The 234019-nt window shown below is 43.9% G+C and overlaps 2 protein-coding genes and 1 long non-coding RNA gene across 4 annotated transcripts; 1 reads left to right on the top strand and 2 right to left on the bottom strand.

Annotated features, from left to right (window-relative positions):
- The first annotated feature begins 35484 nt into the window (after positions 1 to 35484).
- On the top strand, positions 35485 to 172176 carry LOC120988767 (serotransferrin-A-like). Of its 2 annotated transcripts, none has more exons than XM_040416459.1 (17): positions 35485 to 35605; positions 51336 to 51493; positions 69632 to 69731; positions 71652 to 71828; positions 72170 to 72332; positions 73566 to 73630; positions 74410 to 74567; positions 103466 to 103652; positions 115832 to 115980; positions 133662 to 133752; positions 135247 to 135282; positions 159529 to 159711; positions 161961 to 162111; positions 162901 to 162983; positions 167126 to 167310; positions 171258 to 171447; positions 171724 to 172176. In XM_040416459.1, the coding sequence occupies exons 1-17, from the start codon at positions 35542 to 35544 to the stop codon at positions 171780 to 171782; spliced, it is 2199 nt and encodes a 732-aa protein (XP_040272393.1). In that variant the 5' UTR covers positions 35485 to 35541; the 3' UTR covers positions 171783 to 172176. The 2 variants fall into 2 exon arrangements, with proteins under 2 accessions (XP_040272393.1, XP_040272392.1); XM_040416458.1 differs by having other exon boundaries at positions 135223 to 135282.
- On the bottom strand, positions 49926 to 70018 carry LOC120988770. Its single transcript, XR_005776177.1, has 3 exons — positions 69971 to 70018; positions 51358 to 51474; positions 49926 to 50054 (listed from the first exon to the last, which is right to left on the bottom strand). It is a non-coding gene; the product is annotated as an uncharacterized LOC120988770 (long non-coding RNA).
- A 22675-nt stretch (positions 172177 to 194851) lies between the features above and the next one.
- PRR14L (proline rich 14 like) lies at positions 194852 to 217163 on the bottom strand. Its single transcript, XM_040419673.1, has 10 exons — positions 217122 to 217163; positions 216956 to 217040; positions 211169 to 212300; positions 208268 to 211135; positions 207836 to 207913; positions 207636 to 207749; positions 207239 to 207545; positions 204939 to 205048; positions 197152 to 197223; positions 194852 to 196303 (listed from the first exon to the last, which is right to left on the bottom strand). Exons 1-10 carry the CDS (start codon positions 217161 to 217163, stop codon positions 196012 to 196014), a joined length of 5100 nt encoding a protein of 1699 aa, XP_040275607.1. The 3' UTR covers positions 194852 to 196011.
- Positions 217164 to 234019: the final 16856 nt, after the last annotated feature.

Raw genomic sequence — 234019 nt, 5'->3', positions numbered from 1 at the left:
TTCGGAATTCACAACAGCCTCACTGCTCTTGCCCGCATCCTCTACCAATTGTGGGGATTCGCTCTGGTAGATAGGACAAGCAGACGCAGTATAGAGGCAAAGACCAGTTTGTAACTCAAAAACTTCAGTGTTTTATTCACACTTATGGCAACAAAACAGTACGACAGTCCATTTGCAGTTTTGGTGTTCGTTCACACCTAGACAGTTCATACAGCAAAAGAGTCACCTGTTATCCTAGGTGTTCACACCCGATCGGCATTGCTCAGGACAGAGCAGACCTCCCAAACTCAGGCCTCCAGCCTAACACACGGCTCAGATCCCAATCCAGAGATTGCCAGAGTTCCTCTGTCAGAGAGAGAGGTAATTACCACCAGCTGACACTGCTGGCTGGGTTTTTTATATAGGCCAGTCAAGACCCGGCCTGGAACGTGGGGAGTAGTCACCCACCCAGCACTTTGACTACTCCCAGTAAGAGCCATCCAGGATCAGCTATTGCAGCTTACTAAATAGCAAGGTGTCAAACAGCAACTGCTGGCTGACACATGAAAACTGCCTCTTACTCCACCGAGGCTAGAACCTCGGTGACACATTCCTTCCGTCAACAATGGTCCCTTGCGCCTTCCTACAATAATAATAACCATATTTTGTAAGTAATGTAATAACTCTTCATCTCAAAGGAGCCTAAATACTAACCTGTAGAAAACCATGTTTAATGGACATAAATAATTAAACCTTTAATTCGCTTAGACCACCAGAGATATTCATTATTAACAGCGAAACCACTGTTGATTACAAGGAGTATGACAGGAATACTATCACTGACTCCTAAAGCACCATGTGTAAAAATGTGCAATTTAGAAGAAATTAAAATTGAAACTACAGGACCAGTCAAAAGTTTGGACATTTGGAAAAGTTTGGAAGTTTTTCATGCATGTTTTTTTTTTCCACATTTTTCTACATTGTAGAGTGATATTAAAGACATGAAAACAATAAAAAAAACACATGGAATGAGTAATAAACAAAAAAAATTCCGCCCAGTAGTATTCCCTCAAGTGGCCAAGTAAATAACTTTGTCAACCTCCTTTTTTCAGCAAATAGCCCTTACATAGCCTGGAGGTGTGTTGGGTGTGATTGTCTGGAAATAAATGGTGGTCCCACTAAGCATCAGACGGGATGGTATCTCTCTGCAGAACGCAGTGGTAAACATGCTGGTTAAATGCTGTATTAGACATTCCGATCTTGCCGTTGATTAAAGTAAGCGTTCCTTGCCAGCAATCGCCTGTTCGCCAGTGGAGGAGACCGCTGCTATTACATGCAGCAATCTCCTCCTCAGTAAAGGGAGGAGCGATCTTTATACCATTGGCACCATCATCTGCCGCCTGCAAACAATCATTTTTAAACCTGTCAAAAGATTTAAAGTGCCTGATGAACAAACTCATTCATCGGGTAATCCGCGGCAGTATTACACTGCGAGATGATAGCTAAAGAGCATTACTATGAACAGTCGTTAGCAATCATCTGGCAGAAAATCTGACCGTCTAATACAGGCAGTTCGTTTTCAATCTTGAATAAATCACCAACAGTATCACCTGCAAAGCAACCCCACACTATCACACCTGCTCTATGCTTCAACGTGCGAACCACACATGTATACCGTATTTTTCTCTTTATAAGATGCACCTGATGATAAGATGCACCCCAGGTTTAAGAAGAGGAAAATAAGAAAAAAAAAATTTTTCATCAGACCTCATACCAGATCCTCAGATCAGACACTTATAAATATCAGGACATCAGATCAGACCCCATAAATATCAGGACATCACATCTGACCCCCTTATCAGGACATTACATCAGCCCTTCATGTCAGAACCCCATCAGACCTTATATCAATCCACATAGTGAGACCCCCATCTAGACCTTATATCAGCCCATAGTGAGACCCCCATCAGACCTCAGATCAGCCCACATAGTGAGACCCCCATCTAGACCTTATATCAGCCCATAGTGAGACGCCCATCTAGACCTTATATCAGCCCATAGTGAGACCCCCTTCAGACCTCAGATCAGCCCATATAGTGAGACCCCCATCTATACCTTATATCAGCCCATAGTGAGACCCCCATCAGACTTCAGATCAGCCCACATAGGGAGACCCCCATCTAGACCTTATATCAGCCCATAGTGAGACTCCATCAGACCTCAGATCAGATTAAAATAAAAAACGTCTCTTATCTGTCCTGCGCCGCGGCTCCTCTCCACCTCCGGCGGAAGTCGAGCTCCCTTGTCTTCCCGGCCTGCGCTGCTCTGTCACCTGACTGTGTGCAACGTCAGGTCATAGTGCGCGCACTATGTCCTGACACTGTAAACGGTCAGGACAGTGATGCGCTGGCCCCATGAATGAAGACCGGGAGGGTGAGTATTGCAAGTGCTTGCGGCGATTCGCTCCCCACTCCCAATGGATACTAGTGAGCGCTCACTCATGGAAGCGCTCACTAGTATTAGCTTTATAAGATGCACGACCATTTCCCCCCCCACTTTGGGGAAAAAGTGCGTCTTATAAAGCGAAAAATACAGTAAATCGTCTGCTCATCTTTTTATGCACCTCATAAAGATATAGGGGTTAGAACCAAAAATGTCAAATTTTGACTCATCAAACCAAAATACAGATTTCTAGTGGCCTAATGCTCATTCCTTGTGTTTCTTGGTCCAAGCAATTCTCTTGTTGTTGTTTCTCAGTGGCTTCTTTGCAGCATTTCAACTATGAAGGCCTGATTCTCGCAGTCTCCTTTGATCAGTTGATGTTGAGATGTGTCTGGTCTTTGATCACTGCAAAGTATTTATGTGGGCTCTGTTACACAGTTGGTGTGAAACCATTGTATCAAATGAACAGATTTGACTTGTGACTATTCTGAAGGTTGCTATACTGGCAGTCCCCTGGTTTTCACTCTTTAACTCCTGTACAGGGGTCTGGACTTTGCTGCAGGAGAACAAGGCTGATACCTCCTGGAGTAGTCCCTTTTTAGTTGACAGCTGACCCACGGATGTAAAAAAAAAACACCAGTGCAGAGCATTGTGCAATCCAGTGAAACAATCCCTGTATAGGGATCTGGACTTTGCTGCAGGGGAACCATCAGGCTGATACCTCCTGGTTGGTTGACATAGGACCAATGGGCTCAAGAGAGACTTATGCAGAGCACTGAGGGATCAGCCAAACCCAGTGCAGACAGAATGTGCAATTTAAAATACAGTTCAAGCAGAAGCCAACTTGCCATTGCTGGGTGCCTATGCAAAGTTATGACTGGGAGCTCTAATCAGGACAACCAGGCAGGAATCACTATTCCCAGTAGCGGTTCCCTCTTTGTCCACAACCATGTCTGCACCCTTAGGATGCAGATACTGTTGAAAGTTATGGCCAAGGCCAATTCAAACTTTTCTGCTGCCTGGGGTGAAAATTGAAATGGTGCCACCCCATGCCAGGTTCTCAATCCAACCCCTACCCCTATTATCTTACTGTTACTCAAATACTGTGACTGGCTCTGAATCTGTATCTCCGTCCTCCCACCATAGAAACCTCAGGAAGTCTCTATCTTCATTCTTCACATGAAACTGGTGGAACATCTTTTCAACGTCACACATGACTGCTAAGGGATACTTTCTGAATCTCCAGAGTACTCCAGGCAGAGTGTTTGTAAGATCTGGTCCTTTTAGTAGATGATCGTTCAATGCAACACCATCGTACTTTGCTGAGCAATCAAATACCACTCTAATCTTATCTGGTTTCTTTGAGTGGTAGACACCTTGATGTGGGATGTACCACACGCCTCCTTCTTTAAGATGATTATTAACTTTCTGTCACGACCGCTATCCCAGCAGCAGTCATGTCGCACCAGACGGAGGGGAAGGGGGACCCTTATCTACGGATGGGAAATAGAAAGGCCACCCCTGACTCACCCTAAGCTGGCACCTGTCTGCCCTGATACCCTAGACGAGGTGTGAACCCATGCGGCGAGCAGGATGCCTAAACCCTCAGTCACCCTAACAAGACTAGACTGGGGAAAGGCCGATGGGAGCACTAGTCACCATCACTCGTGTCTAGGAGAACAACAGGGGAAGACAGCAATAAACAAACAATCTATAGCAGAGATAGACTTATCCAATCACGAGCAGAGAAGGCGATCCCAAACACGACAGTCCACGCCAGACAAGAGCTCCACAGCAACACCGTCAAACGATTTCCTTCAAAGGTCAGAATAGCACTGGAAGTAAGGACTATATCTGGCAATGACTGCAAGTGAAACTGAAACTAATATAGTAGCTGGGAGTGGCAGACAGGACTCACCTGAGAAGGATGCCTACAAACTCCCAGTCAGGACAAAAAGGTTCACAAGGCAAAACCCGGATGACATACCCTGAACCACGGAGCAAACTCACAAGCTATCGCGAGTAGCAAGTCGCTGCGACCTTCTCCTCCCAGACCTGTCTGGATCAGTCACAGTCGTGACACTTTCTCTGCATGTCCATCTTCAAGGATGCCTTCCATGAATTTCAAATAATCATTCTTCAGTTTGGGATCTCTTACCATCCTTTTTTTCAAACATTTCAATCTTGGTAGGGCAAGATTTCTGTTATTTGGCAGACGAGGTCGTTCTCTAAAAGGTAAGGGCATTTCAAGATGACCTTGTTGATTCTGCTGAATACTTTCTTCTACTGTAGAGTGTGTACGAACTTTATGTCTTCTTGGGATACACTCTTTTCTTTAGAACTTATGTCTGCAAAGTCAGATTCAAGGATCTTGATTACTTTTGCTGGACTTACAGTTGGTAACTCTTGGAAAGATATTCGATGACACAATCCTGTCACCTGTCTTGAGTTTGCGATCTGCTGTTTTCCTCCAACAACACCCCATCCTAGATCAGTTGGAAGAGCGTAGGGTTCACCCTTTCCTCCTGTGATTACCTTTCGTGGTACCAAGGCTTCGGGACAATCGTAGCCTATCAACAGTCCAACACCAAACTCCTTCAGCGGGGACATTTCATGAGATATGACAGATAGGTGTTCCCATTTATTGGCTGTTTCACAGGTAGGTATGCAATCTTGATCTAGAGATATATCGTCTTTTGTATAAGCTGGAGGTAGATCTAATGTGAAGTTTGAATGAAGTCCTCTAACTCTCAGTTCTTTGACTGTTCACTACTGTGTCTCCCTCCGTCATTGTGGTGAGTTTAATCTTCACTAGTTCTGTAGCCACTTATAATTTCTTGCAGATTTCTTAATCAATGAAGGTGACGTCACTCTGGGCATCCAGTAGCGCATAGGCGTATACCTTCTTGTTCCTCCTTTTAGGACTTGAAATGCACACTGGTACAACCATTGATGTGCCGTTGCTTTCTCTTTCCCTCACTCTGCAAGAGAATACAGATACTTTCTTATCTTCCTCAGTATCTTAAAGCATTGAGGATTTATCTTTCTTTGGACGTTCTTCATGTAGTGGTGTAGGATGGTGTCCTTTGCAAACGCTGCATGTGGACTTTATCTTACACTCCTTAGTAACATGGCCTTTTCTTAGACATCCGAAACACAGTTGGTTATCCAATACAAATTTTTTCTTTTCTTCTGGGGACTTCTCCTTTAATTGTTTGCACTTGTGTATGGACTGGTTCTCTCCACAGAACATATACTTGAAGGTAGTCTGAATATTTGTCGGTTCTGTCTCTCTACTAATCCCAGTAGTGACTTTGAACTTGCTCTCGTAGGTATCTGGACCTTTAGCTGCTGTGTTTGTTGCAAAGCTAGTTGCTCTGGCACGTCTTATCTCTGTTGCAGGCCTTTCTTCTAAGGATTTCAAGACGTAAAATGATGTTACTGGATTACATGCTATCTGTGCTTCCTCATTAATGAACTCAGAGAACTCTTTAAAACATGGGAAGTTCTTACCTAGATCTAACTGTTTAGTCACATAGCGATGCCATCTAGAAGCCACTTCTTCAGGTAGCTTAGTTAGCATCCTGTGGTTTTCTAGATAGTAGTTCAGTACTTCCAGTCCTTGAACATGTGGGATGGCATTGCTGCATGCTTGCAGGAAGTCCCCATACTTTTGGAGTCTGAAGTGTTCCTTCGGACCTATTTTAGGCCAGTTATTCAGTTTCTCTCTAAAGGCTCTTTGTACTAAGAAAGAATGACCATATCTTGCATTACATTTTTCCCAAGCTTACTTGTAGGCTTCTTCGTCTCTTCTATAGAAGTTACCTTCAAGAACTTCCTTGGCTTCTCCGCCAACATATCTCTGAAGGTAGAATAATTTGTCGACTGGACTGAAGCAATGATGCTCAATGATCTTTTTAAAGCTTGCCTTCCACTCTATGAACTTCAGTACATCTCCTGAAAATACAGTAGGTTCCGGAACATGAAGTCTAGCAAGGACTGTTCTCTGTGGTCTTGCTGGGAATGGTTGTAACATTCTCCTGACCGTTGCAGTGACATCTAGGAATAGAATCATCCAGTTCTATTTTCTCTTTTAGTTCTGAATTAGAGGAGTCCTCTTCTTCATTTTTTCCGTTATAGATAGAAGGTAAGTTCACACACCTTTTTCCTAACACTCGACTAGATCTCTCTTTGTCTTTCTGAGCAGGTATGGAAGGATAATGACTTATTTCCTCACTAAATGCTGGAGATTTCCTTCCATTCTCCTGGGCGTATGGAGGAAAATAAGAGTCCGTTTCTTCACTTAGTACAGATTTGAACCTAAGATTACTCTTATTCATATCCTCTTCATGTACTCTGAGTCTGGCTTCTATGATCTTAACTTTTTTCTGCCTTTCCAGACTTTTCATCTGTTGGTGCTGTGCCTCGATTTCAGCTTCCTTTTCAGCCACCAGTTGGCGCTGCGCCTCGATGGCAGCTTCCATCTCAATTTCTGCTCTCTTGACAGCAAGTTGTTCAGCTAATTCCTTTCTTTTGGCTGAAGTACTTGAGGAATCTGATATGGTGGCGGCGCATCTGCTAGCGAAGGAAGTCCCACTTGTAATTGTGGTAAGAACCTAGCATAGTCTCTCATAAAGAGCTTGTTCATTCTTCTTCTTGCTTTAACTTCATCATAGTTTTCTGCAGATGATAGTTCTCTCATAAGCTTTACTAAATCTTTAGTTACCGCAGTACATGTGTCCATGTTCCTCACAATGTCCTGGGAAGGTGTCGTAAGCCACCGCAGGTTGACATATGTTGCAATAAGCTCTGATTCAGATTCTTCTACCGTCTCTACCATATCACTCAAGTTACCTTTCATACTTTCTTGTTTTAACTTTCCACGAATGCCTTTAATGTATAATTTCCACTTCTCATACAATCTGGCGAACTTTTTTCCTTTAATGCTGCTTCTTGCTCCAAATTTTCCAGCATCTTTGGGGTCAGTTTTCTGGCACGTGATGAACGTCTTAGTTCATCTGTTTGGGCTATATTTGTTTGAGGCAAGACTAATGTTGCATCAGACTCTTCTAACTCAGACAGGTTCTCTTGCTCTTCCCCCTCTATCTTTGCATCCTCTAACAGTGGCATAGTAATATCAGGTTCAGACATTTTACTTTAAATGCTATAACAATCAATACATATATTACAGAACCTTTCACTTTAAATGCAATACTGACAAATGCAGAAATAAATGGCTTTCACTTTAAAAGCAATAGCAATAGATGCAGACAATGAATGACTTTCACTTTAAATACTTTAGAGTCCGTGTAATACAAACTGTCCTTTGTTTTACTTTATTCCAAAGCCTGTATGCAATGATAAGTAATAAAGGAAAGTTCTGACCTTATTCTGAAGAGCAGGATACTGTGATCTGTAGGTTGCTGGAACAAATGTCAGTCTTAAAGGAGACTTGTTCTTTCTTGATGTGATGCGATGCTCTGTGATGACTTTTGATGCACCGTGCTGACTTGTGATGATCTGTGCTGACTTGCGATAATCTGTGCTTAGATATGCTGTCTTGCGATGCGCTGGCTTGGATACGCTACTTGCGATGTTCTGTGCTGATTTGCGATGTGCTGGCTTGGATACGCTGTTACAGGCTTTGGGCCTAGTGGCAGGAACTAGCTGGCTGCAGTACGCGGCCTCTTCGTGGATAGCGATGTGGGCACTCTAGCTCTGGACTTTGGCCTCCCACCATGCGTCTCTTTCTCTCTCTAGGGATCGCAGGAGGGTTGGCGCTCTTTCTCTAACTATTTTGCCTTTGTCATTCTGCCACTTTAAGAGTCGACTGGAGTTTGACTAATGCACACGTTCTATGGCCTCTATGGTAGCTCCGCTGAGGTGTCTTTGCTTGCTCACTCAGGGTTCAGTCACTGCAGAGCGATATATAATGGCACTCCACTGCTCTAATGCGCTCTTTTCTGTGCAAGTTGAGGAGCGCTATCGCTTTGCCCTCTGAGGGTAAGAGTTCCATTGTGGCAGGTGCAGCACTATGAAGTGCCTTTTGCACTGTGGCATTAGAAGAATTTTGATATCTCTGACTTTTAGTTTAACCAGACTGTCTATTACTCTATAATTCCTCTAGCGCCGTTCTATGGAAACAGTAGGTTTAAAGAGCACACCAAATGCTTGAAATAACTTCTTTATTAACTTCAACTTTTCTTCATATAACACTGCCGCCTCCGCAGCAGATAGTCCATGTACAAAACACGTGTTGAAAAGATATCACAAAATGGCAGTATGCATAAGATGGTGGTTTAACTGTTCAATCTTGTCATTTAACATAAAGTGGTGGATATATTTCTCTCTTGAGTATCTTTACTCTCACTTTAAGTTATTTAAGCACTTTATGATCTCTCTTAGAGGTATATCTGACGTTAATCAATAGTTCACTTGCTCTACTTGGTTTGCAGTTTGCTTAATACAATTGCTTATAATCTGGTATGAGCAGTTCGCATTTGTATGCAATTTGTTTGGATTGTATGGCTCAGTAGTTTGTTTGTATGCAATTGCAAATGGTCGCAATTTGGTGGCACTATAAGTAAACACACATATAACTGGTTCAGTATACAGTTCTAATCACTATATTAACAGTAGGAACATTATATAACAGTTTTAAATACCTATTTTGGCCTCTCTGCTTCCATAAAACACAGCTCTTGGAGTGAATGTCTGTTCAGCTTCTCTCCTCTGGTGTAATGATTCTAGCAGCTCCTGCTAGGGGAATTTCCCACACAGGCTGTGTGTGAGGCTGGCTGTGATTGGTCAAAAAATTGCTGTGTGTGAGGCTGGCTGTGATTGGTCAAGACTCCTGCCCAGCAACAACAGTTTAAACTCTATGCTTTCTGTTGTTTCTGCTGTGTCATTGAGCTTACCTCACATTCATATAATGAATCTTAAAGGCATATTATCTTTTCTTGCCAGATTAGGTGCCACTCACAGTAGTTATGCCAGATTAGGTGCCCCTCACAGTAGTTATGCCAGATTAGGTGACCCTCACAGTAGTTATGCCAGATTAGGTTATGGCTTTGCCATAGACAGCAGCAGTGGACAGAAAGAGAGAAGGGAGATGACACCTGCGCGCCTTTTCCTCATACGGCTGTCGGACCGCCGCCGATCTGATATTGATGACCTATCCTGAGGATAAGTCATCAAAAGTAAAAGCCCTGACAACCTCTTTAACAGTCCCTCCACCTTATACCCTTTCTTCTTTGGTCCAGTTTGCTGCAAAAATCTCTTCTGAAGAACAGGAGCATTAATGTTTTCAGCCAGCTCACAAGATCTTTCCTCTTGGACAAAACCTTTCCAATCTAATACAAAGAAGGTGTTGCCTATGACTTTCTTATCTAATTTGGGGTGCTGTTAATTTGCTGTTTCTAATGAATTTATCCTCTGCATCAGAGGAAAATCTGTCTCTTCCTTTCCCGTCATGACAGTTAGTCTCATCATAACATTTGATGGTTTTCAAGACTGCACTTGAAAATAAATTCAGGGTAAATGCACACATTCAGTATTTATTTGCGGAGAATCCGGACTGAAATCTACAGATGTTCCCAGGGAAATCCGTGCAGACAATCCGCATCAATTGGTGTGGATTTACATGCAAATTTGCATGCAGATTTGATGCAGACTTGGTGCGGATTTTACTCTCCCTATTGAAGTGAATAGAAAAAATTTGGTCGGAAATTTTTTTATAAATTGACATGCTGCAGATTTTAAAATCCGCACCGCAGGTCAAAAACTGCACGGAAGAAATCTGCATCGTGTACATGAGAATTTTTGATTCTCGTAGAATACAAAGTGCATGACCTACGGTGCGGAGTTTCCGCATGCAAATCCGCGCGGAAAATCTGCACACAATTCTGATTGTGTGCATTTAGCCTCAAAGTTATGGACATTTTTCAGATTGATTGACATTTGTGTCTTGAAGTAAAGGTGGACTATCATTTCTTTTTACCTAGTTGAGTGGTTCTTGCCATAGTCGAAAAACATTCCCGGCAGACTACTTCATGAAGCTGATTGAAAGAATGCCAAGAGTGTGCAAAGCTGTCATCAAAGCAAAAGGGGCTGCTTTGAAGAATCTACAGTAAGATATAAAACATATTCTGGTTTAACACTTATATCGTTTACTACTTCTTTATAAGAAAATGATGCAAAGGAGCTCTTAACAAGCTCTGCCTCTGCTCTGATGCCACCAGATGTAAGGCAGCTATATTATAAGTCAATGTTCATCCCTTTAAATAGGTCTTGAGACATAAAATTATTATCAGACAACCTCAGTGCACTTCAATTGAGCGTGCCGAGGTACAGTATGTAGTCACACTCCCAAATTAATCAAAAATTACTCTTTGGACAGGGCATTCTAATTTTCAAAAAAATAACTTTTTACTGGATATGCCATAAAATAGGTCAATAAGATTAAACGTAACACCAAAAACAGTGAGCAAATCAAAAAGACTCAATATCAACACACCCTACTATTGTCTCGTCATACCATAAGATCCAGTCTAGCCGCCTGAGGATAGATCACAAAATTAGTAAGATACAGTCTTACCGCCTCCAGACGTGTAGATTGCAGATAGGTATCAGGTGTGTGATAAAGGAGTATCCTAAAATGCAGTGGCCAAGGATATTGAAGACAGGTGCTCTGCTTGCGAATGTAAAGAGCAGCTATACAATAGTGACCCTAGTTATGATTCCCTCACAGATGGTTCAGAGGGGGGGGGCTAATACATTAGCTGCCTAACGGACACAGAGCACCCGCCCCGATGGGGGCGACCCCATACGGAACCTGTTCCTAGTTAGGGGCCTATTCCCTATACTTGCCCTCACTATATCCCTACATGCCACGTTTCGTCCTTGCTACGGGACTCATCAGGGGAATTTATTTAGTGAAGTTCAACTGAAAAACACAAAAGAAAGCAAACAAACATAGTGACTACAAATACTCCATTAGTCACAAGATTCAGTCAAATAAACACTATGCAAATAGTGCACATTAAACCACCTCCTACTTACTAGTAGAGTATCACATCAACTCCTATACAGGGGTGGACAAAGTCCGACAGTGGTCCCGCTGTGTCTAGATGTAGGGAAGCGTCCCATACATCTTGCCGCCTCACCGTTGGTGTTACCGAATGGGGAGAGCGCAAACCTGCGTCTCATCCCTTTTATCAAATTCGCCTTGCTTTTTCGCCTCTCCCCTACTTCCTGCCAGTGCATCACAGCCTGTCTGTGGAACGCTCGGCGTGCGTTCCACATACCGGAAGTAAGGGATCACGTGATACCGGGGCCGCTCGTCACATGGTTCAGCCTGGGCTCGGCGCCCCCGTTGCTAGGTAAGCCAAAGGGCGCCGAGTCCTGCCTGCCTGCTGCCCCAGATGATGGACAGCAATTCCACATAAACATGGAGTCAAAAGAAGGACTCCTAAACAGATTTACTTAGACTAGTTAATAGCACAGACACAATCAGATCATAGTACCGCTAGACCAACCCCCCCCCCCCCCTTTTTTTTTGGGTCACAGTAGGGGTAGTCTAGACTAAGAATATATTACAGTGGTGTTTTAGGGTCATAAATAAATCGAATAAGTGTGGAACTCAACCACACCATACATTTCCAGTATGTGTAGTACACTTACACACTCAGGGTTCGCAAACAGTAGTGGTGGATAGGGAATCACCTTGCAGGGGCCATACGGGACAATCTTGTTATCACATGGACAGTGACACATAGCTGCCACTTTAAATAAAGCAGCTAAAGTTCTGCTGCTAATTTAGTCTGTTGGGATGTACAGTTTTAAGATAATGAATCCACTTGGCCGCACATTGGAGGATTTTCTGATCCCAATTTCCTCCTCTCATTAGTTTTTTAATCAGCTAAATACCCATAAATAAAAGACACTCCGGCCTTACCTCATGGTCATTCCTCACATGACGTGAGACCGTAGGGTCCCTTGAGTTTGCTATGTCACCCAGATGTTCTCCTACTCTCCACCTAAATTCTCGTATGGTTTTTCCGATATATTCTTTGCCACATGAGCCTCCATGGTGGGAGGTTCAGAGTTTACAAAATTATTTGGAGCACAATATCGTTCCAAGAGGCCTTAGGATAAACTTAACCCCGGCAGCGAGGTGTAGAAATGTGTCACAACCAGACAGCTGAGAAGCTCTGACAGGAGCCTTCCAGATCCTCCTCCTTGAGTTTCTTTGTTTTGGTTTCAGTTCCTCATCTCGTTAGTCTATCTCAGCTGTCATGCAGTTGGACTGATTGCTTCCCTTTAAGTTCCTCCCCATAATGCAGTAGTGTGCGGCTTATACAACTTCCTGGAGTGTGCGTGCATGCTGTTCCTTATTTCCCAGTCCTCTGCAAGATAAGTGCTGTTCCTTTATTTGTGATTTTCTGTCTGCTGGATTTCAGGAGACCCTGACTCCCTCCGTGTCTAGTGTAGGGAGCCGGTGGTCGTGTCCCCTCACTATTGTAGGGTCTTCAGGTATTAGATAGCCGAGGTACGTGGATATGCGCTAATCCACCTTTGGGGTGTTCGCATAGGCTGAGCAGTCAGGGAGAGTGGCAGGTCTCATGCAGGGGTCTCCCTTTTGTTCCTTAGTTGTGGATTTAGTGAGTCATTGAATATATTGCATTGTCTTGTTTCCAAAACCGTCTCAAGCATGGATCCGGTTTCACTTTTGGCTGAACGCTTCCAGGGTCTTTCATTGGAGGTAGCTGATCGCCGTAAGACTTTTTCTCAGTTTCAAGTGACCGGTTCAGCTTGCGTTCATGGAGTTTGTTCTGAGCCTAAGATCTCGCTCCCGGATACGTTCTCCGGGGGTAGTGAGTATTTTGTGCGTTTTAGAGAGGCTTGCAAACTCCATTTTCACCTTCTTCCCCATTCCTCTGGTGATGAGGAACGGAGGGTGGGGATCATTATATCGCTGCTCAGGGGTAACGCTCAGTCCTGGGCCTTTTCGCTGCCGGAGGGGGCACAGTCCCTCCGTTCAGTGGATGAATTCTTTTTAGCCCTGGGTCAGATATATGATGATCCGGATCGTATTTATCACGGTCGGCGTGACTATCACATACGTGACGCAGAGGGAGGGAACAAGGAAGGCCCTGCCCAAGTGAGAGGGAAGGTGGTGACCCCTGACTCACCTAGCGGCTGGCACCTGGCTGCCCTGACCATTTGGAAAAATCAGTCCCCTTCCTAGTCATGTCGGTAAGGGGTTTAACGATCACTGAATAATTTTTAATGAACTTTCTATAGAAATTTGCGAAACAAAAACACAGAAATATAGTGTATGTGCCGTTACCTGGCATTCAAACACTCTTTTGCACCTGGTGACCTCCATCACAGGCTCTGATATGGGCGTGGCTTGCAGTCTTGGCTTTGTTCACATTGCACTAGTTGTCCTGCTAGGCGTTTGTGTGGAAGCCTGGCTGCGAGCTGGATTACATCGCCTTCAGACCGTGTTCACACCATAGGTAGCGTAGTGGTAGGACCCTTTGCCATGCTGAGTGACCGTGACGTGGTGCAATGATGGGCTCCGATATTTTCCTGACAGGAATATATTGGCGAAAGTCTCAGCTTTTAATATCTGCATTCATGACTAGCCAGTATAGTCAGTGACATATCCGTTTGGTGCATTTTTTCTGTGATTTATAGAAATTTGCGAAACCCAAAAACCGTTGTAGGGCTTTAAGGTTCTCAGGAAGATCCCAATCTAAAATTGCCTGGACCTTCCCAGGATCCATACGGAAACCTGAAGCAGATAATAGATATCCCAGGAACTGTATTTCCTGAACGGCGAAGACACATTTTTCAATTTTCGCATATAATTTATTCGTCCGTAGGACCTGCAGTACTTGCCTGACATGCACCTCATGTGTTTTCAGATCAGCCGAATAAATTAAGATATCATCTAGGTATATGACTACAAACCTGCCGATGAGATGACTAAAAATATCATTAACGAAATGTTGGAAGACAGCGGGGGCATTGGTCAGACCGAAAGGCATAACTAGATTTTCATAATGCCCCTCAGGGGTGTTAAAAGCTGTCTTCCACTCATCCCCTTCCCTGATACGAATCAGATTGTAGGCCCCCCTAAGATCAAGTTTGGAGAACCACCTAGCACCCGCAATCTGATTAAAAAGGTCAGGAATGAGAGGAAGAGGGTATGGGTCTCGGATGGTTATCTGGTTTAGCTCACGGAAATCTAGGCAAGGACGCAGGCCCCCATCTTTCTTTTTAACAAAGAAAAACCCTGCAGCCACGGGTGAAGAAGAGGGTCTGATGTGTCCCTTAGCCAGACTCTCGGAGATATAATCTTTCATGGCTTATCTCTCGGGACCCGAAAGATTATACAACCTGGACTTGGGTAATTTTGCACCGGGAATCAGGTTAACCGGGCAATCATAAGGATGATGAGGTGGTAGCTTCTGACAACCCTTTTCAGAAAAAACGTCCTCAAAGTCTGAAATAAATGTAGGTAGGGAAGCTATGGAGGCGATTAAGCAATTGTTATTTAAGCAATTCTCTCTGCAATGCTCACTCCACTCCAATATCTCCCTGGCCTGCCAATCCACCACTGGATTGTGCGCTACCAACCAGGGGAGACCCAATACCACAGGAGAGGGAAGGCCCTCCAGAACGTAACATGAAAGACACTCATTATGGTGGTCCCCTACCCGAAGGTGTAAATTATGAACAATGTGGGTGAGGTTTCTCTGAGACAGAGGAGCCGAATCTATAGCGAATACGGGAATAGGTCTCTGCAGCGTGCAGAGAGACAAACCCATAGTGCGGGCAAAATGGGCATCTATCAAATTTACCCCTGCTCCACTGTCTAGAAAAAAAGAAATAGACTCCGTCTTAACACCAAAAACAATAACCGCTGGTAACACAAATTGAGATGTTCGTATGGAGGAAACGTATACCCCCCGGCTGACATCCTCCGCACAGCCTGGGGTTAGTAGTTTTCCGACGGTCTTTTGTTTTTGAGAAAAGAGGGACAGACATTAATGAAATGACCCTTCCCCCCACAGAAAAAACAAGCCCCCCCCCTGCGGCGAACCTCAGGAGGACGGACCTGACGAGAAGTTCCGCCTAGCTGCATAGGCTCATCTAAGTCAGTACAGACTAATTGTTGTTTGGGAGAGGTAACCAATTGCTCAGGAATTTTCGATCTCTCCCTAAGACTCCTATCTATTCTGATAGAGAGGGACATAACAGCATCAAGGGAAAGGGGGGTCTCATACAGCGCCAGTGCATCCTTAACCCTTTCAGATAACCCAGAGCAGAACTGACTCCTGAGAGCCGGGTCGTTCCACTGAGTATCCGTAGCCCACCTACGGAACTCTGAGCAATATTCCTCTGCTGACCGATCTCCCTGTAGGAGTCTCCGTAACTTCGACTCAGCCAGGGCGACTCGGTCAGGGTCATCATATATGAGACCCAAAGCCCCAAAAAATCCCTCCACTGACCGGAGAGCCTGGGAACCAGGGGGTAACGAGAACGCCCAGGATTGTGGGTCCCCCTGAAGCAGGGAAATGACAATCCCTACCCGCTGTTCTTCATTACCTGAGGAGTAAGGGCGCAACTTAAAGTATAATTTGCAGGCCTCACGGAACGTCGCAAATTTGTCCCTTCCCCCAGAAAATCTGTCAGGAAGAACAACCTTGGGTTCTGTAACTACCTGGTTACCCATAGCAACCGCTGGGGGTGCGGTCAGCTGCATTTGCTGCTGTTGTTGGAGGACAGACGACTTCAATCCTGCCACCTCCAAAGACAGGCCTTGAAGCTGTTTTGCCAAGGCAGCAATAGGATCCATATTGGATTCTAAGTAGAGGGAAAAAAAACAACAAAAAAAAAAAAATTAAAGGCCAGTTATAATATCACGGTCGGCGTGACTATCACATATGTGATGCAGAGGGAGGGAACAAGGAAGGCCCTGCCCAAGTGAGAGGGAAGGTGGTGACCCCTGACTCACCTAGCGGCTGGCACCTGGCTGCCCTGACGTCCCTAGACGGGTTCCTCACCCGTACGCCGATCACGTGCCTAAAGCCCTGGCTTTCCCTAAGCTGAGCCCTAGATAGTGAACAGGGCGGTGGGAACACTAGTCTGCACCACTAGCTCTAAAGGAAAACACCAAGGGAAGGACAGACAATACAAACTCAACATATAATCCCAGGTGGGCGACAACAGGAGACAACAAGAAGCCCAACAGGGATCCGGAGGGTAGCACTCTGGAACGACAACCAGGATTCACAACTCCAGTGGGTCAGTATAGATGTCCAGGCAGGAAGCTCTATAACTGGCAACTAGAGAAGTGTGAGGGGAGAATATAAGGAGGTTGGGAGTGGCACACAAGAAACAGCTGAGGAGGGGAAGCTACGGATCCCTGATTGAGACAAAAAGGATAGCAAGGCAAACACAGAAAACAATCACTAAGAAACAACGTGATCTTTAGATATAGAGCGCGCAGCCACCCGCTGCGACCTCCTGACCCCGGGTATAACGGAGTCAGACGTGGCTCTTGATACCCTCGTGACAGTATTGCTCTGGCTACGTCTGTTATGCCATGGTAAACAATCCGCAGAGATATACTGCTCAGAATTTCGGAGATGGGCAGCTGATACTGGTTGGAATGATGCTGCACTCCGAAGTCAATTTTGCCATGGTCTTTCAGAGGGATTGAAAGATGCATTTGCCTTTCATGAGAGACCTACCTCCTTGGATTCTGCTATGTCTCAGGCCGTTCGTATTGACAGGCGTCTTAGAGAGAGAGGAGAGATCTCTCCTTCCTGTCATACTCAGTCCCGGGACAGTGTAGCGGTCTCATTCTGTGCGCAGGGGTCTCAGTCGCTGTCAGCCCCTTCTGAGCAGGAGCCCATGCAGCTGGGGTTGATTGCCTCTGACAATAGAAGATTCAGCCCGCATGGGAGGGTTTGTTTTTGTTGTGGAGGTATAAATCATTTGGCAAATGTTTGTCCCTCTAGGAGATTCAGGCAGTCTTCTGGGAGTAATAAAGAAACAAAAAGGAAAAAATCTTTTAAAAATGTTCCGTCTGTTACTATTGGCAGGGTTGAGGCGGAAATTGAAGGTTTTCCGTTTGCTTGTAGTTCCCGTTTTGTCCTGGCTGCTAGGGTGGCGCTAGAGAGCAAGAGAATTTTTTGTGAGATTTTTGTGGATAGTGGAGCAGCTGTCAATCTCATTGATAATCAATTTGCAATAACTCATGGTTTCCAGGTATGCACTTTGGGAAAGGATATTCCTGTTTTTGCTATTGATTCCGCTCCACTTTCTCAGAAATCATTAAAGGGCATAGTTCACAATATCCGTTTAATTGTGAGTGATGCTCATGTTGAGGATGTGTCATGTTTCGTCCTTAGCGGTTTGCCTACTCCTCTAGTGTTGGGGCTACCCTGGCTCACTAAACATAACCCCACCATTGATTGGCAAGCGAGGCAAATAAATGGTTGGAGTGACTTTTGCAGAGAGAATTGCCTCATGACATCTGTTTCTGAGGTTTCTACTAAGATTGTACCACCTTTCCTCTCTGAATTTTCGGATGTCTTCTCTGAGAGTGGAGTTCAGGATTTGCCTCCGCACAGGGAGTACGATTGCCCTATTAATCTCATCCCAGGCGCCAAGCTGCCTAAATCTCGTTTATACAATCTTTCCCAACCTGAGAGGGTCGCTATGCGTGCTTATATCTCTGAGAGTCTGAGAAAAGGACACATACGACCCTCGAAGTCACCTGTTGCCGCTGGTTTTTTCTTTGTAAAAAAAAAAGATGGTTCTTTAAGACCTTGTCTGGATTTCAGGGAGCTGAACAGTATCACTATTCGTGACCCTTATCCGCTTCCTCTGATCCCGGACCTGTTTAACCAGGTTGTTGGGGCTAAAGTCTTTTCCAAATTAGACCTAAGAGGGGCATACAACCTGGTCAGGGTCAGAGAAGGAGACGAATGGAAGACGGCTTTCAATACCCCTGAGGGCCATTTTGAGAATTTGGTTATGCCTTTTGGTTTGATGAATGCCCCAGCCGTTTTTCAGCATTTCGTGAACAGCATTTTTTATCATTTAATGGGAAAATTTGTATTAGTGTATTTGGATGACATTTTGATTTTTTCTCCTGATTTCAAGACTCATAAGGAACACTTACGTCAGGTCTTGCTCATCCTGCGGGAGAATAAATTATACGCGAAACTGGAAAAATGTGTGTTTGCGGTTCCAGAAATTCAATTTCTGGGGTTTCTTCTCTCCGCTTCTGGTTTTCGCATGGACCCCGAGAAGGTCCGCGCTGTGCTTGAGTGGGAGCTTCCTGAGAATCAGAAGGCGCTGATGCGTTTTTTGGGCTTTGCCAATTATTACTGGAAATTTATTTTGAATTATTCCTCTGTTGTTAAACCACTCACTGATATGACCAGAAAGGGGGTAGATTTTTCTTCCTGGTCGGTAGAGGCGCGTAAGGCCTTTTCTAATATCAAGGAGAGTTTTGCTTCCGCTCCCATCCTGGTACAACCTGATATTTCGTTACCCTTCATAGTTGAGGTTGATGCTTCTGAGGTAGGGGTGGGTGCGGTCTTGTCTCAGGGTTCCTCTCCTGCCAAATGGCAACCGTGTGCCTTTTTCTCGAAGAAACTCTCCTCCGCAGAGAGAAATTATGATGTGGGAGATAGGGAATTGTTGGCCATCAAGTTTGCTTTTGAGGAATGGCGCCATTGGCTAGAGGGAGCCAGACACCCTATTACCGTGTTTACTGACCATAAAAATCTGGCCTACTTGGAGTCAGCCAAGCGTCTGAACCCGAGACAGGCCAGATGGTCTTTGTTCTTTTCAAGGTTTAATTTTGTTGTCACGTTCCGCCCTGGGGTTAAGAATTTGAAGGCAGATGCCCTGTCACGTTGTTTTCCGGGAGGTGGGAATTTTGAAGACCCGGGTCCCATTTTGGCTGAAGGTGTGGTGGTCTCTGCTCTTTTTCCTGAATTGGAGGCAGAGGTGCAGGCAGTCCAGTCAGAGGCTCCTGATCTTTGTCCTCCTGAGAGGTTGTTTGTGCCTCTCGCTTTGAGACACAAGATTTTTAAGGAACACCACGATACGGTCCTTGCTGGGCACCCGGGGGCAAGAGCCACACTGGATCTCATCGCTCGGAGATTCTGGTGGCCTGCGCTTCGTAAGTCGGTTGAGGGTTTTGTGGCAGCTTGCGAGACTTGCGCTCGTGCCAAAGTCCCTCATTCACGGCCATCAGGTCCTCTCCTTCACTTACCCATTCCTTCCCGTCCTTGGACACATCTGTCCATGGACTTCATAACGGACTTGCCTCGTTCCTCGGGGAAGACTGTGATTCTGGTGGTGGTGGACCGTTTTAGCAAAATGGTGCATTTCATCCCTTTTCCTGGTTTTCCCAATGCTAAGACGCTGGCGCAGGCATTTATTGACCACATTGTCAAATTGCATGGTATTCCTTCAGACATAGTCTCTGATAGGGGCACGCAGTTTGTTTCCAGATTCTGGAAGGCTTTCTGTTCTCGCTTGGGGGTTCGGTTGTCATTCTCTTCTGCTTTTCACCCGCAGTCGAATGGCCAGACAGAGCGCGTCAATCAGAATCTGGAGACATATCTGCGCTGTTTTGTGGCGGAGAATCAGGAGGATTGGTGTTCTTTTTTGTCCCTTGCTGAGTTTGCTTTAAATAACCGTCGTCAGGAGTCCTCTCATAAGTCACCATTTTTTGGTGCATATGGGTTTCATCCGCAGTTTGGGACTTTCTCGGGAGAGGGGTCTTCTGGTTTACCTGATGAGGACAGATTCTCCTCGTCTTTGTCATCTATTTGGCAAAAGATTCAGGATAATCTAAAGAGCATGAGTGAGAGATATAAGCGTGTGGCAGATAAGAGACGTGTGCCTGGTCCGGACCTGAATGTTGGTGATCTGGTGTGGTTGTCTACCAAAAATATCAAATTGAAGGTTCCCTCCTGGAAGTTGGGTCCTAGGTTTATTGGGCCTTACAAGATCCTGTCTGTCATCAATCCTGTTGCCTACCATCTTGATCTTCCTCAGACTTGGAAGATCCATAATGTTTTTCATAAGTCCTTATTGAAACCTTATGTTCAACCTATTGTACCCTCGCCTTTGCCTCCTCCTCAGATTATGGTTGATGGAAATCTTGAATTTCAGGTCTCTAGGATTGTGGATTCTCGTCTTGTCCGCGGTTCCCTCCAGTACCTCGTTCATTGGGAGGGTTATGGTCCTGAGGAGAGGATGTGGGTCCCAGTGACGGACATTAAGGCCACTCGTCTCATCAGGGCTTTCCATAGGTCCCATCCTGAGAAGGTGGGCTCTGAGTGTCCGGAGTCCACTCGTAGAGGGAGGGGTACTGTCACAACCAGACAGCTGAGAAGCTCTGACAGGAGCCTTCCAGATCCTCCTCCTTGAGTTTCTTTGTTTTGGTTTCAGTTCCTCATCTCGTTAGTCTATCTCAGCTGTCATGCAGTTGGACTGATTGCTTCCCTTTAAGTTCCTCCCCATAATGCAGTAGTGTGCGGCTTATACAACTTCCTGGAGTGTGTGTGCATGCTGTTCCTTATTTCCCAGTCCTCTGCAAGATAAGTGCTGTTCCTTTATTTGTGATTTTCTGTCTGCTGGATTTCAGGAGACCCTGACTCCCTCCGTGTCTAGTGTAGGGAGCCGGTGGTCGTGTCCCCTCACTATTGTAGGGTCTTCAGGTATTAGATAGCCGAGGTACGTGGATATGCGCCCATCCACCTTTGGGGTGTTCGCATAGGCTGAGCAGTCAGGGAGAGTGGCAGGTCTCATGCAGGGGTCTCCCTTTTGTTCCTTAGTTGTGGATCCAGTGAGTCATTGTATATATTGCATTGTCTTGTTTCCTGTACACCATCCGTGACAAAATGCTTCCATATATGTGAATAGAAAATGTCCTGATAAATTCCAGAAAGTATGGGGTCTATGGTGCGAGTCACATTTAACAACTTCAGAGGGATCAGCAGTTTCTATTGGGTCTTAAAAGTGTTGGAACATTTAAAGTCTCACGCGATACTTTTGTATAACTCAGTTTATTGTATTTTCACTATATATGCAAAGGAAACAGTGTGCCCTTCCTGTACCGAATTACTTGAGTATATATGATATTCTTATACTGCATGGTTTGATATGTCGTGTAACACTGTATCATATTTACATGATTGTACCACAAAAATGCCTTGTTACTCTTTTTCAATAAAACGAGTTAAGAAAAAAAATATATATGCTTCCTTGATGACTAAGTGGGAGCAGGAGGCGACGAGCAGTTCCCTTTGTTTTATGAAAATTCTCCTAGAGCAGGAACGTTTAACCTTAGAGAATCTTGACATCAAATAAAAAGAACAAATTGATATCACTCAATCCTTTTCTCAAGAAGCAGAATTTAAAGCAAAAGAAAAGCAACTCCAATATGGGCTTGAACGGTTCCAATATCATTTAAAAGAAAGGAAACATAAATAATTTATACGGGATTTGGCTGACTTTAGGGAGAACAAAGCCTACACATTAATTAGTGGTAGAGGGCGGATAGAAGATAGAGACAGTGAACTTTCTACCACTGAAACAGAACACTCTGATTCTCTTAAAGAACCAAACACAGGACCCTCTTAGGGTCTATTCACATGTCCGTATGTGTTTTGCGGATACACGGATCCGCAAAACATGGACACCGGCAATGTGCGTTCCGCTTAATAGAAAATGCCTAATCTTGTCCGCAATTGCGGACATGAATAGGACATGTTCTATTTTTTTCGGGAACGGAATTGCGGACCTGGAAGTAAGGATCCGCAATTCCGGATCTGGGCAGCACATCATGCGGCCCCATAGAAATAAATGGGTCCGCAATTCCATTTCGCAAAATGCGGAACAGAATTGCGAACGTGTGAATGGACCCTAAACGCAAAAAATATCAAGGAAGGGGGACGGGTCGAGGCAGGAGAAATTATAGAGGCAACCAGAATTTTTTTAGATCCAAGCCCATCCTACCCCCTACTCAATCGCATTCAACCAACTTAGGCCCGAAAGTCATTAATCTTTCGTCTCACCTCCTAATTCCCTCAGAACACAAAAATATTGGAAAAAGGACTTACTTTTGTCCCAAAGGCGAAATTTAGCCTGTTTAAAACTATAGTGGATATTAACCTCTTTGCAAGAAAGCTAAGATGGTTTAAACACTATTGTAATATTGAAAAAAAGCAGAGCCTTGAAATAGGGGTCCCTAGAGAAATAATAGGAGATGTCCGACTATTACAGAGTCTAGCCGCCCCTAACATGTTAGAATTAGGCCTCATGCACACAACCGTTTTTCGGGTCCGCATCCGAGCCGCAGTTTTTGCGGCTCGGGTGTGGACCTATTCACTTCAATGGGGCTGCAAAAGATGCAGACAGCACTCCATGTGCTGTCCGCATACGTTGCACCGTTTCGTGGCCCCGCAAAAAAAATATAGCATGTTCTATTCTTGTCCGTTTTGCGGACAAGAATAGGCATGTCTACAATGGGCCGCCCGTTCCGTTCCGCAAATTGCGGAAGGAACACGGGCGGCTTCCGTTTTTGCGGATCCGCGGTTTGCTGACCGCAAAAAAAGGAACGATCGTGTGCATGTAGCCTTAGGGGAAGGGCCGTTTACTTCACTTAAGAAAAGAGTACAAAAACGCCCCCGATAGGAGATACAAACTGCATCGATGTATTTCTAAATTTGGTTAGCTCTGAACTTGAGACATCACATCTACATTATGCCCCCTCAAACTGCACCTCGGACGAACTCAAGGCCCTTAATGATCTTGCTGACAACAATAACATAGTGATTAAGCCCTCGGATAAAGGGGGAAATACGGTTATTCTTGATACACCCCAGTACATAGAAATCTGTGAAACATTACTGGCCACTCCAGGGTGTTATGAAACACTAACAAAATATCCCACAATGGAATACAAACAGGAATTAAAAAATATTCTAGACCTAGCTAAAGTGAATAAGCTTATCAACCAAGATGAGTATGATTTTCTTTTTCCACAGTACCCCCGAATAGCCACCTTTTATTGCCTTCCAAAGGTACATAAAGGGCATAAACCACTGAAGGGATGCCCAATTGTTTCGGGAATAGATAGCCTAGGCCAGAACTTAGGCATCTACAGTGATAAGTTTTTGTCTCCCTTTGTACTTTCACTTCCATCGTATGTCAGAGACACGAGTTTCACCTAGAAGAGGATTGTATATTGGAGAGTATAGATGTCGCGGCCCTATACTCCTCAATTCCACATGAGCATGGTCTACAAGCTGTGGCATATTTTCTTTCTTCGCGTGGACAACAGTTTAAGGCACATAACAACTTTGTCCTCCAGCTGCTGGTATTTTCATTGAAAAGGAATTATTTCCTTTTCAATGGCAGAGTCTACCACCAGCTCAGGGGCACAGCGATGGGGAGCCCATGTGCCCCATCGTATGCTAATGTGTTCCTGGCCTGGTGGGAAAATACATCGGTCTTTGGTGATGACACTACAATGGAAACACATCAGATTCAGATGTGGGCACGTTTTATCAATAACGTGTTTTCTGTCTGGAAAGGTGAACTTGAGTCATTCAGTGCTTGGGCACATAATTTAAACAGGAATGAGATAGGCCTTAGATTCACTTCTGAAAGCAGTACCACACAATTTCCCTTCTTGGACATCTGTATCTCTAAAAAACTGGATGGTACACTAAACACATCAATATTCCGTAAAAAAACAACATCTACGAACTCCCTGCTACAGTGGGAGAGTAGCCATCCTTTCCCACTGCGTAAGGGCATTCCACGAGGTCAATACTTAAGGATGCGACGGAACTGCTCTCAGCACTCCGACTGTGGAAAAGTCGGCTGATCTGAGAGCTAGATTCCTGGAGCGGGGTTACCCCCTCAGCACATTAAAGCCGGCGTTCCATGCGGCCAGGGTCCGGGACCGAACATTTTTACTCAACTCCACATGTTCAACTAGGGTAGGGGCCCAAGATAAAAAACGGGAGATTCGCCTCATCAGCACATATGATGACGCCTCTACCAATGTGAGGGGGGTTATCCGCAAGTATTGGCATGTTCTGAGAATGGATCCAGATATCAGAGAGATGTTTCAAGAATACCCTAGCATCACTTACAGAAGGGGACCAAGTGTGCGGGACCAATTGGTCAAAAGCCATTTCTTAGCAGCCCCAACATGGCTGGACAGTAGGGTGCGTGGTAATTACAGATATTCGGGATGTGTGGCCTGCAAATACATGAAATGTAGTAAAACATTTGTTAGTAATAACACGGGGAGGAAATATGAAATCAGGGATTTTATCAACTGCAGATCCAAAGGGGTCATTTGCACAATAACCTGCTCATGTGGCAAAGAATATATCGGAAAAACCATACGAGAATTTAGGCGGAGATTAGGAGAACATCTGGGTGACGTAGCAAACTAAAGGGACACTACTGTCTCACGTCATGTGAGGAATGACCATGAGGTAAGGCTGGAGTGTCCTTCATTCATGGGTATTGAGCTGATTAAAAAACCAATGAGAGGAGGAAATTGGGATCAGAAAATCCTCCAATGTGCGGCCAAGTGGATTTATTATCTTAAAACTGTACATCCCAACGGATTAAATGAGCAGCAGAACTTTAGCTGCTTCATTTAAAGTGGCAGCTATGTGTCACTGTCCGTGTGATAACAAGATTGTCCCGTATGGCCGCGGCAAGGTGATCCCCTATCCACCACTACTGTTTGCGAACCCTGAGTGTGTAAGAGTATTACACATACTGGAAATGTATGGTGTGGTTGTGTTACACACTTAATAGATTTAATTATGACCCTAAAAACACCACTGTAATATATTCTTAGTCTAGGCCACCCCTACTGTGACAAAAAAAAAAGGGGGGGGGGTTGGTCTAGCGGTACTATGATCTGATTGTGTCTGTGCTATTAACTAGTCTAAGTAAATCTGTTTAGGAGTCCTTCTTTTGACTCCATGTTTATGAGGAATTGCGGTCCATCATCTAGGGCAGCAGGCAGGCAGGACTCACTTACCTAGCAACGGGGGACGCTGAGCCCAGGCTGAGCATTGTGACGAGCGGCCCGGTATCACGTGATCCCTTACTTTCGGTCTGTGGAACGCACGCCAAGCATTCCACAGACAGGCTGTGATGCACTGACAGGAAGTAGGGGAGGGGCGAAAAAGCAAGGCGAATTTCATAAAAGGGATGAGACGCAGGTTTGCGCTCTCCCCATTCGGTAACACAAACGGTGAGGCAGCAAGATGTATGGGACACTTCCCTACATCTAGACACAGCGGGACCACTGTCAGACTGTGTCCACCCCTGTATGGGAGTTGATGTGATACTCTACTAGTAAGTAGGAGGTGGTTTAATGTGCACTATTTGCATCGTGTTTATTTGACTGAATCTTGTGAATAATGGAGTATTTGTAGTCACTATGTTTGTTTGCTTTCTTTTGTGTTTTTCAGTTGAACTTCACTAAATAAATTCCCCTGATGAGTCACGTAGCAAGGATGAAATGTGGCATGTAGGGATATAGTGAGGGCAAGTATAGGGAATAGGCCACTAACTAGGGACAGGTTCCGTATGGGGTCGCCCCTATCGGGGCGGGTGCTCTGTGTCCGTTAGGCAGCTAATGTATTAGCCCCCCTCCTCTGAACCATCTGTGAGGGAATCATAACTAGGGTCACTATTGTATAGCTGCTCTTTACATTCGGAAGCAGAGCACCTGTCTTCAATATCCTTGGCCACTGCATTTTAGGATACTCCTTTATCACACACCTGATACCTACAGTTGCAAGAAAAAGTATGTGAACCCTTTGGACTGATATGGATTTCTGCACAAATTGGTCATAAAATGTGATCTGATCTTCATCTAAGTCACAACAATAGACAATCACAGTCTGCTTAAACTAATAACACACAAAGAATTAAATGTTACCATGTTTTTATTGAATACACCATGTAAACATTCACATTGCAGGTGAAAAAAGTATGTGAACCCCTAGACTAATGACATCTCCAAGAGCTAATTGGAGTGAGGTGTCAGCCAACTGGAGTCCAATCAATGAGATGAGATTGGAGGTGTTGGTTACAGCTGCCCTGCCCTATAAAAAACACACACCAGTTCTGGGTTTGCTTTACACAAGAAGCATTGCCTGATGTGAATGATGCCTCGCACAAAAGAGCTCTCAGAAGACCTACGATTAAGAATTGTTGACTTGCAAAAAGCTGGAAAGGATTATAAAAGTATCTCCAAAAGCCTTGCTGTTCGTCAGTCCACAGTAAGACAAATTGTCTATAAATGTAGAAAGTTCAGCACTGCTGCTACTCTCCGTAGGAGTGGCCGTCCTGTAAAGATGACTGCAAGAGCACAGCGCAGACTGCTCAATGAGGTGAAGAAGAATCCTAGAGTGTCAGCTAAAGACTTAGAAAAGTCTCTGGCATATGCTAACATCCCTGTTAGCGAATCTACGATACTTAAAACACTAAACAAGAATGGATTTCATGGGAGGATACCACAGAGGAAGCCACTGCTGTCCAAAAAAAACATTGCTGCACGTTTACAGTTTACACAAGAGCACCTGAATGTTCCACAGCAGTACTGGCAAAATATTCTGTGGACAGATGAAACCAAAGTTGAGTTGTTTGGAAGAAACACACAACACTATGTGTGGAGAAAAAGAGGCACAGCACACCAACATCAAAACCTCATCCCAACTGTGAAGTATGGTGGTGGGGGCATCATGGTTTGGGGCTGCTTTGCTGCGTCAGGGCCTGGACGGATTGCTATCATCGAAGAAAAAGGGAATTCCCAAGTTTATCAAGACATTTACAGGAGAACTTAAGGCCATCTGTCCACCAGCTGAAGCTCAACAGAAGATGGGTGTTGCAACAGGACAACGACCCAAAGCATAAAAGTAAATCAACAACAGAATGGCCTAAACAGAAGAAAATACACCTTCTGGAGTGGCCCAGTCAGAGTCCTGACCTCAACCCGATTGAGATGCTGTGGCATGACCTCAAGAAAGCGATTCACACCAGATATCCCAAGAATATTGCTGAACTGAAACAGTTCTGTTAAGAGGAATGGTCAAGAATTACTCCTGACCGTTGTGCACGTCTGATCTGCAACTACAGGAAACGTTTGGTTGAAGTTATTGCTGCTAAAGGAGGTTTAACCAGTTATTAAATCCAAGGGTTCACATACATTTTCCACCTGCACTGTGAATGTTTACATGGTGTGTTCAATAAAAACATGGTAACATTTAATTCTTTGTGTGTTATTAGTTTAAGCAGACTGTGATTGTCTATTATTGTGACTTAGATGAAGCTCAGATCACATTTTATGACCAATTTGTGCAGAAATCCATATAATTCCAAAGGGTTCACATACTTTTTCTTGCAACTGTATCTACACGTCTGGAGGTGGTAAGACTGTATCTTACTAATTTTGTGATCTGTCCTCAGGCGGCTAGACTGGATCTTATGGTATGACGAGACAATAGTAGGGTGTGTTGATATTGGTTCAGTCTTTTTGATTTGCTCACAGTTTTTGGTGTTATGTTTAATCTTATTGACCTATTTTATGGCATATTGTCACGGATGGTGTACAGGGAAACAAGACAATACAATATAATCTATGAGTCACTGGATCCACAACTAAGGAACAAAAGGGAGACCCCTGCATGAGACCTGCCACTCTCCCTGACTGCTCAGCCTATGCGAACACCCCAAAGGTGGATGGGCGCATATCCACGTACCTCGACTATCTTACAGCTGAAGACCCTACAATAGTGAGGGGACAAGACCACCGGCCCCCTACACAGACACGGAGGGAACCAGGGTCACCTGGATCCAGCAAACAGAAAATCACAAATACATAAACAGTACTTATCTTGCAGACGACTGGGAACTAGGAAAGGCATGCACACACACCAGTGTGAGGGGACACGACCACCGGCTCCCTACACTAGACACGGAGGGAGTCAGGGTCTCCTGAAATCCAGCAGATAGAAAATCACAAATAAAGGAACAGCACTTATCTTGCAGAGGACTGGGAAATAAGGAACAGCATGCACACACACTCCAGGAAGTTGTATAAGCCGCAACCTAATGCATCATGGGGAGGAACTTAAAGGGAAGCAATCAGTCCAACTGCATGACAGCTGAGATAGGCTAACGAGATGAGGAACTGAAATCAAAACAAAGAAACTCAAGGAGGAGGTTCTGGACAGCTCCTGTCAGAGCTTCTCAGCTGTCTGGTTGTGACACATATCCAGTAAAAGTTATATTTTAGAATATTAGAATACCCTGTCCACAGAGTAATTTTTGAGGTCTTGAGACATGACTAGGATATTAAATAAGCCAGCATCTCATCTGCAGACAGCTGTTTCAGGGTGATTGCCCCTCATCAGTGCAGAGCAGAGAGTACTGGCTTAAGTGGATGAGAGACCTAAATCAGGATTTGGGGGGTACTATGTCTCCTTGTGGAGAGAGTGCCACCATGAAACAGCTGTCTGCAGATGAGGTGCTGGCTTATTTAATATCCGAATCATGTTTCAAGGCCTATTTAAAGGCTTTAACAAACATTGACTTAAGATACCTGCCTTACATCTGGTGGCATTAGAGGCAGATATTGTTAAGAACTCATTTGCATCCCTTTCTTCCCAAAATTCCAGAGGAGCATGTTTGGCCTACAAGTCTCATGCCGATTAGGGCGCTCTCTCCTCAAGGAGACAGTACCCCCCAATTTATAAGAAAATTGAAATGTAACAGTAATGCACTTGGAAGCCTTGGGGGTCAGATAACAAAATAAGCTGCCCGACTTCCGGTTCCGGCGCCGACATGCCCCCGAACGCTCAAAATCTTACAAATCCCCACGACACTGCGAGGCTTACCGGCCAGAGACTCCTCCAGTAACGGAGGCATCGTATGGATCGTTACCTGAAGGTGATGGGGAGCAAATCCAGAGGGAAAGCGCAGTCGAAAGGTGTCAAGCCGGAGGCTGATATGCCAAAGATGGCAGAGCCGGCTGCATTCTTACCTGAGGAGGAAGAAGCTCCTCCACTCACTAACAGCCAGGACGATGGGGCAGAAGGAATAGAGGATCAGACACCTCCAGTGGATTACAAAAGGCTGGCCCTGGAGATTGCCAACCGTACAGGAATCCCTGTCCACTACGGTGACGGCATAATTTGCAGCTTTACAGAGCGAAGTGGCGCGAAATGCAGAGCGGCTAGAGACAGTTGAAAATTAAGTGCGGGCATTACAAATGGAGGTTCAATCCCTTCAACATCACTTTCAAGAAGTGACCGGTGACAATAAAAGATTATGAGAAAAAATTGACAACCTAGAAAACCGGTCTAGGAGGAATAATCTCAGTATAATAGGTCTCCCAGAATCCATCACTGGAAAAGAGCTACATCAAGTTTGTGAGCAAGACCTGCCTGAAGCATTAGGCCTCCAGATGAACTGCAAAGCTGAAAGAGCGCACAGAGTGGGCCCGGCGAAATTTTCGTCAGACACCCGGGGGATAGCAGACAACAGACCCCAGAGACCAAGACAGGTCATAGTAAGATATCTGGATTACTTTGAAAAAGCAGAAATTTTGCGCTCATATAAGAGGGTCACCGCATCCTGATATTCAGCGATTTTTCAGCTGAGGTCACGAGACGCCGCAGAGCCTTCTCACAGATTTGCTCGACATTATACCAGCAGAAAAAGAAGTTTGCACTAATGTACCCAGCAATTCTGAAAGTATTCCGTGCAGATGGTCAGGTGGACATATATAACAGTCCGGAGGAAGTCAAGGACTTACAAGAAGAATCTATGAGTCGCAATAAGATGAATCAAGTGGATAACTCCATGCGCAGGAGGCTACCAACACCGTGGCATTCTCCCCCGGCTGAAAGAGGAAATACATCACATCCAAAAGATCAATGGCAAAGACCGCAAGCAGGACGTGAGAACTGATGTGGGGTTCACCCTACAGTATCTTTCAGTAATGCAGTAGATCTAGATCAGCAAGTTGATGTGTTAACTCTCTTTAGTTAATTCCACATAGTCTTTGTATTGAAAGAGATTAGTCAGGAGATGAAAATTAGGGAGACATCTGTTATTAGCTATCTGATATAGGATGCTAGAAATGTTAATGTTAATATTTGTGACCAGAGTTTTACTTAATGCTTTATGGAGGAAGTTGATGCCGGACTGCCGGCAATGCGATTTGTCACCACAAGGTGGCGCTTACTCTGTAATGTTCGTAAATGTTTCACAGAAGCGTGGGGCACAAGATAGAGATGTGTACTATGTTATGTATATGTTTTCATATTCTGCATGCTTACCCTGCTATGTTGGGAAGAAGTGAAGTCAGGAATTTTGAGGGATCAAAGGAGGTAGGATACTTTGTGATGTTCATGTGGGGTATGTACAATGTTTTACAAGTTAGGGGTAGGGAAGGGGGGAGGGGGGGTTTGTTAAGCTTCAAGAAGGACCAAATAGGAGCCAGACTCTCCCTGAGAAATCTGAACGGTTACCTTTTATACTGCCAGAGAATGGTTAAGGTTGTCTCATGGAACGTGAAGGGACTGCGGTCCCCGCAAAAGCGTCTAATGGTGTTAAGACACCTAAATAGGTTGGGAGCTGACATCGCTCTCTTACAGGAAACTCACCTGGGAGAGGAAGATTTTCATAGGATGCGAAAGCTCTGGGTTGGAGAAGTTTATGGATCCAAAGCTTGTAAACGGAAGGCTGGGGTACTGGTTTTGATCCGAAAAAATCTTGGCTATCTGGTGTCCTCACATTCTTGTGACAATGAAGGTAGAATTATTCAGCTCACCATACAATCCATGGGAAAAAATATGAGCATTTATAACATATATGGTCCCAATGAATCTAGCGAAAAATTCTATAGAACAGTCTCAGAGAGATTGTTAGGAGACCAGATAGCTGACAAGATAATAGGGGGAGATCTAAATGTAGTAGCGGATTGGGGGGAAGACAGAAGGTCAGACAGAGGTACTGCTCCTATTAAACAGCGTAATGCGCATGTTCTACAAGAATTTATGTCAGCTTTAGGTTTGGTGGACACTTGGAGGACATTAAATCCGGAGGGACGTGACTATACACATTACTCATTGGTGCACAAGTCTTGGTCACACATAGATTACTTATTGGTTTCAAGGACTTTATTCGGGAGGTGTAGTTCTTCTACTAAAGAGGATCTGCTGATATCAGATCATGCTCCAATTACTATGTGGGTGCAAGATCACACACCTAGAGGTCCAGATTCTATATGGCGCTTCCCTTTGGATTTATATGAAAATGCAGATTTCCACAAAATACTGATGGGGTGGTGGGATGAATATATCAGTACTAATGACCAACCTGACAATGCCCAATTGACCTGGGATGCAGGGAAAGCGGTGCTGCGAGGAAGGCTGATTTCTCATGTAGCGGGCCTCAAAAAGAAAATAACAACTGAAATCGAATCACACGGCTCAAAACTGAGGAAAGCTTACGGGGCATTTAAAACTAACCCATAAATGGGACGGAAGCGGAGTGGAAGGCTGAGAAACAAGAATACGAATTTTGGTTACAGAAGAGGGAGCTACTATTTAGATCAAAAGCGGACGCACAATTATATAAATTCGGGAATAAGGCAGGGAGGTTACTGGCGAATTTAGCGAAGGGTTTTCATCAATCATCCCCGATTCTGGCTTTAAAAGGCAAAAATGGGTTATTAAAACATGATCCTAAAGATATAAATAAGATACTCAGAGATTTTTATAGCAACCTTTATACGTATGAGAAAGAAAATGCAGAGGCTGGGGATAAATGGTTGAACTCCACCTCTCTCCCGAATATATCCCCAGAGGATTTGATTGATCTCAACGCTCCTATAAGAGTGCAGGAAGTACAGGCAACTATATCAGGTTTAAAGTTAAGAAAGACCCCAGGTCCAGACGGTTACACGGGGGAGTTTTACAAAATCCTAGGGGGAAGAACATCAGAACTTCTAACAAAGGTTTATAACTCCTATTCATCAGGACTTTTGCTTCCTGATGTTGCCAACACGGCCCATATAAAGCTAATTCCGAAGCAGGGTAAAGATCCCCTGCAGGCCGCTTCGTACCGGCCGATATCTTTAATAAACACAGATATCAAAATTCTCTCCAAAATTTTGGCAGATAGGTTAGCGACTGTTCTACCCAAGATTATTTCGGACTCCCAGGTGGGCTTTATCAAAGGCCGCTCGGCAGTCACGAACATCCGGAAAGTTTTAACTCTATTAGATGAAGTAAAGATGAGACCAGAGTTGCACACATCCCCAGCCTTATTGACAATAGACGCAGAGAAAGCGTTGGACAATGTGAGCTGGGGGTGGATGGGCAGAGTCTTGGATAAGGTGGGGCTAACGGGAAATTTTAGAACTTATCTACAGGTTTTGTATGCTAATCCCTCAGCCAGAATACATACCCCAGGTTTTCTCTCTTCAGCATTCTCAATAGGCAAGGGAACGAGACAGGGGTGTCCTCTCTCACCGTTACTTTTCAATATTGCTTTAGAACCGTTGTCCCGTAACTTAAGTGATACCAGAGAGATAGAAGGAATCAAAGTAGGCTCTAGAGAAGTAAAGCACGCTCTATATGCAGACGATCTATTGGTGTTCTTAGCAGAACCCCATGGAGATTTACCTTACCTGATGGATAAGTTATCGAATTTTGGAAGCACGTCGGGATTTAGGGTTAACGTAGATAAGTGTGAACTCCTACTTCTCTCACAGACACGTCGAGCTAAAGATCTTGATTATTGAACTCTCCCGGTGAAACTAGCAAAGAATGCCATCCGATATCTAGGCATTCATATAGGGAAAACCCCGGAATCAATATACTCAATGAATTACCCTCCTTTAATCCAGAAAATTCAGGGAGACATTGATAGGTGGTTGCACCTTCCCCTTTCCCTATTGGGCAGGTGCCATTTATTAAAAATGATCAGCTTCGCACGGTTATTATACCCTGTGCAAACGATCCCGCTGCTAATTAGACACGCAGATATCCAATCTTTGGAATCAGCGTTCCGTTACTTTTTATGGAAAGGAAAGCGTTCGAGAATTTCACTACGGAAATTGCAACTTCATAAAGAAAAGGGAGGAGTGAATTTCCCAGATATCAGGAGATATAATCTTGCAAGCAATCTTAGACATGCCATGGATTGGTTGACGGGAAGAAGTAGTTACTCAAACTACAAATTAGAATCGTATTTAGCTTCCCCTTGGTCCTTGTCTGCACTGCTCCATACTAAATATGACAATTTGCCTCAGATTCTGAGAAAAAGTCTAATCATAAAAGACACGGTAGCTATGTGGAAAGCAGTGCGGAAGGAGTATGGGCTGCCATTTACATTATCCAAGCATATGTCTATTTGGGGACATCCCGAATTTTTGGAAGGAAGACTTAACAAACAATTCCACGACTGGAGAGCCAAGGGAATACGCTCTGTAATTGATATGTGGCACAGTGCGGAACACCGTTATCTCAGTTTTGAGGAACTGTGCACCAAATACGATTTGAGTTCTAGTCATTACTTGGCATACCTTCGGTGTATAGTTTTTTAAGAGGTAAGATAACTGACCTTAGAAGAGAATTCCCCACAAATAGATTTGACCTCCTAAGGGGCACGACTACTTCTTCGTTATCCTTATCAGAACTACAAGGTAGATTACAAGAGGCTAGACAGGAGAATTTTCCTCTTCAACCATTCAGGGCATGGGATAAGGAGCTTGATAAGCAAGGAGTCAATGAGAGTATCTTGAAGGGATGGCTATGCCTGAGAAATACGACCCCCAATGAAATTTGGAGAGAAACTCAATTCAAAATAGCACACAGGGCTATATATGGGTTTTATAATACAAGGTCAGCTGTTCAGGCAAATAAAATAACGCATTGCCCGAAATGTACATTGGAAAATTCCAACTTGCTCCACGGATTGTGGAATTGCCCAAAGATAGTGGAGTTCTGGATAACCTTTATAAAGTGGCTAAAAGACGTGATGCACATCACGATTTCATTAACTCCATAGTTAATACTGTTCCATTTTTACCCCGAGGGTACGAAGTTAACACAAATTACCCATGTGTGTATCATGGCGGCAAAAAGATGTATACTCAGGAATTGGCTACTCCAGACAATCCCCTCAATTGAGGAAATTATCAGCCAAATAAAATGGTGCCTAAACAGGGATATCTTTGCGGCAGAGCAATGTACAGAAAAAACACTAAAAAAGCTAATGAGCAGGTGGAGAGGTTTTATCAGCAATGTATTAGAACCGGTAGAGATCAAAACACTTATGGATCCTTTGAAGCAAACGTCCTGGTACCTACTAGAGCAGATGAAGGGCACATTAGGTAATCTGGAACAGTAGGGCCCTGAATAACATTAATAATAAACTGATGTTCAGGGTGGTCTAGGGGATAAAGGGAGCACTGGCGTGAGGTAATGTTTGGTCTTCTTTAAGCTAGGGGGGAGGGAAGGGAGGGGGGAGGGTATGTTTATGTTTCTGTTCAAATAACATGAAAAATTGAAAATTTTGGTTTGTCTCTATGATGTGATGAGCTCTGATACATTATTGTAACATCTGTCTATGTATTTATGATATTGTGAACATTGGATGTATGTATCTTGTACTTGCATCAGATGAAAGACGAACTAAATAAATAAAATTTGGTTTAAAAAAATAAGCTGCCCAGTGCTGATGGTGCTAGGACTAGTCCTGGGAAAAGGATCTCTTACAAATAACACCAAATAAATATAGTAAATAAAAGTATTTCCCCTTTAACATTATGTTATGTTGGGCCAGTAGTGTGTTGCATATGTTATTAATGTGTTCCATGTGTAGCCTTGTCTCTGTTTCCCTCCTTCCTTCCTTTTTTCGCAGCATCTTTCATTCCCCTCCCTTATCCTGTGATGGACTTCCAGTACCTCTCATCAGCACAGCAGCAAGTGAGCTGATATCTCCACCAACATGCATCTTTTATCTTTTATGAATGTGTTTTTCTTCTATGCCATGCTTCATTACATGGCTTCAGGTGGGTAAAAGATTAGCACACTACTTAGCAAATGCATACAAGTAGCATCAACCTATAGAATTGCAATGCAGCCTGTAAACAGGCACAACTCAGGCCATAAAGTGACTTCACTACACGGAAATGCTTTATTAGTCAGTTTTCTGTGTTTATTATGGCTTTAGGAAAGCGGTTAGGCGAGGGGTGCAGACATTAGACCACAATGTATTCATCTTAGCAAAAGCATGTAAGAAAACAGCATAAATAATAACGTGTTATGCAGCTATAGTTATGCATAGGGCTGCTGATAGACAATAATACAAATAATTCCGCCTTATGCGTAGATTTTGGTTTTAAGAACCAGGTTGTGATATTTTGGTTTGCTGTCTTACTCTTTGGAGATATATTTTACTTCTCTAGCTTGGACATAGTAGATCAGCCAAAATTTTAGTTTTTTTTTTATTGTACTTGACATCTTTCGTCTTGTCTATCACTTCTAATAATCTGTGGAAAATGTGTTCTGCCATGTTGGATTTTTTTCAGACTTTACACTGTTGAAATCTGGTATTATCACTTAGTGTTGCTACTGTGGAGGCTCATGGCTGCCGTTGCTTCACTCAGGGGTCCTGGGTTTCTGTGTCCCGGTGGCTTGGACTTGCTTCCCACTCCATTCTTCCCACGGGGTTGCTCTGGCCCTATACGCAGTCTGCAGCCAAAGGCCTGTCTATCATACAAAGGCCAATCCAGGAGGTAGCGACTGGTGTTACCCCGGAAGTAAAGTCCATATGCCTGTACAGGGGTTAAAGGGTGAATACCAGGGGACTGCCAGGATAACGGCTTTAGGAGTAGCCCAAAGTCAAATCTACCAGTTGACACAGTGGTTGCACACCCACTGTCTTATTAAGTTTCTAGTATTTAGGGATGCTTTTATATATTTCTGCAGAAAAGTAACCTGAAGATCCTGGACCCAGTGTTGCACTGGCATACACTGGGCCCACCAGATAAATTGACTAACCATATACAAAAAAATACGACTATATACTGAGCACATACAGTCGTGGCCAAAAGTTTTGAGAATGACACAAATATTAGTTTTCACAAAGTTTGCTGCTAAACTGCTTTTAGATCTTTGTTTCAGTTGTTTCTGTGATGTAGTGAAATATAATTACATGCACTTCATACGTTTCAAAGGCTTTTATCGACAATTACATGACATTTATGCAAAGAGTCAGTATTTGCAGTGTTGGCCCTTCTTTTTCAGGACCTCTGCAATTCGACTGGGCATGCTCTCAATCAACTTCTGGGCCAATTCCTGACTGATAGCAACCCATTCTTTCATAATCACTTCTTGGAGTTTGTCAGAATTAGTGGGTTTTTGTTTGTCCACCCGCCTCTTGAGTATTGAGCACAAGTTCTCAATGGGATTAAGATCTGGGGAATTTCCAGGCCATGGACCCAAAATGTCAACGTTTTGGTCCCCGAGCCACTTAGTTATCACTTTTGCCTTATGGCACGGTGCTCCATCGTGCTGGAAAATGCATTGTTCTTCACCGAACTGTTGTTGGATTGTTGGAAGAAGTTGCTGTTGGAGGGTGTTTTGGTACCATTCTTTATTCATAATACAAAGGAGAAATGTCTCTGGTTATCTTACGGTAATTCCTCTGCGCTGCAAGCCGCAAATAGTGACGTGGGTTTTTGTCACTTAGCCAAGGTTCAAACAAAAAAGAGACTGCGCTGCAGAAAGAATTATTATTTATTTATTTTTTACCTCTTCTTCTTTTCCTCTCTCCTCGGATTAAAAGGGAAGAAAGCTAGGTTTTCACCAGGTTCACAGGATGTAACAAAATCCTCCTCAGATTTACAAGTGCCTGCAGAGTGCAAATAGAAACTCCATATAGTGAAGTACTGCCACTGTGTTTTACAACCGCAAGGAAGAAATATACTCACAAGATTCCATTCACAGTGTGCGTATTTGTCACCACTTGTGTCCCCACATCTCCATAGGCTTCAGCAAACACCTTCTCTGGTATTCCTTAATCTTCTCATAGATCCCTGTTTCCTCATAGACCAAAGAAACGCGGAGGATAGTGAAGCACTTAGGGGTGCGATTTAAAAAAAATCATTTATTATACTCACAAAATTAAAAATATAACAAGCATTCAGATCAGCCTGCACAGACGTTTGGGCGTCTGTGCAGGCTGACCTGAATGCTTGTTATGTTTTTAATTTTGTGAGTATAATAAATGATTTTTTTAAATCGCACCCCTAAGTGCTTCACTATCCTCCGTGTTTCTTTGGTCTATGAGGAAACAGGGATCTATGAGAAGATTAAGAAATACCAGAGAAGGTGTTTGCTGAAGCCTATGGAGATGTGGGGACACAAGTGGTGATAAATACACACACTGTGAATGGAATCTTGTGAGTATATTTCTTCCTTGTGGTTGTAAAACACAGTGGCAGTACTTCACCATATGGAGTTTCTATTTGCACTCTGCAGGCACTTGTAGATCTGAGGAGGATTTAGTTACATCCTGTGAACCTGGTGAAAACCTAGCTTTCTTCCCTTTTAATCCGAGGAGAGAGGAAAAGAAGAAGAGAAAAAAAAAAAAAAAATTCTTTCTGCAGCGCAGTCTCTTTTTTGTTTGATTCTTTATTCATGGCTGTGTTTTTGGGCAAAATTGTGAGTGAGCCCACTCCCTTGGATGAGAAGCAACCCAACACATGAATGGTCTCAGGATGCTTTACTGTTGGCATGACACAGGACTGATGGTAGCGCTCACCTTTTCTTCTCCGGACAAGCCTTTTTCCAGTTGCCCCAAACAATCGGAAAGAGGCTTCATCGGAGAATATGACTTTGCCCCAGTCCTCAGCAGTCCATTCACCATACTTTCTGCAGAAGATCAATCTGTCCCTGATGTTTTTTTTGGAGAGAAGTGGCTTCTTTGCTGCCCTTCTTGACACCAGACCATCTTCCAAAAGTCTTCGCCTCACTGTGCGTGCAGATGCGCTCACACCTGCCTGCCGCCATTCCTGAGCAAGCTCTGCACTGGTGGCACTCCTCTTTAGGAGACGATCCTGGCGCTTGCTGGACTTTCTTGGACACCCTGAAGCCTTCTTAACAAGAATTGAACCTCTTTCCTTGAAGTTCTTGATGATCCTATAAATTGTTGATTGAGGTGCAATCTTAGTAGCCACAATATCCTTGCCTGTGAAGCCATTTTTATGCAACGCAATGATGGCTGCACGCGTTTCTTTGCAGGTCACCATGGTTAACAATAAAAAAAAACAATGATTTCAAGCATCACCCTCCTTTTACCATGTCAAGTCTGCCATTTTAACCCAATCAGCCTGACATAATGATCTCCAGCCTTGTGCTCGTCAACATTCTCACCTGAGTTAACAAGACGATTACTGAAATGATCTCAGCAGGTCCTTTAATGACAGCAATGAAATGCAGTGGAAAGTTTTTTTGGGGATTAAGTTAATTTTCATGGCAAAGAAGGACTATTCAATTCATCTGATCACTCTTCATAACATTCTGGAGTATATGCAAATTGCTATTATAAAAACTTAAGCAGCAACTTTTCCAATTTCCAATATTTATGTAATTGTCAAAACTTTTGGCCACGACTGTACACTGACGAGCAAAAGGGTAACACTATTTTTCAATCTTACCATCCACTACAGCTTGGAACATGAGACTATTATCATTTTAATAGACAATTATCTTGGCTATCTCATACATAAATTAGACTTGCAACTATTTAGCATATGTTATGCAGATTCTTGTCAAGTAACTGCATTGTTACTGTTTTGCTCCTAAAATTTTACATTTTAATTTTTATTATTTTGTTAGTATTTTGTAAATCCACCTTTGGCTTTCAACACTGCCTGAATCCTTCTGGGCATGTCTTGTTCCCAGGTTTCTTCCACACGTTCCCAATGTTGGTGCATACTGGTTGACTCACTTGGGAGACGAATACAGCTTTTTCTTCAACTCTACCCACAAGTGTTCGATTGGGTTGAGGTCTGGGGACTGTGGGGGCCAATCCAGCACCTCTACTTCATTGTCATTGAACTATTTCATTGCTAATCTCAACGTATGCTTCGGGTCGTTGTCCTGATGGAACACTATATCGTCCTTTTCATACCCATAGTACTTCAGTGTACGAAATAACTCATCTTGTAGGATACTCACATATAGCTCAGCATTGAGACAACCATCAATCCTTGTCAATGCCTTTGGCTGTGAAAAATCCCTATATCAGGCTTCCTCCACCGAACTTGACAGTTCCTTTAATTTCTTGATCTGTTAGCCCCGTTCTCCCTTCTTTCTTCCAGACCCATTTGCACCCATCAGAGCCCAGTGTATTGACTTTCGTCTCATTGCACCAAATCAATCATTTCCAATCTTCTACTGTCAACTTTTCGTACTTTTTTGCAAACTTGAACTGATGCTTCTTATGACGATATTGATGTCGAGACTTCTTCACCTTTTTTCGGGCCACCCTTCCAGACTTGTGTAATGCGCATTGCACGGTGCCTGCATGGACTGCCATGTTTGTCACGGCAGAACTGATAGACCTTGTGATGAGCCGACCTGTTGACTCCGATATTTTGCCTGGGCATCCACCTCTTGGCTTTGGAATGGATGGACGCTATTAGGGAATGTGAGAACAGGTTGTAATTTGTAGTATACAAGAAGAAAAAGATTGTTCCAACACCAGGTGCAAAACAGTAACAATGCAGTTACATGACAAGAATCTGCATAACTAATGATATGCTAAATAGTTGCAAGTCCAATGTATGTATGACATAGCCAAGATAATTGTCTATAAAATGATAGTAGTCTCATGTTCATAGCTGTAGTGGATGGTGTGATATGTAGCCTGAAAGTCAAAAGTTTAAAACTTTGTTACCCTTTTGCTTGTCAGTGTAAATACTACTGCTAGACTGTATGTATAAATACAGCTGTACTGTATACATAAGGCTCTGTTCACATCTGTGTCTTGGCCTCTGTTTATATTGGAAAGCCACAATGTTTTGCTTAAAGGGATTATCCTACAAATTAAAATTTATGTGGGTGGGCAGCAGCTCATGAAGCACTCGTAATTCCCAGTATGCACTGCAGTTATCTCTTGTTAATTTCTTCCTCCCTTGCATAGAAAATAGTCCCTCACATACAGCCCAAGAGATACATATGGTTTGTAATATCTCCACAGTTCCTTCTCTTCTGCCTAGATAGAGATATTGCTATATGTTTCTATGAATTTAGAAGTAGGGATAAATGACTGAATGGTATCTAGATCGCTTCACCTACTTCTCTATGAGATCACTATGCCCACACTGAGAGGAGGTGGGAAGCTACTTAGCATGTTAGTCCATCTATGAATGCAGAAAAACATGGACCATAAGGATAAACATCAGGGTGTGCAACCAGAGAGGAAAATGTAATATACAGTAAAAAAATTTTTTAAAAAAATGATTGCATGTATACTGAAATAACACATAGTTTGAAATGCCCCTTTCATTACATAGTGTGGGGATTGGCTCTGGTAGTTAGGACTAGCGGATGCAGTATAGAGGCAAAGTAAACAGTTCTTGAATCAAACAGCGGTGTTTATTCACACGTTGGTGTATAACAAAATGCAGATAAGGTGTATCACAAAACGCAGGTGGCTTGGTGTTTGTTCACACACAAGGAAAGTCCATAAATAGAGTTGAGCGAACACCTGGATGTTCGGGTTCGAGAAGTTCGGCCGAACTTCCCGGAAATGTTCGGGTTCGGGATCCGAACCCGAACCGAACTTCGTCCCGAACCCGAACCCCATTGAAGTCAATGGGGACCCGAACTTTTGGGCACTAAAAAGGCTGTAAAACAGCCCAGGAAAGAGCTAGAGGGCTGCAAAAGGCAGCAACATGTAGGTAAATCCCCTGCAAACAAATGTGGATAGGGAAATGAATTAAAAAAAAAAAAAAAATGACCCAATATCAATTGGACAGAGGTCCCATAGCAGAGAATCTGGCTTCACATCAGCAGAGAATCAGTCTCTTCATGCCATAGCAAAGAATCTGGCTTCATGTCAGCAGAGAATCAGTCTCTTCATGCCATAGCAGAGAATCTGGCTTCATGTCACCCACCACTGGAAAAGGCCACTGTCACATATTTAGGCCCCGTCACCCAGACAGAGGAGAGCGGTCCCGTAACAGAGAATCTGGCCTTATGTCAGCGCAGAATCTGTCTTCATGTCATTGCAGAGAATCAGGCTTCACGTCACCCACCACTGGAACAGGCCACTGTCACACATTTAGGCCCAGGCACCCAGGCAGAGGAGAGAGGTCCCGTAACAGAGAATCTGGCCTTATGTCAGCACAGAATCTGTCTTCATGTCATAGCAGAGAATCAGGCTTCACGTCACCCACCACTGGAACAGGCCACTGTCACACATTTAGGCCCAGGCACCCAGGCAGAGGAGAGAGGTCCCGTAACAGAGAATCTGGCCTTATGTCAGCGCAGAATCTGTCTTCATGTCATAGCAGAGAATCAGGCTTCACGTCACCCACCACTGGAACAGGCCACTGTCACACATTTAGGCCCAGGCACCCAGGCAGAGGAGAGAGGTCCCGTAACAGAGAATCTGGCCTTATGTCAGCTCAGAATCTGTCTTCATGTCATAGCAGAGAATCAGGCTTCACGTCACCCACCACTGGAACAGGCCACTGTCACACATTTAGGCCCAGGCACCCAGGCAGAGGAGGGAGGTCCCGTAACAGAGAATCTGGCCTTATGTCAGCACAGAATCTGTCTTCATGTCATAGCAGAGAATCAGGCTTCATGTCACCCACCACTGGAACAGGCCACTGTCACACATTTAGGCCCAGGCAGAGGAGAGAGGTCCCGTAACAGAGAATCTGGCCTTATGTCAGCACAGAATCTGTCTTCATGTAATAGCAGAGAATCAGGCTTCACGTCACCCACCACTGGAACAGGCCACTGTCACACATTTAGGCCCAGGCACCCAGGCAGAGGAGAGAGGTCCCGTAACAGAGAATCTGGCCTTATGTCAGCGCAGAATCTGTCTTCATGTCATAGCAGAGAATCAGGCTTCACGTCACCCACCACTGGAACAGGCCACTGTCACACATTTAGGCCCAGGCACCCAGGCAGAGGAGAGAGGTCCCGTAACAGAGAATCTGGCCTTATGTCAGCGCAGAATCTGTCTTCATGTCATAGCAGAGAATCAGGCTTCACGTCACCCACCACTGGAACAGGCCACTGTCACACATTTAGGCCCAGGCACCCAGGCAGAGGAGAGAGGTCCCGTAACAGAGAATCTGGCCTTATGTCAGCACAGAATCTGTCTTCATGTCATAGCAGAGAATCAGGCTTCACATCACCCACCACTGGAACAGGCCACTGTCACACATTTAGGCCCAGGCACCCAGGCAGAGGAGAGAGGTCCCGTAACAGAGAATCTGGCCTTATGTCAGCACAGAATCTGTCTTCATGTCATAGCAGAGAATCAGGCTTCATGTCACCCACCACTGGAACAGGCCACTGTCACACATTTAGGCCCAGGCACCCAGGCAGAGGAGAGAGGTCCCGTAACAGAGAATCTGGCCTTATGTCAGCGCAGAATCTGTCTTCATGTCATAGCAGAGAATCAGGCTTCACGTCACCCACCACTGGAACAGGCCACTGTCACACATTTAGGCCCAGGCACCCAGGCAGAGGAGAGAGGTCCCGTAACAGAGAATCTGGCCTTATGTCAGCGCAGAATCTGTCTTCATGTCATAGCAGAGAATCAGGCTTCACGTCACCCACCACTGGAACAGGCCACTGTCACACATTTAGGCCCAGGCACCCAGGCAGAGGAGAGAGGTCCCGTAACAGAGAATCTGGCCTTATATCAGCGCAGAATCTGTCTTCATGTCATAGCAGAGAATCAGGCTTCACGTCACCCACCACTGGAACAGGCCACTATCACACATTTAGGCCCCGGCACCCAGACAGAGGAGAGGTTCATTCAACTTTGGGTTGCCCCGCAATATAATGGTAAAATGAAATTAAAAATAGTATTGAATGAGGAAGTGCCCTGGAGTAGAATAATATATTGTTAAGGGGAGGTAGTTAATATCTAATCTGCACAAGGGATGGACAGGTCCTGTGGGATCCATGCCTGGTTCATTTTTCTGAACGTCAGCTTGTCCACATTGGCTGTAGACAGGCTGCTGCGTTTGTCTGTAATGACGCCCCCTGCCGTGCTGAATACACGTTCAGACAAAACGCTGGCCGCCGGGCAGGCCAGCACCTCCAAGGCATAAAAGGCTAGCTCTGGCCACGTGGACAATTTGGAGACCCAGAAGTTGAATGGGGCCGAACCATCAGTCAGTACGTGGAGGGGTGTGCACAGGTACTGTTCCACCATGTTAGTGAAATGTTGCCTCCTGCTAACACGTTCCGTATCAGGTGGTGGTGCAGTTAGCTGTGGCGTGGTGACAAAACTTTTCCACATCTCTGCCATGCTAACCCTGCCCTCAGAGGAGCTGGCCGTGACACAGCTGCGTTGGCGACCTCTTGCTCCTCCTCTGCCTTCGCCTTGGGCTTCCACTGGTTCCCCTGTGACATTTGGGAATGCTCTCAGTAGCGCGTCTACCAACGTGCGCTTGTACTCGCGCATCTTCCTATCACGCTCCAGTGTAGGAAGTAAGGTGGGCACATTGTCTTTGTACCGGGGATCCAGCAGGGTGGCAACCCAGTAGTCCTCACACGTTAAAATGTGGGCAACTCTGCTGTCGTTGCGCAGGCACTGCAGCATGTAGTCGCTCATGTGGGCCAGGCTGCCCAGAGGTAAGGACAAGCTGTCCTCTGTGGGAGGCGTATCGTCATCGTCCTGTGTTTCCCCCCAGCCACGCACCAGTGATGGGCCCGAGCTGCTTTGGGTGCCACCCCGCTGTAAACATGCTTCATCCTCATCCTCCTCCACCTCCTCCTCATCCTCGTCTTCCAGTAGTGGGCCCTGTCTGGCCACATTTGTACCTGGCCTCTGGTGTTGCAAAAAACCTTCCTCTGAGTCACTTCGAAGAGACTGGCCTGAAAGTGCTAAAAATTAGCCCTCTTCCTCCTGGGCCACCTCCTCTTCCATCATCGCCCTAAGTGTTTTCTCAAGGAGACATAGAAGTGGTATTGTAACGCTGATAACGGCGTCATCGCCACTGGCCATGTTGGTGGAGTACTCGAAACAACGCAACAGGGCACACAGGTCTCGCATGGAGGCCCAGTCATTGGTGGTGAAGTGTGTCTGATCCGCAGTGCGACTGACCCGTGCGTGCTGCAGCTGAAACTCCACTATGGCCTGCTGCTGCTCGCACAGTCTGTCCAGCATATGCAAGGTGGAGTTCCACCTGGTGGGTACGTCGCATATGAGGCGGTGAGCGGGAAGGCCGAAGTTACGCTGTAGCGCAGACAGGCGAGCAGCGGCAGGGTGTGAACACCGGAAGGGCGAACAGACGGCCCGCACTTTATGCAGCAGCTCTGACATGTCGGGGTAGTTGCGAATGAACTTCTGCACCACCAAATTCAGCACATGCGCCAGGCAAGGGATGTGCGTCAAACCAGAGTCCCAGAGCTGCAACGAGATTTCGCCCATTATCGCACACCACCAGGCCGGGCTTGAGGCTCACCGGCAGCAACCACTCGTCGGTCTGTTGTTCTATACCCCGCCACAACTCCTGTGTGGTGTGGGGCCTGTCCCCCAAACATATGAGTTTCAGAATGGCCTGCTGACGTTTACCCTGGGCTGTGCTGAAGTTGGTGGTGAAGGTGTGTGGCTGACTGGATGAGCAGGTGGAAGAAGAGGAGGAGGAAGCTGAGTAGGAGGAGGAGGAGACAGGAGGCAAAGAATGATGCCCTGCGATCCTTGGCGGCGGAAGGACGTGCGCCAAACAGCTCTCCGCCTGGGGCCCAGCCGCCACTACATTTACCCAGTGTGCAGTTAGGGAGATATAGCGTCCCTGGCCGTGCTTACTGGTCCACGTATCTGTGGTTAGGTGGACCTTGCCACAGATGGCGTTGCGCAGTGCACACTTGATTTTATCGGACACTTGTTTGTGCAGGGAAGGCACGGCTCTCTTGGAGAAGTAGTGGCGGCTGGGAACAACATACTGTGGGACAGCAAGTGACATGAGCTGTTTGAAGCTGTGTGTGTCCACCAGCCTAAATGACAGCATTTCATAGGCCAGTAGTTTAGAAATGCTGGCATTCAGGGCCAGGGATCGAGGGTGGCTAGGTGGGAATTTACGCTTTCTCTCAAATGTTTGTGAGATGGAGAGCTGAACGCTGCCGTATGACATGGTTGAGATGCTTGGTGACGCAGGTGGTGGTGTTGGTGGTACATCCCATGTTTGCTGGGCGGCAGGTGCCAACGTTCCTCCAGAGGCAGAGGCCGAGGCGGCGGCAGCAGCAGCAAAAGAGGCCGAGGCGGCGGCAGCAGCAGAAGAGGCCGAGGCGGCAGCAGCAGAAGAGGTAGCAGGGGGAGCCTGAGTGACTTCCTTGTTTTTAAGGTGTTTACTCCACTGCAGTTCATGCTTTGCATGCAGGTGCCTGGTCATGCAGGTTGTGCTAAGGTTCAGAACGTTAATGCCTCGCTTCAGGCTCTGATGGCACAGCGTGCAAACCACTCGGGTCTTGTCGTCAGCACATTGTTTGAAGAAGTGCCATGCCAGGGAACTCCTTGAAGCTGCCTTTGGGGTGCTCGGTCCCAGATGGCGGCGGTCAGTAGCAGGCGGAGTCTCTTGGCGGCGGGTGTTCTGATTTTGCCCACTGCTCCCTCTTTTGCTACGCTGTTGGCTCGGTCTCACCACTGCCTCTTCCTCCGAACTCTGAAAGTCAGTGGCACGACCTTCATTCCATGTGGGGTCTAGGACCTCATCGTCCCCTGCATCGTCTTCCACCCAGTCTTGATCCCTGACCTCCTGTTCAGTCTGCACACTGCAGAAAGACGCAGCAGTTGGCACCTGTGTTTCGTCATCATCAGAGACGTGCTGAGGTGGTATTCCCATGTCCTCATCATCAGGAAACATAAGTGGTTGTGCGTTAGTGCATTCTATCTCTTCCACCCCTGGGGAAGAGCTAGGTGGATGCCCTTGGGAAACCCTGGCAGCAGAGTCTTCAAACAGCATAAGAGACTGCTGCATAACTTGAGGCTCAGTCAGTTTCCCTGATATGCATGGGGGTGATGTGACAGACTGATGGGCTCGGTTTTCATGCGCCATCTGTGCGCTTTCTGCAGAAGACTGGGTGGGAGATAATGTGAACGTGCTGGATGCACTGTCGGCCACCCAATTGACTAATGCCTGTACCTGCTCAGGCCTTACCATCCTTAGAACGGCATTGGGCCCCACCAAATATGGCTGTAAATTCTGGCGGCTACTGGGACCTGAGGTAGTTGGTACACTAGGACGTGTGGCTGTGGCAGAACGGCCACGTCCTCTCCCAGCACCAGAGGGTCCACTAACACCACCACGACCATGTCCACGTCCGCGTCCGCGTCCCTTATTAGATGTTTTCCTCATTGTTCCCGTTCACCACAATTTTGAGAATGGCAAATTTGGGAATAGTTTTTCAACCCAGAACAAAAAATGTGCTTTTACGGTCACTACAAATAACTTGACCAGCTAAAACAGTACAGATTTGGTTGAACAGAAATGTGAGGCCTGTTTTTTTTTTGCGCTGTGTGACAGGTATAGGTTTAATCACAGAATTATACTTCTATCTGCACGGTAGCGTGTGTCTTAGGTTTTTCTGAATGACACTATCAGCACCTTCAATGTAAGATATCCTTTTTGGGATAGCTTTCAAGTAGGCCTCATATACCAGAAACTAGTTATTTTGAGAATGGCAAATTTGGGAATAGTTTTTCAACCCAGAACAAAAAGTCTGCTTTTACGGTCACTACAAATAACTTGACCAGCTAAAACAGTACAGATTTGGTTGAATAGAAATGTGAGGCCTGTTTTTTTTTTGCGCTGTGTGACAGGTATAGGTTTAATCACAGAATTAGACTTCTATCTGCACGGTAGCGTGTGTCTTAGGTTTTTCTGAATGACACTATCAGCACCTTCAATGTAAGATATCCTTTTTGGGATAGCTTTCAAGTAGGCCTCATATACCAGAAACTAGTTATTTTGAGAATGGCAAATTTGGGAATAGTTTTTCAACCCAGAACAAAAAGTCTGCTTTTACGGTCACTACAAATAACTTGACCAGCTAAAACAGTACAGATTTGGTTGAATAGAAATGTGAGGCCTGTTTTTTTTTTTGCGCTGTGTGACAGGTATAGGTTTAATCACAGAATTAGACTTCTATCTGCACGGTAGCGTGTGTCTTAGGTTTTTCTGAATGACACTATCAGCACCTTCAATGTAAGATATCCTTTTTGGGATAGATTTCAAGTAGGCCTCATATACCAGAAACTAGTTATTTTGAGAATGGCAAATTTGGGAATAGTTTTTCAACCCAGAACAAAAAGTCTGCTTTTACGGTCACTACAAATAACTTGACCAGCTAAAACAGTACAGATTTGGTTGAATAGAAATGTGAGGCCTGTTTTTTTTTTGCGCTGTGTGACAGGTATAGGTTTAATCACAGAATCAGACTTCTATCTGCACGGTAGCGTGTGTCTTAGGTTTTTCTGAATGACACTATCAGCACCTTTAATGTAAGATATCCTTTTTGGGATAGATTTCAAGTAGGCCTCATATAGCAGAAACTAGTTATTTTGAGAATGGCAAATTTGGGAATAGTTTTTCAACCCAGAACAAAAAATGTGCTTTTACGGTCACTACAAATAACTTGACCAGCTAAAACAGTACAGATTTGGTTGAATAGAAATGTGAGGCCTGTTTTTTTTTGCGCTGTGTGTCAGGTATAGGTTTAATCACAGAATCAGACTTCTATCTGCACGGTAGCGTGTGTCTTAGGTTTTTCTGAATGACACTATCAGCACCTTCAATGTCAGATATCCTTTTTGGGATAGATTTCAAGTTGGCCTCATATAGCAGAAACTAGTTATTTTGAGAATGGCAAATTTGGGAATAGTTTTTCAACCCAGAACAAAAAATGTGCTTTTACGGTCACTACAAATAACTTGACCAGCTAAAACAGTACAGATTTGGTTGAATAGAAATGTCAGGTCTATTTTTTAGGCGCTGGGTGACAGGCTCAACTTGCCCCTGATGTAGTATATGGCCAAAAAATAACCACACTGTTGATGGTTAAATGCACTTGGGTGACACAGGCTCAGCCTGCACCAGATGTAGTATATGGCCAAAAAATAACCAGACTGTTGATGGTTAAATGCACTTCGGTGACACAGGCTCAGCCTGCAGCTGATGTAGTATATGGCCAAAAAATAACCAGACTGTTGATGGTTAAATGCACTTCGGTGACACAGGCTCAGCCTGCAGCTGATGTAGGATATAGCACAAAATAACCACACTATTGATGGTTAAATACACTTGGTGATAGCTTGTGCTGGCGCACCACAAGTCACAAAATTGCCGCCGATCACCCCAGAAAAAAAGTGATCTAAAAACGCTCTGGGCAGCCTCAAAAAAGTGAGCAAGTCAATATTAGCACTTCAATGATCCACAGCTGCAGATCGATCACAGAATGAAGTCTTTTGGAGTTAATCTGCCTAATCTCGCCTTAACGTCGCAGCTGCAACCTCTCCCTATGCTTGAATCAGCAGAGTGACGTGCAGCGCAACGTGACCCAAGCTTATATAGAGGCTGGGTCACATGCTGCACTGGCCAATCACAGCCATGCCAATAGTAGGCAAGGCTGTGATGGCCTCTTGGGGCAAGTAGTATGACGCTTGTTGATTGGCTGCTTTGCAGCCTTTCAAAAAGCGCCAAGAAAGCGCCGAACACCGAACCCGAACCCAGACTTTTACGAAAATGTTCGGGTTCGGGTCCGTGTCACGGACACCCCAAAATTCAGTACGAACCCGAACTATACAGTTCGGGTTCGCTCATCCCTATCCATAAACAATAAAAGTCACCTTTTCTCCTGGGTGTTAATTCACACCCTGTTAGCAGTTCAGCCTCATCAAGTCCATAGGCGGCCTGTTCACCTTCAGAGGGGCCTGAAGGTGCATGGGGAACATGGGGCGTAGTCACCCACCCAGCACTTTGACTACTCCCAGTAAGAGCCATCCCGGATCAGCTATAAGAGCCATGCTAAATCTTTAGGTGTCAATTAGCAATAGCTGCTGCTGACACATAAAATACCGGCTCTTACTTAATCGAGGCCAGGAACCTCGGTGACACATACCTTCCATCCACGATGATTCCAGGTACCTTCTTACAATAGTAATAATTTTTGTGAGCTAACTCCTTCAAAATGTGTCATAGAGAATAGCAGTGGTGTTCCATTTGTCAAAGCTGAAAGGATTTGTGTCACAGTTTGAGACTTCAAAGGAAATATAAACATAACAAAAATAATCTACCCAATAATGTTACAAATATTACTGCTAACAGTCCACTTAAACAGTACTGCTAACAATATACATAAATAATAATACTATTTTGTATGTAGTACACACAAATATACATACACACACATTTCACACACATTTCACACACATACTTTCACACAAATACATTTACCCTTTCTACACATAGCTGAATCTAGACATCATATAGGCAGCACAGAAGTTATGAGCTTTATTTCTAAAGAAGCAGTGAAAAGGTTGAGGAAAGGCCAGAATTTTTTTCTTTACTTCTCTATGTTAAGTTACAACATCTGTACGGGTTCTTTCAATAAGGGCTCATGCACATGGCCATTGCCCGACTGGGCTAATATTGAGGCCCGCAAACAGCGGATCTGGAATATGCAGGCAGCGGCCATGTGCTCACCGCATCATGGATGCCGACCTGTTCGCTCGAATGGTGACACGGAAACACGGAAGCACTACGAAGTGCTTCTGTGGGGTTCCTCTCTGTGCCACCGCACAGCAAAAAAAAATAGAACATGTTCTATTTTTTGTGGTGCGGACAGAACATGGACCCGTTCAAATTGAATGGGTCTGGATTCATCTGCAGAATCCTCACGGATGTTGCCCGTGCACGGATGTTTCTTCTTCTCCCTGGCTGTGAGCTGTCCAATCACAGTAGACCACGTCACAGGCAGGGAGAAGATAAGCAGTTTTTTCTCAATGACTGTGATGCGCTCGGCTATTTCCGTCTGCCCCATAGAAATGAATGGGAGCAGGGGCCGCTCGTGTGCGGTGCGCTCCCATTCACTTCTATGGGAGCAGCGGGGAGCAGTGCTTGATAGTGGACGGACCCCCGGAAACCCGGGGTCCTCCAGCCACAGTTCTCCGTGCTCCATTCTCCTTCTAGGTGCACCTAATAGACAGTGGGGGCATATCCTATTGTATGTGATGGAAATATCCCTTTAATACATTCCCCGAAAGTTAAGGATTCTGTCATATGGATCTTCAGTATTCTAAAGTATAGATGAATAAATATGACACATTGGTGCCTTCCTCTGAACGTGCAATATTATATTCAAGATGTGATATGGTGCATTTCACTTTCTCTATTATGTGATTGGATATCTGCAATTTTGGCAGTACATTGTGTTATGTACTATCAACTTCATCTATGAACACAAGGCTTGGATTTCAGATATGTAGACTGTTCTACTCATTTTTCTACTTTCTTCTCCCAAACTCTTTTCATTTTCAAGGGAAGAAGTTTCGTTGGTGTACCTTATCTGATGCAGAGCAGAGGAAATGTTCTTATCTGGCCCGGACCCTTCAAAATGTTCTGTCTTCAAGCGACACATTCTCTCGAGTATCATGTGTCAGAGCTCACAATACGCAGGACTGCATGACTAAAATCAGAGTAAGGCTACTTCTTAGTGGTCCCGTGAGAATATTGTGCTTCTATTAGTACATGTCTGTGAAGGTTCTCATTTATGCAGGTCATGGTATATCTGTAAATAATAAATCAAGGCAACTGGACTTACTGTAGATTTCTTGAAAACGTTTCACTCGTTCTTCCAACGAGCTTTCTCAATTCTGAGTGACTGTACAAGAATTCTCTGGGATTAAATATGTCACTGAATCAACATCTGGTAATTATACCCAGCATGGGGTCAGAGGTCATTATACCCAGCATGGGGTCAAAGGTGTTGATTCCATTGTCCTAATTGGAGTCAGTAGGTGATAATGACCTCCCAGTAGGTGATAATGACCTACTGACTCCAATTAGGATAATGGAATCAACACCTTTGACCCCATGCTGGGTATAATGACCTCTGACCCCATGCTGGGTATAATTACCAGATGTTGATTCAGTTACATATTTAATCCCAAAGAATTCTTGTACAGTCACTCAGAATTGAGAAAGCTCGTTGGAAGAATGAGTGAAACGTTTTTAAGAAATCTACAGTAAGTCCAGTTGCCTTGATTTATTATTTACAGATATTCTATTAGTACAGTATATATCTTAATTCCTCCCCCTGCAAAGATATGGAGGACCATGGCTGTAGACCCATGTTTCCTAGTACACAGATTTGCATAGCCATATGCAGTGCTGTTTGACAATGCTTTTAGAATCAGGTGTACATGTCCATAAAGCCTCATTGCCTGAGATCTTATGGTGGCCATACACATTAGATATAACTATAAGTTTATTTCTCAGACATGGCCATACACATTTTAGTCTATATTGACTATTACAGTTTTTCAGAATGGCCATACAATGAAACTGGGCTATCGATGAAAGATCTGGGAACGTTTTTTCAAAGAAAGATCTTTTGTTAACAAATAATCTTTTTTTTTTATTGGATGAAAATATTAAACACAGCCAACTTCTTTCAAACAATCTGTGACATTGAAAAAACAATTGGAGGGCACTCAAATATCTGGAGATCACAAAGAGCTTCAATCTATTATGGTAAAAAACGATTCTTTAATTGTAAAAAAAAAAAAAAATGTACGCAAGACATATAAGACCTATAAAATCACATGTGAAAAGTAGGTACCATGGCAAAATGCATATTTACATAATATCTTTCAAAACATAATTGTATACTCGCTCTTATTTGAGGTCCAATAAAGAGCAGTGATCAACACATATAGTGTAGTCTGGATTGAGATAATGTTGTTACTCCATGCAATCAAACCATTACCATATTGTGTGGATCAATGGTCTGCATCAGTTGCTGAATACATCAAAATAAAATAGCAGATAAAATCAAGGGAATAAGATAAAAAAAATACAGCAGTGTTCTCTTTATAAAGCCGTGCTTCAATAAGCGATGTTCAAAGTAGAGATTAATATGCAGGACAAAGAGACACAAGTATCGGATGACGATCAGGTGGGAGTATAGTCCTTAACGCGGTGAGTTACCATATGTTCCTCATATATTTGCATAGATTAACTTAGAGGACTAGTGCAATGGGCCAGGATATGGGTGGTTAAAGTTCTGTATTTGTCGTGACGCCAATTGCAGCGTGCGCAGGGTACTACCCCAGGGCCCTTCCAAGATGTTATAACGCCCGTCCCAGATTAGGAATGCCAGAGTTGTGTAATGGCCCATAATGTCTCTATAAGGTGGTGATAATTGTGTCAACGATTTCTCCTACCTGGGTACGGCTGGACTCCTGGCTCCTGGCTCACTTGCAATAAATTTGAGTGTAGTGATAGTAGGAGTAATAGAGGAATCTTGCAGCAGAAATGATGTCCATACCTTTAGATGAAGTTCAAACGTTTCTTTACTGAAGATAACTTGTATCCAAGCAGTATACAGCTTTGGTCTCTGGTCCCGGCTGGTTTTAGCAATGATTGGCAGGAAACGAATGCTTCTGCTTTAAACTTGGATCTTGCAGGATAAGTCGTCTGCTTGGTAGCTCTGTAATTGTGACAGGAATTCATCTTCTGCACTTTTCTATAACTTCTGCTTTGTGGGGACAGACTAGCTGAGGAGGAATGGCTTCTCCTAGGTCTCTGGACTTATCTCTCAGATGGTTTCTCAGGGGATGCTTTCTTCCTGGAACTCTGGAGGTTGTCTGTAGTTTTCTGCTTCTTCATCGATCTGAGGCTGAAGGTGCTCAGGCTTGGAATATGATCAAGCCTCAGCCGAGACAAGATCCTTGCTGTCTTCCCTATGTAGGGGAACTCCTCACACACACACCCTACCCCTAGCAGGGGGTGGGCTACACTAACTCTAACTTCCTTCTTCACCCATGCTGCAGGATGTGGGAACAGTCCACAAATCCACAGAGGGGGAGCTAAGCTGGAATAATCCATTCCAGCCTAGATACACTAAACTGAGACTTGTACCGTGCTAATGCGTTGCTGCCACCTGCTGGTGAACCTGGAAAATTACAGGAACAATAGTATTTAACATGGTTTTAGATGCACATTTTTGAAGACATAATATAAATCACATCAGATGACAATATACAGGCTGGAATGGATTATTAGTAGCGGGGTAGAGGCGTGTCGTAACACAACTCTGGGGTATTACACTAGTAGTTGCCGATTTAGATAACATTAGGGTTTTTTGCCTTCAGTTATACAGTTGTGTTCAAAATAATAGCAGTCAGATATCACTAACCTGATCAATCACTGTTTTTGGTAGAAATTATATTTCTACATGGTAAATAATTTACTAGCAGGTGTAGTAGAGTAATAGAAATCGAACAGACCCAACAGTCATGACATGCATGCTGCTGATTCTGTGTAATTGAATCACTAATTGAAAGGGGAATGTTCAAAATAATAGCAGTGTGGAGTTCAATGAGTGAGGTCATTCATTCGTTGAAAAACAGGTGGCAATTATTGCCCTTATTTAAGGAAGGAAGGCAGCAAATGTTGTACATGCTGGTTACAGTGTATTTCTCTATGGAATTGAGGAAAATAGGTTGTTCCAGACATTGTTCAGAAGAACAGAATACCTTGATTAATAAGTTGATTGGAGAGGGGAAAACATATAAAGAAGTGCAGAAAATTATAGGCTGCTCAGCTAAAATGATTGCAAATACTTTAAAATGGCAACCAAAACCTGAAAGACGTGGAAGAAAGCAAAAAACGACCATTGACATGGATAAAAGAATAGCCCAAATTGCAAGGGCTCAGCCAACAATCAGCCCCAGGAAGATCAAAGAAGGTCTAAAGTTACCTGTGAGTACTGTTACAATTAGAAGACGCCAAAGCTATCTGCAAGAAGCCCCCGCAAAGTCCCACTGTTAAAAAAAAGACATGTGCTGAAGAGGTTACAATTTGCCAAAGACCACATTGACTGGCCTAAAGAGACATTTTGTGGACTGATGAAAGTAAGATTCTTCTTTTTGGGTCTAGTGGCCAGAGACAGTTTGTCAGATGACCCCCAAACACTGAATTCAAGCCACAGTACACTGTGAAGACAGTGAAGCATGGTGGCACAAGAATCATGATATGGGGATGTTTCTCATACTACGGTGTTGGGCCTATTTATCGCATACCAGGGGTCATGGATCAGTTTGAATACATCAGAATACTTGAAGAGGTCATGCTGCTTTATGCTGAAGAGGAAATGCCCTTGAAATGGGTGTTCCAACAAGACAACGACCCCAAACACACCAGTAAACGTGCAACATCTTGGTTCCAGACCAACAAGATTGACGTTATGGAGTGGTCAGCCCAATCCCCTGATCTTATTCCAATAGAAAACTTGTGGGGTGACATCAAAAATGCAGTTTCTGAGGCAAAACCAAGAAATAGAGAAGAACTGTGGAATACCTGTTTACAGGTGCCAGAAGTTGGTTGACTACATGCAACACAGATGTACAACAGTTCTCAGAAACATTAGTAAAGTGATTCAAAGGAAAGCAAAATCTTCAAACATTTTTCAGTTTATATAGTGAATGTTTGAGTTTGTAAAGAAGAATACAAACACTGCTATTTTTTTGAACAGTCTAATATTCACTTTTCTTCAATTTTTTTTAGAGGAACAACACAAATTTGATATATTTTTCTTCATGTTTTGATTTGGAATAGAATTTGTAGTGTTTCCAATGCATTTGTGTGTATGGAAATAAAAGCTATTAGAAGAATATTTTTCAGCCATATTCCGAAAGGCCAGATCGGGAGAATTCATCGGAATTGCATTGATGCTGCGACATTTAGAGAACAGAGCATTTTGATCCAAGATAGATTCATAGAAAAAGGCTACACAAAGGAGGAACTATTGAGGTGTAGTCGAGAAGTTGAAGAAAGAGGGGAAAAGAAGGGGATGGAGAATGAACATAAGAAGAGGAAGGATTTTAGGTTTGCGTTTCTTACTCAGTATACAGCACAGGCAGGTTTAATTAAAAACGCCATTAGAAAAAATTGGACAGAACTTAAAAATGATCCAGTTATAGATAAAGAGATCCCTAGCCACCCTGATTTTATTTTTAGAAAGGCACCGAACTTAAAAAACCGTCTGGTACACAGTGCGATCTCAAGTAAGGATGAGGGAAAGAAAGAAAACCTTTTCTCCTGGTGCGGTTTCTGCCCCCCCTGTAGGAACAGGAGTAGGGACAAAAAACAAATGAGAACGACGATGATACATTCAGCTAAAAGAAATAAGGATTTTAAAATTAAAGGACAAATGACATGTGACTGCTTGGGGGGGTGGTTTACATGCTGGAGTGCCCCTGTGGCCCCCAGTATGTGGGACATACAATGAGAAAATTGAAGGTCTGGATACAAGAACATATTAAAAATATTAGAAAGGGTTTAGAGACCCATGGGGTGTCTATGCGTTTTAAAAAGGTCCATCAAAAAGATCAGAGAGGACTTGTGTTTTTTGGGTTAGAGCTGGTGAAAAGTGATTGGCTGGGAGGAGACACCATACAGAAGATAGATCGGCGGGAGGTCAAATGGATCTATGAGCTCAACTGTCACAGATGTTGTAGGGGAGAACACCAAAAGACAACAAGACAGAAGGGAAAAGACACTAGGCCTCACCGCTAGGGAAGGAAAAGGGTCACCACCTATGAAACCCTGCTCCTGGCCCTAACTCCTATCCGTATGGGCACCTCTCGATGGTAGATATGCCCATACACAGGAACCTAGAAAACTCTGGTGGCCCTCAGATGCCCTAGACTTATGACAGGGCAGATACAACCCGCTCCTTCCCTGGTGAAGGAACCAGCGTCACACTGAGGCCTAGTAAACAACAGAGGGGGGGGGGGGAGGAATACAAAACACAACAAGCGGAACACTTAACTTCTAAGGATGATGGATGATGGATGATCAGGACTTCAACTAGAACCACACTCCAGCTCTTCAAACACCAATTGAAGCTATCCAGAGAAAGGAGTGATGGGTGGAGTCAAACTAAATAGGGGAAGGTAAAGGTCACATGATCCACACCTGAACAGGAGGTGTGGACATACAAGCAACACACAGACAAAGTGAAACCAAAAGATGCTGTCAGATCACTAATGAGCAGATAATCTTTCAGATCTTCTCATACCTGTCACCGGTGTGACAGTACTCCCCCTTCTACGGGTGACCTCTGGGCACCCAGGACCAACCTTATCAGGATGAGCTCTGTGGAATGCTCTCACCAGACGACTAGCATTAACATCGGTCGCTGGAACCCACATCCTCTCCTCTGGTCCGTACCCTCTCCAATGAACGAGATACTGGAGGGATCTCCGGAGAACTCGGGAGTCCACAATCCTGCTGATCTGAAATTCCAAATTGCCGTCCACCATGACAGGAGCGGGAGGCAAGGAGGACGACTCAACAGGTTCAACACATTTCTTTAACAATGATTTATGAAATACGTTATGGATTTTTAATGCCTGAGGAAGTTCAAGACGAAAGACTACAGGGTTAACAATGGCAGTGATCTTATATGGACCAATAAATCTTGGTCCCAACTTCCAAGAAGGTACCTTAAGTTTAATGTTTCTTGTCGACAGCCACACAGAATCACCCACTCTCAGGTCCGGACCACTCATACGTCTCCTGTCAGCCGCACTCTTATACCTGTTGCCCATCTTTTCCAGGTTATTTAGGATTTTCCGCCAAATAGAAGACAAAGAAGAGGAAAATCGTTCCTCCTCAGGAATGCCGGAATTATGAGCACCAGAAAATGTACCAAACTGTGGATGGAACCCATATGCCCCATAAAACGGCGACTTATCAGTGGATTCCTGTCTACGGTTATTTATAGCAAACTCAGCTAACGACAAAAATGAAGACCACTCTTCCTGATTCTCTGAAACAAAACATCTCAAGTAAGTCTCCAGATTCTGATTAGTGCGCTCCGTCTGTCCATTCGACTCAGGATGAAAAGCCGAAGAGAAGGACAATTGTACACCCAGATGAGTACAGAACGCTTTCCAGAATCTGGAAGCAAACTGAGTCCCTCTATCGGACACCACATCAGAGGGAATGCCATGTAGTTTCACGATGTTGTCGACAAACACCTGCGCAAGAGTTTTAGCATTGGGTAGACTAGGTAATGCAATAAAGTGTGCCATTTTACTAAAATGATCGACAACCACCAAAATCACGGTCTTTCCTGAAGAATTCGGTAAATCCGTGATAAAATCCATGGACAAATGGGTCCAAGGTCTGGGCGGGATGGGCAATGGAAGCAGAGATCCGGAAGGCCGAGTATGTGTCACCTTAGCACGTGCACAGGTACCACAGGCTGACACATAGTCCTCAATACACTTACGCAACCCCGGCCACCAGAATCTGCGAGAGATAAGATCGATAGTCGATCTGCTCCCAGGGTGCCCAGCAAGCACCGTACAGTGATGTTCCTCGAACACCTTGTGACGTAATTCGGGGGGAACAAACAATTTCCCCTGAGGACAAGAGTCCAGGGCATCCTCCTGTGCCTCCAACACCCTGGCCTCGAGATCAGGATAAAGAGCGGAAATAACTACCCCTTCAGATAAAATGGGACTAGGGTCATTAGACTCACCCCCCCCCCCCCCCCTTCAGGAAAGCTACGTGACAAAGCATCCGCCTTGACGTTCTTAACCCCAGGGCGGTAAGTGACGATGAAGTTAAATCTGGTGAACAACAATGATCATCTGGCCTGCCTTGGGTTCAGTCGCTTAGCCGACTCCAAGTAGGCCAGATTCTTGTGATCCGTAATTACTGTAATAGGATGAATTGCTCCTTCTAACCAATGCCGCCATTCCTCGAACGCCAACTTAATGTCCAACAATTCCCTATTCACCACATCATAATTCCTTTCAGCAGTCGAAAGTTTTTTAGAGAAAAATGCACATGCGCGCCATTTACTGGGTGAAGGACCCTGCGACAATATTGCTCCTACCCCAACCTCTGACGCGTCAACCTCAACAATAAATGGCTGAGACACGTCAGGTTGCACCAGAATAGGGGCCGAAGCAAAACATTCTTTCACAGCAGAAAAGGCCTGTAATGCCACATCAGACCAGATAGAAATATCAACACCTTTCCTAGTCATGTCTGTTAAAGGTTTAACCACCGATGAATAGTTCAAGATAAATTTACGGTAGTAGTTGGTAAACCCCAAAAACCGCATAAGCGCTTTCAGATTTTCGGGTCGATCCCAGTCCAACATGGCACGGACCTTCTCGGGATCCATACGAAAACCTGAGGATGAGAGCAGGTAACCCAGAAATTGCACTTCCTGTACAGCAAATACACACTTTTCCATCTTAGCATACAACTTATTCTCTCTTAGGATCTGTAACACCTGTTTCACATGATCCTGATGAGTCTCCATATTAGGCGAATAAATTTGTATGTCATCAAGGTATATCACGACAAACCTCCCCACCAGATGATGAAAGATGTCATTGACAAAGTGTTGAAAAACCGCAGGAGCATTGGTTAACCCAAAGGGCATGACCAGGTTTTCAAAATGACCCTCAGGGGTATTAAAAGCGGTCTTCCACTCATCCCCCTCCTTGATCCTTACCAGATTATATGCCCCCCTCAGATCCAATTTAGAGAACACCTTGGCACCAACAATCTGACTAAACAAATCCGGAATCAAAGGAAGGGGGTAAGGATCACGGACGGTAATACGATTGAGCGCACGGAAGTCCAGACATGGTCTCAGGGTACCATCCTTTTTCTTTACAAATGAAAAATCCAGCAGCCACTGGGGACTTGGATGCTCTAATATGTCCCTTTGCGAAACTCTCGGTGATATACTCTCGCACAGCCTTTCTTTCGGGTTCCGAAAGATTATACAGCTCCGGGAATAAGATTGACAGGACAGTCATACTCCCGGTGCTGAGGCAACTCCTGATTACCATTCTCAGAAAACACATCAGAGGGGGGGGGGGGGGGATACAAAACACAACAAGCGGAACACTTAACTTCTAAGGATGATGGATGATGGATGATCAGGACTTCAACTAGAACCACACTCCAGCTCTTCAAACACCAATTGAAGCTATCCAAAGGAGTGATGGGTGGAGTCAAACTAAATAGGGGAAGGTAAAGGTCACATGATCCACACCTGAGGTGTGGACATACAAGCAACACACAGACAAAGTGAAACCAAAAGATGCTGTCAGATCACTAATGAGCAGATAATCTTTCAGATCTTCTCAAACCTGTCACCGGTGTGACAGTACCCCCCCCCCCCTTCTACGGGTGACCTCCGGGCACCCAGGACCAACCTTATCAGGATGAGCTCTGTGGAATGCTCTCACCAGACGACTAGCATTAACATCGGTCGCTGGAACCCACATCTTCTCCTCTGGTCCGTACCCTCTCCAATGAACGAGATACTGGAGGGATCTCCGGAGAACTCAGGAGTCCACAATCCTGCTGATCTGAAATTCCAAATTGCCGTCCACCATGACAGGAGCGGGAGGCAAGGAGGACAACTCAACAGGTTCAACACATTTCTTTAACAATGATTTATGAAATACGTTATGGATTTTTAATGCCTGAGGAAGTTCACGACGGAAGGCTACAGGGTTAACAATGGCAGTGATCTTATATGGACCAATACATTTTGGTCCCAACTTCCAAGAAGGTAACTTAAGTTTAATGTTTCTTGTAGACAGCCACACAGAATCACCCACTCTCAGGTCCGGACCACTCATACGTCTCCTGTCAGCCGCACTCTTATACCTGTTGCCCATCTTTTCCAGGTTATTTTGGATTTTCCGCAATGATGGATGATGGATGATCAGGACTTCAACTAGAACCACACTCGAGCTCTTCCAACACCAAATGAAGCTATCCAGAGCAAGGAGTGATGGGTGGAGTCAAACTAAATAGGGAAAGGTAAAGGTCACATGATCCACACCTGAAAAGGAGGTGTGGACATACAAGCAACACACAGACAAAGTGAAACCAAAAGATGCTGTCAGATCACTAATGAGCAGATAATCTTTCAGATCTTCTCAAACCTGTCACCGGTGTGACATCAACACCATCCAACCGCAGGGACTTAATGTAGAATTGGATTTGAAACCGTGCCTAGTGAAATAACAGCTGAGTATAAAGGAGGTGTATTACTGTTGTTGACCAATCAGGAGAGGGAGGTGTGTACTGTGGGAGTGAGTATGAGCTACTACTGACCAATTGGAAAAAAAGGGTGTGTATTAGGGGAGTGATTACAAGCGGGAGGAAGAGGTGTAGGAGATTGATGAATGAATGTGTCGTATCGAACAAATGAGTTGGAGAAAAACTTTTTAGTGTTGAATCTATTTTTATTAAATAGAAAAAGAAAAAGAACATAACAATCATACATAGCAACCAAGACATTGTATGAAGCATATATCTCCACTTCCATTTCCAAGATCATGTGAAACAAAAAAATAAAGTGCACAAATGGGTTCAGAGACCAACATATTTCCCTGGGTCACAACAATGAGGACCAGAGAAGTCAATTGCCACAAAAAAAAGTACTTAGGAGGGGTTCAGCAATACGAGGTACATAAAGTGTGACATGAAGAACCTTGACTGCTGAAAGGAAAGGCGTTAGAAACTTAGGACAAATTCCTGAGTTACTCAATAAAGGCAGGTTAAACAAAGGGCTACTAATATGTAACTCTTAGGTGAAACAGACTGAATCGTTAAACTAGCACAGACAGGGGGGACAGACAAAAACAAAACACGACGAAACAAAAGACAGGGGGGGGAAGGGGGGGCGGAAGGTGGAGGGGGGGAGTAGGGGAAAGGTCATGACAGCATATCAAGTAGACCAGGTACAATCACCTGTGTCCAACCAGGTTTGAAAACGAGAAGAGCTCCTAAATTGTTGCCAGGGTTCCCAGTTCAGTGCAAATGTTTGGACTTGGTTAAAGGCCTCGGCTTCCATTTCTTCCATCCTGAATAATGCATCTAAGGCACGTATCCACGTAATTCTCTGCAAGCTGTCCGAAGATCTCCACTGACGTGGTATGATCTGTCTCATAGAAAGGACAAATGTTCTAAGTACTCCCTTTTTGACATGTTTTATCCTGCCCGGAAATATAGAGGAGAAACACTTTTTAAAGTATAAGAAGCTATCACTGGATGAAACTATCCATTCAAGTTTTGGATGGGGATTGTCACTTCGCTGGATATGATTATGTTTTAATTTTATGTGTTGATAGGGGAGGGAGGGTGCTTGTGGGTAAAATATGGCATACTCCCCTGACGAAGTGTGGAGCGAAACCCGGGTCGGGCAGGATTGTTGAGATTGCTCTTATTGTTTGTTACCGTCTTGCGTTTGTGAGTATATTAAACCTTTTATATGCTGATTTCTCAAGCGGTGCTTTACTATTGGGGCGATTAAATGTTTTTTTAGCGGTGGTGAAAAGAAGATAAAAGATAAGAAGTAAAGCCTTGGAGGTTGTGTGATGTGCCTATATATCAAGCTGCGCTTTTTTGTACAATTATGTGAATACAATTGCTGCTGACATACAGTACTTCCCTATTGGCGTATTTTCTGGTATCCCACAGGAACCTTGGATTGGTGATAGTGGGACCTGATAAATTGCCTATGTCCCTAGAACTGGATGGGTCAAGCTTGAAGAGGTTTTATTCTTCTGGATAGGGAACGTGCGGTCCCAAAAAACGCATGTACTGAACTGTGACTTGTGCCCACTTCACTTTCGGGAATCGCTGTGGCAAACCATAGACAATGGACTGGAGCTAAATAGTTTTTTTTAATCAGTATAAATTGTAAACCAAAGGTTCTTTTTATTATTGTTGATCTGTTGTATAAAAGTATTTAAGCTTTCTTCCATATTTGTCAAGATAAAAATAATGTCATCAATGTATCTATGCCAGAGTACCAAACCCGTCCCAGCTGTGGGTTGATGACTTCTGCCTCCCATTGGGCCATAAATAAACTAGCATAGCTGGGGCGAATCTGGTACCCATGGCAGTGCCCCTTTCCTGAACATAAAAGTCTGATTCATACAGAAAGTAGTTATGTGTTAGAATAAAACTGACCCCTTCTATTATCAATATCGATCTGATCACGCTGAAACTGACTGTTGGCTTGCAATTGTAACCTCAGAGCTTCCATACCTTGGTTGTGATCTATAATAGAATAAAGGGAATTCATGTCCATGGTCCCCAATATCCAATTGTCTCTGAAATTCACTTGCTCTGTGTACGTGCTAAATTTGTCCAGAGTGTTAGTGGGTGAAAATTGTAATCCTTTATTCAAAAGGGTGGTCTGTGCTTCAGATAGACAAATTTGGCTCAAATGTACTATTGTGTTTTCTTCTATGGTTGTGCTCTGTGTTGTCTGTGTGGGGTTCTTATGACGTATTTTTCCCCTTCGTATCTTTTTCGGTTTTGTGTGTGTGTTAGGGAGTATGTGTTGTGACTCCTCCCTTGGTTAAAATGGTCGTGATTGTTATTTGCAGGTGGTCTCCTCTCCGAATTTTCCGGGTGATTTTGGTATCTGTGTCTGAGATTGTATTGGTGTGATTGTGGTGTTCTCGCATGTCTCCTCTCTGAAGACTCTTATTCTGTGGTGGGGTGGGGTTTGGTCTAAAAAATGTGAATTTGAAAGTGACTCGAATCGATTAGATGTTGTAATATTGTATTGTTTATGTGTTTGATTTCTATTTAAATCTGTCCCTTTCTCTGTGTAACTTCTAGTTGGAGTTGTTGTAGCAGTATTAGCTATACCTTTCTGTGGTGAACTCTTGCGTGGGGGACTTTTCCATATATTTTCTTTTCATTTCTTTGATTTTTTATTCCCGAGAAATAATTTGTGATCGATTTCATAATAGAAGGGGTCAGTTATATTCTAACACACAACTACTTTCTGTATGAATCAGACTTTTATGTTCAGGAAAGGGGCACTGCCATGGGTACCAGATTCACCCCCAGCTATGCAAAAAATTTTATGGCCCAATGGGAGGCGGAAGTCATCAACCCACAGCTGGGGATGAGTCTGGTACTCTGGCGTAGATACATTGATGACATTATTTTTATCTGGACAAATACGGAAGAAAGCTTAAATATTTTTATACAACAGATCAACAATAATGAAAAGAACCTTAGGTTTTCTATTAATACTAGCCGATCTTATATTGAATTTCTGGATTTAAATATTACTATTGCAAGCCAGAAACTGGTATATAATATGTACCATAAACCTGTTATGAAGAACAGTTTCATCCTATATTCCAGTTGTCATCGCCCCAGATGGCTTTTTAATATATCAACGAGCCAGTTTAGGAGATTAAAGAGGAACTGCATATCTAATGAACAATTTGAAGAGGAAGCCGCAACACTTAAACATCAGTTTACAATGAAACAAAATCCAGATAAGATCGTAGACATATTGTTAAATAAAGTGAGAGATATGAATAGAGATACCTTTTTCACAACCGATAAAAATGTAAATAAACAACAAGATAATGAGCTTTGTATTTTACTCCCATTTTATTCACAATACAAAAGAATAGAAAAAATTATAAGTAAACACTGGCACCATCTGTTAAAGGACAAAACCGTGGGGTCCATATTGACATCTAAGCCCTTGATAACATACACTAAGGCCCCTAACTTGGGTTTACTTGTAGCACCAACCACAAGGAAGAATAAAATAGTAGGGTCCAACTCCAACTGGTTGTTTTCAAAGGGATTCCATAGATGTGGTATCTGCAGAATAACAAATTTTTCAAAGAAAATGTTGCAGGTACATTCCAACCACAATTCATTTTGTCATACGATTAAGGACAGTTTGTCCTGCAACACGACTAGACTACATCTTAGAATGCCCATGTCGCAAGCAGTACATAGGGCGTACGAAGAAATCATTGAAAAAACGTATAGCTGAACATATTAATAACATTAAAAATGAATTTGAAAATCATTCAGTTTCACAACACTATAAACAATATCACAATAAAGACCCCACGACACTTGTATTTGCGGCCCTTGAGAAGATTAGGAAGCCATGGCGAGGAGTCCATCAAATTGCGAATATGTCTAGAGCAGAATCTAGGAAGATCTTTGAATTTGATACGCTGATCCCTACAGGTTTGAACGCTGAGATGAAATTGTTTGGTTTTCTTTAAGCCTGGGGTTGGTGCCGATGGGGGATGGGAAAATCGAGGTCCGGCTGTTCTACCAGCACCTCGATCTCCCTTCCCTATCCGGCCCCATCCCGCATTCATCCATCTCACCTCATTTGAAATATTGTCCACTCAAGAAGAATCTGGGACAATACCCCCCAAAAAAAAATATTTTATCAAATTTACATAGTTCATCATCAAAAAATAAATTTTTATCAATAAAAGATATTCATAAAAAGCAATATAAAAAAAATCCTTATAAAAAAGCTGGATCTGCGGTAGGTGCAACCCACAATGAGTGACCCTAACTTTCCCACTTATTATATTTATTTTCTTTCAATATTCTTTTAATATTTCTAATATATACTTTCTGATATTTTTTATCTCTCATATTCACTACAGTATTAGTGTACTACTAAAAAAACATTGCAAAGGTATGGGAAGTGAGTCAGAAGTACCATTAACCACTCTTGATGCACAGTAATTATAAACGCATCATAGATGCACAAAAAATGCAATTGCATTTTTACCTAGGATCTATTGTGGATCTCCCCTGTTTTTATTCATTTTTTATTTTTATCTTTTTATTTTTTATAATATATTTATTTATTTATTTCTACATGTTGTAATTCTGTATGTCCACCATATTTACAATGTTGATTGAAATACTTATATTTAGACACAAGGACTTGCTTGAACCTCGACTAAAGGAGGGATTGTTCACGATCATAACATGGATATAAAGAATCCAACTCCATTCCATATGTTACTTTGTTTTTTCTTCTCCTCCCATAATGGACTCTTGCCTTTATAAGGAGTTTACACTGCGTGCAGAATTATTAGGCAAATGAGTATTTTGACCACATCATCCTCTTTATGCATGTTGTCTTACTCCAAGCTGTATAGGCTCGAAAGCCTACTACCAATTAAGCATATTAGGTGATGTGCATCTCTGTAATGAGAAGGGGTGTGGTCTAATGACATCAACACCCTATATTAGGTGTGCATAATTATTAGGCAACTTCCTTTCCTTTGGCAAAATGGGTCAAAAGAAGGACTTGACAGGCTCAGAAAAGTCAAAAATAGTGAGATATCTTGCAGAGGGATGCAGCACTCTTAAAATTGCAAAGCTTCTGAAGCGTGATCATCGAACAATCAAGCGTTTCATTCAAAATAGTCAACAGGGTCACAAGAAGCGTGTGGAAAAACCAAGGCGCAAAATAACTGCCCATGAACTGAGAAAAGTCAAGCGTGCAGCTGCCAAGATGCCACTTGCCACCAGTTTGGCCATATTTCAGAGCTGCAACATCACTGGAGTGCCCAAAAGCACAAGGTGTGCAATACTCAGAGACATGGCCAAGGTAAGAAAGGCTGAAAGACGACCACCACTGAACAAGACACACAAGCTGAAACGTCAAGACTGGGCCAAGAAATATCTCAAGACTGATTTTTCTAAGGTTTTATGGACTGATGAAATGAGAGTGAGTCTTGATGGGCCAGATGGATGGGCCCGTGGCTTGATTGGTAAAGGGCAGAGAGCTCCAGTCCGACTCAGACGCCAGCAAGGTGGAGGTGGAGTACTGGTTTGGGCTGGTATCATCAAAGATGAGCTTGTGGGGCCTTTTCGGGTTGAGGATGGAGTCAAGCTCAACTCCCAGTCCTACTGCCAGTTTCTGGAAGACACCTTCTTCAAGCAGTGGTACAGGAAGAAGTCTGCATCCTTCACGAAAAACATGATTTTCATGCAGGACGATGCTCCATCACACGCGTCCAAGTACTCCACAGCGTGGCTGGCAAGAAAGGGTATAAAAGAAGAAAATCTAATGACATGGCCTCCTTGTTCACCTGATCTGAACCCCATTGAGAACCTGTGGTCCATCATCAAATGTGAGATTTACAAGGAGGGAAAACAGTACACCTCTCTGAACAGTGTCTGGGAGGCTGTGGTTGCTGCTGTACGCAATGTTGATGGTGAACAGATCAAAACACTGACAGAATCCATGGATGGCAGGCTTTTGAGTGTCCTTGCAAAGAAAGGTGACTATATTGGTCACTGATTTGTTTTTGTTTTGTTTTTGAATGTCAGAAATGTATATTTGTGAATGTTGAGATGTTATATTGGTTTCACTGGTAAAAATAAATAATTGAAATGGGCATATATTTGTTTTTTGTTAAGTTGCCTAATAATTATGCACAGTAATAGTCACCTGCACACACATATATCCCCCTAAAATAGCTAAAACTAAAAACAAACTAAAAACTACTTCCAAAAATATTCAGCTTTGATATTAATGAGTTTTTTGGGTTCATTGAGAACATGGTTGTTGTTCAATAATAAAATTAATCCTCAAAAATACAACTTGCCTAATAATTCTGCACTCCCTGTAGTAACAGTATACTGTCCACCACTGATGAAGGAGCAGCTAGCTCCGAAACGCGTTTGGTGTAAGGACAGAGACAGTATATAGAAAATATCGCACCTAGTATCTCTACAATTTGGATTGAATACAATTCCTATATTGGCGAATAGGAGCACTCCATTACTCTGAGTGACCATCAGCATTTAAATGCAGAACAGACCGGGCGGACTTGAAACCACGTGGGACGCCACGTGTAAAGCCGGTATAGCGCTACCATCAGAGGCTGTTGCGATACACCTACATATGCCGCACACAAACCTCGGTGCTGTGTGAGACGCTAACACAGCGCAACTACCAGGGATCGCTGCGATACATCTAGACATCTGGCATATGAACTGCAGGCCGACGGATGAGTAATGTAGCCACCATTGCATATGTTTATTAATACCAGTGAAGAAGTAATGGTAATATAACCATACATTACTATACAAAGAGACATTGAACTTATAACTGAAGACAATAACCCAAGTGTTATCTAAATCGGCAACTACTAGTCCTCTAAGTTAATCTATGCAAATATATGAGGAACATATAGTAACTCACCGCGTTAAGGACTATACTCCCACCTGATCGTCATCCGATACTTGTGTCTCTTTGTCCTGAATATTTCTCTACTTTGAACATCGCTTATTGAAGCACGGCTTTATAAAGAGAACACTGCTGTATTTTTTTTATCTTATTCCCTTGATTTTATCTGCTATTTTATTTTGATGTATTCAGCAACTTAGGGCTCTTTCACATCTGCGTTCTTGTCTTCCGGCATAGAGTTCCGTCGTCGGGGCTCTATGCCGGAAGAATCCTGATCAGGATTATCCTAATGCATTCTGAATGGAGAGTAATCCGTTCAGGATGCATCAGGATGTCTTCAGTTCCGGTACGGAACGTTTTTTGGCCGGAGAAAATACCGCAGCATGCTGCGCTTTTTGCTCCGGCCAAAAATCCGGAACACTTGCCGCAAGGCCGGATCCGGAATTAATGCCCATTGGAAGGCATTGATCCGGATCCGGCCTTAAGCTAAACGTCGTTTCGGCGCATTGCCGGAGCCGACATTTAGCTTTTTCTGAATGGTTACCATGGCTGCCGGGACGCTAAAGTCCTGGCAGCCATGGTAAAGTGCAGTGGGGAGCGGGGAGCAGTATACTTACCGTCCGTGCGGCTCCCCGGGCGCTCCAGAGTGACGTCAGGGCGCCCCAAGCGCATGGATCACGTGATCGCATGGATCACGTCATCCATGCGCATGGGGCGCCTTGACGTCATTCTGGAGCGCCCCGGGAGCCGCACGGACTGTAAGTATACCGCTCCCCCGCTCCCCGCTCCTACTATGGCAGCCAGGACTTTAATAGCGTCCTGGGTGCCATAGTAACACTGAAAGCATTTGGAAGACGGTCCGTCTTCAAATGCTTTCAGTACACTTGCGTTTTTCCGGATCCGGCGGGCACCTCCGGCAACGGAAGTGCATGCCGGATCCCAACAACGCAAGTGTGAAAGAGGCCTAATGCAGACCATTGATCCACACAATATGGTAATGGTTTGATTGCATGGAGTAACAACATTATCTCAATCCAGACTACACTATATGTGTTGATCACTGCTCTTTATTGGACCTCAAATAAGAGCGAGTATACAATTATGTTTTGAAAGATATTATGTAAATATGCATTTTGCCATGGTACCTACCTTTTTCACATGTGATTTTATAGGTCTTATATGTCTTGCGTACATATTTTTTTTTTTTTTTTACAATTAAAGAATTGTTTTTAACCATAATAGATTGAAGCTCTTTGTGATCTCCAGATATTGGAGTGCCCTCCAATCGTTTTTTCTATATTGAGTTATTGCATTTGGGCGTAGGGTGTTGCCCTAGGAGAGAACACCATCTCTATGTTAAGTACATATTGGTGAGCCACTGGTACTAAATCCTATTAATCTGTGACATTGGTCTGACCTGGCACAAACTGCCCAGCAATGTGTTTAGTACTTTTGCACATATTTATGACACATTAGAACAACTATATGAGTGTTTTATAAGCGTATAAAATCTTGTTTCCCTCATACTCTCATGCCTTTGTTCCTAGGGAAATAAAGCAGACGCCGTGTCCCTAGATTCTGGTGATGTTTACACAGCAGTCAGACTGTATGATCTGGATGTGGTAGCAAAGGAAGAAAATACTGAAGGTATCCAAAGTTATTCAAGTTTTAGCAAATATAAGAAATTAGTGCTTATTGAAGCATCGTGTTATTCCTGATTAGGTGTCATAAGTCCATCGGGATCAGTATCAATAACAGCCCATAGCAACCAATCACCCTGAGGCTGTCATATTTCCAGGGCAGTTCAAGGGATTGTCTGGGGGAGCACATTTATTTATATTTTTTAGAAAGGATCAGGATGGTTGAAACAAATAAGCATTACTCACCTCACTACTTCAGACCTCACTGCTCTCCATTTTAGCCAATCAACCCTTAAAAAAAAAAAAATTTAAAGAAATTAATGATGATCTCTGGTTGATAACGGCATCAAGGACAATTTTTCTGTTAGACAGTTTTAATAAATTCCATAAGTAATTCAGCAGCACCATCTCAACAAGCCAACATGCATCTTGACCTTACACATATCTGAAGATATGATGTGGCCCACAGAGAATTGTTACATTTAAAGTGTACCTGAGTTTTCAACAAAAGTTTGCCTAATGGCTGTGCTTCTTCATAACTGTGAAGGAATAGGTATTCTTGGGGCATCCCTAAAGTCTTTTTCAGTCATAATATTCCCTGTTTCAGCTGCACAGCTAGATGCATTTCAATCAGAATGAAGGGGGCGTATCACTTTTGTGAAATTTGCCAGCACTGTACTGGTGTGACATCCTTACTTTCCACTATGTTTGTTTTCAGCTCCAGAGTTCACAGAACAGATAAGGAGGGAGAAATCACACTTACAGACACACAGGAGGCTCTTATAATCTTCAAAAGTGGTGTAGAATCCAGTGGCATGCCTAGGGTGTTTGGAACCCAGGGCGGGTCCTTTCTCTGGCTTTCCCCCAATACTTTAAAAAATATGCCCTCATTGAACAAGCTTCACAGTAGTTTTGTCCAGATATGTGCCCCCTCATGGTAGTTATGCCCATATTGTGCCCCCTCACGGTAGTTATGCCCACACTGTGCCCCCTTAAAGTATTTATCCTTTCATTATGCCCCCTTGACAGTAGATATGCCCTTATTGTGACCCCTCACAGTAGTTATGCCCTCCTCTGTGCCCCTTTCACAGTAGTAATACCCTATCTGTCCCCCTTCCCAGTTGTAATGCCCTCTCTGTGCTGCTTCAGAGTAGTAATGCCCATTGTGCCCCCTTCACAGTAATAATGCCCACTCTGTGCCCCATAACAGTTATGCCCACCCCCTTCACAGGAAGCAGGCTGAAGGGTGGAGCAGGAAGAAGTCTTCCTGCTTCATCATTCAGTGCGGGAGATAAGGAGCGCAGGGAGCTGAGTGACAGGACTGCAGCTCCCGGCGCTCCAGCTATGAGCGCTTCCATCTGTGTTGATGGAAGCGATCATTGCTTCTGAAAACCCCCTGAGAGTGGGCACTTGAGGCAGAACGCCGCGCCCCCCCCCCCCCCCCCCCCCCCCCCCCCTCCTTAGCATGCCACTGGTAGAATCAAATTTTTTTTCAGGCTCATAATATTAGCTCACTCCTATGAGCCATCTTCTGTGTCTCTGACACTAGGGACCGATCTTGCCTGACAACAGGTAGTGGACTGCAAATTAGGTGTAAGTGAGACCCCTAGTGGTCATGATTTTGCAGCTTTTTTGGGTGGATGAAGGCATATTTTTTAAATGGAATGAATTAGAAATTTGCTAGTTACACCATTCTCTATTAAATGAAATTGTGTGAAAGTACAGTGACTCTTCCCAGGCTTATCAAATTAAACTTTGGGCACAACTTGTAAGCAAAATATCAGGATAATTGCAGATATCAATGTTGCAGAACTGCTATATTGGGAATACCTTAATATTGAAAGAAGGGGCAGAGGAAGAAAATTGGATTTAAGAACTCTGGGAAATGGTGCAAGTAGCAATCCTATAGTTACTTTGGTCTATGTAGGAACCTGCGTGTTTGCTGTAGCTGTTGCTCATCGTGGTACTCTGAACATCCGTAATCTAAGAGGAACCCGCTCTTGTCACAGTGGAGCCAAATGGACAACTGGATGGAATATACCATTTGGATTCCTCCTCTCCAGGAACCTAATGTATTGGGATGAAGAACAACCTTTGGCTAAAGGTAAATGTGCAATTAACTGTATGTATGTCTTTTCACATGGCCAAATCATCTGCCCTTTGTCGTAGGGCTCATGCACACAAACATATTTTCTTTCTGTGTCTGTTTCGTTTACTCCGTATGTCCGTTCCGCAAAAAAATAGAACATGTCCTATTATTACGGACAAGGATAGGACTTTTCTATTAGGGGCCAGCTATTCCCCTGTGGAATGCACACAGAGCCCATCGGCAAAATGCATACTGTCGTGTACATGAGCCATTACTATTATATCCATACTCTACCACTGAGTACATACCTTTACGTTATATTAAATGGCTAATCCATGCATTTTTCCTAATATTAGTTGTCAGTACATACTTCAATGCAAGTTGTATTCCTGGAATTGGAGTCTCTTCTCCAAACCTGTGTGAATTGTGCCAAGGAGCAAAGTCTTACGTACGAGAAAAAAATCACTTCTGTGAGACCAGCAGCAGCGAGCCTTTTTCAAACTCTGATGGAGCTTTTAGGTATGCACGATGTGTATTTACTAAACCTTTAAGGGATATTCTCATCTTAGACATTTATGTCATATCCTGTGTATAGGCTATAAATGTCTGATAGATTTAAGTCTCACCTCCAGTTCCTCAACCCTGTTCTGTTGGGTGTTGCATCCAGACTACAAGAGGTGGCTGAGTTTATGAGCTCACTGTGCTGTGCTAAGAACGACAGTGTGAACAGAGCCTTGATGTAAAGTTTATTTGATTCAAGTCACCTCAGTGTAATGCTTAACACCTTTTTGATGTGAAAGGGAATCTGTCACCAGTGACCTCTATCCAGCTGTTTGCATAGAGCCACATAGCTGTGGTTCACCTGATAAAAATGCAGTTTTCTTTTGGTTCATCCGAGGCTCAGTTCCCAAGTTATGATACTTTTTCTTAATATGCAGATTAGGCCTTTGGTGCAATGGGGGTGTCACCATTGCTCTTGTTGCACCCAAGCTTCACTCATTTCTGTGGCTAACCCCTCCCTTGCTGCTTTGATTGACAGGGCCAGACAGTGGCAAAGCAGCAAGTAAGGGGAATGGATAGGACCTTGGGTGTAACAAGAGCAATGGTGACGCCCTCATTGCACCAAAAGCCTAATTTGCATTTTAAGAAAAAGTACCATAACTCGGGAACGCAGCCTCGGATCAACAAAAGAAAAACAGTGTTTTAATCAGGTGAACCCCAACTATGTGTGTATGCCAACAGTTAGGTAAGATTCCCTTTATCATCACCTACTGTAGTTGGTGATGATAAATCAATCCATCTATAACAATGGTCAGTCTATATGTTTTATGTAATTGATGGAAGTTTACGGGCTATCTGAGTTCTTTTATTTGTCTATTTGCCCGCTCCAATCCAGTGCTGACACTCATATTCTAAGGCTGCAGCCAGTGACATATTGTTTGGCTGCAGTGGTGACATTCCGTATACGTCTGCAGCCAATCACTGACCTCAAAAGTCTAAGGAGCAAAACGGCTGAGGAGAGTAATTGGCTACAGTGATATACGGAACGTCACCACTGCAGCCAAACAATATGTCACTGCCTGTAGCCTGGGAAGATGACAGAGTAGCCACACTGGTTTGGAGCGGGTGCATGAGGGAAGGAACCTTTTTTTATTTATTATTATTTTACCAGGATCCCCGTCACTCATCAGACAATGTTTTTCATTGTAAAATGTTACAGAATGTTTCTCAATAATTTACTCTTCGCCATAGATGTCTTAAGAGTGGTGCAGGAGATGTTGCATTCATGGATCACCTGACCATAGCAGGAGCAACTGGTAAGTTCTAGGCCACAATAGCCATCAAGTCCTTTCCCTGTGTTTTCAGCACCTGTTCTTTCAGCTTACGCAGTTAATGGGCACCATCCTGTTACTCCCTGTTCTGTATCATGGGTGGCATCTCTGCTGCACATGTATGGGTGAGAGAGTATAATGAGAAGACATCTATGAAAATACATGTAAGGGGTCATTTAAGTGAACACACAACATTATATTGCGGTGTGTTCCACATGCATGTTTTAATATATGCCAGCAAACCACATGGAGAACAGATTTCCCTACCACTGCATGGAATAGAGTAGGTAGGGTATGGCCACATGGTCAGGTTTCTGCATGCAGATGCCAAAAACAGTAGTGGATCATAAAAGGAGAGAAAGTATACAGAAAAGATACGACTTCTCCTCTTTTTCTGAATTCACTCCTGGTTTTGGCTTCCAAAACGGCATCAGAAAATCTGACCGTGTGGCTGTACCCGTAGGATTAGGGAATAAAAAAATCGATATTTTTTTTAAAATTAAACTCTAGTTTATCAAGTCTCTAAGCCGGGAAACTGAACAGCCTTATTTTTGTGTGAAGTATTAAAGAGTACAATTGAAAGATTGTGAAGAGAGGATGGAACAAGTTGTCACTCATCGGTGTATGCTGACAGAAATTATGCAGTAGTAAGATGCGATAATACTAAAATGAGCGATGTGGTCCCCATACATAAGAAAGACTTCTTTCCATGATCTACCACATATAGTAATCTCGGCATGTAACGGTTTACATTTTTCCTTCAGACTCAGAAGTGGATCAGTTTGAACTCTTATGTCCAGATGGATCCACAGCTAGTCTAAAATCTTATAGGTCGTGCAATTTGGGTCTGGGCCCTGGCAAAGCAATAATCACAAGAGGTCACATGAAAAGAATAACTAAGAGATTTCTCATGCTGATCCAGGTAAACGTTCACCATATGTAGCAATGTGCTTAAAGGGGATCTGTCAGCAAATTTGTACCTATGAAATTGACTGACCTGTTCCATGTGCACTTGGAAGCTGAAGACATCTGTGTTGGTCCCATGTTTATATGTGCCCACATTGCTGAGAAAAATTAAGTTTTAATATATCCAAATGAGCTTCTAGGAGAAATGGCGGCATTACCGTTGCTCTCTCTGCAACTTCAACTCCCTCTCCACTTTGACTTTACGAGAAGTCAGGGCCAGTTGTGATGATGTTTTCATAGGCCCTGTATCACGTCTGGTATGGCAGGTACCAGATGTGCGGCGCAGAGGGTAGGGAAACCGGGTGCCCTAACACAAGGGAGAGGGAGGAGTGGTGACCCCTAACTCACCTAGCACTGGCACCTGGCTACCCTGACGTCCTTAGACGGGTTGCTCACCCGTATGCCGATCACGTGCCTTGTCCCTGACTTACCCTGGAAGAAGCCCTAGGTAGTGAGTATGGCGGTGGGAGCACTAGTCCTCACCACTGACACCTAGGGTAACAACAGGGAGTGGACAAACAACACAAACACCACATATAACCCAGAAGGGAGACAACAAACAGTATACAACAAACTGAAGAGGACCGGAGAGCCAACCGCACTGGTTCCAACTGCTCCAGCAACTCCACAGCAACACCACCTGAGGTCAGAATAGATAACCTGAAAGGAAGATCTATATCTGGCAACAAGGGAAGTAGGAAGAGAGACCAAAAAGTGGCTAGGAGTGGCAGAAGCAGAACAGCTGAAAGGAAAACTACCAATACCTAGATAGGACAAAAAGGATAGTAAACCAAAACAGGAAAACCTGGACCGGAATCCATTCCCACAACTAGGTCATGGAACGATCCCTTGAAATCGGGTGAGTAGCCACCCGCTGTGACCTTCTGACCCCAGGCACCACAGGGTCAGCGATAGGTCGTGACACCCTCGTGACAGTACCCCCCTTTCTACGAGGGGCCACGGACACTCAGGACCAGGTCTCTCCATATGAAAGATGTGAAAAGAACGGATTAATCTGCTGGCGTTTACTTCCGACGCTGACACCCACATTCTTTCCTCCGAACCATAACCCTTCCAATGCACCAGATATTGAAGGGAGCAACGGACAAAACGAGAATCAACAATTTTTTCTACCTGAAACTCCAAATTGCCATCGACAATAACTGAAGGGGGCGGTAACGGTGATGGTTCTGGAGATGCGACATACTTTTTGAGCAATGATTTATGAAATACGTTATGAATTTTCAATGTTTGAGGTAGCGAAAAGCGAAAAACCATAGGGTTAATGACGGTGACTATTTTTATAAGGACCAATAAACCTAGGACCCAGTTTCCAAGAGGGAACTTTTAACTTAATATTTCTAGTCGACAGCCACACATAATCATTCACCCCTAGGTCTGAACCTGGCGAACGTTTCTTATCAGCCATACGTTTATATCTGCCTCCCATATTTTTCTAATTGCTTTGAACCTTCTGCCATACAGAGGAGAGTGACGACGTAAACCATTCTTCTTCAGGAATCCCAGATGGCTCCCCCTCACTGAAAGTACAAAATTGAGGATGAAAACAATATGCACCAAAAAATGGTGACTTACCAGTTGATTCTTGACGGTGATTGTTTATAGCAAACTCTGCTAAAGGTAAGTAAGATGACCATAAATTGGGTTCCCCGATCCGAAACAACATCGGACAGGACCCCGTGAAGCTTCACAATTTCACTGATAAAAACCTGAGCCAGGGTTTCAGCATTAGGCAACGCGGGTAAAGCAAAGAAATGCACCATTTTACTGAACCTGTCTACAACCACCAGGATAACAGTTTTACCCGCAGATACAGGTAGGTCACTGATTAAGTCCATCAACAGGTGTGTCCACGGCCTGTTGGGAATGACCCGTGGTAACAGGCACCCTGCTGGACGAGTATGAGAGACTTTAGCGTGTGCACAGGTTGTACAGGTGGACACAAAACCAACTACATCCTGATGCAACCTTGGCCACCAAAAACAACGAGACAATAGCTCCGAGGTTGCCCTACTACCTAGGTGCCCAGCGAGTGCAGAGTTATGATGTTCTCTTAATATTTCAAGGCGCAAGTTCAAAGGCACAAACAACTTTCCTGGGGGGCAGGAGACCGAGGCATCCCCCTGAGCCTCCAACACCCTCCCCTCCAGGTCTGAGTGTAACGCAAAGGCAACCACCCCCTTTTGTAAAATCGGCACCGGATCAACAACCTCACACCCTCCAGGAAAACTTTGGGATAACGCATCAGCTTTGGTATTTTTTGCCCCCGGACGATAGGTGATAACAAAATTAAACCTGGTAAAAAACAAAGACCAACTAGCTTGTCTAGGGGTAAGACATTTAGCAGACTCAAGGTACAACAGGTTTTTATGATCTGTAATCACCATGACGGGATGAGCTGCCCCCTCCAAAAAGTGACGCCATTCCTCAAATGCTAATTTAATAGCTAAAAGTTCCCTGTTGCCTATATCATAATTTTGCTCAGCTGTCGACAATTTCTTAGAAAAGAAAGCACAAGGACGCCATTTACTTGGAGACGGACCCTGAGACAGTACAGCACCCACCTCCACCTCTGATACATCAACCTCCACAATAAAATGTTGAGAAACATCCGGCTGGACCAGTATGGGTGCCGTGGTGAACCTCTCCTTCAGAGAGGAAAAAGTCAGTTTAGCAGCGTCAGACCATTTAGAAAAATCAGTCCCCTTTTTAGTCATGTCAGTAAGGGGTTTAACAATCACCGAATAGTTCTGAATACATTTTCTATAGAAATTGGCAAAACCCCAAAAAAGCTGCCACGCTTTCAGGTTCTCCGGAAGATCCCATTCTAGAATTGCACGGACCTTCTCTGGATCCATACGGAACGCCGATAGCAGATACCTGAGGAATTGTACCTCCTGTATGGCGAATACACATTTCTCCAATTTAGCATATAACTTATTTGTCCGTAAAATCTGCAACACCTGCCTGACATGTACCTTGTGTGTCTCCAGATCGGGAGAATAAATCAAAATATCGTCAAGATATATTACAACAAATCTGCCGATAAGATGACAAAAAATATCATTGACAAAGTGTTGAAAGACAGCAGTATTAGTCAGAGTATTAGTCAGGCCACAAGGCATGACCAGGTTTTCATAATGCCCCTCAGGAGTGTTAAACGCAGTCTTCCACTCATCCCACTCTTTAACGCAAATCAGATTGTAGGTTCCCCTCAAATCCATCTTGGAAAACCACTTCGCACCCCCAATCTTATTAAATAGATCGGGAATGAGAGGGAGGGGATAGGGGTCTCGGATAGTTATCTAGAAAATCTAGGCAAGGACGCAGGCCCCCATCCTTCTTCTTCACAAAGAAGAACCCTGAAGCCACGGGTGAAGAAGAGGGTCTGATATGTCCTTTAGCCAGACTCTCGGAAATATAATCCTTCATGGTCAGAAAGATTATATAACCTGGTCTTAGGTAACTTTGCTCCAGGGAGCAGGTTAACCGGGCAATCATACGGACGATGGGGTGGTAACTCTTGACAACCCTTCTCAGAGAAAACATCTTCAAAATCGTTCACGAATGTTGGTAAGGTTGTAATGGAGGTGGCTGAGCAACTGCTACTTAAGCAATTGTCCCTACAATGCTCACTTCACTCCAATATCTCTCTGGCCTGCCAATCAACAACAGGATAGTGCGCTACCAACCAGGGAAGATCTAATACCATAGGAGTAGGAAGTCCTTCCAGTACATAGCAAGAAATAACCTCATTATGGAGGGTCCCCACCTGAAGACGAATGTTATGTACAATGTGTGTCAGGTTCCTCTGAGTAAGAGGAGCAGAGTCGATAGCAAATATGGGGATAGATCTAAGTAATGGACTAAAAGAAAGACCCAAAGTCCGAGCAAACTAAGCATCCACCAAATTGACCCACTGTCAAAGAAAAGAGAAATCTTCTCAGTTTTATTACCTGAAACTACCACTACCGTAGCTGGCAAAACAAACTGAGATGTACGGAGGAAATGTATACACCCAGGTTGTCATCCTCCGCACAACCTGGGGTCAGTAGTTTTCTGACGGTTGTTTCTTTTTCTTAGGTACAGATGGACAAACACCAATGAAATGACCTCTCTGACCACAGAAAAAACAAACCCCAGATTTACGATGAGCCCCAGGAGGACCAACCTGACGAGTGGCTCCCTCTAGTTGCATAGGTTCGTCTGAGTCAGGACCAGCTGACTCCTGCTTGAGAAAAGTTGGTGGGGGACAAGAACTCCTCAGCCTATCCCTAAGGCATCTACCAATTCTTATAGATAGCGACATAGTGGCCTCCAGGGATATAGGAGTCTCGTACAGCGCAAGCGCATCTTTTACCTTTTCTGACAACCCTTGGCAAAACGGAGTCCTGAGAGCCGGGTTATTCCACTTAGTATCCGTGGCTCACCTTCGAAATTAAGAACAATAAACCTCTGCTTACCGATCTTCCTGCTGAAGCCGCCGTAATCTGGACTCAGCTAGAGAGACTCGGTCAGGGTCATCATATATGAGACCATGGGCCTCAAAAGCCCCTCTACCGACCGGAGGGCCTGGGTACCAGCTGGCAGCGAAAAAGCCCAGGATTGCGAGTCCCCTTGAAAAAGGGAGATAACAATTCCCACCCGCTGTTCCTCATTACCTGAGGAATTTGGGCCCAGCCTGAAATACAATTTACAGGCTTCACGGAACACCACAAATTTGTCTCTTCCTGCAGAAAATCTGTCAGGGAGAGCAACCTTAGGTTCCGGATTAAGCTGGTTACCCTAGATAGGACAAAAAGGATAGTAAACCAAAACAGAAAAACCTGTATCGGAATCCATTCCCACAACTAGGTCATGGAGCGATCCCTTGAAATCGGGTGAGTAGCCACTCGCTGCAACCTTCTGAGCCCAGGCACCACAGGGTCAGCGATAGGTTGTGACACCCTGTCAATCAAAGTGAAGACAGAGCAGCAGTTGCAGAGAGAGCAGAGCCTGTAGGAGTAATGGCAACGCCCCCATTGCTCCAAGAGGCTTATTTGCATATATTAAAACATCATTTTTCTCAGCCATGCAGATACATATGAACATGGGACCAACACTGATGCCTTGAGCTGCCAGGCACACACATGCAACAGGTCAGCCAGTTTCATAGGTACAAATCTTCTAACAAATGTATATAATATATAAAATATATTGAATATATATTCACAAGTACATACATTTTCATAAATGTGGCAAACTCATGCTAAAGCAGACTAATTATAAAATGTGGGTTCAATTTTACAGAAATTTGTCTTCTTTTTTTTTTACTGTTCGTCCTCCCATTCTTTAAAGGGGTTGTCTCACTTCAGTAAGTTGCATTTATCATGTAGAGAAAGTTAATACAAACCACTTACTAATGTATAGTTATTATCCATTTTGCTTCCTTTGCTGGCTGGATTCATTTTTCCATCTTTTATATACTGCTCGTTTCCATGGTTACAGACAGTTATCGTGCTTGAACACTATAGGAAAAGGCGTCAAGCTCTCTGGTAGCCGGGACCATGGGAGGGCGCAAAGGCTGATGCTTTTTCCTATATTGTGCAAGCACGACCACCACTGATAGATTGCAGGGTGGTCTGTAACCATAGAAAACAAGCAGTGTATAATGTGATGGAAAAATTAATCCAGCCAGCAAAGAAAGCAATACAGGGTGGGCCATTTATATGGATACACCTTAATAAAATGGGAATGGTTGGTGATATTAACTTCCTGTTTGTGGCACATTAGTATATGTGAGGGGGGAAACTTTTCAAGATGGGTGGTGACCATGGCGGCCATTTTGAAGTCGGACATTTTTAATCCAACTTTTTTTTTTTCAATAGGAAGAGGGTCATGTGACACATCAAACTTATTGGGAATTTCACAAGAAAAACAATGGTGTGCTTGGTTTTAACGTAACTTTATTCTTTCATGAGTTATTTACAAGTTTCTGACCACTTATAAAATGTGTTCAATGTGCTGCCCATTGTTTTGGATTGTCAATGCAACCCTCTTCTCCCACTCTTCACACACTGATAGCAACACCGCAGGAGAAATGCTAGCACAGGCTTCCAGTATCCGTAGTTTCAGGTGCTGCACATCTCGTATCTTCACAGCATAGACAATTGCCTTCAGATGACCCCAAAGATAAAAGTCTAAGGGGGTCAGATTGGGAGACCTTGGGGGCCATTCAACTGGCCCATGACGACCAATCCACTTTCCAGGAAACTGTTCATCTAGGAATGCTCGGACCTGACACCCATAATGTGGTGGTGCACCATCTTGCTGGAAAAACTCAGGGAACGTGCCAACTTCAGTGCATAAAGAGGGAAACACATCATCATGTAGCAATTTCGCATATCCAGTGGCCTTGAGGTTTCCATTGATGAAGAATGGCCCCACTATCTTTGTACCCCATATACCACACCATACCATCAATTTTTTTGTTCCAACAGTCTTGGAGGGAGCTATCCAATGTGGGTTAGTGTCAGACCAATAGCGGTGGTTTTGTTTGTTAACTTTACCATTTACATAAAAGTTTGCCTCATCACTGAACAAAATCTTCTGCGTAAACTGAGGGTCCTGTTCCAATTTTTGTTTTGCCCATTCTGCAAATTCAGTGCGCCGATCTGGGTCATCCTCGTTGAGATGCTGGAGTTTGTAAGGGTGGCATTTGTGAGTAGCTAATATCCGCCGAAGGGATGTTCGACTAATGCCACTCTCCAGTGACATGCGGCGAGTGCTACGCTGTGGGCTCTTGCTGAATGAAGCTAGGACAGCCACTGATGTTTCTTTATTAGAGACAGATTTCATGCGTCCACATTTTGGCAAATCCAACACTGAACCAGTTTCACGAAACTTAGCCAGCAGTTTGCTAACTGTAGCATGGGAGATGGGTGGTCTCGTAGGGTGTCTTGCATTGAAATCTGCTGCAATGACCCGGTTACTGCGTTCACCAGACATCAACACAATTTCTATCCGCTCCTCACGTGTTAACCTCAGCGACATGTCAATGGCTGTAAACAAAGAGAAACTTGTAAATAACTCATGAAAGAATAAAGTTACGTTAAAGCCATTTACCTGACTCTACAGAACAGGTGACCATACATATACTACTAACTGTCGTTCAAATTTTTTTTTCGTTTCGGGTCTGATGCAACAAATCTAATTTCATCCCCTGGTATAGTAAGTGTTATGTACTGCATATTTTATTCATCATTGTTGCATCAGGTCGAGAATTGTTCCCTGTTTTATCAAAATTGACTGTATCTATGTGAATATGAAAATATGAATAGCAAACTAGAATTAAAAAATATCACACGCAAATATTCAACCTTGGGTTCTTGTCAGGAACTTGCCCAGCCACGTTCCTGTGCACGGCTGTTCCAGGAGAGTTGCCATGCTGACCAGCCAAGACCCGGCTGGTCGACCAATCAGTGAGTCTAGATGCTGGGCCAATCAGGTTCCTGGCTTGGTGTCCAATCTCAGAGCTAGCTCCACCTAAATTTAAGTCAGGCACTTACTGCTTGTCACTGCCTTTGATTTTGTTTTTCTGGCTCTTGTTAAATCTGTGTGTTCAAAACAGTGTTGCATTAGTTGCACCTTTCTGTGTACTGATCTCAGCTTGTTTCTGGATTTACTGCTTGTCTTCTGATTAGTTTTCTACATATTCTCCTGGCTTGACTTCTTGGCTTGTTTCTGGATTATCCCATTGTCTACTAACTAGGCTTTTACTGACTCTCCTGGCTTAGACTCTGGCTTGTTTTACTTTTCCCTACTCTTGGCATCTAATTGGTCTGCTACCTGTGAGTTTGCACCTGTTCTTTGCCTCCTTACTCTGCAGAAATAACCTGAGTCCCTAGCTGCCAAGTCCAAGCAGCCTCACAGCATTCATTAGTGGATGTCACTTATGGAAAACATAGGGAAGAAACAGATGTATTAACAAGCTTCTTGTCACGGCGCCGTCTAGGAGGCGGGCACACCCCCCGCGCATCTATGCGCATTCATGCGAATAATTTTAGGGCTGAGCACCGAGCTGATCACTCGGCGCTCGGCTGTGTAGTCTGTGTGGAGTCATGTGACGCTGGCAACGTCACATGACCCCTCTGGCTCCCCATTTGAGCATGGCAATCTGCTGGCCACAGATTGCCTGTTATTTAGGTTCCACCTGCGATTTTGTCTTTCCTGGCGTACTTACCTTCTGCTGAATTCCTGACGATCCTCTGCCTGCTCCTTGTGTACTTTGCTGCTCTCCTGGTATTCCGACCCCGGCATTCTCCTGACGATCCTCTGCTGACTCCTTTGGTAATTCATGACTCTCCTGGTATTTATGACCCCGGCTTCCTCCTGACGATCCTCTGCTGACTCCTTTGGTACTTCACTACTCTCCTGGTATTTATGACCCCGGCTTCTCCTGACTATTCTCTGCTTGCTCAATTTGTACTTCATAGCTTTCCCTGCACTTATTCCAAGCTAGGGATTGCCGTCCAGTTGTCCCCTGTCATTAGGACTTGCGAGGCAAGTAGGCAGGGGTGAGGATGGAGCGCAGTGGTCACTTCCCTCCCCCCTGTTTGTGTGTACACGACCGTTACAGAATAACAGGCCTACTGAAACCACTGTACCATGAATCCTCTAGTGACCCTGACTGAGCATGTGTCAAACCTGACGCAGATGGTGCAGGAGCTAGGGGAGAAGATTCATTCCCTAGAAATAGGACAAGACGCCGCTGCTCCTCAGGCCTCTGGTCCGAACTTGAGCCCTCATATGGAGCCACCGATCAAGCTTCCAGAGCCCTTCTCTGGAGATCGGAGGAAGTTTCACATCTTTAAGGAGAGCTGTAAACTGTATTTTACTTTACGCCCCTTGTCTTCCGGGTCGGAAAGCTAACGGGTGGGCATTGTTATTTCCCGCTTACAGGGGGATCCCCAGGAGTGGGCCTTTTCTTTACCCCCTGATGCTAGTTGTTTAACCACGGTAGAGGGTTTTTTTTAGGCTCTGGGTACCCTGTATGATGAACCAGACAGGGCCCTGGTATCCGAAACCGCGCTGAAAGCATTAGTTCAAGGCAACCTCTCTGCGGAGGAGTATTGCACCCAATTTAGAAGGTGGTGTGTTCCCTCAGGGTGGAACGAGCCAGCTCTTAAGTGTCAATTCAGGTCAGGCCTATCTGATAATCTAAAAGACCTACTAGTGAGTTATCAGCTCCCTGAGACTCTTGAGGAGACTATGACCCTAGCAGTCTGACTCGACCAACTTGTGAGAGAAAGACGACAGATCTCTTCTCAGGTACTGGTCCTGTCTGAGGTTTGTACCAGGAGTGGTGTTGAGGTCTCCTGTGAAGAACCTATACAAATTGGCATGACCAGAGGGGATCAGCGCCGCAGACGTGGGATCTGTTTCTACTGCGGAGATCCTGACCATTGGATCAATCAGTGTCCAAAGAGGATCCTTTCTGATAAGGCTTCCAAGACAAGACCACCAAGGGACCTGGTACTCCCTGTTATTACTAAGAGTAAGCTTTTAGTTCCTATAACCATTTCTCTGGGTTCTAATAAGTGGTCGGGTCAGGCCTTTATAGATTCGGGCTCAGCGGCCAGCTTTATTGACCAGGGTTATGCTACTAGACAGGGTATTCCAATTTTTGTTTTACCTACGCCCATCCATATCATGGCCATTGACTCCACTCCCCTGGTGGGGTGTACTGTGAGGTCATGTACCTCAGAGATTTCCTTAGCTGTGGGAGTGTGCCACTTAGAGAAATGTTCCCTGTTAGTCCTGGAGAACTTACCAGTCGAGGTGGTATTGGGGATGCCGTGGCTCTGAGGTATTACCCGCAGTTATAAAGGAGTATGCTGATGTGTTCTCGTCGTCGTCCCCGGAGGCTCTTCCTCCCCATAGACCTTATCATTGCGCCATAGTCCTGGAGAAGGGGGCAAGGTTTCCTAAGGGGCATATTTACAATCTTTCCAAACCTGAACGTGAGGCCATGGAAGATTACATAAAGGAGAGTCTCATTAAGGGGCACATTAGACCCTCGGTTTCTCCTATGGGTGCGGGCTTTTCTTTGTTAAGAAGAAGGATGGTGGTCTTAGACCCTGTATAGATTACCGGAAATTAAATAAGATCACTATACGGAATACTTACTCCCTCCCATTGATTCCGGATTTATTTAACCAGGTATTAGGGGCGGCCTGGTTTTCTAAGATTGATTTAAGAGGAGCATACAATTTAATCCGAATCAAGGAGGGGAAGTGGAAGACAGCATTCAATACCCCGTCTGGTTACTTTGAATATCTCGTTATGCCTTTTGGAATCAGCAATGCCCCGGCTGTGTTCCAAAATTTCATGAACGATATTCTTAGGGAGTTCTTGGGAAAATTTGTCATTGTATATCTCGACGACATTTTGATAATTTCCCCTGATTTTAAGAGTCATGTCTTTCATGTTAGACAGGTGTTGGAGGTGTTGAGAGAGAACCAATTATCTGCTAAACAGGAAAAATGTGTCTTTGGGGTGCAGGAAATTATATTTCTCGGACATGTTCCCACGCCATAAAGATGGATCCTAGCAAGGTTTTAGCGATTAAGGGATGGGTAAGATCATCATCCTTAAAGGCCTTACAACGTTTCCTTGGATTCGCTAACTACTACCTTAGGTTCATAAAGAATTTCTCGGTAATCGCTAGACCACTGACCGACCTTCACAAAAAAAGGGGCGGATCTGGAAAATTGGTCTACTGAGGCCTTAGAATCATTTGAAACCCTAAAGGAGGCTTTCAGTAGCGCTCCCGTTCTAACCCAGCCAGATCAGGAAAAACCTTTTATCGTGGTAGTGGATACTTCTGAGGACGGGGCAGGAGCAGTCCTCTCGCAAGGTCCTGCTACCCTCACTAACCTGAGACCTTGTGCCTTTTTTTCCAGAAAGTTTTCCCCCTCTGAGAGAAATTATGACATAGGAAATCGGGAGTTACTGGCCATTAAGTGGGCATTTGAAGAATGGAGACATTTTCTTGCAAAACATTGTGTTACTGTTGTTACCGATCATAAGAACCTAATGTTTCTCGAGTCGGCTAAAAGGTTAAATCCCAGTCAGGCCAGATGGGCATTGTTTTTTAGTCGCTTTAATTTTTCCATAACTTTCAGACCAGGAAGTAGAAACGTGAAGGTCGACGCACTCTCTCTGAGTTTCTGTGCGTACCAGCCTATAGAGACTCCACCTGAAACCATTTTACCAGCTAAGGTCTTCGTAGCAGCCTTGTCTCAGGACATCACGACTCTCATCAGGGCTGAACAACACCTAGCTCCGTTATCCACTCCTACAGATAAGTTGTTTGTTCCCGTACAGTTTCGTCTCCAACTGCTGGGTGAGTGTCATGACTACTTTAACTAGAGACGTCAAGTCTTATGTGTTGGCCTGCGAGGTTTGTGCGAGGTCTAAGACCCCTACGACTCGCCCGGCTGTGGACCTACGACCCTTACCCATTCCCAGTAGACCCTGGTCTCATATCTCGATCGATTTTATCACTGATCTGCCACCTGCGGAGGGTAAGACTGTGGTTTGGGTAGTGGTCGATAGATTCAGCAAGATGGCTCACTTTATTCCCCTGCCTAAACTCCCGAGTGCGAAGACCCTAGAATCTTTGTTTGTGGAACAAATTGTACGTTTACATGGCATGCCAGAAAATATTGGATCTGACAGGGGTGTGCAGTTTGTGTCCAAGTTTTGGAGGGCCTTCTGTCTGAGATGCCGGATTTCTCTGTCCTTCTCATCTGCTTATCACCCTGAAAGTAATGGACAGACTGAGTGCCTCAATCAGTCGGTGGAACAATTTCTCAGGGCATATGTTGCAGATGATCAACAGTTGTGGGTGAAATACCTTCCGTTAGCCGAGCTTGCTCTGAATAACCGTGTTTATTCCTCTGCTGGGGTCTCTCTTTTTTTTGGAACTATGGTTTTCATCCTCATTTTCTTTCTGGGTCATCCGTCTCCTCGTGTAATCCCGAGGCGGATGAGATCTCCTCAAAACTGTGCACAGTATGGGCTCGGGTTCAATCGAACCTGGAAAAGGCTCAAAATACTCAAAGAGTCAAGGCTAGAGTTGAGCGAACCCGAACTGTAAAGTTCGGGTTCATACCGAACTTTAGGGTTTTCGGCACCTGGACCCGAACCCGAACATTTACGGAAAAGTTCGGGTTCGGTGTTCGGCGATTTTAATGGCGCTTTTTGAAAGGCTGCAAAGCAGCCAATCAACAAGCGTCATACTACTTGCCCAAAAAGGCCATCACAGCCATGCCTACTATTGGCATGGCTGTGATTGGCCAACTGCAGCATGTGACCCAGCCTCTATTTAAGCTGGAGTCACGTAGCGCCGCCCGTCACTCTGCTCGGATTAGTGTAAGGAGAGGCTGCAGCTGCTGTGAGGGAGAGATCAGGGAGAAATCTTATGAAGATTCAGAACTGCTTCTTTACTCAGCGATAGGGACGTAACTAGAATTTTATGGGCCCCAGTGCAAACCTTGAATCGGGCCCCTCCCCCCCGCCAATTTTTACAAAGAGGCTGCAATTTTTTTTTACACTAAGCCCAATGCAAGGCTTCACTGGCGTCGGCGTGATGTCCACTGGATCCAAAACAAGGTCCCTGCGGTGATAGAGAAAAAAAGAATAATCACATAAGGAAGGGATGGTGACTGCACCTGTGAAATCACCAGCAGGGGGCGCTGTGCTGGTCCTGTAAGACTGAGCCATGCCAATGTATAGCAGGGTAATCTAGGACATTTCCCCTAAATGCTACCACACAGTACTAATGCCCACATTGTGGCCCCTTCACAAAAGTTATGTCCTTCTTGTGGCCCCTCACAGCAGTTATGCCCACCTTTGTTCCTGTCACAGTAGTTATGCCCACTTTTGTGTCCCCTAACAGTAGTTATGCCCAGATATGTGCCCCCCTCACAGTAGTTATATCCAGATATGTGCCCCCCTCACAGTAGTTATATCCAGATATGTGCCCCCTCACAGTAGTTATACCAGATATGTGTCCCTTCATAGTAGCGATGCCCAGATATGTGCCCCTCACAGTAGTTCTACCAGATATGTGTCCCTTCATAGTAGCGATGCCCAGATATGTGCCCCCTCACAGTAGTTGTAGCCAGATATGTGCCCCTCACTGAAGATATTCACAGATATGTGCCCCCTCACAGTAGTTGTAGCCAGATATGTGCCCCCTCACAGTAGTTGTAGCCAGATATGTGCCCCCTCACAGTAGTTGTAGCCAGATATGTGCCCCCCTCACAGTAGTTGTAGCCAGATATGTGCCCCCTCACAGTAGTTATACCAGATATGTGTCCCTTCATAGTAGCGATGCCCAGATATGTGCCCCCTCACAGTAGTTGTAGCCAGATATGTGCCCCCTCACTGAAGATATTCCCAGATATGTGCCTCCTCACAGTAGTTGTAGCCAGATATGTGCCCCCCTCACAGTAGTTCTAGCCAGATATGTGCCCCCCTCACAGTAGTTCTAGCCAGATATGTGCCCCCCTCACAGTATTTGTAGCCAGATATGTGCCCCCCTCACAGTAGTTGTAGCCAGATATGTGCCCCCTCACAGTAGTTATAATAGATATGTGTCCCTTCATAGTAGCGATGCCCAGATATGTGCCCCCTCACAGTAGTTGTAGCCAGATATGTGCCTCCTCACAGTAGTTGTAGCCAGATATGTGCCCCCCTCACAGTAGTTGTAGCCAGATATGTGTCCCTTCATAGTAGTGATGCCCAGATATGTGCCCCCTCACAGTAGTTGTAGCCAGATATGTGCCCCCTCACTGAAGATATTCCCAGATATGTGCCCCCTCACAGTAGTTGTAGCCAGATATGTGCCTCCTCACAGTAGTTGTAGCCAGATATGTGCCCCTCTCACAGTAGTTGTAGCCAGATATGTGTCCCTTCATAGTAGTGATGCCCAGATATGTGCCCCCTCACAGTAGTTGTAGCCAGATATGTGCCCCCTCACTGAAGATATTCCCAGATATGTGCCCCCTCACAGTAGTTGTAGCCAGATATGTGCCCCCTCACAGTAGTTGTAGCCAGATATGTGCCCCCTCACTGAAGATATTCCCAGATATGTGCCTCCTCACAGTAGTTGTAGCCAGATATGTGCCCCTCACAGTAGTTATACCAGATATGTGTCCCTTCATAGTAGCGATGCCCAGATATGTGCCCCCTCACAGTAGTTGTAGCCAGATATGTGCCCCCTCACTGAAGATATTCCCAGATATGTGCCCCCCTCACAGTAGTTGTAGCCAGATATGTGCCCCCCTCACAGTAGTTGTAGCCAGATATGTGCCCCTCACAGTAGTTATACCAGATTAGAGATGCCCACCATCATCATCAGTGCCAGGAAGGGAGTCACACACTGCACAGGGGGCATCATCATCAGTACTAGGGAGGGAACCACACACTGCACAGGGGGCATCATCATCAGTGCCTTCCTTCCTTCCCGCCTCCCCCAGTCTGCAGCTTTAGGGGGGAAAAAAACCAAAAACACATGCTTACCTGAGTCCTTGATGACTGCTCCCACACTCATTCCCGGTCTTTCAGCGCTCCTCCCACAGCCAGCAGCGCGATGTGCGGCCAGCAGGGGGAGCGCTGGAACCCTGCTTCACTCTGGATACAGCCCGGCTGACAGTGACAAGAACTGCCGGGTGTCTGTGTGAGTGTGCGCGGCTGCGTGCCCCCCTTTGCCTCTGCGCAAACCTCCCCCCCGCTCATATTATACAGTCAGTACATGTTTGAAGAGCACTCAGACGGGGCCCGGCCGGCATTGTCACTGTACTTCATGCCGGGCCCCGTCAGAGCACTCCATGAGCCAGGGCTTTACTCCGTCTCTCCTGGGGGGCCCTGTGGGCCCCCCTGACTTAGGGGCCCGGTCGCAAGTGCGACCGCTGCGACCCCTATAGCTACGCCACTGCTCAGCGATCTACAGCAAATGTGTTTTGTGGGTGCAGTGCACAATTTTTTTAAGCCTGCCCTGAGCCAACTACTACTGAAAACAAACTTTTTTTTCTTCAGTTAGTCAATATCAATACATAATCGGCAGCCATTTTATGCAACGATAGTGCACCAGCACAGGCTATCTGCATATCTGCAAGTCCAGAAATACAGCTTTTTGCTTACTGGCGTGAAAAAAATACATCTGTTTCATATAGTGCACATCTGGGATTACACGTGCATAAGTGATTGTCACATTTAGGCCAGAAATACGGCTTTGGCATACTGGGCTGAAAAAACCCTCTGATATACTGCACATCTGGGATTACACGTGCATAAGTGATTGTCACATTTAGGCCAGAAATACTGCTTTGGCATACTGGTGTGAAAAAACCCTCTGATATACTGCACATCTGGGATTACACGTGCATAAGTGATTGTCACATTTAGGCCAGAAATACGGCTTTGTGCTTACTGGGGTGAAAAAAGCCTCTGATATACTGCACATCTGGGATTACACGTGCATAAGTGATTGTCACATTTAGGCCAGAAATACGGCTTTGTGCTTACTGGGGTGAAAAAACCCTCTGATATACTGCACATCTGGGATTACACGTGCATAAGTGATTGTCACATTTAGGCCAGAAATACGGCTTTGTGCTTACTGGGGTGAAAAAAGCCTCTGATATACTGCACATCTGGGATTACACGTGCATAAGTGATTGTCACATTTAGGCCAGAAATACGGCTTTGTGCTTACTGGGGTGAAAAAACCCTCTGATATACTGCACATCTGGGATTACACGTGCATAAGTGATTGTCACATTTAGGCCAGAAATACTGCTTTGGCATACTGGTGTGAAAAAACCCTCTGATATACTGCACATCTGGGATTACACGTGCATAAGTGATTGTCACATTTAGGCCAGAAATACGGCTTTGGCATATTGGGGTGAAAAAACCCTTTGATATACTGCACATCTGGGATTACACGTGCATAAATCATTGTCACATTTAGGCCAGAAATACGGCTTTGGCATATTTGGCTGAAAAAACCCTCTGATATACTGCACATCTGGGATTACACGTGCATAAGTGATTGTCACATTTAGGCCAGAAATACGGCTTTGGCATACTGGGCTGAAAAAACCCTCTGATATACTACACATCTGGGATTACACGTGCATAAGTGATTGTCACATTTAGGCCAGAAATACGGCTTTGGCATACTGGGCTGAAAAAAACCTCTGATATACTGCACATCTGGGATTACACGTGCATAAGTGATTGTCACATTTAGGCCAGAAATACGGCTTTGGCATACTGGGCTGAAAAAACCCTCTGATATACTGCCATCTGGGATTACACGTGCATAAGTGATTGTCATATTTAGGCCAGAAATACGGCTTTGGCATACTGGGGTGAAAAAAGCCTCTCATATACTGCACATCTGGGATTACACGTGCATAAGTGATTGTCACATTTGGGCCAGAAATACGGCTTTGGCATACTGGGGTGAAAAAACCCTCTGATATACTGCACATCTGGGATTACACATGCATAAGTCATTGTCACATTTAGGCCAGAAATACGGCTTTGGCATATTTGGCTGAAAAAACCCTCTGATATACTGCACATCTGGGATTACACGTGCATAAGTGATTGTCACATTTAGGCCAGAAATACGGCTTTGGCATACTGGGCTGAAAAAACCCTCTGATATACTACATATCTGGGATTACACGTGCATAAGTGATTGTCACATTTAGGCCAGAAATACGGCTTTGGCATACTGGGCTGAAAAAACCCTCTGATATACTGCCATCTGGGATTACACGTGCATAAGTGATTGTCATATTTAGGCCAGAAATACGGCTTTGGCATACTGGGGTGAAAAAAGCCTCTCATATACTGCACATCTGGGATTACACGTGCATAAGTGATTGTCACATTTGGGCCAGAAATACGGCTTTGGCATACTGGGGTGAAAAAACCCTCTGATATACTGCACATCTGGGATTACACATGCATAAGTGATTGTCACATTTAGGCCAGAAATACGGCTTTGGCATACTGGGGTGAAAAAAGCCTCTCATATACTGCACATCTGGGATTACACGTGCATAAGTGATTGTCACATTTGGGCCAGAAATACGGCTTTGGCATACTGGGGTGAAAAAACCCTCTGATATACTGCACATCTGGGATTACACGTGCATAAGTCATTGTCACATTTAGGCCAGAAATACGGCTTTGGCATATTTGGCTGAAAAAACCCTCTGATATACTGCACATCTGGGATTACACGTGCATAAGTGATTATCAAATTTAGGCCAGAAATACGGCTTTGGCATACTGGGCTGAAAAAACCCTCTGATATACTGCACATCTGGGATTACACGTGCATAAGTGATTGTCACATTTAGGCCAGAAATACGGCTTTGGCATACTGGGCTGAAAAAACCCTCTGATATACTGCACATCTGGGATTACACATGCATAAGTGAGTGTCACATTTAGGCCAGAAATACGGCTTTTTGCTTACTGGGGTTAAAAAAAACCTCTGATATAGTGCACATCTGGGATTAGACGTGCATAAGTGACTGTGAAATTTAGGCCACAAATACTGCTGTCATATAGAGTTAAAAAAAAAATTGAGTGCAATACCCTACATCAGGGTTTTTATTGGCGGTTAATTATTTTTAACAGACTGAACCACTTTTTACTTTTCTTGGTGAACGCTAACTATGAGGCAAACATCTAATAAGGGACGCCGTCATGATCGTGGTGGTGGTGTTGGTGGAGCCTCTGGTTCAGGGAGAGGACGTGGCCGTTCTGCCACAGCTACACGTCCTACTGAACCTAATACCTCAGGTCCCAGTAGCCGCCATAATCTACAGCGATATTTGGTAGGGCCTAATGCCGTTCTAAGGATGGTAAGACCTGTGCAAGTACAGGTGCTAGTCAATTGGGTGGCCGACAGTGGATCCAGCACGTTCACATTATCTCCCACCCAGTCTTCTGCAGAAAGTGCACAGGTGGCGCCTGAAACCCATGCCCATCAGTCTGTCACATCACTCCCGTGCATATCGGGGATCCTGTCTGAGCCTCAAGTCATGCAGCAGTCTCTTATGCTGTTTGAAGACTCTGCTGGCAGGGTTTCCCAAGGGCATCCACCTAGCCCTTCCCCAGGGGTGGAAGACATAGAATGCACTGACGCACAACCACTTATGTTTCCTGATGAGGACATGGGAATACCACCTCAGCACGTCTCTGATGATGACGAAACACAGGTGCCAACTGCTGCTTCTTTCTGCAGTGTGCAGACCGAAAAGGAGGTCAGGGAGGAAGACTGGGTGGAAAACGATGCAGGGGACGATGAGGTCCTAGACCCTACATGGAATGAAGGTCGTGCCACTGACTTTCAGAGTTCGGAGGAAGAGGCAGTGGTGAGACCGAGCCAACAGCGTAGCAAAAGCGGGAACAGGCTGCAAAAGCAGAGCAGCCGTCGCCAAAACAGTTCGCCTGCTACTGGCCACCGTCACCAGGGACCGAGCACACCAAAGGCAGCTTCAAGGAGTTCCCTGGCATGGCACTTCTTCACACAATGTGCTGACGACAAGACCCGAGTGGTTTGCACGCTGTGCCATCAGAGCCTGAAGTGAGGCATTAACGTTCTAAACCTTAGCACAACCTGCATGACCAGGCATCTACATGCGAGACACTGGCTGCAGTGGAGTAAGCACCTTCAAAACCAAGAAAGGGCCCAGGCTCCCTCTTCTGCTGCTGCCTTGGCCTATTCCTCCGCCTCTGGAGGAACGTTGGCACCTGCCGCCCAGCAAACAGAGGATGTGCCACCAACACTACCTCCGTCACCAAGCATCTCCACCATGTCACACGGCCTTTGAAATGCTGTCATTCAGGCTGGTGGAGACGGACAGCTTCAAACAGCTCATGTCGCTTACTGTCCCACAGTACGTCGTTCCCAGCCGCCACTACTTCTCCAGGAGAGCCGTGCCCTCCCTGCACAACTAAGTATCGGATAAAATCAAGTGTGCACTGCACAACGCCATATGTGGCAAGGTCCACCTAACCACAGATACGTGGACCAGTAAGCACGGCCAGGGACGCTATATCTCCCTAACTGCACACTGGGTAAATATAGTGGCGGCTGGGCCCCAGGTGGAGAGCTGTTTGGCGCACGTCCTTCTGCCGCCAAGGATCGCAGGGCATCATTCTTTGCCTCCTGTTGCTGCCTCTTCCTACTCGGCTTCCTCCTCCTCTTCTACCACCTCCTCATCCGGTCAGCGACAGACCTTCACCACCAACTTCAGCACAGCCAGGGGTAAATGTCAGCAGGCCGTTCTGAAACTGATGTGTTTGGGGGACAGGCCCCACACCGCGCAGGAGTTGTGGCAGGGTATAGAAAAACAGACCGACGAGTGGTTGCTGCCAGTGAGCCTCAAGCCCGGCCTGGTGGTGTGCGATAATGGGTGAAATCTCGTTGCAGCTCTGGGACTAGCCGGTTTGACGCACATCCCTTGCCTGGCGCATGTGCTGAATTTGGTGGTGCAGAAATTCATTCACAACTACCCCGAAATGTCAGAGCTGCTGCGTAAAGTGCGGGCCGTCTGTGCACGCTTCCGGCGTTCTCATCCTGCCGCCGCTCAGCTGTCTGCTCTACAGCGTAACTTCGGCCTTCCCGCTCACCGCCTCATATGCGACATGCCCACCAGGTGGAACTCCACCTTGCACATGCTGGAGAGACTGTGCGAGCAGCAGCAGGCCATAGTGGAGTTTCAGCTGCAGCACGCACGGGTGAGGTGAGTCGCACTGCGGAACAGCACCACTTCACCAATGACTGGGCCTCCATGCGAGACCTGTGTGCCCTGTTGCGCTGTTTCGAGTACTCCACCAACATGGCCAGTGGCGATGACGCCGTTATCAGCGTTACAATACCATTTCTATGTCTCCTTGAGAAAACACTTAGGGCGATGATGGAAGAGGATGTGTCCCAGGACGAGGAGGAGGAAAAGGGGTAATCTCTAACACTTTCAGGCCAGTCTTTTAGAAGTGGCTCAGAAAGAGGATTTTTGCAACAGCAGAGGCCAGGTACAAATTTGGCCGACCAGGGCCCACTACTGGAGGAGGATGAGGAGGAGGATGAGGAGGATGGGGATGAAGCATGTTCACAGCGGGGTGGCATCCAGCGCAGCTCGGGCCCATCACTGGTGCGTGGCTGGGGGGATACGGAGGACGCAGACGATACGCCTCCCACAGAGGACAGCTTGTCCTTACCTCTGGGCAGCCTGGCACACATGAGCGACTACATGCTGCAGTGCCTGCGCATTGACTGCAGAGTTGCCCACATTTTAACGTGTACTGACTACTGGGTGGCCACCCTGCTGGACCCCCATTACAAAGACAATGTGCCATCCTTAATTCCCTCACTGGAGCGTTATCGGAAGATGCGCGACTACAGGCGCACTCCCGACTGACGCCGGGGGACAAGTGGAAGCACAAGGCGAAGACAGGGGAGGATGAAGAGGTCGCCAACGCAGCTGTGTCAGCGCCAGCACCTCAGAAGGCAGGGTTAGCATGGCCGACATGTGGAAAAGCTTTGTCACCTCGCCGCAACAACTGGCCCCAACTGCTGATATGGAGCGTGTTAGCAGGAGGCAGCATTTGAACAACATGGTGGAACAGTGCCTGTGCACACGCCTACACGTACTGACTGATGGTTCTGCCCCATTCAATTTCTGGGTCTCCAAATTGTCCACATGGCCAGAGCTTGCCCTGTATGCCTTGGAGGTGCTGGCCTGCCCTGCAGCCTGTGTACTCTCTGAACGTGTATTTAGCACGGCAGGAGGCGTCATTACAGACAGACGCAGCCGCCTGTCCACAGCCAACGTGGACAAGCTCACGTTCATTAAAATGAACCAGGCTTGGATCCCACAAGACTTGTCTGTACCTTGTGCAGAATAGACATTTATATCACCATCAAACATACATTCTTGTACTCAAGTCAAGTGCAATGATTCTTTGTTTTCTTTTTTTTTATTTGTCCCAATATTTTGGGGGCTACCTACCACAATAAAAAATTAAAATAAAACATTGTTGGCTACCTCCTCCTCCTCCATTGCTGCCTCCACCTACAACACCACATTCACCGCCTCCTCAACCTCCGACTCCATATCCACCTTCTCTGAGTTGCAGGTTAATAATTTGTAATTTTTAGTTATTTTATTTCATTTTAAGTTATTTCCCTATCCACATTTGTTTGCAGAGCAGTTGCCATGCTCTTAAGCGCATTTTACTGCCTTTTACATCCAATTGGCAATTTTAGTGCCCTAAATTGAAAAAATTCTTATTTTCAATTGTCGGGTGACATTTTACCATTTTTGGCGTATACAAACCCCTGCTGTGCCTGGGTGACAGGGGCCTAAATCTCTTAAAATCCTCTGTTCTATTGCTGGGTGACATGAACCCCCTTTTGCCGTGAATGAACCCCTGCTGTGCCTGGGTAACATGGGCCTAAATCTCTCAAAATCCTCTGCTCTATTGCTGGGTGACATGAACCTCCTTTTGCCGTGAATGAACCCCTGCTGTGCCTGGGTGACAGGGGCCTAAATCTCTCAAAATCCTCTGTTCTATTGCTGGGTGAGATGTACCCCCTTTTGCCGTGAATGAACCCCTGCTCTGCATTGCTGACAGGGAACTAAATTTAGTGAAAACATCTGTACTGATCGGAAGATGCACGACAACAAGCGTACGCTGATGATGGCATTCCCACCTGACAGCGGGGGCACAGTGGAAGCACAAGGCGAAGGCAGAGGAGGAGGAAGAGGTCGCCAACGCAGCTGGGGCACCACCAGCACCTGAGAAGGCAGGGTTAGCATGGCCCAAATGTGGAAAAGCTTTGTCAGCTTTGGAGGTGCTGACCTGCCCTGCAGCCAGTGTATAGTGTGAACGTGTGTTTAGCACGGCAGAGAGCATTATCACAGGCCGCAGCCAATGTGGACAAGCTTACGCTTACATTTATTAAAATGAACCAGGCATGGATCCCACAGGACTTGTCCGTACCTTGTGCAGAATAGACATTTATACCAGCCTCAACCATCCATTCTTGTACTCAAGTGCACTTATTCTTTGTTTTATTTTGTTATATGTCCCAATTTAAAAATAAAAAATTACACAAATCAGTGTTGGCTACCTATTCCTCCTTCACCGCCGCTTCCACCTACACCGCCCCGTCAACCTACACCGCCACATCCACCGCCTCCTCAACCCCCTACTCCTAGATCCAAATTGTTATTTTTAATTTTTCTGTATTTTCTGTTATTTTAAGTCATTTCCCTATCCACATTTGTTTGCAGAACAGTTGCCATGCTCTTAAGCACATTTTGATGCCTTTTGCAGCCCTCTAGCCCTTTGCAGGACTATTTTAGAGCCATTTTAGTGCCCAAAAGTTCGGGTCCACATTGACTTCAATGGGGTTCGGATTCGGGTTCGGGGTCAAGTTCGGGTCCCGAACCCGAACTTTTTTTTCAAGTTCGGCCGAACTCGTCGTACCCGAACATCCAGGTGTCCGCTCAACTCTAGTCAAGGCCAATAGGAGACGTTCCACGGGGGTGAACTTTCAGGTGGGTGATAAGGTGTGGTTGTCCTCTAGTTGCTTCAAGAAAGTTTGCTCCTTGCTTTATAGGGCCATACAAAATCGTAGAGGTGATTAATCCTGTATCATTTAGGTTAGAATTGCCCGACTCGTTCCACATTCACAATGTATTTCACAAGTCCCTACAAAAAAATACATCAAACCTGTTGTACCGTCACAAGCCGCGCCTCTGCCTGTTCTGGTTAAGGATTCTGTGGAGTATGTGGTATCTAAAATTGTGGATGTCAGGAGAGTGCGTAATTCCTTGCAGTATCTGGTAGTATCTGGTATCTGGAAGGGCTATGGACCCGAGGAGAGGTCTTGGGTACCAGCTAGGGAGGTTCATGCCCCTAGACTGGTTAGGAAATTTTATAAGGATCATCCCGAGAAGCCGTCACCTGAGTCCTTGGTGGCCCCGCGTAAAAGGGGAGGCACTGTCACGGCGCCTTCTAGGAGGCGGGCACGCCCAGGCGCGCACGCATCATCAGCGCGTCCAGCGTCGCCCGCGCTCCTGATAATACTATGCGCGCCCCTCGTGCATCTATGCGCATTCATGCGAATGGTTTTAGGGCTGAGCGCCGAGCTGATCACTCGGCGCTCGGCTGTGTAGTCTCCGTGGAGTCATGTGACGCTGGCCACGTCACATGACCCCTCTGGCTCCCTATTTAAACAGGCAATCTGCTGGCCACAGATTGCCTGTTATTTAGGTTCCACCTGCGATTTTGTCTTTCCTGGCGTACTTACCTCCTGCTGAATTCCTGACGATCCTCTGCCTGCTCCTTCTGTACTTTGCTGCTCTCCTGGTATTCCGACCCCGGCTTCCTCCTGACGATCCTCTGCTGACTCCTTTGGTACTTCACGACTCTCCTGGTATTTATGACCCCGGCTTCCTCCTGACGATCCTCTGCTGACTCCTTTGTTACTTCACGACTCTCCTGGTATTTATGACCCCGGCTTCCTCCGGACGATCCTCTGCTGACTCCTTTGGTACTTCACGACTCTCCTGGTATTTATGACCCCGGCTTCTCCTGACTATTCTCTGCTTGCTCCATTTGTACTTCGTAGCTTTCCTGGTATTGACTCGGTCCGTTCACGTTCTGTTGTTTGTCTGTCTGTTGTCCCTGCACTTATTCCAAGCAAGGGATTGCCGTCCAGTTGTCCCCTGTCATTAGAACTTGTGAGGCAAGTAGGCAGGGCCAGGGGTGAGGGTGGAGCGCAGTGGTCACTTCCCTCCCCCCTGTGTGTATGTGTATGCGACCGTTACACTTCAAAAAATTTAATCACTCCACAGAAACAGCAACCCAAAGACGTGTATGTAGTTATTATCAATATAACTTGACAAGTCTACAGCAGTTAATCCTTGAGCCATTGTCATAAACATTTCTGGTCCACTTTAGATTAGATAACACCATATGCAGGGATACAAAAAAAAGCTTTTAACCCCATTAAAATTGGAAAAACCCTCCCGAAAATGTATTTTTTATTGTAAATTTTTGTCTGAAACAAATATAGTTGCCGCACAACTCAGGTGACTAATTTTAGCCTTAAAGGGGTTTTCCACATTTTTTTTATTTGTAATGGTCCTCCCTTTCATGTGATTAAGCACTACTTTAAGGCTGCTTTCGCATCTGTGTTGGAAACTCCATTCGATGCTTCCATCACAGAATTCTTCAAAAATAGAAAAAGTGCAAGATTTTTTCCTCCACTAAAAAAAAACATTTTCCCGTATGGAAACCTAATGGATCCCATTATGGGGTCTGCTAGGTGCTGTTATTTGCTGAATCCGGCCCTTCTGTTTTTTTTTTTTCATTCTTCTGCTCCTATAATGGAGCAGATGAGTGGAAATGATAGCGGTGATGTGAATGCAGCCTAACAGTGATGATGATGAAAATTTTCCTACCGTGCCAGCAGAGCTCTAAGGTATGGAATAGCATATATTATATTAATAATAAAGAGGGGGCCATTATATTAATAATAAAGAGGGGGCCATTATATTAATAATAAAGAGGGAGCCATCACATTAATAATAAAGAGGGGGCCATCACATTAATAATAAAGAGGGGGCCATCACATTATTAATAAAGAGGGGGCCATTATATTAATAATAAAGAGGGGGCCATTATATTATTAATAAAGAGGGGGCCATTATATTAATAATAAAGAGGGGGCCATCACATTAATAATAAAGAGGGAGCCATTACATTAATAATAAAGAGGGGGCCATCACATTAATAATAAAGAGGGGGACATTATATTAATAATAAAGAGGGGGCCATCATATTAATAATAAAGAGGGGACCATTATGTTAATAATAAAGAGGGGGACATTATATTAATAATAAAGAGGGGGCCATCACATTAATAATAAAGAGGGGGCCATTATATTAATAATAAAGGGGGGGGCCATTATATTAATAATAAAGAGGGGGTCATTATATTAATAATAAAGAGGGGGACATTAATAATAAAGAGGGGGCCATTACATTATTAATAAAGAGGGGGCCATTAAATTAATAATAAAGAGGGGGGCATTATATTAATAATAATGTATTGGCCCCCTCTTTATTATTAATATAATGTCCCCGTCTTTATTATTAATATAATGTCCCCCTCTTTGTTAATATAATGTCCCCGTCTTTATTATTAATATAATGTCCCCCTCTTTGTTATTAATATAATGGCCGCCTCTTTGTTAATATAATCTGTCCCCCTCTTTGTTATTAATATAATGGCCGCCTCTCCACTCTTATTACTATGCCATTCAGTACTCCTCCTCTTTCTGCTCCAGTCCTCCCCCACCCCCATAGTGCCCCCAGTGCCTCTGAAATTAGGTTAGGGTACATAAAAAAAAAATACTTACCTGTCTCCATCACAGCTTGGCGGTCCCGAACGCCTCACTGTGCCTTCCTGCGTCATCTCGCGAGATCAGACGCAGGAGGTCACAGTGAGGTAATCGTGACTGAGTCCTGCGTCGCTCTACTGCCTTATAGGCTTCAGGCCTAGTGGCCTGAAGCCTATGGAGGCATAACGGAGGGAACGGGCGCAATTTGTGATGCTTTCTATCCCAGTCATGAGCGCCACTTGGGCCATTCAGTGGCACTGCTAAGTTAAGTCCTAGAACTGGAAGCATGGCTGAAGGGCACTTGCTCAGTTCCAACTGCCACCAGAAGGTGAATGGATATATCCTTTAGATATTGCACAGTACTGGTCAAAAGTAGAAAGTTGACAAAAACTGTAAGAACAGTTTAATGAACAGGCCTGAAATGGCCTTGATACCACTTTCATTTCTCATTTTTGCCTCTCTACATTTCAGCAGCCATCATTTATTTTTATTTTTTTATTGATGTGGCTGTTTGAGGTCTTGTTTTATGTGGGAGGAATAGTTTTATCGCTGTTTGAGGATACATATAAAATGCCGTCTATTTTAATACCTAATTTATATTAATTCTTTTTGTTAATAAAGAAAAAAGTAATTTTTGGTATTTGCATTTTTTTCTGTAATGCACGACAATAGTCTCTTTAAAAATGATTACAATTTTTATTTTAAAAAATTTAAAAGTTTTTAAGTTTGTGTTTTTGCTACATAATATTTCCCCCAAAAGTCATAAAAACCTTTGGGGGATGTACATTTTTGTGTTGTTTTATCGTTTACTTTTTCACTGTAACTGGAGTATCCATAGGAGCCCCATTTACCAGGAAAACAGCCCTATATTGTGACCGCCTTAGCTGATCCGGGTCTGGAAGACATAATTGCTGGGTGGGTCCAATAGAAGCAGTTACATTGTAACTACACTGCTCAAAAAAATAAAGGGAACACAAAAATAACACATCCTAGATCTGAATTAATTAAATATTCTTCTGAAATACTTTGTTCTTTACATAGTTGAATGTGCTGACAACAAAATCACACAAAAAGAAAAAAATGGAAATCAAATTTTTCAACCCATGGAGGTCTGGATTTGGAGTCACACTCAAAATTAAAGTGGAAAAACACACTACAGGCTGATCCAACTTTGATGTAATGTCCTTAAAACAAGTCAAAATGAGGCTCAGTAGTGTGTGTGGCCTCCACGTGCCTGTATGACCTCCCTACAACGCCTGTGCATGCTCCTGATGAGGTGGCGGACGGTCTCCTGAGGGATCTCCTCCCAGACCTGGACTAAAGCATCTGCCAACTCCTGGACAGTCTGTGGTGCAACGTGACGTTGGTGGATAGAGCGAGACATGATGTCCCAGATGTGCTCAATTGGATTCAGGTCTGGGGAACGGGCGGGCCAGTCCATAGCATCAATGCCTTCGTCTTGCAGGAATTGCTGACACACTCCAGCCACATGAGGTCTAGCATTGTCTTGCATTAGGAGGAACCCAGGGCCATCCGCACCAGCATATGGTCTCACAAGGGGTCTGAGGATCTCATCTCGGTACCTAATGGCAGTCAGGCTACCTCTGGCGAGCACATGGAGGGCTGTGCGGCCCTCCAAAGAAATGCCACCCCACACCATTACTGACCCAATGCCAAACCGGTCATGCTGGAGGATGTTGCAGGCAGCAGAACGTTCTCCACGGCTTCTCAAGACTCTGTCACGTCTGTCACATGTGCTCAGTGTGAACCTGCTTTCATCTGTGAAGAGCACAGGGAGCCAGTGGCGAATTTGCCAATCTTGGTGTTCTCTGGCAAATGCCGAACGTCCTGCACGGTGTTGGGTTGTAAGCACAACCCCCACCTGTGGACGTCGGACCCTCATATCACCCTCATGGAGTCTGTTTCTGACCGTTTGAGCAGACACATGCACATTTGTGGCTTGCTGGAGGTCATTTTGCAGGGCTCTGGCAGTGCTCCTCCTGTTCCTCCTTGCACAAAGGCGGAGGTAGCGGTCCTGCTGCTGGGTTGTTGCCCTCCTACGGCCTCCTCCACGTCTCCTGATGTACTGACCTGTCTCCTGGTAGTGCCTCCATGCTTTGGACACTACGCTGACAGACACAGCAAACCTTCTTGCCACAGCTCACATTGATGTGCCATCCTGGATAAGCTGCACTACCTGAGCCACTTGTGTGGGTTGTAGACTCCGTCTCATGCTACCACTAGAGTGAAAGCACCGCCAGCATTCAAAAGTGACCAAAACATCAGCCAGGAAGCATAGGAACTGAGAAGTGGTCTGTGGTCACCACCTGCAGAACCACTCCTTAATTGGGGGTGTCTTGCTAATTGCCTATAATTTCCACCTGTTGTCTATCCCATTTGCACAACAGCATGTGAAATTGATTGTCACTCAGTGTTGCTTTCTAAGTGGACAGTTTGATTTCACAGAAGTGTGATTGACTTGGAGTTACATTGTGTTGTTTAAGTGTTCCCTTTATTTTTTTGAGCAGTGTACATACTGAACCTTGAGTGCTATGTAGCCTGGAAGAGAAGGCAGAATGATTTACAAACCACTACTATCTTCTCCTCAGGCTAGATTGCAGGAGCAGGATCACTTCTGCAGCAATACCAAATGATGCCATGCCACACCTACCTGCATTAACAAATGGACACATACTTAAAGGAGTTGTCCCATGAAAAATATTCTACAGTTTTCAAACCCAGCACCTGGATCTGAATACTTTTGTAATTGCATGCAATTAAAAATTTATTATAGCTACTATAGCTAATATTATAGCTTTAATAGCCACCTGCTGTTTGCTCTTTTTCTAATTTCTCTGTCTTGCTCACTGAGACGGAAGCACATGATCAGTTCTAACTTCCACCAGCTGCAGCAGAAAGGACACACACCCCTCCAAAGCTGACAGCTTGAAATAAATCTAGCAGAGCAATGAATGGATAGCTCTCTTGAATCCATGTGAAGTACAGGGCTGGTTCTAGCTTATTATTATTATTATAATTATTATTATTTTAGATATTATACTATATTATTATTATTTTATATTATCCATAGGATAACCCCTTTAAGTAGGTCATGTTTTCCGTGTGGTTATAGAAGACACAGCAGAGCAGGCTTGTGACTATCTTTTTTGTGTTTCCAATAAACTTTGAAAATGTAAAAAATACTGATATTAATATGTAGTCTCTAGACGTAACTGCAGTATATGTTGTCTCTTTTTAAGTAATAGCAAAAAAAAAACATTACTCCAGTGATCAATTTGAATGTGGTAATTATTTTTTTTTCTCTACTCAGAATTTTTTTGGCAGACGTGGAAAACACAAAAGTCGTTTTTCTATCTTTACATCAGAAAATTTTGGGGGGCAAAATCTTCTGTTTCATGACACTACAGAAAGACTGCAAGTTTTAGCAGATGATGCAGATATGACAGATATATTAGGCCTTGACTATGTGGCACTCTTAAAGGAACTTGGACACGAAGGTAAGAGTTAAAAGTCCACTGCATGCTAGTTCTGTTACCTTCACATCCCTTAATACACTACAGGGGACAAAATATCTTTAGATTTGCTCGTAATTTGATATTCCAATCGCCAAAGGTTAACATTTGTCTATTATTGTAGAGATCCATAAAATTACTTACCATATTTGCTAAAATTAAAGGGGTTGTCCACATTTTTTAAGTGATGGCCTATAGTCAGGATAGGTCATCACAAGCTGATCGGTGGGAACCCGACACCCTGCTCCCCCGTTGATCAGCTGTTTAAAAATAACTCTGGCGCTGAATGCAGACAGCTCACTTTGCTTTGTAATGGACTGAGCTCATCACTGCAGCCTCACTCTCATTAAAGTCAATGTGAACAGTGCTACAGTGATGTGCTCAGTCTACTACAAAGTAGATGGAGCTGTCTGCTATTGCCAAACAGCTGATTGGTGGGGTAGTGATGACCTATCCTGAGGATAGGAAATCACTTAAAAGGTGGACAGATCCTTTATATTATAATATGCCTATACTTCTAAAAAAAACTAGAATCCGCTGAGCTTTGGGGTGCCAGCTAATTATAAATGAACAAAAAAGCTACTCGATCTTTAACCACCTCAGCTCCCCTAGCTTAAACCCCCTTAAAGGGCTTCTGTCAGCCCACTAAACCGTTTTTTTTTTTGGTTTAATAATAATCCCTACACTGCGATCTCTGCATACATAAGTAAAATAATAATTTTCGTTCAGTAGAATTTGATAAAACGCTATTTTTATAATATGTAAATTACCTTGCTACCAGCAAGTAGGGCGGCTACTTGCTGGTAGCAGCCGCATCCTCCGATCCTAATGACGCCCCCTCCGCATTGTGATTGACAGGGCCAGGGAACGGAATCGTTCTCTGCTGGCCCTGCCTGTTTTCATTCAATATCTGGCGCCTGCGCCGCGGCCGTACCTATCTTCAATCTGTTCAGGCGCACTGAGAGGCGGCCACTCACTCGGCCGCTCGCTCCTCAATGCGCCTGCGCCGGGTGTAGATGTGACGTCATCGGCGCAGGCGCATTGAGGATGGAGCGGCCGAGTGAGTGGCCGCCTCTCAGTGCGCCTGCGCAGATTGAAGATAGGTACGGCCGCGGCGCAGGCGCCAGATATTGAATGAAAACAGGCAGGGCCAGCAGAGAACGATTCCGTTCCCTGGCCCTGTCAATCACAATGCGGAGGGGGCGTCATTAGGGTCGGAGGATGCGGCTGCTACCAGCAAGTAGCCGCCCTACTTGCTGGTAGCAAGGTAATTTACATATTATAACAATAGCGTTTTATCAAATTCTACTGAACGAAAATTATTATTTTACTTATGTATGCATAAATCGCAGTGTAGGGATTATTATTAAACAAAAAAACAAAAACGGTTTAGTGGGCTGACAGAAGCCCATTAATGACCAGACCACTTTTTACAATTCTGCACTACACTAATTTCACGGTTTATTGCTCGGTCATGCAACTTACCACCCAAATGAATTTTACCTCCTCTTCTTCTCACTAATAGAGCTTTCATTTGGTGGTATTTGATTGCTGCTGACATTTTTCGTTTTTCTGATATTAATCAAAATAGACCGCAATCTTCTCAAAAAAAGTGTATTTTTAACTTTTTCTGGTAAAATTGTTCAAATATAATTACATTTCTATAGAAATTTGTGTCAGAATTTATTGTGCTACATGTCTTTGATAAAAAAAAATCCAATAAGTGTACATTTATTGGTTTGCGCAAAAGTTATAGCGTTTACAAACTATGGTACAAAAATGTGAATTTCCGCATTTTTAATCAGCTCTGACTTTCTGAGCACCTGTCATGTTTCTTGAGGTGCTAGAATGCCAGGATAGTATAAATACCCCCCAAATGACCCCATTTTAGAAAGAAGACACCCCAAAGTATTCGCGGAGGGGCATGGCGAGTTCATGTATGATTTAATTTTTTTTCACAAGTTAGCGGAAAATGACACTTTCTGAGGAAAAAAATAAATAAATAAAGTTTCCATTTCTGCTAACTTCTGGCAAAACATTTTTTAATCTCCCACGGACTCACTATGCCCCTCAGTGAATACCTTGGGGTGTCTACTTTCCGAAATGGGGTCATTTGTGGGGTGTGTTTACTGTTCTGGCATTTTGGGCGGGGCTAAATTGTGAGCAACCCTGTAAAGCCTAAAGGTACTCGTTGGACTTTCGGCCCCTTTACACACCTAGGCTGCAAAAAAGTGTCACACATGTGGTATCGCCATACTCAGGAGAAGTAGGGCAATGTGTTTTGGGGTGTATTTTTACATATACCTATACTGTGTGTGAGAAATATCTCTGTAAATTGACAACTTTGTATAAAAAAATGTAAAAAGTTGTCATTTACAGAGATATTTCTCACACACAGTATGGGTATATGTAAAAATACACCCCAAAACACATTGCCCTACTTCTTCTGAGTACGGCGATACCACATGTGTGACACTTTTTTGCAGCCTAGGTGCGCAAAGGGGCCCAAATTCCAATGAGTACCTTTAGAATTTCACAGGGCATTTTTACGCATTTGAATTCCAAACTACTTCTCACGCTTTAGGGCCCCTAAAATGCCAGGGCAGTATAAATACCCCACAAGTGACCCCATTTTGGAAAGAAGACACCCCAAGGTATTCCGTGAGGGGTATGGTGAGTTCATGTAAAATTTTATTTTTTGTCACAAGTTAGTGGAATATGAGACTTTGTAAAAAAAAGAAGAAAAAGAAAAAAGAAATTTCCGCTAACTTGTGCCAAAAAAAAAAATCTTCTATGAACTCGCCATGCCTCTCACGGAATACCTTGGGGTGTCTTTTTTCTAAAATGGGGTCACTTGTGGGGTATTTATACTGCCCTGGCATTTTAGGGCCCTAAAGCGTGAGAAGTAGTTTGGAATCCAAATGCGTTAAAATGCCCTGTGAAATACTAAAGGTACTCATTGGAATTTGGGCCCTTTTGCGCATCTTGGCTGCAAAAAAGTGTCACACATGTGATATCGCCGTACTCAGGAGAAGTAGGGCAATGTGTTTTGGGGTGTATTTTTACATATACCCATACTGTGTGTGAGAAATATCTCTGTAAATGACAACTTTTTACATTTTCTTATACAAAGTTGTCAATTTACAGACATATTTCTCTCACCCAGCATGGGTATATGTAAAAATACACCCTAAACCACATTGCCCTACTTCTCCTGAGTACGGCGATACCACATGTGTGACACTTTTTTGCAGCCTAGGTGCGCAAAGGGGCCCAAATTCCAATGAGTACCTTTTAGGAGGGCATTTTTGGGCATTTGGATTCCAGACTTCTTCTCACGCTTTAGCGCCCCAAAAATGCCAGGGCAGTATAAATACCCCTCAAATGACCCCATTTTAGAAAGAAGACACCCCAAAGTATTCGCAGAGGGGCATGGTGAGTTCATGTATGATTTAATTTTTTTTCACAAGTTAGCGGAAAATGACACTTTCTGAGGAAAAAAAATAAATAATAAAGTTTCCATTTCTGCTAACTTCTGGCAAAAAAAAAATAAAAAATCTCCCACGGACTCACTATGCCCCTCAGTGAATACCTTGGGGTGTCTACTTTCCGAAATGGGGTCATTTGGGGGTTATATATACTGCCCTGGCATTTTGGGTGGGGCTAAATTGTGAGTAACCCTGTAAAGCCTAAAGGTACTCGTTGGACTTTCGGCCCCTTTACGCACCTAGGCTGCAAAAAAGTGTCACACATGTGGTATCGCCGTACTCAGAAGAAGTAGGGCAATGTGTTTTGGGGTGTATTTTTACATATACCCATGCTGGGTGAGAGAAATATCTCTGTAAATTGACAACTTTGTATAAAATAATTTAAAAAGTTGTCATTTACAGAGATATTTCTCACACACAGTATGGGTATATGTAAAAATACACCCCAAAACACATTGCCCTACTTCTTCTGAGTACGGCGATACTACATGTGTGACACTTTTTTGAAGCCTAGGTGCGCAAAGGGGCCCAAATTCCAAAGAGTACCTTTAGGATTTCACAGGGCATTTTTACGCATTTGAATTCTAAACTACTTCTCACGCTTTAGGGCCCCTAAAATACCAGGGCAGTATAAATACCCCACAAGTGACCCCATTTTGGAAAGAAGACACCCCAAGGTATTCCGTGAGGGGCATGGCGAGTTCATAGAAGGGTTTTTTTTGGCACAAGTTAGCGGAAAATGATATATATATTTTTTTCCTTACAGAGTCTCATATTCCACTAACTTGTGACAAAAAATAAAATTTTACATGAACTCACCATGCCCCTCACGGAATACCTTGGGGTGTCTTCTTTCCAAAATGGGGTCACTTGTGGGGTATTTATACTGCCCTGGAATTTTAGGGGCCCTAAAGCGTGAGAAGAAGTCTGGAATCCAAATGTCTAAAAATGCCCTCCTAAAAGGTACTCATTGGAATTTGGGCCCCTTTGCGCATCTTGGCTGCAGAAAAGTGTCACACATGTGGTATCGCCGTACTCAGAAGAAGTAGGGCAATGTGTTTTGGGGTGTATTTTTACATATACCCATACTGTGTGTGAGAAATATCTCTGTAAATGACAACTTTTTCCATTTTTTTTATACAAAGTTGTCAATTTACAGAGATATTTCTCTCACCCAGCATGGGTATATGTAAAAATACATCCCCAAATCACATTGCCCTACTTCTCCTGAGTACGGCGATACCACATGTGTGACACTTTTTTGCAGCCAAGATGAGCAAAGGGGCCTAAATTCCAATGAGTACCTTTAGAATTTCACAGGGCATTTTTACGCATTTGGATTCCGTGAGGGGTATGGTGAGTTCATGTAAGATTAAATTTTTTGTCACAAGTTAGTGGAATATGAGACTTTGTAAGAAAAAACAAAAAAACAAAAAAATAATAATTTCCGCTAACTTGTGGCAAAAAAAAAAAAATCTTCTATGAAATCGCCATGCCCCTCAAAAGTGATCTTTATAGCGCCGCAGCGATTTTACAGTGTTTTTGCAGTGATCAGAAAAAAAAAATTCTGTCACTGCGGTGGGGCAGACTGAACGCAAGTGTGCGCACAAGATCAGGCCTGATCGGGCGAACACTGCGTTTTTTGTAGAGCCTATAGAACATGTCCTATTCTTGTTCGCAATTGCGGACAGGAAAAGGCATTTTCTATATAGTTCTGGCAATGTGCGGATCCGCAAAATGCGGAAAGCACATTGCCGGCGTCCGTGTTTTGCGGATCCGCGGATCCGCAAAACACATATGGACGTCTGAATGGAGCCTTACAGGGGGGTGATCAATGACAGGGGGGTGATCAGGGAGTCTATATAGGGTGATCAGGGGTTAATAAGTGACAAGGGGGGGTGTAGTGTAGTGTGGTGATTGGTGCTACTTACAGAGCTGCCTGTGTCCTCTGGTGGTCGATCCAAGCAAAAGGGACCACCAGAGGACCAGGTAGCAGGTATATTAGACGCTGTTAACAAAACAGCGTCTAATATACCTTTTTGGGGTTAAAAAAATCGCATCTACAGCCTGCCAGCGAATGATCGCTGCTGGCAGGCTGTAGATCAACTTCTCAGCTGCGCGTCGCTGTGAACGCGAAATCTCGGCTCTCGCGAGAGGACGCGTAGATGCGTCAAGGAGGAATAACCCGCCCGCCCGCAGGACGCATCTCTGCGTTAGGCGGTCGGGAGGTGGTTAAAAGGGGATTTATTAATAGTACAGGGAATTATACATAAAAAGCTAATTAACTAAGGCTACTTTCACACTAGCGTTTTGGCATTCCGTTTGTGAGATCCGTTCAGGGCTCTCAGAAGGGGTTCAAAACGGATCAGTTTTGCCCTAATGCATTCTGAATGGAAAAGAATCCGCTCAGAATGCATCAGTTTGCCTCCGTTCAGTCACCATTCCGCTCTGGAGGCGGACACCAAAAAGTTGCCTGCAGCATTTTGCTGTCCGCCTGACGAAGCGGAGCCAAACGGATACATCCTGGCGCACAACGTAAGTCAATGGGGTCGGATACGTTTTCTCTGACACAATCTGGCACAATAGAAAAAGGATCCGTCCCCCATTGACTTTCAATGGTGTTCATTGATCCGCAAAAAACACTAGTGTGAAAGTAGCCTTACTAAAGGACATGAACAAATGGAACATACAGGTCAGGGGTAGAGAAGGAAGTGCCTAACTGGCTATCTATGTACAGTCTTATATACTATACATTAGGGTTGTCCCGATACCGATACTAGTATCGGTATCGGGACCGATTCCTAGTTTTCTCGGCGGTACTCAGCCGCCGATACCCCGCCCCGATACATAAATAGAATACTATGGGCGTAACTATGGGCGGGGCCCGGTGCAGTCACTGTACTCTTACACCGGGCCCCGCCGCTCACCAAAGTATTTATAAACGTGAATCCTTATCCTGTTATTAAGTTGAACTAACGCTGCCCTCTCCCATGTTCCCCTGTATCCCCCTGTATCCCCACAGCACTTACTTAAGCTTCCATAGCAGGCAGAGCAGACGGCAGCAGTAACGTCACTCACTGACGTAGAGCGCCTGCTCCTCCCACTTTATGAGTGAAGCAGGCGGAGCAGACGCGCGACGTCAGTGAGTGACGTTACTGGTGCCGTCTGCTCTGCCTGCTATGGAAGCTTAAGTAAGTGCTGTGGGGATACAGGGGGATACAGGGGAACATGGGAGAGGGCAGCGTTAGTTCAACTTAATAACAGGATAAGGATTCACGTTTATAAATACTTCGGTGAGCGGCGGGGCCCGGTGTATTGGGGGACACTGTTATGAGGGGGATCTGTGGATGACATATAGCAGTGTCATCCACAGATCCTCCCCATAACAGTTCCATCCACAGATCCCCTATAACAGCACCATCCACAGATCCCCCACCAAATAACAATGCCATCCTCAGATCCCCCCACCCCATAACAATGCCATCCACAGATATCCCACCCCATAGCAGTACCATCCACAGATCCCCATAACAGTGCCATCCACAGATCCCCCATAACAGTGACATCCACAGATCCCCCATAACAGTGCCATCCACAGATCCCCATAACAGTGCCATCCACAGATCCCCCATAACAGTGCCACCCACAGATCCCCCATAACAGTGCCATCCACAGATCCCCCATAACAGTGCCATCCACAGGTCCCCCATAACAGTGCCATCCACAGATCCCCCACATGACAGTGCGTCATCCACAGATCCACAGATCCCCCAAAACGGTCACATGACATTTAAAAAAAGTATCGGTATTCGGTATCGGTGACTACTTGAAAAAAAGTATCGGTACTTGTACTCGGTCCTAAAAAAGTGGTATCGGGACAACCCTACTATACATGCACACAGACATAACCCATACAGTGCCCATCCCTGGAACACCTCCCAGATACTGTCTTAGCCAATCAGCACAGCCCATTCATAGTCTGTAGATACAGTTGTAGAGGTTATCACCTTCCTGTAGGTGGCATCCTTGAGACCAGAGCTGTCCTTCCTCTAAAGGACAAACAGACTTGCAGAACAGATCACCAATAGCAGTGGCTCCTGCCAGGTCTGGAAGCATCTTCAATCACGTGTTCACAGGTGTGCTCCTTAGGGGGAAAGACCTTGTATTGTTTCCCAGGCATGGTGATTTCCCAGATTAAACAGCAGTGTCTATAGTTTGTTGAGCAGATAGGACTTGTCCACAATTGCTTTGTGGGAGAGTTGCTTAGGTATTTAGGGCCCATTTTCCACTCTGCTGTAAAGACCTTAAGTCAGGAGTTAATAAAATGTTGGGCTTCCAATAGTGACATATCACATATAACTCTGAGACCCCCGTGATCACTAAAACGAGGAGATGGAGGCACTCACATAGAGCGCTGTATCTCCTTGCTGCTGGAGACAGACTCAAGACGGGTTCATAGAGTTTCTGTTGAGCTCATGTTCAGCAGTAAGGAAAGAAACATTCTGTGTGAGTGCTTCTATGTTTCAGTTTTAGCAATGAACAGATTTCTCAGCACTCGGACCCCCACCGATTAAAACCTTTGATACGAGGGGTGTTCAATAAGTTAGCTTCCCCAGCATGTTCTGTCAGTGTAAGAGAGGTGACCTTGTCTGTGCAGGTTGAGACATGTCTGGACATGCAACACACACAGTTAGGAGTTCAGTCTGATGAAAGCACTGGAAGTGACAGGATGGCAAGTGCGGTACAGTGCAGGTCTACAAAGAAAGTAAGGGATTTGGAGCTACGTTCCGTGTTTACAAATTCCTTACAAAAGAAGCCTAAAGAAATCCATGAAATTATGATTTCTGTATATGGTGATGATGAACCTTTCTACTACCAAGTAAAATTTTTGGCCAAGCAGTTTAAATGGGGTAGGTAATCAATTAAAAATGACCCCCGTTCAGGACGACCTGTCAAAGCATCACCAGAGTAAATGTGCTGTAAAGTGGAGGCCATGATTTTGGAAGATCATCAGGTCAAAGTCAGTGTTATAGCCCATGAATTAGACCTTTCATTTGGCACAGTTTCCAGTATCATTCATGATGTCTTGATCATGTCAAAGGTCAGTTCCCGGTGGGGAGAATTTATACATTCTTAGAGAAAATCCAGGAGAATTATGGATTGTGAAACATGGGTCCACCACCATGATCCTGAGACCAAACAAGAGTCCATTTCATAGAAGCACAAGGGGTCACAACTCCAAATAAATTTTGTGTGCAGCAGTCAGCTGGAAAGATCATGGCAACAGTTTTTTGGGATACAGAAGGTGTTTTATTACTAGAATTCATGCCACACAAGACAACAATTACTGGAGACACCTATGCTTCAACAATGAAGGCATTACGTGAGGTAATCAAAGAGAAACACCGCAGGAAGTTGTCGGCTGTTGTGTTGCTGTTTCACGACAATGCGCCAGCTCACAAGTCTCGGAAATCTTAAGCTGCTATTATGTGGCTTCATGGAGCTTAAAGAGTAACTAAACCTTTATATGAACTTTTAATATGTTGTCCCTAATAAAACTATTTGTAATATGCTTTATTAATCAATTTAGTATTTTTCTTATACTTTTACTTTCCTAAAGCTAAGTGCTAACATGCAGTTCTCTTAGCTTAGTGGAGCAGGCAGAAGCAGGAGCCCGCTCTGCTCAGCTAAGGCTACTTTCACACTGGCGTTTCTGGGTCCGCTTGTAAGATCCGTTTCAGGGCCCTCACAAGCGGCCCAAAACGGATCAGTTTAGCCCCAATGCATTCTGAAAGGATAAGGATCCGCTCAGAATGCATCAGTTTGCCTCCGTTCAGCCTCCATTCCGCTCTGGAGGCGGACACAAAAACGCTGCTTGCAGCGTTTTGATGTCCGCCTGACGATGCGAAGCCAAACGGATCCGTCCTGACTAATGGGGATGGATCCGTTTTTACTGACACAATATGGTGCAATTGAAAACGGATCCGCCTCCCATTGGCTTTCAGTGTAAGTCAAAACGGATCCGTTTGCATGTTCATGGTAATGCAAACGGATCCGTTCTGAACGGATACAAGCGTTTGTATTATAGCTGCGGATCCGTCTGTGCAGATACCAGACGGATCCGCACCTGACGCAGGTGTGAAAGTAGCCTAATCCTGGCATAGTACAGAGTACCCATGTTCTATACCAAGAGTTAGAAATCCTCTGGGGAGCATGGCCAGGAGAAACAGTATGCGCTCCTGCCCGTACTCACATCGCTGCTGCGACCCTATTGATAAAATGTGTACGGAGAACTGACGGAGGAAAATTTATTAATAAAGTATATTACAGATAGTTTTATTAGGGAAACATATTAAAAGTTCATATAAAGGTTTAGTTACTCTTTAATCATCCACCCTACAGTCCAGACCTGGCTCCCAGGGATTACTTTTTCTTTCGGAACTTGAAGACATTTCTGTGTGGGCAATAATTTTCTGATGATAATGCAGTCAAAGAGGCAGTAACATGGTTCCTGCAGCAGCAAGAAGTCTTCTTCTGTTCTGAGAGCATGCGATCAATGGAGGCGGGGTGGAATAAGTGTGTTAAAGTCGATGAGGATTACATTGAAACGCAGTTCAGTTTTCTCAGAAAATGATGTTTTCATGTTCAGGTAGATAACTTATTGAACGCCCCTCGTATGTAACTATAACATAGCAAGCAGGTACACTTTAAATTCAAAGAATGGCCACTAATGCACAAGAAAATATGGTTTGCCATTAGTAGAAATTGATTATTCATACATAAAAACTAATTCTCATTTTTGTGATGCCATTGTATTCGAAGGCTAAATGAGTGGTATGTTCTTCCCCTGTATGCTGAGAAAAACTCCTGCTAGCCATAATCTTGGCCGCAATGCATTGAGATCTGCAACTGAATTGAAAAGCACAACTGAGCAAAAGTAGCTAATACTGATATCTAGGGATGAGCGAACTTGTGTTTCAAGTTTGGCGTACAAGGTACGGATTCGGGTTTTCTAAGAATTCCGCTATGGATTCCGTAACCACGGACCATAAGTTACACCGAACATGAAAACAGAAGTTCGCTCATTACTACCTATATCCTTATGTGTAGGCAGGGCCCGGCGTTGGGGGATGGGGGGGGGGGCAAACTGGGCAATTGCCCAAGGACTCTAATGTGGAAGGGGGCCCCCTGCTTCAGGCTCTTCAGCTGAACGTCTGCGGGCGTTCAGCAGAAGAGCGTTCAGTGCAGATACGCGGCCAGCTAGTCTGCGCAGCTGCCAGCCGCGCTCCTTGTATTCGTCGGCCGCACAGTGATGGAGGAGGGACAGAGCGTCGCTCCCCCACTGTGATGTGGCCGCCAATGAAATCACAAGGGGAGGGGCCTCTGAAGCTGAAGCACCAATTAAATAAGCTAATAATTAAAAGAGGAGGAGGGAGGGAGCACAAACGAACCAAGGTCCTCTGCTGGCTGTTTCTAAGGTAAGGCAAGCCAGCCAGAGAGTGCCCAGTGAAGCAGCAGCATCTCCACAAGACCACAACCACCGCAGTCCCCTGACCCCACAGGGTGTAGCAGAAGGACTCATAATCATCAGGTATCCCAGACTGTCCATACGTTACACAAATGATTAGCCTGCCTAAAAATAAAGGCAGGCAAAAACATAAGTACCAGATGGGCCAGCAACATTGGGGTTAATGTGACTCATTAACCCCAATCTTGCCACTGCCATGTGTTAAAACATGATGGCGGTCACTTATTTTTGAGGCTTTTCTCAATTTGTCCCCATGTGCCCCACATTAAGGCCTCATGCACACGGCCGTGGCATATATTGCGGACCCGCTGTTTGCACATGGCTGGTGCCCGCATATTGCGGACCCACTGTTTGCGGGCCACGGCCAGCAACGGCCGTGTGCGTGAGGCCTTAGGCTGGGTTCACACTTGAGCGTTTTACAGCGCGTTCAAAAGCGCTGTAAAACGCTCAACACATGAAAACCAATGCTTCCCTATGGCCCTGGTTCTCACTTGAGCGTTTTACAGCGCGTTTGAACGCGCTGAAAAACGCCCTACGCTCAAACAAGTTCTTGAGCTTCTTTGGGGCGTTTTGACGCGCGTTTGTGGCCATAGGACACTGCAGTCAATCACACAAACGCGCGTCAAACGCGCGTTTACTATTGCAAAAAACGCGCATAAAAACGCGCGTTAAACGCGCATATCAAATACGCTCAGGTCTGAACCCAGCCTAAGTGACCTCCAAGTACCTTCTGAAAAAATGGGCAACATAGGGTTAATGTGAGTTACAGAATACAGATGAGTATCTTACTATTAGGGCTCATTGAGACGGCTGTAGTGCTTTGCGGTCTGCAAAACACGTATACCAGCCATGTGTGTTCTGCATTTTGCAGACTGCTCACGGTCAGCACTACGATAGAAAATCTATTTTACAGGGCCGCGGAACGGAACTACGGATGCGGCTCTGCACATCTGTGTTGTTGGTACATTATTACAAGATTTGGGGGGCCCCACTTTTGATTTTGCCCAGGGCCACATATTGTCTAAAATCGGCCCTGTGTGGAGGGTTGAGCAATGTCCAATGTACTATGATAAAGATATTTTGCTAAATATCATGCTTTTGTAATTATGCTGCATACTAAACCATAGTTGTACATGTCTATGTATCAGGGATCTCTCTGGACCACAGTGTGATTCGTTGGTGTTGTATTAGTTCAGCTGAGATGAGGAAGTGTGAAGACTGGGCGCTGAGTGTAAGATCGGACCCTCTGGTTTGTGTCCATGCAACATCTCTATCTGGATGCATTGAGATGATTAAGGTACACATACTGAATACAACCCTCCAGACTCCCTTTACTAAGGGCTTATGCACACAACCGTATTTTCTTTCCATTTTGTTTTTTTCACCGGTCCATTTGCGGAACGATTCACTTCAATGGGTCCGCAAAAAAAATGGAAATGACTCCGTGTGCATTCCGTTTCCGCATGTCTGTTCCGCAAAAAAATAGAACATGACCTATTCTTGTCTGTTTTGCGGACAAGCACAGGTATTGTTACAATGGATCTCCAAAAAAACTGATGCAATCCGGATGTCACACGGATGTCATCCGTTTTTTTTTTTTGGGCGGATCCGTGTTTTGTGGACCGCAACATACATATGGTCACGTGCATGAGCCCTAAGGGTCATTTATCTCACTATACATGCTGCAGTTTCCTGATAGTCTGAGTTTTCCCTCAAGTAGTTAAGTAATCTGCACCTTATAATCATTCTGCAATGGCTGGTATAGAAATCAGCTCTCCGTACACTGGCTTCCCGGTGAGCTGGTCCAGTGGCAGAAGTCCTGGTGGTGTCTCAGCAGTAAACATATCTATTACTTATGCGGCATAATAAATAACCACGCTGCCCAGCATACTCAGAAGAATGTCCACCCACTGCAACAGAAACGTGATATCACTGAGAATACCTAGACCAGTGTCAGTAGATTTATTATCTCCTTATGCCAGCTTTCTGATGAAAAAAAAAGTCGCAAACCCCGTGTTTGCAACTATTTAAATGCCATTGTGACAAACTTTTGTCACAATTGGCATTTCTATGCCGTCCTCGTCACTTTTTGAAAAGGTGGCATGGTGATGGTGGGCAGAGCCCAACACATTTATCTTCATTCATGCCAGTTTTATGGAGTAAATAAAGACAGAAATCTACGGCAGCTCTGTAGAATAACGTCCAGCATTTCTCTATTTTTCAAGAAATGCTTTAGAAGGAGCCCAACAAAATGTGCAAAGTTCGTAATGAAAGATAAAAGTTAGAAGGATTTAATTCTCATAAAAAGAAAGTTACAAAGTTTAGAAAGAGAAAAATATAGCACAGCAATAAGTCTTGAAAGGTTACAAGCAAGCAATTAAACAATTAAAATAAATGAAAAAGCTTATTTCCCCAAAGTAACATGTATGTGTGAGTCTGTGTGTGTGTTGAGAGCAACAGGTGTCCGTCAAAGAATGCTCTGCCTAGTCAAAGAATGAAGCCTTCTTTATAGTCTGACTCTCCATTGAGGTGTATTGTATCCTAAATTTAGCATTGTAACAGACATATATGGTTAGCTAGTAGAATCCCTTACATCATGGTTTCCTAATTTCTCCTTATAAGTCAAGCTAATAATTAGGGTTGTCCCGATACCGATACTAGTATCGGTATCGGGACCGATTCCGAGTTTTCTCGGCGGTACTCAGCCGCCGATACCCCGCCCCGATACATAAATAGAATACTATGGGCGTAACTATGGGCGGGGCCCGGTGCAGTCACTGTACTCTTACACCGGGCCCCGCCGCTCACCGAAGTATTTATAAACTTGAATCCTTATCCTGTTGTTAAGTTGAACTAACGCTGCCCTCTCCCATGTTCCCCTGTATCCCCCTGTATCCCCACAGCACTTACTTAAGCTTCCATAGCAGGCAGAGCAGACGGCAGCAGTAACGTCACTCACTGACGTAGAGCGCCTGCTCCGCCCACTTTATGAGTGAAGCAGGCGGAGCAGGCGCGCGACGTCAGTGAGTGACGTTACTGGTGCCGTCCGCTCTGCCTGCTATGGAAGCTTAAGTAAGTGCTGTGGAGATACAGGGGGATACAGGGGAACATGGGAGAGGGCAGCGTTAGTTCAACTTAAAAACAGGATAAGGATTCACGTTTATAAATACTTCGGTGAGCGGCGGGGCCCGGTGTATTGGGGGACACTGTTATGAGGGGGATCTGTGGATGACATATAGCAGTGTCATCCACAGATCCTCCCCATAACAGTTCCATCCACAGATCCCCTATAACAGCACCATCCACAGATCCCCCACCAAATAACAATGCCATCCTCAGATCCCCCCACCCCATAACAATGCCATCCACAGATATCCCACCCCATAGCAGTACCATCCACAGATCCCCATAACAGTGCCATCCACAGATCCCCCATAACAGTGCCATCCACAGATCCCCCATAACAGTGCCATCCACAGATCCCCATAACAGTGCCATCCACAGATCCCCCATAACAGCACCATCCACAGATCCCCATAACAGTGCCATCCACAGATCCCCCATAACAGTGCCATCCACAGATCCCCCATAACAGTGCCATCCACAGATCCCCATAACAGTGCCATCCACAGATCCCCATAACAGTGCCATCCACAGATCCCCCATAACAGCACCATCCACAGATCCCCATAACAGCGCCATCCACAGATCCCCCATAACAGTGCCATCCACAGATCCCCCATAACAGTGCCATCCACAGATCCCCCATAACAGTGCCATCCACAGATCCCCCATAACAGTGCCATCCACAGATCCCCCATAACAGTGCCATCCACAGATCCCCATAACAGTGCCATCCACAGATCCCCCATAACAGTGCCATCCACAGGTCCCCCATAACAGTGCCATCCACAGATCCCCCACATGACAGTGCGTCATCCACAGATCCCCCAAAACGGTCACATGACATTTAAAAAAAGTATCGGTATTCGGTATCGGTGACTACTTGAAAAAAAGTATCGGTACTTGTACTCGGTCCTAAAAAAGTGGTATCGGGACAACCCTACTAATAATAATATGCTGACGTAGGAGAATTCCTAATCTTTCCAAATGCTATTGTCGTCTCAACCTGTCAAAAATTGACACTTCACACAAGTGTTGACCTTTCATGGTCCTTAAAATACCCTATCCTACTAAAAAGTGTTAATATGTTATTTTACATTTCCCCCTGATTATGATTTGAAATATAAATCTTCAATCATAACCTCCTAATCTAACGCAATTACTCATCATTCGTATCTCATTCGTATCACATTCACTCATTGACCATGTTATAGCACTTGGTTGTTTGATCAATTTTTGATTCAGTATTCCATATAGAATTGGTATACTGAGTTCTTTTTAACATTTCTTTCAAAATGTTATCTCCTTTGTTAATTTCCTTCTTTATCTTATTATATGTTTTCCTAATCCTATACATAACAAAAACTTGATAGATAATACACAAAAATATAATAATAAATATAATAATAATAGGATGGGATAACGTATTCTCAACTGCTGTTTGTGTAGAAGATTTTGACCACATATTTACAGATTTCTTCAATTTTCCCCATCAAGATGTTCCAGACATGATATTCCATTCATGTTCTATTTCTGATAATTGTCCTTGTTTATGATTAAATGCAATTTCTGCTTCTTTTATTTGTTCACTTAATATTTTTAAAAGACCTTTATCTTTTTTAATTTCTTTTGTCCACTCATCCCACGGAAATTTGTCAATTTGAGTGAGATTAAATTTCATTGGAAGGATTTTCAATTGGTGATGTACACAAGAAGAAAAGAATGCTACAACCTTTCCTTTCTCAGACATCACTTGTACACAAACTTTGTTTGGACCAACTTGAGTTACCAAATCATGAATTGAGTATACATTCTCAATTCGTGCATGGCAAGAAGTTTGATTATGGAAACAAGAATGATAAATCTCCTTATCTTGTTCCGGTAAACAGATTATTTTAGAAACAAAGTGTAAACATGAAGAAAGATCCAATTGTTCTATATGAGTACCATCATATGCAAATTCCGTATATTGCAATTGATAAAAAATCAACTGTGTTTCACTCACGGGAACTCCTAAAACAGTTACTGGAACTACCATTTGTTCTCTTCCAGCTACTGGAATCAATGAGGTAGCTATACATGTGTTCTTATTACATCCTAACCACTTATTTACCCATAAATCTATGTGTCTCATACTATAATTATATTCCATAGGTAAATTTTCCAATAAACCAAGTGGAGTAATTCCACTTTTTAAATTCGTAGAATATTCTATTTGGATTTCCATACATGCCCTGGCTACTTCTGACTCTTGTTCACTTTGGATCAAACCTAAAGTAACATCTTGAAGATGTGAAACTGAAGATCCTAAAACAACTACAGAATTAACAATCATTTTCTCTAAAAGTTGGTTTAGACTTTTCTGTACTTTAATTCCTTTCTTTTCCAGATAACCTATGGTTTTTAAATCTGATTGTAATGAATTTACATTCATTGTATTTATCAAGCTTCCAAAGGTACCTATTCCTCCTAAAATACCTTCTACTATACCTCTTTTAGTTCTGGTTTGCTTGGAAACACTCTTTTTAAACCATCTTTCTAAACCTTCCTCCATATTAGCAAGATGCTTTCCACATTTAGGATATTTTGATGATATTTTCCAGTCTGATATATTAAATGTCCACATTATGGTGACATATTTACCATTCCTCAAAAGAGGCTTGGACTGGAAATGGTTAATCTGGAAAGGACTAGATGATTCAAATTTAACTTTGGTACAAATATTTTCTGTAGGTGACCATACAGTAACATTTACAGTTTCACATTGTTTATGGTTGTTTATAGTTAATATGCAACACTGATAAATTCCTGAATCTTTAGGAGATGGATGATCTTGATAAAATATGAACTTTTTATCAAACCATTTCACATTCCCAGATTGACCTTTATGAATCATGTTAGTTGGACCATTAGAGAAACTACCTAAAAATACCTCTCCTTTTGTCCAAGTTACCACTGATTCAGATGGAATCTCTTATCTTGTGCTGCATTTTAAATATAACGGATTAGTTTCTTCCTGAATATTTACCTATGTTGGAGAAACTTGAAGTTCGGGATTAATAACATTTGTTCCTATGAAGTTAATGGTTATGTTAACTACAACAGGTTCCCTAATTATTTGGAATCTCCAATTTTTCACCCAATCTTCATCAACCTTTCCTGTTATGGGAATAATTGATGGATCCATTATTTTTACATAGTTCTGGGTTTGAAACCAAATTTCCTCTCGAGATTTTCCCACTTTTCCTAATGCTATCTTATCATTTGTGAGATCTCCGGACCATGTAGCTGACTCATTTCCTTTTATCACAATACTCCAGTATAATACATCTATTGATGTACATTGCCATGAACCAGTTCTATTGTTATGTATGAATGTTCCTTGTAATTGTGTGAACTTTGGTTTGGGTCCTGCTGTTACATGTAATTCAATGTGTGTATCATGTCTGAAGTGTATTTCAATACAACAGCTAGCACCAAAACCCATACAAAGACTTCCGGAAATGTCTCTGGAATTGTCCTGAATTTGTTCTTCCAGAAAATCCTCAAGACGAAATCCTCTTCTTCTTCGTGCAAGGATTGAAGTCTCTTTGTCATGATTACTCTTTTTATCATCAAGGAATTCTGCGAACGTAGCAGTTGTAAATATCATCATCAACAATGACATTCCCATCATGAAACAGCTTTTCTGAAGACATCCTTGTTTGTTGTGGATTGTGTATAACGTGAAGAGTTTGATTCCCTGTGAAGAAAAGCAGTATCATTATTTTGGTACATACAATTTACACTGATCAACATGTACCCACAGTTTTTGTTGTCTGCGAGTATTCTTTGAAGCATTTGGTGCTCTTTGAACCAAAATCATTACTTGTCCCCTAGTGTCAATTATTTCGAAGGGACCTTCCCAATTGCTTTCCCAAGGTCCACTCTTCCTGAAGGTCTTAATCATTACACAAGCACCTTTTACAAATTTAGAAGAGTGAGGTGGGATCATGCGTTGCATTTTAGATGCAGCATATGGAAGAATTGTACTTAAATTCTCCTGCAATAACTGTAACCACCTGGACCTTGCTATTGCATCTTCTTGAGGTGTAGACAAGAATGGTTCGTTTGGGAATATTAATGGCATTGTTCTTCCCGTCATTAATTCAAATGGAGTATACTGTGTTGTAGAGGAAGCGGTTCCTCTTATACTCATAAGAACAAAGGGTACTGCATCAACCCATGTATTTCCTTTCTCTAATAACATTTTTGCAATTCTTGTCTTAATTGTTCGGTTCATTCTTTCCACAATGCCTGCAGATTGTGGGTGATACGATACATGGAACTTTTGTTGTACTCCTAGAATAGCACAAACTGTCTGCATGATTTTTCCTGTAAAATGACTTCCTCTGTCCGAGGTAATCATTCTTGGGATCCCCCAAGTACAAAACACATGATTTACCAATGCCCTTGCTGTAGACAGAGCATCATCTTTCCTGACAGGTAAGATCTCTACCCATTTTGAAAATACATCCACCACCACTAATGCATACCTGAGTCCATGTTTACCTGAAGGTAGAGGACCAATGTAGTCTATCTGTAATGTAGACCAAGGACCATCAGCAGGTGCAATTCGTAAAAGTGGAGTTTTTTTTCCTTTAGGTCGTGGATTGACTTGAGCACAAATGAGACATGACTGAACAATATCTTGGACAGTCTTCTCCATTTTGTCCCAATAAAATTTCTCTTTGAGAACTCCTAACAATTTTTCCTGACCCAAATGACCTAAACTCTCATGATTGTATTTGGGGAATTCCATTTGTAAATGTTTTAGGACAACAGGACGCAATTCCCCCTGACAGTCATGACACAAAACCCCGTTTTCACAAACAAAGGGAGGTTTTGGATCAACCTGAGAAGCAGCAAGGGACGAATCCTTCGCTTGTTCTTCTGCAAAAGAAGGAAAATGCGTGTCTGTTTTCCTCACTGGTAAAGCTTTCAAAGATTCAATTTCTTCCTTCAACTCTCCTGTCATAGCTGCTTCCTTAGCCAATGTGTCTACAGTGTTGTTTCCAATAACTAACTCATGTTCGCCTTTCTTATGTGCTGGGACTTTGACTATAGCATAGCTATTAGGATTTTTTGAAGCTATTTTGAATATGTCCTTGAGTGTATCACTATGAACCAAGACTTTGTTAGAGGAATCTACAAATCCTCTCCTCTCCCACACTGGTAAATAGTCTGTCAGTGACCTCACGACATATGAGCTGTCACTATAAATTACCAATGGATTCTTGTTTTCTTTCTCATCCATTGTCAGTACAGTCTTGACTGCTTCTAATTCTGCTCTCTGAGCTGAATAGTGTCCTGGCAGTCTATGCTGAACTGCATATCCTCTTTTAGGATACAAGATAGCATAACCTGTATAGTACTTTCCCCCTGAACAGTATCTTGAACCATCAACAAATACTGGTTCATCACTGTTCTCTGCATCTCTCCTAAACAAGCTAGGATATGATTCATAAAATGTTTCTGAACATTCATGAGTTTTCCCTTCATACTGCTTTAATTGAGGAAGTACATACTTGGCCTTGTGATCAATCTCAATTTGTTTTGATGATAAGGAAAACAACCAATGTGCAAATCTTTGATTTGACACACCTGGGAGGTTTTTCTCAAGGAGAAGTTTTAGTGTGGAGTGAGGAGTCTGCAGAATGATTTTGTTAAATCCAACAATGTGTTCTGTTGCCTTAAAGAGGACCTTTCACCGATTCTTACCCTATGAATAGAGTTGAGCGAACACCTGGATGTTCAGGTTCGAGAAGTTCGGCCGAACTTCCCGGAAATGTTCGGGTTCGGGATCCGAACCCGATCCGAACTTCGTCCCGAACCCGAACCCCATTGAAGTCAATGGAGACCCGAACTTTTGGGCACTAGAAAGGCTGTAAAACAGCCCAGGAAAGAGCTAGAGGGCTGCAAAAGGCAGCAACATGTAGGTAAATCCCCTGCAAACAAATGTGGATAGGGAAATGAATTAAAATAAAAATTAAAAAAATAAAAATGAACCAATATAAATTGGACAGAGGTCCCATAGCAGAGAATCTGGCTTCACGTCAGCAGAGAATCAGGCACATGGTCTCAGATTAGTGAGGCTAGCAGGACCTTGTGAAAGGACTGCTCCTGCGCCGTCCTCGGACGCATCCACCTCCACAATAAAAGGTTTCTCCTGATCAGGCTGGATTAGAATGGGAGCCCTACTGAATGCCTTTTTTAATTTTTCAAATGAAGAAATGGCCTCAGTAGACCAATTCTCCAAATCCGCCCCTTTCTTAGTAAGGTCGGTCAACGGTTTAGCAATTACAGAAAAATTCATAATAAATTTACGATAGTAATTGGCGAAACCTAAGAACCGTTGTAAGGCCTTTAAGGATGAAGGTCTTACCCATTCCTTAATTGCTAGTACCTTACCAGGATCCATCTTGAAGGCGTGAGGAGTCAGAACATGCCCTAGAAACAGAATCTCCTGCACACTAAAGACACATTTCTCTTGTTTAGCGGATAGCTGATTCTCCCTCAACACCTCTAATACTTGTCTAACATGAGACACATGGGATTCGAAGTCAGGAGAGAATATCAAAATGTCGTCAAGATAGACAATAACAAATTTACCTAAGAACTCCCTAAGAATGTCATTCATGAAGTTTTGGAACACAGCTGGGGCATTGCTGAGTCCAAAAGGCATTACCTGATATTCAATGTGTCCTACCGGAGTATTGAACGCCGTCTTCCATTCGTCTCCCTCCTTGATTCGGATTAGATTGTATGCCCCTTTCAGGTCAATTTTGGAACACCAGGTTGCCCCCAGGACCTGGTTAAATAAATCCGGAATCAATGGGAGGGAGTATCTATTCTGGACAGTGATTTTATTTAATCTCCGGTAATCGATACATGGCCTAAGACCACCATCTTTTTTCTTAACGAAGAAAAACCCCGCCCCCATAGGAGAGACAGAAGGTCTAATATGCCCTTTACCAAGGCTCTCCTTAATATAATCTTCCATGGCCTTGCGTTCGGGCATAGAAAAATTATAAATTCGTCCTTTAGGAAACTTGGCCCCCTCTACTAGCTCTATGGTACAATCATAAGGTCTATGGGGGGGGTAGAACCTCCGGGGTTGGTGATGAGAATACATCAGAATATTCTCTAACAACAGAGGGTAAAGTATCAGACTTTACTGAGACCCCAGCCTGTACCACGGACAGGCACGAGTCACACTTAGGCCCCCATCTCACCAACTCCCCATTGGACCAATCTATAGTGGGGTTATGTAGTCGGAGCCAAGGCAACCCTAGTACCACCTCAGCAGGTAGGTTCTCCAGGACTAGAAGCGAACATCTCTCTGAGTGGCACACACCCACGGTTAGAGAAATCTCCGAGGTACATAAGCTCACCGTACCACCAATGAGAGGAGTAGCATCAATAGCCATGACATGGATAGGAGTTGGTAAGGCAAACATAGGAATACCCAATCTTACAGCATACTCAGAGTCAATAAAGCTAGCCGCTGAGCCAGAATCAATAAAGGCCTTACCCGGCCATTTATCTACTCCCAGAGAAATCGTAATGGGTACCGAAAGCTTACATTTAGAAAATTCAGGGTGTACCTGGTCTTTAGGTTGCCTTGCCTTAGGAGACTTGACAGAGAGGACCTTCTTAGGACACTGGTTGATCCAATGGTCAGAATCTCCACAGTAAAAGATTCCCTCAGGTCATGCCAACCTGCATGGGTTCCTCGGTGGAGGCCTCAGCATTGTCTCTGGGATAGGCCTCTGGCTGGACCACCATCTGGGAAGAGAACTGTTGTTCCTGTCGTCTCTCTCTAAACCGTCGGTCAAGTCGGACAACAAGGGTCATCATCTCCTCTAAGGTCTCTGGAAGTTGATAACTGACCAGAAGATCCTTTAATTTATCAGACAGACCTGACCTGAACTGACTCTTCAGGGCTGGTTCGTTCCATCCTGAGGGGACACACCACCTTCTGAATTGGGTGCAATAATCCTCCGCTGGTAAATTGCCCTGAACCAGTGCCTTTAGAGCCGTCTCGGCTACTAGAGCCCTGTCTGGTTCATCATAGAGGGTACCTAGGGCCTGAAAGAACCCCTCCACAGAATATAAACAACTGGCGCCAGCAGGTAAAGAGAACGCCCAGTCCTGGGGATCACCCTGTAATCGGGAAATGATAATGCCCACGCGTTGACTCTCGGGCCCAGAGGACACGGGGCGCAAACGGAAGTAAAGTTTGCAACTCTCCTTAAAAGAGAGAAACTTCTTCCGGTCTCCAGAAAAGGTTTCTGGGAGCTTAATCTGGGGCTCAAAATGCGGACTGGAGGCCTGAGGAGTGGAAGAGCCTTGCCCTAACTCAAAAGAGCTGAGTTTTTCCCCTAACTCCTGCACCATCTGCGTCAGATTAGAGACATAGTCAATCAGGGTCACCAGAGGATTCATAATACAGTGGTTATTGGGCCTGTTAATCTGTAACGGTCGCGTACACACACACACAGGGGAGAAGGGAAGTGACCACTGCGCTCCACCCTTACCCCTGGCCCTGCCTACTTGCCTCGCGAGTCCTAATGACAGGGGACAACTGGACGGCAATCCCTAACTTCGAATAAGTGCAGGGATGACAGACAGACAAACAACAGGACGTGAACGGACCGAGTCAATACCAGGAAAGCTACAAAGTACAAAGGATTAAGCAAAGAATGATCAGGAGAAGCCGGGGTCAAATACCAGGAGAGCAGAGAAGTACAAGAGGAGTCCTAAGAGAGTAGTCAGGTGGGAGCCGAGGTCACAATACCAGGACGGATGCGCAGTACAGGAGGATCAGGCAAAAGGATGGTCAAGGAACAGGATCAGGTAAGTATTCAGCAGTCCAACAAATAGCCAGGAACCTAGAAATTAACAGGCAACCTTTTGCCAGCAGGCTGCCTGTATTTATAGTGGGGAGTGAGGGTCATGTGACGTGGCCAGCGTCACATGACCGACAGACCAACCAGTCGAGCACCGAGTGATCAGCTCGGCGCTCAAGGCAGACTTAGGAGCAGGGAGCCACCCAGCTAGTAAAGCCGCCCTGGGAATGAGGTCAAACACAGATCCTCATTCCCAAAGCTAAGCAACAGGTCTGCGGGCGATGGGGGACCGAGTGCACCTTCGGAACCCCGTGACATAAATACACTTGGTGATAGCTTGTGCTGGCGCACCACAAGTCACAAAATGGCCGCCGATCACCCCAGAAAAAAAGTGATCTAAAAACGCTCTGGGCAGCCTCAAAAAAGTGAGCAAGTCAATAATAGCACTTCAATGATCCACAGCTGCAGATCGATCACAGAATGAAGTCTTTTGGAGGAGTTAATCTGCCTAATCTCGCCCTAACGTCGCAGCTGCAACCTCTCCCTATACTGATCATAGCAGAGTGACGTGCGGCGCTACGTGACTCCAGCATAAATAGAGGCTGGGTCACATGCTGCACTGGCCAATCACAGCCATGCCAATAGTAGGCATGGCTGTGATGGCCTCTTGGGGCAAGTAGTATGACGCTTGTTGATTGGCTGCTTTGCAGCCTTTCAAAAAGCGCCAAGAAAGAGCCGAACACTGAACCCGAACCCGGACTTTTACGAAAATGTTCGGGTTCGGGTCCGTGTCACGGACACCCCAAAATTCGGTACGAACCCGAACTATACAGTTCGGGTTCGCTCATCCCTACCTATGAACTAACTATACAGACATGTGGAGCGGCGCCCGGGGATCTCACTGCACTTACTATTATCCCCGGGCGCCGCTCCGTTCTCCTGCTATGTCCTCCGGTATCTCCGTTCCCTAAGTTATGGTAGGCGGAGTCTGCCCTTGTTCTTCTGTAGCGCTGGCCAATCGCATTGCATAGCTCACAGCCTGGGAGAAAATAAGCTCCCAGGCTGTGAGCTCTGCGCTGCGATTGGCCAGCGCTAAGGCAGACTCCGCCTACCATAACTTAGGGACTGGTATCTCCGCCTACTATAACTTAGTGAGCGGAGATACCGGAGGGCATAACGGCAGAACGGAGCGGCGCCCGGGGATAATAGTAAGTGCAGTGAGATCCCCGGGCGCCGCTCCACATGTCTGTATAGTTAGTTCATAGGGTAAGAATCGGTGAAAGGTCCTCTTTAACAGCAAAATAAACACCCACCAAATGTTTTGCACAAATTTCAAACCCTTTTTCCACAGGTGTGAGAAGCTTAGAGAAATAGCCCAAAATCCGCCATTCTCCCCCTTGCAACTGCAAGAGTACAGCTGACACAGCCGTGTCTGAGGTGTGAACCTGCAAAGCAAAAGGTGACTGAGTCATAGCTGTTGACAATGTTGGAGAATTTTGCATACTTCGCTTTAAAAGTTCAAATGCCTTCTGTTGTTCCTCTTCCCATGGTCCAAAAAAGTCATCATCATTATTTTTCAAGAGATCATAAAGAGGTTTAGCTTTTTCTGCAAAGCCTTCTATGAATTCTCTGGAAAAGTTTACCAGACCCAAGAAATGTCTCAGAGCCTTGTGTGATGTTGGAATGAGAAGAGAAGCAATAGCTTCAACCCTTTCTTGAAGAGGCTGTCTCTTTCCTGGACTGATTAACACTCCAAGATATCTCACTTCATTTTGCAACAACTTGACTTTTTGGGTATTCAATTTTAAACCTGCTTCATGCAATAATGAAAACAATTCTGCTAAGAGAGACAAATGCAACTTTGGCTAAAAGAATATCATCAACATATTGCAACAGACAATCGGGTCTTGAAAATTTGGACAATACTTTTGCAACTGCCTGATGAAATATGCTAGGTGATAAATGTGCTCCTTGAGGTAATCTGCAAAATACATATTGCTCATCCATGAAATTAAATGCAAATTTGTATTGACAGCTCTTTGCAAGAGGAATGCTGAAAAAAACATTACTGATGTCTAAAACAGAGAAAAACTTTGCCTTAGCATTCAGTCGTGCCATTATGTCATGAGTATCTGCAACAATGGGTGCCACATTTGGGGTATACTTATTCAGCAATCTTAGGTCCAATAACATTCGGTATGAACCATCAGGCTTCACAGTACATCACAGTGGATTGTTTGTTACTGAATTTGCCTTTCTAATGACACCTTGATCAAGCAGTTCCTGTATGATTTTAGACATGGGACCAATTGATTCAGGTGGCAATTTGTACTGCTTTTGGGGAGGAGGGTCTCTCCCCTCCACATTGACTAATACATCTTTCATTGTGCCCACATCATTCCTGAATTGTGCCCACAAAGAAGGAGTACATTGTACAATTTCTTTTAGAACTTCATCATCACCAGTTTCTGGCCACAAATGTTCAGAAGAAACAACTTCGGTTAGGCAAACAGTACCAACATGACTGTATTCAGTGGGATCAATGACTACAGGTTTAGATCCATCAACATCTTTCCAGATCACCTTATTTCCTAAGTCAATGACCCAACCCCATTTTTTCATTAGATCAGTTCCTATGATGTTTTCAAAATTAGTACTATGCCAAATGTCTATTTTAGTTTTCAGATAGCCTGGTATTTCCAAATTAACATTCTGTGCTAAAGTTGCTTTAGTTCCGCTCTTTCCACTAAAACCAACAATTGTACAAACAGGTGCATTTGGAGTAAGAGGTAAATCCTGATTAGTCACACTTAATTGAGCTCCTGTGTCAATGAGAAATGTCACCTCTTTGCCCTGTAAAGATCCCCTTACAAAAGGTCTCCCACACTCATCTAATGAAACTGGAGCTACTAATTCCAAAGGACGAGGGGTCAGAGTTCGTTCTAGTCATGGGGAAGGTAACAAACCAGTTGTCTCCTCACTCTTATTACCATACGATTTCCCCTTGTACGAATTATTCAATGTTAATTCTCTAATTTGTCTTATTAAAGGTGCATATGGTGATTGTGACTGATCCTGCTTTGGAGAAGGAGCAGTTGGCACAAAACCATTTTCTTTCCCTGCATTCTGTGTCTCATTTAGGAATTTCCTACATTGCCATTTTAAATGTCCTATTTTCCCACAATAATAACAAGTAACTTGTCCTCTTTGAAATGACACCTTTCCTTTCTGTTTATATTGGTCTCTTTTCATGGGAGGGTTTGATTTAGGACGATTTGAATTTGTTACCTGATTTTCATCCTTTGTTTGGACTGCAGCAACTTTGACCCTTATACTACTTTGTTTTATTGATCTCCTTATTTGATCAATAAATGTTGCTGCTTCCTGTAACGTAGGCTTTCCTAGTGCTAACTCCCTGGAGACTGGATCAAGATATTTGAACCGTTTTACAAATGACTTTATCATTGCAGTGGGTTCAGAATCATCCTCAATTTCCATGACCATTCTAACGCCTGTTCAAATTTTATCAAGAATGCAAATGGATCATCCTGTAAAGTGGGCTTTAACATGTCAAGGATTTCAAATGTAGGAGTAGATTCTCCAGTAGTAAATAAAAGTAGTTGCCTCAATCGATCTGCTGGGGAACTATGTATTATTTCACGCTCATCATTTGTTTTTGGCGTGGTCTCTAATCTCCTTGCCATATGTGAGGGAAGCCATACTTTAAATACTTTGTTTTTCTGTTCATTATTTAGATTTAACTTATCAGTATTAGATTCAAAGATATCAGCATTGTGAAATGCATCCATCTTATCAGTATAAGCTGGGATATCTTTACAAATTTTTATTAACTGATCATGTATTTTTAAATTTAACTTGGCTGCCCTGTCATGTAATTTCCTCCTCCTGACTTCCTCAGCCTCTATGTCTTCATTTACATCAGCTGGACTAGTGTCTGGAATGTAGGACGCACCCGTATCTATGCCACTTTTTGTAATAATAGAAACTTTTTTCGTACGATGGCATAATTTTGATATGAGCTGTGTCCTAGTTTCCATCTGATCTTCCAGATCTTCAATGTGTTGTGCCAAAATTTGACACTTTGGACAATCATTAAAATCATCCTCTTCTATGTGTTCCTGTGTGTCTGTATCATGTGTGTCTTTATTATTCACACATATACTATGTGTCTGAGTCTGTGGCTGCCTATCTTCAAGAACCAATGTATTGAATATTTTCACCATATGTAATACATTCCTGAGCTTCTTCTGCAATTTATCCATACATAACAACTGTTTGTCAATTCTTATGTTTTCTTCTTCACATTGACTATATAAACTTGCCCATAATTGTGCATTAGTATGCCTACTTACAACTTTAAACTCCAATTTACTTTTATCTGAATAAGAATTAAGAAATTCCATTACTTACTCAGGTACTTGTCCTTGATGTCTCCTTCTTACGTCTTGTTCCCACAGTCAATGGAAGGATCTCTGTGTAGTGTCCCCTTCTTACGTCTTCTTCCCACAGTCAATGGAAGGATCTCTGTGTAGTAAATTCTTTCCTCAAAGGCCTTCGTCTGTATTACGTCTGGGAAGTGACACTTGCAACAGATGTGTGGCTCTTTTCTTCTTCTATAGGTTCGTTGTTGTTGTTTTCCTGAAGCTTATACTAATAATAATTACTCTCTTGGGCCCACCTCTTTACAAACTGAAGGAATTCAACAAAAATCCGCTGGCTCGCCAATGTAGAATAACGTCCAGCATTTCTCTATTTTTCAAGAAATGCTTTAGAAGGAGCCCAACAAAATGTGCAAAGTTCGTGATGAAAGATAAAAGTTAGAAGGATTTAATTCTCATAAAAAGAAAGTTACAAAGTTTAGAAAGAGAAAAATATAGCACAGCAATAAGTCTTGAAAGGTTACAAGCAAGCAATTAAACAATTAAAATAAATGAAAAAGCTTATTTCCCCAAAGTAACATGTATGTGTGAGTCTGTGTGTGTGTTGAGAGCAACAGGTGTCCGTCAAAGAATGCTCTGCCTAGTCAAAGAATGAAGCCTTCTTTATAGTCTGACTCTCCATTGAGGTGTATTGTATCCTAAATTTAGCATTGTAACAGACATATATGGTTAGCTAGTAGAATCCCTTACATCATGGTTTCCTAATTTCTCCTTATAAGTCAAGCTAATAATAATATGCTGAAGTAGGAGAATTCCTAATCTTTCCAAATGCTATTGTCGTCTCAACCTGTCAAAAATTGACACTTCACACAAGTGCTGACCTTTCATGGTCCTTAAAATACCCTATCCTACTAAAAAGTGTTAATATGTTATTTTACAAGCTCCAAGCTTCAGTTTAGGTGCACGGACTGCTGGAGGATGCGCCTAATTTATGGCAAGGTTTCTGCCTCTCCATAAATTAGGAGCATCCTTCAGCAGAGCAGGGAATATCAAGACTTTCATAGAATACTTCGGTATTAATAAATCTCCCCCAAAGACTTTTAATATGGCCATAGACTGTTTTCTAAGTAACAACTATTCTACCTGACCTGCTCGTCAGTGAAGGAGACTGCTACTGTTACATGCAGTGATCTCCTCCACAGTTGGGGAGTAGTGATCGCTAATGCCATCGCTCGTCCCCATACAGAATCATCGTTTGCTGGCAGCAGAGGCTGTTTAGACAACCCGATCTGTTGCCAACAAACAATGATTTAAGTGTCTGCACCAACGATCTTAACGCATTTAGATCGTTCATCTGGTAATCGGTGGCAACTTTACACTGGCAGATTATTGCTAAGGAACGTTTGCACAAATGCTTGTTAGCGATGATCTGCCTGATGTTTGGGCAGTGTAAAGGACCCTTTTGTGTGCATGATTATTTATTTAAAGGTAATCTGTCGCCAGGAAATTCACTATGAAAATGGTTATCCAACCCCTATAATGACCCCCTCAATTCCCGGGCACCTCATATAGGTTATACTTACTCCTCGGCACCTGTGTCACTCCTGATCCCTGCACGGCCGCCACTGCATCTTCCAGTCGCGCAGATCAAAACATCCGGTGCCCGGGAAGGGTGTAACAGCCAATGGCAGGCCGAGATGGGGACGGGCCTCCTTAGCTTCACCAGCGATGCTTGGGAGGATCTGGATAGGTCATCAGTATCTGATTGGTCCGACACCTGGTCCGCCGATCAGCTGTTTTTGAGAATTCACCAGCGCTCCTGTAAGCTCCACTACCTTCTCGCTCCGTACAGTATTAGAATGTATTGGCTCCGATGAGCCAAAGTTATTACTAAGCAAAGTCTTGCGAGACCTTGAGTAATAACTTCATAAATTGATTTCTACCGGAAAAAAAACATTTCCCAAACTTGAGTTTGGCTTAAAGTGGTACCTTGGAACTGAACCCGAGTTCGGGAAATGTTTTTTAACAGTATAAATTTATTTTTGAAGTTATTACCCGAAGTCTCGTGAGACTTTGTGAAGTAATAACTTCGGCTCATCGGAGCCAAAACATTCTAATACTGTACGGAGCGCTCGCTCCTGTACAGTATTGAAACAAAGTTTTATGCGAATCGACTTTGGATGTTTAATCCAAAGTCGATTCGCTCATCCATAGTGATGACCTATACAGAGGATAGGTCATCAGTATTTAAGTCTCAGAAAACCATTTTAAATCTCCTAATGATTGAGTTCAGTTGTTTCATTCAGTCACATACTTTATTCACACTTTTAACATAACACAACAGCCGTCCCGTATCAGCTATTTACAGCCATACTAAATAGCAAAGTGTAAATCAGCATTAGCTGCCGCTGACACATGAAATACCGTCTCTTACTTCACCGAGGCCAGGAACTTCGGTGAACTTCGGTGACAAATACCTACCATCAATGACAACCCCTTGTACCTTCCTACAATATATATACTGTATATATACATTAAGGTTTTTTTTTTTTTCTTGTATGTAGAGTAATGAGGCCGATGCTGTTACACTAGATGCCACTCATGCATATATAGCTGGAAGATGCGGACTTCAACCAGCAGCAATGGAATACTGGGGTGAGTATAATGCATCGTATACGATAAACCTACTCTACATACTGAAAAGGTCAGTGTTACCCTTGCTTTACATTTTTTTTTGTGTCATCTCTTTTTATTTGAGAAAAGGAACATGAAAAAGATCAGGACAAGGCTTCAGACAAGTAACAAAAAATGGAGGATTCATTAGATTAACACAGTTGTACTAATCCCTTCTACAACCTGTAGGAGTTTTCACCACCATGATAATATGGGGCAAGAGGGCACTGTTTTTGCCTGTGTATAGGATTTATTATAGTTTGTAACCATATGTGGCCTGACAAAAATACTGATTCACTATTGAAAAACTTTCCCATTAATAGTAATAAAGGAAATTCTCATGCCAACTTGAACTTTGGGATTGTCACTGGCAGTGCCTGACACCTTTCCCCTTGTTCTTCCTAAGTGCTCATGCACACAGTTGTAGTTTTGGTCGCGGAACAGGTGTGGACCCATTCATCTCAATTTGGCGATTTGCGGACCACAAAACACTTACAGCTGTGTGCATGAGTCCTAATTGCTGTTAACGTGGGAGTCTGTCAGTCTTTCATGCTGACCGTGGTTAGGATTAGTAAATCTGCCCAAATGTAGCTAAAAAGCAGGTAGCAGATTTAATAATTGTCAAAATTTAGGCCGTTTAAACTGATTCCCCGGATTTATCATAGTGACTGACGCTGATAAATCTGGCGCAACTTTAGACTGTACAGTCTAACTTTATACCACCTGTTGGTTAGCTAAGTTTGCAATAGAATTTTGTGACGAATTTTCCAGTGAAGCAATGTCCCTTTTCAAAAAAAGCCACAAGCTTTTAATGAACATGGCACTATGGATTATACTCTTTCGCTTACTTGATTCATGAATATGTCTAAAATGAGATGCATCAAATGGCACAAAAAATGCCCCACATTTGTCACAATTAACACCTTAATTCAGGTGCAGTCTCAATAGTAAATGAGGGCCTATGCTTTTTTTCGTAGGGTCTACATGCCTTATCCCTTGAGGTTTTCTCACAGTTTTCACAATTTTAACCCATTGACTTTAAACCCTTATGTAAAGCCATGGTCATTTATAAGGCTGGGTTCCCACATGCAGGTTTTTAGGCAGTGGTTCCAAAATTAAGGAAAAGTACAGAGAATACACAAAACCTGCATGTATGAATCCAGCCTAAGGTTGGGGATACACGGTGATCTTGGGCGACAGGTGTCCAGCGACCAAAGATCTAAATGTAGCAGGGCAACCATAGAAATGAAGGGGTTTGCAGCATGACACGCATGTTTGCATCGACAATGACATCAGAATAAAAAAAAACTCCATTAATTTCTATGGCTGCTCTGCTACACTGCGATAGCACCCAAGAGCGCTGTGTAGCCCCAGCCTAAAAGACCTAGGAAAAAAATCTGATGTTTACTTTAAAGTGGCAGCATAAAGTAATGTTCTCTTGTATTCCCATAGGTAATAATTCAGATTGTCTTACAGATCCTAAAGAGCTCCTACAGGGCCTCCTAGAGAGAGGTATGGTATAATAATAATATGACAAATAATGCTCAAAATACAGTATATCTTAAAGAGGACCTTTCACCATTCCTGACATGTCTGTTTTAGGCTACTTTCACACTTGCGGCAGAGAGATCCGGCAAGCAGTTCCGTCGCCGGAACTGCCTGCCGGATCAGGCAAAATGTATGCTAACTGATGGCATTAGTAAGACTGATCAGGATCCTGATCAGTCTTAAAAATGCCTGATCAGTCGAAAAAATGCATTGAAATGCCGGATCCGTCTTTCCGGTGTCATCCGGCAAAAACGGATCCGGCATTTATTTTTTCACCTTTTTTTCAGTCGGCGCATGCGCATACCGGAAGGACGGATCCGGCATTCCGGTATTCTGAATGCCGGATCCGGCACTAATACATTCCTATGGGAAAAAATGCCTGATCCGGCATTCAGGCATGTCTTCAGTTTTTTTAGCCGGAGATAAAACCGTAGCATGCTGCGGTTTTCTCTTTTGCCTGATCAGTCAAAACGACTGAACTGAAGACATCCTGATGCAAACTGAACGGATTACTCTCCATTCAGAATGCATGGGGACATACCTGATCAGTTCTTTTCAGGTATAGAGCCCCTGTGACGGAACTCTATGCCGGAAAAGAACAACGCAAGTGTGAAAGTAGCCTTAATAGCTTCATGCATTCCCCATGTAACAACAATTCTGTAGCATCTGTTCTTTTTATTTTTTTGTAAACATATTTTATTGAATTTTCAAATAAACATAGGCTACAATCCTAGTAATAATTTGGCGACATTACTCATGATTGAGTATTGACAATCTTGATACAGAGACCCCAAATGCTGTAGTTGACGTGTGTCTAATTTTCTGTTATTTGCAAAAATAAAGTGTATCACTCTTCAGAAAGGTCTTGTGTCAATCATGACAGTGATTATTGTTAGTATAAAACACCAAAACTAGTTCCATATAAATATATCCGATCCATATATTGTCAAATTAACAGTACAAAAATAATATATGAATACTCACTAAATCATATTAAATAATATACCAAAACAAGATATAATCATACCATACAAAATTTTATTATAATCACTGTAATACACATGACTGACTAAGACACAGGGTTAAAAACAAAATTAAACACTAGGGCTGGTGGTGCATGATTGGTGGACTAAAAAGATAATAAAGTGCAAGTGCAAATACGCGGTCAGCAGCAATAATTGAATAGGTAGATACATAGATACTGGCTCCAACAGCAACTGACTACAAGATGGTTAGACCAAAAATGATTCGTACATTAAACAAAATATCACCAGCGTCACCGTTGTGGCACACACGGAGCATGAGGGCGTACAGTATCAAATGGGTAAAGAGCCAATGCAGCTTAACATTAGTCACCAAAAGTTGGCAACATCTACCAAAAAGAAAGAGGGAAATACCGTTGCAAATTATACTGACCGCAATATAGTCCACAGCAAAATACAAGCACCACCAGTCCACTCCCCAACGCGCGTTTCGCGTACTGCTTTCTCAAGGAGTAGTGGACCACAAGACATATGTCAAGATGTGTATGGATATCCTTAGTGATAACCAATCATATAGGATTCTTGAGAGAAATCCTGGCTCGGTTTTCCTCCAAGAATTAAAAGCGATCCTAACAAGAGGTCTCAGACAAAATATGATTGACCAGCAGGAATTTGATTTCCTTTTACCAGATTACCCCATAACAGTAACATTTTACTCTCTACCTAAGATACATAAGGGGCTCACACCGCTTAAGGGGCGTCCAATTGTGTCCGGAGTAGGAAGTATCGGACAAAATGTTGGCATCTATGTCGACCACATCATCAGACCATTTGTGGAGACTCTCCCCTCCTATATACAATTTTTCCATCTTTAATGACCGATACTACCACCAGCTCAGGGGTACCGCGATGGGTAGCCCATGTGCGCAGGCATGCGCAAATTTACTCCTGGGCTGGATGAAATAGGCCTGAGGTTTACCTCAACCTGTAACTCCAATACTCTTCCCTTCCTAGATGTGCAAATACAGAGAGGACGGAATAATTTAATCAGTACTACCATATTCCGTAAATCCACAGCAACAAATAGCCTCCTGAGATGGGAGAGTGCACACCCCTACTCGTTAAAGGGATTCCAAAAGGGCAATACATGCGAGTACGACATAACTGTTCAAATATGTCTAACTTTAAGAAACAGGCGAATGATCTGAGGTCTAGGATCTAGGTTCAGAGAAAGAGGATACCCTGATGGGATCTTCAGAACCGCCTTTGAGTCAGCATGTGTGTCCAAAAGAGAAACATTACTAATCCCCCAAAAATCTGAGAATACACAGAAACAACCGATAAGAATTATCGGCATGTTTGATAACGCATATGAACGTGTCAGGAAGATCTTAACAAGACACTGGGACATACTGTGCGATGACCCAGATCTTCGGGACGTGATTGGGCCCTATCCTCAGATTACGTACAGGAAAGGACGGAGTCTGAGAGATAGATTGGTCCATAGCCACTACCAGCCTCCAATAAGACAAGGAGGATGGCTAACACGATGCCTGAAAGGGTAACAAAAGAATTTACATGCTCAAAGACAGGTACCATATATAAAATCAAGGATTTTATTAATTGTCAGACAACAGGAGTGGTCTACTTGGCACAATGTAGTTGTCCATTAGACTACATTGGAAAAACCAAAAGAGAACTGAGACGACGTATCCGGGACCACTATAATGACATTGTAAATAAAAAGGACGGGACGATCTGTGGCGAGACACATGATCATGGTAAATGGAGGAGACATAAAGTGTATCAAATTCATGGGAATTTAGCATATCCCACAAATACGGAGAGGAGGCGACTGGGATAATAGGATCCTAAGAAAAGAGACAAGATGGATTTTCATAATGCAATCCACTGTACCAAACGGACTAAATGAGATGCTATCTTTCAAGCCATTTTTATAATGTGTGTATAGTAAGATCCCTATAAAAACTGCACCCCCCATGCCAAGTAATATCCCAGGACATCACAGCCATACTAATGTTATACAAGAGCATCTGCTCCCAAATACTGATATGATCGCCCAGTACACAATTAATGGGAATCTGTCACCTAGTTTGAGCATATGAAACTGTTACCATAGCAATGTTCAATAAAGTACCTTCATTCCAGCATGTGTCTGCTTTCTTTTATTCAAGTTTTTATTTAGATCCAAAAGCGATTTTTCTGATATGCTAATTAAGCTTCAAGGTGCCCAGAGGGGCGTTATTCCTCTCCTCTAGTGCCCAGTAACGCCCCCCTGCAGTGCCCAGTCCGCCTTTCTTCCAAGCCAAGCACACCTCCTTAGAAATAAATTTACTCCCACATACTTGCCGAACGGCGCCGCCCCCCTCCACTACGTCATGTAATTTATTCACCCCAAGATCCTTGCGTCCTCCTTTCTTGCCCTCCGTAATATCGCGCAGCCGCAGTATCGCCGACTGCCTGCGCCTGTATGATACTCTGGCTCCTGAGGGCAACAGCCTCAATAGTGTCACTGGGCATGCGCCGAGCCCAGTGACGTAATCAGAGCGCTGTTGCCTCAGGAGCCGTAGTATCGTACAGGCGCAGGCAGTCGGCGATAATGACGTAGCGGAGGGGGCGGCTCCGATGTGGGAGTAAATTCATTTATGAGGAGGCGTGCTGGGCTTGAAATAAAGGCCGGCTGGGCACTGCAGGGGGGCGTTACTGGGCACTAGAGGAGAGGAATAATGCCCCTCTGGGCACCTTGAAGCTTAATTAGCATATTTTAAAAATCACTTTTTGATCAAAATGAAAACTTGAATAAAAGAAAGAAGACACATGCTGGAATGAAGGTACTTTATTGAACATTGCTATGTTAACAGTTTTATATGCTCAAACTAGGTGACAGATTCCCTTTAATGACAGCTACATCAATGTCATATAATAGCCTCTGCCTCCAAATGCTGACGTGATCATGCAGTAATCTATGAGCCTTGTATGCTTATAATGCCCCATATATTCTCCCACAGATATATCATGAATGCTCCAAATAGATTAATGATCAGATGACCAGGTTGGCCATCGGAATATCAAAGATAGATAATGTGAGCGATGCTGTGCAGGAACTTGTGGTAGTAAACACTCCGCCGCTGCCCAGGACGCTGAATCGCCCTGATGATCAGATCAGAGGTGAATCTGACAGCGGGAGTGCTGGCCGGGGACATGTCGAAAGATCCCCATGACAACAGGCCCGCCCACCTGTGCGTCATAACGACCTAGAGGCAGGAACAGGGTGCGAGATCGCAATGAGGTTGGTACTCTCTGATCCGCCCCAGCCCGTCCAGCTATGCTGAGGCACAGTGGCGGAATATAATTGGGGCGTTCGGGTCTGTAGCCCCGGGCCCGGCATCGCTGGGGGTAGAGATGGCCTTGCGGTTCGCCCGGCGGTCGTTTCGCGGCGAACTTTGCGTGTTTGCGATTCGTCGAACATGCGAACATATAGAGATATTCGCGCCCGCCATATTCTTTTACATTGTGAAGAACTTTGACCCATGACACCACCATCAGGTGGTACAGGACAGCCAATTGAGACGTTTCAGCACACGGACATAACCCCTACCTTTTAAATAAACCTGATCTGGCCGCCATTTTACATTCAGTGTTTTGCCAGTGTAGGGAGAGGTTGCTGTGTGGAGCAGGGACAGGCTGTTAGGGACACCATTGAATGATATAGGGTAGCCGGGCACACTCAATATACTGGGAACATATAGAATTTAATATACTCATAAAATCATAAAATATGACCATACATATAATATGCAACAATGGATGAAATATAATAGCCTAAAAATTGATGAAATATAATAACTTAAAGATAAACAGCCAAAAATGAATGATAAGAAAATGCAGTGTATGAATAAATAAGATGTTACAGTAGTCCTATAATGTGCATCTGCACCAGGGACAATACCCCCAAAGTCAACCAGTAATGCTTAGTAGTACACTTGGCTTCCAATAGTGGTATGTATCGGCATCAAGCCCATGTTACTGTTTCCAGAATGGTATAGACAGTCTTAATCAATAGTACATACTCCAGATATATTGCTTTGGTATATTCTCGGTAAGTAAAAGTTTAGCGGCGTCCCGCTGTACTTACAAGTCAGCGGCGTCCCGCTGAACTGTTCTGAATGCTGCGCTTTTCCAATGTATGGTCTTGTTGGCGTGCTGTTCGGAAAAGTGCTTACCGTGCCTGCTGAATACCCCTTTATTGCTCTGGACACCTCTCTTGTAAAGCTGGAGACCAGTGTCTTGCAAGCTCTATCCGTACGACTTCCGCGCCGGTGGCTGTTTGCACGTGTCTACTGATGCTGTAGCTTGTGGTAGTGCCGTAAATTTCCACTCATCGCGCACTGGACAGTTTCTTGTGGGTAAATTAGCACACAGAAAATTTGTATCCAATAAAGTTCCAATATGTCTGGGGGATCCTTGACCATCGGAATATCAAAGATAGAAAATGTGAGCGATGCTGTGCATGAACTTGTGGTAGTAAACACTCTGCCGCTGCCCAGGACGCTGAATCGCCTTGATGATCAGATCAGAGGCGAATCTGACAGCGGAAGTGCCGGCCGGGGACATGTCGAAAGATCCCCATGACAACAGGCCCGCCCACCTGTGCGTCATAACCACCTAGAGGCAGGAACAGGGTGCGAGATCGCAATGAGGTTGGTACTCTCGGATCCGCCCCAGCCCGTCCAGCTATGCTGAGGCACAGTGGCGGAATATAATTGGGGCGTTCGGGTCTGTAGCCCCGGGCCCGGCATCGCTGGGGGTAGAGATGGCCTTGCGGTTCGCCCGGCGGTCGTTTCGCGGCGAACTTTGCGTGTTTGCGATTCGTCGAACATGCGAACATATAGAGATATTCGCGCCCGCCATATTCTTTTACATTGTGAAGAACTTTGACCCATGACACCACCATCAGGTGGTACAGGACAGCCAATTGAGACGTTTCAGCACACGGACATAACCCCTACCTTTTAAATAAACCTGATCTGGCCGCCATTTTACATTCAGTGTTTTGCCAGTGTAGGGAGAGGTTGCTGTGTGGAGCAGGGACAGGCTGTTAGGGACACCATTGAATGATATAGGGTAGCCGGGCACACTCAATATACTGGGAACATATAGAATTTAATATACTCATAAAATCATAAAATATGACCATACATATAATATGCAACAATGGATGAAATATAATAGCCTAAAAATTGATGAAATATAATAACTTAAAGATAAACAGCCAAAAATGAATGATAAGAAAATGCAGTGTATGAATAAATAAGATGTTACAGTAGTCCTATAATGTGCATCTGCACCAGGGACAATACCCCCAAAGTCAACCAGTAATGCTTAGTAGTACACTTGGCTTCCAATAGTGGTATGTATCGGCATCAAGCCCATGTTACTGTTTCCAGAATGGTATAGACAGTCTTAATCAATAGTACATACTCCAGATATATTGCTTTGGTATATTCTCGGTAAGTAAAAGTTTAGCGGCGTCCCGCTGTACTTACAAGTCAGCGGCGTCCCGCTGAACTGTTCTGAATGCTGCGCTTTTCCAATGTATGGTCTTGTTGGCGTGCTGTTCGGAAAAGTGCTTACCGTGCCTGCTGAATACCCCTTTATTGCTCTGGACACCTCTCTTGTAAAGCTGGAGACCAGTGTCTTGCAAGCTCTATCCGTACGACTTCCGCGCCGGTGGCTGTTTGCACGTGTCTACTGATGCTGTAGCTTGTGGTAGTGCCGTAAATTTCCACTCATCGCGCACTGGACAGTTTCTTGTGGGTAAATTAGCACACAGAAAATTTGTATCCAATAAAGTTCCAATATGTCTGGGGGATCCTTGACCATCGGAATATCAAAGATAGAAAATGTGAGCGATGCTGTGCAGGAACTTGTGGTAGTAAACACTCTGCCGCTGCCCAGGACGCTGAATCGCCTTGATGATCAGATCAGAGGCGAATCTGACAGCGGAAGTGCCGGCCGGGGACGCGTCGAAAGATCCCCATGACAACAGGCCCGCCCACCTGTGCGTCATAACCACCTAGAGGCAGGAACAGGGTGCGAGATCGCAATGAGGTTGGTACTCTCGGATCCGCCCCAGCCCGTCCAGCTATGCTGAGGCACAGTGGCGGATTATAATTGGGGTATTCGGGTCTGTAGCCCATTGTAGCCAATTGAGACGTTTCAGCACACGGACATACCCCCTACCTTATATATAAACCTGATCTGGCCATCATTTTACATTCAGTGTTTTGCCAGTGTAGGGAGAGGTTGCTGTGTGGAGCAGGGACAGGCTGTTAGGGACAAACGCTAGCTAATAGGGCCACAAAAGTCCTTTTAAGGACTGGTATAGGTGTGCTATTGATAGGTGTGATACACAGAGGGGTGCTATATACTTATAATATACTTTTATAATGAGTCAAACACACATAGATCTATATAGTGATCACCTGGAAGTCAGGAGACTAGAGGCTAGGGGCTTACTAGGGCCATTTTTATATAGGGTAAGGTTCCGGATGGGGTCGCTCTTATCAGGCCGGGTGGTCTGTGGTTAGGCTATCAGGGCCAGAATAGCACCCCCCTGTAGGGCAATATCATGGACAGTTCTTTGCCCACCCTGTCCTTCAATACCACATCATCATCTAGCCCAGGGATAGATGGTTTTTGCTTTCCCTCCTGCATTCATGGATGTGCACTGGAATCCCCCGGATTGGGGTAGGACATATGGTTTCTGATTTGGTGCTGCCGAGCACTTGTTATTGCCTACCACATCTATGCTTTTTGCTTAACTTTAATAATTTTATTTATTTTCATTTTGAGGGATATCTTTTCCATTCACACGTCCGCAAAATGGGTCCGCATCCGTTCCAAAATTTTGCGGAACGGGTGCAGACCCATTCATTTTCAATGGGGCCGGAATGTGCTGCCCGCAACCGCATTTCCGCATCCGTGCTTCCGTTTCCGAAAAAAAATAGAACACGTCCTATTCTTGTCCGCAATTGCAGACAAGATTAGGCATTTTCTATTATAGTGCCGGCGATGTGCGGTCCGCAAATTGCGGAATACACATTGCCGGTGTCCGTGTCTTGCGGATCCGCAAAACACTTACGGACATGTGAATGGACCCTCATAGTAACATTATTAAAGGTTGCGTTTTATCTTTATGTCTATTCTAATGGATTGCCTTCCTTGTACAATGTTATAATATACTTTCTATGTTAGAAAGTATTTTATAGTACTACGCAGGTCGGGTGTGCAGAGGTCTGATACACAGACAGGAGGTGTACACCAATGGATGTGCCTTTGACATGTTAATAAGATGTCCAATCTTGGAGTTTGGATCCGCTCCATCGCTCGGGTAGGGAGGGGGGGGGGGGGACTGGGCTTTAGTTGGGTAGGGAGGGTTGGTTTCCTGTTGATAAATTATTGGATGGGTAATGTGGTTCTGTACCAGATATACTTTGTAACTAGAATACATGATTTCATGTGCTTCTTGTACCATGGTTTATGTTACTTGTGATACTTATGTAAGTAACTATCTGTCCGATCATGTAATGCTATGGTATTTTTGTCATCAACTGTTGCATGTATGCTGTACAGACTGTCTTCCTTTGCTTTTTCGTGATTTTTTGAAAAACCAAATAAAAATTATCTGATTTAAAAAAAGAAAGTATTTTATAGTGCATTTGTATTGTGCGGCAGTTGTGTGCGGTTCTGCTGCGATACTGCAGGTACATAGAGGGACAAGCGTTATTGGAACAAATAATTTCTACTGGTGTGATATGCCAGTCGCCCCCCAAAAAAACTGATTGAAGCGGGGTGTTATATACCAATATACTTTCTTTATACTGCATTTGGGTACTGTATTGTGCATTTGCGCATGCGAGTACGCAAAAATTATATTGCCGATATTTCGCATTGAAAAAAATAATGAATGGAGAGCGCAAATTCGAATAATACATCTGGTATGTCACTGTCCATGTTGTGGGACTATTTGTGCACTTCTAGTAATTATTTCTTGGCTGCAAATATCAGCTGAAGGTTTTTCAGGTTCGCCTGCCATTAAAATGAATGGGACCCGTCGCGAACTTGCGGTTCGCGAACATTTGATCGCGTTCGCAAACCGTCCCGGCAGATGTTCGTCCATCACTAGCTGGGGGGCCCAACGCCGACCCAAACGCCCACAAGCTACGCCGGGGTACGGGAGCGCATAGTTCCCTTCCCCGCTGCCATCCGCCGAATACCGCCAGTGCGGTAGTAAAACCCCTGTGCCTGGACGCAGCACACTGACGTGTGTGCACAGCGCGCCTGCACCATCTACAAGTGAGCTCCGACTGGGACACAGGTAAGTATTAGCTTTTTTTTTTTTTTTTGTGTGCGCCAACTGCCAACTTTGGGGGACATTACTGAAGGGACAGTGGGGGGGAAATTACTAGTGGGGGGGAAATTAATACTGTGGGGGCAGTGTGAGGGACAATTAATACTGTGGGGGCAAATTACTACAATTGGGGGAATTAATACTGTGAGGGCAGTGTGGAGAAATGAATACTGTGGGGGCAGTGTGGAGAAATTAATACTGTGGGGGAAGTATGGAAAAAATTAATACTGTGGGGCCAGTGGGGTGGGCAAATTATTTAATGGATGGCAGTGTCGGCGGCAAATTACCTAATGGGGGGCAGTGTGGGGGCAAATTACCTAATGGGGGGCAGTGTGGGGGCAAATTACTATATGGATGGCAGTGTGGGGGAAATTACTGTATGGAGCAGTGTGGGATGGAAATTACTATATGGAGCAGTGTGGGGGAAATTACTATATGGAGCATTGTGGGGGAAATTACTATATGGTGCAGTGTGGGGGAAATTACTATATGGAGCAGTGTGGGGGAAATTACTATATGGAGCAGTGTGGGGGAAATTACTATATGGAGCAGTGTGGGGGAAATTACTATATGGAGCAGTGTGGGGGAAATTACTATATGGAGCAGTGTGGGGGAAATTACTATATGGAGCAGTGTGGGGGAAATTACTATATGGAGCAGTGTGGGGGAAATTACTAAATGGGGCAGTGTGGTGGAAATTACTAAATGGGGCGGTGTGGGGGAAATTACTATATGGTGCGGTGTGGGGGAAATTACTATATGGGGCGGTGTGGGGGAAATTACTATATGGGGCGGTGTGGGGGAAATTACTATATGGGGCGGTGTGGGGGAAATTACTATACGGAGCAGTGTAAGAGAAATTACTATATGGAGAAGTTTGGGGGAAATTACTATTCGGAGCAGTGTGGGGGCAATTACTGTATGGAGCAGTGGGGGGGGGGGGGGAATTACTGCATGGAGCAGTGTGGGGGAAATTACTGCATGGAGCAGTGTGGGGGAAATTACTGTATGGAGCAGTGTGGGGGAAATTACTGTATGGAGCAGTGTGGGGGAAATTACCCCGATCTCTTACAGGGGGCTGTGATCCGCACAATTAACCCCTCAGGTGCCGCTGAGATGGTGAGTTGAGGGTGATGTGCAGTTTTCTGCCACACATACAGGGGTGCACCAAGCCTTTCTGCTGCCTAAGGTGAAAATTGAAACAGCCCCCCCCATACCAAATTCTCAACCTAACCACTTCCCTCCTAACATTACATACACCACTACAAAAGATAAAAGGTAATGCAGTACCACATACCTCTTACATCCAGTGATGTCTCCTTTAATGTACACGTTCTCTTTTCTCATGTTCTCCTTTGAAACCCGGCTGCTATGATAACTTCTTTCAGCCGCATCTCGTCTCTGCAGAGTATGACAAACAGACATCTTAGTTTCCTACTTTTTCATCATCCCACCTTCTGAAAACCTCATCTTGCCACCGCCAATACTGTGCCCACTGTGCTTCCCAACACTATACTGCAGAAACAGTCCACCCGAAAATACTAGTACTACACAGATAGTGCCCCTTTTAATAATTATTGGGACGCAGTGCTCTAAAAAATAACTGAGCAAAGCAAATAGTGGCACTAATAGTGTTGCAATCTTAAAGGGGCTGTCTCACTTCAGTAAGTGGCATTTATCATGTAGAGGAAGTTAATACAAGCCACTTACTAATGTATTGTGATTGTCCATATTGCTTCCTTTGCTGGCTGGATTCATTTTTCTATCACATTATATACTGCTCGTTTCCATGGTTACAGACCACCCTGCAATCCATCAGTGGTGGTCGTGCTTGCACAAAATAGGGAAAAACGCTAGCCTATGTGCGCTCCCATGGTCCCGGCCACCGGAGAGGCTGACGCTGTTTCCTATAGTGTGCAAGCACGACCACCACTGATGGATTGCAGGGTGGCCTGTAACCATGGAAACGAGCAGTGTAAAATGTGATGAAAAAATGAATCTACCCAGCAAAGGAAGCAATATGGACAATCACAGTACATTAGTAAGTGGCTTATATTAACTTTCTCTACATGATGAATGTCATTTGGTGAAATGAGACAACCCATTTAATGTCCCCCCCAAAAAACTGATCTAAACTAGTACTGTGCCAGGGTGCCCCCCACAGTAATAGTGCACACAACAGTCTCTCCAATAGTAATAATTCTCTGCCAGAGCGCATTTAGTAGTAATTGTGCCCCTACAGTGCCCCGAACAGTACTAATATCCCCACGGTGCCCCAGAAGTAATAATGCTCCCATAATGCCCATACTAGTAATCATATTACCCATAGTACCCCAGTAGTAATAAAGCTCACCATAATGCCCACCAGTAGTAATAGTTCTCCTTATAATGTGTGACAGTAGAAAAATGTCCCCTTATAATGTGCACCAGTACAAAAAATACCCGATTATAATGTGAGCCAGTACCAGAAATGCACCCATAACGTGTGCCAGTACAAAAAATGCCCCGTTGTGTGCCAGTACAAAAATACCTCCTTTAAGTGCCCCCAGTAGAGCCAATATCCCCATAGCGCCCCCATAATGCGATCGCCTCAGCTCGCCTAATTGGCGTTATACACATAGCGTTATACTGAGAATAAATTAGACACAGGTGGACTATATTTACTAATTAGGTGACTTCGAAAGGCAATTGGTCACACTGGATTTCATTTCGGGGTATCAGAGTACAGGGGCTGAATACAAATGTACGCAACACTTTCCAGATTATTATTTATTAAACATTCTGAAAACCATGTATTATTATATTTTCATTTCACACATACTTACTAACCTGTGTTGGTCTATCACAGAAAATCCCAATAATATTGTGAGTGTAACGTGAAAAAATGTGGAAATGTTAAAGGGGTATGAATACGTTTTCAAGGCACTGTAGATGCATGTGAAAAGACATAGTTCTGGCACTTTATAAATCACTAATCAGACCACACATGGAGTACTGTGTACAGTTCTGGGCACAAGACAGACATAGCAGAACTGGAGAAGGTTCAGAGGAGGACAACTAAAGTAATAACTGGAATGGGTGGATTACAGTACCCAAAAAATATAATCAAAATTAGGGTTATTCAGTTTAGAAAAAAAGACGACTAAGAGGAGATCTAATTACTATGTATAAATATATCAGGGGTCAGTACAGAGATCACTCCCATCATCTATTTATCCCCAGGACTGTGACTGTGACAAGGGGACATCCTCCTCGTCTGGAGGAAAGAAGGTTTCTACATCAACATACAATGAGATTCTTTATTGTAAGAGCAGTGAGACTATGGAACTCTGTGTCAGAGGTGGTGGTGATGGTGAACTCCCTAAGGCCCCCTGCACATGGTGCAGTTTATGCGTGGTTTTTCTATCAGGAGTCTCTTAGAAACACAGGAATACAGTATCAGCAAAGTGTATGGGATTACCGCCGCTGAACATGGCACCAGACTCGACAGAGTCGAGCACAGGATCCAGTTACTGGAAGGCTCTTGCCATAAAATGAAAACTCACCTAGAGTCAGTGCTGTGGGATAACAGACTATTGAAAGACAAGACGACCTTGAGAATCGCTCTCGCATGAACAACCTGCGAATCATTGGCATCCCAGAATCGATTCCCTCCCAAGATCTTCTACGCATATGTGAGTGTGATATACCAGCGGTGCTGGGGCTACTGAACCGGCGCAAAGTAGAAAGGGCACACAGACTTGGCCATGACCTACAAGCTGGGAAAGACGATAATTTGAAGGCCCCAAGCGCACTGGCTAGGCGCCCCAGGCCAGTAATATTGAAATACCTGGACTTTACAGATAAAACAGCGATTCTGCGCTCTTACAAACAAAACCGCTCAGCGGTGGAGATCAAAGACCAAAGACTCGTAATTTTCTGAGATAACGAAGACGAAGGTGGGAATTCTCCATCATTTGCTCGGAGTTGTATAAGAGGCACATCAGATTCGCTCGATTATATCCAGCGCTGTTGAAAGTTTTCCACGCAGATGGAACCACAACAACCTACACTTCCATAAGAGAAGCGCGAAGCAGCCTGGACATTGACATTCCTGGGCTGCAGCGACAAGGATCTCCTCTGCACCGGAACGAACACCCACCCGCCGGAGACTACGTAGACAAGCCAGAAAACCAAGAAGATACATCACGTTGGTCTGTCCAGAGAGAAGAATACTCGCCAGAACACCAGATACCCACCAGAACCAACATGAGAACTCTTGGGAAACCCGTTGCTCACCGTACAAATAACCATTAATACCCAAACAACACTCTATATCCTTTGGTTATAGTCAATGCATTTATGGTGGTGTGGGGGTGGGCTACAGGGGATAATCTTTTGAAGTGAAGGGGGTCGATAGGCTTGTTGTTTGAACTTTATCAAGTGACAAACTGGAGTTTAACCTTGAGTTTTGGTGTTACCTTGATGTTTTGGTTTTTGGACGACCATGTTGGAAAAAAGTGGAGTCTCTAGCAGCTGCACAAGATGGCAGCCCTTATCCCTCATGGTTTCCCCATTGGGCTGTTTATTGATATTTTTTATTTTATAAAAAATTTTTTACTACCTTTATCCTTTTCTATTTTTACAGAAATACTCTTTTGTGCAACATGTTCTGTTAATGTTATCACTTTCTGGGGAAGGGAAGGGATGGGTGGGTGTAAACCAGATGCTGTGGCTAATGTATACTGTGACAAGCGGAGACAAATCTTATAGGGCACCAAGTGAAACTATATGCGGGTGATAACCTGGAATGTGTAAGGCATCTTTCACACGGGCGAGTATTCCGCGCGGATGCGATGCGTGAGGTGAACGCATTGCACCCGCACTGAATACCGACCCATTCATTTCTATGGGGCTGTTTACATGAGCGGTGATTTTCACGCATCACTTGTGCGTTGCGTGAAAATCGCAGCATGCTCTATATTCTGCGTTTTTCACGCAACGCAGGGCCCATAGAAGTGAATGGGGTTGCGTGAAAATCGCAAGCATCCGCAAGCAAGTGCGGATGCGGTGCGATTTTCACGCTCGGTTGCTAGGAGACGATCGGGATGGAGACCCGATCATTAATTATTTTCCCTTATAACATGGTTATAAGGGAAAATAATAGCATTCTGAATACAGAATGCTAAGTAAAATAGGGCTGGAGGGGTTAAAAATTTTTTTAACTCACCTTATTCCACTTGATCGCGAAGCCCGGCATCTCCTTCTGTATCCTTTGCTGAACAGGACCTGTGGTGAGCATTAATTACAGGTAAAGGACCTGTGGTGACGTCACTCCGGTCATCACATGATCTTTTACCATGGTGATGGATCATGGGATGACCGGAGTGACGTCACCACAGGTCCTTTACCTGTAATTAATGCTCACCACAGGTCCTATTCAGCAAAGGAGACAGAAGGAGATGCCGGGCTTCGCGATCAAGTGGAATAAGGTGAGTTAAATTTTTTTATATATTTTTTTTAACCCCTCCAGCCCTATTTTACTTAGCATTCTGTATTCAGAATGCTATTATTTTCCCTTATAACCATGTTATAAGGGAAAATAATACAATCTACAGAACACCGATCCCAAGCCCGAACTTCTGTGAAGAAGTTTGGGTACCAAACATTTGCGATTTTTCTCACGCGAGTGCAAAACGCATTACAATGTTTTGCACTCGCGCGGAAAAATCGCGCATGTTCCCGCAACGCACCCGCACATTTTCCCGCAATGCCCGTTTGAAAGTGGCCTTAGGGTTGAAGTCCCTCAAAAAAGGATGATGGTGCTCCACTATTTAAAAAGGCTAAAGGCAGATGTGGCTCTGCTTCAAGAGACATCTGAGTGAGGCGGACAGCGCTAGAATGCAAAAACTGTGGGTGGGGAAGGTTTTGTGTTCTCCATCCACAAATTCCAAAACAGGAGTGTTGACACTACTGCACAAGAATCTGCCATATTCTGTGCAGTCATTCTTCGGATGGGGAGGGGAGGATATTGCGGGTCTGCCTACACTCTTCGTCCCCAAACCCCCAGAACAAAGAGGCATGGATTAAGGCGAAGTCAGCATATTAACAATGGGTACATAAAAAAGAAACTATGAATAGGACACAATTTGAAGTCCAACTATATAAATATGGGAACAAAGAAGGAAGGTGACCGTTCCATACCCCCTCAATCCTGGCTCTAAAAGATGAAAAGAGATACACTCACCCAATGCCGTCCAAAATAAATGAAGTGCTTAAAGATTTTTACTCTGACCTGTATATAGGACAGATGGGTAATTTAGATGAGGCGAAGGAAGGGCTCATACGCACACCTCTGCCCAAAATTACTCCTGTAGATTTGGCCACGTTTAACACCCCAATTACAATAGAGGAGGTAACAGAGGTTATTGGGAATTTGACATCCAATAAGGCCTCAGGCCTAGACGGTTTTTTACGGGAGAATTCTATAAAGCAATGAGAGACACTATTGCGCCCCTACTGACCTCTCTGTACAATGAATATATGTCGGGTCGACAGATGTCAGAACTAGCGCGCACTACATATATAAAAGTGCTACCAAAACCGGGCAAAGACACTTTGATGGCAGCCTCTTATAGGTCAATATCCCTCATAAATGTAGACATAAAGATAATGTCCAAAATACTAGCGATTCGGATCAGCTAGTTGATGCCTGAACTCCTTACACCAACATAAGCGGGTTTCACTCAAAAAAGAGCTGCGGTAACGAACATTAGGAAAGTACTGGCGGTGCTGAATGACATTATGATGTGGCCTTGAGTCGGCCAGTCCTCGGCCATTATAGCAATTGATGCAGAGAAAGCGTTCAATAACGTGGCTTGGGACTGGCTGAACAGAGTGCTGGATTCGGTAGGACAGGTGGGGCCATTTCGCCGTTATCTAACAGCTCTATATGATATCCCCATGGCACAGGTGTGCACTCCAGGTTTTTTATCCCCCAAATTCACACTCCAAAAGGGCACACGCCAGGGCTGCCCTCTATCCCCACTGCTCTTTAACCTGGCAATTGAACCGCTCTCTAGAGCCATAGCTACAAACATAATGGGCAATACTGAAGTTAAACATGCGCTATTCACGAATGACCTGTTGTTTTTTCTGGCACATCCGCAAACGGACCTGCCAAAATTATTCAATCTTCTTGCCCTCTTTGGCTCCTTCTCGGGCTTCAAAGTGAATATATCTAAATGTGAAATGTTGTGCCTGACTCAGGCACGAGATTCCACAACCTGGGAAACTATGCCGGTGAAAATAGCCCATCGCTCTATCAAATACCTGGGAATTCACATAGGCAAAACGCCAGAATCTCTGTACCATCTAAACTAACCTGATCTGATCAAACACATGTCATCGGACCTAGAGAGATGGAGACATCTTCCCCTGTACCTGATGGGCAGATGTTATTTAATAAAAATTATATGTTTCCCGACAGTATGATATCAGCTGCAGACAATACCACTACTTCTAAAACACGCAGATGTTAACACTCTTCATGCAGCCTTTCATTGCTTTTTTTGGGCGGCCAAAAGACCAAGAATCGCATCGCCAACACTGATGTTGAATAGAGGAGATGGAGGGTTGGGCTTCCCTGACATACGCCATTATAATGTAGCCAGCTTGATGAGGCATGGCATAGACGGGATCAAGAGGACATCCCAATTCTCCAACTTCACCTTAGAGACACACCTGATACAGCCATGGAGTCTTAATCCACTACTAAACACTAGATATTCAGCCTTTCCCACACATCTAAAAAAAAGTGTATTACTTAAAGACACAGTGGCAGTTTAGAAAGCGGCCAGAAAACGTAATCGCTTATTCTTGCTCATCTCTAAACACCTCTACCCATGGAGGCACCCAGAATTCCCAGCAGGATTCTTGAACAAACAGTTCTTTAAGTGGCAGACAAACGGCATTAAATCAATGAAAGAATAATGGGACATTAAAAAATCACAATACTACTCCTTTACAGACCTATGTGACCTATACCAACTGGATAAAAAACACTACCTAGCTTAGCATCAAATTATAGAATTCCTGAAGGGTAGATTGCTAGACTCTAATTCGGAATTATCTCCAAATGATTTTGATAACATGATCTTACCCAAACATACCACAATCTCCATAGCCTCTCTATACGGTGATATCAGGAAGTATCTAACACACCAAAACAGAAACATCCTTTTTAAGGGATGGGGCAAGAATCTAAAATCAGATACACACAGAAGACAGCCTGAGAGGATGGAAAAATGTACAAAAAGCTGTCTCCAGCGAAATATGGAGGGAGACGCACTTTAAATTTATACTTAAAGCCATATGTGGTTTTAATATTAAGATAAGTAAAGATATCTCAAATGGGGGAAGACAGACAATATACCCTAAATGCACGATCCCCAGCGCTGACCTATACCACTGCATCTGGGAATGTAAGCCAGTGGCAGACTTATGGGGACATATAATACAGGATTTCAAAGATAAACTCCAGACAAAACTAGGGCGAACCACTGGGGAACTCCTCTTTCATATAACCGCTCCCCAGACACCATTGGTGGCTCATGTTGTCCTACTAGCCACTAAACAATGTATTCTCAAACACTGGCTATCTCCAACGGTACCGAATATACAGTAGTTTAATGACCATGTCAAAACCTGCATTTTGGCAGACAGATGGGAAGCAGATAAATGCAGGTATAAATCTTCCAAATCATATCAGACGAAATGGATGACATTTATTCAAGCATTATATTCCTTGGATGAGGCAAATGAGCTAATCTGAAGGGGGAACTGCGGATAATAACGATATGAACCAAACCGCCCATTATAATATGCATTATCGACTAACTATTATTTGCTAACAATCTCTTAATTTGTGACAGAAATATCCCTCGGGAATGGCAGAAACTCAGTTTAAAGACAATATCAGCTACATCATCTGGGGGGAGGGGGGAGGATTGAGGGTTGGGGGTTATAGGATATATGAAATTGGAATGTTGTATCAAAACATTTGTCATGTAACATTTGTCATTTGTCATGGTTATCTTGAATGTATCGTACGTTTATTTGAAAAAAAAGTAAAATACAGGGAGTGCAGAATTATTAGGCAAATGAGTATTTTGACCACATCATCCTCTTTATGCATGTTGTCTTACTCCAAGCTGTATAGGCTCGAAAGCCTACTACCAATTAAGCATATTAGGTGATGTGCATCTCTGTAATGAGAAGGGGTGTGGTCTAATGACATCAACACCCTATATCAGGTGTGCATAATTATTAGGCAACTTCCTTTCCTTTGGCAAAATGGGTCAAAAGAAGGACTTGACAGGCTCAGAAAAGTCAAAAATAGTGAGATATCTTGCAGAGGGATGCAGCACTCTTAAAATTGCAAAGCTTCTGAAGCGTGATCATCGAACAATCAAGCGTTTCATTCAAAATAGTCAACAGGGTCGCAAGAAGCGTGTGGAAAAACCAAGGCGCAAAATAACTGCCCATGAACTGAGAAAAGTCAAGCGTGCAGCTGCCAAGATGCCACTTGCCACCAGTTTGGCCATATTTCAGAGCTGCAACATCACTGGAGTGCCCAAAAGCACAAGGAGTGCAATACTCAGAGACATGGCCAAGGTAAGAAAGGCTGAAAGACGACCACCACTGAACAAGACACACAAGCTGAAACGTCAAGACTGGGCCAAGAAATATCTCAAGACTGATTTTTCTAAGGTTTTATGGACTGATGAAATGAGAGTGAGTCTTGATGGGCTAGATGGATGGGCCCGTGGCTGGATTGGTAAAGGGCAGAGAGCTCCAGTCCGACTCAGACGCCAGCAAGGTGGAGGTGGAGTACTGGTTTGGGCTGGTATCATCAAAGATGAGCTTGTGGGGCCTTTTCGGGTTGAGGATGGAGTCAAGCTCAACTCCCAGTCCTACTGCCAGTTTCTGGAAGACACATTCTTCAAGCAGTGGTACAGGAAGAAGTCTGCATCCTTCAAGAAAAACATGATTTTCATGCAGGACAATGCTCCATCACACGCGTCCAAGTACTCCACAGCGTGGCTGGCAAGAAAGGGTATAAAAGAAGAAAATCTAATGACATGGCCTCCTTGTTCACCTGATCTGAACCCCATTGAGAACCTGTGGTCCATCATCAAATGTGAGATTTACAAGGAGGGAAAACAGTACACCTCTCTGAACAGTGTCTGGGAGGCTGTGGTTGCTGCTGCACGCAATGTTGATGGTGAACAGATCAAAACACTGACAGAATCCATGGATGGCAGGCTTTTGAGCGTCCTTGCAAAGAAAGGTGGCTATATTGGTCACTGATTTGTTTTTGTTTTGTTTTTGAATGTCAGAAATGTATATTTGTGAATGTTGAGATGTTATATTGGTTTCACTGGTAAAAATAAATAATTGAAATGGGTATATATTAGTTTTTTGTTAAGTTGCCTAATAATTATGCACAGTAATAGTCACCTGCACACACAGATATCCCCCTAAAATAGCTAAAACTAAAAACAAACTAAAAACTACTTCCAAAAATATTCAGCTTTGATATTAATGAGTTTTTTGGGTTCATTGAGAACATGGTTGTTGTTCAATAATAAAATTAATCCTCAAAAATACAACTTGCCTAATAATTCTGCACTCCCTGTATATATATAAAAAAAAGTGTATGGAATTAGAAGAATCTCCTGTACACTTCTTTCTTCTGTGCGAAAAATGACTCGCTGTGCGGATTTAGAAATCTACAGCATGTCAATTGTTTGTGCAACTTTCGGTACGGATTTCACCTTTTGGAAGGGTGAGATCTGCAGCAAAACCGCATCAAACCCACACCAAAAACCACAAGTAATAAATTTGTTTATTGATGAAAATATGCAGGGGTAAATCACGCCAGACGCGTTTCGGGGACTGCTTTCCCCTTCCTCAGTGGCTCTACCCCCATTAATTCATCATATCCTTTTATATTCCCTCCAGTAATCATCAAAAGCAGGACTGGAGCAAGGAATATTCCCTTAATGGAAACCTCTCTATTTGATGTTGGACACCTAAAACGAAGGGTATATACACATTTGTAGAAATATATATGGACAATTGCTCCAGTCCTGCTTTTGATGATTACTGGAGGGAATATAAAAGGATATGATGAATTAATGGGGGTAGAGCCACTGAGGAAGGGGAAAGCAGTCCCCGAAACGTGTCTGGCGTGATTTACCCCTGCATATTTTCATCTATTGGAAACATCGAGTTACATCTTTGTACGGACTTACCAAACTAAATCTGAGCGCTCCGAAGTCCTATATCTCCAGGATTGTCCATCTTCAATTTGGAGATGGCAGCTGAAAGTCTCTTCTCGCGACTCTTGACCCAGACCATGTGATAGCTAGCGGCAAGCGAGGACGCCGGTGAGTTATTGCAGAGTCTAATTTCTGCATTACTCGATCAACATAGTCCTAACTGGGCATTTCTGGACTAACCATCTTTCAAGTTGAATACTTGGACTTACTCTTAGGAACATATCACTATTTCATCTTTGTGAAAACGGCAACCCCAGAATCTAGAGGGGGATCTTTCCATCACACTATTTGGATTTTCCTTTCTCTACAGCCAATCAAGGGACTTTATATGCGATATAAAAGAGATTCATCGTGATCTAAACTCTCCCTCATAGCCCCCCTTTTTAGGCCTACTATTACTGGTATCCAGTATTATGTTTGTAACTATCGCCATAGGCATGAATCACTGAAGCCTCTGTGTTACTTATCTTTTGGATCCATTTAGAGTCTTGTAGTGTTTTATACTATTTTATTTGTATTTTTTTTTTTTTATTGAGACTATTCTTACGGATTACATATCCAATAAACTGTTATTGTTCCATATGGTACACATATATTTGAGTGCCAGTCTTATTTTACTCATTTTGTCAATTTGTTCCTTCTGAAAGGGTGATCAGTGTAGACTAGAGCACCTATTCCACACTGAGAAGGCAGTGAGCTATTCACACTAACAACATTCAATTTTATAATAACTCTGCATCAGCCATAATGGAGAATGGGATCTGGCTCAGCTCTTACACTGAGCCACAGAGCACGCCCCCTTAAGGCACGTCACTAGAGTCATGTCCCAACATGGGGGTGGGGGCTTGCTGTCTGTATTAGAACTAAACTAGAAGTAGGGCAGGACTAGCACTCATGACAGGAAAACCGCACAGTTTTGCTTCACAATATACTGTATATTAGTAATTTCTCTTAATTTTAGTTTCCTGGGCACTAAAATAATTTTTGTCCTGGTGGACAACCTCTTTAAGGCTTCATGCAACCACCATATATCTTTTGCCGTCCACAAACTGCTGATCAGCAAAATATGGATACCAGCCGTACGCATCCTGCAATTACCTCGGGCCCATTGTCAAATTGCCTATTCTTGTCTGTCGAATATCTTCAATATAAAAAGAATCTCCATATAAAAGAGAGGATCAAAAAAATATATATAAAATTATATGATCCTTCAGGCAGACATAATAGCCTCTAAGTTATTTTATCGAGTATCTTAATTTGATTTGTGCAAGTAGTGAAACAAAGGGACAATTGTCTATGCAAAAATATAAATGTAATTTATTATACACAATACAAACCAAGAATATAAAATCAATACAATTGCAAAGACAAATAATGAAGCTGTAAAATAATACCCAAAATATGCAACACTGTGGTGCTAGCCCAGCACTATCTCACCAGCACAGTACAACTTAAAGTTACTTATGACAACACCAATGCTATACTTTTAACAAGCAGACCAATAATTTATATACCAGGAGAAACTTAGGATCTTCTGTTTATCAAACAGGCTATAACAAAACACGGATTAATACAGGAAAAATAAATGTTATCCCTTGACTCTGTTTCTCTAGGACCAATCAAAAATATATGATATTAATATGACAAAATATCCAGCTCGGCAATCAGACTACGGAATATAACTTCCCAAGGGTTTAGTCCTCTTTCAAATAATGTCAGATCTTCCATTAGCAATATGCATCTTTGCTAAGAGAATAATCAGCATTATGGAGGCGCTTAACACTATATAGTCCCACAGTGGGGACTTTTGGCTATATACCGAGAGAAATATCTTATTAATATCACGAGCAATAAGCACAGTATACCTTACCGGGTCAAAGGTAGACAGAGTTTCAGATGGGACCAGTTCTCAAGAACCTTCTTAGTAGTCAAAAAATAATCCAAGTTTCTTTTGGTATATCTTTCTTGTGGTCAGTTTCCTTTGTGAGTTTTTCTTTTTGGTCTCTCTGACCCCTGATGCTCTGCACACGAGTAATTATTCCCCACCTTATCTAAGAATCATCCCCTTCTGGATTAGGGATTTCCAATCGGGTAAGGTGGGTGTATTCATATGCTAATAACACAATGATGTCATATTAACCCTTGACATGATATAAAACAAATGGTAAAATAATATAATATTGACCATCTGCCTCCAGATGGCACTGTTGTAACATCAGACTTTTAAGTGAAAACTTATATAATGTGGATTTATTTTATTATGTACCCTTTAACCTTTCTCAATGTATATCAAAGAGGAGGGATACCTCTCTGACATTCTGAAGTAATCTTTCCCAGACTTAGTGGAACCCATTTGATGGTTCCCATACCATCTTATTTATGGTCATATAAGAAATACAATGGGCCTTACACTCGCACTGTGGGTTTGTATATCTAACTGTCCAAACTATTGAGTAACGACGCCTGGAATAACATTAGCTTTTCTGAGAAACTTCCAACAGCAGAAAACCTTAGTGCTTTCTATACCTCCTGAGACTATATTCACTCAGTGAGATACACACGGCATAAAGTATACCTTAATATTTGGTCATAATATATATCAATATTGCATATTATACATGAATTTATTACACATAAATATATATAATACTTATGAATGTATGAATAGACATCACACACCAGATGTGTCTTAAGGATATAAATTCTTATCTTGTCATGGCTTAGCCATGAAACAAACATTGTTCCCTTTAGACAGACATGTCTTGAGAACTCCCTATAGATAAACCCATATCTCTTAGCAATAACTTTTAAAATACAATGTTCTTTATATTCATTATAACTCTTGTATAAACTGAACTTGCCATGAACTCATCTTGGCCTCTTCAGCCACATAACAGAACTTTGGTTCAAGCTGATTTCATTCTTAAAGGCAATGAGCATTCATTTTTACTATAATATCATCAGATAATACTGTACACTTATGAAAATGCACTACATGTCTTCAAAACGGACAACAATGGGACATGTTCTATTTTTTTGTGGGACAGACATGTGGACATATGGATGCAGATGACACACAGTGTGCTGTCCACATTTTTTGTGGCCCCATTGAAATGAAAGGGTCAGCATCCAATCTGGAGAAAAACGCAAACTGTACGCGGAAATTTTTTTAGGTTGTGTGCATGAAGCCTAATATTGCTGCGTTTTGACTGGCTCAATAGAAGCTTGTGTGAGCTCTTCTCCAGCCTTGTTCTAGAGATCGATGGGAGTCTCAGCACTCAGATCACGACTGATCAAAACCTTTGATATATCGCTATGACATCAAAAGTTTTTTATATCAGTCTTTTCACTAGAAATCATTTAACCTGGCTTTAGATTTTGTAACAATATGTTCTAACAGGCAGGGAAGCTTATATTTGATATAATTGACTTTCAAACATGGTACCTTACATGGTAAATCTCTTTCTAGGGTTTCCTTCGCTTTATGCATTGGCTGTTACAAAAAAAAACATGAAAGCCGTGACTCTTCCTGATCTGAGCGGGCGTCGCTCCTGCCATGGAAACATGTACAGTCCCGCAGGGTGGCTCCTGCTCTCCAGATACACTGTTCGGGCACCTGTGAATGAAACATGGAATTGTGACATTAATTCAGGTACTGGAACTGACTAAATAAGTAACATATCTAAGCCTTTAAATCCATCTATCCTTTTAGCTCTCAGCCGAGGGATATTCTGACCTATTCAAAGGAATAGGACTTTATTGTGATTGCTGGCTGTAGATGGAAATACAAGGTCCCAAATCCCCGGCAATAAAATCTTCCGACATCAGATGAGCAGGAGAAAAATGTCACTCTAAGATGAGGACTACTCTTCAACATAGGATAGGACTGTGATGGCTAACCTCCGGCACTCCAGCTGTGGTAAGACTACAACTCCCAAGATGTACACTTGGTTGGCTGTTCTCAGAACTCTTCAGAAATGAATGGAGCATGCTGGGAGTTGTAGTTTCACCACAGCTGGAGTGCCGGAGGTTAGTCATCACTCTGAGATAGGATGTGACGCCATAACATCTACTGCCCTAAGCCAGTACTGATGCTTTATCTTGTACGTGTCAGCATAACAAGTGAAAGTCAAATATGATACAATGCAAAGTAAGATAAGGTACGTCCACACAAGCAGTAAAGCTCTCTGTAAAAACCAAAACAGATTTTGTTGCTTACCTTAGGCAAAATTTGCACAGAATTTACAGCAAAATCTACGAGTTTGGCTGCAGATCTGCTGCAAATTTCACCTTCTTCATTGAAAGGGGTGAAATCCACTGCAGAAAACCTACCAAGAGGGCAATTTTATACTGCACTGTGTGCAGTGGCGTAACTAGAACTGACTGGGCTCCACAGCAAATTTTTCAACGCCCCCCCCCCCCAACCGTGCAACCTTCACTCCTGTGGCTAGTCAAGATTGTTCTCTCAGACCAGGCCCAGCAGCTGCTCTGTCCGTTTTCCTACAGTGTCGCTGCATATAATGTCATTGTATAAGGGCTCATGCACACGACTGTATGTATTTTGTGGTCCCCAAATACGGGTGATATCCGTGTGCATTCCGTATTTTGCAGGCTCCTAATAGAACAGTACTAGCCTTGTACGTAATATGGACAATAATAGGACATGTTCTATTTTTTTGCGTAACGGAAATACGGAAACAGAATGCACACGGAATAACTTCCGTTTTTTTTGCGGACCCATGGAAATGAATGGCTCCGCATACTGTCCGCCAAAAAAACTTACCGGACCTGGAAATAAAATACGTTCATGTGCATGACCCCTTATACTGTTGAGGGAACGCTTACAATAAAGTCTTTTAGTCCTGATCTTAGGTGGGCCCCTTCTGAGCAGCTGCTTCCCCTATAGCTACGCCCCTGACGGTGTGGATGAGATTTCTTCAGATCTTATCCACCTGATTGATACTTTAAAGCGCTTTGGACTTGCCAAACAAATCAGTGGCGGCAAATTTAAAATGTTTCTGTCCTATTTGAACATATTGCAAACACAACACAGAAGAAACTTCTCTGAGGCTACAAACATGGGGCATAAATATATCGAAGTCTCATCAGCAGGGCTTCACAACAGTTTTTACAACAGATATGTATAGTAGGATACAAGGATTTTTTGATATTCAGACTTCTTAATGCATACTTTGCTCTCTGATAAATTGCAGTTTGTGTCTTTAGTTCTGCAAATTTTAGGACATTTCAAATCTGCATCACAGTGCAGAACATCCAAAAGTCTGACCCATTCCTTGCATCACATGACACTTGCCCGTTGTAAAAAGGTGGTAAATGATGTCTTGTGGGTACTTTGATATACGTATTCTCAATGTTTGTAGCCGTTGAGAAATTTCTTCTGTGAACTGTTTGACTGTGGATCCTTGGGACTAGTTCCTGTTATGCTTCTCGTAGCTCCATTGAAAGACATCAACAGAGGACCTGTCACCACAAAATGTAATGCAATCTGCAGGCAGCATGTTATAGAGCAGAAGGAGCTGAGCAGATTGATGTATAGTTTTGAACACCTCCCCTGTGTACTGAGAGCTGTTCTGTTCACAGGGTGGGTCTTAAGTTAGAAAAAGCAGAGATATAAATGTATAAGTTACAAGTTTTACTGAATCTTTTCTCACAAAACTATATATCACTCTGCTCAGCTACTCCTGCTCTATAACATGGTGCCTGCAGATTGCAACTGCATTTTGCGATGACAGGTCCTTTTTAGGTACCCCTAACACTTTAGCAAATTAGTTAATTTTATAAATTATTTAATTTGTCAATTATTTAATTACTTTTTTTTTTTTTTTTTCTTCAGCTGCACACTGCAGTATTTCTGTTATTTGTTCTTTTTTCTTTTTTTAGCTTATGAAAGCTATTTCTGGAAGGGGTGCATGCCTGGAGGAGAACGTGGTTTATGCAAGGTGTGTGTGGGATGGGAAGAGGATGGGAAAGTCAATGGGAGATGTGCAGCCAATCACGATGAGCGTTATTATGGCAACATGGGCGCCCTAAGGTGAGTCAGGATAGAGAGAGAGAGAAGAGGAATGTCTAAGCACAAACGTTACTCCTTTACTTTACTCACCAATTCAATTATAATCACTTTACCTTTGTTGCCAAAGGTTTTTTTTTGATATCTTTCCTTGACAACTGGATTATCTAAGTGACATATGTGATGGATTTCATTTTCTTAAGATATATAAAATATATATGTGAAAATAGGCAAATTCATTCTTAAGCTAGACACCTGTGTTCAGACAACATAACAATAAACCTATTAAAGAACACTGGGGATGATGTATGAACAATGTCGTAAAATACATCAGTTCATAAGGTGGCAAAAAAGTCACAGGTGCAGCAAATTTACCAAAATGGTGCTGGCAAAAAAAATCACTTAATTGCTTGATCCTTACACTATTTTACCCCTTTTTCTACAAAATTTTTTGAACATATCAATAAATTTACCATTTATGCAACCTTTTTTTTTGCTAAATTTCTGATAGATTTCTTATGCCTTTTGCTTAGTAATTCTCCCTTATGTTCTTTGGTAGTAGTAAACAATCAGAACCCACTAGCATTGGTACTACTGTAAAACTCGACAGGATCTCCATCATTGCTTCACACAACAGAAACCTCTCCTGTCCTTCCTGTTTACAGTTACTGTATATTTCTTTTGCATGTAGTGGACATCAGCCAAGAATCATACATCCACAGTAAACAATTATCACAGTGAAATACTCCCTACACTCTCTACATATACTGTCAAAGCTGAACTTGAATTTAAATGATACTTTATTTATTTTAGGTGTTTGGTTGGGGATCCAGATGGACGCAGTTATGGAGATGTTGCATTTTTGGAGCATCACTCACTGCAAGAAAACATAGCATGTAAGAAATAGAATCTATTAGGAACTTACCTCCAGCCCTGAACAAGTTACAAAAATAATCAGAGATAGTTTTTTGTGAACCTGAATAAATATACAGTGATATCTTTTCAACAGAGCACTTTTTTATCCTGACCAGACTTAATGTGACAGATGATCAGTTCCACCATATACAGTGCATATCAGCTATCTTATTTGAGAAGATCTTCCCCGTAGAATACAAGTTTTTATGCATTTTTGGGTGGCCGTCATGATTCATTTTTAGAACTAATATCATAGTAACATAGTAACATAGTTCATAAGACTTAAAAAAGACTTCTGTCCATCCAGTTCAGCCTGTTATCCTGCAAGTTGATCCAGAGGAAGGCAAAAAAAACTGTGAGGTAGAAGCCAATTTTCCTCACTTTAGGGGAAGAAATTCCTTCCCGACTCCAATCAGGCAATCAGAATAACTCCCTGGATCAATGACCGATCTCTAGTAGCTATAGCCTGTAATATTATTACACTCCAGAAATACATCCAGGCCCCTCTTGAACTCTTTTAGTGAACTCACCATAACCACCTCCTCAGGCAGAGAGTTCCATAGTCTCACTGCTCTTACCGTAAAGAATCCTCTTCTATGTTTGTGTAGAAACCTTCTTTCCTCCAGATGCAGAGAATGTCTCCTCGTCACAGTCACAGTCCTGGGGATAAATAGATGATGGGAGAGATCTCTGTACTGACCCCTGATATAATTATACATAGTTATTAGATCTCCCCTCAGTCGTCTTTTTTCTAAAGTGAATAACCCTAATTTTGATAATCTTTCAGGGTACTGTTGTCCACCCATTCCAGTCATTACTTTAGTTGCCCTCCTCTGAACCATCTCCAATTCTGCTATGTCTGCCTTATTCACAGGAGCCCAGAACTGTACACAGTACACCATGTGTGGTCTGACTAATGATTTGTAAAGTGGCAGGACTATGTTCTCATCACGGGCATCTATGCCCCTTTTGATGCAATTCATTATCTTATTGGCCTTGGCAGCAGCTGCCTGACACTGGTTTCTACAGCTTAGTTTGCAGTTCACCAAAATTCTTAGGTCATTTTCCATGTCAGTGTTTCCTAGTGCTTTACCATTTAGTATGTACTGGTGACTTGCATTATTCCTTACCATGTGCATAACCTTACATTTGTCAGTGTTAAACCTCATCTGCCATTTCTCTGTCCAAGCCTCCAATCTATCCAGATCCCTCTGTAGTAGTATACTGTCCTCTTCGGTGTTAATTACTTTACACAGTTTAATGTCATCTGTAAACATTGATATTTTACTGTGCAAGCCTTCTACAAGATCATTAATAAATATATTAAAGAGAATAGGGCCCAATACTGACCCCTGTGGTACCCCACTAGTGATACCCCACTAACCTTTTATGTGGTACAGTGTGAAATGCTTTGGAGAAGTCCAGATATACGACATCCATTGATTCGCCACAGTCAAGTCTAGAACTTACCGTATTTTTTGCTTTATAAGATGCACCTGATTATAAGACGCACCAAGGTTTTTGAGGAGGAAAATAAGAAAAAATATATTTTGAACCAAAAGGTGTGCTTTTGGTGGATTTTGAACTAATGGTGGTCTGGGGATGACATTGTTATGGGGGACCAGTGGATTACGCACTGTTATGGGGGATCTGTGGATGACAATGTTATGGAGGATCTGTGGCTGACGCACTGTTATGGGGATCTGTGGGTGACGCACTATTATGCGGGACCTGTGGCTGACGCACTGTTATGGGGGATCTGTGGCTGACGCACTGTTATGGGGGATCTGTGGCTGACGCACTGTTATGGGGGATGTGTGCTGTGACACATATGGCCATGAGGGGGACCAGCATAAGATGCTATATGTGTGGATGACACACACATATAGCATCTTATGCTGGTCCCCCTCATGGCTCTATGTTTCACAGCATTACTTTATTAATATGTGTCCCATTACACTCTGCACACAGCAGTTACAGTTATGCGGGTGGGAGGAGGGGCAACTCGCGGCGGGGCCCGGTGCAGTCACTGTATTACACGAGGCCCCGCACACAGCAGTCTCTTTGTATGTAAAGTCTATTTCTTTAATGCTGAAGCAATCGCTCTCCTTTGATAAACTAGCCTAATCGCCTGAAACAGTACTCACTCTATGAATCATAGAAACATAGAATGTGTCGGCAGATAAGAACCATTTGGCCCATCTAGTCTGCCTGAATGCAGCAGTCCGGCCGGCGCGTGACGTCAGTCGCTCTCCTGCTTCATTAATGAAGTGGGAGGAGCGTGACTGACTGAGTGACATCACGCGCCAGCCGGACCGCTGCATTCATAGAGTGAGTACTGTTTCAGGCGATTAGGCTAGTTTATCAAAGGAGAGCGATTGCTTCAGCATGAAAGAAATAGACTTTACATACAAGAGACTGCTGTGCCCGGGGCCTGGTGTAATACAATGACTGCATCAGGACATGCCGCAAGTTGCCAGCCTCCAGCCCCTCCTCGCACCCTACATAACTGTAACTGATGCATCACTGGCCGCACTGTGCAGCATACCAGCCCGAGATACATCAGTGTCAGCCATGTAAAAATGACACCATCGCTTTGTAAGACACACTGCCATTTCCCCCCCACTTTTTTTTTGGGGGGGGGGGGGGGGAGTGCATCTTATAAAGCGAAAAATACGGTACCTCCTCATAGAAACTGATTAAATTAGTTTGACATGACCGATTCCTCATGAAGCCATGCTTATATGGCATTATTTGCTTATTTTCATTGAGGTACTCCAAGACAGCATCTCTTAGAAATCCTTCAAACAGTTTACCCGCAACAGGTGTTAAACTTACTGGCCTATAGTTTCCGGGCTCTGTTTTGACCCTTTTTGAATATTGGCACCACATTTTCTATGCGCCAATCCTGTGGAACACTCCCTGTCATTATAGAGTCCTTAAATATCAGAAACAAGTGTCTGGCTATGACATTACTTAATTCTCTTAGGACACAGGGGTGTATGCCATCTGGTCCGGCGATTTGTCTATTTTAACCTTTTTAAGACGCCGCTGTTTTTCTTCCTGGGTCAGACAGGGCAATTTTAATGGGGAATTTACTTTTACATTCTGCATTTCATCTGACAGTTTATTTTCTTCAGTGAATACAGTGGAGAGAAAAAATATTGAATAGCTTTGCTTTCTCTTCATCACTCTTTGCAACTCCCCCCTCATTACTCCGTAAAAGGCAGACACCTTCAGATTTATACTTTTTACCATCTATATAATTGAAGAACATTTTAGGGTTAGTTTTACTCTCTTTGGCAATTAATCTCTTGGTCTCTAGTTTTGCTGCTTTTACAGTATTTGTCTTTTACATATTCTATTTTTTTCCTGTTTTAGTGATTTAAATGCTTTCTTTTTGTCATTTATTGCTTTCTTTACAATTCTATTTATCCTTATTGTTTTTTTTCTTGTTCCTTAACCTTTTATTCCCATAAGGTATGTAAGTGTCACAATTAGATTTTAGGATGGTTTTAAAATTATCCCATTTTGTGGCTGTATTCTTATTTTTGAGGACTTTGTCCCAGTTAGTTAGGCCTATGGCCTCTCTTAGTTGGCTAAATTTAGCTTTTTTGTATGTTTGGTATTTTTGTTCCTTCCTGAAGAAACACTCTTTTGAATGACAATTGGAAGGTTATTACTTTATGGTCACTATTTCCCAGGTGTCCCCCAACCTGCACATCTGTTGTTCTGTCAGGTCTATTGGTTAATACTAAGTCCAGTGTGGCCTCTAGTCGGGTCCTGAACCAGTTGGGAAAGGTAATTGTCTTTGGTTATTGCCAAGAACCTGTTTCCTTTATGAAATGCACAGGTTTCAGTTTCCCAGTCTATATCTGGGTAGTTGAAGTCCCCTCATGGATGAGGGAATTGTGCTTGAGCCCTTTTACCAAGTCATGGTCACATTAAACTCCATACGCAATGTGTAGTATTAGGTATAGAGATCTTACAAACTTTTAATCTGAATTTGAAGCAGAAGTAAAGAAATATGAGTATTGTGTGTTTGAGAGATATTACCGTCTAATTTTGGATACAAAGTATGACTATTTGTTAGATGTCATATGTACTAAATATTTTTTCACAGATCTTGAGCGTTCTGGTTGGATTCATGGTCTTACCCCCTCAGACTTTCAGCTCTTGTGTCCAAATGGTGAAAGAGTTCCACTAACAGAATGGAAGCACTGTAACCTGGGAGTGATCCCACCAAGTATAGTGATGACACGTCCTATAATCACAGCTAAGATTTATGAGTTCTTAATGAAATCCCAGGTAAGTATGATAGTTCAAGGTGAAGAAATGGATGAATAAGGCCAATTTACTAAAGATAGCCACCAACAGGAGATTTGTGCAGATAGATCATGTTACTTTTAAAGGAATCTGCTGGCATGATCTTCTAAATATCCAATCTTATTGATGTGGCTGCGGAGGTGTGTGCTAGATGCTCATCCCCACCCTATCATTGAAGCAGTGTAGCAGATTAATTATTACAATCTTAAATTGAGAGAGGTTAGAAGTTTGATTTTCCAAATTTATTACAATAGCTTACAATCAGTGGCGTACCTGCAATGGAGGCAGACCAAATGACTACTACAGGTCTCAGCTCTGAACTCCTTCTCCACTTCCTGATATGAAAACACTGCATTTTCATTCAGCCACCACGAGAGGGAGCTTAGTGCCAACAGATTCTTACATCTTCCATTTCAGTCAATTGCATCTGCATAAAATCCTATGCTCTAAGCTCTGCCTAATGGTGGCTGCACGGAGACAGTTTTGTAATAGAAGGGAATCAGTGATTTATCAATGTATTTATTATGCCACTTGTCTAGTATAAATACATTGAGAAATATGGTGTTTAGAATGAGTGCCATATTTATTAAACCCTTGATATATACGGGACTGAGAATGCCTTTGTGTATTTAAATTAATATTTAACTTTTATTTGTGTCTTCTAAAATATATGAGACAGTAGATTGTAGTAGAATCCTGCACTATAAAAGGGAGGGAGCACACAGGGTTTATAGTTGCAGATTAGACCTAGTTAGTTACCTAGTATGTTGGGGGAATATTGGGGAGGAGCCTACTAATGAGGACAGTATCTCACCCTAAGTGCTCACCCTACTTGGCCTAGTCTACTGAGTGTAAATACCTCAGTGGCTGTAGTCGGGGCACTCGTCCTTAGAATGACGACCCCCAGCCTCAGGAACCTCGGGCCTGTGCTATGAAGCCCTATGCTCTTACCTCCCTAGTAGATATCTACTAGGGAGGTAAGAGCATAGGGCTTCATAGCACAGGCCCGAGGTTCCTGAGGCTGGGGGTCGTCCTTCTAAGGACGAGTGCCCCGACTACAGCCACTGAGGTATTTACACTCAGTAGACTAGGCCAAGTAGGGTGAGCACTTAGGGTGAGATACTGTCCTCATTAGTAGGCTCCTCCCCAATATTCCCCCAACATACTAGGTAACTAACTAGGTATTATCTGCAACTATAGACCCTGTGTGCTCCCTCCCTTTTATAGTGCAGGATTCTACTACACTCTACTGTCTCATATATTTTAGAAGACACAAATAAAAGTTAAATATTAATTTAAATACACAAAGGCATTCTCAGTCCCGTATATATCTAGTTGAGACCACTGAGATTATACAATAGGAGGTCCAATAACTGCAGATCCCTATTATAAATACATTAAATATTTATTAAACCCTTGTTCCATTTTTTCTGAAGTTGGATAAAGTGGGTGAGGCGAAGGGTGACTTTCTTACGTTTTTGGAGTACTTCTGCTTAATAAATTGGGAGTGTTGTGCTTTGCTTTCCGCATTGCCTGGGGGTAATTGATGGAAGCCTATTAGTAAACTAGGTGGGGCATTGGGGGCCCATACTGTTTTTCTATGGGCCCCTATGAAATCTGTGTATGCTAGTGTTTACAATGTATGACAGACATGTTAGACATTCTTGTCTTTTTTTTCCCCCATTAGATTTTTATTAAGTTTTCAAACAGTAGAACTGAGAGATTTTCCATACTGGTAACAGTCTGGAGAAACAATATGCAGTGTGGGTTAAAAGTCCCAGGACACCCTTTTATTTCAGAAATGAAAGGGAAAATGAATCTACTAATTAATTGTGTGATGAGGCAAACTCGCCTATTTTATTCTCAACATGATGAACTCTTGCGTCCACTTCATGAACAGCAGATGTTACAGGATTAATGACATGCGCCACACTCATTTGCAAGAAATGACGTACAGCAGGAGTACTCAACCTGCGGCCCTCCAGCTGTTGTAACACTACAACTCCCAACCATGCCCTTCTGTAGGCTGTCCGGGAATTATGGGAGTTGTGGTGTTGCAACAGTTGGAGGGCCGCAGGTTGAGCATGCCTGGCGTAGAGTTTGTAACATTTTATTTGGTGATCGCAGTCTCTGCCACAGGACTATCATCAAATAGACTACAGACCCACTATAAATATGTGGTGTGGCAATGTCTCTCGCACCCTCTGAGTCTTCTGTGTAATCAGCCAGTGTAGGCCTCTATTTAACTGGGCCTCTAGAAAAAGGGGAGCTGGAGAGAGAATGTTGTTCACCACCAGGGGCAGACTGGCCATATACCCTACAGGGAAAGCCCTCCTTATGGCCACTAACCAGGTATATAAAGATCTGATGTTTTTAGCATTAATTAATATAGGAGCATCAGGCACTTATGCATCTACCTACATGTGTTAGTGCTTTCCTATTTGTATTGCCCCACCTTCTGTCAATTTGGACCCACCTACAACATGGGGCCACTTTAAGTTCCCAGTCCGCTCATGCTCACCACCATGCGCGTTCCCCATATTGTCAACAGTCTATGGTGCGACACTTATTGCCGAGTCTGAGGACAGTGAGGCCGGAGTTAAAGGGAGTCTGTCACCACATTTGAGCCTATTAGACAGATCCAATAGCGTTATATGTGCCACCCAGAAGTTTAAAACGGTACCTTTGTTGCATATACCGGAGTCTTGTTTCAGCCAAAAATGAACTTTGTAGGTTCTATAAATGCGCCCTCTCAAGTGCCCAGGGCGGCGTCTCAATCTTCCGAGCCCAAGACCGGACCTCCCCAACGGCTCCTAACCCCGCCCTCCGTGTGCCTCTGCCCGCCCGTTTACGCTCCTCCTCTCTCCTTTTCCACTGCGCCGCAGGAGAGAGGAGGAGCGTAAACGGGCGGGCAGAGGCACACGGAGGGCGGGGTTATGAGCCGTTGGGGAGGTCGGGTCTTGGGCTCGGAAGATTGAGACGCCGCCCTGGGCACTTGAGAGGGCGCATTTACAGAACCTACAAAGTTCATTTTTGGCTGAAACAAGACTCCGGTATATACAACAAAGGTACCGTTTTAAACTTCTGGGTGGCACATATAACGCTATTGGATCTGTCTAATAGGCTCAAATGTGGTGACAGACTCCCTTTAAGCAGGGAAAGGATCCAAAGTGGTGCCTTAGTGGAGGAGGAGGCGAGTCCCATTCAATCCATCCGACACTAGGTAGCAGCTCTGAAGGGAGGGAGCTAGCTTGTGAGTTGGCTCCATCTTTGTATTGCATGTTAGGTATGTCTTGCATGTCCCGGCATGTTAGGTATCAGGAGTGCTGTTAGGAGAGCAAAAATTGTGGCATATGCTGGGGTATAGTCACTTTTTGTACAGTAGCAGTGCGGAGCAGTCAGTTCAAACATCCATATAGCTCAACAAGTCCACACTTTTGTCTAACTTCATGCCACCTCTTGGATGGCTTACTTAGACCAATTTTGGCACAATGTGATAGAAGTAAAAAACGTTTTTTTGTCGCAGATTTACTAAATCTCTCCCACTGTACTTGATGTTCCATTGAGCTAAACAACAGATTTATGGGCGTGTCAGGGAAATCAGTCCCATTGCAGTTCTGTCACACTCAATGTTTTACAAAAATATTTTAAAGGCTTTAACCAGGATGAGAAAAAACATGGCTGCTTTCTTCCAGAAACAGCCCCACATCTGTCCATCGTTTGTGTCTGGTATTACTGCTTAGCTCCATTGAAGTGAATTGGGGCTGAGCTGCAATACCACACACAACCGTGTAGTGCTGTTTTTGGAAGAAGTCAGCCATGTGTTCTGATCCTAGACAACCACTTTAAGTAATGTAGCTTCCATATGCTCACAATTGGGGTTTACATTAAATGTTGCTTCTGTCTTTTATCTAACATCTCATTCTTAGGAATATTTGGGACCAAGCAAAGACTCCACTTTTCGGCTTTTCCAATCAGTGCAAAAGTATGGAGAGGGTGATCTGCTATTCAAGGATTCAACAGCTTGTCTTCTCCCAACTGGGCACTATGGACTTCAGGACATATTAGGAGACAGTTTCATGCAGCTTGCAGACTCAGTGTTTAACTGTACGCACGCAGGTATGTAGCAAATATTTCACATTTAGTTAATTTAATTTGCAACAATTCATATATTCTAAGTGCAATGAAAACAGCTAGCGGTTTATTTTTATACCGTTATTCGGCTATATAATATCCTGTGCACAAACATTGCTGTGAATTCTTTATAAGCACCTAGTGCTCTGTATATTCGTTCATCTACTTATTAATATTATTTTCAGTCTGTAATGTACACATTAAATTTGATCTGCAAATATTTCTTCTTAGTACCTATACATTTATTGATTTCTTTTCTAGGTATCTTAGATTTCTGCACTTCAGATATCTGCACAGAAAAGAAGAAGCAACTTTTATAACTTATTAGCAAAACAGACATTATGGGGATGATTTACTAATACTGTCTAAGATGTAGATTGTGTGACTGTAGACTGAACAGATTGAAAAATGTGCACAGTGCTGGATGATAGACTAGAAAGCCTAAAGGTGCCCTAAGTTTATACCACATATTAGTTGCTTTTGGCAGTTTTGCATCTTAAAGGGAATCTGTCAGCAGTTTTAATAATACTAAACTGCATTAGGTAGGGGCTGGGGAGAGTAGTACAAACAAACCTTTTTTGAAGCTTTAATCATCAGGAGTAGTGTGAATATGAAGCATCCATCCTAAAGACTAGTGTTGATCACGAATATTCAAATTGCTAATTTTTATCGCGAATATCGACACTTCAAGAATTCACGAATATTTCGAATATAGTGATATATATTCGTATATTTTTTTTAAATCAGTACACATGATCCCTCCCTGCTTCTAGCTCGTGGGCCAATCAGAAGGCTGCAATAGCTTTGACTTTAGGAGTAGTGTTGATTGCGAATTTTCGTAATGCGAATTTTTATCGCAAATTTTTCAATTGCTGATTTCCGCAATCAAGAAAATAATGACTGGAGATAACGAATTCTCGAATATTTGCCAAATATCACAAATTCGAATATTGCCCCTGCCGCTCATCACTACTGAAGACCACTACTACTGTCATTTGGGGAAGGGATATTATGCAACTACATTCAGAAAGCAGTTTACAATGAAGCTCCGCCTTCACTGAACTAGCAGAATCTGCCAGAATAAAAGTTCATATTCACGCTACTCCTGATAATAAAAACTCCACAAAAAGTATGGTTTTTTTTCTGCTCTCCCCAGCCCCTACCTAGTATTGACAGTAGTTTATCATGGTCAAAACTGCTGACAGATTACTTTTAAGCCATGACCTATTCTGCCAAGATATGCCCTGTTCCTGATAAACCATGCCCACATGATGAGTGAGGTACAAAATTACTAAATATGTCATATGGCACATGCTGCAGGCTGTCCGCACCAGTATGTCCGTTCTGTAGCCCCACAAAAAATAGAACACGTCCTATTGTTGTCCAAGAATAGGCATTGTTACAATGGATCCGCAAAAAAACTAAACGGATGACATATGGACGTCATCCTTTTTTTTTTGTGGACCCCAAAACACATACGGTTGTGTGCATGTAGCCTAAATCTGACTCAGTGTCTTAATTCCACTACACAATTCTCGGCACCTGGCATGGTCTTCACCTTAAATACTTTTTCTGGTGGTGTCCTAGTCTCTCCAATTTCTTACATATATTGCTATAATGTACCTAGAAATTCTTTTTTATAGGCGCATTATAATAAGGGAAAACGCATATGGCAAAAGGCAGGCAAGTTTCTCTGAGAGGAATGCTCACAGACACATGGAGATTCAATATTGGCCCATACTAGGCTATGGGTTCAATAATATGGCTGTGTGCATGAAGCCTAAAGTTGTCCTTAGGCCTCATGCACACGACCGTTTTTTTTTTGCGGTCCGCAAAAATGGGTTCCGTAGGTCCGTGATCCGTGTCCGTTTTTTCTTCCGTGGGTCTTCCTTGATTTTTGGAGGATCCACAGACATGAAGGAAAAAGTCGTTTTGGTGTCCGCCACGCCGTGCGGAGCCAAACGGATCCGTCCTGACTTACAATGCAAGTCAATGGGGACAGATCTGTTTGACGTTGACACAATATGGTGCAATTGCAAACGGATCCGTCCCCCATTGAATTTCAATGTAAAGTCAGGAGTCCCTATTATACCATCGGATCGGAGTTTTCTCAAATCCGATAGTATATTTTAACTTGAAGCGTCCCCATCACCATGGGAACGCCTCTATGTTAAAATATACCATCGGATTTGAGTTATATCGTGAAAACTCAGATCCGACAGTATATTCTAACACAGAGGCGTTCCCATAGTGATGGGGACGCTTCAAGTTAGAATATACTAAGAACTGTGTACATGACTGCCCTCTGCTGCCTGGCAGCACCCGATCTCTTACAGGGGGCTGTGATCCACACAATTAACCCCTCAGTTGCCACACCTGAGGGGTTAATTGTGCGTATCATAGCCCCCTGTAAGAGATCAGGTGCTGACAGGCAGGAGGGGGCAGACCCCCCTCCTTCCCCAGTTTTAAATTCATTGGTGGCCAGTGCGGCCCCCGTCCTCCCTCCCTCCCCTGTATTACATTCATTGGTGGCCAGTGCGGCCCACCCTCCCTCCCTCCCTCCCCTGTATTACATTCATTGGTGGCCAGTGCGGCCCCCCCAGTATTATATTCATTGGTGGCCAGTGCGGCCCCCCCTCCTAATTAAAATCCCCCCCCCATCATTGGTGGCAGCGGAGAGTTCCGATCGGAGTCCCAGTTTAATCGCTGGGGCTCCGATTGGTAACCATGGCAACCAGGACGCTACTGCAGTCCTGGCTGCCATGGTTACTTAGCAATTTTAGAAGCATTATACTTACCTTCGCTGTCTGTGGCCAGCTGGGCGCTCCTCCTACTGGTAAGTGACAGGTCTGTGAAAGTCAATGGGTCCGCAGAAAATCACGGAAAACTGAACAACGGACACGGATGCACGCAACGGTCGTGTGCATGAGGCCTTAGTGAGTAGATATTTGTGCAGCCCTTTCCAGCTCTGTGTATAGTTACTAATCAGTCACGTCAATGTAACTTTCAGTGAGGTTATGTAAATGTCAATTTACAACTGTTATATTACCGGTACATTTTTCATAAAACAGCTTTTAACCTACTTCACATTACAATGCAGCATAGTCAGCCCAGCTGCTATATGCTTTGTGTTATACCAATGTAACATTCTGAATATAGTTATATACATTGTGATTTGATATTGTTACATTCATGTGCATAATCTTCAAATACATTTCTTTCTTCTCAAAGAATGCGGCTTGAAATGACGTAATGATTAGAGTGACACAAGAGCGCTTTTATGAGATATCTGTTCCTGTGCAGGTCAAAGTACATAAGATCCTCATTTGTGTGTGGATTTTTGTGCGTTTCTGTATCTACATGGCACCAAAAAACACAATTTCTAGCAGCTGTTATTGGTGCAGTTTTGAGGCGGTTTTGCAGCAGATCTAACCTTTCCTTATAAAAGGGTGAAATCAGCAGCTAAAAAGACAAACAATTTTTAAATTCACATCCACAAAGTGTACATGAGATTTGTTCAATCTCATACACTTTGCTGGTACTGTACAACTTTGCGTGCAGGTACCCGAAGGCTAAATGCACACGGTTCAGATTTGTATGCAGAAAGTCTGCATTAAAAATAAAATTTTAATAAATAAAATAAAAAAATAAAAAAATCACACATAAACCTGCAATCTTTATCGTGGTTTTGGTTCTAGGGGAAAACCACTATACATAAGGTGTGGAATCACATAAGCAACTGACATACTGCAGATTTAAAAATCCGTACAACAGGTCAATTTCCACACGTAAAAAATATGCAAAGTGTACATGAGATTTGACATGTAATATGCTGCAGTTTTTCTGCATGAAAAAAATGCATGTAAAATGCAATGTGTGCAGATACCCTAAAGTTGTTTTCCAGAAGTAAAATATTGTTGACCTATCCTCAGGGTAGGTCATCAATTTCAGTGGGGGTCTGACTCCCAGAATCCCCGCCAATCAGCAGATTGAAGAGGCCATGGCGCTTTGGTGAGCGCTGTGGCTTCTTCCTAGGCTGGGGACGTCATGTTCATCGGTTACATAGCCTAGGAACAGCTCAGTTCCATTCAAGTGATAAAGGGGCAGGGGCTGCAATACCTAGCACAACCACTATACAATATATATGGCGCTGTGCTTGGTACGCTGTGATGAGGCCACAACATTGCAGCGTCTTCAAATAGCTGATCAGTGGCAGTGCTGGGAGTCAGACCCTCACTAATCAGATATTGATAGCCAATCCCAAAGAAACCCTAAACCTTTTTTTTTCTACATGTATGTTATCATCTTCCTTATTTTTGATAATGCACTTATTGACCTAACAATAAAGAACAGTTCAAAGCTCCAAAGACTTCCAATCAAATGTAAGTGTTTTATTTGCGTCATTGTTAAAAAAAAACAGCAATGGTTCAGCCACAAATGGCATTTTTCAAATGATGACGAATAAAATTCTAAAGCTATCATGGAAGTCTCCAGTGCTTTGGATTGTCCCTTAGGCCCCTTTCACACGAGCGAGTTTTCCGCGCAGGTGCCATGCGTGATGTGAACGCCTAGCACCCGCACTGAATCCTGACCCATTTATTTCAATGGGTCTGTGTACATGAGCTTTTTTTCACGCATCAGTTCTGCGTGCGTGAAAAACGCAGCATGTTCTATATTCTGTGTTTTTCACGCAGCCCTGGCCCCATACAAGTGAATGGGGCTTCAGTGAAAAACGCATTGCATTCGCAAACAAGTGAGGATGCAATGGATTTTTCACTGATGGTTCACTGATGGTTGCAAGATGTTTTTTGTAAAAGCATCAGAACGCATTCCACTTGCGCAGAAAAAACTGAACACAATTGCAGACAAAACTGACTGAACTTGCTTGCAAAATGGTGCGAGTTTCACTGAACGTATCCGGAGCCAATCCGTCACGCTCGTGTGAAAGAGGCCTTAAGGTGGCAATACACAGTTGGTTGATGGTTGAACAGAAGTTGTACAAGCAATCATCTGGTCAACGTGCAGACACGTTTTAATACATATTGGCCATTACAGTTGATCACGCCCCCTGTGAAGGAGCCCAGCCACGGCCCCTGTGAAGGAGCCCAGCAAATACGAAATAAAACCACACAGCCCTATGGGACAGGTATATTGAGGACATGCTAGCGGAAATCTATCCCTGCATGTCCGCAGCTCTATAGGGTAAAACTAGGTGACAGATTCTTTAAGCAGCATTGCACACATGTTGCTAATGCTGGCAACAGCAGAACAGTTGTATGCACTGCTGTACCCTCTGTTCTGACGCTCAGGCCCGATGCATAAGCTCCAGGCGCTGAAGAGGAGCCCAGGAAAAAGCGCCTATCAGAGGGGTTATAATCATCAGGTGGTCTCTAGGACCTAGCGTGTTTGTGCAGCCTCACCGGCAGTACATTAAAACTAATCTTTATTGTTTTCATTACTAAAAAAACATACAAGTCTAGGGATCAAAAAGGATTAAAACTATCAGGAAACGGTCATGTTCAGGATGTCAGTCTCTGTGGCTAAGGTGTGTTTCACTTCTAACACCTGTGTGAGCCTGTGGATATGGATCCCACACTCAGTGCCAACTTTTCATAATAAAGGTTTCCTGCACGGCCTTCCTGCCTAAAACTGAAGCCTGCTTCCCTACATGTTTCGCTGAGCGATTCGGCGTCTTCAGGGGAAAACTCACAGGTTCCTGTGAGTTTTTCCCCTGAAGACGCCGAATCGCTCGGCGAAACATGTAGGGAAGCAGGCTTCAGTTTTAGGCAGGAAGGCCGTGCAGGGATCCTTTATTATGAAAAGTTGGCACTGAGTGTGGGATCCATATCCACAGGCTCACACAGGTGTTAGAAGTGAAACACACCTTAGCCACAGAGACTGACATCCTGAACATGACCGTTTCCTGATAGTTTTAATCCTTTTTGATCCCTAGACTTGTATGTTTTTTTAGTAATGAAAACAATAAAGATTAGTTTTAATGTACTGCCGGTGAGGCTGCACAAACACGCTAGGTCCTAGAGACCACCTGATGATTATTTCTCATTTGTTTGAATTGTTAGCGTGGCAACCTCATGTGGGATCCATTTGTTTGTTAAAAATGATATCAGAGGGGTTGACGCTTTTTCCTATAGAGTACCAGCACGCCCACTGCTGCTGGATTGCAGAGTAGTCGTAACCCCTGAAAACAAGCAGTGTATAATGCGATGGAAAAATTAATCGAGACACCAAAGGAGGTAATATGGGCAATCACAATACATTATGTATTGACTTTCTCTACATGATAAAGGCCATTTGCTGAAGTGAGACAACCCCTTTAAGAAGAGGGGAGGGCTGCTTTAGCTGCTCATAGCTTGGCATTGGTAGCAGCTAGAGATATGGGCCTGGTCTTGTTTGAAAGCTAACATTTTCAGAATCACAACAATATATTCATTTTTCTTTTAAATTACTCTTTATAGAAATTAGATATTTACAATAAAAAATACAATCTACAATGAGTTTCTATTTTACTTTAATTCACTTATCCTCTTACTAAACCCAAGTAAAAAAAAATCTCTACTTCTCCACCTCTACCCATACCCACCGAACCCATTCCCTCTGGTCAGTTCAGGGTTATTAAAAAAATAAATAAAAAATAAACAAAATAATTAATCCTTTTCTCTTCTGCTTTCTTTACACCAAAACCTTGGAGTTAATACAATTCTTCCAAGCTTTCCATAATACCTTACAAATATAATTTTTTTTGTCTATTATACCTCCACTTCTCTATAGATCCATAACAGATATTCCTGAATAGTTGGAATCTCAGAATGCATCCATCATCTTGCCAAAAGGAAGCGGGCTTAAAATAAACATTTATATATCATTTGCGCTTTTATCCCTTTTGCGATGTATCTCCTAATATGCATTACATAATCCAATTTTCGAATTTACCGGTACATTCATATAAATACCGCCTATAATCAGTTAAATGATCCCAGAATGAATGAATGAATGAATCTTTAAGCAGCTTTACCACATATGGGTAATATCTGCTTCTAATATTCCCCATCTAGGACATGCCCTAGGTGTGTTAGTATTTAACGAATGCAACCATCTAGGTGTGAAATATAAATCGATGGAGCACCATAAAGTTGGGTTACTCCATATGATGGATTCCGAGTGAATTTAGAATTATTACAAAGCCTATTCCATTGCTCTATAGTCATCGGGCCTATATCCATTTTCTCATTTAATCTTGTGTGCTCTAAACCTTCATTCATTAACTCACTTAATCTAATATATGATAGTGATATTAGTTTAGGTTTACCTCTCCACCCAGAAATGAAATTTATACAATTGTGATTCTCAACAGTCAGGTAGGTCTTATTTTTAAAATCCTTAATCAGTGCCTTAACTGTGAATATCTAAATACCTCTCCTATTACTCGTCTGACTTAATAATATTTCCTTTGGCTTTAAATTGACATCTTATAAAAATTGTGAAATATACCACTTCCCTCTCATAATCCAGTATTTAGCTATATCTACATCAATTATGTGTCTCCAATTTACCATCAAACCATAAAAGAGTAATGCTGGTTTCACACGAGTGAGTGTCACGCTCCATACTCGCAGCACAGCTTCAGTCCTGAATTTCCAGCAATGTCGGAGTTGCATAGCATTATATTGATTTATGATGCAATGTAACCCTTAGGCCTCTTTCAGACGGGCGTTGCGGGAACACGCGCGATTTTTCCGCGCGAGTGCAAAACATTGTAATGCGTTTTGCACTCGCGTGAGAAAAATCGCGCATGTTTGGTACCCAAACCCGAACTTCTTCACAGAAGTTCGGGCTTGGGATCGGGGTTGGGCTCAAGTGGACTAAGGTGAGTTAAATATTTTTTATTTTTTTTTAACCCCTCCAGCGCTATTGTACTATGCATTCTGTATTCAGAATGCTATTATTTTCCCTTATAACCATGTTATAAGGGAAAATAATAATGATCGGGTCTCCATCCCGATGGTCTCCTAGCAATCGTGCGTGAAAATCGCACCGCATTCGCACTTGCTTGCGATTTTCACGCAACCCCATTCACTTCTATGGGGCCTGCGTTGCGTGAAAAACGCTGAATATAGAGCATGCTGCGATTTTCACACAACGCACAAGTGATGCGTGAAAATCACCGCTCATGTGCACAGCCCCATAGAAATGAATGGGTCGGTATTCAGTGCGGGTGCAATGCGTTCACCTCACGCATCGCATCCGCGCGGAATACTTGCCCGTGTGAAAGGGGCCTTAGAGTTCTGGAATGTATTGGATAACACTGACATAATGCTGCCAGAACTCTAAGGCCTCTTTCACACGGGTGTCGTGGGTGAGGGTCGGATAGGATGCGGGTGCGTTCAGGGAAAATCGTTGCGTTCATTTTTTCAGCGCGAGTGCAATGCGTTTTGCATGCGCATGATAATGGAGGAACTGACAGCTCTCTTAAGAAACACCCACGAGGCCTTCATTACTTCTTGGACCCCGTGGTTTGTGTTCCAGGACACCCTGGAATATCGGGCCTTGCTGGCCTTATAGTAACCCCCCCCTTTTTTTTATTTCTTCGACGGTTTTAATTTTCTTCATCTGTCTCCCCCACCTTTCCTACTGTCCCAGTATGTTCCCCTCTATAATATCCATAGTATATTTGCCTTTCGGCATGTATGTGGTTATGTGAAGATCTCTCATGCTCTGTAAGATAAGAAATACCATCTTGTTTACATTTGTCTATCTGATATTTATACTGATATATGTAGACTGGTCATACCTTGTTGAACAAGATATAATGTACTGTATATGTTATTCAAGTGGCCTCTCAACATTTCTATTTGTGACCCACCATCTTTATTGAGAGGTCAGACTACTGTATTTGCATTTTCTAATTTTCTTAAATAAATAAAAATTCGGACTACAAGACGCACCTAACATTTTGAGGAGGAACATAAGAAAAAAATAATTTTCCATCAGAGCAGTCCCTCATTCTTCATCAGACTCCAAGCTCCAACAGCCTCAGTCAGACCTCTCAACCTCAAATCAGACCCCCCAGCTTCCATTGGCCTCAGATCAGACCCCCCCAGACTCCATTAGCCTCAGATCAGCTCCCCATCAGACCCTCCAGCCTCCATTAGCTTCAGATCAGCTCCCCATCAGACCCTCCAGCCTCCATTAGTTTCAGATCAGCTCACAATCAGACTCATATCGGACCCCCCAGCCTTAGATGGGACTCCACAGCCCCTATCAGCCCCCCAGACAGTATCAGCCTCAGATTAGACCCCCCCTAGCCTTAGACCGGACCCTCCAGCCCCCATCAGACGTTTCAAAAATAAATAAATAAATAAATTACTTACCTCGCTTGCTCTGGATGGCGCTGCATATCCAGGACTCACCACTCCATCGCTTCTTATGGGTCCTGCTGTGTTCTGTGACCTGACGGCTCACAAAGTCAGGTCATAACGCGTGCCTATGTGCACTACATTCTTAGCATTCAGCACTGCCACCCCCCACCCCATTTGGGAGGTGCGTCTTATAGTCCGAAAAGTATGATAAATAATAACATACACACACCCCAATATTGTGTGACCTGTTAAGGCATGGACACCACAAAACCTCAGAAGGTCTCCTGTGGTACCTGGCACCAAGACGTTAGTATCAGATCCTTTAAGTCCAGTTATTTGTGAGATGGAGCCTTCATTGGACTTTTTCCCCCCAACCACATTCCACATATACTCAGTTGGATCGTGATCTGGTAGATTTGGAGGCCAAGTCAATGCCTTGAACTCTCATGTTTTCAAACCATTCATGGACAATTTTTGCAGTATAGAAGGGCACATATTCCTGCTGAAAGAAGCATCTACTGTTATGGTATAACATTGCCATGAAGGGGTGTAGTTGGTGTATAACAATACTAAGGTGGTTGGTATGTGTTAAAGTAACATACACATGAATGCCTGGACCCAAAGGTTTCCCCCAGCAGCACATTGTCCAGAGCATGACTGCTTTGTCTGGTTTGCCTTTACCCCATTGTGTATTGTGGTGTCAGCTACACAAAAACAGCTGTCCACATGATGGAAAAGAAAATGATAATTACACTTACCGGTAATTTGATTTTCAGGAGTTCATGACAGCACCATGAGAGAGGGTCCTCCTCCCAGGACAGGAAACCCACAAGTATAAAAAAGGAGGAGCCTCTCCAATCCTAAGTGGTTTTCAGAAACAAGAAGCCCTCCCTAATCCAATCATCCAACTTTCCTCGCTTGCTTGACTGAAGGCATATGCTCTCTCCACGTTTTTATTTTTTATTGCACACCTCGTGACTACACCCAAGAACCATCACCAACACCGAAGTAAAAAGGGTGGGAAAATTAGGGGTGCAGTTATGGACTCCTGAAAATCAAATTACCGGTAAGTGTAATTATAATTTTTCCCTATCGTCCATGACAGCACCATGAGAGATCAATAACTGAAATAAAGTGGCCATGGGGGGAAATGCTCAAAAACTCCAAACACTGTGGCGTGTTTACAACCGGGGGAGCAATTCCTCCGCATGTGATCCATTGCTAACGGCAATCCCCAGCAAAAATGCATACAATGGAGGATGACGGCAGCGGACCACATGCACCACAATGGCATCCTACAAAAGATGGGATAATTTGTGGATGCAAATATAAAAATACATAAATCACTGCGAAAGGTGCACCACAATGATATGCAACTGACAACACTGGCTAATCCCTCAAGCTGATGTTAAGAACTGAGACTTTAGCCAATGTATTCCAGTCAGGAACACATCGGAGCCCTTTTGCACCACCGTCAAGGTATCTCAGCGTGGCACGGGTTCCTACCACTAAGCTACCTACGGAGTGTGAACAACGGTCTGAGAGGTGCTAAGATACAACTTACAGCCAATCTCCCACATACCTCCATAGTGAGATCACTCAGGCAGTGGGAGAGATGATAAGGCTGTAAGCCCCATCTATAACAGGCCATGTGACACAGGCTACCAGGTGAAACAGAATGCTACCAGCAGTACGCAATGGCACATTCTAAACATATCAAGAAAAATAACGGAAATAAAGTGGCCATGGGAGGAAATGTTCAAAAACCCCAAACACTGTGGCGTGTTTATAACGGGGAAGCCTTATCTCTCCCACTGCCTGAGTGATCTCACTATGGAGGTATGTGGGAGCCTGGCTGTAAGTTGTATCTTAGCACCTCTCAGACCGTTGTTCACACTCTGTAGGTAGCTTAGTGGTAGGAACCCATGCCACGCTGAGATACCTTGACAGTGGTGCAAAATGGCTCCGATGTGTTCCTGACTGGAATACATTGGCTAAAGTCTCAGTTCTTAACATCAGCTTGAGGGATTAGCCAGTGTTGTCAGTTGCATATCATTGTGGTGCACCTTTCACAGTGATTTATGCACCATGAGAGATCCCAGAGAAAATCCAGGGTGGGACTACAGCCTGGAGAACCTTACGTCCAAGGACAAGTCAGAAAAATAAGAAGGATTCAATCTATAGTGTTTATAGAAGGTCAATGGGGATGACCAAGTTGCGGCTTTGCAGAGGTCTTGGATTGAAGCTTCTGCTCTCTCTGCCCAAGAAGTTGCCACCCCTCTTGTTGAGTAAGCCGACCATCCTCGGGGAACCGGCTTCTGCAGGGAAACATAAGCTAAACAGATAGCCTGCCTTATCCACCTAGCTAAGGAACCTTTACTAGCTGACTTCCCTCTATTAGGGCCTGCAAACTGTATAACCAAAGAGGTTGCCTTCCTCAATTACTTGGTAGTCTCTAAATAAGCCAGCACACATATCCTAACATCTAAATGATAGAGCTCAGCTTCCTTAGGGTGATCACAAAAAGATGGGAGAAACACTTCATGGCCCTTGTGAAAATCCAAGACTAGATTGGGGCAAAGACTAATCCTATCCTGCTGAATGGACAAAGAAGGAGAGTTTATGGAAAGAGCTTGTATCTCCCCTATTCTCCTGGCTGACGTGATAGCCACTAAAAAGACACATTTCAATGTTAGGATATTGATGGGAACTTCAGAGAGGGGTTCAAAGGGAGCTTTAACCAAAGCCTGAAGAACTAGGCCAAGGTCCCAAGGAGGGACTCTTGCGATCCTAGCTAGGGTATTTCTAGCAACAGCCTTACAAAATCTAACAAATCAGAGGATGCGCTGCTAGACCTGAGTCAAACAAAACACTCAGGGCCGAAATCTGAACCTTTAAGGTACTTAAGGCCAACCCCTCTGGAGAAAGTCTAAAATCCTAGGGATGCTAAGCTGACAGGAAGGTGAAGGAGGTATCCCTAAAAACTTAAAAGAAAACTGACCATACTCTAGCATATATGCCTGTAGTCACTTTCTTCCTACACTTTAAGAGGGTAGATACTACTGACCCCGAAAGCCCCTTTCGGATCAACAGCGACCTTTCAAAAACCAAGCCGTCAAGAGAAGGCCCTTGACTGGGGGATGTATTACCGGGCCTTGACAAGAGATCTGGAATCTCCGGAAGGACCCATGGTTCCCTGACCGACAGAAGTCTTAACCAGGTGAACCATGCTCGACGGGTCCAAAAGGGGGCTATCAAGATCACTGAAGCTCTGTCTTCCCTTAATTTGCTCAACACCTTGGTGATTAATTGTAACGGAGGGAATGCATACAGAAGACCCTTGCCCCAGGTCTGAAGGAAGGCATCTACTGCTGTGGGAGAATCCCCTGGACAAAGGGAGAAGAACCTTTCTACCTTCCTTTTGCTTCCTGTAGCAAAGAGGTCTATGTCTGGCAACCCCCATAGGCTCACTATTTTGGCAAAACTGTCCTGATTCAAGCACCATTCCCTCTGATCTAGTCTGTTTTGGCTCAGGTAGTGTGCTTTCCAGTTGTCTACACCTCTGATATGTAGGGCTGACAACACTCTCCCTTCCAACAAGGGTAATATTTGACTCTTTGGATCGGGTTCCCCCCTGATTATTTAAAAGTAGGCCACCACGGAACTATTGTCAGACAAAACCTTTATATGTCGGTTCTAAAGCCAAGGCAGAATCTCCTGCAGAGTCTTCAGAACCGCTGTCAATTCTCTTGCATTGGAAGAAATCTCCCAATCTGCACTGCCTCAGGATCCCTGAAAAATTCTGTCCAGGACATGGGCCCTCCATCCAGACGGACTGGCGCCTGTAGTGACTATTAAAAGGGGTCTATCACCTTCCACGGGACACCCTGGTCTAAATTCTCCTGTATCAGCCACCATTCCAGCGACAGACAGGTTTTCCTGGAGATAAGAATCTTGTAGTTCAGCACCTCCAGCCTCCCTGACCAAGACTGGAGATCCCGGGAATGAGCTTGAGCCCACATAACTGCTGGAATGCAGGATTTTAAGGTACTGAGGATGGACATAGCTTTCCTGACTGAAACGTAAGGGAATAAAATTAGATCTCGCACCACGGACCTTACTTTGCTCATCTTGTCCAAAGGTCAGAAAGGATCTCTGGGAGGTTGAGTCGAACAATATCCCCAGGACCCTCTGCGACTGTAGGGGAATAATTCTGGATTTGTCCATATTCATGATCCAACCCAATGATTCCAGGATCTGAATTACTTGGTCTGCCTGTGAAAGACAACTCTGCCTGGATGGGGCTACTATTAAAAAAATCGTCCAGGTATGGGACAAACAAGCAGTGCTCCAGACAAAAAAAAATGACCAGGAGCCATTGGCTCCTAAACTAAAAAATTTAGGAGCCAAATTACATTTTTTAGTTGCCAAATTTAAAATGCATATAATTTAAAAAAAAGGACTTTGAGAAGATGAGACGCAGGTGCACTACATATAGGAGAAAACAGCACCACATACCTCTCACATCCAGGGACATTTTCTGGGGGACAAGGTGACTAAAAATGGCGAATTGCATGGTTTAGAGTTTTTTTTTTCTGTTACGGCCTTCACCGAGCGGAAATATTTTTTTTATATTTTAATAGCTCACACTTTTTGGGACGTGGCGATATATAATATGTTTATTCTTTATTGTTTGTAAATTTTATATGTAAAACTGGGAAGGGGGCCATTTAAACTTTTAGTATTTGTGTTTTTTTTTTACTTTTTATTTAATAACCATTTCTTCCCTTAGGGACTAGAACCTGGATCTTTTCATCCCCTGTCCTATTCACCCTGATAGAGATCTATCAGGGTGAATAGGATCTCACACATCTCCCTGCTGCCCTGGGCTCTGTGCACACAGCAGCAGGGAGCTGAACATGGCAGCCAGGACTTCAGTAGCGTCCTGGCTGCCATGGTAACGATCTGAGTTCCAGCAGTGTAATCTGCCACTGCCACTAATGAAGGGGATGGGACCCTGTGGCCACCATATAACAATGAGGGGGGGGGGGGCTTGTGGCCAGTGATAATGGGGGGGGGGGGGGGAAGAGGCTTTGGGAGAGTGCAGTGCACCACCAATGAATGTTTAAAGAGGACCTTTCGTGGGTCCGAAGAATATGAACTTATCAGCAGGCGGCATAGAGCGGCGCCCAGGGATCTAAGTGCACTTACTATTATTCCTGGGCGCCGCTCCGTTCGTCCGCTGTGGCCCCCGGTATTTTCAGCATTCAGAGGAAGGATGAGGAGGAGACGCCAGTGTCTCTCCTTCTCCATGACAGCAGCGCTGTCCAATCACAGCGCAGAGCCAGGGAGGTTTTTTTTCTCTCTGGCTCTGAGCTCTGCGATTGGACAGCGCTGCTGTTATGGAGATGGAGACACACTGGCGTCTCCTCCTCCTTGCTCTGAATGCTGAAAATACCGGGGGCCACAGCGGACGAACGGAGCGGCGCCCAGGAATAATAGTAAGTGCACTTAGATCCCTGGGCGCCGCTCTATGCAGCCTGCTGATAAGTTCATATTCTTTGGACCCACGAAAGGTCCTCTTTAACTCCTTCATACAATTGTCTGCAGCGGTATCACAGACCCGGCCTCAATAACCGGGCATGCGATCTGGGGCACCTGAGGGGTTAATTGCCGCGGATCGCCTGCCCTGTTATTGAGGCCGGGTGCCGGGTCTGTGATACCGCTGCTGACACTTATGTTTTACATTCATTGGTGGCGCAGTGGCGACAGCTCCTCCCCTTCTCCTCCCTGCTATATCCCCATTGGTGGTAGTGGCGGCCGCGTCACAGTGGAGAGGGAGGGACTCCTTCCTTCTCCACTGTGCTGTGCTACTGAAGAGAACTTAGGCTGCGCAGGATCGCGGCGGTACAGTCGCAAATGGCGACAAGACTAAAAAGTCTTGTCGCCATCTGCAAATTTTAAGGCGCATTGGCGACCGTTTTGATCGCCATCTGGAGCCCTGACAAGATGTCCTCTCTTATGTGAGCCGCCATCTCTGCCACCAATTTGGTGTATATACGGGGAGCCATAGAAATCCCAAATAGAAGCACCTGGAACTGAAGTGTCTTATTCTCCCCTTCAGATGCAGTGCTACTGAGAGCTACTGGGTTTTTGAGCATTTCCTCCCATTTAGGCCACTTTATTTCAGTTATTTTTTAAGATGTATTACAGATCTGACTGTCTCCATCTTAAACTTTCTGTATTTCAGAAATTTGTTCAAACCTTTTAGATTTATAATCGTCCTGTAATCCCTGTTTGGCTTTTTCACTAGAAAGATTTGAGAAATAACCCAACCCTTCTTCTCCAGGAGGGCAAGGAATCAGAGCACCTTTTCTTAACGTATCCACCTCTCTTTCTAGTGCCCCTTGTGTATTCAGACCCATCTCTGATATGAAAATTTTTCCTGGCAGGGGAGAACTGAACTCCAACCTGAACCCCTCTTTTAAAGAAGTTAAGATCCAACTGCTATTGGAAATTCTGGACCAGGTGGGGAGGAACTTTGCCAATCTTCCTCCCACCCTGGCGTCATTGTGAATTATCCTTCCTGGGGGCAGAGCCCTGACCCTTGAACAGGAAGCCCTTTGATTTAGAGGAGGAGAATTTCTACCCGTGCTCCTATCTTTACTGGGAAATCTTTTATTCTGACGAAAGGGATTATATTGCCTGCGGAAGCCAGAGGGCAACCCTTTTTTCTTATTACCAGCTTTTTCTAATATATCATCTAAGGTAGAACCAAACAAATACTTCCCTTTGCAAAGAATATTACATAGACGGCTTTTTGATACTACATCGCCTGACCAATTTTATTTTATTTTTAAACAAAGCCCTCCAGGCAGAGTTAGATAACGACGCGGCTCTGGCAGATAATCTAACAGCGTCTACAGAAGCATCCTCTAAAAAGTCAGCAGCCTTGGCAATAACTGGAATATTCTCCAATAATTGCTTTCTAGGAACTTTTATCTTTAATCTGAGACTCGAGCTGCTTAATCCATAAAATCAGGGCTCTGGCTGTGCAAGTAGTGGCAATATTAGGCTTAAAAAGGAAGCCCCCAGGGATTCCCATGTACGCCTAAGGAAACTGTCTGCCTTCCTATCCATAGTGTCTTTCAACTGAGCTAAATCGTCGAAGGGGAGGGAGGATCTACGGGATACTTTTGCTATGGGTACATCAATCTTCGGTCCCAATCCCAAGACTGGCAATCCGATTCATCAAAAGGGATACTTCCGCTTCACAGATGACAGAATAAAACGCAGTTTATATGGATTCTGCCATTCATTAAGGAAGATACATTTTTATGAATGAAAAAACTGTTTCTTTTTCCCTTCTAGACCCTCAAACATTACATCCTGAATGGAAAGAACCTCTATTTGGTCTTCAATATTCATGGTCGCTCTTATCGCTTTTAAAAGCGGATCCGTATGCTGAATAGGAAACAGGGGTTTACCACCCCTGTCCCCCTCAGAAGAAGAATCTGAGCCCAATTCCCCGCTTTATAACAAAAAAATTCTCTCTCTTCTGAACTAGAGATAGAGTAAAGCGGAGATTTATCCTGAGATCTTTGAGGAACCTGCTTGGATTTAAGTGCGTTCTCCACTTCCTCTCTAACTTCTTCATGCATTTCATCATGGAAGGTGATTCCTCTGCAATTGTAGACTCAATACAAGGGCGACAAAGCAGTTTAGTATAGGCAGGTGCTAACTTTGCTTTGCACAATCCCTATTCTTTCTACTTTGTTTTAGAGGAGCACTTATGGCAGCGATGCACAGTTGCTCTGCTCAGAACAGATGCCTCTCTCCACACGCTTACACTTCCCTGTGTAACGCTTGCGTCCCTGCGTCTTCCGGGTGTGTGGAGCGGGGAACTCACCCGGCGCACACCCCCCCCAGCTAAATAAAATCTTCCATAGTTATCCAGGGAGACACTACTCCCCCTCTTCTGGCCATACGTGTAGGATCCACTTCTTAGGACAGGAAACCACTGAGGAATGGAGAGGCTTCTCCTTTTCTATAGCTGTGGGTTTCCTGTCCTGGGAGGCGGACGCTCTCTCATGGTGCTGTCAAGGACGATAGGGAAAAAATGAGATTTTTGTGAACTCACCTGTAAAATCTCTCTCGCTTAGTTCATTGAGGGACACAGGACCGTGGTTATAGCTGCTGCAGCCACTAGGAGGCGACACTAGGCTAAAAAGTGTTAGCTCCTCTTCCGGCTATACCACCCTTCAGCCAGGAGAGAGCATATTAGTTTGTGCCCAAGCAGTAGGAGAAAAAGAAACCAAAACAAACAAACATAAAAGCAACCAGAACACAAGTAATGCCGGAAGGGCCGAACCAAACTGAGGACCCCACTGGCAAACAAACCGCCAGCACCTGCGGCCATAATGGAAAACAATGGGTGGGAGCTGTGTCTCCCAATGAACTAAGCGAGAAATAGATTTTATAGGAGTGTTCAGAAAAATCTCATTTTCTCGCTCGTATCATTGGGGGACACAGGACCGTGGGATGTTCCAAAGCAGTCCACGGGGCGGGAAGAACACAAAACTGCCTCGCGGAAGCTCAAGACACTGCGGCCTGCAAGACCTTGCAGCCCAGCGCAGAGTCCGCTGATGCAAAAGTATGCACCTGGTAAAACTTGGTGAACGTGTGCAAGGATGACCACGTCGCTGCCTTGCACACCTGTGAAGCTGAAGCTTGGTGGAAGCGAGCCCAAGATGCACCCACCGCCCTGGTCGAGTGGGCCGTGATACAGAGGGGCGGCGCCTTGCCCCGGGAGCGGTATGCCTCCGCAATTGTCAAACGGATCCACCTGGCAATAATCACCTTGGAAGCCACCAAACCTTTGCGAGGACCTTCCAGAATAACGAAGAGTCCGCACGGCGGAAAGTTCGAGACAGATAAGTAAATCTTGAGAGCTCTAACCACGTCCAGCTGATGGAGGGCAGAACGACGGAAGAACGATGTCTTTGCTGACATGGGAAGCAGAGACTACCTTTGGCTGAAAAAGGTATAGGTCGGAGCACTGCCTTTTCTTGGTGCAGAATAAGGAAGGGTTCCTTACAGGAAAGCTCTGCCAACTCCGAAACGTGCCTGATGGACGCGATTAGCCACCAGGAATGCAACCTTCCAGGAGAGAATACAGAGAGGAACTGCGTCTAAAAGGCTCAAATGGAGCCGCTTGGAGCGAACCCAGAACCAGGTTCAAGTCCCAAGAAGGCAAGGGGGGACAATAAGGAGGGACGGCGTGGGCCACCCCTTTACAGAAAGGTCTTAAACCGGAGCCTGCAGTGTCAGAGGACGCTGGAAAAAAAATTGACATCGCCGACACCTGCCCCTTCAAGGAACTCAGGGCAAGGTCCAAATCCAGACCCGATTGCAGAAATGAAAGGATGGCAGGAAGAGAGAAGCGTAGCGGGGGGAGGCTATGTTCCTCACCGAAACGCAAAAAGGACTTCCAAGTCTTGTAATAAATCCTGGACGACACCGGTTTCCTGGCTTTAATCATGGTGCGGATGACCCTGTCCGAAAAACCTTGTTGCTTCAGAATGGCGGTTTCAACAGCCACGCCCTCAAACGTAGAGACTCTAAATGCTGGTGGAAGACAGGACCCTGAGCGGAAGGAGCCACGGTGTGTCTCCTAGGAGACGAACGATGTCTGTGTACCACACGCGACGAGGCCAATCCGGAGCGATGAGGGTCGTTTGGATGCTCTCCATCTTGATTCTGCGTAACACACAGGGCAGGAGAGGGAGAGGCGGAAACACGTACACCAGAGAGAACCCGTCCCATGGTGCCACCAGTGCGTCTACTGCGCATGCCCTGGGATCTCTTGATCGAGAGAAGGCAGGGAGCTTGTGGTTGAGTCTGGATGCCATCAGGTCTACCTCTGGTTGGCCCCACCAGAGACAGATCACTTGGAACACCTCCGGGTGCAGAGACCAGTCGTCCGACTGAGGAAATCCACCTGTCCAGTTCTCCACTCCCGGAATGTAGACCGCCAAAAGAGCTGGCACATGAGTCAGGATGTTGGCTGACTCCGCCATCACTGCTTGACTGCGGGTTCCTCCTTGATGACTAATATAAGCCACAGCTGTGGCGTTGACTGACTGTACCTGGATCGGCCAGCCCTTCAGGAGAGGGGCCCAATGTAGAAGGGAAAGATGAATGGCCCAGAGTTCCAGTATGTTGATGGAAAGTTTGGACTGCGACTGAGACCATACACCTTGAACTGTCCGGGGCGGGAAGACTCCACCCCAACCTTGGAGACTGGCTTCGGTGGTGATTACCGTCCATGAGATCGGGAGAAAAGGATTTCCCTGATTCCAAGGTTGGGGTAGAAAGCCACCACCTGAGTGCCGAACGCACCCCTGGGGGTAGGACAATTTGACGGTCCAGGGAATCCAGTCACTTGTGCCATGACGACAAGATTGTCCGCTGAAGTGAACGTGTGTGAAATTGTGCAAACTGAAACGCCTCGAAAGAAGCGACCATTGCACCCAATACCTTCATCTAAAACCGAATTGAAGGGTACCTGTGCCGGAGGAGAAGGCGGATTGACCGACGAAGGGCCAGCCACTTGTCCAGAGGGAGGTGCACCAAACGCCGCGGCCGTATCGAGGATCATGCCTAGAAAAGTGATCCATCTGGTAGGACGCAGGGAAGACTTCTGGAAGTTCACCAACCACATGAACCGCTCCAGGGTATCCAGAGTGATACGCAGGCTGTCTTCGTTCTGACCGAAGCTCGCCGCTTTGACCAGAATGTCGTCCAGATAGGGAATTAGGGTGATGCCCCTGGTACGAAGAAGTGCCAGGAGAGGAGCGAGTACTTTTGTAAAGACTCGCGGTGCCATCGCCAGGTCAAAGGGAAGGGCAACGAACTGGTAGTGATGGGTCCCCACTGCAAAGCAGAGGAAGCACTGATGCGCCGGGGCAATAAGGACGTGTAAGTACGCGTCCTGAATGTCTATAGAAGAGAGAATTTCGCCTCAATCCAGTAAAGAAATCACGGAGCGAAGGGATTCCATTATGAAGTGTTGAACCCGGAGGAATCAGTTCAGCAACTTGAGGTCCAGAACTGGGCAAACTGACCCTTCTTTCTTGGGGACGAAAAAACTGGTTTGAATAAAACCCTGAGAATTGCTCGGTCCAAGGAACCGGGGAGATCACCCCCCGTGTGAGGAGGGATTGAATTTCCTGGAAAAAGGCAGCAGCCCAAACTGGATCCCTGGGTGATTAGGAGGGAAAGAAACGGAGGAGAGGACGCAAACTCGATCTTGTAACCCGAGGTTACGATTTCGAGTGCCCACACGTCGGAGATGTGGGCCCGCCACACTTCCTGAAAAAGGAGTAGGCGATCCTACACCCGAGGGTGGGGGCGCATCTTCATGTGTAGAACTGTTTGCCGGATGGTTGAGGCCTGAAGAATGGCTTCTTCCGCTGGTCCTGAGTGGTCGTCTGCTTAGGCGAAACGTGCGCCTATATTTGCCGTGCGGGAGGTGGGTACTTCTGCCACCCGTAGCCTCGGAAATAATTTCATAAAGTCAGGCCCCGAACAAACGGGAGTCGGCAAATGGAAGGCTGGTAAGGGAACGCTTTCACGTGGAGTCCGCTTCCCAAACCTTAAGCCAGAGTTTGCACCTAAAGGTTACCGCAAGAGCCGATGAGCGGGCAACACTTCACAGAGGTACCTTCCCCACCAGTGAGATCTGCAGAGCCAAGGATTGGAGCTCGGTGAGCGCGAGATCCGCCGCTAAGTCCTGGTTTAACCGGAGTGCCCACTCAGAGACCGCCTTAGCCACCCAAGCAGAGGCGAAAATGGGCTGAAGCGCTGAGCCACTTGCCGCGAAAATGGACTTCGCCCAAGACTCCATGCGGCGATCCACAGGATCCTGAAGGGCTGAGCCATCGGGCAGCACAATGGCGGCGTTTTTGGCGAGGCATGCTACCAGAGGGTCCACCTTGGGAGGAAAGGACCTCTTATCCAACCAATCCACCGATAAATGGATAAAGCAGATCAAGTCGCTTTGACGTGCTAAAGCGACGATCTGGATGGTCCCACGCCTTGGCAATGACAACCGAAAAGTCGTCATGTAAGGGGAACGCTTTAGGAGTTTGCCTGGTTCGGAGAAAAGACACTCCCTGGTGACTCGTGGAAGGGGAAGTCCTCTTGCACCTGGAAGGTGTCACGAACAGCAGAAACTAAGCTGTCCACCATGGAAGCAACCTTGGAAGACTGTTCCGGATCCATATCTGAGTCACCAATTTCCCCACCTGACAAAACTTCCCCTGGGAGGTAGGATGCATCCGAGCGTGATCAGTGTGTGCGCGTGTGTGTGTGGGGGATGCTAAGGCATCAGAGGAGGAATGACGACCTGCTCTGGGTCGTTTGTGCGAAGGGCTGCTTCTAAGGCGCTCTCCAGAGGAGGGCCGGGACTGCACAGGTGGAGATTTATCAATCGACCCATGAGAGTGAGGGTGGATTGGGATATCTTAGAGAGGTCTTCCAGTGCCCGAGATAAGGCACGGGCCTAGTCCGGTTCCACCCGGTCAGGGTGGGCTGGGGGCAGAACCTGAGTGGGCACACAGCATGCGGAGCAGAAAGAGTAAGGCTGGCCGCGAGGGAACTTAATTTTGCATTTCACACATGCATAATAAGGGGCGGCTGTTGGAATACAGGGGTCACTAGTGGGTACGGACATGGCTGTCCCCTACTGTTCTCAAGGCTGGAGAGGGAAGGAACAGTCCTACCAGCATGCAGAGGATCCCAGGCCCTATGGTCCCTGAAAAATCGTGCTGCCGGCTGAAGCAGAGTCCACGCGGATAGCTGCGGTCCTGCTGGGTCCTCTGAGCCGTGGTAGGAAGCTCCGGTTGCGGCCTACCCTTCCCAGAAATTGGCCGGCTGGAGAACGGAGGGACCCGAAGCTGCGGAAGCCCACCCCGCGGGCAGGGAATAAACTAGTGTGGGCCGGAGCCCGAAAACAAGGTAGGCCCAAAATGAAGCCGGGGCCTAAAGTGAAATGGTGACCGGCCGGGAGGCAACAGGGGAAACTGATACGGCGTGCCCCCCCCCCCCCCTTCCCCCAAGACATGGTATCCCAGTGTCCCTACCCCGGAATTAAAGAAAAGAAGCCGTCTACCCTAATGTGGGGCCGAGAGGGTGGGTCGGTGGGGGGAGAAATACTCACCCAATCCCAACTACTCACCCCATCTTCATCCTCTTCTCTTCACCCCTCCTCAGGGAGGGTCTGCCTCCTACGACACTAAGCTAAAAACTGATATGCTCTCTTCTGGCTGGAGGGGGTATAGCCGGCAGAGGGGGAGCTAACACTTTTTAGCCTAGTGTCACCTCCTAGTGGCAAAAGCAGCTATACCCACGGTCCTGTGTCCCCCCCAATAATACGAGCGAGAAAATGTGATTCATCAAACCAGGCCACCTTCTTTCATTGCTTTGTGGTCCAGTTCTGATGCTCAAGTGCCCATTGGAGATGCTTTCAGTAACGGACAAGAGTCAGCACGGGAAATATGCAGCTGCATCACCCAAAAACACATAGGTGTGATGCACTTTGTGTTCGGGCACCTTTCCGTCATAGCCAGAAGTTATTTCAGCAGCTAGCGATATATTAGGTTCTGTCGGATCAGACCAGATAGACAAGGAGGTTTGCCCCCACACTCAACAATGAGCGTAGGGTGCCGATTGGACCCTAGGACCCTGTTGGCCTTCTTTGAACCACTACATAACTGGAATACCCCACAAGACCTTCCTGTTTGAAGACACTCTGAATCAGCTGTGTGGTCATCACAATTTGGACCTAGTCAAAGTCCCTCAGATCCTTACACTTGTTCATTTGTCCTATTTCCAACATATCAACTTCATAAACTTACTATTCCCTTTCTGCCTAATATATCCCACCCTTTTTCACGTGTCACTGATATATCAATTCTGTACAATAAACACATTTCATTTACATTCATTTTGTGAGAACTGGTGTTTATTAAAGTTTTATAACTTAAAAACACACACAAAAAAAAAAATTATCTGTAATTCACAGAAACGTAGGGTCCAAGTAACACAGCAGAGCACACGCTGCTTATCACTACCACACAGAAGTTGAGAAATACCATTAACCCTTACAAGAGCAGCCAGCAATGTTTGCACATTGACCATGACCACGATTTAGAAAAACTGCAGTGTGTATGTAAACTATTGAATGAGCCTGGATAATCTACTGGGACCATAGCTACAAAGCTGCATATAAATATAAGCCAAATCAGTATGAAAAACAAAACGGAAGTGATTTTCTGAGGTCGGAGCTAAATTAAAAACCATCACTGCTTGAAAAAAGTCCCAGTGAGAGGACTGAAACGTCGCATTGGTGATTAAAGAACACATTTTTTTTTTTAACTACAACTTATGGGAGTGCCGTGGAATTTCTATCAAATTAAAAACCAGTTATCTAGATTAAAGCCTTAAGTTTCAAACACGGTTTTATCACAGTAACTTGCAAGGCACAAGACGTTTTTGAATTAACTAGGATATATGGAGCATAATAAGCCAGTATTGTGAGAATTATGGTAAAAATAAATTAAAAAGTACCTTTAGGAATCATGAACCAAAACCGATAATTACCAGCACTGCGCAAAAACAGTGCAGCATATGTGCAGTTAATTACATAGGAGGAAGAACAAACCTGCATCAAGCAACAGCTTATTAACCTGATTAGAACTTGCTAAAATCTGTTTTCCTTTTCATTACAACTATGAATATATATATATATATTTATAAATATAGTCAATATTATTTAAGTGCATTAATGCTATTCTTCACTTTCCAGTGCAGGGTTTAGATGTTTTTTTATGACCATCTGAAAGATCAGTAAAGATCTACGTCTCAAGCAAACATGCAAGTCCCTTAACTTAAAGCACATTTCCTGATGCCAAAGCTCAGATCGTGTGCTCCTTTGGTGAGGTCAAAAACTGACCATAATATTTTGTGAAAATCTTAGAATGCCTTTAGTCTTTCCGTGGCAGAAATCCACTAACCTGTCCAACTTAATGTCAAATTCCAGAGCATGGCTGGAAAACGACTATTAATTTAACTGAACAAACTAAACATTTATTAGGATGGCTAGTTGGTATCAGCTTGGCATTTTAGAAACTGCTGAATCACTTTCCATGGCTTCTTCCTCCATCAGACAGCTGTCTAGGTCCATGAGTTTCTGTATCAGAAGTGCATCGAGCTGTACACCCTCCATGGCAGCTTTCCTCCCCCTCTTGCAGCTAGCCATTACTTTCACTTTGCCTTTTGGTCGCTTGATTCTTGGGACTGTGCAGTCTCTAAACTCCAGGATACGTTTCCGCTTTTGCTGGGAGACAGATATTAAGACCCCATTCTTCTCTTTGGGTTCTTCAAATATTGTTTCAAGGCTACTGCACACAAAAGAGAAGTCCAAGACAAAATGGAGACATAAATATTCCAATACAGGCATATAATGCACAGAAAATACTGACAAAAGCACAGATCACATGTGATATGTACATAAAGAAAGAAAAAGGGCCAGCTGGAAACAAACAATATAGCCTTTAGTGAATCTTTGAAAGAAAATATTGCAGTTTTTATTTAGATTCTTGAGAAGAAAATTTACCCAAAAATGAGCCCCAATTTGTGATCGGTTTATATCAGATGATCACATTGCTGGAGGCTGTGAGTTTGGACCACTAGCATGAACCAGTGCGGTCCCCATACAATATGGACATATAATGATCACATACATATGGAGAGATATTGAGAATGGGCAAAATAAATGAAAGGCGTTGGCACACGACCTACATGTATCACCTATTCACAGGTCTGATTATAAATGTGTGATATCTGGGTGTCCAACCCTGACCAAACAGGGGTTGCAAAGTCCTGTGTGAATGGGGAATTAGTGTTCATGCGTGACCACCACTTCATTCACTTCTGTGGGACAGTGGAAGAAAGCAGAGAGCTATACTCAGCAGTCCTATAGACAATGAATGGAACAGTGGTCATGTATGAGACCTAACACTCCATTCACATAGTAGACTTTCCAACCTGTGTTCTTCTGTCCATACATTTACTTTAAGAATTCATTTATACATACATATATAACCTATCCTGTGAAGAGGTGATAATGGTTTGTGGGCTAACCCATTTAAACATATATGACCTAAGACTTCGACAGAAAGGGAAGCAAAAAGGGGGTGATTGAGGAAGAAGGTACTTTGACAACAATTCCCACTATGCTGTTGCATACCGAGCTGGTGGTGGAGACTTGTAATTCTTGTTGGTGTAAATATCCTCCAAGCTGAACTCTTTCTTGTTTACCCTACAAAGTAAAAAAAGATGAAGAGAATGAAGAGACTGAACATGAAATGTGAACATGTTATTCAAGGAATTAATTTAAAGTTCAGTTGTGAGGTGGACTAATACTGCTACCTATCCTCAGGACTCCCGGCACCCCTGAAGATCAGCTGTTTCAAGGCGTTGTGGCACTTGTGATACTTCCTTTTCAAAGTTAACCTGCACATTCAAGTGACTGGGACGAGCAGTTGTAATTACAATGCACTGTCGCTACTCTGAGGAGGAAGGAGCGCTCGTACGAGCACCGAGACCACTTCAAACAACTAATCAAAAGGATGGCCGATAGTCGGACCACCACCAATCTAATATTGATGATCTATCCTGAGGATAGGCCACCAATGAAACTCCACTACACAACCCCTTTATAATTGGAATCTACTCGCCTATTTACGATAGTCCCTCTCTGCTGAGCCAATGGTCCTCGCCAGTCTCTGTATACTTCCTGTGCAGCTGATCACATGCTGTCCAACTATGCGACTGCTGCAGCCAGTTAGTGGCCTCAGTGCTGCACATTCACACAAGCCACTGATTGACTGTAGCAGTCATGTGGTTAGGCCAGACTCGCATGTCCGTGTTCTGGTCTTTTTTCCCCAGTCTATATTTTTTGCGTGTCACAGTTCGACTGAGTTTAACTGACCAAAACTCACAGAACCACAGGGATCTAGGATGCTGCGAGTTTCAATAAAATTGTGATCAGCCGCGGCAAATGCCAGAAATATGGGAGAGTAACACCGCCAGAACACAGATGTATGTACCGTCTTTCCCCGAAAATAAGACATCCCCCGAAAATAAGACCTACCTCTAGTTTTGCCTCTTGCTGAAATATAAGGCATCCCCCCGAAAATAAGGCCTCCCCGATAATAAGGCCCCCCGGAATATAAGGTCTCAGAAGTTACTGCAAGGCATCTGACTCCTCCCGATCGTAGCGGCGGGCGCCGCCGCGGAGCTCACTGATTGGCCGCAGCACAGCCAGAGCTGTTCAGGCGGTGCGAGGTCTCTTTAAATCAGAGAGCCCGCGCCACTGCCAGGACAAGCTGCCGCCTGCTGCTCGCTCTGCCCTGACGGAGTCTGGCTGACTCACTGTCTAAATGTGAGTGAGTTGCGCAGGGCAGGAATCGGAATGGAGTGTGGAATCTGGCCGGCACGGACATACAGGGGTGACTGAGGTATGGGGGGGGGGGGGGGGGGGGGGGGGGGGGGGATGTCTGATAAAGTGGTGGGGGATGTCTGGTGAAGGTGGGAGGGGGGAGAGACTAAATAATCCACTGTCCGCTGGCACAGGGGAGGGGGATCACTTAAAATGACACAGGGGGATCAGAGGGGGGAATCAAAATGACACAGGAGGATAAGAAAGGGTACTAAAATTGTAATCTTCCCTCAGATTCTCCTGTGTCATTTTGATTCTCCCCTCTGATCCCCCTGTGTCATGGAAAAATAAGACATCCCCTGAAAATAAGACCTAGCGCATCTTTTGGAGCAAAAATTAATATAAGACACTGTCTTATTTTCGGGGAAACAGGGTATCTGGTATTCAACTGCACTGAAGTATACAGAGACCAACTGGTACCACTGAGAGGCGGTGCTGGAGCGTCCGGGGACCAAATGTGTAAATACTGTGTTTTTTTATTTTATTATTTGGACCAGGCCCTGGCTTTTGAAACAACTTGCACCCTGAATTCTTGAGATGCAAGTAATACTTGCAGATTTATGAATACTATCTGAAAGGATAGTTATTTTGTGATAGCAACCAATCACAAAACAACTTCAATTTTTTCCAAGGGAACTTTAAGAAATAAAAACTGTGCACAATTGGTTGCTAGGGGCAAGAATGACATTTCATAATTGTTGCCCAATTGAGCAACTGATAATGTAGAAAATGTACTTGTAGGTCTTTAACAAATTCAAAACTTTTTTTTGCCATTAGTACTTTGTGATAGACTAGGTATATAGCAGTTTTTACAGCTGAAATATAAATCCCCACCATTTCCTTTTTCCTCTCAAATATATTTTTCCAGCGCTCTACTATCAGGAGTTGCCCTCGTTTCGTCTCGTAACAGGCACGTTTTACCTTCCAGTTTCACCTTTTGTAACTGCACATACGGAAATTCCTTACATTCCTGTTATACATATCGTTCCTTTTATGTGTCAGAGTCAACATTGTAGTATGGGAAAGGGGGAGCTGAGTACAAAGGGTTTTTGCTAACTGGTTTTTCCCAATTGCTTAAAGGCTTGCCAAGGTAAGCCACTAAATTACTGCATTACTTAATGGGGTTGTCCCAAGAAAGATATTCTACGTTTTTCAAAGCAGCACCTGGATCAGAATACTTTTGTAATTGCATGTAAATAAAAATTTAGTATAGTCGCTTATTTATTCAATAAAATATTGGTATAACATGACCTGCTATTTGCTCTTTTCCTTATTTGTTTGTCCACCTCTGAGGAGGTCGCACACGTTCAGTTCGATCTTTCAACTGCCACCAGCCTTAACTTCTCTGTTAGAAGCTGTGACAGTTAGGGCCAGTTCACACAGCCTCAGTGGGCCCCCTTGTGGCATTTTGCACAACACACGCGGCAAGAAAGCTGCATGTATTATAGATGTTGCCAAATACAATAGACAGAACATGCTACAGAGTTGGTATATATCTACCCAGTGTTTTAATCCTTCAGGTCTACTCAGTATTCTGTTTTTACTGTACACCCTCTAAAGAAAAAAGACAGACATTGAATATGAAAACAAATTTCAATATTAATGCTGATAGCACTGTGCTGCTGCCTGCCTGCCCCTATGCCCAATACATGATAATATTTAAATTTGGGGCCCAGCAGGGCAGGCTGCAGCAGACTACTATCAGCAGTCCAGCAGCCTCATATTTGCACAGGCAGGTGCAGCAGAATCAGATTACTTTAGTACCTGTACTTGGTTGTCTGCACACACAGGTCCTGCCTGTCATTATTGATTTCCACAGGGCTGTACTGGTACAGAGTATGACAGAACTACAAGGCTCTGCATGTCCATCCTGTCATTATTGGTTACCAGAAAACAGTACTGGTGGATAGTATAGCAGAGAACTACAAGGCTCAGCATATCCAGGCTGTCATTACTGATTACCAGAGGACAGTACTGGTGGATAGTATAGCAGAGAATTTCTAATGAATGCTTCCATTATCGAAGCGCTTATTAGTACTGGAGGACCGGGAAGCAGTGAATGCAGCGCTTCCTGGTCCTCTGCCATTGGCTCTGCTGTGTCTGCGCACAGTGCAAGGACGCTCTGTGACCTCACGCTGTGCACGTTGGGTCACAGCACAGCAGATGGCAGGAAGAAGAGAAAGAGCTGGATGCTGGGAGCCCGCAGCATCTGGAGCAGATTATATATATTTTTTTTATTTGCTCTGAGGCATAGTGTGTGTGTGTGTGTGTGTGTGTGTGTGTGTGTGTGTGTGTGTGTGTGTGTGTGTGTGTGTGTGGGGTCTTCTTTATATTGGGGCTCTTATCGGAGGTCTGATTGGGGTCGAGCTGAGGTCTGATATCAGGTCTTATTAAAGGGGTTATCAAATCCTAAAAAAAAAAAAAGCCCTCGTGTCCGAGTGAAAACATCAGTGTTTTTTTTTTTAATGGGTGTCTTGGGTTGGGAAGCAGCCAGTCGGCAGGCGGTGATGGGGACGAGCCTCCCTAGCATCACCCTCGTCCCCGTCTGTCTGACTCTTGGGGAGTATAAAAAAAAATGCTGAAATGAAGATTCCTATTAAATAACTTCTCCTTTGAGTAATGAAAATCATCCCTCTATGGAGGAAGAGATGGTCCAAAGCATGATGGCAAGCAGAAATGGGACACAGAAGTTGTGTCTTGATAATCCTTGTTTCCTGTAGAATATGGGCTAGAACAGTGGACTGGGACTGGATATTGTGGTACATTCTAGGGCAAATGATAGTACTTATTGGTGGTCTCAGAGAACCTTGGCAACTTGTGGAGCAAGAAGATGGGAGATATCCAGGAGAGCAGCTGGAAGCTGGCTGCAAGGCTCAAGTTATGAACCCAAGGGGAATGGCAAGGGATGCTGAAAGTGTATTCCATTTTACAGTTGGGGAGTTCAAGAAAAAAAATAAAAAAAAGCCACTGGGAGTCCAAGTGGAAGCATTTGCCACAAGCAAAATGGTAGACTTCTTGTCTATTTGAGGGACCCATAAGGTTACTATAGGGGAGCTTCTGAACAGGGAAGACCTTAGATCCAGCTCATAAAAGTTGTGAATTATCTGTCTGGGTGATTGCAGTCAACTAGAAGACTCGGTGAAAAGTGGTAGTGGGGAAGCGTAAGGCGGAGCAACTCCTGGGCTGCAAAGATAAGTACAGCATCTGAGTCTGCATATACTATGAACAAGCTCCCTCACAGTGCATGGGGGCCCGGTGGGGAAGAGCAGCCTCCTAGGAGGGGATCAGCCTGCTAGATCTTCCAAAAATTTCCTTGGAAAATGAGACCGAAGTAGGTTGGCCCCAATACACCGGTCAGTTTGTGCGGAGACCGGCTCCACGGACTGAAAGAAGCAGGCAGGTTCATGGATGGCATTTTTTGGAGCCTGGCTGGTAGGGCTATTGGCTCCGCACTGACTACGTTGGGACCCAGTGTTGCACCTACAGCAGTCCAAAAGAAAATGGTGCCTAGCTGCTAAGTGCCGTCCTGCTAAGTAATGGTCTAGCAAAAGAGAATATTCTGCAACAGCCCAATTACTCTGTCTTGGAAGGCAGTAAAATGGGTTTCAAAGTTAGCAAGAACAGCATTGTAGTATGAGGAACAAAGCCTAGCATCATCAGGACAATACACCGTTCATTTTTTGTCTAAAGGCCCCTTTACACTGCTAGATATAGCAGACGGCTGTTGGGAAGGAAGCATTCTTTCCCTGAAATCGCCTGCTCGTCACAGTATGGGGAGGAGTGATTGCTAATTGCATTGCTGGTCCCCATACGGAATCATTATTTGCCGGCAGCAGAGCGTGTTTAGACGGTATTATCTGCTGCCAGCAAATGATGATTTCGGTGTCTGCACAAACGATCATATTACCTGATAAATGAGTGTTAAGCTCGTTCATCAGGTAAGTGGCCTTTACACTGGCAGATAATCGCTAATGAGCGTTCCTACAACCGCTTGTCAGTAATTATCTGACCGACGCTCGGCCTGTGTAAAAGGGCCTTTAGTCATGTCAGATACAGTGTCTAGCATTAGCACAATTACTCCACCATTTAAAAGGAAATGTTTTTCCAAAAATGTTATCTGCTAGTTAAAACCAGATAGCAACAAACATACTTTTTTCAATCTGTTTATTATCTGACTACAGACTTTGTTATTCAATTTCCTGAACATTATATGGCGGCGGCCATCTTGCCTGAGCTGTTCTTAACAGCATTTACAAAAATAGCTTCACGGCAGCCCCATGGTCCATAGACACAATGGTCAGGAAGGGACTTCATTGACTTCTATGGGAGAGTCTTCTAGGCATTGTAGAAACAAAGTAGCGGGTCCAGTACTCTGGTCTTGGATAATACCATTGAGTTTTTATTTCAAATATCTTCAAAAGAAAGTCCAAAATGGCACACAGCAGGACATCTCCCCACACCAGTCTGCGCGTTTCGGACTCTACTCAGTCCTTATTAAGGACATAAAACAAATGAATCCCTTTTGCGTTTAAAAAGACTGAACTCACACGTGCAAATGTCACATGATCCACTAATGATAGGGGAGTAAAGTATTGGGTGGAAGCTAAAGGCAAATCTAAAGGTGGAAGCTAACCCTTGCAAATCCAGGAGAAAATATAGTACAACAAGAACATATGGTTGTAAACATACTGTTAATTCTAAGTCAAACTGGTATGCTGATAGAAATAATAAAACAAAAATATGTAGACTGCTATACCTATACATCATATATTGATATACTAGTAATAATCAGTAAAGATGTATCTCATCTTGGAGCCTGTTCAGACCATGTGGGTGTCTGCTTTGCAGATCCCGGCTCTCGGAACCAATTCAGACCGTACGGGTGTTGGCTTTATAGCCTGAATAACAAACTGATATACTGATAGGAATAATAAAAGTGTATGACTGCAGGCTGAATTCTATACCTATGCAACATGAATTGACATGCTAAAGATGACATTTGCACCTGTGTGAGTGCAGTCTTTTTAACGCAAAAGAGATTAATTTGTTTTAGGTCATGAATAAGGACTGAGCACAGTCCGAAACGCGTTAACTGGTGTGGTGAGATGTCCTGCTGTGTGCCATTTTGGCCTTTTTTCTTTTTAAAGATATTTGAAATAAAAATAAAAATCTATGGTTCTATCCAAGACCTGAGGGCTGGACCCGCTACTTTGTTTCTACAATGGATTTGCTTTTCCTAAGTTTCTGTGCACCGAGGACTGGCAAAGGCGGTGTGCTGATTGCATTTATTTATTTTTTATTTTTCTAGGCATGCTCTGTGACCTGTGCAGAGGTCATTGTACAAGGAATAGATAAGCTCTGACAATCGCCTATTGTGAATGGTGGATCCTGTCTTATCTGTACACAGAGGTGATCTCATTACAGGCAGGATTAGAATGACAGATAAGCAGGTAACTGCTGTAAAGTTATCTGTACAGACCAAGAAGTGGCGCCTATTATTAGGCTTAGTGGCCAGTGTGAAAACTGCAGGATTTTATGTTTTTTAAATATAGGTATTGACATGGAAAAGTAAATATCATCGAAAATACTTAAAAAAAAATATATAAAAGTTAAACATAAAAATGTGGTTTAAACAATAGGTCACGTTCTGATGACACATTCCCTTTGAGAGATGTCGAATAGCTGCATGATGCTTGCAAAGGTTGCGTACCATCTACAATATAACTCCTGCTCAGAAAAAATAATATATATAAAAATAAAAATACTCGCAAGGAAAATAAAATGTTTTTCTGTTCAGAGTAGGGAACCCAGCCAGAAACCAAGATAGCAAACACAGAAAAAGGGAGAAGCACAAGGACCATCCCCCTTAAAAACCTGGGAAAAGTATAAGGGGGCTGGGAAAGCAAAGTTTGCAGCTCCAGCACTGGACCCAAAAGAAGGAGTCAAGGTGAGAAGGTCTAAGAGCCCCCCCCCCCCCCCCCCCCCCCCCATATACCAGGAACAAGGCACAGACAGCCAAGTTAGACCTGTTTAGTTCAGTGTCTGCTGGTGGTGTACAGCCTGGCAGGAAAGGCATCAGCAGCTATACCCTGTCTCCTGTGCTACCCAATTACATGAGCAAGAAAAGGCCTCATGCTTCAGTTAAGAGACAATATTAAGAAAGTAAGGCATTTTAGCTGAAAGATGCCAGAAATATCTGAAAGGAGCAGGTCCCAGAGGTGAGACCCGCTCCTACCTCACAAACATGACCCCGCCTTGCCTCACTGTGTAGAGGTGGCTGTGCGTGTGCGGCTCTTTCCACTCACATCTATTTGAGTTCTGAAAATAGCTTACTCGGCTATTTTCGTAATACTCATAGAAGTGAATGGAAAGAGCCGCAAACGCACGGCAACGTCATTATTCACAGATGCAAGATGGGGCTGTGTTTTCTAGATAGAAGCAGGTGCAGAAGACATGTAATAAATGTTCAGACGGCAATACACCTTTAAAAATAACTGCATTTGAAAAAATATAAAAAACATTTGACAGGATACCTTTTTGGTTTTGGGAGACCCATTGGCGTCAGATTTGGATCTGGTTTGGGAATAGTTTTTCTGATTCGAATTTGAGAGACTCGTTGAGGCCTCCTTTCAAAGGATCCCTTCTGTAAAATAAAATAATAAATTTCCCCTTAAACCACAGATAAGCCAAACTACTTACAGAAGCTGAACAGTAAAGTTGATATATAATGCTGTAAATGTAAAAAGCAGGCACAACATTGTAAACCAGCCTGCGTCTGCTGATAGAGAAGCGAGGAGAAACTTACTTTCCCATGGACCCCCTGCACTAATCATATCAGTCCTCTCATAAAGATGTAGCATGTTTTGTATTGTTCATTAATATTACTTTCAACTAAATTCTAAAGCCATAAACTTATTTACGCAAGATTCAAAAACCACTATTAAGATTAACATCACCCATTTTTAAGGGATCTTTCCATTTAGGATATATCCTTTAACTGGATAATCCAAAGGAGGCTATCTGAAAATTGGCATAATTTTTACTGAAATCTACACCAGACCACAGTTGGCATAGGGACACCAAAAGATGTGACAGATATATTACCAAATTAGGTGCATCTTATGCCAAATGAGCACTTAGTAAGACTGGTGTATGAAATGTCATACCTTAATAAAATGTTCCCCAACAATTCTAACTAGGGATCGACCGATATTGATTTTTTAGGACTGATACCGATAATTTGTGAACTTTCAGGCCGATAATTTATACCGATATTCTGGGAATTTTCATTTTTGAAAAAAAAAATAATTCCTACACAAATCTGCTGAAAATTAATATGGTTTATTGTTAGCGTGTAGTTTTTTTTTCATTTATACTTAATATTTTTTTTTTTTTTTTTACAAACTTTTAGCCCCCTTAGGGACTAGAACCTTTGTCCTATTCACCCTGATAGATCTCTATCAGGGTGAATAGGAGCTCACACTGTCCCCGCTTCTCTGTGCTTTGTGCACACAGCAGCATGGAGCTTATCATGGCAGCCAGAGCTTCAATAGCGTCCATGGTACAGGCTGCCATGTTAACCGATCGGAGCCCCAGGATTACACTGCTGGGGCTCCGATCAGAGGAGCGGGGACCCTGTTGCCACTGCCACCAATGATTAATTTAGGGGGGGGGGGGGGGGGGGGGCGCGGGCGCACAGCGCAACCAATGTTTTTAATACTCGGGTGGGGGGCGCACTGCGCCACCAATGATTAATACTGCTGGGCTTGGGGGGAGCGCACTGCGCCATTAATGAAGAGAAATCTCTCATTTATTCATATATAGGAGGCGGGAGCTGGCTGCAGAGTCACATAGCCGGCTCCCGACCTCTATGAGCGGTAGCTGCGATCCGCGGCACCTGAGGGGTTAACTAGAGGTCGGGAGCCGGCTATGTGATTCTGCAGCCAGCTCCCGCCTCCTGTATATGAATTAATGAGAGATTTCTCTTCATTGGTGGCGCAGCGGCCATAGCCCCTCCCCTTCTCTTGTCCTCCTTCCTCTCATTGGCAGCAGCGGCATCACAGGGGGGAAGGAGACACTGCTTCCTTCTCCCCTGTGCTGCTGAGGGAACACGGAGAGCGTTGTCAGCAGCGCGATCTGTGCTCCCCATACGTTATCGGAATATCGGCAAAATAGATGCCAATACCGATAACGGTCAAAATACTGAATATCGGCCGATAATATCAGTAAAACCGATAATCGGTCGATCCCCAATTCTAACATCCGGAGCTGGAATGAGGGCCCTGATCAATCAGATTCAGAGCAGCTCAGCTTCCAAATTCTGTACCCTGAAGGTCCCTTTACACAGGACAATTTAGCTATTGTCGGGAAGGAAGTATTCCTCCCCATCAAGTGCCTGCTTGCCAGTGAAAAAGACTGTTGCAATTACATGCGGTGAACTCCTCCACAGTATGGGGAGGAGCACTGGCTAAGGCCAGCGCTCATTCCCATACAGAATCATTGCAGGTGAACAGGTAATCAATGTGATTAACTGCTGAACGAGCAGGTAAAATCGGCAGCAATTTACACCGCCAGATCATCGCTAACAAGTATTCCTATGAACTCTTGTTAGCAATTATCTGGGCGATTCTCGGCCTGTGTAAAGGGACTATAAGAGGGCCGGACACCGATGTAATTCCAAATGACTTTTCATGAGCAGATAAAACACAGAAAACTCAGGACAACTGCAGTGTAAATTATTCACATCCATAGAGCACGATATTCTATATGATTCTACAATGACTGGTGAGAGTTTGGTTCTTCAAAGCAATGTGGACTTCATTTGAGGGCTTACCTCATTTCCCAGGTCCTCTTTCTGACTTTGTGTGCTGGGAAGGAACATATTCTCTCTCTGCTCAAAAGGACATGCCTGGCCCTTAGGTGGTGACTCAGGGCAAGGAAGATCCACAGCAGCATCTTTCTGAATGTGTCCATCACAATGAGAGTCTAAGCAAACTGTAGGGTTCTGATCTTTTAGTAAAGAGGTGTTTACTATAGCCTTCAAATTATGTTTCAGAGAAGACAAACCAAGTGGACGTTCTAGATTATTTTTGTGCTGAGTAGAGGGGTCAAGTGGCAGATTTAAGTTTCTCTTTTTCACACTAGAAAAAATGAAGGAATGCTTAGGGACTTCCTCCTGTCTGAAGGAACAGTTTGACAATTCTACATCATTCTTGTACGGAGAAGACAACCAGAGGGATCTCGGATCATCCTTCTGTTGAGCGGACAAAAGAAATGGAAGTCCCAGATATTCTTGAAGACATATGCTCGGTTTCAGATTTAAATTGAAGTTCTGAGCAGGTAAACTGCAAAAATAAAATGAAAAACACAAAATGGTGGTATAATGACTAAATGGTTAATAAACATAAAAGAAATAGCATATTTTACCAACCTGTATGTATTCAATTGAGAAATAGTGTTCAGGGGCATCTGAGGAACACAAACCAATGCATTTGGACTTCTACATACACTTTCCAAAAAACAAAGAAAACGAGATCAGTAAGGAAAATATAAGGAGTATTTTGTTCATAGACAACCCCACCTAAAATGTAATACATCCATCATGCCAAATATTCTCCTACCACTGAAAGAGAATCGCAGTAAATGCGATTGTCAATTTTGCCCCAAAAATCATTATACAAATATTAATCTTTTGCTTTGACTAAAATAATTTCTTAATTTGAGCAGGATATGTTATGTTAAAACCAACTACATATGAATAGCTAAAAAACAACCTACACATTAACACACATTCTAAGACTATCCCTACTGAAAAGCTGGAAACACAAAAAACCTAATGAGTAAAAAAGCAGGAGGTGGTTACCTGATGCTGTTGCTGCTCTGGCTTGGCAGCAATACACTGCAGTTTGGATGTGTGTTGGCACAGTCAGAAGAGTAGGTAGACAAGCCATGTTGACTCCAAGTAGAGAGAACACGACCTAGTGAAAATGCTAATGAGGAAAACTGGTCTTTTGCTCTTAAAAACTGTGGCTGTGATCCCTTAAGTCCATGTGCAAACTGTGTTACAAAATGTTTTTGGACGGTGGGAATTCGACTTCCCAGATTCCTTCTCCTAGTCCACAACCTGTAACATCCAGGAGATGAAAGTGCAAGTACGGTGTGAAGGCCAAGCATCGAGCATCCAGACTTTCTGAAAGCTTTTCTTGTATGGCTGGACTCTGAACTCGATTCTAAAGACCTAAACTCTGGGTTCCACTGTGTGAGGAGGTGAATATTTTCAGTGTCTGCTGGCACGTGGGACGAAAGGAAAAGGGACAGTGTCCATTCAGAAAGTTCTGATGACTGAGCAGTAGTCTGAGGACTTCTTAAAATAAAGTCTGGGGGGTTGAAGTTTACAAAGTCTGACAAACAGCTAGGATCTACGTTTACATGAAAAGAGACAGGGAATGTTAAATTATCACAAGTGTTTAAAGAAAAAGCATCACCTAGACCACTAAAGTAAGCTTTTGGGTAAAGATTCATAGACTGAGAAACAAGGCGGTCTCTACTTGATGTAAGGCACACATTTTCTTGCCAAATTTGCCCTGGCTGGAAGTTCATTCTCATACGGACACATGAAAAGACATTCAGCAGTTTTCTTGCCTGAATCTTCACGCCACGAAAAGGAATAACTTTCAAGTTGTTGGAGAATGTTTCCGATTTGGATGGAGTAGTCAGTCTATTAGCAATTCTTGATAATTTGGTTAGCAACATCTGATCTTGGTTGGATTTCAGTAAATGTGTAGGCCTCAAAGCACCTCCCTTGGTCGGTTTGGAATAATGAAGCTTAGAAGTCAGATTTAAATCTACATGTTTTGCTGGCAAGGATCTATAGCCAACATTAATATCATGGGTATTGTGTGTTTTTGAAATTGGGAAACTCTTGCAGGTCTGAGCCTTGAAGTCTATCGGTAAGGTTTCTTGGGTGACGAAGCTCTTACATTTTCTGTGTGGCTGCCTCTTCACAGAGATGTTGGTGTCCAAAGAGCTGTGTCTGATGTAATTTGGAGGTTCCTTTCTGTTACAAGCTTGTCTAGGCTGAGAGAGACGGTGGCTTTCTGACTTCTGAGAAAACTTGTCTACACAGGTCAACGGGCCAGAATTGACAGGTAGAACATCCTTTCCATGAAAAATCTTTGGTCTTTTTGCTTCCTGTGATGTAGAACAATTAAGGCTTTGAGGTGCAGGTCTCAAATTATACTGCTTCCTGTTTTCAGCCGTACCTCTCATCTTCATCTGGCAACCCGCAGATTGTCCAGTTCTCTCTCTTAATGACTGGCATTCCATCAATAACTTTTCATGAATTTTAATTTCTGCATTTAACACATTTCTCTGGGACTTGACTCGTGTGGCTTTAGTTTTAATGGAAACAACGGATTTCACCGGAGAGGGCTTTTCCACACGTGTCAAACATTTCTCCACATGCAGCATAAGTGGGCTTCTGTTCTCTCCTAAAACAGCCGGTCGCACACTTTGTGCAGGACCATTTATATCTGCTGCCAAAATCTGTACAGAGTCTGAAGCTTTAAAAGTCTCTTTAAGAGTGGCACTGAGTTCTGTATCTTGTATTAGTGCAAGAGATTTACCTAGACCATCCAGTATCGGCACTGATGGATCAGTAACATGCAGTCGTGAGCTGCCTAACACTTCACTCGGGCTGTTCTTACTCTCATTCAGGGCTACCTTTGAGATCGGTGAAGAAGTGGGTAATGATAAAGCAGAACAGCCATCAAGATGCTGATGGGACAAAGACAAGTGATGCGCACACTTTTCTTTTAGGAAGCACACATTTGCACGTCTATTATCACCTAATTGAGGGAATACAGGCATATTATTCACATCTAAAGCTACAGAAGAGTCACATAAAGCAGCAGAAGTAAAACGACACATGTCTAACTGGTTGATGGTGGGGGGTATACTGGATGCTCTGTTTTCAAACATATTAATACTATGGCATGTAAATGAATTTAATGAGACATCGCACGTAACTTCTTGTGCTAACAGTGTACCCATTTTGCTAAAAGCATCTACAACTGGCCCATCTTTATATTTACCGCTATAAAGGCTCAAACCATCTACTGGGTTCTTGAACGCGTTAAGCATACAGACGTCTTCCAAAGAAACATCAGCTGGTTCTTCCAAGAGGGTGCCTTCTTTAACACTGCCTTTCAATTCATCTGCATCTTTCTTAAATTCTTGGGATTGACATGTTTTGTTGATAACATTTATGGGCATCCTCAAGGATGACAGTGAATTTATTTCACACTTGGAGAAAGAATCCCAAATATCTATATAAGGTACAAGAGCATATGATGGCGTTTCGTCAGTACGGTAGCCTACGGTCCGACAAGGCACCGTCAGGTAATTCGAGGTCAAGACTGTTTCTTTCATTTCTACTAGTAAATTTGATTGCATAAGAGAAGGAGTCATAGACTGGTCAGAGTTGGGGATCTTATGAAAAACAGTGTTTGAATCATTTAATTCAAAATTTGATACTTCTGAGTCAACTAAACGGTCAGAATCTTCAGCAATTTTAAGGGACGTGGGTGTGTCATGTACTACCACTAGTATATTGTCACAAAGCCCCTGTTTCCCAGTGGTGTCTGACAGAGGTAACTTGTCAGTCTGTGCAATGCTGCATTGATTGTCTTCGGTCTTCACGGGCAGAAAATAAGAATTTAAATTGGTCTCTGTGATCCTAACATTTCTGTCAAGGCCATCAGATGGGGCTACAGACGTAAATTGTTCTTCAGTTTCCCCATCCGGCTCGGTATCTCTGTTATGAGGGTTACAGTCAATGTAAGAGGTTTCAACGCAATCTACTGAAGAGCTTCTTGCAGACCTTGCGTATGAAGGGTCCCCGCATACGCTTGCCAGTGCATCTGGACACAATGTACTGTGTGAACTTAAATCTGAACCATCTTCCAATTTATTGGCACATGTATATTTTTGACAATCAGGAGCGCCATCACTGAGAGGGGTGTTACAATCACTCATGCTAGAGGAAGAAGAACATTCTTCAGTGTCAAGTGTTTTGGCACTAGTCACATTTTCTAAGCAAGGTGGAAGATGTGGTTTAAAAGAGAGATCATCTTCTAAGGTCCCTGGTGATGTACTATCATTTTCAATGACAAATTTATCATATAACTGCAAGCCAACATTTGAGGTGTCAGACTGACTATCTTGGAGTGTTGTGCTTTCAGTCTTTGCAGAAGTGGTTTTGGAAGGATATGCGATAGAGATGTCATTCTGTTTTTCACTGGATGAGGTGGTCTCAGTTTCTTGTTTACCAGACTCCATGCTCATGTCTAAGTCCTTATCCTCTGGCTGATTTTTTTGTGGTCCATTTATATCATCAGCTGTATTTGGTTTCAAAAGGCAAATTGCAGACCTGACTTCATTTATGCAGGAAAATCCCTGCTCTTTGCAAACAGATGCTTTGTGAAAACTTGTAGGGGCTTTTGGAAAATCAACAGGTTGAAAAGTTCTCTGAGTTGATATACTCTGAAGATGTGGCAAGTGTTCAACCTCAAGGCACTTTACAGAATCTCCTGTGTTATAGGCTGTGCATTGGGGACTTGATGACATTAATGCAGTACATTCATGGGGAAGCAATCCTCCAAGAGACCCCTCTATTGATGACGTGTGGGTCACTGTAGCTGCTGTACTGCTCATTTCTGGTATCACATTGACAGAGTTAGATATCTCCAGGTCTGGGTGCTCATTTCCGTTAGGTTCATTCGCCAGATTACCCACGCTCTCACTCTGCTCCGACTGTAAAACTGTCCCAGTGCCCATGACTTCCATACCTGCAGTTTTAGCATTCATCCTCCCAGGATCACTCACATTATGACCATCTGCAAGAACAAGAAAAAAAAAAGAAAAAAATATGAAGATAAGTGATCACAACATCTTATTCTATTCTTCCCCAAGGTGACCAACAGAACCCCCCACCATAGTCTTACAACATCTGCTTCTTTGGTGTGTGTGTGACCTGATGTCACATTTGGATACAAGATTGGGCACTCTAGTGTCATATAAGGGGCAACAGAAAAGATCAACCTCCATGTGTGATTTGTATCCTTGCTCCTGATTGCCAATGTAACAATCAGGCTTTTTAAAGAGGAGCCGACCCCTTACCTGACAGGTCTCTTTAAGTAAGTACTTGCTTTCACCATGTAATAATTCTGGAGCATCTTTTCTTATGACTCTGTGATGTGGAATTCATATATTATTCCTACTAGAAGTTTATTAATAAATTGTCAGCAGTCTGCAATAAATATCTGAGTTTTACCAGTTTAGCAAGTTTTACCCAGCACAGCCCATCCAATCGGTGCCGACAGTGAAAGAATGCAGAGAGACAGACAGACCTTTATTGTAGCCTAGTGGCGATTCATTCATAAACGTAGTAGTAGGAGTAACAGAGGAACGACTGCAGAGTCATAAAAGAAGCTCCAGAATTGTTATTACATGGGGAATGCAAGTAGTTACCGAAACATACCTGTCAGGAGAGGTGGCAGCTCCTATTGAAAGTACACTATATACAGTCAGAACCATAAATATTGGGACATCGACACAATTGTAACATTTTTGGCTCTATACACCACCACAATGGATTTGAAATGAAACGAACAAGATGTGCTTTAACTGCAGACTGTCAGCTTTAATTTGAGGGTATTTACATCCAAATCAGGTGAACGGTGTAGGAATTACAACAGTTTGCATTTGTGCCTCCCACTTGTTAAGGGACCAAAAGTAATGGGACAATTGGCTTCTCAGCTGTTCCACGGCCAGGTGTGTGTTATTCCCTCATTATCCCAATTACAATGAGCCGATAAAAGGTCCAGAGTTCATTCCAAGTCTGCTATTTGCATTTGGAATCTGTTGCTGTCAACTCTCAAGATGAGATCCAAAGAGCTGTCACTATCAGTGAAGCAAGCCATCATTAGGCTGAAAAAACACAACAAACCCATCAGAGAGATAGCAAAAACATTAGGTGTGGCCAAAACAACTGTTTGGAACATTCTTAAAAAGAAGGAACGCACCGGTGAGCTCAGCAACACCAAACGACCCGGAAGACAACGGAAAACAACTGTGGTGGATGACCGAAGAATTCTTTCCCTGGTGAAGAAAACATCCTTCACAACAGTTGGCCAGATCAAGAACACTCTCCAGGAGGTAGGTGTATGTGTGTAAGTCAACAATCAAGAGAAGACTTCACCAGAGTGAATACAGCCTAATGATTGCTTGCTTCACTGATAGTGAGCCTCAAAAACAGGAAGGCCAGATTAGAGTTTGCCAAACGACATCTAAAAAAGCCTTCCTAGTTCTGGAAAAACATCCTATGGACAGATGAGACCAAGATCAACTTGTACCAGAGTGATGGGAAGAGAAGAGTATGGAGAAGGAAAGGAACTGCTCATGATCCTAAGCATACCACCTCATCAGTGAAGCATGGTGGTGGTAGTGTCATGGCGTGGGCATGTATGGCTGCCAATGGAACTCGTTCTCTTGTATTTATTGATGATGTGACTGCTGACAAAAGCAGCAGGATGAATTCTGAAGTGTTTCGGGCAATATTATCTGCTCATATTCAGCCAAATGCTTCAGAACTCATTGGACAGCGCTTCACAGTGCAGATGGACAATGACCCAAAGCATACTGCAAAAGCAACCAAAGAGTTTAAGGGAAAGAAGTGGAATGTTATGCAATGGCCAAGTCCATCACCTGACCTGAATCCGATTGAGCATGCATTTCACTTGCTGAAGACAAAACTAAAGGGAAAATGCCCCAAGAACAAGCAGGAACTGAAGACAGTTGCAGTAGAGGCCTGGCAGAGCATCACCAGGGATGAAACCCAGCGTCTGGTGATGTCTATACATTCCAGACTTCAGGCTGTAATTGACTGCAAAGGATTTACAACCAAGTATTAAAAAAGTGAAAGTTTGATTTATGATTATTATTCGGTCCCATTACTTTTGGTCCCTTAACAAGTAGGAGGCACATATGCAAACTGTTGTAATTCCTACACCATTCACCTGATTTGGATGTAAATACCCTCAAATTAAAGCTGACAGTCTGCAGTTAAAGCACATCTTGTTAGTTTCATTTTAAATCCATTGTGGTGGTGTATAGAGCCAAAAAAATTAGAATTGTGTCGATGTCCCAATATTTATGGACCCGACTGTAAAATAGGAAACAGTCAGAAGGAAGTCTCTACCAGAAGAATTTCTCTTACAGGGAGTAAATATACTGTCTGCTTGGTACTGAAATGGGAATGTACATCTCAGTATTTTGAGATAAAATCAGAATAAAGGGAAATCAGATTTCATGGCATAGGTACAGGGTATAAACCAGATATTTATTAGTTTTTATAATAAAGCCATAGGGAAAAACTAAAGTACTAGAATTTATATAGATTCTGGGTCAAAAAAAAAAAAAAAAAAAGGGAGGCGTGACAGTGGCAGGCAAAGTTCATTTATCATTTTCTACGCCTGTTTTAGGCATAGAAAATGGTCTAAATCTACACCGTACATTTATGAGCCAGTGCAGGGGCTCATTAAGACTCTCAGCTTTCCCGACATGTCTGTTTCAGTAAACATGTATATTCCTGATAAAAGAAGCAGGAACATTGTTTCTTATGCATCTGCATTGTGCTGCTCCTGTAATTCCTCCTAGAAACAGATGAACTGAGTGCTCCCATTAGCCTTTTCAAATGGATGTGTCTGATACAGGCATTGGACGGTGTCACATTGTGTGGGGACACACCCAAGACCAAGCTGCCAATTTATTGATACATTTCTAAGAGGAATAACAGCAGAACAACACGATGCACAGTTCTATGAAAAAAATATTGCTATTTCATGGGAAAAACAAGTATTAACTAAAAACAGAAGAGCTTTAGTTAATGGAAACTATTAGAGGTCTATAAAAGGTTAATCACCATGGGCATATACAGCATGTTACTGTTTTGCAGTCCTTCTGATAAGGCTACTTTCAAACTAGCGTTTTAGTTTTCCGGTATTGAGATCCGTCATAGGGGCTCAATACTGGAAAAAAAACCTCTTCAGTTTTGTCCCCATTGATTGTCAATAGAATCAAAACTGAACAGAACAGAACGCTACAAAATGCATTCCGTTCCGTTTAGTTGCGTTCCCATACCGGAGAGCAAACCGCAACATGTAGTTTTCTTTCCATCCTGGGATGCGGAGCAAGACGGATCTGGCATTACCCCCAATGCAAGTCAATGGGGACGGATCGGTTTTCTCTGCCACAATAGAAAACGGATCCGTCACCCATTGACTTTCAATGGTGTTAATGATGGATCCGTCTTGGCAATGTTAAAGATAATACAACCGGATCCGTTCATAACAGATGCAGATGGTTGGATTATTAGTAACGCTTCTACTGAGCTGTGTGGGGGATAATTTTTTTGCGGGACGATCTGTAGTTTTTATTGTTATCACTTTGGAGTTTGTGTGACTCGTGGGAAAGTAGCCTTAGCTAGGACTAGAAGGGTGCTGCCGACAAACAGGACTTTCTTCCTGATGCCTCTTCCAAAATATAACTATCCAGGAATCTATCCAGGTCTGAGAACTCCTCTAAACCTGTTAGACTCCTTCAGATGCCCAGATTTTAAGTGTCACATTAACATTACAGTGGTGCTTCAACTCCTTAAGGATAGGTTCCATTTTAGTTTTTCTGTAGCCATATAAGGCTTTATTGTTTGCGGAAAAACCTGTATTTTTTTTTAATGGCACCATTTAATTTACCATGTCTAGTATTGGAAAATAAGAAAATCTTTGTGGGGTAAAAATGATAAAACCCACAATTCTGAGGGTTTTGATATTATGACGTTCACTGTGTGCTAAAAATGACATGGCATCCTTATTCTGCGCAATACGAATGCAGAGATATCAAATTAGTATAATTTTTGGGGATAAAAATAAATTTCTTTGCCTCTGCATTTTCAGACAGCCATAACTTTTTATATTTCTGTATGAGAGCCTTTTTTTTTCGGTCATTGTAACCGATCAGAGTCCAACGATTTCACTGCAGGTGCTCCGACTGGAAGACAGAGTGACCCCTCTCTCTGCATAACTCCACAGAGGCCTTGATTGTTAATGAACACTGCATCTGAGGGGTTAAATGGCCAGGTTCAGCGTCATTGCCGATCCAAGTCACTGTGGCCGGCTGTATTACAGAGCAGACACCAGCCATGTATAGAGCGGGATCAGAGCAGCAGCCCGCTCCACGCATTCCCTCAGCCACAATGACGTAGAGCAGGCATGCATAACCTGGGGCCCTCCAGCTGTTGCAAAACTACAACTCCCAGGATGCCCGGACAGCCTACAGCTATGAGCCTTCAGCAGGGCATTGTGGGAGATGTAGTTTTACAACAGCTAGTGGGCCGCAGGTTGAGCATGAATGACGTAGAGGTATTGTGGCTGAAGGGGTTAAGATCTGCATACTATAACTAATCTATTTGGGTAAAACACAAAAAACCTTATACCTCTCATATTGAGCTGATTGGTATGGTCATGTGCGATGCTGATCTCAAGGAAGTCTTCTCTGACCTGCGAGTTTGAAGATTCACCCTAAAGCAAGGAAATGACAACCAACGTTTAAGCAATCAGTTTAGAAAGCTAAAAGCATCAGAAAGTACTGAGCTCTGCTACCTCCCTCAGTCCCACAGAACCGCAGTACCCACGTGTGACCATCGCCCCATTGAAATGAGGGACGTGGGACCCTTGTTATCGTGATCAAGTTGTTGTCCCATTACAACAACTTAATTCCCGATCAACAGGATAGAGGATAAGTGTCTGATTGGCAGGGATCCAACTACTGGGGCACGCGACAATCACAAGAATGGGGGCCCATATTCTCCCACTTGAATGGAGCAGTGGAAGCGCATCTGCACTGCTGATCCATTTAGCAATATGGGGCTGCCGGAGATAGCCGAGCTCATGTACTCGCCTAGTTCCGGCAGTCCTATAGAGGTGACTGAATGTAGCAGCACATGCATGCAATAAACGGAGAAACACAGGCTCAGTTTCCCATGAATGGCGGGGGCCTCAGCGGTCACACATGTATAACAGGGGATAAGCTGTTGTAATGGGAAAGCCTGTTTAAGTCAGTAGAACATATAAAATAAGAAGGAATTCACACACGGCATATTTGATGCAGACATTTCTGTGGCTCTCTCATTCATAAAGGCTCATAGAAAGCCATGTGCCCAATTCTTAATTTATGGAACAGATTTGCAGTCACAGAAATTTCTGCATCAAATCTGCCGTGTATCAACTCACCCTAAAAGAATATAAGAAAAAAGAACTGCGCACAATGGAATACAGTCCGGTTTTGAGCTGCACATGTGTGCACATGCATCTACAAAAGACATCCTTTAAAAGGATATTCCATATAGTGGATAACTATTAGATCAGTGTGGGTACTACCGCTGGGACGCCCACGAGAACGGGGGCCCCAAACCACAAAATGAATGGAGTAGATGGACTGGCATGTGCACTGCAGCTCCATTTGTTTCTATGGGAAAATAGAAATGAATGGAAAGCCACTCCGTTCATTTCAAGGTGCTCCACGGGGTATGGGCCCCTGTTTTCATGATTGGTGAGGGTCCAAGCAGTAGGACCCCCACTGATCTAATATTTATCCACTATTCTTCTGTGGATAGGGGATAACGTTATATAACCGGAATAGCCCTTTATAAGAGAAGTTACTGCTTACTGATGTACTGGTGTCCTTGTTTCTAGCACAAAAGAGAAGTTCTGGAATAATCTTGGTGTCCTCGCTGATTTCTGTTAGTGAGCAGTGTACCTCTTGCGCATTAACATGCAGAGCTATCTGATCCAGGTTACCCGGGTCTGATGTAGGATCAGGACCAATCTGGAGCTCATGGATGAAGGGAACATGTAGTCCAGACCACCTGTGAGGGACAGTCCTGCTCAGAGACGATTCAAGAGGGTTCAGATGTCTCTGCTCCAGAACATCTAGTTCCAACATCATGATATGTGAGGTTGAAGGGCAGTCTGCCAAGCTGCCTGCCGGTGCCTGGAGTGGAAAGGGAAATAAATGAAGGATCAGACTTAGCGCAGTTTCACAGGAGCGAGTCCATTGCGGGAATCACGTCCCGTTGTGTGTGTGTGAGCGTGATCCTCCGCCTGGACTTGCAGGAGCACACGGCATTATCATGATTTATAATGCTATGTTCCTCTTCTTGACCTTACTTCTACAGGATCATAGTGACAGCTTCATGTCAGTATGATCCTGTAAAAGGAAGGTCAAGCAGAGACACATAGCATTATAAATCAGTATAATGCTGTGCGCTCCTGCAAGTCCAGAGCAGAGGATCACGCTCACACACGGAGTGTGATTTCGAGACTGCACACGCTCGTGTGAAACAATTCTAAAAGGCAACTATCATTTTCATTTAGTTTGTATTAAAAAATAAATAAAAAAAAAATACATAAAAAATACAAAACAATAAAATTCTAAGAAAATAAAAAACGAAGCAGGGCAGCGTCTGAAAAATTAAATTCTTTGTGGTTTCACAAGACCCTGCTAAAACAGTGTATAGCCTTGAAAGTCTCACATTTAGGCCCCATTCACACATACGTGGATTTTCACGGACCACGGTCCGTGAAAACCCGGCCTTGTTGGTTGCTATGACGCCGTGCGCTTTGTGCCGCTGCACAGTAATACACTCGTATGATCTATACGAGTGTATTACTGTGCAGTGGCCGCGTGGCACGAAGCACACGCGTCCTAGCAACCAATAAGGCCGGGCTTTCACAGACCGTGGTCCGTGAAAACCCACGTATGTGTGAATGAGGCCTTAAACTGTGTCAGGGTGAATTTAAACTAAATTATTAGCCGCAGCGCCTGTCCAAAAGAAAAGGCAATAGAAGCCAAGAGTTTGATAACCTTTTACGATACACACTGCGCAGTAGACAACCCCAGAGAACGGCGAGGATTCTTTGGCTACGACTATCCAGTCTGGGGAAGCTATTCAGTGAAAATATCTAACGCTGTAGAGCTACCTGCAGTGAATGCAGGAACCAAGGGTATGGAGCCCATGCTCTGGGGTTTGCTTGGTTCACCAGGTGCTGCTGGACATGACCTGCACCTACAATCCTGTGACTAAATATTGTCTACAATATTATTAGGACGAGTAGGCGCACTCTCACGGTGCCCAACGATATCTGTGTGAACGGCTTTATATGCTAGAGCATACAACTCTTCTTCTAAGTATCTCTCAGTGGGTGGAAAGGAGCAACTTTCTACTTATTACTATTATTTTTACCAAAAGGATCACACGTGCGGGGGGCGGCCAACTGCAGTTATGGCCAGACGCATCTAAGAGCAGCTCCGGCTCCCACCAGCAATCCTGACCACACTACATTTGCCGAATTCTGACCTGGCAAGCACACCTGGGTCTGCAGTAAGTGCTAGACCTGAATCATGAGCCCCAGCAAAGCGCAGATGGCGGCGGAGCTCGCTAGACAGGATGCCCAACATGGCGCCGCGGCTCCTTCACCGACACGTGCGGCCAGCACCAGGAGCCAGATGTCACAGCAGCCACACTCTGATGCAGAGCCTGAACCCGAATTTACCCTGCAAACCTCCCATCAACAACTTATGGCGGCCATAACAGGGTGCCAGGTCTCCCTGACAGGTAAGATAGAGGAGGTTAGGGTGGACTTGGGCCTACTGCGCCAGGATGTGCACCAGCTGCGTGAATGGGTTCGGCTCACCGAGGCTCGGGTGTCGGACTTGGAGGATCTGACCAACCCCTTACCGGCAAGGATTACTGCAGTGGAGGCATCCATGGAGTTATACCGTCAAAAATGTGACATTCTTGAAAACCGCGCACGGCGCAACAATGTGCACGTCATCGGCATGCCAGAGCGGGCTGAAGGCCCAGATCCAGCAGCCTTCCTGGAGGGATGGTTTAAGGAGGTGTTCCCCAACGCTGTTTTTTCATCCGCGTATACAGTAATAAGGGCACACCAAGTACCAGAGAGACCGCTTCCTCCTGGTGACCCCCAAGACCCCTGCTAGCCCGCATGCTAAACTGGCGTGACAGGGATCTCATTCTGGAGCAGGCTAGAGTCGCACAAAACATCTCGCTAGGCTCAGCGAACATATCTCTGTATCCAGACTTCTCCGCTGACCTGCAGAAGAAACGTGCTACCTTTGTCTCCATTAAAAGGCACCTTCGGGAGCTGAACCTCAAGTATTCCATGGCGTACCCAGCACGTTTGAGAGTTGTGGACGGCGACAAATCACTTTTCTTTTCCAACCCTGCTGAGGCGGAGGACTGGTTATCCGGGAGACACCGCCGTTCCCCTCCCAAATGATTTGGCTTGTAGTTGAGGCCTCTATTGATATGCGTAAGGGAGACGAAAAGGTTACTGCAAGAACTGCACTATGAACACCCCCTTTTCTTCTTTTCTCTTCCTCCTATTCCTCAAAGCTAACCTGGTTCAGAGTTTGGTAATGTATTGCCTCATTTTTATGTGGACTCAGGGACACTGAGGGTTAATTATGTGCAGTTTTACTTTGAAGACACCCATGTAACCGGCAAGTATTACTGCGAATGGGGGAAGCCAGCTACTCCACCTGTACTGGGCTTCCATCTATATACACCGTGCAGGTCCCCCAAGTACATGACCAATTGTTATTCTGGATGTGGTTATGTTCTAACAGTTCACCCACTGTTGGGGTGGTTAAGAGTATACACAATGTTATACGCTATTACTGAAATGTCTAATAGTCAAGCTATGAGTATTATATACAATGAACATCATCCTCACCATAGTGGACCCCAGGAGCTGGGTGCTTATCCTTATTTCTATAACTGGTATTCAATATAGCGGGTCTCAGAGTGATGTCCTGGAATGTCAGAGGTTTAAGTGGACCTAGGAAACGAATAGCTGTGTTCTCACATATCCGTAGCTATGCTCCACATATTCTAGGACTGCAGGAAACACACCTTACCACAGAAATGGGAGGGAGAGTTAGGAAACCCTGGGCTCAGTGGGTGGAAAGTGCATATGGTAACTCTTACTCTAACCACCTCCGGACCGCCTAACGCAGGATCGCGTTCCGGAGGTGGCAGCGCTGCGCACAGTCACGCATATACGCGTCATCTCGCGAGACGCGAGATTTCCTGTGAACGCGCGCACACAGGCGCGCGCGCTCACAGGAACGGAAGGTAAGAGAGTTGATCTCCAGCCTGCCAGCGGCGATCGTTCGCTGGCAGGCTGGAGATGTGTTTTTTTTAACCCCTAACAGGTATATTAGACGCTGTTTTGATAACAGCGTCTAATATACCTGCTACCTGGTCCTCTGGTGGTCCCCTTTGTTTGGATCGACCACCAGAGGACACAGGTAGCTCAGTAAAGTAGCACCAAGCACCACTACACTACACTACACCCCCCCCCCATCACTTATTAACCCCTTATTAGCCCCTGATCACCCCTAATCACCCCTGATCACCCCATATAGACTCCCTGATCACCCCCCTGTCATTGATTACCCCCCTGTCATTGATCAACCCCCTGTAAAGCTCCATTCAGACGTCCGCATGATTTTTACGGATCCACTGATAGATGGATCGGATCCGCAAAACGCATCCGGACGTCTGAATGAAGCCTTACAGGGGCATGATCAATGACTGTGGTGATCACCCCATATAGACTCCCTGATCACCCCCCTGTAAAGCTCCATTCAGATGTCCGCATGATTTTTACGGATGCACTGATACATGGATCGGATCCGCAAAACGCATCCGGTCGTCTGAATGAAGCCTTACAGGGGCATGATCAATGACTGTGGTGATCACCCCCCCTGTCATTGATTACCCCCCTGTAAAGCTCCATTCAGATGTCCGCATGATTTTTACGGATGCACTGATAGATGGATCCGATCCGCAAAACGCATCCGGACGTCTGAATGAAGCCTTACAGGGGCATGATCAATGACTGTGGTGATCACCCCATATAGACTCCCTGATCACCCCCCTGTCATTGATCACCCCCCTGTCATTGATCACCCCCCTGTCATTGATCACCCCCCTGTCATTGATCACCCCCCTGTCATTTATCACGCCCCTGTCATTTATCACGCCCCTGTCATTTAGCACCCCTCTGTAAGGCTCCATTCAGATATTTTTTTGGCCCAAGTTAGCAGAATTTTTTTTTTTTTTTCTTACAAAGTCTCATATTCCACTAACTTGTGTCAAAAAATAAAATCTCACATGAACTCACCATACCCCTCACGGAATCCAAATGCGTAAAATTTTTTAGACATTTATATTCCAGACTTCTTCTCACGCTTTAGGGCCCCTAGAATGCCAGGGCAGTATAAATACCCCACATGTGACCCCATTTCGGAAAGAAGACACCCCCAGGTATTCCGTGAGGGGCATATTGAGTCCATGAAAGATTGAAATTTTTGTCCCAAGTTAGCGGAACGGGAGACTTTGTGAGAAAAAAATTAAAAATATCAATTTCCGCTAACTTGTGCCAAAAAAAAAAAATTTCTATGAACTCGCCATGCCCCTCATTGAATACCTTGGGGTGTCTTCTTTCCAAAATGGGGTCACATGTGGGGTATTTATACTGCCCTGGCATTCTAGGGGCCCCAAAGCGTGAGAAGAAGTCTGGTATCCAAATGTCTAAAAATGCCCTCCTAAAAGGAATTTGGGCACCTTTGCGCATCTAGGCTGCAAAAAAGTGTCACACATCTGGTATCGCCGTACTCAGGAGAAGTTGGGGAATGTGTTTTGGGGTGTCATTTTACATATACCCATGCTGGGTGAGAGAAATATCTTGGTCAAATGCCAACTTTGTATAAAAAAATGGGAAAAGTTGTCTTTTGCCAAGATATTTCTCTCACCCAGCATGGGTATATGTAAAATGACACCCCAAAACACATTCCCCAACTTCTCCTGAATACGGCGATACCACATGTGTGACACTTTTTTGCAGCCTAGGTGGGCAAAGGGGCCCATATTCCAAAGAGCACCTTTAGGATTTCACAGGTCATTTACCTACTTACCACACATTAGGGCCCCTGGAAAATGCCAGGGCAGTATAACTACCCCACAAGTGACCCCATTTTGGAAAGAAGACACCCCAAGGTATTCCGTGAGGGGCATGGCGAGTTCCTAGAATTTTTTATTTTTTGTCACAAGTTAGTGGAAAATGCTTATTTTTTTTTTTTTTTTTTTTTCATACAAAGTCTCATATTCCACTAACTTGTGACAAAAAATAAAAACTTCCATGAACTCACTTTGCCCATCAGCGAATACCTTGGGGTCTCTTCTTTCCAAAATGGGGTCACTTGTGGGGTAGTTATACTGCCCTGGCATTCTAGGGGCCCAAATGTGTGGTAAGGAGTTTGAAATCAAATTCTGTAAAAAATGACCTGTGAAATCCGAAAGGTGCTCTTTTGAATATGGGCCCCTTTGCCCACCTCGGCTGCAAAAAAGTGTCACACATCTGGTATCTCCGTAATCGGGAGAAGTTGGGGAATGTGTTTTGGGGTGTCATTTTACATATACCCATGCTGGGTGAGAGAAATATCTTGGCAAAAGACAACTTTTCCCATTTTTTTATACAAAGTTGGCATTTGACCAAGATATTTATCTCACCCAGCATGGGTATATGTAAAAAGACACCCCAAAACACATTCCTCAACTTCTCCTGAATACAGAGATACCAGATGTGTGACACTTTTTTGCAGCCTAGGTGGGCAAAGGGGCCCACATTCCAAAGAGCACCTTTCGGATTTCACAGGTCATTTACCTACTTACCACACATTTGGGCCCCTAGAATGCCAGGGCAGTATAACTACCCCACAAGTGACCCCATTTTGGAAAGAAGAGACCCCAAGGTATTCGCTGATGGGCATAGTGAGTTCATGGAAGTTTTTATTTTTTGTCACAAGTTTGTGGAATATGAGACTTTGTATGAAAAAAAAAAATCATCATTTTCCACTAACTTGTGACAAAAAATAAAAAATTCTAGGAACTCGCCATGCCCCTCACGGAATACCTTGGGGTGTCTTCTTTCCAAAATGGGGTCACTTGTGGGGTAGTTATACTGCCCTGGTATTCTAGGGGCCCAAATGTGTGGTAAGGAGTTTGAAATCAAATTCAGGAAAAAATGAGGAGTGAAATCCGAAAGGTGCTCTTTGGAATATGGGCCCCTTTGCCCACCTAGGCTGCAAAAAAGTGTCACACATCTGGTATCCCCGTACTCAGGAGAAGTTGAGGAATGTGTTTTGGGGTGTCTTTTTACATATACCCATGCTGGGTGAGATAAATATCTTGGTCAAATGACAACTTTGTATAAAAAAAATGGGAAAAGTTGTCTTTTGCCAAGATATTTCTCTCACCCAGCATGGGTATATATAAAATGACACCCCAAAACACATTCCCCACCTTCTCCTGAGTACGGAGATACCAGATGTGTGACACTTTTTTGCAGCCTAGGTGGGCAAAGGGGCCCATATTCCAAAGAGCACCTTTCGGATTTCACAGGTCATTTTTTACAGAATTTGATTTCAAACTCCTTACCACACATTTGGGCCCCTAGAATGCCAGGGCAGTATAACTACCCCACAAGTGACCCCATTTTGGAAAGAAGAGACCCCAAGGTATTCGCTGATGGGCATAGTGAGTTCATAGAAGTTTTTATTTTTTGTCACAAGTTAGTGGAATATGAGACTTTGTAAGGAAAAAAAAAAAAAAAAAAAAATCATCATTTTCCGCTAACTTGTGACAAAAAATAAAAAGTTCTATGAACTCACTATGCCCATCAGCGAATACCTTAGGGTGTGTACTTTCAGAAATGGGGTCATTTGTGGGGTGTTTGTACTGTCTGAGCACTGTAGAACCTCAGGAAACATGACAGGTGCTCAGAAAGTCAGAGCTGCTTCAAAAAGCGGAAATTCACATTTTTGTACCATAGTTTGTAAACGCTATAACTTTTACCCAAACCATTTTTTTTTTACCCAAACATTTTTTTTTTATCAAAGACATGTAGAACTATAAATTTAGAGCAAAATTTCTATATGGATGTCGTTTTTTTTTGCAAAATTTTACAACTGAAAGTGAAAAATGTCATTTTTTTGCAAAAAAATCGTTAAATTTCGATTAATAACAAAAAAAGTAAAAATGTCAGCAGCAATGAAATACCACCAAATGAAAGCTCTATTAGTGAGAAGAAAAGGAGGTAAAATTCATTTGGGTGGTAAGTTGCATGACCGAGCAATAAACGGTGAAAGTAGTGTAGGTCAGAAGTGTAAAAAGTGGCCTGGTCTTTCAGGGTGTTTAAGCACTGGGGGCTGAGGTGGCTAAAGGGGTGTCATTATTGATCCACCGGGCGGTTCAATGGGAACCTCACCACACGAATGTTGACCCAGAGGGGAAATATGTTTTTGTATATGCTCATATTAATGGAATGCCTTATGTGATACTGAATACGTACAACCCTCCTGCGGCCAATCTCTCACTGCTCTAGGCAGCGGCGGGATTCGCAGCACAATTTCCGTCAGCCGGGATTCTCGGCATGGGGGATCTTAATCTGCTCCTGGACGACTTAAAAGATAGAGTCCGCAATCCGTCCAATAGTTCTTACAGACAGACATCAAGTAAAACAGCCCTAGCGCGCCTATTGTCTGAGCTGGGATGGATTGACATTTGGAGGGAGAGGTACCCAGATAGAATTGAATTCTCTTGCTTCACTCCCTCTAGGGGAGCTTTATCTAGGATTGACTACCTCCTGGGCACCCCTGGCACTTTCATGGCAACGCGAGAGATACATTATGGGCCCCAGGGTCCGTCTGACCATGTACCTCTAATGGCCTCGATCACTGACCCCTATACTGCTACTCGCATACCCGTTCTGGCTATCTTTAATGTCCCTAAATGATAGGATACCTGACCAGCTTCATGCATTTCTTGCTGTTAACTTAGCTGACACAGACCCGGCCCTGCTGTGGGAGACCTTTAAGGCCTTCCGGCGCGGGTGCCTCAAGTCGTCCATCTCTTACATTAAGAAATTTACTCGCCGTAAGGAGGATTTGGGCACGCAGTGCAGAAATACAGAACTTGCATACGTCTCTGACCCTACTGAAGAGAACAGGAGGGAATGGATGATGAAAGGCAGACATTACATGAACCACTTGCAGGAGAAAAGTGATCGTAAGATGCTTTTTTTGCAGCAACAAACCTTTGAACAAGGCAGCAGAGTAGGCAAAGTGTTGGCACAGGTAGTGAGGAGGAACAACATGTCTCCACCGATACTACGTATTGCAGACAATAGTGGGATGGTGGTATCTGAGCCTGAGGGTATATTAGACCCGTTCAGGGAATTCTATCAGGACCTATACTGCTCTCGTGCTCAGTATTCCACTCAAGCACTAGAGGACTACCTTCAGGAGGTTTCCTACCTGTAGTTGTCTGCATCGGATAGGGAAATGCTGGATGGGGAGATCACCTTGGAGGAAGTGAGTGAGGCGATCTCAGGGTTAAATTCAGGCAAAGCCCCCGGACCGGATGGGATTCCACTAGAGGTATATTCTAGATATGTGGATATTTTGGCTCCGCAGCTTCTGCCTATGTACAAAGCGTCCCTGGATACTGATGCATTTGCAGAGTCGCTGTACGAGGCCACTATTGTAGTCCTGTTAAAGCCCGATAAGGATCCCTTAGAGTGTGGGTCATACCGCCCTATCTCGCTGTTAAACCTAGACTACAAAATTCGCACCAAATTATTAGCGAACAGACTGAATAGAGCTATATCATCCATTATACACGAAAACCAGTCTGGCTTTATCCCTGGCAGATCTACCTCTAGCAACATACGAAGGGCACAGGTTATTGCTCAGCCGGGATGTGCGGACCGGAAATTATGGGCTTTGGCCGTGTTCGACACGGCCAAAGCGTTCGACTCAGTAGAATGGCCTTATTTGGTACATGTCCTCAGGCTTTTTGGCTGTGGTCCTACGTTCATCAGATGGGTCAATATCCTTTATAACTCCCCATCCGCGAATATTAAGATTAATGGCTCCCTGTCATCAACATTTAAACTGTACAGAGGAACCAGGCAGGGATGTCCTTCATCTCCCCTGTTGTTCGCGGTAGCTGTTGAACATTTGGCATTAAGGATCCGGCAGGATAGTATTTTTAAAGGTATAGCTCTGGGAAACAGGGAAGATAGGCTGGGTCTGTATGCTGATGGTCTCATTTTGTACATGGACTCAGTAGAATTTACCTTACCTAGAGCAATAACCCTAATTGAGCCGTTTGGTGCCTTCTCTGGACTATGTATAAATTGGGCAAAATCGGCCATTATGCCTTTATGGGCCTCGGAATGGCCATCAGTGTATCAGAATTTGATAGTAGTAGATAAATTTAAGTATTTAGGTGTCATTATCACTAAAGACCCCGCTATTTCACATGAACTGAGCACAAGTCCCTTGGTGTCACATTTTGTGGATAAGTTTAAGTCTTGGAATACCTTACCGTTGTCCACCATGGGCCGCATAAATATAATCAAAATGATTCTCCAACCCAAAGCTTTGTACCTGCTGGAACATGCCTGTGTACCCATTCCACGTACGTTCTTTGATAAATTGCACTCACTCATGGCGACATTCATATGGGGTAGGAATAGGTGGAAACTGGCCATTAAATCCCTACAGAGGAGCAGGGTAGATTTGATTTAAATCACTAGTCAGTAAGGCTTGATTTAAATCATAGGTTTTCTACATAAAGACTAATTCTTGCTGGGGTGACTTATAATATGCAAGTAGATGAAGATTTAAACAACTTTTCATATTAGTTTGATTAGGTTGATTCTGCATTCATAGGTTTGTAGAAGTTAGGATTAAGGTATTTTTCTTAACTCTGTTCATGTTATAACATTTTTGCTGTGAAGAAGAGGCATGTGATCTCTGCTGAGTCAAATTCAGCTTTGAGAACTGCAAAAGTAAACCAAGCATCTGTGATAATATCTTGTAGGCAGAGAAACTGCCCAATAATCTTACAAAAACCTCTGGAAGAGCATGACATTGTGAATGGATTAATGGAATTTATTTACCAAAAAAATTACACATATAGAAACATAGAATGTGTCGGCAGATAAGAACCATTCGGCCCATCTAGTCTGCCCAATATACTGAATACTATGGCCCTATCTTATATGAAGGATGGCCTTATGCCTATCCCATGCAGGCTTAAATTCCTCCACTGTATTTGCAGCTACCACTTCTGCAGGAAGGCTATTCCATGCATCCACTACTCTCTCAGTAAAGTAATACTTCCTGATATTACTTTTAAACCTTTGCCCCTCTCATTTAAAACTATGTCCTCTTGTAGCAGTTTTTCTTCTTTTAAATATTCTCTCCTCTTTTACCTTGTTGATTCCCTTTATGTATATAAAAGTTTCTATCATATCCCCTCTGTCTCGTCTTTCTTCCAAGCTATACATGTTAAGGTCCTTTAATCTTTCCTGGTAAGTTTTATCCTGCAATCCATGTACCAGTTTAGTAGCTCTTCTCTGAACTCTCTCCAAAGTATCAATATCCTTCTGGAGATATGGTCTCCAGTACTGAGCACAATACTCCAAATGAGGTCTCACTAGTGCTCTGTAGAGCGGCATGAGCACCTCCCTCTTTCTACTGGTAATGCCTCTCCCTATACAGCCAAGCATTCTGCTAGCATTTCCTGCTGCTCTATGACATTGTCTGCCTACCTTTAAGTCTTCTGAAATAATGACCCCTAAATCCCTTTCCTCAGATACTGAGGTTAGGACTGTGTCACTGATTTTATATTCTGCTCTTGGGTTTTTTACGTCCCAGGTGCATTATCTTGCACTTATCAACATTAAATTTTAGTTGCCAGATTTTTGACCATTCCTCTAGTTTTCCTAAATCCTTCTCCATTTGGTGTATCCCTCCAGGAACATCAACCCTGTTACAAATCTTTGTGTCATCAGAAAAAAGACACACCTTACCATCGAGGCCTTCTGCAATTTCGCTGATAAAGATATTAAACAATATGGGTCCTAGAACAGATCCCTGAGGTACCCCACTGGTAACAAGACCATGGGCTGAATATACTCCATTGACTACAACCTTCTGTTGTCTGTCCCTCAGCCACTGCCTAATCCATTCAACAATATGGGAGTGCACGTACAGCCTTATTCTACATAATTAAAAAACGAATCTTTATTTCATGATGGAATAACCTTTGGATGGTAATATATTTTCCTCAAAAAGCATTTTATATTAAAAAAATCTGAATTAATTAAAAAAAAAATAATCCGATTTAAATCCCCAAAAATCAAATTTTTTTTAAAAAAAATTATCGATTTTTATCCACCCTGCAGAGGAGCAGGGATGAGGGCGGGGCGGCTTTACCGGACCTATTCTTGTATTTTCTTGCTGGTCAGTTGTGATATTTGGTGCCATGGGTGACCCGGGATGTGCTTCCTAGTTCAGAATATTACCTGCAGGAGTACTTGCAACTCTCCATTCTATGGCCTGTCTTAGAAGGCCTGACATCTGTATCAGGTTCGCTCCTACCGATTCATAAACTTGCACATCAGGTGTGGAGGGCTGCAAAAATGCAGCAATACAGTGATTTACCAGATGATATCCCGCTGTGGAATAATCCATTATTTCCACATCTGTTACACTGTGAAGGGGAGATGATATGGAAAGGATACGGCATTTGCTATTTGAAAGATCTTTATGAAAATGGCATTCTGTTTTCCTTCTCTCAGTTACAGACCAAAGTGGGAGTTTTGAGGCCACACTTCTTTAGGTATCTGCAGTTGAGACATGCCCTCCAGGCTCAGATTCGGGCTCTTAAAGGACCAGTGTCTGCGTATCCACTCATTGGGGTTTTTAGAAAACAGGGACCGAGGGGACTGATATCCGCCATTTACACACATCTGCTCAACCTCAAAATTTCAGCTTCTCCATTGGGTGCGGAATGTAAATGGAGAGGGAATATACCTACATTAACGAATGAAGAATGGAGCGAGGCCCTGGAAGCCCCAATAGCTGTATCTCCATCTCTCACTAACAGATTGATACAACTTTTTATACTGCATAGGTGTTACCTCACCCCGACTAGGCTTTTCAAAATGGGTAGGAGGCCACACACGGGATGCCACAGATGTGCACAGATGAATGCGGATTTTTGGCACCTAATGTGGGACTTGTAGTTACATTCAACCATTCTGGAGGGAGGGAGGTAGTAGATGTCATTTCCTCCCTGATTCCGGATAACTTAGAAGTCTGTCCCAAAGCTTGCCTTCTGGGCATTATTGAAGATGACTCACGTTCACGCTATTCCCTCACCTTTATCAGGGAGGCCCTTTTTCTAGCTAGGAAAGCTATTGCTCTCAAATGGATGGCGGACAGGCCCCCTACGGTTTGCCAATGGAAAGTCCTTGTTAATAATATCATCCCCTTTGAGAAAATTATCTATTCCCGCAGGGGATGCCCTCAGAAATTCCAAAAGATATGGGGACCGTGGTGTGATTCTCCTCTGACTGCCACGACAGTCCACTTACGCTCTATAGCCTAGCCACCTGCTTTGTTCATCACATAGTTTCAGGAATTTAGGTTGGTGTTCACTAAAAGGATTCATAACACGATGTAAAATGTTAAAATGGATGCTTATTGACAAGCTGTACTATTGATATGTCTTGACTTATCGATATGATGAAGAATTTTCTTATGTACTGTGAGGCGTAATTCACTGTATTTGTCTTTGATTGATCTATTATATTTCTTGCTTGTCATTTTTCAATAAAGAGAGTAAAAAAAAAAAGAAAAAAAAAAAAAAAGGATCACACGTATGGAAAATGCATGGAGCAGCGCTCCAGAAGGAATAGTCATCTTTATGCCATACAAAGTCATGGATTCTTAAATCCAAATCGCAATGCAGATGCATCAGACCAGTGATGACCCTTCCCTTCTTCAGGTGTGCACTACTGTGTTAAAAGGGACTCTGTCACACAGATTTTGGATCATTATCTACAGTAATACATGCGCAGTACTGTAGATATGGAGTCCAGATCACTATTTTTTATTTGCCTACTGCCCCGTTCCCCCACTGTGAGCGTTCAGAGCTGCGCTGAAATACATTGTCAGGACTGCTGCGCATGCGCTCATGAGTCCTCCCATTATGTTAGCACAGCAGTCTGTGTATCTCAGTGCTGCTTTGAGGGCTGACAGTGGGGGCAGTAGGAAAATAAGAACTAGTGATCTGAAGTCCATATCTGCAGTACTACACGTGTATTATAGATAATAGTCCAAGACTGGGGCGACAGATTCCACCATGTGCTTCATAGTGGTGAGAGAGGGTCCATACTCCATACCAGTCTGTACATGACTCCTCACCTACTCTACTGTGTTTGTATGAATCCATGAGTTACTAGGCAGCCATAGCAGTAGATGGACCCATACTGTACCTCCAGATAGTACAGATTCATACCTAGTTTACTGCAGCACACTACACAGAGTTAAGTGCTGCCTTCACCTACTTCATGGCCACCTATAGCAGAGAGCACTGCCACTAAAAAGAATGAGGACTCCATGGACTGACAAGTGTGAGGAGCCTAGCACATATTGTGAACCCCCTGGCATGTGCCCACCCTGCCACACATTACACTCAGTACATGTGAACCCCTTGCATCTGCCCACTATACCTGAAACTATACAGTCAGTACACATGAACCCCCTGGAGTTGCCCACTATACGTGGCACTATACACTCAGTATATGGGAACCCCCTGGAGTTGCCCACTATACTTGGCACTATACACTCAGTATATGGGAACCCCCTGGCGGTGCTCACTATACACTCAGTACAAGTGAACACCCTGGCATGTGCTCACTACACCTGACACTATACACTCAGTATACACCATCTATCTTATGTTGTACACCTGACACTATACACTCAGAACACATGAACCCCCTGGTGTGTGCCCACTATACAATCAGTACACATGAAGCCCCTAGCTTTGCCCACTTACCTGACACTATACACGTGAACACCCTGGCATGTGCTCACTACACCTGAAAAAGACCGTCCAGGTCGAAACGTCGCATGGATTTGATGGAATAAAGAAATTAATGAGACAAGAGAGTGCTGCGGTTTTACTACTTTTGGATGCCTGCTTGGAGGGACGCTACGGACTGGCGTTCATCACCGCACCACATTAAGGCCAATATACCCTGTAGTGCTGCTACACCATCTATCTTATGTTGTACGCCTGACACTATACACTCATGAACCCCCTAGTGTGTGCCCACTATACACTCAGTACATGTGAACCCCCTAGCTTTGCCCACTTACCTGACACTATACACGTGAACCCCCTGGCATGTGCTCACTACACCTGACACTATACACTCAGTACACGTGAACCTCCTGGCATTGGCACTATACAATCAGTACACATGAACTCCCTGGTGTGTGCCCACTTTACACTCAGTACACATGAACCCCCTGGCTTTGTGCACTATACACTCAGTACACGTGAACCCCCTGGAATTGCCCACTTACCTGACAGCATACACTAAGTACATGTGAACACCCTGGCATTGCCCACTACACACTCAGTACACGTGAACCCCCTGGCTTTGTGCACTATACCTGACAGTATACACTCAATACACATGAACTCTCTGGCATTGCCCACTTACCTGACAGTATACACTCAGTACACGTGAACCCCCTAGCTTTGCCCACTTACCTGACAGTATACACTCAGTACACGTGAACCCCCTGGCTTTACCCACTTACCTGACAGTATACACTCAATACACATGAACTCCCTGGCTTTGCCCACTTACCTGACAGTATACACTCAGTACACGTGAACCCCCTGGCTTTGCCCACTTACCTGACACCATACACTCAGTACACATGAACACCCTGGCTTTGTGCACTATACCTTACACTATACACTCAGTACACGTGAACCCCCTGGCATTGCCCACTTACCTGACACTATACACTCAGTACACATGAACACCCTGGCTTTGTGCACTATACCTTACACTATACACTCAGTACACATGAACACCCTGGCTTTGTGCACTATACCTTACACTATACACTCAGTACACCTGAACCCCCTGGCATTGCCCACTTACCTGACACTATACACTCAGTACACCTGAACCCCCTGGCTTTGTGCACTATACCTGACACTATACACTCAGTACACCTGAACCCCCTGGCATTGCCCACTTACCTGACACTATACACTCAGTACACCTGAACCCCCTGGCTTTGTGCACTATACCTGACACTATACACTCAGTACACGTGAACCCCCTGGCATTGCCCACTTACCTGACACTATACACTCAGTACACGTGAACCCCCTGGCTTTGTGCACTATACCTTACACTATACACTCAGTACACGTGAACCTCCTGGCTTTGTGCACTATACCTGACACTATACACTCCGTACACGTGAACCCCCTGGCATTGCCCACTACACACTCAGTACA

Source organism: Bufo bufo, chromosome 2 (assembly GCF_905171765.1).
Source record: "Bufo bufo chromosome 2, aBufBuf1.1, whole genome shotgun sequence".
In the NCBI taxonomy this organism is placed as follows: Eukaryota; Metazoa; Chordata; class Amphibia; order Anura; family Bufonidae; genus Bufo; species Bufo bufo.
The sequence above is the reverse complement of the archived record's forward strand: the minus strand, read 5'-3'. Positions and strand labels throughout refer to the sequence as shown.

Bases quoted from the DNA above. Each gene is read 5' to 3' on its own strand.
- LOC120988767 (XM_040416458.1), top strand. From the start codon at position 35,542: ATGCATCTTTTATCTTTTATGAATGTGTTTTTCTTCTATGCCATGCTT. The intron at 162,112-162,900 runs GTGAGTCAGGAT...TATTTATTTTAG, and splicing joins GGCAACATGGGCGCCCTAAG to GTGTTTGGTTGGGGATCCAG. The intron at 171,448-171,723 runs GTATGTAGCAAA...TTTCTTTTCTAG, and splicing joins GTTTAACTGTACGCACGCAG to GTATCTTAGATTTCTGCACT.
- PRR14L (XM_040419673.1), bottom strand. From the start codon at position 217,163: ATGGTCACACGTGGGTACTGCGGTTCTGTGGGACTGAGGGAG. The intron at 212,301-216,955 runs GTATAAGGTTTT...TTGTTCTTGCAG, and splicing joins CAATCAGCTCAATATGAGAG to ATGGTCATAATGTGAGTGAT. The intron at 207,914-208,267 runs GTAACCACCTCC...TTTTTTGGAAAG, and splicing joins CAGAGCAGCAACAGCATCAG to TGTATGTAGAAGTCCAAATG.